Genomic DNA, 212,419 nt, shown 5'->3' with positions numbered 1-212,419 from the left:
GGTTCTGAAACACTGAAACAGGCTCCCCAGGGAGGTGGCTGAAGGTGTTTGAAAAGACACAGAGATCTGGTACTGAGGGAGGATGGTTTAGCACCAGACTTGGCAGAGTTAGGGAATGGTTGGACTTGATTAGAGGTCCTTTCCCAACAAAATTATTCTCTGATGTTGTGAATAGGAGGTCCCAATCCTGGAAGCATTTATATTTGGGTTGGATGGGGCCATAAACAACATGGTCTTGTAGAAAATCTCCCTGTCCATGGCGAGGGGTTGGACCTAGATCTTCAGCATCCCTTCAACCCAAACTGTTCTGATTCTATAGCACTTTGGGGCACGGTGGTGTGGGTAGATGGTTGGTCTTGATAATCTCTGAGGTCTTTGCCAAGTTTAATGATTTTATGACCAATCAGTGTAAGGAATTTAGTGCCCAAGGCAAGCTTCAAGCAGCCTCTTAGAGGCTTCAAGCAAACCAAGCCCTTCTCCCTGGGGGGCAGGAGGTCTTCCTCACCGCAGACTTCTGACCAGGGGTAAGGTGCACTGTAGCTGCAGGCTATGGGTGGAGGAACAGAGCAAGCAGTCCCAAAGGCAAGGCAATTACAGTGCCTAGCAGTGCATTTAGCCTTGGAGAAACCCCAACAACATGGTTGTCCTGGATGGGAAAGCTCAAAGGAATTGGTATTTTTGCGTTAAGGACAGGTAAGGCTCTCCTCCATTCAGCCTCTCCCCTTAAAGCCGAAAGGGCTCAGCCTTGGAGGGGCTGCGGGGGTCGGAAGGGTGCACCCGGGACCAGGGAGAGGAGCGATGGGTAGGTCGGGCCGCAGCTCCCCGCCGGGCATGGCCGCAGCAAGGTCCGGCTGGGAGTTGCTGGTGCCCGGGTCTAGCGGGCCGGCGGCGGCAGCGTGGGGAGCCGGCGGCCCGGCTCCTCATGAGAGCGGTCGCTACCCGCGGAGGGAAGCCCGGGCCGGGGGGCGGCGGCTCCGGCGGTGCGGGGGCGGTGCGGCTCTCGGCGGCGGAGGGACGGCGGGGCGGTGCCGGGCACAGGAAGCGGAAAGCGGCGGCAGCGGCTGGAGCGACGGCGGCCGCCGCCGGGGGGAAGGCGGCGGGTTGGTGCCGGGAACGGCATGGGGCGGCTACGGGACGGAGGTGAGTCTGTCCCGTCTGTGGGTCTGTTTTCTCGCCTGCACGCTCGTCTGTCTTGTGCGTGCGGGGTCGGGTCGGGTCGGATTGCAGTGCAGTGCGAGGGCGGCAGCGCTGCTGTCCTCCACCACACCCTCCCGCCCCCAGGACCCTTGCCACCGCTCTGCCCCGGGGTGCCCGGTAGCAGCGATGGGCAGCTTCTTCTGCTCCTGCCCGCTGTGGCTAGGGTTCTGCCCCGGCCGAGGCTGGGGCTGAGAGCCCAGCCGGGCTGCGGGGGGAGCCCGCCGCGTCCCCGCTCCCGCTGCCCGGCGCTTTCCAGGTCGGCCAGGCGCCGGTTGCCGGGGCTTGGCGGCGGGGGAAGGCTGGCGGGCCTCCCTCCGGCCGGCCGGGACGGCGGCTGCAGCCCGCGGGGAGGCTGCCGGGGCGGCAGGTGAGAGGGAGTTCAACTTCCCGGCGTAAAGCCTTCAAAAGCCGACGGGGGCCGTAGGCGTAGCCCTTGACGGTAAGCAGCACTTTCTCTGCCCAGCTTCGCCTTTGAAAGAGCCTGCGGGCTGCCCGTTCCCGCTGGTGCGAAGGTGCCGCCGATACCTCCTGTACCCGGGCTCTATAGAAAGCTGCTTCTGTGGCTGGGCTCACCCCGCTGCGCAGCAAGGCGCGGACAAGGGGAGCTACAATTGCCGCTGCTTTGCTTAGAAGCTGGTTTGGTCACTTGAAGTGATGCCCAGTCACAGACTGGCGGGGCTGAAGGGTTGTTTTTCTTTCAGCAAGTTATATCCTGGGGAAGCTCCAGGCTTGTATGGCCGGAGATAAATCTGCTCCAGTGACCGGGAGGAGAGTCTCCTTCTGTACCTTGGTAGCACTGGCCTTGGAGTGCAACACCTGAAGGCTTTGAAGCACCCTCAGCTGAGGGCAGAGCTGTCGTATTCACGGTTTGCTCTGGGTGATCGCATGCTCGTTTGCTTTAGGAGACTATCAGGGCTCTAAACTAACTCCCTTGTGCTGAAGGCTGAGCTCTTCGGCTTGCAGGGGTCTGTGAAAGCATAAATGATGAGAGCAGGGTTTTTGGCTTGGAGAGGAAGACTTAGCGAATCCATAAGTGTTTGAAGTAGTGGGGTGTTTTGGCCCTGGGATTGTCGATCATGACTTGCCTGCAAGACTTAAGAAATCAAATCATACTGGCTGAAAGAGCAAATCAGCATATGGTGGAGTATGTTCTGTGATGTTGTTACCTGTGAGCCCCACGCTGGGGCTTCCTGACTTGGAGAAGAGCTGTGAAGAGAGCTTCAGCAATGTTTTGCTGCCTTTGAAGGGCTTCATTTTTGACCATGCTTGGCTCTTTTCCTCCTCTGAGATTTGGCAGTGGTCCCAAAACATGTTGGCTCTCCGATCATTTTGCTTGTTAATTTTGAAAACTAAACGGTGACTAGCATTGCAGAAACTCTCCCTTGAGCATGCTCCTTGTGAGATGAGGTTTTGGAAGGAGCCAGGCCTCTGTTGGAACCCCTCTGGCCCATGCTCATTGACCAGCAGCTCCTTGTGGCTGCTGCTACCTTTTGGTTTTGGTTAGTGGCAGTGTTCTTGCTGGCCCATGTCTTGTGGACGTGTGCAACTAGGAATGGCTTGCTTGCTTACCAGGGTGAAAATGCCACCAAGATGAGTGCAGTTGTCCTAGCAAAACTGTGTGTCATAGTATCATAGTATCAGTCAGGGTTGGAAGGGACCACAAGGATCATCTAGTTCCAACCCCCCTGCCATGGGCAGGGACACCCCACACTAGATCAGGCTGGCCAGAGCCTCATCCAGCCTGCTCTTAAACACCTCCAGGGATGGGGCCTCAACCACCTCCCTGGACAACCCATTCCAGGGCTTCACCACTCTCAATGTGAAAAACCAGTTTCATTCCATTCCCCCTAGTCCTATCACTACCTGATATCCTGATATATTGTTATGGTATCCTGCCTGCCTTCCACCTCTGACAAGCAAAGTGAAGAATGGCATCAGAAATGTGGCTTTGCTGCTGTAGGGTGAGTTGTGCTCTGTAGGTACCTGAGAGGACAACTGTGATGTCCACTTGCTGGTGGAAAGCAGTATCCTCTGTATCAGGTACTGTCACTGGGGAATTTGGCAGAAGGAGAAAATGAAGCCTTGTGAAAACTTTCTTTTAGTTGCTCTTTAGCCTTCCCTTTAGAATTACCTCTCTTGAGTCAAACTAAGAAACTATGGCTATTTCCTCAGGGGTCAGTGCCCTTGCCCTTTCTCTTTGCAAGATCCAAATGGCATTGGCTTTGTACAGGAGGAGGGAGACAGAGACTCCAGACTGTGGAGCTCTGCTGTGCTGTGTGCTGGTGATTTGATCAGGGTCTGTAGACTTGGGGTTTTATTTTGAATCCAAAGAGAAACTGCAGGAGGACATGCAGCATTCTGAAGGAAGGAGTGCACTTTCAGTAGAGAAACATCTTGCTGTTTCTAGCTTTTAATGCACTCTCAGTACCCAAGAGCAGTGGTCAAAGTAAACTTTGGAAATACACTGCCTGCTTGGATAGGCAGAGCCTGAAGAGCCTCCCAAGACTCTTTCCCCTGTTTGTTTCAGTGAGGCTATAGGGCTTTAAATGTCAGCTTGGAATCAGAATCATAGAATTATTTCTGTTGGAAAAGATATCGAAGATCATCAAGCCCATCTGCCAACCTAAAACCACCATGGCCATTAAACCATGTCCAAAGTGCCTTGTCCACATGTTTCTTGAACACCTCCAGGCATGGTGACAGCTCCACCTGCCTGGACAACCTGTTGCAATGCCTGACCACTCTTGGAGAACTGTTCCTTCGCTCAGACTTGGGCCCTCCAGTATCATGAGAGCAGTGCCACAACACCTTCTAGCATGTCACATGGCTCTGGGGTTAAGGGGTGCCCTCGAAGGTCTAACAGCTCAGAAGAGATGTATGAGCAAGGAAACACAAGTTTTCACCAGGATGGAAGCTAGAGGTGTACTTTGCATGATAAATCAGGAATTTCAGTTACACTTTAGACGCTCGGACAGCACAGCTGTGGTTCTTGGAGTGGGCAAAGGACATCCTCCAGGGAGGTGTTTCACTGATGGGTCTCATGCAGAGATCTTCCCAGCTTCCAGCTGTGAAACAAGGAGGCAAGAGGCTAGGGCTTAATGCTTGGTAACAGGGCTTGTTTGTCTGGTTTAGGCTAGGCATTGTTGCTGTCGGTTGAAACAGCCTTGCTGTGTTTCCAGACCTGTGTCACTGCATGTTCTGCTTAAACATGCAGGTGGATTTCTTCAATAAACCAAGCGGCTTTTCATTTTGAGATATCCATGTCGTGGACTAATGGTTCTCAGCCTAGGGGCTGGAAATTCCTGGGGGTCTAGGAAATCTTTCTAAGAAGCATCTGAAAACCAAAAGAAAAGAGAAGCTATTGCTAGAGGGCTTGAATTTGCTGACTACTAAACATTTTTTAGGGTGAAGGGGCTTGCAAATCAAGACTAGCCGCCGTAGAGTAGAAGTCCTGGTTTATCTGTGGGACGAAGGCCAAAATTAACCTTGTTTAATGTCACAATGTGAAAGCTAAGCTGGTGAGGGGTTTGGAACACAAGCCCTATGAAGAGAGGCTAAGGGAGTTGGGGTTGCTTAGCCTGGAGAAGAGGAGGCTCAAGGTGGGGATCTTAGTGCTCTCTACAACTCCCTGAAGGGAGGTTGTAGACAGGCAGGGAATGGTCTCTTCTCCCAGGCAACCTGCACAAGAGGACGCAGTCTCAGGCTGTGCCAGAGAAGGTTTAGGCTGGAGGTTAGGAGGAAGTTTTACACAGAGAGAGTGATTGCCCATTGGAATGGGCTGCCCAGGGAGGTGGTGGAGTCACCATCACTGGAGGTGTTTAGGAGGAGACTTGAGAGGGTGCTTGGTGCCATGGGTTAGTTGATTAGGTGGTGTTGGATGAGAGGTTGGATGCAATGATCTCAAAGGTCTCTTCCAATCTGGTTTATTCTGTTGTAAAAAAACCCATAAATATAAATAAAAATAAAGGAAACAACCTTTTTTTCCCCCAAGGCTCCTTGGCCATTACAACCAAAAGCCTTGACTCTGCAAATAGATCAGCATGGGTGAGCTTCTGTGCTTACAGGTCAAACTGCTGGGCTGGGGCCTGCCTGCAGGAAATTCAAAAGCAGAAGGTTCCTGTGGCATTGCTCATAGGTGTTGCTATAGATGCAGCTGAACAGAGCAAGTTACATAACTTGCCATTTTTCTGGAGTGAGTGGTAGGAAGACTCCTGCACCCGCACTGTGCAGCCCCGTTCATGCCAGAGCTGGAAGACATCCTCCCTGCTTAGCCCTCTTTTAATTGTTTGTACTCTTGAGCCCTCATGCTATCCCCTGGCTTAGCTTTTGGAGTTCTGCGTGCTCAACTTATAAAGTTCTTCTTCTCACTAACTGAGGAGAAAATATTTCTCAGCACGCTAGCTCGTGGGCATCCGTTGCCCCGCAGACAGCTGGTGCTGTTTAACAAGCGAGGCTGCCGGCGCGCCGAGCCGAACGTGCGCCCGTCCGCGCGGACACTTGTGGCTGCTTGTGCTCCAGATGGCGCTTCCAAATCTGTGCAGCTCCGTGAACCGACTGGCAAAGCAGCTCTAATTGATGGCAAGTTTTAAACAAGAGTAAGACTGAAGCCGCACAGACAAGGATTTCAAAGCCGGGCTGCTCTGGAGCGATTTGCCTCAACTTCACAGGGGAAACTCCGTGGGGAAGGCATGGGGATGTAAAAGAGTGCTCTTGTTTGCGTTTGCCCTCTTTGATTTAAAGATGTAACTTGCTCTTTTAAATTTCCGTTGGGCCGGGTGCCAGGGCTGTGCTCCCTGCAAGACAATCACAAAGAGAACTTCACTGGAAGCGGGACTGGGCTCCCAGCGTGGAAAACAGCGATTCAAAAGAAGTCTATTTGAAGATTTATGAGCGTATGAAAAGAGGGAGTCACAGCGAGTGGTGGAGCTGCCTCGAAACTGGAATTACCACGATCTCTGCAGCAGGCAGGGGCAGCTATGTGGATGTAGTTACCCTGCAGGATGCACCCACCCTCACCAGAAGTGGGTCCTAAAATGCCCTTTGGTGCGGCCCTGGCGTTGTTTTTTTCATCTAGTAGTTGGCATCTTCCAGTCCTCGGTGAGTAAGGGAAAGGCTGAGTGAGAGTGCTGGCCCCACACAGGGAGCAAAGTGCTGGGTGTGCAGTTACACCCTTGTTGTGGCTGGCAGCGGGGAGGCATTCCCGCCGCCCCTCTAGCTGTCGGGCTCGCACCGCTGTTCACCCTGGTGTTGGTTTTGCTGTTTGGGGCTGCACTGTGAACTAGGTCACTGAAAGGATGCAAGACAAAAGCCCGGCGAGGGGGAGAAGAGGGATTGTTGTTTTGTTTTGTTTTCCAGCGGTGCTGTTTGCTCGCTGAGAATTGTGTTGACACAACCAAGAGTGGTGAACCGTGCTGTGGAGGTGGAAGCTCCTTACACCATGTTTCTTGTCAGTGCTGAAATACAGTGCAACTTTACCCTCGGGCCAAAGGAGCTTTCTTTCAGGCAGGGTCAGAAGCTCTGCAAACAGACTGTGCCTTCAGTGGAGTCCTAGGAGATGTAATGATCTTTTGTGAAGCCGTTTCAGTTGGCTAAATTGGCTTCTCAGTTCACACTTGCTTGTGGAGGGATGAGGCCCCAAAGGATGGGGCTGCTTCTTTATGCAGCATGGTTGTCCTCACTCAGAGCAGTAGGGTAAGAATCATCTTTAACAGTGATTTAGTACTGGAACTGCTTAAAGACTGCTTGCTTTGGATACAGTTGAAGGATTTATGTATAGCTTGCCTTCTCTAGGTTTTCCCAGGTTGTTGTAGTGGATGCAGTTGGGGTGGTGGCTAATCCAAGGTTGACTTCTGCATGGGTGCTGCACTTTGGCCACAACAACCCCATGCAGTGCTACAGGCTGGGGTCAGAGTGGCTGGAGAGCAGCCAGGCAGAGAGGGACCTGGGGGTGCTGATTGACAGCTGCCTGAACATGAGCCAGCAGTGTGCCGAGGTGGCCAAGAAGGCCAATGGCATCCTGGCTTGCATCAAGAATAGTGTGGCCAGCAGGAGCAGGGAAGTCATTGTGCCCTGTACTCAGCACTGGTTAGGCCACACCTTGAGTCCTGTGTCCAGTTCTGGGCCCCTCAGTTTAAGAAGGACATTGAGACTCTTGAATGTGTCCAGAGAAGGGCAACAAGGCTGGGGAGAGGTCTGGAGCACAGCCCTGTGAGGAGAGGCTGAGGGAGCTGGGGTTGTTTAGCCTGGAGAAGAGGAGGCTCAGGGGAGACCTTATTGCTCTCTACAACTACCTGAAGGGAGGTTGTAGCCAGGTGGGGGTTGGTCTCTTCTTCCAGGCAACCAGCACCAGAACAAGAGGACACAGTCTCAAGCTGCACCAGGGGAGGTTTAGACTCGAAGTGAGGAGAAAGTTCTTCCCAGAGAGAATTGTTAGTCATTGGAATGTGCTGCCCAGGGAGGTGGTGGAGTCACCATCCCTGGAGGTGTTCAAGAGGGGATTGGATGTGGCACTTGAAGCCATGGTTTAATAGTCATGAGGTGTTGGGTGACAGGTTGGACTTGATGACCTTTGAGGTCTTTTCCAGCTTTATTGATTCTATGATTCGATGTGCCATTGAATGAGTTCCAACCTGGAGATGTAGTTTAGCATATTAGTTGTCTTTTAGACCCTTCTCTGTATCTGCCCCAGTAGTTCCAGAAGCTTTTTCTAGAGTAAGGCTATAAAATAGACTAGGAGGTAGGTATTCTGCTTGACTTGGCTATGGGGAATGTGTGTTTGGACTGTGCTCCTCCCTTCTTGATTTCTTCATTTCATTCTGCTCAGGCTAGGAGTGATGTTTAGCTAATGGCCCAGGCTATCCTTTGGTGGCCAAATCTAGGAAGCCTTCTTAACAATCAGCCTTGGATGGGCGCCAGACAGAGCCTTTTCCCAGCTTTTTCTGGCTGGAGTTGGGGAGATATATTTTATCATTGGAAAATGTGTAAATGCCTTGACAGGAAGATAGATTTAGCCCCTGGTGTGCCCTGTAACGTGGGGACAAGGGGATGCTGTAGCGTCCCGTCCCCAGATTCAGCGTGCTGTTACCGACAGCAATCCAGGAGGCTTCCAGCGTTTGTTTTGAGGGCTGCCCTGCTGACTTTTCACAGAGCAGTGTCAAAACCGTTGCTCTTGTTTACACAGAAAATGAAAGTTGGCGTGATCCAGCCTGCCCTGGTCTTCCTGTGTTGGTCTTCCCATGAGCCTGCTTTCCAGCACTGCCTTGCTTCACCCATTGTCAAGGGAACGCTGCTCTTTCAGCAGTTCCTGTCTTGGCAGCCCTGGGCATTTCCACAGCAGCCCCTACCTGCTGCAATGTTCTCTGTTCATGTCTCCAGAGAACTGTGACCCTGTGCTGCTGGAAGTGAGATTTGTCAGAAGAGAGGGTCTGTCGCCAGTCCCTGTCTCAGTTCTGATTCTTCTATGTGGGAGCTGGGGGGAAAATTCTTTCATGTGGTTAGAGGAAACGGCTGGGAGTTGACACTTTCCTAGAAGCCTAGGACAAAAAAAATGCATAAGCCCTTACTAATGTATGTTGGCAGCTCCCCTTGCTTTTCCTATTCCTGTATTGTGGTGGTATGCATTTGTGTAGTTAGTAGTCAGTGTTTGCTCTCAAAGGGGCTCCAGTAACATCACAGTCAGTGGTTCAAGCCTGTAATACCTATATCACCTAACACGCCTATTATCACCTTTTGTGTGGGGTGTTTCTGGATTGTAACACCTAGTGATTGCAAGATCCTGTGCAGCCATCACCTTTACTGGTATCTCAGTGCTTTTTGAAGGTAAGGGACAGTGGCCTCACCTTCTGGTTTGTAATGCCTAATGATTGCGAGGTGTTGTGTAGCTGTCTTCTCAGTTGCTGTCCTAGTGATTTCTGAAGGCAGGGGCTGATGGCCTCACTCCCATTTATCAGAGGACAGACACAGAGGAAGGATTTTTCCGTGGTTGCCTAGCAGGACAGAAGTAAAAATCAGCTTTAATGAACCCCAGCCAATTGCTGGAGGCATAAGCTACAGGCTGTGTGCAAGTCTCGGGAGCTAACGAGCATTAGCATCGTGTCCCAGGCTGGGGGATTTTCATTCCTCTTACAGCAGTGATGCCATTTTCCAAACTGTGCTGTGCCTTGGCTTTGTTCCACTGTGTTTAAACCCATACTCATTCTTCCCCTCCCAAAACTAGGCCTTATGTTCCCATTCTTACTTGTCTTTCCTAGATCTAGCCTGATCTAGTGTGGGGTGTCCCTGCCCATGGCAGGGGGGTTGGAACTAGATGATCCTTGTGGTCCCTTCCAACCCTGACTGATACTATGATTCTGTACTGTCTCTAGCAAGCCTTCTTGAGGCAGGATATGCACTTGGAGTATGGGAATTCCTGTACATAGAAGGTTCCCCCCATCTCCTTTCAAGGATCCCTAGCAAGCCCAAGGGTTGTGCAAATACCTACAGCTCCTGGTGCAGCAGGATCACTTCCTTGCAATTTGCACCACCAGCCAAGGAACACAGTGGGGAATAGGCTTTGTTCTTTGGCACAGTGTTGTGGAGCTCTCTGCTTGATTACAAGCTTTTCTGGAGGTGTTAGTAGGGGAATCTAATGTGTGGAAAGAAAAGCTGGCCAAGTATAAAGCCCAGCTCCTGTTGTTGTCCCTCAGTGTTTGGGGAGGGAGAGGGCTGAAAGCAGTGGTTGACTGTTTTATAGCTAACAGCTTTGCAAACTGCTGTGAGCAGAAAAATAATAGAGGGATCCAATTTAATTTTGAAGTGGTCTTTTTGCCCACTCTGAAAATATGGCATGGCTGTAGTCCTGTGTTGGCTGGAGACACTGGTCACCTGGGCAGGAGGCATGTGAGTGTGCCCCTGCGTGCCAGACGTGGGGATGTGCCAAAGTACCTCTGTCCGTAGCTGCAGCCCCTCCACACCTCTTCACTGTTTACCTGCCTTTCATAGAATCAATAAGGTTGGGAAAGACCTCAGAGATCATCAAGTCCAACTTATTACCTAATACCTAACACCTCCTGACAACTAAACCATGGCTCCAAGTGCCACATCCAGTCCTTTTTTTAACACCTCTAGGGATGATGACTCCACCACCTCTCTGGGCAGCACATTCCAATGGCTAACAACTCTCTCTGGGAAGAACTTTCTCCTCACCTCCAGCCTAAACTTCCCCTGGCACAGCTTGAGACTGTGTCCTCTCGTTGTGTTGTGGATTGCCTGAGAGAAGAGACCAAGCCCTTTCTGGCTACAACCTCCCTTCAGGTAGTTATAGAGAGCAATAAGGTCTCCCCCGAGCCTCCTCTTCTCCAGGCTAAGCAACCCCAGCTCCCTCAGCCTCTCCTCACAGGGCTGTGCTCAAGGCCTCTCCCCAGCCTCATTGTCCTTCTCTGGACACGTTCAAGAGTCTCAATATCCTTCTTAAATTGAGAGGTCCAGAACTGGACACAGGACTCAAGGTGTGGCCTAACCAGTGCTGAGTACAGGGGCAGAATGTCTTCCCTGCTCCTGCTGGCCACACTATTTGTGATGCTGGCCAGGATGCCCTTGGCCTTCTTGGCCACCTTTGCCAAGCTGACACCTCCTTTCCATTTCTCTTCTCACCTAGCACAGGATGTGGGTTCAGAATGCAGGATGGTGTCTACTCTTCACCACAGGGTTTGGGGTTTTCCACATGTCACTGCTGGGAATTGTTCTGACATTGCCTTGCTCCTGTTCCAAAAACCATGACCCTCTTCTGCCCTTTACAGATGGGATTTAAGCTTCTGTTCCAAATGGAAGCACGGTGTAGGAAGTGTTGGCCCATATAAGCTGGAGGTGCTCTCTAATCAACTCTCCCCTGTGTTCTTAGTATGTGTATATATAGAGACAATTTTTAATAACATTCAATTCTTCAAGGGCAAAAATAGCTTCTGGTGGCAGAGGTGGCAGAGTGAGGGAGGAGCTCAGAGTGCCATTGATTGTTTTAGCAGCTAATGCTTGCAAAAGGGGCACACCTTGCCGTTGTGAAAACAAAGCAGGTTCAGGCAGGGTGGTCTGATCCTCTCCTGTGTTTCCCCTGGGAAAGTCACCCTTGACCCACCTCCCCTTCCCCCTGTATAGGGGCTATAGTGCTGCCTTTCTGCATCTGGGGATATCTGGGCTGTGCATTACACAGGTGAAGAAATGGGGGTGTGGAAGTCAAGCCTGGTACTTTTTCTGGGGGCATGTTTCAGTATCTAGGCTGCTGAGCCATCTGCAGGCCTGCTCCAGGTGACTGGCACTCTATCTCCCAGATTTTTAGGTGCATGGGGTGGAGTTTGTAAAATGGAGATTAGCTGTCCCCTTATTTAAAGCTCTGAGCATGCATGTATTTCTCTGGACCAGAAAGAGAGATTTGGTCAGGACAAGTTTGTGAGCTGAGCACCCTGCTGAGTGGTGACATGTAGCCAGGGTGGGGGAGTTGCTGCAGTAGGAATGGAGTCTTGCCTTGCTCAGAATGCACTGCCATGCCTCTTTCTCTTCCCTTAGGTCGATCGTGAGAAGCCAGTTGCCCTCCCTCCCTTCCCCTTTGATGAGATTCCTTGTAAGTGAAGCTCCCCTGCTCTCTGAGGACCTGACTTCACTGATGGTTGGGAAGCAAAAAGTACCCAGGAAAGCACTTTTATCACGGACTCCACCTCAGGAGCACCAGGGACTTGGTTTCTAAGTGAAATCTGTGACGCTCTGTGCGGATCTGATGTCTGCTGCAATGGATACAGAATCAACATACTCGGGATACTCCCACTACTCAGGTCACTCCAAAAAAGCCCACAGACAAGGGTAAGGAAATGTTTGTTTTCAATTACTTATTGTTCTAAGCTAGGACATGTCCCAGGGGAAAAACATTCTAAGCCAGAGGGAAATCTGTTTGGGGGCATAGCTCTGGAGAAGATGCATGTGGAGAGTCTGCATGAGGAGACTGGAAGCAGTTATTGGGTGCATGCTGAGGTCATGTACAGCCAGAAAGATTGGGATAGCATCAGCAGAAGGAAAAGGTCACTGAACTCTTGTTAAAATATGAGGGATCACTGGAGTCTTGAGGAGATGATGTGTCAGACTTCTTAAACTGATAAAGCCCTATGAGGAGAGGCTGAGGGAGCTGGGGTTGCTTAGCCTGGAGAAGAGGAGGCTCAGGGGAGACCTCATTGCCCTCTACAACTACCTGAAGGGAGGTTGTAGCCAGGAGGGGGTTGGTCACTTCTCCCAGGCAACCAGCACCAGAACAAGTGGACACAGTCTCAAGCTGTGCCAGGGGAGTTTTAGGCTGGCTGTTAGGAAGTAGTTCTTACCAGAAAGAGAGATTGGCCCTTGGAATGTGCTGCCCAGGGAGGTGGTGGAGTCATCATCACTGGAGGTGTTTAGGAAGAGACTGGATGGGGTGCTTGGTGCCATGGTTTAGTTGATTAGATGGTGATGGGTTGGACTTGATGATCTCTAAGGTCTTTTCCAACCTTGGTCTCTTCCATGAAATGAAGTCACTTTGCTTAGAGCCTAGCTCCTGAGTAAAACATCTCTTGTTTGCCTTTTCTACCTTCTTTAACACCCTTCAATATGGATTGCTCTTTGAAGCTTTGAATGCCATGCAGAAGGTTGCCTTCTTAGTTCCCAAAACAAACATAGAAATGCTGGAGTCTGTGACTGTGAACAGGTGAAAGTCTCATCCCATGAAACACTTGAGCTTTGGTAATATCAAGAGATAGTCAACGGAGAGAGCAAAGCTGGGACTCTGGATGCTCCTGATCTTTAAGCCAGTTCCCAAGCACAGGGAGGGTCTCTGGTGCAAAGGCTATTTTCCTGCCCAGGTAGGAAGGGGGAGGAAAACATTGTGAGCACATTGGTGGGGTTTAAGTCATCCTGAGACATTCTCAGACAAGAAGGATCAGGTCTGCATGGCTACTCTGGAAGTAAGTGCTGGCCTGGCACTCTGTGTTCTCGCTGTCTATGTGGGAGGTTAACTGGGGATTATGAACTAACAGAAGTACATTTCACCAGTGATCCTACAGTGTTAAGGTTCTAGCTGACAGGACTAAATGTTACAGGAACTAAGAGTGTCTTGGCTAGTTCTTAGTGTCAGTTGTCCATGTCCCTGTGAGATATTTTACTGCAGGTGGAGAGCTGTGTAGCCCAGTTCATCCCAGATGAAGTTACTTGTTGTTTGGAGAATGTAATCTTCCCTTTCTTTCACAGCACTGGCAGAAGCTGTTTTAGAGAAAAGGAGGTGGTGGGCATGCACCCCTGTCCCACTTGCTCCCCTCTCCAACCACTGAGAGGGTAGACTGTCCCAGCCACGAGGCTGGGAGCTGCTCTGGGCAAGGTCCCGTTTTACCTCTTCCAAAACTTGTTTTGTTACAGATCAAGAGATGGGCATGCACGACACTGACCTAAAGCTTAGGGCACCTGTTGCAGGTAGAGGGGTAGTTTCTGGAGCAGGTGATGGAATTTGCTGTCTGGTAACTCTGTTCTCCCCTTGCTCTGTTTGGAAAAGGAGTCGGGACAGGCACAAATCGCCGCGAAGCAAAGACGGCAGCCGGTCTGAGAAGTCTGTCACTATCCAGACACCTCCTGCAGAGCCACTGCTTGGCAACGATGCCTCTCGGGCAGAGGAGGGCCAGGTAAGGAAGAGGCAATAGCAAATGTGAAGTGTTGGCTAACCCATGCATGGTCAGCAGGAAAAATGTTGCTCACATGCTGTTAGGAAGGAGCCATGATTTGAGTCCCCTTCATTCATGCATCGAGCCAACATCTCAGCCAGTTTTGGTTTTCTTCTTGTTAGAGCATTATTTTTGACAGCACCCAGTGCTGATGTGACTACACCAGGGGCACTAATTTGCCTCTTGTTTTCAGTGTGTCATCTGCCAAGCTCTATAGAAACATCTGTGCTGGGTTAGGAACTGGCTGGAGAGCTGAGCCCAGAGAGTGGTGGTGAATGGTGCCGCAGCCAGCTGGAAGCCAGGCACTAGTGGTGTGCCCCAGGGATCAGTGCTGGGCCCCACCCTGTTCAATATCTTTATTGATGATCTGGATGAAGGGATTGAGTACACCATTAGTAAGTTTGCAGACTACACCAAGTTGGGTGCAGGAGTTGATCTGTTAGACGGTAGAAGGGCTCTCCAGAGGGACCTTGACAGGCTGGGCAGATGGGCAGAGTCCAATATGATGGCATTCAACAAGTCCAAGTGCCAGGTGCTGCACTTCGGCCACAGCAACCCCATGCAGTGCTGCAGGCTGGGGTCAGAGTGGCTGGAGAGCAGCCAGGCAGAAAGAGACCCGGGGGTATGTTTGACAGCTGGCTGAACATGAGCCAGCAGTGTGCCCAGGCAGCCAAGAAGGCCAATGGCATCCTGGCCTGCATCAGGAATAGTGTGGCCAGCAGGAGCAGGGAAGTCCTTCTGCACTGGTTAGGCCAGAGCTTGAGTCCTGTGTCCAGTTCTGGGCCACTCAATTTGAGAAGGACATTGAGACTCTTGAACGTGTCCAGAGAAGGGCAACAAGGCTGGGGAGAGGTCTGGAGCACAGCCCTGTGAGGAGAGGCTGAGGGAGCTGGGGTTGCTTAGCCTGGAGAAGAGGAGGCTCAGGGGAGACCTTATTGCCCTCTACAACTACCTGAAAGGAGGTTGTAGCCAGGAGGGGGTTGGTCTCTTCTTCCAGGCAACCAGCACCAGAACAAGAGGACACAGTCTCAAGCTGTGCCAGGGGAGGTTTAGACTCAAAGTGAGGAGAAAGTTCTTCCCAGAGAGAATTGTTAGCCATTGGAATGTGCTGCCCAGGGAGGTGGTGGAGTCACCGTCCCTGGAGGCATTCAAGAGGGGATTGGATGTGGCACTTGGAGCCATGGTTTAGTTAGTCATGAGGTGTTGGGTGACAGGTTGGAGTTAGATGATCCCAAAGGTCTTTTCCAACCTTATTGCTTCTATGATCTGTTTCCATCATGTCACTGTGCATTGTTCAAGTCAATCCTTTCACCTCTATGTGTACTTTGGTTTTTAAGCAGGATTTACTCTAGGTAATCATGTAAAGCACATTAGAAGCAGGATTCCAGTAGGGAGAGGAGGCAAGAAAGGTGAAACTAATGGGAAATAGAATAGAATAGACCAGACCAGACCAGGTTGGAAGAGACCTTCAAGATCATCGTGTCCAACCTATCATCCAACACCATCTAAACAACTAAACCATGGCACCAAGCACCCCATCCAGTCTCCTCCTGAACACCTCCAGTGATGGTGACTCCACCACCTCCCCGGGCAGCCCATTCCAGTGGGCAGTCACTCTCTCTGTGTAAAACTTCCTCCTGACCTCCAGCCTGAACCTCCCCTGGCTGGGAAGGAGGATGACCTCAGTGAAAGATAGTATGTGAACACTGGGTTAAATAAAGAATGGAATATTGAAGTATTTAGATTGCACCTAGGCTGGATCCAGCGAGCTCTGCTCCAGCAGTTGATGTGAAGGTGCATTTTCATTTTCAGAGTATGGCTAATGCTGTGAGACATAGAATGTAGGGTGTTCCAGTGTCTCCTAGGCTGGATTTGGGGTGTGTTAATCCCTGGCTGTGGGGTTCCACCCCCCTTCTGCACCTCAAAAAAACAACTGATGCCCAGTTTCCACCCAAACTGTGTATGGTGGCACTGGTAGCATTATTCATGTAGCTGCAGGTGGGCTCAGTTCTTATACTGCAGGTTGGTGTTTTGGCAGCAGATGCTGCTTGTTGTGAGTCCCAGCTATTAATTCAAATGGATCTAAAGGCACTGGTGAATTATTAAGCCCTTGTTTTGATGCAGACCTCCTCACTATGACTTAAAGGCAAAGCAAAATGCATGGATGCATAAGCAAGGCTTTTCTCCTAGGGAGCCTGGTGCCCTTGGTTGAGTTCCAGCAACTTTGTCCCACTGGAGATTTAGACTCCTATGTCTGTATAATTGCACATTTTATGCTTGTGCCTCTTAAAAGTGGGAAGAGAGATTGTGAGAGGTAGACTGAGACCAGAGCTGCCTTTTGTCTTCTGGGCTATAACCTTAAGCTGATGTGGTGTTTCAGTCCTTTCTCTCTCCTGCACAGTTTCTCAGCTCATCAAATGGAGGCAGCTATGCAGAGCTATTCCATGCATAAGCATAAAATAATGGAAATGCTCAGATTTCTTTAACTGGAGATGCTGGCAGGGAGGGAAATGTGATAGGATTGTGCTGCCTTTCAGGGGACACTGCAATGCATATCTCTCTTCAGGGGCCTCTGTTTTGGTGAGAAGTGACTCAGAAGAACCTTCCTATTAATTCAAGATGCTGACTGTTTGTGGTTGGTCTGTCTCAAAACCCCACTGCTCTAGGCATGGGAGGTATTAATATCATGGAGAGCATTAGAAGTTAGATCCTTGGAGTTGTTCAAAGTAGTTGTGCTGCCTCCGTCTGCTCCTTTCCCAGAGATTCCTGAAGAGTCTTTAACTCCTACAGAAGTGAATGGAGGTCTAAAATTACACTTGCTTCTTTAGAACAAAATGCTTTGATCAGTGTGTGTGGCTGCAGAACTTTGGGAGAAAGAGTGAATCCTATTAATGGCACAGGCTGCAGGGAGATACACTGAGGGGGGAGAGGAGAGAGCAAAACGTGTGCTTCCCAATGCAGGGTGCAGCTCCTGAAGGGTCAGGTGCTGCCAGGTAGCACAACACAAGCATTGCCTCTGCCTGCTGTAAGGCCTTTGACACTGTCCCCCTCAGCAAACTCCTGGCCAAGCTGTCAGCCCCTGGCTTGGACAGCAGCTCTCTGAGCTGGGTTAGAAACTGGCTGGAGGCTGAGCCCAGAGAGTGGTGGTGAATGGTGCCACAGCCAGCTGGCGGCCAGGCAACAGTGGTGTGCCTCAGGAGTCAGTGCTGGGCCCCATCCTGTTCAATATCTTTATTGATGATCTGGATGAGGGGATTGAGTACACCATCAGTAAATTTGTCGACAACACCAAGCTGGGGGCAGGAGTTGATCTGTTAGAGGGTAGGAGAGCTCTGCAGAGGGACCTCGACAGGCTGGGCAGATGGGCAGAGTCCAAGGGCAGGAGATTGAACACATCTAAGTGCCAGGTTCTGCACATTGGCCACAACAACCCCATGCAGTGCTACAGGCTGGGGTCAGAGTGGCTGGAGAGCAGCCAGGTAGAGAGGGACCTGGGGGTGCTGGTTGATGGTAGGCTGAACGTGAGCCTGCAGTGTGCCCAGGTGGCCAAGAAGGCCAACAGCATCCTGGCCTGTATCAAGAACAGTGTGGCCAGCAGGAGCAGGGAGGTCATTGTGCCCCTGTACACTGCACTGGTTAGGCCACACCTTGAGTCCTGTGTCCAGTTCTGGGCCCCTCAGTTTAGGAAAGATGTTGAGTTGCTGGAAGGTGTCCAGAGAAGGGCAACAAAGCTGGGGAGGGGTTTGGAGCACAGCCCTGTGAGGAGAGGCTGAGGGAGCTGGGGTTGCTTAGCCTGGAGAAGAGGAGACTCAGGGGAGACCTTCTTGCTCTCTACAACTACCTGAAGGGAGGTTGTAGCCAGGTGGGGGCTGGTCTCTTCTCCCAGGCAAGCAGCACTCGGACAAGAGGACACAGTCTCTATCTGTGCCAGGGGAGGTTTAGGCTGGAGGTTAGGAAGAAGTCCTTCATAGAAAGAGAGATTGGCCTCATGGAATGTGCCATTGGACTTGATGGTCTTAAAGGTCTTTTCCAACCTGGTTAATTCTGCATTTGTGAGAAGCATCAGGGCTCTTCATGGGCATGAGTGGCTCCAGCAGCAGCCGTGAGTCACATCCATATGTGTCAGTGTAACTCTTTAGCTGTGCCAACAATGAGAAGAGAGGCATTATGGGGTGGGAGAACTAGCTTGCAAAGTTCTTTGATATTGGCTTGGGAACTATTGAGACTTTCAGTAAACATCATGCAATGTGAAGCTGGCCTGTGTGGTGACTGTTTCAGGCAAGGTTTTTTTGTGGCTGAGTGGCTCCTGATCATTTCTTGGATTCTTAATACCAGAGCTGCTTGGTAGTCTGTGATTCTGTAAACTTAAACCTGGTCACAGAGGGTGTTTGCAGATGATTTGTGCTTCTAACTAAACTCTTATTGGCATGTCAGCTACTGAGGGCAGTGCTGTTGTAGAGCATTGTAGAAACTTCTTACAACAGCTTGTGGTGATTGGGCAAGGGAGAGCAGCTTTAAGCTGGAAGAGGGTAGATCTAGACTGGATATCAGGAAGTAATTCTTTACAGTGATGGTGCTGGTGGAGGAGAAGCTCAACAGGAGCTCTCAGTGTGCACTTGCAGCCTGCAAAGCCAATCAGATCCTGGGCTGCATGAAGAGAAGTGTGGCCAGCAGGGCAAGGGAGGTGATTCTCCCCCTCTGCTCAGCTCTGCTGAGACCCCACCTGGAGTACTGCCTCCAGTTCTGGAGCCCCTATGACAAGAGGGATCTGGAGGTGCTGGAACGTGTCCAGAGGAGGGCCAGGAGGATGATCAGAGGGCTGGAGCACCTCTCCTGTGAGGACAGACTGAAGGAGTTGGGGCTGTTCAGTCTGGAGAAGAGAAGGCTCCGAGGTGACCTAATTGTGGCCTTCCAGTATCTGAAGGGGGCTACAGGAAGGCTGGGGAGGGACTGCTCAGGATCTCAGGTAGTGATAGGAGTAGGGGGAATGGAATGAAGCTGGAGGTGGGGAGATTGAGGCTGGAGGTGAGGAGGAAGTTCTTCCCCATGAGAGTGGTGAAGCCCTGGAATGGGTTGTCCAGGGAGGTGGTTGAGGCCCCATCCCTGGAGGTGTTTAAGCCCAGGCTGGATGAGGCTGTGGCCAGGCTGATCTAGTGTGGAGTGTCCCTGCCCATGGCAGGGGGGTTGGAACTAGATGATCCTTGTGGTCCCTTCCAACTCTGACTAGTACTATGATACTGTGGTGAGACACTGGAACAGGTTGCTTAGAGAGGTTGTGGGTGTCCCCTCCCTGGAGGCATTCAAGGCTAGGCTGGACAGGGCTTTGAGCAGCCTGGTCCAGTGGAAGGTGTCCCTGTCCATGGCAGAGTGGTTGGAACTAGATGATCTTCCAGGTCCCTTCCATTCCAAACCATTCTATGAATCCATGAAAAGGAACTGCAGCAGCTTGCTGAAAGTGCAGTGTTACAGATGGGAAAACAACGTGTGAACGTGTTTGTGATTGTGTAACTGCAGCAACAGCTGGCATGAAACACTGCAATGAAAATTTCCCTTCCGGGTGCTTCTGTGGTGCACTTCCACCACAGAATTTCTGGGCTGGACAAGTGTTAGTCCTTGCCCTGCACATGGGAACTGATGCTTACTGCAGTTTCCAAGAGTTAATGTGATATTACTCGTTAAGTGTGCTGAAGGAGGTACCTCTGGGGTACAGTGGGTGGCACAGCAAGCTGAGCTACCTGCTCTAGAGTTACAGGTTTTGAACACTTAATGTTTATAAGCACTGGTTTGGACAAGTTGCTGTTGTTTCCAAACCTTTGCTAGTTTTCAGGGTTGACTATTCAAAATATTGAAGGTGTTGCTTCTGCTGTATTGTTGGTTGGGTTTTTTTCTGGAACTCAAGTCTGTTGCTTTTTCCAGGACAGAAGGAATGGAATAGGGTGGGATGGAAAGAGGGGGAAGGGGTGGGATGGAAAGAGGGGGAAGGGGTGGGATGGGAGGAGAGTGGAAGGAGAGGGAGAGTGGAAGGAGAGGGAGAGTGGAAGGAGAGGGAGAGTGGAAGGAGAGGGAGAGTGGAAGGAGAGGGAGAGTGGAAGGAGAGGGAGAGTGGAAGGAGAGGGAGAGTGGAAGGAGAGGGAGAGTGGAAGGAGAGGGAGAGTGGAAGGAGAGGGAAGGGGTGGAATGGAATTAACCAGGTTGGAAGAGACCCTTGAGATCATAGAGTCAAATATATCATCCAACACTACAAATAGAAGACCTGGAAGGAGTAACTTCATTGTTTTAATGTTGTTTATGTCTTCCTCCCTCAGGATGACAACTGGGGTGAGACCACAACAGCAATCACAGGCACCTCTGAGCACAGCATTTCCCAGGAGGACATTGCTCGGATCAGTAAGGATCTGGAAGACAGCGTTGGGTTGGACTGCAAACGCTACCTGAGCTTGACAGTGGCAGCTGTTCTCGGACTCCTTGTCTTCCTTACCCCTATTGCCTTCATCCTGTTACCCCAGATCCTGTGGCGGGATGCTCTGGAGCCGTGTGGTACTGTCTGTGAGGGACTGTTCATCTCTGTGGCATTCAAACTCCTCATTCTTCTGATTGGGACCTGGGCTCTGTTCTTCCGCCAGCCCAAGGCAGATATTCCGAGGGTGTTTGTGTTCCGGGCCCTTCTGCTGGTCCTCATCTTCCTGTTTGTGTTTTCCTACTGGCTCTTCTACGGCGTTCGCATCTTGGACTCGAAGGACACCAACTACCAAGGCATAGTGCAGTATGCAGTGTCTCTGGTGGATGCTCTGCTCTTCATTCACTACCTGGCCATCGTGCTGCTGGAGCTGCGGCAGCTGCAGCCCATGTTCACCGTCAAAGTGGTTCGGTCGACAGACGGAGAGTCACGATACTACAGCTTGGGACACTTGAGGTAGGTACAAGCCCCTGAGGTCCAGAGGGTGTAGGTAAGCATGGCTGTGGTGCGCCTCAAAGCGTCGGCTGCTTTTGTGTGGCAATGCCAGCGACGAGCAGCGTGTGCAATATGGCAGTGCAGGCCTGGAGCCTGACATGGTGGTAGGCCATGCTCAGCATAAATGCAGAGCCAGCCAGCAGTGTAGCAAAACAGTGCTGTGCCTGCAGCATGTAACTGAAACAAGGCACTGGTAGCTATAAACATGGACAGTTATCTTGGGACAACAGGACATGCACCTGCATCAACAAACCTCGTTGTGTCACAGTATCACAGTATAGCTTAGGTTGGAAAGGACCTCGAGGATCATCCAGTCCAACCTATCAACACAGACCTCATGACTAGACCATGGCACCAAGTGCCACGTCCAATCTCCTCTTGAACACCTCCAGGGATGGTGACTCCACCACCTCCCTGGGCAGCACATTCCAATGACGAATGACTCGCTCGGTGAAGAACTTCCTCCTCACCTCGAGTCTAAACCTCCCCTGGCACAGCTTGAGACTGTGTCCTCTTGTTCTGGTGCTGGTTGCCCGGGAGAAGAGACCAACCCCTTCCCGGCCACAACCACCCCTCAGGTAGTTGTAGAGGGCAATGAGGTCACCCCTGAGCCTCCTCTTCTCCAGGCTAAACAACCCCAGCTCGCTCAGCCTCTCCTCACAGGGCTGTGCTCAAGGCCTCTCCCCAGCCTTGTTGCCCTTCTCTGGACACCTTCAAGTGTTTCGATGTCCTTCTTAAACTGAGGGGCCCAGAACTGGACACAGGACTCAAGGTGTGGCCTAACCAATGCAGAGTACAGGGGCACAATGACTTCCCTGCTCCTGCTGGCCACACTATTCCTAATGCAGGCCAGGATGCCATTGGCCTTCTTGGCCACCTGGGCACACTGCTGGCTCATATTCAGGCGGCTGTCAATCAGCACCCCCAGGTCCCTCTCTGCCTGGCTGCTCTCCAGCCACCCTGACCCCAGCCTGTAGCTCTGCATGGGATTGCCGTAGCCAAAGTGCAGCCCCTGGCACTTGGACTTGTTGAATGCCATCCCATTGGACTCTGCCCATCTGCCCAGTCGGTCGAGGTCCCTCTGCAGAGCCTTTCTACCCTCTAACTGACCAACATCTGCTCCTAACCTGGTGTCATCTGCAAACTTGCTGATGAAACTTGCTGGTGTCATTAGTAGTTGGACCAATAATCTGTAATAGTGCAATGTGTGGTCACTCATAGGGAACCAATGGAGCTGTGCCAACAGGGCACTCCGAGGTTATATAAGTTGTAGCAGTTCCCTTGCTACGCACTTCTGCCTTTCCTGTCTCTTCTTCTTCTACACTTTACTTTACTGTGCTATACTTGCACCACAGGCCTGCACCATTGGCCTGCACCACTGGAACAATAAAGGAACAATACTCGATCATATTGGCCAGGCGTATTGATTCCCATCTCCGTCGCCTCCCATACTTTTGTACGTGTGGTTTTGCTGCTTCATGAATCTGCCTCCAGAAGAGTCTGAAGTCACCAGACTGAACCTCTCCACCCCTCTGCGAGTGTGGGAGAGATCCTCTCTGTTTCAGAGGAATCCTGTGCGTTTCAGGGCAGGAAAAGAGCTGACAGCACAACTTTAGGCTGGTCATTGGACTAAGCCTGGTAAGCTCTGTAAGATCCTCCTCTGGGTTTGTTGCCCTGTCTCCTTAGGCTAGAAAGGGATAGAGGCCTCCTTATGTAGCCATGGCCAGCTTCTGCTCTCTGGCTGCCCAGCCCAGGTGTCATTTTGAGAGCAGTCCTTTTAAGCCCTGCAAAGCAGCACTCCTCAGAGCTTCCTGACAGCAGGCCAGTCCATGTGGCAGGGCCTGAAGGAAGAGGTGAGTGGCTCTGTGTGAGAAAGCATTCAGCAGCCTAAACATGCTGTTGAACATAAGACCCTTAATGGGAAGGTCGTGAGTTCAAGCCTGCAGTGGGCAGGAGTGTCCTCCCTACTCTAGTCTGTGGTGACAGGTTGGACTCGAGGATCTTTGAGGTCTCTTCCAACCTTGGTGATACTGAATACTGAACACTGATCTTAGTTGTCATGTGCAGCCAAGGGTTGTGCAAGGAACTGGAATAAGCATCCTTTGGGTCAGGTTGAGTGCTGTCACTGGCATCCTGTGTGTGCCTTCTTGTGACCAGCTTGTGTTCAGGTGTTCATGCTCTGAAGCCTCTTAACAGTGACAGGCTGGGGCCACTGCAGAGGGCTTAACCAAAGAGCTACACCATGGCATCTGATGGCTGCTTCCAGGGACTAGCAGCTCTCTCCTTGTTGCCAGGATCAACAGGTTTCAAACGTTTTGTATTAGCTTGAGAGAAATACAATGTGTTTGATCTTGCTGGAGTAGTTGCCTTAATTCAGTGAAACCCAGCAGTCCAGGTATTTAAAGGTGCTTTTTTGGTGTGGTTGGTTTGTTTGGGGGGTTTCTTTGTTTCTTGTTTTGTTGGAGGGGGGGTTGACAGTGTTGCTTCTGGTTATATTTTGTAGCACGATGCTCTCTTTGTCGTAGATGTGGATAAGTTTTCTGGGTCAGATGTCTGGAATTGTTTGGCAACTGTGCAGTTAGCTGTGGGTAGGACACGTGGATGCCTGATTCCACCTTCCTGCTGTGGTTAATGCTCATCTCAGTAGAGGTATAAGAAATGACAGATGTCTCAATCTCCTTAGTTCCTGTGTCCTGTGACGCTCTCTAGAAATCTCTTGGTTCCTGTGCTCTGTGAAGTGAGCAGCTGAGCTCTGGAGATGATTCCCCAGACTGTATATGCACTTAAACATCTGTTCTGCTTATCCTGTCCAGACTCCTCTGGCATGTGTATCTATTGCAGATGGAGGAGACTAGCATTTGGGGGTGTAAGTGGCCGTAGGAACTGTCTCCTGTAGCTATTGGCTTAGCAATGGAATTGCTTTGAAGCAGATTTAGTGGTTGTAGCTCAGGTCTGGGAGCTGATTCCTGGGTGTTGTTTTGGGCTTGATGGAAGAAGTCCAGAGAAGGGCAACAAAGTTGGTGAGGGGTTTTGAACACAAGCCCTATGAAAAGAGGCTGAGGGAGCTGGGGTTGCTTAGCCTGCAGAAGAGGAGGCTCAGGGGAGACCTCATTGCTCTCTACAACTGCCTGAAGGGAGGTTGTAGCCAGGAGGGGGTTGGTCTCTTCTGCCAGGCAACCAGCACCAGAACAAGAGGACACAGTCTTGAGCTGTGCCAGGGGAGGTTCAGACTGGATGTTAGAAAGAAATTCTTTACAGAGAGAGAGAGAGATTGGCCATGGGAATGTGCTGCCTGGGGAGGTGGTGGAGTCACCATCATTGGAGGTGTTTAGGAGGAGACTTGATAGAGTCAGATGATCTTGAAGGTCTCTTCCAACCTGGTCTGGTCTATTCCATTCCTATTCCATTCCTATTCCATTCCTCTATGGCCCTTTTGAGTGAGCTAGTTCTGGACTCTGCTTTATTTTCCTTCTCTGTAAAATGTGGAGGAGAACCCCTCTTCTGTCATGGATGTGCTTCTATTGACTTCATCTTCAGGGGTGAAAAGAACTAATCTCTGTTGATTTTCTTGTGCCTGGTTTTAACTGTGTAAATAATCTTACCATTGGAGGCAAAGAATTTGCTCAAGAATGAATGTTTAATGGCACATGTGTTAGAAACAGTGTTCTCTCCAGCTCTCTCTGTGCAGTATGTCTTTGAAATGCCTTGGGTGATGCAAGGGCAGTAAAGAGCTGTAAAACCTAGGCTGAAATCTGAGATGTATGAAAAATTAACAACTCCTCCTTTGTTGGCAAGCTGATTGCAATTTTGTTGTAGCATATTGAGTCCAAACCATGCAGCATGGAGATGCCTTAGTGTCTTGTGTTACAGCATATGAGTCACATCAAGCATGTGTGGTAATGGTAAGATAGTGTGGCTTTTGCCTTACTTTCTGACAGATGAGTAGAATGTGTATTCATGTCATCATAGAGCCAATAAGGTTGGAAAAGACCTCAAGGATCATCAAGTCCAACCTGTCACCCAACACCTCATGACTACTAAACCATGGCACCAAGTGCCATGTCCTATCCTCTCTTGAACACCTCCAGCAATGGTGACTCCACCACCTCCCTGGGCAGCACATTCCAATGGCTAACAACTCTCTCTGGGAAGAACTTTCTCCTCACCTCCAACCTAAACCTCCCCTGGTGCAGCTTGAGACTGTGCCCTCTTGTTCTGGTGTTGGTTGCCTGGGAGAAGAGACTAACCCTCACCTGGCTACAACCTCCCTTCAAGTAGTTGTAGAGAGCAATAAGGTCTCCCCTGAGCCTCCTCTTCTCCAGGCTAAGCAACCCCAGCTCCCTCAGCCTCTCCTCACAGGGCTGTGCTTGAGGCCTCTCCCCAGCCTCGTTGCCTTTCTCGGGACACATTTGTAGGCCTGTGTGCCCTTCTGCCTTTACTAAAGTAAAGGTAAGACTGTGTAGGTTTGATCAGTGGCTAAGTGTCTCCAGGCTGAATTCATTCTCTCTTCCTAGGAGCAGCAGGGAGAGTTACTTGCCTGCAAGTGGCAAGAGCTGCTGGTCTTGCTACAGAGTGTGGCCCTGGTGTGACCAGCACTGTAAGAAGTGAGTGTGGGTGATAACCTTCTTCACCTTTTAAAGGCTTTGGAGTGTGAGATGTTTATGTAAAACCTGAGAAATTTGGGAACTTATTAATGTATTTGCAGCTTAATTTTGCTGTCTTTCCATGGAGGTCTTGATGTGCTTGTTGAGGCCATGTCAGTTAAGGTCCCACGGGGCTGCCGTCTGCCTCTGGCTGGCTCTCCTGCTGAGGCATGGGGCTGGAATGGGGAGGTCTGTTGATAGTAGTGTGGAGACATGGTCTGGATTATTTTGACAGTCTAGAGATGCAGCATTGTGGGTGTGCTGGCTGTAGTTATGATAGAGTATGTACATCCAGCTTATGGCTGCCCCTGGGCTGTCTGTCACCATGGACACCTGCCTCACCCCAGCACCTTTTTCAAGGGTCATAGGTTGTGAGCTGTAACAGACACAGCACCTCGAGTCCTGTGTCCAGTTCTGGGCCCCTCAGTTCAGGAAGGATGCTGACTGGCTGGAACGAGTCCAGAGAAGGGCAACGAAGTTGGTGAGGGGCTTGGAACACAGCCCTGTGAGGAAAGACTGAGGGAGCTGGGGTTGCTTAGCCTGGAGAAGAGGAGACTCAGGGGAGACCTTATCACTCTCTACAACTATCTGAAGGGAGGTTGTAGACAGGCAGAGGTTGGTCTCTTCTCCCAGGCAGCCAGTACCAGAACAAGAGGACACAGTCTCAGGCTGCACCAGGGGAGGTTTAGGTTGGATGTTAGGAAGAAGTTCTACACAGAGAGAGTGATTGCCCATTGGAATGGGCTGCCCAAGGAGGTGGTGGAGTCGCCGTCATTGGAGGTGTTCAGGAGGAGACTTGATGGGGTGCTTGGTGCCATGGTTGAGTTGTTTAGGTGGGTTGGATTGGTTGATAGGTTGGACACAATGATCTTGAAGGTCTCTTCCAACCTGGTCTGGTTTATTCTAAATAAAATGGTTTATTCAATCTGCCTTCTGAAATCAAAAGCTTGCTACCTCAGTTTTGTCCTTCTCATGCTCTCAGATATCTTAGAAGTTTTGTTTCCTGGCTGTCCTTTGAGTCTGTCTTCCTCAACAGGCCACTGTGTTCTGAAAGAGCTGGTGGTGAGGAGGCTCTTGAGATGTCATACCTTGTTCAGTGTTGCTTCACTGGAGTGGCTCTCAGACTTCCACAGGAAAATGGTCAACATCTGCCGTTTTAATCCAAGGTGGAAGCTTTCAAATTGCAGGTCTTTTCTAACAAGGCAGAGTGAGCTGCTGGGTAAGTGTGAGGTAAACAGGCTTTCTGGGGGGAGAAGGGAAGAAAACAATAGCTCAGCCACCCTTCTGGCAAGCCATGTTTTTGCCAGGCAGGGTGCAGACAGGATTTTCCACCCTCCCTGCCTCCAAAGGCAGCAAAGAAGCTGAAAGTGCTGAATTAGGTATTCCACTCCACCCCTGAGGGCCCGAGGTCCAGGAGGGTAAGCATATTTGGGAGTAGCTCCTTAAATTCATATTATAATCAACCCTATTAATAGGGCTGGCTTGGTCCCACCCCCAGCACTTTGGCTGCAGCATGTCTTCAGGGAGACCTGACCGCCGAAGCGAGCGTTCCCTTTGGCATCGGTTCAGGAGCTTGAAGGGGAGGCAGAAATGAAGTTGGAGTCCCAGTGAACGTGGTGCCAAGTCTCAGCTCCCTGACTGCTCCACTGCTTCTGGTAGGAAAGGTTGCCATGCAGCAGGAATGCTCCATGGTGGTATGTATGGGTAAAGAGCAGGGAATGATGCAAGAGAGGTCAAGCCTGAGAAAATGTGAGAGGTTGGGTGGGGATGCTGGCGAGACTTTTGAAAGCAACAACAAAGGGAAACAGAGGTGGGGGGAGAGTTACAGTAGATAACTTTTCAGTTGAAAGGCTAATAGTTGTTTAGCTGAGGCTTTGGGTTGTCCCTACACATGAGTACACTGATGGCACCTGTCATCCACACTCCAGTAACTTCTGGATGGCTCAAGCTACATAGAAAGGATCTTGCCACACAAACCCCACCTTTTAGGCTGCTAAATATTGTATTATTACTTTTTTCTTCTCCAGTGAATACTCTTTCCCCAGCCTAGAGCTTTGCTAGTCTAGACAGACAGACCAAGAAAAGTATGGCTTGAAACACATGGTAGTTACTGATCCTACATTGACTGAATGTTGGCCTCAGCATGGGCTTGGTTTCCTGAGGTTAGAAATGTCTGAGTGGGGTCTTTCTCCTGCCTTTTGCTTATCCACAGGACTATGAGGTGCAGGGCAGTGATACTTCACCTTGTGTTGAGCTGTATGAAGTGCTGAGAGAGCTTCAGTCTGCCTTTTGTCCTTCCTGCCATCAACCATGAATCACCTGGCTGGGAAGCTAGTGGGGAGGCCTCCGTATACCTTTGAATCATAGAATCAATAAGGTTGGAAAAGACCTCAAGGATCATCAAGTCCAACCTGTCACCCAGCACCTCATGACTAACTAAACCATGGCACTAAGTGCCACATCCAGTCCCCTCTTGAACACCTCCAGGGATGGTGACTCCACCACCTCCCTGGGCAGCACATTCCAGTGGCTAACAACTCTCTATGGGAAGAACTTTCTCCTCACCTCGAGCCCCTGGTGCAGCTTGAGACTGTGTCCTCTTCTGGAGTCAGAAGCTTTTGCAGATGGTTATGATCTGGCTGATGTTTTCTATCCATCAAATCAAGAGAAGCTTAGTACCCAGAAATAGACACTCTGTATGGAAAAAGTCTGTTAGAGCATTGTCTGTACCTGCATTACCCATCTGCAGTTGGATAGGTGTTTGCTGAAGTGTAGCTTCAAAACCCCAGAAGGGAGCAGCTGCTTCCCCAAAACAGGCATCTGTCCCTCTCCTGGGTGAAATAGGAGTATGTTAGAATCTTCTGGCTTGCACATGCTCACATAAAGTAGATTCATACATGTTTTGTGGAAGGGGAAAACATCCTGTCTGTCTCCCAGCTAAACTGGAGGCAGCAGAGTGGCTGTTCCTCTGGTGGTGCATGAGCCCTTACCTTCCATACACACCACAGCAGGAATGGAATTGTGTGGTGGAAGCTGATGCCACCTTTGCCTTGAGTTGGCAGTCATAGAATCAATAAAGTTGGAAAAGACCTCAAAGATCATCAAGTCCAACCTGTCACCCAACACCTCAGGACTACTAAACCATGGCACCAAGTGCCACATCCAGTCCCCTCTTGAACACCTCCAGGGATGGGGACTCCCCCACCTCCCTGGGCAGCACATTCCAATGGCCAATTACTCTTTCTGGGAAGAACTTTCTCCTCACCTCCAGCCTAAGCTTCCCCTGGCACAGCTTGAGGCTGTGTCCTCTTGTTCTGGTGCTGGTTGCCTGGGAGAAGAGACCAACCCCCTTCTGGCTACAGCCTCCTTTCAGGTAGTTGCAGAGAGCAATGAGGTCTCCCCTGAGCCTTCTCTTCTCCAGGCTAAGCAACCCCAGCTCCCTCAGCCTCTCCTTGTAGGGCTTTATGCTTGTATCTATTGAACCTGCTGCTCATAAAAGTGATCTCTAGGCTGTCAGCATTTACTGATCTAAACTGAATGTTGTGTCTGTGTCCCTTGGTGCCAACTGAGGCCTTGTTCCCTAGTGATGGAGTGCATAGAGGCCTAGGGAGCAGGAATAAGCTTCTTCATCCTCCAGCCTGCATTTGTACACCTGGCACATCCCATCTTGCAGCAAGGAGATGTTGCTCAAATATGCCTCCCCTTACCAAGGGTGAACACTTTCAAAGGAACACCTGGTCCACATTTGAATGGTACAGAGCACTCTTGCCCGTGGTTGTGTCAACACTTCTCTCTAGGTTCTGCTCTCTTGCCCCTCAAAAGGAAAGCTTCCATGGCATACAGACACCTTTGTTTCTGTTTCCAGCGTGGTGAAATGCAGCAGTTTAACCACGGGTTAGGGAGGTGGATCTCTTGCCTGAGGCAAAGAGCTGTTGAAATCTTGCTGGTTTTGTGTTTAAGGAACTCCACAACGTGTATCTAGCCTAGTGTGATCCCATGCTGTTGTGGGCTCCAGCCCAGGCTGGAATCACCCTGGGCTTGTGTGCTTTCCGTGCTTGGTTTGCATTCCCAGAGACTAAAGGAACGACACTGACCCCTCCTTTCTCCTTGGGGTTTCTTCACCCCTGGCTGTCTTCCATCGTGGTGAAGGGTGATGAAGGAGACTTAGCTGATGAGTTTTTACCTTGTTCTGTAGCAAAACATCTTGCTAACTGTCCCCTTGCCTTGATCACAGAGGCTCCCTAGAGCATCATGTTCCCCAGAGGAGCACTGTCGCCAGAGCCTGTATTGAGCCTCCTTCCTGAATGCCTTTGCTCTGTCCTGAAATCTCTGCAAGGCAATCTGAGGAGCGTGTGTGTCCCACCCCTGCCCATCAGCAAGCCTAACGAGCACCAACTTTGAGTAGTCTGCCCTCACAAGAAGTTCTGGGATAGCCAGCTAAGTGGGTGCTAATTGCATGTCCAAGTGTGAAGCTCCTTGAAGAAACTGAGTCGTCTGCTCCAGAGCAGCTTCTTTTAAGCCCTGAGAGGTGTCAGACTCAAAACCTCCAAGCCAATGTCTTTCCATCAGCACTTCACACAGCTGGGTATTTGCAGGAGCCACCCTTTTGCAACTCATCATCCCTGCAGCTGCACTGCTTCTCTGTGCTCCCATTCCTGAGCGTGCAGAACGCTGTCCCTAGTTGTGTGGCAGGAGCAGTTAAACATTAGCAGCTTCAAACACCACATGGCATGGAGGAAGGAAGGAAGGAAGGTCTGACTTGAGGCTGAACTAGCAGTGACTTAATGGGAAAAGACTTCCAACCACATTCTTAGTCATTCCTAGTCACAGGCCATACCTTTTCCCCTCCTGTCTGTGTCTGCTGCCTGACTTCCAGGGGGGTGATGCTGCAGAGAGCAGTGTCCCTGCTTGTTCCTGCAGTGAGGGTACCTGTGGAATTGCAGAAGGGAGTTTTCCAGCAGCCTCTGGAAAAAAAAGTGTGCTGTTCCCTGCCAAGCAGGGAGCAGCCTCCTTTGGTGCTGCAGATGAGCTCAGGGAATGATGCCTTGTTCTGTGTCACAAGGGTCTGGTGGTGCAGGGGGTGTGCTGACAGCAGTGTTCAACTAGGACTTCTTCCCTGGGTCAGAAGAACGCCTCGTTAAAGGAAGTATTTGTGACAGCAATGAGCAGCAGGGGTGCTGTGTGCTGCTCATTAAAGGGGAAGGGAAGGCCTAGGACGGACTATCAGTGTCTGACTGCATGCTCAATTCATATGGGAGGTTCTGATGTGGCAAAGTCTGTCTCCAAAGCCTGGGAGGGCCCTGCTTTTCTGAAAGGACTCTGTTTTTCTTAGTCTTTTGCCTTTCTGTATACACTTTGCAGAAGGCTTTCTTATATGGCTTTGCACACAGAGCTGCTCTTCATTGTGGTAAAGGGAACTGAAGTGCCCACAGTCATCTTTCTGCCTGTCTCTTCCCTTGTTTGATCTTAGAATCATAGAACAGTAGGGGTTGGAAGGGGCCTCCAGAGATCAAGTTGTTGGATAGCCTAGGGCAGGTCACCAGGGCCACATCCAGACAGGTCTTGAAAGCCTCCATGAAAGGAGACTCCATGACCTCTCTGGGCAGCCTGTCCCAGTGCTCTGTCACCCTAACGGCGCAGAAGTTTTTCCTCATGTCAAGGTGGAACTTCTTCTGTTCAGGTTGTATCCATTGCCCCTTGTCCTATCACAGGACATCACTGAATTTCAATCATCCCCAGAGGCACACACCAGCTCTCCTCTCTTTTGTTTCCCACTGGGAGAAGCATGGAATTGAGCATGCTGGACCACAGCCTGCGTACCAGCCTTACAGTGCTCCTGCAGGTGCAGCAGGCAGCATTGGCAAGTGGTGCAGGGTGATTGTTATACCCTGGAGCAGGCTCACATTTTTGGAATAGTTAATACCTCAAAGGTTTGCCAACCTACTGGTAAGTGAAGGGCATGCTGTCAATTATTAATCCCTCTGGCTACTACAATATGAGCCCTATGAGGAGAGGCTGAGGGAGCTGGGGTTGCGTAGCCTGGAGAAGAGGAGGCTCAGGGGAGGCCTTATTGTCCTCTACAGCTACCTGAAGGGAGGCTGTAGCCAAGTGGGGATTGGTCTCTTCTCCCAGGCAACCAGCACCAGAACAAGAGGACACAGTCTCAATCTGCACCAGGGGAAGTTTAGGCTGGAGGTGAGGAGAAAGTTCTTCCCAGAGAGAGTCGTTCCTCATTGGGATGTGCTGCCCAGGGAGGTGGTGGAGTCACCATCCCTGGAGGTGTTCAAGAAGGGATTGGATGTGGCACTTGGTGCCATGGTCTAGTCATGGGGTCTGTGGTTACAGGTTGGATTTGGTGATCTTTGAGGTCTTTTCCAGCTTTATTGATTCTGTGATTCTATGAGTTCTCAGACTGGGAAGTGCTAGGCCTTGTCCTTCTGAACGGGGTGGTGTGTGGGAGAGGGTGTGTAGGTTTCCTCTTCAGAGATTTCCCTTCTTCTTGGTTTGTCTTTCAAAATCTGCACTGCCCAGGAGTAAAAGAACAGCATGTGCTTCAGCCTACCCTCTAGTTATGAGGCTTGACATCTAATTTCTTTCCCCTCGCTGTCTGTGCCCTCCAAAGAGCTGGTGCTTACCACCCACAGAGACAAATGATCTCCCTGAGCTGCTGAACAAATTTTGTGGCCGTGAGGATTCTTTTATCTTCAAATGCTGCAAAAATACGAAATCCACCTCCTCAACCTCTGACTTGCATTTCTTGTGGTGAATGATGAAATACAAATGTTCTGCAAAGGAGTGAGCTGTGTACCCTTTGGGGAAAAGGGGGAGGCTCCCTTTCTGTGAAAAGGGGCAGGAACTGTGGATTTACAGCTCTCATCCAGCACAACCAAGCAGTGTCCAAGACAACAGCAAGCTGATTCCTGACACTGCCGTGGAGGAATAAGGAAGAGTTAACACAGGGAACTGGGTGGTAGTAAAAGATTCACGCACACACACAAGTTCTCTTCTAGCTTGGATTCCCTCTCCAGCACTCACTCTCCTTAAATGAACCTCTGTGCTTAAATTCCCCTTATGCACTTTAGGTCAGCTGGGGACCTCAGCAGACAGTTTGGGAAGGGCTGTTCCCTGGCTTATGGCAAAGCAGCAGGAAGGATCTTAGCAGCAGTTTGAGGGCTTCCAAGTCCATCTTGTGTTCCCAAAAGTCTTTGGGGAGGGTCATGTGCATCTTTCTTGGGGCTGGATTTTGGATGCTAAGCTCAGAACTGTGAACTGTGTCCCTGTGCCCTCTGCATTCTTTGTATGGTTGCTGAGTGCTGACTACAAAACAATGTGGCCCTTGCTTGTGCAAAGTTCAGAGTTTAAGAGAGCTGATGCTCCTCTGTGTGCAAGGGTGTACTAGCAAGTAGCAGAGATGCTGCCTCTTCAGGCTTGAGTGTGTATGCTTGCAGACAAATACCACACTGAGGTGTTGAGGAGAAATCAGAATCATAGAATCAATAAGGTTGGAAAAGACCTCAGAGATCATCAAGTGTAACCTGTCACCCAACACCTCATGATTACTAAACCGTGGCACCAAGTGCCACATCCAATCCCCTCTTGAACACCTCCAGGGATGGTGACTCCACCACCTCCCTGGGCAGCACATTCCAGTGGCTAGCAACTCTCTGTGTGAAGAACTTTCTCCTCACCTCAAGCCTAAACTTCTCCTGGCATAGCTTGAGACTGTGTCCTCTTGTTCTAGTGCTGGTTGCCTGGGAGAAGAGACCAACCCCCTCCTGGCTACACCCACCCTTCAGGGAGTTGTAGAGAGCAGTAAGGTCTCCCCTGGGCCTCCTCTTCTCCAGGCTAAGCAACCCCAGCTCCCTCAGCCTCTCCTCACAGGGCTGTGCTTAAGGCCTCTCCCCAGCCTTGTTGCCCTGTTCTGGACACATTTGTAAGCTTGTGTGCCTTTCTGTCTTTACCGAAGTGAAGGTAAAACTGTGTAGGTTTGATCAGTGGCTAAGTGTCTCCAGGCTGAATTCATTCTCTCTTGCTAGGAGCAGCAGGGAGAGTTACTTGCCTGCAAGTGGCAAGAGCTGCTGGTCTTGATACAGAGCGTGGCCCTGGTGTGACCAGCACTGTAAGAAGTGAGTGTGGGTGATAACCTTCTTCAGCTTTTAAAGGCTTTGGAGTGTGAGATGTTTATGTAAAACCTGAGAAATTTGGGAACTTTTTAACAAGGTCTCCCCTGAGCCTCCTCTTCTCCAGGCTAAACAACCCCAGCTCCCTCAGCCTCTCCTCACAGGGCTGTGCTCAAGGCCTCTCCCCAGCCTCGTTGCCCTTCTCTGGATGCATTCAGGAGTTTCAATGTTCTTCTTAAATTGAGGGGCCCAGAGCTGGACCCAGTTGAAGCTGCTGTATTGACTCAATTAGCAAGGTTCATTCAAAATCTGCTCCCATTAATCCTTGTTTCCTGCTGGTGATTGATTAAGTGGTGGTCTTTCCTGAGAGAGCACCGTAGCAGGTGGGCGTTGAAACGAGAGCTGAATACTGATGTTCCATGGCACCAGCATCTAAATGTAAAGCCATAGAATCATTGAATGACTCGAGTTGGAAAGGCCCTTAAAGATCATATAAGTCCAACCCCTACCTCCCATTAGACCAAGTTGCTCAAAGCCTCATCTAGTGTGGCCTTGAACACTGCCAGGTATGAGGCATCCACTTCTCCGGGCAACCTATTGCAGTGTCTCACCACTCTCACATTAAAGAGCTTAGGTCCTATCTCAGCACTGAAGTTGTGCTGCCAGCTGAAGCTTTGAACCATTTCTGATGTTTCCTTGGAATTAAAGTACCTTTCACTCACAAAAAGAAAAACCCATAACCACATCACACATTCCACCTCCCCCAAAACCCAAACAACAACAACAAAAAAGCCCCACCCCACCCTTTAAGTTACTTCACAACTGTTAATGTAACTTAAGAATTCCTTGGATTTAGGAAGGGCAGGTCCTGCCTGACCAACCTGGTCTCCTTCTATGATCAGGTGACAGCCTGGTGGATGTGGGGCAGGCTGTGGATGTGGTCTGCCTGGACTTCAGCAAGGCCTTTGACACCGTCCCCCACAGCAAACTCCTGGCCAAGCTGTCAGCCCCTGGCTTGGACAGCAGCACTCTGAGCTGGGTTAGGAACTGGCTGGAGGCTGAGCCCAGAGAGTGGTGGTGAATGGTGCCACAGCCAGCTGGCAGCCAGGCACCAGTGGTGTGCCCCAGGGATCAGTGCTGGGCCCTGTGCTCTTTAACATCTTTATTGATGATCTGGATGAGGGCATTGAATCCATAATCAGTAAATTTGCAGGTGGCACCAAGCTGGGGACAGGTGTTGATCTGTTAGAGGGTAGAGAGGCTTTGCAGAGGGACCTTGCCAGGCTGGACAGAAGGGCAGAGGCCAAGGGCATGAGATTGAACACATCAAAGTGCCAGGTTCTACACATTGGCCACAACAACCCCATGCAGTGCTACAGGCTGGGGTCAGAGTGGCTGGAGAGCAGCCAGGCAGAAAGGCACCTGGGGATACTGGTTGAGAGTAGGCTGAACATGAGCCAGCAGTGTGCCCAGGTGGCCAAGAAAGCCAATGGCATCCTGGCTTGGATCAGGAATAGCATGGCCAGCAGGAGCAGGGAGGTCATTCTGCCCTGTACTCAGCACTGGTTAGGCCACACCTTGAGTCCTGTGTCCAGTTCTGGGCAGAGAGAGATTGGCCATTGGAATGTGCTGCCCAGGGAGGTGATGGAGTCACCATCACTGGAGGTGTTTAGGAAGAGACTGGATGGGGCACTTGGTGCCATGGTTTAGTTGGTTAGATGGTGTTGGATGATAGATTGGACTCAATGATCTCAAAGGTCTTTTCCAACCTGGTTAATTCAATTCTATTCTATTTAAGACTGGCCTTATTTGATGCATGCTCAGCCTTTAAATTATCTTTTAGTAAGGTTAGACACTTGCATAGTTCTTCTCATACCTGCCAGTTCCTGCATCTGCCATGTTTTCCTCTTTTGGGGCTCTGACTGATCAGAGACATAGCAGACGTGTTCCTGGGAAAAGAAAATCCATTGCTGTCACAGATGATGCTACTCCAGGGGCTGGAAATGCTAGTCCAGCATATTGCTGTATTCCAGCTGCTGCAGGGTTCCTAGGTGCATGAGCAGGCCACAATCTTGAGCTGGAGGCTAATAGAATAGAATAGAATAGATTAACCAGGTTGGAAAAGACCTTCAAGATCATCAAGTCCAACCTATCACCCAACACCATCTAATCAACTAAACCATGGCGCCAAGTGCCTCATCCAATCTCTCCTTAAACACCTTCAGTGATGGTGACTCCACCACCTCCCTGGGCAGCACATTCCCATGGCCAATCTCTCTTGCTGGGAACAACTTCTTCCTAACATCCAGCTTAAACCTCCCCTGGCACAGCTTGAGACTGTGTCCTCTTGTTTGGGTGCTGGTTGCCTGGGAGAAGAGACCAACCCCCACCTGGCTACAACCTCCCTTCAGGTAGCTGTAGACAGCAAGAAGGTCTCTCCTGAGCCTCCTCTTCTCCAGGCTAAGCACCCCCAGCTCCCTCAGCCTCTCCCCACAGGGCTTGTGCTCCAGACCCCTCCTCAGCTTCTGTGGACACCCTCCAGCAACTCAACATCCTTCCCAAACTGAGGGGCCCAGAACTGGACACAGGACCCAAGATGCTGAGTGCCCTGTAGCTCAGGGGGCTCTGGTATTTCATCTCCTACCTGTCTACACAAAGCCCCTGTTTCAGTCCTGTGTGTGGGCTATGCTCTTGTTCTTGCTTCTGGCTCCTGCATTCAGAAGATGATGCACACCTTGGTGTTGTCCTCTCTGGGTCCTTCTCTCCAACTTGTTTGAGCCTCCTTAAAATCCTACTGTAACCTCAACTGTGTAGAAACTTGGGAAGGAGATTAAGCCTTCTTCATAAAGTTCTCAGTAACACACCTCAATTACCTAAGTGATGCTAGTTTCACAGCACCTCTTAAACTATTGTTGCTGCAAAATAATGCCTTCTCAGCTGTCTCATCCTTCCTCACCCCTCCCAAAGAAATCTTGCCTGGTTGCAGAGAGTTCTGAGTGGTGGAACTGGTAATTTGTATCTCTGTATTATCTCTATGGCTTTCCAGTTTGTGTGTGTTTCTTCTTGGTTTATTCATCCCAGCTCCATTTCTGCAATCTTCTTATCTGTCCTTCTGGTGCTTAAGGGTTACAGAGTCTTGTGGTGGCAGAGGGTCTAATGGGGCAGAGAGAAAGAGGCAGGACAGCATTTTGTTAGGCTGGTGATGATTTCATTGAAGCAGGTCCTGCTGCTGCCTGCTTGAGGAGATAGGTAACAGAAGCAGGAGCAGTCCTAGTGGTGCGCAGCTTGGTCTGCAAAATATGCTTCTCTACTGAGCTTAGGGATAAGAGAGCCTCAAGTCCTTGCTTCTCCTCCCCTCCCCAAGCAGTCCTGCAGGTGAACAGTGGTGGCCTAGTCATAAGGGACAGGTTTCACATACCAGGTCATGTCCCTTAAGGTGCAGAGCTAGGTGTTCTGTGCCATATGGATGGCATCTTACTGGTGTGGGCTTTGTGTAAACTCCCATCTCCATCTGGGAGACAGGACTCTATTATCTTGAGTCATACCAGAACAAGAGGACACAGTCTCAAGCTGCACCAGGGGAGGTTTAGACTGGGTGTTAGGAAGAAGTTCTTCACAGAGTGATTGGCCATTGGAATGTGCTGCCCAGGGAGGTGGTGGAGTCACCATCACTGGAGGTGTTCAGGAAGAGACTGAATGAGGCACTTGGTGCCATGGTTTAGCTGATTAGATGGTGTTGGGTGATAGGTTGGAGTAGATGATCTCAAAGGTCTTCTCCAACCTGGTTAATTCTGTATTCTAAAAGGAAAACTGTGTCTCCAGTAGGCCTATGCCAGGCCATTTCTCTTCTGTCATGTCCTGGGTTTTGAGTCTGACCAGAGGGCCCTGAAGATGATGAGAGTCTGAGAGACCTGGGGCTCTTTTGCTTGGAGAAGACTGGGAGGGGATCTTATCAATACTTATCAGTATATAAAGGGTGGAAATCATGAGGATGGGGCTGGGTTCTTTTCAGTGGTGTCCAGTGATAGGTGTTCTGTACCATATGAGTGGCATCTTACTGGTGTGGCTTTGTGTAAACTCCCATCTCCATCTGGGAGACAGGACTCTATTATCTTGAGTCATACCAGAGCAAGAAGACACAGTCTCAAGCTGCACCAGGGGAGGTTTAGGCTGGATGTTAGGAAGAAGTTCTTTATAGAAAGAGTGATTGGCCATTGGGATGTGCTGCCCAGGGAGGTGGTGGAGTCACCATCCCTGGAGGTGTTCAGGAGGAGACTGGATGGGGTGCTTGGTGCCATGGTTTAGTTGATTCGATGGTGTTGGATGATGGGTTGGACTCAGTGGTCTCCAGGGTCTCTTCCAACCTGGTCTGGTGTGGTCTACTCTACTCTACTCTACTCTACTCTACGTCTCCTTCCACAGGGATTGTTTGCCTCAATATTCCACTTAGCTGTGGAGATGTTAACTGTAAGACAGACTTCAGCAGTGTCCCTGACTTTCTCCAAGTGGTCTTGAGTCTGTATCTAGTTGGATACAGACAAGTGGAGCCTGCTTGGGCTCCTGGCAGCTGGGTAAAACACCTACAGGTGCCTGGGACAGCCAGCTTGCCCCTGCTCTGTTGGTGCCTCCACCTGTCTGCTGTGTCTCTATCTGCCATGCTGTGCAAGTGTGTGGAGACAGCTTCCTTCCATCATATTTTCATTAAAGTTGCTCCCCTTTGTGCTCTTCTCTCACTGCCCTCCTCCACCTGCTAATTTGCTCAATACATAAATAAAGGAAGCCTTTCACAGCTTTGGTTTTGCTTCGCTGTGAGCAGATGGTGGTGGAATCATTTGGGTTGGGTTGGGTTTTGTTGTTGGGTTGTTGTTTTTTTTCTCTGATGAATAAGCAAATTGATATTCTCACAAGTTGCACTGAGGGTACCCCAGCACTTTGCAAAACTGTGGCATGGAGGCAAGACTACTTGGCAGCAAGCTTGGCAATCCCACCGTGAGCTCTGGTACAAGCATCCAGTCGCTTCGGCTCACCGGATCCACATCAACACCTACTGACTCCTGAGGGCCTTGGGGTGGGCTGGCGTGGGCTGGTGTGGCTGTCTGGCCAGGTGTTGGTTCAGTTCACTGTGGGTGTCTGACACATGGTTGATAGTGTGGCTGGACATGAGCCACTCCTTTGGTCTCATCCTTCTTCTCTGTGTTGCAGCAGACCCTGGGGCAATGAGGTGCTGGTAGCAAGGGCTTGCTGTCTGCTTGATGGGGTTTGAGTATCACAGCATCACTAAGGCTGGAAGAGACCTCAAAGATCATCAAGTCCAACCTGTTACCACAGACCTCATGACTAGACCATGGCTCCAAGTGCCACATCCAATCCCCTCTTGAACACTTCCAGGGACGGTGACTCCACCACCTCCCTGGGCAGCACATTCCAAAGGCCAATTACTCGTGCTGGGAAGAACTTTCTCCTCACCTCAAGCCTAAACTTCCCCTGGCACAGCTTGAGACTGTGTCCTCTTGTTCTGGTGCTGGTTGCTAGAGAGAAGAGAACAACTCCTTCCTGGCTACAACCTCCCTTCAGGTAGTTGTAGTTAGCAATGAGGTCACCCCTGAGCCTCCTCTTCTCCAGGCTAAACAACCTCACCTCCCTCAGCCTCTCCTCATAGGACTTGTGGTTGAGGCCTCTCCCCAGCCTTGTTGCCCTTCTCTGGACACATTCAAGTGTCTCAATGTCCTTCTTAAACTGAGGGACCCAGAACTGGACACAGGACTCAAGGTGTGGCCTAACCAATGCAGAGTACAGGGGCAGAATGACCTCCCTGCTCCTGCTGGCCACACTATTCCTAATGCAGGCCAGGATGCCATTGGCCTTCTTGGCCACCTGGGCACACTGCTGGCTCATATTCAGGCAGCTGTCAATCAGCACCCCCAGGTCCCTTTCTGCCTGGCTGCTCTCCAGCCACTCTGACCCTAGCCTGTAGCTCTGCATGGGGTTGTTGTGGCTGAAGTGCAGCCCCTGGCACTTGGACTTGTTGAATGCCATCCCATTGGACTCGGCCCATCTGTCCAGTCGGTCGAGTGTGTTGTAGACGATCAAAGGGAAGTGAATGTCTTTATGTGGGACATCTGTGTGTGGTTATTTGGGTCAGAGGAACTGGGTGAAATCCAGCCCAAGCTGTTCATGCCTGAGAAAGCTGCTGTTGTCCACTAGCTAGTCTGTGAGCTGTGCCGTTTGGATTTAGCGGTTCTGCCGGGTACCCACAAGGGTTTGTAAGTGCTTGAGAGCGCCCACACACATACACACTGCTCCTCCTGGAGAGGTGGTCTTGGCGTAGGAGGATGCAAGTGGTTTGCTTTGGAGCCTGCTCTCCTGGCTTCTGCAGCCTTCTGAGGAAGCTTGCCGAGCTGCTTGCTCACGCTTTCACAAGCTGCTCTTTCAGCTGCAGCCCCTGAAGCTGCTCTTCTTGACGGCTCCCAGGGGACGAGCTGAAGTGATCAGTGCAACCTACCTTTGCTGATGCTGACAAACTCCCTTTTGCTGTTCTGTGAGGGGCTTGGAAGACAGCCTGTCTAGTTACCTGGGCTGACCCACTGCAATGAGGCATCCTGGAATTGCACACAGCGAAGCTAGAAAGAAGCTTAGGCTCAGCGAGGGCTTAAGTCTTTCCTTGCTTGTGAAGGGTCCCCTGCCACCCTTAGGACACTTTTCTGGTGCTCCAGGATCTCTGTTGTTTCCAAAAGTCAGGTTAGGCCTTAGCAGGGCATTTATCTCTGTTGAATGTGATGTCAGGGGTGACAAATGTCCCTGTGATCTTTGCTTCCCTTGGCACTGTACACCATGAAATGAGATGTTCACTGTGTTACTGAGGCAGAGGAGGGTGGTGCTGTCACAGGATCTGACCTCAACACAGTGGCTACCTTTTCCTGGCAAATCAGATTATTAGACCTTCTCAGGATCTCAGGCAGTGATAGGACTAGGGGGGAATGGAATGAAGCTGGAGGTGGGGAGATTGAGGCTGGAGGTGAGGAGGAAGTTCTTCCCCATGAGAGTGGTGAAGCCCTGGAATGGGTTGTCCAGGGAGGTGGTCAAGGCCCCATCCCTGGAGGTGTTTAAGGCCAGGCTGGATGAGGCTGTGGCCAGGCTGATCTAGTGTGGGGTGTCCCTGCCCATGGCAGGGGGGTTGGAACTAGATGATCCTTGTGGTCCCTTCCAACCCTGACTGATACTATGATAGTATGGTCTCTAAGGACACAGGATCACAGGATGTTAGGGGTTGGAAGGGACTTCCAAAGATCATTGAGTCCAAGCCCCCTGCCAGACCAGGAGTATAGAAGCTAGCACAGGTCACACAGGAATGCATCCAGATGGGTCTTGAAAGTCTCCAGAGAAAAGGACTTACAACCTCTCTGGGGAGCTTGTTCCTGTGCTTTGTGACTCTCCCAGGGAAGAAGTTCCTCCTCATATTGAGGTGGAACCTCCTGTGCTGCAGTTTATATCCATTACCCCTTGTCCTATCACAGGGTGCAGCAGAGGAGAGCCTGTCCTCTCCCTCCTGACACTCAGCCCTCAGTTATTTATCACCATTTTTTATATCCCCTCTCAGTCTCCTCTTCTCCAGTCTAAAAAGCCCCAGGGCTCTCAGCCTCTCCTCATAGGGCACATGCTCCAGTCCCTACTGTCCCTACAGCAGATCCTTGTCCCTCCCCATGGCAGGGGAGTTGGAACTAGATGATCCTTGTGGTCCCTTCCAACCCTGACTGATACTGTGATACTATGATACCTTTTGGACCACTCTTGGAGTGAGAGCACTGCACTCCTCTCCTCTCCTTTCTCCTCTCTCTGTGCTGCCATTCGTGTCTTGGGGTTTTTGTCCTAGCTAATTACACTGGCAGCCACCTTCAGCTGTTGGCAGTGGAAGCAAGAGCTGTGTGGCAGTTGGGAAAGCATTCATTGAAATTTGAAGTTCTACCAATAAAGGTGACTGGGGGAAAACATTTCAGCCCATGTGCTGGTACCCTCAAGACCAGTTAACTTCCTGAAGTACCAGGCTGGAATGCTTCTCAGAAGGACAACTGCAATGGTAGCATGCCTGTGGGTTTACTGGGGGTTTTATAGCTGCCTGCTAAAACTTAGCACTCTGTACTTCTGTAGCAGCATCTTGCTTAGTACTAGCCTGGGAATACTTTTATGGGGTTCTTCAGGGACACTTAAATAAGTAGCTTGTTTGGGTGGTATGACATAAAGGAGTGGATTTCCCCCCCCAAGCTTGGTCATACCCTCCTGTAAAATCCTCTGTTTTGAAAGCTTCCACTTCCCTACTCACAGCTTCTCTTCCACATAAAAATGCTTGAATGTAGCAGCAACGTGGTTAGTAGACTTGCAGGGCTCCTTATCTTTTTCATCCATATCCAGAGGGGTTTTGGTCAGCTCTTCCTCTCAGTCAGAAAATGTGTACACTGAAATGCCTTCTGCATCAGTAGTGAACTATAGCACTGCTCAGCTGTTGTGCTTTGGGGGTTTTGTCTCACAAAACATGAGGCTTGGTGTAGGCTGTGCACATTGGAGGCCACCATGTCTCAGACCATGCAGGGCAGAAAAGGGGAGATCAGCTAGAAACTGGACTGATGCTGTCCTTAAACTCAACAGCATTCATGGGACAGCTGTTCAGATGTGTGCTGTTGGGGGAAGGATGGGGACACACTTAAATTTCTGTTCTGGGGAGGCAGAAGGCAGTTTGAGGATTGGTTACTGCCAAAATTGTGGGACAAATCTCTGTGTGTGTGTGTGTTTGCCTGGGCTTCATGTACATTGTGCCATTGATGGATGGATAGAGTAGAATAGAATAAACCAGGTTGGAAGAGACCTTCAAGATCATTGAGTGCAACCTATCACCCAACACCATCTAATCAACTAAACCATGGCACCAAGCACCCCATCCAGTCTCCTCCTAAACACCTCCAGTGACACCACCTCCCTGGGCAGCACATTCCAATGGCCAATCTCTCTTTCTTTGAAGAACTTCTTCCTAACATCCAGTCTAAACCTCCCCTGGCACAGCTTGAGGCTGTGTCCTCTTGTGCCTGGTGCAGTTGTAGGCTGGAGACTGCCATCTCTGTGTAGAAGGTTGCTTTGTGCAATCTGTACACAGTTTCTCTTTGAGATGCCAGAGCTTCCCAGCTGGTTCTGGCACGAGAGACCTTGGCTTGTTCTCATGCTGTATCTGTTCTGGAGATCCCTTTTGTAAAAGTTGTTTGGAGGAGAGGAGTCTTCTTTGGGAACTATTTGAACAAGAGGACACAGTCTCAAGCTGTGCCAGGGGAAGTTTAGGCTGGAAGTGAGGAGAAAGATCTTCACAGAAAGAGTCGTTTGCCACTGGAATGTGCTGCCCAGGGAGGTGGTGGAGTCCCCATCCCTGGAGGTGTTCAAGAGGGGACTGGATGTGGCACTTGGTGCCATGGTCTAGTCATGAGGTCTGTGGTGACAGGTTGGACTTGATGATCTTTGAGTTCTTTTCCAGCCTTGGTGATACTGTGATTCAATAGCCCCAGGCTTCCTTTCCTCTCTGCCCTCAATTAGCACAACAGCAGTCAGGCTTCTCCTGAGGGTTCCAGTGGATTTTAGGTGTGTGGCTCACCCTAAGCTGTGATGCTGCAGGATTTGCATCTGCTGCAAGGTAGGGAGGTGGGTGCTTGGGTAGCAAACAGCTCAGCTCTTTCTGGATGTGCACTTCTATCTAGATGTGTTGCAAAAGCCCGAGGCACGCCTCTGCTTTCGATGATTGCAGTGTCTAGCTGGTGGTTGCTAGGAGTACCATGGCAGGCTGCATTTCTAGCTTAGCAGGAAAGCACAAAACTGCTAAACCCATCTGAATGATGGCTGCTGCAGTCAGCTGGGTTTGGCTCTACTGGGTCCAGTGGCAACTTTAGGCATAGAGGTGTGGCTTTCAATCTATTTCTTGGTTGGTTGGGGAGAGGCCTCTAGCACAAGCACCAAGAGGAGAGGCTGAGGTAGCTGGGGTTGTTTAGCCTGGAGAAGAGGAGGCTCAGGGGAGACCTCATTGCTACCTGAAGGGAGGTTGTAGCCAGGTGGGGGTTGGTCTCTTCTCCCAGGCAACCAGCATCAGAACAAGAGGACACAGACTCAAGCTGCACCAGGGGAGATTTAGGTTGGAGGTGAGGAGAAAGTTCTTCCCAGAGAGAGTTGTTCGCCATTGGAATGTGCTGCCCAGGGAGGTGGTGGAGTCCCCATCCCTGGAAGTGTTCAGGAGGGGATGGGACGTGGCACTTGGTGCCATGGTTTAATCATGAGGTCTGTGCCGGCAGGTTGGACTTGATGATCTTTGAGGTCTCTTCCAGCCTTGGTGATTCTGTGGTTATTTTCTTTTTCACTAACCCTTTCCCACCACTTCAGAAGACTCAAAAGCCTTTCTAGAAACCAGAAGAACAAGGTTTCTAGAAAGAAGAACCAAGTTGTAGAACCAGGTTTGTAGAAACCATAACTTTGGGGGTCTAGAAATCCAAGGCAAATATTTTGGCTATATAAAGAGGCTTCTTTCCTTGTGTCTTGCTTCAGTGTAGCACTGGCTTGTTTTGTGGTAATCACAGAATGGTTTTGGTTGGAAGGGACTTCAAAGATCATCTACCCCTCTGGCATGGACACATTCTGCTAAACCAGGTTGCTCAAAGCCCTGGCCAACCTGCCTTGGACGCCTCCAGTGAGGGGGTATCCACATCCTGCCTGGCCAACCTGTTCCAGTATCTCACCACCCTTACTGCAAAGAAGTTCTTTCAAGCTTCAGTCCATTCCCCCTCATCCTATTACTACAAGCCCTTGTAAAAAGTCCCTCCCCAGCTTCCTTGCCCCATTCAGGAACTGGAAGGCTGCTGTAAGGTCACCCTGGAGCCTTCTCTTCTCCAGGCTGAACAGCCCCAACTCTTGCAGCCTGTCCCCATAGGGCCCTTTGATCATCTTCGTGGCCCTCCTCTGGACTCGCTTCAACAGTTTGATGTCCTTCTTATGCTGAGGGCAGTATTGCAGGTGGGGTCTCAGAGGAACTGAGTAGAGGGGAAATCCTCTAAAAAAAGCCAGTTGAAGTATTGGTGTAGCTATGTCACAGAATCATAGAATCAATAAGGTTGGAGAAGACCTCAAAGATCATCAAGTCCAACCTGACACCCAACACCTCATGACTAACTAAACCATGGCACCAAGTGCCACATCCAATCCCCTCTAGAACATCTCCAGGGATGGTGACTCCACCACCTCCCTGGGCAGCACATTCCAATGGCCAATTACTCTCTCTGGGAAGAACTTTCTCCTTACCTCCAACCTAAACCTCTCCTGGCACAGCTTGAGACTGTGTCTTGTTCCGGTGCTGGTTGCCTGGAAGGAGAGACCAACCCCTCCTGGCTACAACCTCCCTTCAGGTAGTTGTAGAGAGCAAGAAGGTCTCCCCTGAGCCTCCTCTTCTCCAGGCTAAACAACCCCAGCTCCTTCAGCCTCTCCTCACAGGGCTGTGCTCAAGGCCTCTCCCCAGCCTCGTTGCCCTTCTCTGGACATGGTCAAGAGTCTCAATGTCCTTCTTAAACTGAGGGGCCCAGAACTGGACACAGGACTCAAGGTGTGGCCTAACCAGTGCAGTGTACAGGGGCAGAATGACCTCACTTCTCCTGCTGTGGCCACACTGTTCTTGATCCAGGCCAGGATGCCATTGGCATCTTGGCCACCTGGGCACACTGCTGGCTTGTGTTCAGCCAGCTGTCAACCAGTACCCCCCAGGGCCCTTTCTGTCTGGCAAATACAAAGCCAAAATGGCCTCTGAAGATACAGAGCCTGGCAAGACCTCAAACACCCAAATCCTGCGTGGCAGCAAGGTAGTCAGGCAAAACTGTCGCTGCCTTAGCTTTTGAGAGGAAAAAAAAAATTGGCCATAGTTGCTGCCTTTGTGTCACATAATCCCCTCCTCCATTGCCTTGGATGCTCTGTAAAAGTTAATTCATTACTGTTTGTAAAAGACTCTGCGCTCCTCTGCTGCCAAATACCGCTGTACCCTGCGCTTCTGTTGGGGCTGCTTGTTTGCTTTCTCCCTTGGCAGCGTGCTGTGACATGGCCTTTTTCAGAGGACTACTACTGCTAAAAGAGGAGAAAAAACCACCTCCAACTGCACAAAATGCAAAGCAACAAAAAGCTGAGTCCTGCTGACAGTGCACCCAACAAACCCCAGGTTTATCATACCAAGAGCACTTAGTTTTGACAAGGACGTGTTGCACCTTCACCAGTCAGTGGAAGCTGGGGAGATCCTGAGCAACTATGGCATGAAATCATAGAAGAGAGTCATGGGATCACTAAGGCTGGGAAAGACCTCCAAGATCAAGTGCCACCTTCTACCCAACACCTCTATGACCACTAGGCCATGTCCTGAAGGGCCACATCTCAGGAGGTTCAGGGGTGACCTCATTGCCCTCTACAACTACCTGAAAGGTGGTTGTAGCCTGGAAGGGGTTGGTCCCTTCTCCCAGGCAGCCAGCACCAGAACAAGGGGACACAGTCTCAAGCTGCGCCAGAGGAGGTTTAGGTTGGAGGTGAGGAGAAAGTTCTTCACCAAGCGAGTCATTCATCATTGGAATGTGCTGCCCAGGGAGGTGGTGGAGTCACCATCCCTAGAGGTGTTCAAGAGGGGATTGGATGTGGCACTTGGTGCCATGGTCTAGTCTTGAGGTCTGTGTTTATAGGTTGGACTCAATGATCCTTGAGGTCTCTTCCAACCTTAGTGATACTGTGATCTCCCCCCAGCTTAGGAAAGATGTTGAGTTGCTGGAAGGTGTCCAGAGAAGGGCAACAAAGCTGGGGAGGGGTCTGGAGCACAAGCCCTGTGAGGAGAGGCTGAGGGAGCTGGGGTTGCTTAGCCTGGAGAAGAGGAGGCTCAGGGGAGACTTTATTGCCCTCTGTAAGTACCTGAAGGGAGGTTGTAGCCAGGGGGGGTTGGTCTCTTCTCCCAGGCAACCAGCACCAGAACAAGGGGACACAGTCTCAAGCTGTGCCAGGGGAGGTTTAGGTTGGATGTTAGGAAGAAACTCTTCCCAGAAAGAGTAATTTGCCCTTGGAATGTGCTGCTCAGGGAGGTGGTGGAGTCACCATCACTGGAGGTGTTTAGGAAGAGACTGGATGGGGTGCTTGGTGCCATGGTTTAGTTGATTACATGGTATTGGGTGATAGGTTGGAGTAGATGATCTCTGAAGTCTTCTACAACCTGGTTAATTCTGTATTCTAAATGGAAAACTGTGTTTCCAGTAGGCCTGTGCCAGGCCATTTCTCTTCTGTCATGTCCTGGGTTTTGAGTCTGAACAGAGGGCCCTGAAGATGGTGGGAGTCTGAGAGACCTGGGGCTCTTTTGCCTGGAGAAGAGAAGACTGGGAGGGGATCTTATCAATACTTATCAGTATATAAAGGGTGGGAATCATGAGGATGGGGCTGGGTTCTTTTCAGTGGTGTCCAGTGATAGCACAAGGGGCAGTGGGCACAAGCCAGAGCACAGGAGGTTTCACTTGAACATGGGGAAAAGCATCTTGTCTTTGAGGGTGCCAGAGCACTGGAGCAGGCTGCCCAGAGAGGTTGTGGAGTCTCTTTCTCTGGAGACTTTGAAGACCTGCCTGGGCATGTTCCTCTGCAGCCTGCTCCAGGTGAGCCTGCATTAGCAGGGGGGCTGGACTAGATGATCTCCAGAGGTCCTTTCCAACCCCTACCATTCTGTGATTGTACAAGTGTTGTATTTTGTACCCTGATACTCCTTTCTCTGTTCTGGTGGTTGGTTGTAGTGGCTGAAGTGCGCTGGGATGGCAGAGCCTCACGGTTAGACGCTCTGACGCGGGAAGGATTCTTCCTCTGACCTTCTCCAGACAGGCATTTCAGTGCTGAAACTCGCTGTTCAGTTTCTTCCTGCCCCTCCCTATTCTTTTAAATGGTGGAAGCAGGGAAAGCCTGAGTTTGCTGAAGTGTGGGGTGAATGAAAGCAGTGACCGACATGGTGCTGAACTCCTCCCGAGACACTGCTGCAAGGAAGGAGCCTCTGAACATGGGCTCTGGGAAGCCTGCCAGTTTCCATTCCTGGCGTGTGGGTGGGGAGGAGGCTTGCTGCAGCCACTTCACCTTGCTCCCAAGGCAGCAGAGGGGTCTGCCCCACGGTGGAAAGTCCCCAAAAACCCTGAATTTCTGTCGGAATGCTTCCTTAGCAGTTTCCCTTGCTCCTCCTCGCTCCTCAGGGCTGCTCTGGATGCCTGTCTGCTTGTGGTTACCCTCCTCCTTGCACATTCTCTTGCACAAGTGGGTTGGATCCCGTTCTGCTGCATTTGGAAGGCTGTGCTTTTCTGAAGGGGGGGTTCTCGTTGCTTTGCAGCTCCTACATGGGGCAGGGCTGGCTGTCCTGCGCTGCGCAGGGTGAGGCTTCCCCTTGATGTGGGTGAAGTTGAGCAACACGGCCCAGAAGGCTCTGATTCAGCCTGCTCTTTGCTGTTGCTAATTACTGTGACCTTCTCATTTTCTTGTCTGTAGCCTCTCCTCTCTCCCTCTCCTCTCTCCCTCTCCTCTCTCCCTCTCCTCTCTCCCTCTCCTCTCTCCCTCTCCTCTCTCCCTCTCCTCTCTCCCTCTCCTCTCTCCCTCTCCTCTCTCCCTCTCCTCTCTCCCTCTCCTCTCTCCCTCTCCTCTCTCCCTCTCCTCTCTCCCTCTCCTCTCTCCCTCTCCTCTCTCCCTCTCCTCTCTCCCTCTCCTCTCTCCCTCTCCTCTCTCCCTCCCTCTTCTCCCTCCCTCTTCTCCCTCCCTCTTCTCCCTCCCTCTTCTCCCTCCCTCTTCTCCCTCCCTCTTCTCCCTCCCTCTTCTCCCTCCCTCTTCTCCCTCCCTCTTCTCCCTCCCTCTTCTCCCTCCCTCTCCTCCCTCCCTCTCCTCCCTCCCTCTCCTCCCTCCCTCTTCTCTCCTTCTTCTCTCCCTCTTCTCTCTCCCTCTCCCTTCTCACCCTTTCCCTTCTTCCCTCTCCCCTTTTCCCTCTCCCTCTTAGGATGGTGGTAGCATGTATCCACTCAAAGGTAGGAAGTCTCTGCAAAGGGACCTGGACAGGCTGTAGATTGAAGGGTCAAAGCCAACTGTGTGAGATTTAACAAGGCCAAGTGCCAGCTCCTGCACTTGGGTCACAACAAGCCCTTGCAATGCTACAGGCTTGGGAAGAGTGGCTGGAAAGTTGTGCTCGTTGTCAGATGGCTGAACATGAGCCAGCATGTGCCTAGGTGGCCAAGAAGACCAGCAGCATCCTGGCCTGTATTGAGAACAGTGTGACCAGCAGGAGCAGGGAAGTGATGGCTCTCCTCAGGACAGATGAGGCTGCCCCTTGAATGCACCTCACTGCAAGAAAGACACTGAGGTGCTGGAGCATGTCCAGCAAAGGGCAATGAGGCTGGTGAAGGGTCTGGAGAACAGGTCTTGTGGGGAGAGGCTGAGGGAGCTGGGGTTGCTTAGCCTGGAGAAGAGGAAGCTCAGGGGAGACCTTATTGCTCTCTACAACTACCTGAAGGGAGGTTGTAGCCAGGTGGGGGTTGGTCTCTTCTTCCAGGCAACTAGGACCAGAACAGTCTCAAGCTGCACCAGGAGAGGTTTAGACTGGATGTTAGGAAGAAGTTCTTCATAGAAAGAGAGATTGGCCATTGGAATGTGCTGCCCAGGGAGGTGGTGGAGTCACCATCACTGGAGGTATTTAGGAGGAGATGGGATGCAGTGTTTGGTGCCATGATTTAGTTGATTAGATGGTGTTGGGTGATAGGTTGGACTTGATGATCTTAAAGACCTTTTCCAACCTGTTTAATTCTATTCTTCTACTCCATTCCATTCCATTCCATTCCATTCCATTCCATTCCATTCCATTCCATATCTGCATCACCAATAGCTAGCTGGGTTTTAATTTTCAGGGCAATGGTGGTTGCTTCTTGCACCGTAAAAGCTTCACTGTGTTTGCACTTTGGCTGCACATGACAGTGAATTGGTAGGGTTGGTTGTTTAGTGAGGGGATGGAAGGGGTGTTGGGTGGGGAAAGCTGGCATCCTGATGATAGCATTCTCTGTAGGATCCAGGGAAAATGTGTCTGCATTTTGTCCTAGTAGAGATAGTTGGTCAGTGGAGCACCTCCCAAACATTTCCCACTGCTGGGATGAGTGCAGTGTATTAGCAGGGTGCAGCTGCTCATTTTTATCTTCTTGGTTTGAGTTGGTCCTAGTTTTCCAAACACTGCATTTTGCAGATGAAACTCGATGGAGTTGGCCTTCCTGGGAAGCAAACATGGAATAACTGAGTCAGGTTTGAATGCAGGCAGAAGGGTGACTCTGCACTGCTGCCACGTGACTTTCTTTCATGGCATTTGGGGTTTAAGCTGCATCAAATTCACAGCAGGAAGCAGAAGTTTCACAGGGATAAATAAACTGGGTTTGACCTCTCCTGTGTCAGTGCCTACATGAGTGTTGCAGGGGGTCAGTCCATACTACTTGGGAGGTTGCAGCCAGGGGGGGTTGGTCTCTTCTCCCAGGCAACCAGCACCAGAACAAGAGGACACAGTCTCAAGCTGTGCCAGGGGAAGTTTAGGCTGGATGTTAGGAAGAAATTCTTCATAGAGAGAGAGATTTGCCATTGGGATGTGCTGCCCAGGGAGGTGGTGGAGTCACCATCACTGGAGGTGTTTAGGAGGAGACTGGATGGGGTGCTTGGTGCCATGGTTTAGTTGATCAGATGGTGTTGAGTGATAGGTTGGACTTGATGACCTCAAAGGTCTCTTCCAACCTAGTTGATTCTATTCTATTCTATTCTATTCTATTCTATTCTATTCTATTCTATTCTATTCTATTCTATTCTATTCTATTCTATTCTATTCTATTCTATTCTACTCTACTCTACTCTACTCTACTCTACTCTACTCTACTCTATTATTTTCTTCCTACCCTATCCTATCCTATCCTATCCTATCCTATCCTATCCTATCCTATCCTATCCTATCCTATCCTATCCTATCCTATCCTATCCTATCCTATCCTATCCTATCCTATCCTATCCTATCCTTCCTTAGAGGTAAATTACCTCCTGGCTTTGAGCAGTGGCATTTTATTAGATATCAGTAGCCAAGCACTTGAGTTGCTTTTAACAAACTTTGATGTGAGGAAATCTGAAGGGCCAGCTCCTGGGAGGTAAAGCTTCTTTAAGATGTTCTAACTGGATACAAAAGGCCCCACCAAACAGTCTCAGAGATGGAGTGTGCTTCAAAAGCAACATTCCTCATCTTAAAGATATGCAGCTCATGAAACATGTGGTGCTGCAGCATAATAGTGACTGATGAATCATAGAATCAATAAGGTTGGAAAAGACCTCAGAGATCATCAAGTCCAACCTGTCACCCAGCACCTCATGACTAACTAAACCATGGCTTCAAATGCCACGTCCATTTCCCTCTTGAACACCTCCAGGGATGGTGACTCCACCACCTCCCTGGGCAGCACATTCCAATGGCCAATTACTCTTTCTGGGAAGAACTTTGTCCTCACCTCCTGCCTAAACTTCCCCTGGCACAGCTTGAGGCTGTGTCCTCTTGTTCTGTTTGTGATTGCCTGGGAGAAGAGACCATCCCCCACCTGGCTACAGCCTCCCTTCAGGTAGTTGTAGGTACATGGTGAACAAAACTGGGTTTATCTGGGTTTCTTAGTAAGTTGTCCATGGGACAGCAATGTGCCCTTGTGGCCAAGAGGGCTGGTGGCATCATGGCATGCATCAAGAACAGTGTGTCCAGCAGGACTAGGGAGGTTCTCCTCCCCTGCTACTCTGCCCTGGTGAGACCATCCCTGGAATGCTGTCTCCCATTTTGGGCTTCCCAATTGAAGAGACAGAGATCTACTGAAGAGAGTCCAATGGAGAGCTACAAGAATGATTACACATCTGTCCTGTGAAGAAAGACTGAGAGAATTGGGGTTGTATAGTCTTGAGAAGAGAAGGCTGAGAGGGGATCCTGCTGATGTCTGTATATATCTGCTGGGTGGTGTCAAGATGAAGGTTACAGTCTCTTTTCAGTGGTGCCCATTAATAGGAAAAGGAATCATGAGTGTAAGCTGGAACATAAGAAGTTCCACCTCAACATGAGGAGACATTTCTTTACTGTGAGGGTGCTGGAGCACTGGAGCAGGCTGCCCAGAGAGGTTGTGGAGTCTCCTTCTCTGGAGACTCTCAAAACCCACCTGGATGTGTTCCTGTGTGGCTCGTTCTAGGTGATCCTGCTGTGGCAGAGAGGTTGGACTAGATAGAAGAATGGAATGGAATGGAATGGAATGGAATGGAATGGAATGGAATAGAATAGAATAGAATAGAATAGAATAGAATAGAATAGAATAGAATAGAATAGAATAGAATAGAATAGAATAGAATAGAATAGAATAGACCAGGTTGGAAGAGACCTTCAAGATCATCAAGTCCAGCCTATCATCCAACGTCACCTAATCAACTAACCCATGGCACCAAGCACCCTATCAAGTCTCCTCCTAAACACCTCCAGTGATGGTGACTCCACCACCTCCCTGGGCAGCCCATTCCAATGGGCAATCTCTCTCTCTGTGTAGAATTTCTTCCTAACATCCAGTCTGAACCTCCCCTGGCACAGCTTGAGACTGTGTCCTCTTGTTCTGGTGCTGCTTGCCTGGGAGAAGACACCAGCCCCCATCTGTCTACAACCTCCCTTCAGGTAGTTGTAGACAGCAATAAGCTCTCCCCTGAGCCTCCTCTTCTGCAGGCTAAGCAACCCCTCTGGAGGCCCCTTCCAACCCCTAACATTCTATGGTTCTTTCTCTTAATCTTGTGAATGGGGTGGTGTTTACACTCTCTGATCAGTGGGAGGGGAGCAGCAGAGAATGAGGATGGGAATGTGTGTGTGTGCCTCTGTGTGTGTGATGTTTCAGTGGCTGGGGTGCAATGTAGAAGCTTAATACTATCACAGATTACAGGAAAGCATAAATTCTTCCTCCCATCAGCTTGCACTGAATCAATGGTGGTGCTGGGAATTGAATTTTGGGTCTTAATTTGTTGATGTCCTACTTTCCCACGTTACTCTCCATGGAACATTGCCTTCCTGTGATGTAAGGTGTGAGAATGCTTGGTTACTTTCCTTAGGCTCTGTTGGTTAAGAGCGAGCTTTGCAATTAACTGTCAACAAATGTGTTGGCAGTTCTCCCATGATTTTTGTGGGTACAAAATGAAATGAAGTGTGGGTTCCTGGCAAGCTCCAGCTGGCTGAATCAGTCATCTGCTCCTCATCCTTGAGGAGGATGCTGCCAGCCGGACGCCACGCTGGGGCATGGAGGCAGAGCAACCCGGAGAGAGCTGTGTCCTAGATCCTGGACGTGTGTTTGTGCCCCTGCCCATGGCAGCAAGGTTGATGCAGATGGTCTGATGAGACCCCACCTGGAGTACTGCCTCCAGTTCTGGAGCCCCTATTCCAAGAGGGATCTGGAGGTGCTGGAAGGTGTCCAGAGAAGGGCCACGAGGATGATCAGAGGGCTGGAGCACCTCTCCTGTGAGGACAGACTGAAGGAGTTGGGGCTGTTCAGTCTGGAGAAGAGAAGGTTCCCAGGTGACCTAATTGTGGCCTTCCAGTATCTGAATGGGGCCTACAGGAAGGCTGGGGAGGGACTGCTCAGGATCTCAGGTAGTGATAGGACTAGGGGGAATGGAATGAAGCTGGAGGTGGGGAGATTCAGGCTAGAGGTGAGGAGGAAGTTCTTCCCCATGAGAGTGGTGAAGCCCTGGAATGGGTTGTCCAGGGAGGTGGTCGAGGCCCTGTCCCTGGAGGTGTTTAAGCCCAGGCTGGCTGAGGCTGTGGCCAGGCTGATCTAGTGTGGGGTGTCCCTGCCCATGGCAGGGGGGTTGGAACTAGATGGTCCTTGTGGTCCCTTCCAACCCTGACTGATACTATGATAGTATGGTCTCTAAGGACACAGGATCACAGGATGTTAGGGGTTGGAAGGGACCTCCAAAGATCATTGAGTCCAAGCCCCCTGCCAGACCAGGAGTATAGAAGCTAGCACAGGTCACACAGGAATGCATCCAGATGGGTCTTGAAAGTCTCCAGAGAAAAGGACTCACAAACCTGTCTGGGGAGCTTGTTCCTGTGCTTTGTGACTCTCCCAGGGAAGAAGTTCCTCCTCGTATTGAGGTGGAACCTCCTGTGCTGCAGTTTATATCCATTACCCCTTGTCCTATCACAGGGTGCAGCACAGGAGAGCCTGTCCCCTCCCTCCTGACACTCAGCCCTCAGATATTTATCAACCTTTTTTATATCCCCTCTCAGTCTCCTCTTCTCCAGACTAAAAAGCCCCAGGGCTCTCAGCCTCTCCTCATAGGGCATGTGCTCCAGTCCCTGCACTCTTTCCAGCAGATCCTTGTCCCTCTTGAACATGTTGGACTTGATGATCTTTGAGATCTCTTCCAACCTTGGTGATACTATGAACTGGGAAGCCCAAAACTGGATGCAGTATTCCAGGTGGGACCTCACCAGGGCAGAGTAGAGAAGGAGGAGAACCTCTCTCAATCTTCTGGACACACTCCTCTTAATGCACCCCAGGATCCCATTGGCCCCAAAGGGCACATTGCTGACCTGTGGATACCTTCTTGTCCACCAGGACTCCCAGGTCCTTTTCCACAGGGCTGCACTCCAGCAGATCACCTCCTAACCTGTACTGGGGCAGTTTATTCTTCCTTCCCAGATGAAGGACTCTGCACTTATCCCTGTTGAACCTCTTTGCAACCTAAGCCCTTCTGTGATTTTTCACCAGTGCAGCTCTGGCTTGTTGTGAAGTGCTGTCCTGTTTGTTGGTAGCAGTGCCTGTAGACATGGCTCTCTGTTGTCAAAGTGATTGCAAAGGAAGATACCTGTGGGTTGAGCTCTTCCTGCTGCTGGCTGTGCTCCCGTGTGTCATCATTTTATGCAGAGGCATCCATCCCTTCAAAAGGATGGAGGGAGTGTGACTGCTCCTCGTTCTGTCCCTGGCCTGGGATTTAACAAGCAATATCGAGCTAATTCCTTCTCCAGCAGCCATGCTCCTCAGGCAGAGATCTTATCTGCCTGTGAAAGCTGAAGGGGATTGGGCTTTTCTCAGTGCCCAGATGGAGATCTGAGGAGCTGTGAGGTGTGGCTGGGAATGACTCAAAAGGAAAAACATCTGTCCTGAGCTGGTCCTCCTATCTAGGCCAGCCAGCTACAGCACAACCGGCGTGGTGCTCTACTCTGTCTTCAGCCTCAGCAAGGTCTCTGTGTCACAGCTATTGTACTGCTGGTGCAGGCTGACCTCTTGTCCTGTGCTTTCCCATACTGCAGGCAGCCAAGTGCTTCAGTTTGTGTGCTGCCCTTGGCTGGGGATTTCCTGCCACCCTCCTGTCGAGGTGAGGGCAGGGACATTTGTCTTGCAGCACAAATGAAATCTCAGCTCCTAGAGAGAGTGATTTAACAGTCTGTCTGTTGCACAATTCCGTGGGTGTGATCAACCCAATTCCAAATAAGGTGGCTTTTTTTTTTTCCCCTGTCTTCTTTTCAGGAAACAAAAGAATTTGTTGCATTTTGAAGAGGTTTGTCTTGAATGTTTTTCTTTTTCTTCCTCCCCCCTCCCCCCCTTAGCATCCAGCGAGCTGCACTGGTGGTTCTGGAAAACTACTACAGAGATTTCACAGTCTACAATCCAGCTTTGTTAACAGCCTCCAAATCCCGTGCTGCCAAGCACATGGCTGGCCTGAAAGTCTACAATGTTGATGGTAGGTGAGGGGAAATGTCATCTCTGAGACCGGGTGGGATGGGGAAGGGCCAAGTCAAGGGCCGAGTTGGCTTCATGCTTGGTTAGGCACGCCTTCTCACCTCCTTGCTTTGCCAAATCCTTGTTTCTGGCTGGAAATCGTCCTGACAGTGCTGAGTTTGCAGTTCCACATGACTTTGCAGATAATGTTTAGCCCACAATAAGACTTTTGTCTCTGCCAGGTGAAATGGCCAAGTTTTGTGTCAGGCTTAAGGACACAGTCTCAAGCGGCGCCAGGGGAGGTTTAGGCTGGATGTTAGGAGGAAGTTCTGGCTGGATGTTAGGAGGAAATTCTACACAGAAAGAGAGATTGGCCATTGGAATGGGCTGCCCAGGGAGGTGGTGGAGTCACCATCAGTGGAGGTGTTTAGGAAGAGACTGGATGGGGTGCTTGGTGCCATGGTGTTGGGTGATAGGTTGGACACAATGATCTCGAAGGTCTTTTCCAACCTGGTCTATTCTATTCTATTCTATTCTATTCTATTCTATTCTATTCTATTCTATTCTATTCTATTCTATTCTATTCTATTCCATTCCATTCCATTCCATTCCATTCCATTCCATTCCATTCCATTCCATTCCATTCCATTCCATTCCATTCCATTCCATTCCATTCCATCCCATCCCATCCCATCCCATCCCACTATTCTATTCTACTCCTATTCTATTCTACTCTTTTCCAACCTGGTTCATTCCATTCCATTCCATTCCATTCCATTCCATTCCATTCCATTCCATTCCATTCCATTCCATTCCATTCCATTCCACTCTACTCCATTGTATTCTATTCTAAGGCTGGACAAGTGCTTTTTGACACCACTGATTGTTTTAGGCAGCCTCTGCCTGCTGTCACCCTTGGGTCATCTCCTTGGTTATGCTAGTACAATAAACACAACTTTCAGCCTAAATGAGTTCCCTGCTTGCTTATTGTGCTGTTTCCAGAGGCAGCCTGTAGCAGAGTGAAGGAGGTTGGCATCAATGTGGAAGCAGTTTTCATCAGCCTGCAGCCTTTAGAGCACTAAATTAAGTGTGCTTGGCTTATGTGCAGCCCTGCTCCCAGGTCATCCTGATGCTAAGCAGTTCATGGAAATTCAGAGACAGCTAACAGTGCTGCTTGAACTTTGCCATCCTACAAACCTGTTTCAAACTTTTGGGCTTTAGAAAGATGCCTGTGGGTGGATCCCTCTGGACACTCAAAGCAGTGAAAACTGGACTTAATCTTTGGCACTCTCAAACCCTATCAGTGAAAGCTAGGCTTGATAAGCAGGGTGTGCCTGGCCATTACAGCCCTTATAAAAGCATGCATTCCTTTGGTGGAAGGGCTGAAGTTGTGTAGGGAAGCTTTAGTGGTGAAGGATGGCTAAAGTCCTGTGGCAAGACGAGGTGAGGCACATCCTGCCTGTGAACTTGGTGGTCTTGAAAGGCTTTGAGAGCTGGAAGGGAAAACAGACTGAAGGGATTTAGCTGGGCAAGGTGGTGATACATGCAGGGTGTGGAGACCAAAATATGAAGAGTATCTGTCACACAGGACAACGTGATATGATTGCTCTGCCTTCAGAGTTGTAGTACCTGAGGGGGGTGTGGTGTTATTTGTCATTTTTGGTGACTTCAGAAGCTTCAAAGATCTCACTCTAAATGTTTCCCTGAGACAGATGCAGCGCTGCTTAGTCTGTAAAATCAATTGGAGGCTTTGATCCTTGCAGTGAGATGTCCCCATCCTGACAGGGGGAAGCAGGTGGAAGGGAGAGTGGCTTGCCTCTTGTGTCTTCCTTGCTGCCTGGAGTGAGGAAGCTCTTGGGTGGGAGGGAATCAGTTGAGTTGGAAAGGGGAAACAAAGAGACTTGCTTTGCACTTCTCCACAGCTGAAATCTTTCATTCCTGCTTCTTGCTGTCAAATGAGGACTGGTGTGTGGAGAGTGAGGGCTTTCTGATCCCACAGGTGTCTGCACACCATTCAAACCCAGGGGTCTGCCAGAGTGGCTGCAGCACGTGTTACTAGCTGGCATGGCTTCTCCTGCACTGCAGCATCCCTTCAGGTGGTGGCAGAGCCTCTGTTCTTGCAGCATCTGCTGGGACATTGAGTCTCCCAAGCTTGGAGGAAAACCTGGTAGCATTAGTATGTTAGGAGCTGCTAGCTCACAAAACTGTGTCAGATGAGAGGGAACCAGAAGCAAGCTACAGCTGTGGGTAGGAGGTCTTTCCAAGTATCAAGCTCATGAGCCTGCCACAGCCTGAAAACTCAGGCCTTCCCTTTTGGGGCAGTACCAAGTTGCCTGCGCTATTCCTAGTGCCATGCCACTGCCTTTGTGGACATGGCAATCTCAAGCTTGTAGGCATGTCCTTAAGAAGATTTGCATCCATTTTGCAAAGCAGAGCATAGTTCTGGCTGCTGCTTACCTTGGCATCCTGACAGTCTCTTAGAGCCTCCAAGAGAAAAGACAATAATGCTATTAAGGCAGCCCAATTTGTTGGCAGCTTTTGTATTTGGTACAGGAGCAGCCAGGAAGGAAAACCAGGTTGTTGCAACCTCTCTTACACAGAGTGGGGAGGCTCACCTTCAAAACCAGGATTTCCATCACCAGGCATAGTCAATGGGGCAAACTTGCAGTTGTGAGCCAAATCTGGGAGCTTTTGTCTCCCTTGAGTCATATCCTCCATTGCAGCGCTGTCAAACAAAGGCTGAAGTGTTTATACTCTTAAGAAACTGTCTGTATGAATGCTTGGCCTTCCCCCTGCTGAGCTTCTGGGAATCTGGTTTGTGCTTTTTAGGAAAACAAAAATTAGGAGCTGCCTTTGCATGAGCAGAACAATTTGAAGCATGCCTGTGCAATTGATTTGCCCTAACCACTGCTGGTTGAGACTGTGGGCTTTTGGAGCAGTTAGTCAGCAAAGCAGCTCTTGGTGGTTTGGAGGCAGTCCTGGACTACTTCTTCCCTCTAGGTACACCCACCTCTGTCCCCTACCTAGACAGAAGGGTTTATAGACTTTCTGGGGCAACAGGTTTTTTTTCCTCTCCCTGCCCTAACAGCCAGAGCTGTGAGCTTCAGGAGGGAGCTGCAGAGCCTACAGCTGCATTTTAAGGTCACTAGTTGTGGTGTTATAGCAGATAGCTTGATCATTTGGAGGTGGTGGAATCACCATCACTGGGGGTGTTCAGGAGGAGACTTGACAGGGTGCTTGGTTGCATGGATTAGTTGATTAGGTGGTGTTGGATGATAGGTTGGACAGGATGATCTTGAAGGTCTCTTCCAACCTGGTCTATTCTATTCCTATTCCTATTCCTATTCCTATTCTATTCTATTCTATTCTATTCTATTCTATTCTATTCTATTCTATTCTACTCTACTGGGTGTTATGAAGCAGATTGCAGCTCCCCTGTTCCTGCAGCTGAGTAGGCTCAGCAGCAGAAGCTGTAATGGCAGGTGCTGCTCAGAGTGCCATGAGAAGCTCCTACACATGTAGAGCCCAGGACAGTCTCTGCCCTTCTGGAAACGCCTGTGCTTTCTCTAAAGGTGACCCTGCTGCCTCTGCCTCCTGTTTTTCCTCCCTGCATAGAACTGCCTGGAGTTTGCCTTTTGTTCATTCATCTCCACGTCTCATTGATGTTCTTGTGTTTGTCTTTCTCCTCTTTCCAACTCCTCACTGCTTGTGCTCTCACTCTGTCTTGTCGCTGACATACGGTGTGTTCCAGCCGCCCTTGCCTTCAAACTGAAAACATATATAATGGGTGGTAAGTTGCATCCTTGGCATGTGCACCTCACCTCTGCCTCTGTGTATGCTGCGTCAGATCCTTCATCCCAACTAACTGCCCTGGTCCATGTGCCAAAGCTCCCTCTCTAAGCCCCTGCTGTCTAGCAGTCTTTCTACCTAGCGCTCCTGAGGACCGGGGAAGGGTTTCAGGCGTTGCCTGGGAAGGCTGGAGCCGCAGAGCGCTTGTGCGGTGCTGTGGGGTGCTGGCCTGTCCCAGCCCCCGCCCTGTGACAGTAACAGCCCTTTTTGCCTGTCCTCACCTCCCAAAGGCCCAGGGAACAACGCCTCGGGGCAGTCCCGTGCCATGATAGCGGCGGCGGCGCGGCGCAGGGACTCCAGCCACAACGAGCTCTACTACGAAGAGGCTGACCACGAGCGCCGGGTGAAGAAACGCCGTGCCAGGTAAAGCTGCCCCCACCCCATGGGTAGCTGTCCCGCCTCGGGTATAGCTGCCAACCCCCCCTATATAGCTGTCCTGCCCCGGGTATAGCTGCCAGGTATAGCTGCCCTGCCCCAGGTATAGCTACCCCCCCCCCACCCCCCCCCCCCAGATATAGCTGTCCCACCCCAGGTATAGCTGTCCCACCCCCCAGGTATAGCTGCACACCCCCAGGTATAGCTGCCCTGCCCTGGGTATAGTTTCCCCCCCACCCAAGTACAGCTGCCCCCACCATACAGCTGCACACACCCCCCCCCCTCAGGTATAGCTGCACCACCCCTCCCAGGTCTAGCTGCCCCACCCTCACCGCACCACCCTCAAGTAAAACTGTCCCACCCCAGGTATAGCTGCCCCCTCCCCAGGTATAGCTGCCCCTCCCCAGGTATAGCTTTCCCGCCCCAGCTATAGCTGCCCCCACCCCAGGTATAGCTGTCCCCCCCTAGGTATACCTGTCCCACCCCAGGTATAACTTTCCCGCCCCAGGTATAGCTGCCCCCCCCAGGTATAGCTGCCCCTCCCCAGGTACCCTGAGGCTCAGTCGCCCAGGGCTCACCGAGCCTGACAAGGCTGACAAGCATAGCCAGCAAATCAAGGGAGGTGATTCTCCCTCTCTACTCTGCTCTGCTGAGACCCCACCTGGAGTACTGCCTCCAGTTCTGGAGCCCCTGTTACAGGAAGGGCCTGGACGTGCTGGAGCTGGGGGAAGAGAGACACAGCCAGAAGTGGCTGTGGTTTATTTTTGGAATGTATTTGAGGCCACACCTCAGATACTGTGTTCAGATTTGTGCCTCTTGTCACAAGAAGGGCATGGAGTTGCAGGTCCAGAGAGGGGCAATGAAGCTGGTGCGGGGTCTGAAGAACAGGTCCTGTGAGGAACAGCTGAAGGAAGTGGGGTTGGTTAGCCTGGAGAAAAGGAGACTGAAGGGAGACCTTCTCACTCTCTACAACTCCCTGAAAGGAGGCTGTAGTGAGGGGCAGTCTCTTTGCTGTAGTGTGAGGTGATAGAACTAGAGGGAATGCCCTGAAACTGTTCTAGGAGCGTAACAGGGAAAGTTTTTCTACTGACAGGGTGGTGAGGCATTGGAACAGGTTCCCCAGGGAGGTGGTGGAGTCACTGTCACTGGGAGCATTCAGAAAACATGTAGAGGTGGCCTTTTGGGATATGGCTTAATGGCCACTGGATATTGAGTCCGATGCTTGGACTCAGCCTCAGAGGTCTTTCCCAGCCAAAACAATTCTGTGATTCTCTTAAGTGCATTTTCTCCCTGTCAGCCTTAAGCTGCAGAGTTGGTGCTTTGTTGAGGTGACCCAAGGTAGTGCCTCTGTTTGCTCCAGACCCTGAATAGTGGTTAGCATACCTAACAGTCTGAGGTGGGCTGCTTGCAGACGGGCACCTCTGAGCTGACCTGTGTTTGAAAGGAATGTGCCATAAGTGGAAGGAGCTGGCTTTTGTGCTGTCTTCTGGCAGCCTATATTTCATTGAGAAAGTCCTGGCACAGTGTGTGTGTATCCCCAAGCCTGCTTTGGTCTTACCTCTGCTCTGTAACTGCTGTCTTTTGAGCTCTCTTCCAGCCTTAGAGCAATAGGAACTTGAGCTTCCCTTTCCTAACTCAGGCACTTAGTATCATAGTATCATTCAGGGTTGGAAGGGACCACAAGGATCATCTAGTTCCAACCCCCCTGCCATGGGCAGGGACACCCCACACTAGATCACCCTGGCCAGAGCCTCAGCCAGCCTGGGCTTAAACACCTCCAGGGACGGGGCCTCGACCACCTCCCTGGACAACCCATTCCAGGGTTTCACTACTCTCATGGGGAAGAACCTCCTCCTCACCTCCAGCCTCAATCTCCCCACCTCCAGCTTCATTCCATTCCCCCTAGTCCTATCACTACCTGAGATCCTGAGAAGTCCTTCCCCAGCCTTCCTGTAGGCCCCCTTCAGATACTGGAAGGCCATTTCTCCGTTCCTTGCAGAGTTTGGTTAGAGCAGCTGCTTAGTCAGAGGAAAACCATCAGCCACTAGAAGATCAGGCTACGTGTTTCAAAGGAGGAGGGTCAGAGCTGCAAGAAAAAAGATGTGAGGAGATAAGAAACTGCCTTCCACCCCACACCTCCCCAAGTCAGATTAAACAGAATGGGCAGGAGTTGGGGCTTCTCATCTCGTGCCTCGTGTGTAGTCTGAATGCAGCGTGCTTACCTCTGCTTGAGGCAGCTTCCTCTGGGCATTGAGAGCCATCTGGATGGACAGTAATTGGTGACCTGAGTGTAAACCCAGTGTGAAACAAATCCTGTCTGGAGGGGCAGAAAAGTTTTGTTGGGTAAATCCTCCATTGTCATGGCGTTTTCCTTGCCAGCTGCAGTCTAGCCCCTCGCTTGCTACTTAGTGCTGAGCTAACTTGCAAGTGTCATGTGGCATCTGTTTGCCTTTTTATGGTGTGGTCTTGCTGTTTGCTCACCTGTGCCAACACAGGAGTGGTTTGCAGAGGATGTCTCCAGTAGCTGTGTTAGAAGGAAAGACAGGGCCAGGGTTGCTCTTCAGTGAAGGGGTGCAGAGGAATCATTTGGCAGCACAAATTCTGCACCCAGTTGGTGTAAATCGAAGCAGACCTGCGGCTTGTGAGCACTGATAGTCTCAGAGCAGTCTGTGTCCTGGGTCTTGCTGATTTATAGACAGCCTCTTCCTGACTGCTTGCCTGTCCCTATGCTTCACACTGCACTGCCTGCTGGAGCCCCTGTACTCAAAGACAGGCTTTCAGCACAAGGGCAGCTGTGTCCTGTTTGAGTTGTGTAGCTGATGTTTATGCTGTGTGGGCAGAACCAAGCATGACACTTAGGCTTTTAAAGTCTTAATCCTGGTTTATGACCCCCAGTTGCTGGCTGGCTTGGGCAAGGAAAGAAAAGCTGAAGTCTACCCCTCAGACTTGCAGTAGAGATTTTATTTAAGTTGTCTGCTGGCAGGCAGTGACTTTATGGCAGAGATGGGAATAGGGGCTTGTAAATCCTGACTCCCAGGCACTGCCATATCCAAAGACCCATCCTGCCTCTCTTGTTATGACTCTTGGTGTCCTGGTTTTCCTTCTGTAGGCTTGTGGTTGCGGTAGAGGAGGCTTTCACTCACATCAAACGCCTCCAGGCAGAGGAACAACAGAAAGCTCCAGGAGAAATGATGGACCCCCGGGAAGCAGCCCAGGCAATCTTTCCCTCCATGGCAAGAGCTCTGCAGAAGTACCTTCGCACCACACGCCAGCAGCAGTACCACAGCATGGAGAGCATCTTGCAACACTTGTCCTTCTGCATCACCAATAACATGACACCAAAGGTAATGCTTTCTCTAACAGAGGGGCAGGAAGGAGGGAGGAAGGGATGGCACATCTGTGTGTGCACTCAGTGCAGAAAATTGTCAAGGGAGATGAGTGAAGGTTTTCATAGCTGCTGTCTGTGATGTGATCAGTGTGTACTATAGGCTGCCCTCATTAATGCTTATCAGCATCTAAAAGGCAAGTATCAGGAGGTGGAGCCAGGCTCTCTTCAGGAGGTTCCATATGAACAAAAGGAAGACATTCTTCACTTGGAGGGTGGCAGAGCACTGGAGCAGGCTGCCCAGAGAGGTTGTGGAGTCTTAATCTCTGGAGGCATTCCAAACCTGTGGGGACGTGTTCCTGTGTGATGTACTGTAGGGGATCCTGCTCTAGGAGGGGTTTGGACAAGGTAATCTTCAGAGGTCCCTTCCAACCCTTACCATTCTGTGATTCTGTAAAACACAAGCAGTGTCAAGTGGTGTTCCCCATTCTGCTTTCAGTTTTGCAGCCTCACTTGGACTGCAGACATGGAAGCCTCTGCTTTCCACCTTAGCTGGCACTTCCACCTTCAGGTCAAGCTGTTCCATCTGCCTGTCTGGGACTGTGGGTTTGGGAGGGCATATGGAGTTGGTAGGGGAGAAATGAACACTGCTCTACTGAACAGCTGCTGGATGGCAGTGCTGACAGTAGAAGTCAGGGATGTAACTTTGCAAGCTTGGTGGGGTGGACCAAAAGAGGATCTCCTGATGGTTAGAGTAGAATAGAGTAGAATTGGAATGGAATGGAATGGAATGGAATGGAATGGAATGGAATGGAATGGAATGGAATGGAATGGAATGGAATAGACCAGGTTGGAAAAGACCTTTGAGATCGTGTCCAACCTATCATCCAACACCATCAACTAAACCATGGCATCAAGCACCCCATCCAGTCTCTTCCTAAACACCTCCAGTGATGGTGACTCCACCACCTCCCTGGGCAGCAAATTCCAATGGCCAATCACTTTCTATGAAGAGCATCCTCCTAACCTCCAGCCCAAACCTCCCCTGGTGCAGCTCAAGACTGTGTCCTCTTGTTCTGGTGCTGGTTGCCTGGGAGAAGAGACCAACCCCCACCTGGCTACAACCTCCTTTCAGGTAGTTGTAGAGAGCAATAAGGTCTCCCCTGAGCCTCCTCTTCTCCAGGCTAAGCAACCCCAGCTCCCTCCCTGTGTCTGCACCCAGGGTCTGAAAAGCTGGGAAGGACTGGGGGGGAGGAATTCTCCCGAAGTGCAGCAGGTGAAGCAATTAGCAGCCTGTGCTCACCGAGCTGCCTGGGGGCTGGAAGCGCGGATCGATGCCGAGCGAGCGGCGGGGGGCCGGGCGCTAACCCAGGCGCGTCCCTTCTCTCGGCAGGCATTCCTGGAGCGTTACCTCAGCCCGGGCCCAACCCTCCAGTACGACAGGGATCGCTGGTTCTCCAAGCAGTGGACGCTGATCAGCGAGGAAGCGGTCACGAGCGGCTTACAGGACGGCCTCGTGTTTGTCCTCAAGTGCTTGGACTTCAGCCTTGTTGTTAATGTGAAGAAGATCCCCTTCATCAAGCTCTCAGAAGAGTTCATAGACCCCAAGTCTCATAAGTTTGTGCTCCGCTTGCAGTCCGAGACGTCGGTCTAAGGGATTTTGAGGGTGGCTTCTCCTTGGGGGATTTTTTTTTCCCCCCTGTTGGTTTATATATTATTATTTTTTCATGTGTTGTTGGTGATTTTTTTTTTCCCCCCCTTTCCTTTTCTTTTTGGTTGGTTTTTGTTGGGGTTTGTGTTTTGGTTTTTTTTTTCTTCCCCTTCAATATTGTGCTTTTGGGTTGAATTTCCCCGATGCTGACCTGAAACTGGCAGATGATGGACCAGTAATATTTGACCATCTGCACTTTATTTTGGAACGGGGAGGGATGGGAGCTGGGATAGCTTATCTAGAAAGAAGTATCTTAAGACACAACAGGGTGACTTGGCTCGGTTAGCTCAGCCTTGGAGACAGAACAGGTTTGGGTTTTTTTTCCCCCCTTTCCCTCCCTCTCTGCAGGCATCCTGTAAATCTCACGGCCTGTCTTGCTCCGCCCGAGCGCGGCGTCGGTGTTTGTGTTGGAGCGCTGCCTTGCGCGGTGTGCTTCTGGGCTTTTTGCCTCTCTGCTTTGGCTACCTGCAGCTCTTCCTCCAGAGCTCTTCGCTTGCCTCACGCTACAGAATCCTGCTTGCACGAGGGTGTGGCAGTCCCTGCTTGGTCCAGGAGGAGAAAGGTATCCAAGGCAGATGTGAGAGGGCTGCCTCTGTGATCCATCTCTTCTGCCAACTGAAGACTTGTATTCTTTTCCTTCTCTCCATGTGCTCTGTTCTGTCCCACAGCATCACAGTATCACCAAGGTTGGAAGAGACCTCAAAGATCACCAAGTCCAACCTGTCACCACAGACCTCATGACTAGACCATGGCACCAAGTGCCACATCCAATCCATTCTTGAACCTCTCCAGGGGCAGCGACTCCACCACCTCCCTGGGCAGCACATTCCAATGGTGAACACCTCTCTCAGTGAAGAACTTTCTCCTCACCTCCAGCCTAAACTTCCCCTGGCACAGCTTGAGACTGTGTCCTTTTGTTCTGGTGCTGGTTGCCTGAGAGAATAGACCAACTCCCTCCTGGCTACAATCCCCCTTCAGGTAGTTGTAGAGGGCAATGAGGTCTCCCCTGAGCCTCCTCTTCTCCAGGCTAAGCAACCCCAGCTCCCTCAGCCTCTTCTCACAGGGCTGTGCTCAAGACCTCTCCCCAGCCTCGTTGCCCTTCTCTGGACACGTTCAAGTGTCTCGATGTCCTTCTTACACTGAGGGGCCCAGAACTGGACACAGGACTCAAGGTGTGGCCTAACCAATGCAGAGTACAGGGGTACAATGACTTCCCTGCTCCTGCTGGCCACATAGTGGGATAGGTTTGCTCTCTGTGTCTCTTGAGCTGCTTGACTTGAACTGGGCCTTGCAGCTCCTCAGAGTTGCTCTTTTTTTGTGTTGGTTGGTTTGGTGTTGGTTTTTTTTCACCAGTGCTTGTTAGTGAAGCTTCTGTGTGACACAGCTCCCTGTTTTCTCTCACCTGCTTCCCTCTCTGCTGCTTGCCTGCACCTTTGTCAGGCACTCCCAAGGCACCCTGTTTCTGTCCTCTTTCTCTTTGGCTTTGCAAACGTGTTTCTCCAGCCACAGTCCCCTCGGGGTCTACCTTACTGCCACTTCCTTTTGCACCTGCAAGGGCTGCGTATTTGCACTGGGACAGGGTAGCTAAGTAGCTGGCTGCCCCTCAGATAAATCACAGACCCTCCCTGTGTCTGACAGCCTCTTTGAGGGGAAGGGGGGTGCAGGCAGGAATGTGCCCCTCCCTCTCTAGCCAGCTTCAAGTGCATCTGGAGGAAAGACTCCAGCACTTCCCTCCTTGAGGAGCGGAGCCAGGGAAGGGCTGACCCCTGCCACATGCACTTGCTGTGGAGAACTCCTGTGCTCTGGAAACACTGCAATGTGTCCTTCCCCACCATAAGCCTTCAGCTGGATCTAAGAAATACCAAACTGTGTCTGAATGTTGGGAACCTGCCTGCCTTTCTTGGCCTTTCTGTGCTGTGGGATTCTCTGCTCCATACTGGGATCTGCTCCTGAGAGGTGCAGCTTCTGTGTGCGACTTTGGTGTTTGGGTTTGGAATGTTCGCTGAGGCTAAGGCAGCATCTGAAATCTGATGGCCCTGGAGCCAGCTCTGAGGCTGGCAGTCATCTGCCTTCAGTCAGATCACCCTGAAACACTCCCCAGCTCTATGGCAGTGGATTTGTGTGTGAAGCAGGGGGTTCATTCTGCCCAGTCTCTTGCCATGCAAACATCTCTATCAGGCAGGATCTGACCTGCCCTCCATACGGATGTCTTAATGCAGGGGGCCCCAGTTCAGTGAGGTACATAAGCCAGTGCCTTTCATTGCCAGGGTGCATCATCTTCTGAGGGGGGCTGTGACTGCCTCTCCTCCCTACTTTGGTCTTCCCCAGGACTTCCCTGGGCTTCTGCAGCAGCTCATGGGGCTGCCTCCATGCCCCCAGCAACGCAAAGCCGCCCAGCTAAGAGTGAGGCACTGCTAGGCCTGCATGGCATGGCTGGTGTGGGCTGGCCAGAGCCACCCGAAGCAGGGGTGATGACTCTTCCAGCTTCAGCAGCACTGGAGCTGCATATCCAACACCACCTGCAGATAGTTCTCTTGGGATCAAGGAAGCAGTCTGAGGAGGGAGGGTCTGAAATGGTGATGATACCAGCAGCACCTTCCTTGCAAGCGTGGGGTAGTCATCTGGATCCTGTCTTCTCCTTGTAACAAGCAAGATGTGGTTGTGAAGAAACTAGCTGGTGCAGTATGTGATGGGATCAGGCTCATGTCCTCTAAAGGATGGGAAGTAGGTAGATGGGGTTTTTTTTCCCCCCTTCTCTAAACTTCATGTTTGGGGTTTTTTTTCTACATTGGACTTTCTGGTGGTCTGTACATGGACTTCTTTATCAGCTGTGTGGCCTTCACAGTGCTTTTGTGGTGGGGAAAAAAATAGACTGGTTCATTCCTTTAAAAAACAGAAAAGAAAGAAAGTAAGGGGGGTGTGTCATGCCTCACACTTGGCTCTCCTGAAGATGTGTATGTCTGTCTTTTATGATGTGCATAACCAGCAAGGTGGGAGAGACTGGGAGTAGCTTGGGAGACTGTGGAGCACTTATGCCTGTGTGGAGGCAACTGCCTGTGGCTGAATTGGCTCATCTCTGTGAAGCCAGAACAAGAACCACCTTGCCAGGGGCTTGGGTGTGCCATGTGTGTGAGAGCTCCTTGTCACAGGCACCTCTGCAAAACTTTCTTACTTTCCCAGGATTTCCTTACCCTTTCCTTTTCCCTCCCCCCACAAGGGGGAGGGGTTATCTGACACTCTCTGCTCAGGAAACCCATGTCTTAACTGCATTAAGTCCTAGAATACATGGAGAACCATAGGGCAGCGGCGTGTGCTCGCTCTGCCTCCGCTTCCTCATCTGTGTGCCGGGGGTTCAGCGCTGCCCTTCCTGCCTGCTGCTGAAGGACACTGTCAACGAGGGCCAGCTCTTAATGGTGAACACTTTTCCCTGTGTCAGCAGTGTGAATGCTTTTCCTGATGAAATCTTGAAGAAGCCTTGGCCTCTCAAACAGTCTCTTTAGACATGCGACCTGCTTAGGGGTGAGGACAGACTGAACGAGGGATTGGGACTCCTGAGTATTCCCTGGGGGTTTGGGGGGGGGGATTTTTTAAGTGACATCTTCAGGGTCTCTCTTGCTTCCCATCTCTGTGCAAAACCAGGGGACCACTGCCATACCTACCTCACTGGGGTGCTGTGTGAGGCTAAGCTCAACTTGTTGTCAAGTGCTTTGAGATCTGTAGGAATCTGCAGGAATTCAGGCCATCTATCAAGACAGTGAGTGGTGGGAGCTGACTGGTTTGTTTGACTCCATTTATAGCCAGCTAATGAGTAAGAATCGAGTCACAGGCAACAAAGCTCTGCTCCAAATCCTGCAGTCCTGACTTCTGCAGAGCTTGCCAAGAGCTGAGCATAAATAAGGCTTGTAGGCTTTGCCAGCCAAGTGCAGGCTGTTTTCCTCCAGATGCCTCTCCTATCCTGTACTTCCTCCTTGCACCTCCCTCCTCTTTCCCAGCCTGGATGCTTGTACCTGGCTGGGAATGATTTGATTGTTTCAGGGCTTTTTTTAGAGTTCAGGTGGTTTGTAAGACAACCCTATTGGTGTTGGTGTGGCCAGTGTTGCCCTCAGAGGAGATCCTTGTGCTGGCCATCCTCCGCTAAGGCTGAACCACTCGATAGGGTGCTGTGTTGCCTAGCCAGGAGTGAGGTTGCCTCACTCCTCTCTCTCATGTTGGCGTTTTTCCTTGTGACTCTCAAGTCTGCTGCTCAGATATTTTAAAGGCTTTGTTGTTTTACTCTCAAGATTTGTTGCAGTCTAAATCCAAAGCTCTGCTGAGACCCTCCAAAACCAGATGAGGTTAAGACCTTCAGTGTTTCTGGAATGGGTGGAAATGTCTGTGGGTCCTCACGAAGGCTGGCTGTCTCTTTGATGGCTAAGGAGTGAAAGATGCAGATTTCTTGCAGCTTCTAGGGATGTAGGGGCAGATATTAGACCATTAATACCTTACCAGTCCTATAACTAGGCCTGGCAAAGGTTGTTAGCAGATCTGTTAGCCTGTCATTGCCATGTGTAGGCTCTGTGGGGCTGTCCTAGGTCTCAAACTCTCTTCCTGCTCACAAAGCAGGCAGTACTCTCAGAACTACAAGCATTCTAGCACTTCCCTCTGCAGCATGTCAGACCCTGACAGAGCCCCTGTGGTCAGCTTGGGGAACTGGAGGAGCTGCTGGCAACTGCCAGGTTTTACCATGTGGAGGGGAGACACAGTCATTCACACAGCCCTTGTGGGCAGCAGAGTGGCTGGGAAGGGATGCAGTGTGCATGAAAAGGTGATGTGAGGCAGCTTGCTCACAGAGCAAGGTCAGCTTCTGCTTAGGAAGTTGTGCTGGGTGCATCCAAGAGCAGCCCCCCCCCCTGAAGGGGCCATATTGGAGAGAGAGGCAGATCTGATTTCAGCCCCTGCCCCAGCTATTCCTGACTTTAGCCTCTAAAAAGTTTCCTGACAGCAACTTCAGTCACTCCAGCTCCTATCCTCCCCTCTCTGTTTTTCCCCCTGAAGTTCCCTAGTGAAGCAGAACAAATACCTGCTGGGCTGGGAGATGCTAGGGCTGCAGTTTGGAGCCCACAGGCAGCACAAGTTTGGGAGAGATCTGAGCAAATCCCAACCCTCACAGGGCAGTGTAACCTTTTGTCCTGGGATGGGGATCTCCACACTCAGCCTTGGGAATCCACTGTTGTCAAGTATGCCAAAAGCTGCATGGCATCAATTTCTGAAGCTGGTCCTGTGTGAGCAGCTCTTAAAAGTCTTCTTTGAGGGCCCTGGTTTCCAGTGCTTGCTGCTGAAGAAACTGAAAATCCATAGAGTCATAGAATGCATTGACCTGGGGAGGGCCTCTTGAAGGTCATCTTGTCCAACACCCCTGCAGTGAGCAGAAACATCTTGAACTAGCTCAGGTCGCTCCGGGCCCCATCAAGTTTGAGCTTGAACGTCTTCAGGGATGGGGCCTCCACCACCTAACTGGGCAACCTGTTCCAGCATGTCACCACCCTCATACTAAACAACCTCTTCCTAATGTCCAGCCTAAATCTCCCCTGCTCCAGTTTAAAAGCATTGCCTCTCATCCTCTCACTTACCTGCCCTGGTAAGCCTGCTCTGCTAAATGTGGAAACCTCTTCAAGCCAATTCAGTCTTGCTTACCAAAAGTCAAAACCCCCTGCCTTTTCAAAGGTAAAACAAAAGCCTTGCAGTCTTCTTCTGCAGAAGTGCTCTAGTCTGGTGCCAGACTCTGCTCTTCAGCTGTGCTCAGTTGTGCCCTGCCTTTGGAGAGCTGTTGAGGAGGTGTGTGTGCAGCTCTCTGTTCTCATGCAGCTCGTGTGTGTCTGCGCGCTGTTGCCCTCGTGGGTGTGCACCCTAGACCTGTCTGAAGCCTCCAGCAGGGCTTGGTGCTTCAGTGGTTGAACTGCATTAAGAAGGAAGTGCTCTTGGGTCAAACACCCCCCCAAAAATGCCCAAGTTTCTGTTCTCCTAGCAGAGGTGGGCTTTGGGCCATGAAGTCTCCTACAGGCTTATGCATCCCCCTGCGTTCAGCCTGCTGCCTCCAACAGGTGATGTCAAAAAGTTGCCGTTCCTGGCAGCTGCTCTGTGACTGGGGGTGGATCATTTTGGGATGCTCCCCAGTCAGGCCCCTGCAGCACCAGCAGGAATAACTGGAGTTACCCACCCCTCTGCATCCCTCCAAGAGAATGTGTTCGTTTTTCCTCCCCACAACATACTGAAGCCTTGTGGGCAGCAGGCGGCCAGCCCTGCCCTGTGTGTGTGCTCTTCTCAGAGAGGGAAACCCTTCCCTCTGGCTGCTTCCCAGGCACCTCTCAGCACTGTTGATAGTGCTTGGGGGCATCTCCTGTGTGCACAGGTTGGGGGCTGCTGTGTCTCACTGCCTGCACAGGTGGAACTGTGAAGGAACCTTACACTTTTCTGTGCCTGTTTCTTTGATTCAGCGTTATGGTGTCTTGGGGCAGAGGGTGGGAGCCGAGGCCCTGCCCTCACCCTCTCTTGATCACTGTGTAATACTCTTTTTCTACACAAGCTGTATAGTAAAATGGGGTTTGCCAAGGTTTTCTAATTGATAGATGTTAACCAGCATTCTGTCCTCTTTTTCCCCCCCCCCCCCCCTTCCCCCTCCCCCTTCTTTGCACATGAGACTTTAACTGCAATGGTACCTTGTCTTTCTGTCCTTTTCCAATTGTGAACTCAAGTAAGCAAATTCCTGGTGTCTGTGACATTAATGCACTGTGGGTCTAGCCTAGTCAGTTGTTCTGTTCCAAGCTGGGTTCTCCTTAAGTTATAGCTGGATGGGGGTTGTGTTGTTTTTAAACTGAAACATAAAACAGTTTTACACTTTGCATATTTTGTACAGTAAAATTCTGGAAATAAACAGAAACCAGATTGGATTGTCCCACTCTTTTTCCTCTCATCCTTTCAGACAGAAGAGAAAAACCCCAGAAGCTTTCCTGGCCTTCAAGCATTCCTTAGCTCTGGCTGGGAGGGGCCCTGCAAACATGTGCCTTCACCTCTGTGGGGCTGTCTCTTTGTCACCCTCCCTCCAGACCTTTCTGATCTGCCCTGCCACAGTGAAATGCAAACTCATTCATCACTTCTGAAGAGAGACTGGTAGATGCCTGCTTTGAACACCTGAAACCTCAAATGATAGGAAGCAAATGCAGCTGGGGAGAAGGGAGGAGGGGGGGACGGACGTGGAACGACGCGACTGGAGCGCAAACAGGTTTTTCTGCCTCCTGTCTTCTCAGGGTTTGCACACAAATTATGAGCTGCAGGGATTTCATTGTGGAGCTCCTTATTTGGGCCTGGTGGGGAGGAGGAGTGGCAACAGGCAGAAAAGCCAGTGCTCCCTGTTTGTGTGTGGGAAGGCCTGTGCTCTTCCAGAGCAACATGTGTGCCTCAACAGCACCTGTGGGTGCAGCTTTCCCCACCTCCAGTTCCCACCACCAGCACACCCAGAGCTTGGAAAGACCAAGTGGCTGTGCTCAAGGGAACCTGGGAGCAGCCTTCTTCCTGCTCAAGGGAACCTGGGAGCAGCCTTCTTCCTGCTCAAGGGAACCTGGGAGCAGCCTTCTTCCTGCTCAAGGGAACCTGGGAGCAGCCTTTTTACTGCTCAAGGGAACCTGGGAGCAGCCTTCTTCCTGCTCAAGGGAACCTGGGAGCAGCCTTTTTACTGCTCAAGGGAACCTGGGAGCAACCTTCTTACTGCTCAAGGGAAGCAGGGAGCAGCCTTCTTCCTGCTCAAGGGAACCTGGGAGCAGCCTTCTTACCTGGACAGTTTTTGGAACCTGCTCTTCAGGAAAGTCCCCTTTCAAGGGATAGTACCTGGGCTCGCTGCTGTGTCCTGCACAGCAGATCTCAGTGGCTTCAGCTGCTGGAAAAATCCACAGGATGCTGCCATGGGGTGGAAAACAAGAGTGTGGCAGTTGTGGAGATAAGCAGCACACATAAACACGCTGCTAAAGTGGAACAGCCAAATAGGTAATTCTCTGGCCTGGGGAGGGGGGGAGAATGGATGGATTTAGGCTACAGAGCATGGAACTAAGGTCTGGGAGGAAGCAGGAAGGGTGGGATAGGGGTGTGCTTGGTCCTGCCTCCCGCCCTCCCTTGATCTCTGCCTTTGATCTGTGCCAGTAGTCCTTTGGCAGTGCCCAGTCCTGGGCTGTTTCCAGCACAGCTCCTGGAGGTGGGCAGGGAAAGGGAAAAATGCCTCTAGTGCTTTGCAGAGCCTTCAATGGGCATGCAACCACTGCTGGCATCCTCCTGCCCCTGAGAAGAAAACCTGACTTTCTGGACTGGAGCTGTGTGGGTACAGGCTCTGTGAGAGCTGGCTGCAGGTGTCTCACAGGAAGGTGTAAGCAGCAGGAACTTGGCACAAAGAAGAGGATAGGTTTGTTGGCCTCATCACAGGCTCTTAGCCTGGAGAGTTGTGTCTGTGTACAGGTTCAACGTGCTCCATTCCATTTGTGGCTTAGTGCTAATGCCTCATCAGTTCCTGCTTGCTGCCACTGGTGGCACTTTCTTCTCTCCTGCCATGGGTTGTGGAATCTGGTGGAAGGAACAGGCTTTGCTAGCAGGACTAGTTTTCTTGGCCTTCCCCCAGAGTTCAGCTGTTTGAATCATAAGGAGCTGTGGTGCATGGCTCAGCAGAAATTGGAGCTGAGGGTGCTGTTCTGGTCTGGCCAAGCTTTTCACTGAAGTTGCCAAGGGTCTTTGAGATGTGGTGGAGCCTCAGGTGCAGTGTTGACTGAAGCATTACCAACCCAAACCTCTTACAGAAAGGGAATGGAGGCTTTCACTGGCCAGTAATGCTCAGAGGGTACAGGTGTGATGAATAAGAGGTAAGCACCTTCTGCCTGAGGGACATCCCAGACTAGAATCATAGAATCAACAGGGTTGGAAAAGACCTCAGAGGTCATCAAGTCCAACCTGTCACCCAACACCTCATGACTGCTAAACCATGGCACCAAGTGCCACATCCAATCCCTTTTTGAACACCTCCAGAGATGGTGACCACCACCTCCCTGGGCAGCACATCCCAATGGCTAACAACTCTCTCTGGGAAGAACTTTCTCCTCACCTCCAGCCTAAACTTCCCCTGGTGCAGCTTAAGACTGTGTCCTCTTGTTCTGGTGCTGGTTGCCTGGGAGAAGAGACCAACCCCTTCCTGGCTACAACCTCCCTTCAGGTAGTTGTAGAGAGCAATGAGGTATCCCCTGAGCCTCCTCTTCTCCAGGCTAAGCAACCCCAGCTCCCTCAGCCTCTCCTCACAGGGCTGTGCTCGAGGGTCCCTTGAGAAGGAGATGCCTCCCTCACAGTGCCTTTCCTGACCATAAAGCCTTAATGCTGTAGCTACTGTGAGGCAGCACAGCAGCAACCACTGGCTGGCAGTTGCAGTGTGACTTAATGTGCGAGGACACCAACTGACCTCAGAAGGTGCTGGGAGCAGGCATTCACCATTGCAGATGTTCAGAAAACATCATCAGCTCTGGGGAATGGAGTGGGGAGGTGTGAGACAAAGGGGCCACGGGCAGTCAGGGTTAAGAGAAGGATTCATCATTTTAGGCAAGTGTCTCCAGAGCCTTGTGTGAAGCCCTGTGCAGTATTGTTAGCTACATTTGATGAAACAGCTGGCTGTAAAGGAGGGCATGCTTCAAACCCCCAAAGAGCTTCTCCTGCTGCTATATCACAGTGTCACAGTGTAACTGAGGTTGGGAGAGACCTCGAGGATCATCGAGTCCAACCTGTCACCACAGACCCCATGACTAGACCATGGCACCAAGTGCCACATCCAATCCCCTCTTGAACGCCTCCAGGGATGGTGACTCCACCACCTCCCTGGGCAGCACATTCCAATGACGAATGACTCGCTCGGTGAAGAACTTCCTCCTCACCTCGAGTCTAAACCTCCCCTGGCACAGCTTGAGACTGTGTCCTCTTGTTCTGGTGCTGCTTGCCTGGGAGAAGAGACCAAGCCCTTCCCGGCTACAACCACCCTTCAGGTAGTTGTAGAGGGCAATGAGGTCACCCCTGAGCCTCCTCTTCTCCAGGAATATATACTGGCTTTGTTGCCTCAGCCCCAGATCTGAACTTCTGGAAGGCATGGGGAGAGACTGACTTGAGGTCTTCCAGGGGCCTCTGCAGCTCAGAGCTGGTGGGGTGGGGGCGAGGGGAAGGGGATCCCTCAGCAGGATGTGGTGTCTCACAACGTGCAGGAAGGGAAAGGGCATCGGGAGCTGGCCAGGCAAAGTGCTTTGATTTGTCTTTCAGCACCACTCCTGAGCTGGTGCTGGACTGGGAAGGTGGTGGGGTTGGGTTACAGTCCTTTCCGGTACTGACAGATAATCCCCTGGGGCAGAGGTGTCTGTCCCCTTTCCACGTGGCCATCCATGCACTGCTGGGTCAGGAGGTGCTGAGGGGAGGAAGCACTGAGCAGAACGTGTCTGCAGCTGTGGCTGGGGACAGTGCAGTGGGGTGATAGCACACCCATAAATCACTCTCCATGGACAAGGCTATCTGAGCTGCTTTCAAATGCTGTAGCAAGTTCTACAGGCCTGCTGTGAGCGTGGCTGCTGCTTCCTGCCAACGTGGTGCTAGTGGAATGGAGAGCACTCAGAGTGGGAAGACAGCAGTTTGCCTCTTTCTCCCCATCTAGACCCCCCTTCCAGCAGCAGGACTGGACTGGGTGACCTTTGAAGGTCCATTCCAACTCAAACCATTCTGTGATTCTATATTGTCCCAGCAGGGTCTAGCCAGAGCTGCTGTGGTGGCTTTGGCCATGGGTCTGTCACCATCTTTCATCCCCTGCTTTGCATATTCAGGCTGGAGCTCACCTGCAGGAGCAGAAGTGGTACCCAACAAAGGCTCTTCCAGCTGGAGGATGTTCTGCTGCTTTCAGCAGGGATGAAAACTGGGGGAAGGCTGGACAGGACTTTGAGCACCCTGGTCCAGTGGAGCAGAAGTGGTACCCAACAAAGGCTCTTCCAGCTGGAGGATGTTCTGCTGCTTTCAGAAGGGATGAGAACTGGGGAAAGGTTGGACAGGGCATTGAGCACCCTGGTCCAATGGAGCAGAAGTGGTACCCAACAAAGGCTCTTCCAGCTGGAGGATGTTCTGCTGCTTTCAGAAGGGATGAGAACTGGGGAAAGGCTGGACAGGACTTTGAGCACCCTGGTCCAGTGGCAGGTGTCCCTCCCTGTGGCAGGGGGGTTGAACTGGGTGATTTTCAGGGTCTCTTCCAACCTAAACCATTCTATGATCTCTCTGCCCCAGTCCATAATGGACTTATAAAAAGGTTGTGAGTTTGTTGTTTGGGTTTTTTTCTTCTCCAGCTACAGCTTATACAGCAGCCTGCGGTCAGACTGGTTCCCACCTAAAGACTGCCAGCTTACTCCAATGCCCTGAGCTGGTCTTCCCTTTCTCCAGACTCTGGGGAACTGCATAGAGTGAAGATGGCCACTTCTGTGCATGACTTGAGGATTGCTCTGGTTCCTGCTCAGCTAAGGCAAACAACCTGGAGATGCCAAGAGCCCCTTATGTAGTACTGTTGCTGCTTGACAGCCTCCCAAAGCCCACAGGTCCTGCCTGTGGGAGGGGGAAAATGGTTGTTTGCTGATGGGGCCATGGCCAAGATGAAAGGAGCATGCAATCTTTGGGCTCTGTGTGGTCAGCACTAAATACTGTTTCAAAGAGGGAGAAGAGAGATAACTTTCACCTTGTGAATGTGCTTTTTGGGGCAGCTCAGTGCATCCACCTTGCTCTATGTATCACAATATGGAGGAAGAGGGAAAACCTCAAGAGAGAGAATGAGACAAGGAGGAAGCAGTGTGAAGTCAGTGGAAGAGACCTGGCAGCACAGGGTGTGCTTTTGCCCTCCAGCATCCTGACAAACATGAAGGTGCAGAGATTTTAAAACCAGAGACACCACAAATTGGTTTAGGTATGAAGCTGCTCTGTAAATTGAAACATTTCTGGCCTGCATCAGGAATAGTGTGGCCAGCAGGAGCAGGGAGGTCACTCTGCCCCTGTGCTCAGCACTGGTTAGGCCACACCTGGAGTCCTGTGTCCAGTTCTGGGCCCCTCAGTTTAAGAAGGATATTGAGACACTTGAATGTGTCCAGAGCAATGAGGCTGGGGAGGGCTTTGGAGCATAGCCCTGTGAGGAGAGGCTGAGGGAGCTGGGGTTGTTTAGTCTGGAGAAGAGGAGGTTCAGGGGAGACCTTGTTGCTGTCTGCAACTCCCTGAAGGGAGGTTGTAGCCAGGAGGGGGTTGGTCTCTTCTCCCAGGCAAGCATCACCAGAACAAGAGGGCACAGTCTCAAGCTGCACCAGGGGAAGTTTAGGCTGGAGGTGAGGAGAAAGTTCTTCCCAGCCAGAGTAATTGGCCATTGGAATGTGCTGCCCAGGGAGGTGGTGGAGTCACCATCCCTGGAGGTGTTCAAGAGGGGATTGGATGTGGCACTTGAAGCCGTGGTTTAGTTAGTCATGAGGTGTTGGGTGATAGGTTGGACTTGATGATCTCTGAGGTCTTTTCCAACCTTATTGATTCTCTGATTTTAAGTCTCATCCAAAGGCAAAAATCAGGCTCACAAATGCTTAGTCATCTACAGCCTTGGTTGTCTTTTGTCTTTCTTTTTTTCCTTGCTACTTGACAAGGTAGCCTAAATGAGAAGTGGATGCCTGAAGAGAAGGGACTTCTTGATAAAACAGGTCTTAATTCAGCCTCCCTGCAAGTCTTAAGAGACATTTAGAACATTTTAGCATTTTGGACCTCTCTTCAGTAAAAATCAGCTCCTGTGGGCACACTTGAAAAGAGAGAACAAGAAGGAGCTGATTGTGCCTGGGCCACAGATGTGAAACAGATCTGCAAACCTTAGAGCTTCTATTTTGTCAAACCTCATTCACTAAGTGCTTCTAATATAGATCCTACAGTTGATTGTCATTTTGCTTTGCAAGTGGTTGGGAGAAACTGGTTCAGTAATTCAGTAACTAGCCTGTGGGAGGCTGTGCAAATTCCTTCAGTGAGTTCATTTTGCAGGGACTGAAATGTTCTTCAAACACTGAGTTCTTTTTGTCCCTCAATAGCCTCCTTCTTTGTCACTAGCAGGAGCAGGGCTTCCACATGTTGGATTGAGTTTTAAGGCATGAATCTAACATCAGGCAAGCTTCAGGGCTGCCCTCTGCTCAAATAACCTTTTATTTTCACCTGCACTACAGAGGGAGGGACCTTATTCCAGCTGTGCCTCTTGCAAACAAAAGAGTGGAGGTTGAGGTTGCCCTGTTCAATATCTTTATTGATGATCTGGATGAGGGGATTGAGTCCGTCATCAGTAAGTTTGCAGATGACACCAAGCTGGGGGCAGGAGTTGATCTGTTAGAGGGTGAGAGAGCTCTGCAGAGGGACCTTGCCAGGCTGGACAGATGGCATGAGATTTAACACATCTAAGTGCCAGGTTGTACACATTGGCCACAACAACCCCATGCAGTTCTACAGCCTGGGGTCAGAGTGGCTGGAGAGCAGCCAGGCAGAAAGGAACCTGGGAGTACTGGTTGATGGTAGGCTGAACATGAGCCTGCAGTGTGTCCAGGTGGCCAAGAAGGCCAATGGCATCCTGGCCTGCATTAGGAACAGTGTGGCCAGCAGGAGCAGGGAAGTCATTCTGCCCCTGTGCTCAGCACTGGTTAGGCCACACCTTGAGTCCTGTGTCCAGTTCTGGGCCCCTCAATTTAAGAAGGATATTGAGACACTTGAATGTGTCCAGAGAAGGGCAACAAGGCTGGGAAGAGGCCTTGAGCACAGCCCTGTGAGGAGAGGCTGAGGGAGCTGGGGTTGCTTAGCCTGGAGAAGAGGAGGCTCAGGGGAGACCTTATTGCTGTCTACAACTACCTGGAGGGAGGTTGTAGCCAGGTGGGAGTTGGTCTCTTCTCCCAGGCAAGCAGCACCACAGTCTCAAGCTGTGCCAGGGGAGGTTTAGGCTGGAGGTGAGGAGAAAGTTCTTCCCAGCAAGAGTAATTGGCCATTGGAATGTGCTGCCCAGGTAGGTGGTGGAGTCACCATCCCTGGAGGTGTTCAAAAAGAGACTGGATGTGGCACTTGGTGCCATGGTTTAGTAGTCCTGAGGTGTTGGGTGACAGGTTGGACTTGATGATCTCTGAGGTCTTTTCCAACCTTATTGATTCTATGATTCTATTGTTGCTCCTCTTGTTTACAGCCATGGCTCACTGCATGGTGATCCACCATATCCAGATCCTGGCCGTGGCCTGAGGGAGGCTGCTCTTTCCCTGGGCTAGGGATGAGCTCGAGCAGCTGGGGCAGGGAAGGTCCTTGTCCTTAAGTGACTCTTAATGCCATATGCTGAGGGGGCAATAGGTTAGGGAGAGGAGGAAAGCAAGCTAGGTGGAAATGGAGAAAAACAGTTGTGGGAGCCAGTGTAAACAGAAGAGCAGTCAATCAAGAGGGATGAAAAGAAGGTGAAAAGGCAGTTTCCACCTTGTTTTCCCTGGCATTAGAGACAATGCCAGAAGCCTTTTGCATGCTTTGCCGACCTGCTTCATCACAGGAGCTCTGCAGGAGAAGACACAAGGTGGGAGCGGAAAGGGGGAGCGAGACGCCGGAAGGATCTTTGCTTCCATCCTAAGAGCTGCTTGTAATCTGACTCCAGAAACAGAGCTCCAAGCTGCAAGGAAGTTATGTAGCTGCCTTTCCCCCCCTCCCCTTTAAATAGTTTAGCACCCTTTAAACCTGTCAGGGAGTATTCTGGGAACCAGGCCAAGAGGGCTGGCTCTGCCCTGGACCCTGCTCCATAATCCACATAGTTATTGGACATCTTCTTCAAAACGGGTGTGAGAGCCATCCCACAACTGATCCTGAGGGGTACTGACCAGTGATGGGCCACTTTGCCCAGGTGTTGGAGGTACAAGGGAACTGGAATAAGGCAAGGAATGCTGCAGTGCTGTTGGCTGACACAGTCTTGGATCACAGGACATGGATCTGTTGGCACAGCACCAACACCAAGGTTGATGATCCTGCCTGCTGTGCTCTGCTGCTTCCAGCTGCTAGCAGATGGTGTTGCACTGCTTGATGGAGAGGTACCAGGAGTGTAAAAGCAGCCTAGAGGCAGCTTGAGGTCTTGGTGCTTGTTCCTCATTCCCACTCTTCACCCTACCAAGTCCTGGCATTGATGTGCAGCTGGCTGCATGTGGGGCTTCCCTAAAACCAAAGCTTTGCTCTTAGAGGAATCCAGATGCGGTCCTGGCCTGTTTTCACAGGACTCCAACTCAGTGGGCAGCTGGGAAGTGATAGGTTCCTGTCTGATTCATTATTTCTCTGGGAATAAAAGGCAATGTTTTTTGTTTGGTCTCAGTAAGGAATCAATCATTCCTGAGGTATGATGTGCAGACAGACACAGAGGAGCAGCCGGTGTCCCTCGGCCGTGTGAGCACGTCGGCGTCTGGCTGAGAGGCTTCATTCTGTGATGGGAAGCAAATGAGATCTCTGGTTTCACTACAAGGCCATTCCTCTCCCAAGGGCAGCACAAGAAGCACTCACCACTCCTCAGAAACATCACAAAAGCTGCTGACCCTGGAAGTATGGAGTGATCTGTGATTTCCAGAGTGCCTGCCTTGTCCCTTTCTGAAGCTGTTTCCCAAATAGCCGGCATAAGGTCGGAGTAGTTTGGATTCCCTCTCCACTTGGCGTCCTTGAGTCCCCTACAAAGGCAGAAGCTTTCTCCTTCATGTTTCTGTAGGTTAGCTGCAGTATGTGTCCCCTGATGCATGTCCCTCTCCCTTAATCGTTGGCCATGAGCAGCACAGGGTTGCCTGTGGTCCAGCACAACAAACAAACGGCTCCTCTGTGGCCCCTGGCTGCTGTGACTGGGGACGGGGAGGAGGTGGTGTATGACTTGGTGGTGTTGACACATACTGCACTCAAGGGGAGTCCTTGCTGTTGGTGGTGGCAGGGAAGACTAGAGTGTTGGGCATTTTTAGAATCACAGAATCATAGAATCAATAAGGTTGGAAAAGACCTCAGAGATTATCAAGTCCAACCTGTCACCCAACACCTCATGACTACTAAGCCATGGCACCAAGTGCCACATCCAATCTTTTTTTGAGCACCTCCAGTGATGGTGACTCCACCACCTCCCTGGGCAGCACATTCCAATGGCCAATCTCTCTTTCTGTGAAGAACTTTCTCCTCACTTTGAACTTCCCCTGGCACAGCTTGAGACTGTGTCCTCTTGTTCGGGTACTGGTTGCCTGGAAGAAGAGACCAACCCCTTCCTGGCTACAACCTCCCTTCAGGTAGTTGTAGAGAGCAAGAAGGTCTCCCCTGAGCCTCCTCTTCTCCAGGCTAAACAACCCCAGCTCCCTCAGCCTCTCCTCACAGGGCTGTGCTCAAGGCCTCTCCCCAGCCTTGTTGCCCTTCTCTGGACACATTCAAGTGTCTCAATGTCCTTCTTAAATTGAGAGGCCCAGAACTGGACACAGGACACAAGGTGTGGCCTAACTGGTGCTGAGTACAGGGGCACAATGACCTCCCTGCTCCTGCTGGCCACGCTCTTCCTGATGCAGGCCAGGATGACCTGGGCACACTGCTGATTACCTTGAAGCACTCTCAGTTTGATGAGTTTGAAGACAATTCCTTCTCTTTATGTGTATGAAGACCTATTCCATGTGAACGTCTCATTAATGCTTTGGAGAGAGAGCAAGCTGTTTGCAAGGAGAGGGACAACCTCACCAGACTTACCTGCCAGAGCACTCACTCCTGCCCACTTGTAGACTTTTTAATTTCAATTTTTAATTTCTTTTCTTTAAATAAGGGTTGGGTTTTTTTTGCTGCTCCTCATTCAAACATTCTGACCTCTTGCTTTTCAGTGTGTGCTGGGCAGGGTTAGGCTGACGCTGCTATGTCGAGATCACCGGTGCTTTTCAACTGCCAGTTGTGCCTACTTCTGACAGAGGAGCCCAGGAGCACCCATGTTTGGCATCCTGCATGTGATTCCACCCCATAATGCTATCTTAGCTGTCCCTCTAAGGAAGACCACCAAGTTCCATCTCCTTCCCAAGGGGCATTGCTGTGTTCAGTAGTTTGATCACTATGAACTTGGGGCATGTGAGTTGTTATCGGGGAAGGGAAGAGGCTTTGCTGCCTGCTGTTTCATTTGAACTTAGAATCATAGAATCAATAAGGTTGGAAAAGACCTCAGAGATCATCAAGTCCGACCTAATACCTAACACCTCATGACAACTAAACCATGGCTCCAAGTGCCACCTCCAATCCTTTTTTGAACACCTCCAGGGTGCCACAGGAGGCCATTTCCTCCCATCTTATCACTTGTTGCTAGGGAGAAGAGGCTGGCCCCACCAATTCAACCTCCTTTCAGGTAGTTGTAGAGAGCAATGAGGTTTCCCCGGAGCCTACTCTTCTGCAGGTAGAATAGAATAGAATAGAATAGACCAGACCAGACCAGGTTGGAAGAGACCTTCAAGATCATTGTGTCCAACCCATCAACCAATCCAACTGAACAAGCCCATGTTCCTCAACCAGTCATCACAGGACTTGTGTTCAAGACCCTCACCAGCCTCATAGCTCTTCTCTGAACCTACTCTGGCACCTCAGTGTCCTTCCTGTAGTGAGGGCCCCAAAACTGAACACAGTACTCAAGGAGCAGCCTGCACCGATGTGCATCAGTGAGACCTTGAGTCCCGCTTTGTCCCTCTCTCTGAGCTAGTCTGCCACTCACAGAATCAATAAGGTTGGAAAAGACCTCAGAGATCATCAAGTCCAGCCTGTCACCCAACACCTCATGACTAGCTAAACCATGGCACCAAGTGCCACATCCAATCCTTTTTTGAACACCTCCTGAGACATTGACTCCACTAACTTCTCAAGGAAACAGCTGAAGGGAAAGAGCAGAAGGAAGGTCTTTGGGCACCCCTCCAGCCAGGAGAGACAAGTGGGTATCTGAAAGAGAGGAGGGAACCTCTAGACTTGTAGCACTCTGCATTTCAAGGCTTTTGAAAGTCTTCACCAGCTCCTTAAAGACAGGGCTGAGTTGTTCACAACCCCAGTGTGACCAGGTGGATCATCTCCCCAAACACACTTGGCTGTAGTCTTCCAGGCAGTGCCTATGCATTGTTAAAGAAAGAAGAAAGGGCAAATGGTTGACCTGGGGACTTTCCTGTCCTGTGTATTCTTCTGGCAGGCTGTACCTTAACACCACAGGTTGGATGTTTGATGTTCAGTGAGAAGCTACCGTGCCTTATGGTCACAGAGCCTATAAGCACAGCATTCATTCATGTACACAGAGATATACAGACATCCAGCTGCACATCCTTCACGCTGCCCCTGTCCACCAAGGGGATATGCCACATGTATAAATATCTCTCAGTATTTCATCTGGTTTAGATCAGGAGTTTCAAGTTTCTATTTCAGCTAATGTGGAGAGAGAGATAGAGAGAGAGTCAAAGAAACTGATCAACAGGCAGGGAAAAAAAGAGAATCTACAAAACCTTGCTTTGCAGTTCATCTGCTGAAGGAAATCCATATAGTGTGTAAACCTTATTTCTCACCAGGCTGAGGAGAAAGCAGGAGGAGCTCTGGTTCTCCTGTCCCTCGTGCTTTGATTTCCCCTAACATCGCTGGCCTCTGACACAAGCTGGGGTAAGACAGGCCAGAGCAATGGGGCTTGCCTGTAGCCAGAGAGGACCTGGGTACCCTACCCCTGCTATGGAGTCTGGACGACTGGAGAACCTCATTGCAAATGTGTTTCTGAAGATACAACTACCTCCAAACTCTCTGTTTGTTGCACTATTGTCGAACCTAATAAGCTAAGACAACTGCAATCTGCTGGGATGGGAAAGCAGGGAGCCTGACACCATCACAGTGGCCTGCAGGCGGAGAGGGCTGCACCTCTCAGCGCTGAGCTGCTGACCTGTCGTGAGCGGCCGACCGCCTCGACTGCCAGCTGGCACCCCGGGTTTCTTCTCAGTCTGCAGTCCAAAGAGGCTTCTGGTGGGCTACTGTGGGACAGCTGAGTCTCTAAGCAGGGAGGAACTCTGCAACCAAATGCTTAAAAGCCAAGCGGCTTGAATCCCCTCCCGGCTCACTGCCCAGCGCTCGCTATCCAGCAGCTAATGGGGCTGGAGGGATGCGCTCCCTCCCAACGGCTCGGCTGTGTAGGTTTGGGGTTAAAAGTCAGCTAAAGATGGGAGATTGTGGGGAATAGGAAGGCTTCAAGGAGGGCCTCTATGAATGTTTCCACATTTGAACAAGATATGGCTGCAGATCTTTGGAACTGGCTTGGAGTCTGCTCTGGTGTTTCTCTGGGATTAAAAGTCAATGGTCTGGCTCAATGCCATGACCTTCAGCCTCAAGAGCCTGGGCTGAAGACCTGGATCAGCCTTTCCAGCAGTTCAGGACTGAAAACCTGGATCAGCCTTTCCAGCAGTTCAGGGCTGAAGACCTGGATCAGCCCTTCCAGCAGTTCAGGGCTGAAAACCTGGATCAGCCTTTCCAGCAGTTCAGGACTGAAAACCTGGATCAGCCTTTCCAGCAGTTCAGGACTGAAAACCTGGATCAGCCCTTCCAGCAGTTCAGGGCTGAAAACCTGGATCAGCCCTTCCAGCAGTTCAGGAACTCACAAGTCTTGACATCTCATACCAGACTGTGCTTTACCCATCTTTGGCCTGAGCTTTCAAGAAGAAAGTGGTTCAGACAGGGAGCATGGGGTTTGGTTTTGCATTGCACTGCCAGCCAGGAATATCCTGTTGTCATATGGAACCTCTAATACCTTCAATCAGCATCCCTAAAACCTTCCTTCCCACCCCAAGCTTTTTGCTGTTACTAGCATGTTAATGAGTATCTACAGACTCCTGCAGCAGAACTTGCAGGATTGAGTAGCTGCAAAGGGTGTTTAATAAAAGGACTGAACTTCATAGTGGCCTTTCCTGTGTCTTGAAGGGAGATTTGGTCTTTGGATGTTAAGTGCTGGGCTGATGAGCATGGAAAACACAAATTGGCTCTCTGTGTCCCTCTGGCAGCAAGCAGGCAGGCACTTTTCTCCTGCCCTGGGACACTGGGGGGCAAATTCCCTGCAGTTTCCTGTTGTCCTTACTAAGGAGACATGATTTGCAGCAGTGCTGGGTGCCAGCAGGTGCTGCCCACCGCAGGGGCAGTGCCGGTGGCTCAGCACTGGGAATCAGGCCAGGGAGAGGGGGCCCAGCAGGGGCAGGGGGAGCAGGGCAGGGGCAGGGGCAGGGGAGGAGGAGCAGTGGTGCTTGCTGATGCTCAAACACAGGTCTTCCAATGGAGGGGGAAGCCTCTTGGCCCCCACAAGTCAAAATGCACAGAGTCACAGTTAGTCATCATCGTCATCATCATCGTCATCGTCGTCATCATCGTCATCGTCGTCATCATCATCATCGTCATCATCGTCGTCGTCGTCATCATCGTCATCATCATCTTCAGTATTTATCTTCCCAGAAAGCACATCCTCTATCCAGTCCTCCAGCTCCTCAGCTGTGGGCAGGTCATCATCATCTGTGATCTCCATCCAGACACTGTCAGCCTGTGAGGACAGATGGTGGGGGATTAGCCACCCGCAGAGACACAGGGATTGGCTTCTCTGCTGTTGTGGGGGTGAGGTTGCACCACAGGTGGGATGCAGGGATGGTGCTGGGAGCTGGGGTTGTTTAGCCTGGAGAAGAGGAGGCTCAGGGGAGACCTTACTGCTCTCTACAACTACCTGAAGGGAGGTTGTAGCCAGGAGGGGGTTGGTCTCTTCTCCCAGGCAATCAGCACCAGAACAAGAGGACACAGTCTCAAGCTGTGCCAGGGGAGGTTTAGGCTGGAGGTGAGGAGAAAGTTCTTCCCAGAGAGAGTTGTTCACCACTGCAATGTGCTGCCCAGGGAGGTGCTGTGAGGTTATCTTGTTTGACATTGGATGCTGCAGAAGAAAGTGCTTTTCATAGATCAGAAGGCACCCACCAGCTTTTGCAAATGCATCCAACGTCTTTTTCTCTTCGTGGTACATAGTTCTCTCTGGTTTATGGCTTGCTGAAAAGCCAGACCAACTTTTGCTCGAGGAAGGCTGCTTTTCCCTTAACCTATTTTCCTCCCAAACCACCAGAACAGTAAGGAAACAGAGCCACGGAGAGGCAGGCAGCTCTGGCTTCATGCAGATGATCTTATCATAGAACCATAGGGTTGGAAGGGACCTTTAAAGGTCATCTAGTCCAGTATCCCCCTGCAGTAAGCAGAGACATACCCAGCTAGATCAGGTTGCTCAGAGCCTCATCAAGCCTGACCTTGAATGTCTCCAGGGATGGGGCTTCCAACAGAGAATCACAGAATTAACCAGGTTGGAAAAGACCTTTGAGATCATCGAGTCCAGCCTATCACCCAACACCATCTAATCAACTAAACCATGGCACCAAGTGCCTCATCCAGGCTCTCTTTAAACACTTCCAGTGATGGTGACTCCAGCACCTCCCTGGGCAGCACATTCCAATGGCCAATCTCTCTTGCTGGGAAGAATTTCTTCCTAACACCCAGCCTAAACTGCAAAATTGTTTTAGAATCATAGAATTGTTAGGGTTGGAAGGGACCTCAAGGATCATCCAGTTCCAACCCCCCTGCCATGGGCAGGGACACCCCACACTAGATCAGGTTGCTCAGAGCCACATTTAGCCTGGCCTTAAAAACTCCCAGGGATGAGGCTTCTACCACCTCCCTGGGCAACCTGTTCCAGTGTCTCACCACCCTCATGGGGAAGAATTTCATCCTAACATCCAATCTGAATCTACCCATTGCTAGTTTTCTTTCCATTTCCCCTAGTCCTGACACCCTGAAAGTCCCTCACCTGCCCCATTTTCCCCCTTTTCCCCCTCAAATCTCACAGCACCTGGCCTCTATTGGAGTCTCCTCCCACCCCAGGTGTGGCCACTTTGCCCTCCCCACCCACTCCCCTTTTTAATCCCCCCCAGGAGAAGCAGCAGCCCCAAGCTGAGCCCATCTGGGCTGAGGATCCTCCTCTCATCACTGGTGAGTGCCCCTGGTGCACACTGGGTGTTGGTGGTGGTGACAGCAAAGGCCGGGGGGCCTGGTGGCCCCCCGGTTGTTAGGGCAATGATTGATGACTACTCCAATATCATCCCTGGGTGCTGGCTTGGTCTCCTCACTGGGGCTGAGCTCCTCTGTGTGGTATCTTGGCTGGTGAGGGTCTTGCCCCTGGCTCTGGGAGGGGTACAGGAATGGTGGTGGTGGAGCAGGTTGTGTTATGCTGATATTGAAACAAAATATTGCTAGGGCCCACTTCTCTGAGTTCATAGCATCCTAAGATGTTATGGGTTGGAAGGGACCTCTGAAGATCATCCAGTCCAAACCCCCTGCCAGAGCAGGACAGCAGAATCTAGCACAGGTTGCACAGGAACACATCCAGATGGCAACCTGTTCCAGTGTTTCACCACCCTCACAGTGAATAATTTCTTCCTAGCATCTAATCTAAATCTACCTTCCTCTAGTTTAAATCCATTGCCCCTTGTTGTAGTGCTACAAGCCATTGTAAATAGTCCCTCCTCAGCTTTCTTGTAGGCCCCCTTTGGGTGCTGGAAGGCTGCTATAAGGTGTCCCTAGAGCCTTTTCTTCTCTAGGCTGAACAACCTGAACTCTTTTAGCCTTACTTCATAAGGGAGGTGCTTGTCCTCACTCTTAGGACTGTTTGTGCAGCAGCAAATGACCCCTTGAAAGGATAGGAAGAGCAGCTGGCCCACTGCATCTAGAGGAGATGCTGTGCTGATGCAGCAGCAATCCTTTGCAGAGTGTCATGGCCCTAGTCCCAAGGCACTACAATGTGCCAGGCTGGGGGCTGCTGGGAGCTCTGGTGTTGGTGTTGGCAGGTTTGTAGAGAGGTGATGGGGTCACAGGGGTTATGTCCACCCAAGCCAACAGCAGTGTTTATTTTCACTCTGCTGTGTAAGCCTCACTTTGTGCTTGTGTAACCTGGTTGACTGCAGTGGTGCAACACTAAATAATGACATGAGCTTAGCCTTTCTTTGAGGTATCACCTGCCAGCCTAGGGCTTGCTTAAATCTCTCTCTTGAGGAACAGAAATCAGACTTGAGGAGGATGAAACAAAAGCTGCAAGTGCTATCATCAAAACCATGAAACATTAGCTTTATCAAAGCTAGATGATCCATGAGTTGTAGCAGGTGGGTGTGGATAGAATAGAATAAACCAGGTTGGAAGAGACCTTAGAGATCATCATCAAGTCCAACCTCTCATCCAACACCATCTAATCAACCAAACCATGGCACCAAGCACCCCATCCAGTCTCCTCCTAAACACCTCCAGTGATGGTGACTCTACCACCTCCCTGGGCAGCACATTCCCATGGCCAATCTCTCCCTTTATGAAGAATTTCTTCCTAACCTCCAGCCTAAACCTCCCCTGGCACAGCTTGAGACTGTGTTCTCTTGTTCTGGTGCTGGTTGCCTGGGAGAAGAGACCAACCCCCTCCTGGCTACAACCTCCCTTCAGGTAGTTGTAGAGAGCAATGAGGTCTCCCCTGAGCCTCCTCTTCTCCAGGCTAAACAACCCCAGCTCCCTCAGCCTCTCCTCATAGGAAGAGAGACACTGCAGGCTAGTAATAAGGGCAAAAGACTTGAAGGCTTGGGCTCTGTTTCTGCTTTGTCTTCTCATTTTGCTCATGAAATGAGGTGGCAGATCATCTGAGGGCCTGGATGAACCCCAGCATACCTTCTTTGCCCCCTCAGCACCCCTCTCTTGCCAGTGTATGCCATACTCTCATTAAGACTGTATATTTATTCAGGTTTTTTTTCCAAGCTGTGCAGTTTTTTCCCCAGTCATCTGCTGGAGATCATCTTCCCCTCCTACTCTCAAGCTGTGCCTCTCTGCTTGTGCAGTGAAAACATCCTCCTTTTTCTAGTCTTCTCCTCCTTTAAACACATCTCCTCCCCCCCCACACACATTTTTCCTTCACAAACCACCCAGGTTCAGTCAGAGAAGGGCACGAGCTTAGGTGCATTCTGTGGGTCAAGGTGGAAATGTAAGACCTTGAAACCAAAACTGGGCAAAGCCCTGAACCTCAGACTACAGGGCCTGGTCCTGCCATCAGCAGATGTGGTTTGTGTGTGACTCGGCAGAGGAAGTATGCTCAGACTGAAGCCCTGAAACCTGATGTCAGAGGTTCCCTGCTACATGTAGGAATGCTGAAGTCTTTACACTTTTTTCCTGAGGATAAAAAAAAACTCTGGTCTACCCACACCTAGCAGCAGAAACCTCACTGCTCCCAGCATATCCCACCCCTTCTAGCACCCTCAGCCTGGGATGGCTGGGTTTTCTGGGCAGGCACTACTCACATCTGTGACGTTCACCACCCCGATCTGTGGCCTGAACAGGTCTATCTTGAAGGTCTTCTCCCAGTAAGTGATCAGCTGGAGGAGTGAGAAACAAAGCTCAGAGAAGGCTGTGGGCAGTATCCCATGGCATTAATTCAGCCAGCTGGGCTGCACAGTGGGCACCCTGCATTGATAAATGCACTGGAGAGGAGTGCAGAAGGCAAGCTTGGGCTGCCACACGTCGCAAAGGGAAGTGCCAGCTCTGGGGAGGTTCCCAAGACACCACCTTTGTGGGGGAGCAGACCCAAACCAGCAGCCCATAGGGATCACTCAGGGTTCAATTTCCCATCCTTCCCTGTCCCACATTCCCTGGGGCAATTTGTGCAGGCATGCACGCACAGCCCCCTCCATGAACCACACCGAGAGGGCAAGGAGCCCCTGCCACTCACCAGAGGGAAGTCATCAGGGTCAATCCAGACAATGCTCAGGTCAGGATTATCCGTGTTGTCCCTGGCAACCTGCTTCAGAATTTCCAGGAACTCAAAGCCATCTGAAATGATAGATGAAGTGCTGCAGCTCTCCCCTGCAAGCGCATAGGCACGCGGGGGGGATTTCTCCGCCGCCCCCTCTCCCCCCTGCACCCAGGAGTTGTTTACAGTTCTCATTAAAATGCTGTCTCCCAGCTCGGTCTTCTGATAATAAGGCTTTTAATTTCCAGCATCCTTCCTGGGCACTGAAATTAGTTACAGATGAATTAAGTCTCGTAATCCTTCCCCGCAGTGGAACAATGTCACTGTTCTCTTCTGGCGAGGGAGGAACTCGGCCCCCGAGAGGCCAAAGCGCTTGGGCACGCTGATGGTACTGAGAAGAATCTGTGCTCCAGCCCTTCAGGAGCTGATGCCCTGGTGCTTCCCGCAAGCTAATCTCACACCCAACTCTCTGCACTGTCTCAGAGCCACAGAGCAAGATGGATGCAGCATTAGGGAGCAAATCGCACGTCCAGAGAGGGCAATGAGGATGGGGAGAGGCCTTGAGCACAGCCCTATGAGGAGAGGCTGAGGGAGCTGGGGTTGCTTAGCCTGGAGAAGAGGAGGCTCAGGGGAGACCTTCTTGCTCTCTACAACTACCTGAAGGGGAGGTTATGTTCAGGTAGGGGTTGGTCTCTTCTCCCAGGCAACCAGCACCAGAACAAGAGGACACAGTCTTGAGCTGTGCCAGGGGAAGTTTAGGCTTGAGGCAAGGAGAAAGTTCTTCCCAGAGAGAGTTGTTAGCTATTGGAATGTGCTGCCCAGGGAGGTGGTGGAGTTCCCATCCCTGGAGGTGTTCAAGAGGGGATTGGATGTGGCATTTGGAGCCATGGTTTAGGAGTGATGAGGTGTTGGGTGACAGGTTGGATTTGATGATCTCTGAGGTCTTTTCCAACCTTATTGATTCTATGATTAGATACAACCCTGGTGCTGGGAGGGAGGGGATGACATTTTCCCCCCACTTGCCCATCTTCTTATATAGAATCATAGAATACATCAGGTTGGAAGGGACCTTTAAAGGTCATCTAGTCCAATATCCCTCTGCGGTAATCAGAGACATACCCAGCTAGATCAGGTTGCTCAGAGACCCATCAAGCTTGACCTTGAAGGTCTCCAGGGATGGGGCCTCCACCCCCTCCCTGGACAACCTGTTCTAGTGTTCCCCCACCCTCATAGTCCAGAATTTCTTCCTAATACCCAGTCTAAATCAACCCTGGTCTAGTTTAAAACCATTTCCCCTTGTCTTAGTGCTACATGCCCTTGTAAATAGTCCCTACCCATGTTTCTTGTACTGGAAGGCTGCCTTAAGGTCTCCCCAGAGCCTTTTTTTCCTCCAGGATGAACAACTTTAACTCTTTCAGTCTGTCTTCACAGGAGAGATACTCCATCCCTCTGACCATTTCTGTGGCTCTCCTCTGGACTGTCTCCATCAGCTCCAGAATATGAATTCCAGTTAGCATACCTGCTAGCATGAACACCCAGAATCATCCCAGCTCCACATCCTGGTAAGCTGGAGCTTCCCCATGCAAACAAAACACATGAAAGTACACTTTCTTGAGTGACAGAGTCACACAAGGAGGAAAACAGCCTCCTACCTGGGTCATCTTCTTCAGCAAAGGCCACGATGTGGATTCCCTCCATGTCATCCTCCTGGAACCAACAAAACAATTACTGATGGACCAGAGGATTGCAAAGGGAGGCTTGACTGGAGCCTGGCTGATACACCAGGCTGTAGGTAAAATTAACATCCCACCACTGATAATTCACACTGTTCCTAAGGCTATTTCAGGATATGTTCAGTATGGAAGCAAAATTTAGGTCCTACTGTAAGCCCCAGGAAAAATCCTCAAGGGCCCTGAAGCTGGTGAAGAATCTAGAGAGAAAATCTTAGGAGCGTCTGAGGGAACTGGGATTGTTTAATCTGGAGAAGAGGGGGCTGAGGTGAGACACTGTTAAATAATAGAATAGAATTAACCAGGTTGGAAAAGACCTTTGAGATCAAGTCCAACCTATGACCCAACACCATCTAATCAACTAAACCATGACACCAAGTGCCCCATCCATCTCTTCTTAAACACCTCCAGTGATGGTGACTCCACCACCTCCCTGGGCAGCACATCCCAATAGCCAGTCTCTCCTTCTGGGAAGCTGATGTGAGGGCAAGTCAGGGAGGTATTAAGTGCTGAAGCAGGTAGTTTGGGTAGCACTGCTGAAACCCTTCATCTGAAAATGAGGTGGACATCATGTTGACAAAGGTGAGGGAGCTTCTGATGGTGCAGAGAAAAGCCTTGCCTGTAGAGAAGGTCAGGAGCTCTGTGGCATGAGCTCACCTTCCATAAAACCAGGTCACCTACTCTCATATCTACCGCCATGACCAGCCCCCTGTGGCGGTTTCAGGCTATGCCTTTAAAAGTTAGCTGCAGATTTTGAGCAGAGAAAGTGGAGAAATATAAAACAATTCACAGTTGGGTGTAAAAAGGAAAACAGAAGATTGTTCTAAACGATTTTCACTGGCCAGATGTGTGAGATGTACCCCCAGCAATCTCACAATCTGCCTGGCTGGAGAGAATCTTATCTACTGTCCTTGCAGATAAGCACACTAACGATGCTTTGAGCCAACAGGACTCCTGAAGTCTTTGCTCTTTTCTCCTAATTGTAGAGGAAAGGAGGAGGGGGGAGGAGAGCAGAGCAGTTTCCCCACTCCTCCTGGGATGCCAGGGGGGTTTCCATGCTGTTCTGATTGTAAATACCTGTACAATAGTGTGCATACTGTATATTTGTACATATTCATTGCATTCCATTGCAGAGTGTTGTTACTGCTTGTATAATAAAGCTTCCATTTGCTTCAGACTGAGTGCTGCCTGTTAATGCAGTGGGAAGCTTCTAAACCACTACTCCCCCAGACATGATCTTTTGGGGGTCAACAGGTGTTTCCTCATGACATGGGAGCCAAGGTGGCTCACTAGGTCCCCTTTTGGGAGGTGAAGGGCCTATGCTTGAGGTAAGGGTCTCTGTGAGCAGTGAGGAGAGCTGTGTGGGAGGCTCATTTCGGGGCTCCAAAGAGTGGAGGACAGAAGCGGCGACCCGGCAGACTGCTGCTCTCCACGAGTAATGGGTAATGATATTGGCAAAGGCCAATGGATCTGCTGGCCAGTTCATCATCCTCCTGCTATGAATGTCATCTCTGAATTATCCCACAGACCAGCTTTGCCTTCCTTGCTCACCACCAGTCCCTGCTTTCCATTTCAATTGCTTTTAATGCGGAGGGGAAGAAAAAATTCCCATCTAAATGCTAATTTCTTTTCCCTTCTGAGCCCAGAGGTGACAAAGCCACCACCAGAATCTGAGAAGGGGGAGGGAAAAAAAAAAAAAGGCCTGAAAGATTAAGTGGAAAACATTATCTTTAAAAACAATAGAGGATGCTGGGCCTTTGCTGGTGTCTTCAGGGAATACCTTTCCACTGGAGCATCTGGCTGGACCACGTACAGCTGGCAAAAGCTGTACTATTACTTTTCCTCCATGTTTGCCAGCAGTGTTGTCAGACAGCACAATAAATACATACAAAATAATAGATATGTGTTGTATAATTATATAGAGAATAGAATTAACCAGGTTGGAAATGATCTTTGAGAACATCAAGTCCAACCCATCACCCAACACCATCTAATCAACTAAACCATGGCACCAAGCACCCCATTCAGTCTCTTCCTAAACACCTCCAGGGATGGTGACTCCACCACCTCCCTGGGCAGCACATTCCAATGGCAAATCTCTCTTGCTGGGAAGAATTTCTTCCTCACCTCCAGCCTAAGGTATATAATATAGCCCTGTTCTGACCTCCAAAGAAACAAACAAAACTGGATTAACTTCAGTGGGCGAAGGCATTGAGGGTGTTCTGAACTTGCAGCAAGATCAGAATCCAGCCCTTTGTCTCTTGGAGGCACAAGTCACCTACTCCTAGTAGCAGGCAAGCTGTGTGTTCCCAGGCTGTAGGTAAAATTAACGTCCCACCACTGATAATTCACACTTTTCCTAAGGTTATTTCATGATATGTTCAGTATGGAAGCAAAATTTAGGTCCTACTGTAAGCCCCAGGAAAAATCCTCAAGGGCCATGGAGCTGGTGAAGAATCTAGAGAGAAAGTCTGAGGAGCATCTGAGGGAACTGGGATTGTTTAATCTGGAGAAGAGGGGGCTGAGGTGAGACATTGTTAAATAATAGAATAGAATTAACCAGGTTGGAAAAGACCTTTGAGATCAAGTCCAACCTATGACCCAACACCATCTAATCAACTAAGCCATGACACAAAGTGCCCCATCCATCTCTTCTTAAACACTTCCAGTGATGGTGACTCCATCACCTCCCTGGGCAGCACATTCCAATGGCCAATCTCTCTTTCTGTGAAGAATTTCTTCCTGACATCCAGCTTAAACCTCCCCTGAAACAGGTTGAGACTGTGTCCTCTTGTTCTGGTGCTGGTTGTCTGGGAGAAGAGACCAACCCCCACTTGGCTACAACCTCCCTTCAGGTAGTTGGAGAGAGCAAGGTCTCCCCTGAGCCTCCTCTTCTCCAGCCTAAGCAACCCCAGCTCCCTCAGCCTCTCCTCACAGGACTGTGCTCCAAACCCCTCCCAGCTTTGTTGCCCTTCTCTGGACACCTTCCAGCAACTTAACATCTTCTTGCTCTCTGAAACTCACTGAAAGGAGGTTGTAATGAAGTGTGGGTTTTGGGGGGTGGGAGGAGGTGTCAGTCTTTTCTTCCAACTAATTAGCCACAGGACAAGAGGAAATGTCCTCAGGTTGTGCTGGGGAAGGTTTAGATACTAGGAAAAATTTCTTTACTGAAGGAATGGTGAAGCATTGGAATGGGCTGCCCAGGGAGGCAGTGGAGTCACCATCCCTGGAGGTGTTCATAAAACACGTAGGCATGGCACTCTGGGGCCATGGTGGTGTTAGGTTGACAGTTGGACTTCATGATCTTTTCCAGTCTTAATGATTCTGTGACTTTAAGGGACCTCTTCTCTACTGCAGTCTCTCCTTCAAAACAAAATGAGAAGCTCTCATGCCTAAGTGACTCACAAGTCCTGGCTCAGCTTTGTTACCTCTTGCCTTTCTGTATCAAAGACTCACAAGTTTTGTTGATGCTTTGGAGTCCTGCGGTGTCTCACGTTATGCAGCCAAGCACGGAGGCACCTCAACGCTGTTATAAGGGGCTGTAAAGCACCTGTTCAGCTTAGCTTTTCAGCATTCAGCTGGCACTTGATGTTCCCTGGTGCGCTATTAACATCGTGCTTGCTCACAGCGAAGGGATAATTGGTTATACACAATTTTTCTTTCATTCTTCACCCTCTCCCTCTTCCCACCTCCACTTGCAGACCAAGAGAGTTCTCAGTGCGTGATCAGTGCCAGATCAGTGCCAAACCTCTGGTTAGTTCCTCGCAACTGCCGACCCGCGGCCTGCTCACACTGTGAGGAGTACAATCAGTGCATGCTTTGCTCTGTGAGCTGCACAATTAGCTGAACTGCTTGCTTGTGTGTGGAACTGTACAAGTGCTCTGGTACATTTTCCATGAGTCATCTGTTGGGTACAATCTCACCTAGTGAGCAGGCCACTGAAATCACCCCACCACCAGCACTGACACCCATTAGATGAGACAGAGCATCCTTGGGGAGGATGTTCTTAATAGCTATGTCATGGTTGCTGGAGATGCCCAACATCCACCTGGCACACATGGTTAGCTTTCCCCATTCCCACTCTGGAACAAACAGGGCCCAGATCAGCTGTCCATTGCTGTTGAGCAAAGACTGATTTGACATTGGAATCTGCTGCCCAGGGAGGTAGTGGAGCCACCATCACTGGAAGTGTTTAAGAAGAGACTGGGTGAGGCACTTAGAGCCATGGTTTAGTTGATTAGATAGTGTTGGGTGACAGGTTTGACTCAATGATCTTGAAGGTCTTTTCCACTCCACTCCACTCCACTCCGTTCCATTCCACTTTGCTCTGCTCTGCTCTACTCTGTTCTAACCCAGATACTGGACATCACAGTAAGACTTTCCCTTCCCAGAGAAGGGAAAGTGGCTTGGCAAGGAAGGAAAGCTAATGTCTTGCTCAGCCAAAGGCTTTAGCTCCTGAGCAGCAGTTTCTTGGTGGAAGCTGGTAGGGAACTCGGGGTTTCCCATGCACACATGCTTACCCATGTCTCAAACATGTCTTCTGGGCGCAGCTTCCGCAAGGTGGCCCTGAAAGGAAGACAGAAACATTCTTTGGGGATATGTCCAGCACCTTCACACATGACATTGCCAGCATCATGGAGAAGGTCACTGTGGCACATGTAGTTGGTGGATGGAGTCAGCACAGCCAGGCACATTCTGAATACAGGCACAGTAGGTCAATGCACATTTTTCTTCATGGTGGTAAAGCTCTGCCCTTGTGTGATGGGTTATGCCCATCCTGAAAGAAGGGGGAGATTGGGGGAATGGGAAGGGGTTGTGAGAGCCTTGCTCTCCCTGGAGGGCGTTTTCCCCCCGGGGAACCGAGTTAGTCTGTTCCACTCTCCCTCCCTGTCCAGCAAGCCTATATAAAGGAAGACACTGCAGCCATTGGCTCTCTTTTACTTCTGCCTCACCAGGATGAAAGGACCAAGAGAGTCGCTGCTGGTTTTACCCCAGCATAATTTCACCATAAAAATCCTTCCAAACTCAGCTGAAGCAAAGAAGACAGGATAAACTTTGGCAAGAAAATTAGATCCTAATAACCACTGGCAAGAAAATGTAAACCTTAAGACTGACTATTCTGGGTTACACCCACCCTGGGGGTGGGGAGGATTGCTTCCCCCAGAAGACAAAAGAAACCTGACCCAGGTGGACTTGGCTTCTTCCTCCCAGGAGGAGGGGTCCCCCAGGTCTAAGTTGCTCTGTTCCACTCTCCCTTCCTGTCCAGCAAGACTATAAAGGGGAGGGCATGGCAGCCATCTTTCTCTTTGCTCCTGCCTCATCTATTTGAAAGTACCAACAGCTGCTGCTGGCCTCCTGGTTCTGCCATGTGGTCAGGTCTGATCTTCTCCCTGCTGCATCCAGGCTTCTCTAAAGGACTGAAATCCACACACACCGAGGGAGATGCAAGGCCATCCACATTTGGTTTTGTATATTTCCCTATTCATCCTTATTCCTTACCCTTGTAAACCCTCCCTGGTACTGCTATATATATTTTGTCATTAAGAAATTTACTTCTACCTCCAAACAGACTCCAGATTATTTTTTGGTAGTTTTACCTCCAGTCTCTTTGGGGGCAGGGGGAGGATTTCTCAGTTTCTTGCTACCATCTGAGCTCTTAAACTCCAGTTAAGGCTCAAACCACTACACTGAGCAAAGCCAAATTTTTTGAGAAGTAGTTAAAAGGAGAAAAAATAGTAAATATTTTCAGACACATTCATAGCAGGAACCCTGCCAGAGGTCCTGGCAGGCTGAGAGGTGATTGGGGTGTTGAAGGGGCACCCAAGGAACACAGGGCTATAGCAGACAAGCACAAGGAATCCTTTGCTCTGCTGCTCGCTGTGGCATCAGGTGTTTAGGGAGGCTCCCCTAGCAGAGAAGATCTCCTTGGCTCACCATCCCCTGAAGCTGTTGCAAAGAGAGGAATCACTTGATGGGGTCCTAGAACAGATTGGCAAAGGGATAGCATGTTGGCAGAACCAGGTGGCCTCACTGTGATGTGTAAGCTGTCACTTCAGTTTGTTTCACTACAAGTGTCCAGAGAAGGGCAACGAAGCTCACAGGGGTTTGGAACACAGCCCTGTGAGGAGAGGCTGAGGGAGCTGGGGTTGCTTAGCCTGGAGAAGAGGAGGCTCAGGGGAGACCTTATTGCTCTCTACAACTACCTGAAGGGAGGTTGTAGCCAGGATGGAGTTGGTCTCTTCTCCCAGGCAACCAGCACCAGAACATGAGGACACAGTCTCAGGCTGTGCCAGGGGAGGTTCAGACTCAAAGTGAGGAGAAAGTTCTTCACAGAGAGAGTTGTTAGCCATTGGAATGTGCTGCCCAGGGAGGTGATGGAGTCACCATCCCTGGATGTGTTCAAAAGGGGATTGGATGTGGCATTTGGTGCCATGGTCTAGTCATGAGGTCTGTGGTGACAGATTGGACTTGATGATCTTTGAGGTCATCAAGAGAAGAGACTGGATGAGGCACTTGATGTCAATGAGTGCATGGAGGTATGCTGGTCAGTGCAACAAGCTACCTTTGGAGGACCATTAGACAAGGGCCCTTACTAAAGCCTCCTAGAGAAGCAAGAGCTGAAGTTAGAGCAAAGGAGGGGTCCTCCTGTGGAGTAATGACATTGGAAGATGAACAATCACTCTGCATGACAGAGGGGACTGGCCAATTGAAATTCATAACATATGCTTTGGCAGCATCATGTGCATAACATATTCTCACATAATCTAAAAGAGATGGGAATGCAGCAATGTTTGCTTATCATATCCAATTCTTTGACATCCAACAAAGGCCTGGCTATGAGGAGATACAGAGGGACCTCCTGAGGCTTGAGTGTCTGCTAACAAGTGATAGAATGAAAAGAAATGGCCTCAAGTTGCACCAGGGGAGGGTTATATTGAGTACTAGAAGAAACTTCTTCACTGAAAGGGTTCTCAAACACTGCAACCAGCTCCCCAGGGAAGTGGTTGAATCCCCATCCCTGGAGGTGTTTCAAAGCGATAGAGATATGGTGCTGAGGGGCATGGTTTAGTACCAGACTTGGTAGAGTTAGATAATGGTTGGACTCAATGATCATAGAGGTCTTACCAATGAAAATGATTCTATGATAGATAGACATAGGAAGTAAAGCACTTGAAGGAAAACAACTCTGGAAATCCAGGTGCAACTACAGGTTTAAATAAATCATAGATAATTATTCTCTCACAGAAAAGGGGCCCAGGTATCACAGGTTTAGAAAGCATCAGCTTCAAAGGCAAAATGCAAAGAGAAGGTTACAAATAATTGGGAATTAATTGGGAGTAAACCACATTATTCCATTATGGCAGTGGACAGCTCAGGCTGGGGTCAGAGTGGCTAGAGAGCAGCCAGGCAGAAAGGCACCTGGGAGTACTGGTTGCTAGTAGGCTGAACATGAGCCTGCAGTGTGCCCAGGAAGCCAAGAAGGTCAATAGCATCCTGGCCTGTATCAGGAATAGTGTGGCCAGCAGGAGCAGGGAGGTCATTGTGCCCCTGTGATCAGCACTGGTTAGGCCACACCTTGAGTCCTGTGTCCAATTCTGGGCCTCTCAGTTTAGGAAAGATGTTGAGTTGCTGGAAGGTGTCCAGAGAAGGGCAACAAAGCTGGGGAGGGGTTTGGAACACAGCCCTGTGAGGAGAGGCTGAGGGAGCTGGGGTTGCTCAGCCTGGAGAAGAAGAGGCTCAGGGGAGACCTTCTTGCCGTCTACAACTACCTGAAGGGAGGTTGTAGCCAGGTGGGGGTTGGTCTCTTCTGCCAGGCAACCAGCACCAGAACAAGAGGACACAGTCTCAACCTGTGTCAGGGGAGGTTTAGGCTGGAGGTGAAGAGGAAGTTCTTCATAGAAAGAGAGATTGGCCATTGGAATGTGCTGCCCAGGGAGGGTGGAGTCACCATCCCTGGAGGTGTTTAGGAAGAGACTGGATGGGGTGCTTGGTGCCATGGTTTAGTTGATTAGATGGTGTTGGGTGATAGGTTGGACTCAATGATCTCAAAGGTCTTTTCCAATCTGGTTAATTCTATTCTATTCTATTCTATTCTATTCTATTCTATTCTATTCTATTCTATTCTATTCTATTCTATTCTATTCTATTCTATTCTATTCTATTCTATTCTATTCTATTCTATTCTATTCTCACAGTGAATGCATGTGTGGTTCTGGCCATCCCATCACAGAAATTACATGAAAAAGAGGCATGGAAATATTGCAGTGGTAAATGAAAGTATGGAATGCCCTCTGTTTGGTGGAGATTAAATAGAGAAGAACTCATTATCTTGTAAAAGAGGTGACTGACAGGGGATTTAGCAAGGGGTCTAAAAAAGTGGGAATGGTGAAAAAACAAAAAAGGGAATGGTTGCTGGAGTATGTCTAGAGAAGGGCAAGAAAGCTGATGAAGGGTCTGGAGAGCAGGTCTCGTGAGGAGCAGCTGAGGGAAATGCAATTGTTTAGTCTGGAGAAGAGGAGGCTGAAGGGAGACCTTGCCACTCTCTACTACTACCTGAAAGGAAGCTGTAGTGAGGTGAGAGTTGATCCCTTCTCCCTAGTATCAGGTGATAGAATGAGAAGAAATGGCCACAAGTTGAACCCAGGAGGGGACTAGATTGAATATTGGGGGAAAATTTCTTCCCTGAAAGAGTGATCAGGCACTGGAACAGGCTGCACAGGGAGGTGGTGGAGTCACTGTCCCTGGAGGTGCTCAAGAAATGTGTGGACGTGGCACCTAAGGACATGGTTTAATGGCCATGGTGGTCTGAGGTTGACAGTTAGATTCTAGGACCTTAGAGGTTGTTTCCAATCAAAACAATTCTATGATTCTGTGATTTTTCCTCTCAACAGCAGAGCTAGGAGGCTCACAGACAAATTGTTAGGTAGCAGTTACAGAATGAATGTCTCTTTTGATGCCATAGAATGATAGAATGATAGAAGCAACAAGATTGGAAGAGACCTCAGAGATCATCAAGTTCAACCTCTCACCCAACACCTCATGACTAATTAAACCATGGCACCAAGTGCCATGTCCAATCCCCTCTTGAACACATCCAGGCATGGTGACTCCACCACCTCCCTGGGCAGCACATTCCAATGGCTAACAACTCTCTCTGGGAAGAACTTTCTCCTCACCTTGAACCTAAACTTCCTCTGGCACAGCTTGAGACTGTGTCCTCTTGTTCTGGTGCTGGTTGCCTGGGAGAAGAGACCAAACCCCACCTGGCTACAACCTCCCTTCAGGTAGTTGTAGAGAGCAATAAGGTCTCCCCTGAGCCTCCTCTTCTCCAGGCTAAACAACCCCAGTTCCCTCAGCCCCCCCGCACCAGGCTTGTGCTCGAGGTCTCTTCCCAGCCTTTTTGCCCTTCTCTGGATGCATTCAATGATGCCATGAATAATTCAGTTGCCAAATTCACTCCTGTCAGATACTTTCAGCATTAAAATAGAAATGAGATTAAATAAACTACTACAGACATGGAAGAAATAATCACTAAGCACAAGATCAAGGATATGAGTTTTGAGCCAGCGAGTCTCCTCCTTGCTGATTGTCAGGAACTGGAGGTGGTATCAGGTAAATGTGTGCTGTGTACTCATGCATGCTTGTAGCTGGTTTCCAGGATGCTTTCCTGAGCCATTCTCTAGGGGCAGCTCTTGGAGAAAGAAAACTCAGTGGGAAGGGTTTGATCACACTCACATGTACTGATTGCTGTGGAGTGACTCAGGATTTACTCTGATTGCTTCCCTGCGCTGTAGGGAGCAAGGCAAATGGGGTTCAGGTGAGTAAGAGCGAGCAGAATTCAGCCCCCACATCATTACACCACAATTAGAGAGCAAGGGGATGAAGGGTGGGGAATGGGTGTCCAACTTCAGCCTTTTGCACTCAAAACAGTCATGAACCTAGAGGTCTTCTACTGCAGGCAGAGGAACTACCAAGTAATTTGTATTGGTGCAACTGAGACCAAAGCTGAACGGAGCCCTTGAAGTCAGGGCACCTGGCCACAGTCCCCAGATGGACACCCATCTGTTGTGAAACCTTGGCCAGGTCACCCCACCATGCTGAACACTGGCTTCCTGACCTGCTCAGCAGAGAATGAACTTCACTACCACCACCACCCACAGCTGCCCAGGGAAGCATCAGACAGGAGGCTGTGTACCTGGGCTTTCTCTGGGCACCTGCTTCAGCTCCCTTGTTGAAGCTACAATGAGAGCTCAGCAAATGACTAGGGATGGTCTTCAGAGGTTCCTTCCAACCCCTAACATTCTGTGAGATCCCAATTTCTGTGCAGGGCTGGAGGAAGAGGTGGTGAAGCCAATCTGTGCACAACTGCAGGGAGCCCTATTTGGAAGAGCTGTTTAAAGCATGCCAAAAAGCCTGGGCACTACTGAGCACTAGGAGATTTCTCTAGTGATGTGACAAGGCTCCTTCTTGGGGACAGAGAGGTGGCAGCAGGGCTTTGTACCTCAGTGGAGGAATAGCTGACACTTGCCAGCTGGGATGGAATGAGAAAATCTGCTGTGTGAGGAGGAGAACCCAAGTGGGTTTCTACATCTGCCTGAAGAGGACCAGCTTCTTCCAAGTTGTCTACAAGGATCCAGCACCTGGCAGCTGATGAGGTTCCTTCAGTTTTCTCTACAGGCCTGATCATCTTTGTGCCTGACTGATTCCACTTCCAGCCTTTTGATTTAGATCCTTTACTGGTGATACAGCAGGAGGAAGCACTTCTGCTCTGAGAGACTCAGCATTAGCTGCTGGGAGTACATCAGTGTCTGATAGCAGAGTTTTTCCCCTGCCATGGCAGCACCTTGGCAGGTTTGGATTTCATGCATCTGATTTCATGAGACTCCTTTTGATTCCTTTCTGAGCCTTGAAACTTGCAAAGCACATGGTCCACCTCCTTGTTCCTACCAAGCACCATATACCATTGTGAAATATGTAAGACCTGGGTGGGGGGGTTCCACTGCAATTTAGAGCTGGTGCAGAGCTTGCCTTATTAGGCTAGCATTTAGCTGACTCTGTTTAATCAGCCTCCTGATGCTTGACAGAAAGAGCTTGGGGAAAAAAAAAGATGAGAAGTACAGAGGTCAGGAAAATCCAGGAGGTCTGCAAGGTGACCTGCTAGTACATGGGAGACAGAGGACTCCTTCGTATCTTAGAAAAGGCAGAGAATTGTCTCTGGGCACAAAGGTGATGGAGGGACTGGAGCATCACTCCTATGAAGAGAGGCTGAGAGACCTGGGGCTGTTTAGTCTGGGTAAGAGAAGACTGAGAGGGGATCTCATCAACACTTACCAATATCTAAAGGGTGGAGGTAAGGATGAGGCCTGACCCTTTTCAGTTGTGCCCAGTGACAGAGCAAAGGGCAATGGGCACAAACCACAACACAGGAGGTTTCACTTGAACTTAATGAGAAACTTCTTGCCTGTGAGGGTGCTGGAGCACAGGACCAGGCTGCCCGGAGGGGTTGTGGAGTCTCCTCCTCTGGAGACTTTAAAAACCCTCCTGGATGCATTCCTGTGCAACCTGCTCTAGATGATCCTGCTTAGAAGGGGCTTCTCTTGAACTCTGTTCTGATCCCCTGAATGTCTGCTGGGAAATAGAGCTGCAGGAGCAGCAGATAGCCTCTCTAACTATCCTGCACTATACTTTTAAGGGTGTAAAACTAAAGCACCTGTAAGGTAATTGGTCACTTCTACCTAACACTGTGATTTTATATGGAATCAGACTTTCCAGTCACTTCCAGACTCCTGGTAGATGAATCCCTGAACAGCTGTGCAATAAATCTGATGGCAAAAAGCATGGAGCATCCACAGCTCCTGCTGAGTCCATCAAACACTGTAGGTGCTCAGCAGGACATGAGAGACCCAACAGCAGCCATAACAACAGTGGCTTCCTCTCTGGGCCTGCAATCAGCAGGAGCCTCTTAGCACATCATGGTTCCTTGGAGCTTGGTTTGTGTTTGGATGCTGCCTAGAGGCATATCTGACATCAGGAGAGAGGTATACTCACTAGTGAAGCTGCTTAGGGGAAGAAGAAGACTAGAAGGAGTTTGGATTTGGCTTGAGAGGCCTTGGAGCAGATCATCTTCTGTGTAGATCTAAGCTAAAAGCATGGGCAAGTAGGGCAAGGTGTCCACTCTCCACTGCTGGCAAGCCTCCCTACTCTTTGAGAGAGAACTGACCAGAGGGAAGGAGGGATGCTGTGGTATCACAGCCCCATGGTATCACAGTATCACCAAGGTTGGAAGAGACCTCAAAGATCATCGAGTCCAACCTGTCACCACACACCTCATGACTAGACCATGGCACCAAGTGCCACATCCAATCCCCTCTTGAACACCTCCAGGGATGGTGAAGGGATGGTGGTAGGGTCTGGTTTCAGCTTACATACCTGTACACCTGAGAGTAGGAAAAGACCAGCCAAAATCAAGGTCTATAAATATCTAAAGGGTGGCTGTCAAGAAGATGGAGTTGGCCTCTTTTCAGTCATGGCCAGGGGACAAGGGGCAAGAGTTCCACCTAAACCTAAAGAGAAAGCTTTTTACTTTGTGTGACTTTTCTCTCTAACCCCTTTTGGGTAAAAAGGGAGGAAGGGGGAAAGGGGGTTTTGGGGGGGCCCTCCTCTATGGAGGGGGGGGGGCAGTGTTCTGTGTTATGTTCTCTCCTGTATGCTCTTGTATGCACTGCAAATACTGTATATTGTGTATATATTCACTGCATTTCATTCTGCTTGTAACATACAGCTTCTCTGCCTGAGTTAGCTGTGGTTTGTGTGAACTGAACTTCTCTCACTACCACACTTTGAGAATGGAGCACTGGAACAGGCTGCTCGGAGAGGTTTCAAAGTCTCCTTCTCTGGAGAGTTTCAAAACCCACCTGGATGTGGTCCTGGGCTGCCTGCTTCAGTGGTGGGGTGGGAGTGGGGATTGACTACATGATCCCCAGAGGTCTTTTCTACCCCCCACCATTCTGGGAATCTGTGGGATCTCAGTCTTGGGCCAGCAAATCACCCAAAGGTGGTCATCATCCTGTTGTTTTTTTTAACTGAGGGATGCCTTAGAGCAAGGAGCCTGCCGTGACAGACACCTTTATCCACTTGCCATGGCCAGGAGTGGCCTGGATGCTACCTACCTTTTGTGCTCCTTCACAAACTCAACCAGCTCCTCTTCTGAGTAAGGCTTATCAGGGATGTGAACAGGCTCGTCCATAAACGGTTCGTAGAAGTCCACCTCGTTCATCTTCAGGCCCAGCTTCTTGGCAACCTGGTACAGTGCAGATGGTCAGAGATGAGCGGGCTTGCCATGCCTCTGCCATTCAGAGTGGCAGAGATGAGGTCAAGGGGCTTGCTCTCTCTCACCATACACTTTCAAGGGTGGCCAACAAAATATGAATGGAACTTTCCTTGGTTAGTATCAGGATCAGTCAGGATGAGTCAGGATCATCTAGTTCCAAGCCCCCTGCCATGGGCAGGGACACCCCACACTAGATCAGCCTGGCCACAGCCTCAGCCAGCCTGGGCTTAAACACCTCCAGGGATGGGGTCTCAACCACCTCCCTGGACAACCCATTCCAGGGCTTCACCACTCTCATGGGGAAGAACTTCCTCCTCACCTCCAGCCTCAATCTCCCCACCTCCAGCTTCATTCCATTCCCCCTAGTCCTATCACTCCCTGAGATCCTGAGCAGTCCCTCCCCAGCCTTCTTGTAGCCCCCTTCAGATACTGGAAGGCCACAATGAGGTCACCTCAGAGCCTTCTCTTCTCCAGACTGAACAGCCCCAACTCCTTCAGTCTGTCCTCACAGGAGAGGTGCTCCAGCCCTCTGCTCATCCTTGTGGCCCTTCTCTGGACACCTTCCAGCACCTCCAGATCCTTCTTGGAATAGGGGCTCCAGAACTGGAGGCAGTACTCCAGGTGGGGTCTCACCAGAGCTGAGTAGAGGGGGAGAATCACCTCCCTTGCCCTGCTGGCCACACTTCTCCTGATGCAGCCCAGGATCTGATTGGCTTTCTGGGCTGCAAGTGCACACTGAGAGCTCCTGTGGAGCTTCTCCTCCCCCAGCACCCCCAAGTCTCTCTCCTCAGGGCTACTTTCCAGCCAAAGAAATGCTGATGCTCTCTACACCACTGGCCTCAAGAGCTGGGGCAGAGCTAGGCCAGAATCAACATCCCATAAACTTAATTGGGATGGTTTGCAGACCTGCCTCCAGGCTGCAGAAATGGCCTTTTGTCTTGTGACAGGGAGAACCCCAAATGCGGACACCAATAGCACAGAGTATAGGCAGAATGCAATGGAGAAACTGGAGACAGGCATTAAATCTGGGAACATCCTGAGCTTCTGGAGAGCAGGAGGTGGACTCTGTGAGCTGCCATGAAGGTCCATGGATGCTTACCCCTTTGTCAAAGGTGGCAAAGAACTTGATGTATGGCTGGAAGTGTTCGGCAGCTTCTTCAAATGCTTTGTAATCTGGAAGGAGAAAAGGGGAAGGAAGCAAAGGTTTGACAGGCAGCCCAGCTTGAGCAGGTGAGACAGGCTGTGGTGGTGTAGCAGATCTGGTGAAATGTTGCTTGGTTAGGTAGGAACAGTTGGGTTTTTTTGCTGAAGGCAAGCTCCTCTAATGTGGGTTGCACACTACCACCACCACCTAGAGAGCAGGGGGATTGCCTGGGGCTGGCAAAGAGGAGCTTGCTGGAGAGAGTCTTAGGTGAGGGTTTCTCAAGACTCATCTCAAGGTCATGTTTTGCCTGGACTCTGGTCTCTGAGGTGCCCACTGCTCAGGGCATGGGACCAGCCCCCTCTCAGTCTTGGGGTTCTGTGAGAAGGAACAGGTCAGTGTCTATGCTGGGCTGCTCTGAAGTGTCCTGCTTAATGCTGCTGTGGGTTTGCCAGGTTAGTATTTCATGTGTGTCCCTCTTGTTTGCTTTGCCTCCCTCCCTCTTTCTTTGACCCTTTATGCTCATAAGCAGTGTAACTGTAACCTCAGCTGGTTTGGGGTGAGGTAGACTAACTTCAAGCCCCTGGATTATCTCCCTCTTGTCTTGACAGCAGACACCTTGCAGAAGGGCCATTGCTGTTGGTGTAGGAACGGGCTCATGCACTGTAACGCCAGTAATTTCCCTGCAACCCCACCTCATCCTCCAGCAACTTTGTCACTGTCACAGCCCTAACACATACCCCTAACAACTTAATGCAGAAGAACTGATGCCCAGTCCCCAGAGCCCCAGGCTTGGGCTCCAAGCCCCTCAAAGAACATATTGATCTTACGTTCAGAGTCTTCTCCTTTGAAGTAGCCGATGAGTTTGATTTCCTCGTCGATCTGGTCAAAGGCCTGAAGCTCCAGCTTGCTGTTTATGATCTCCACAGGGTCTTCTAGCAGCTGCCATGACAAATGCATTTGGTAACACACCCATTGGTAGCACAACCCTATGCCTGGCAGAGGGTGTCACTATCAGCCTAAGTGGGGAGAAAGAGGTCACCCAATTTCTCTGCTGCTGGAAACTCGGCTTAGTGCTCTCTGCCTTAATGGGAGGGACTGAGACATGCAGGTCACCTTCAGGTCACCTTCAGAGAAAGCTCTTATTAGGTTCACTGCTTAGGTTAATAATAATAATAATCATCATCATCATCATCATCATCCAGGTTGGAAGAGACCTTCAAGATCATCGTGTCCAACCCATCAACCAATCCAACCCACCCAAACAGCTAACCCATGGCACCAAGCACCCCATCAAGTCTCCTCCTGAACACCTCCAGTGATGGTGACTCCACCACCTCCCCAGGCAGCACATTCCAATGGGCAATCACTCTCTCTGTATAGAACTTTTTCCTAACATCCAGCCTAAACCTCTCCTGGCACAGCCAGAGACTGTGTCCTCTTGTTCTGGTGCTGGTTGCCTGGGAGAAGAGACCAACCTCTGCCTGTCTACAACTTCCCTTCAGGTAGTTGTAGAGAGCAATAAGGTCACCCTGAGTCTCCTTTTCTCCAGGCTAAGCAACCCCAGCTCCCTCAGCCTCTCCTCACAGGGCTGTGTTCCAAACCCCTCACCAACTTTGTTGCCCTTTTCTGGACTTGTTCCAGCAAGTCAACCTCCTTCCTAAACTGAGGGTTAGAATAGAATAGAATAGAATAGAATAGAATAGAATAGAATAGAATAGAATAGAATAGGCCAGACCAGACCAGGTTGGAAGAGACCTTCAAGATCATCAAGTCCAACCTATCACCCAACACCACCTAATCAACCAAACCATGGCACCAACAACCCCATCCAGTCTCTTCCTAAACACCTCCAGTGATGGTGACTCCACCACCTCCTGAGGCAGCCCATTCCAATGGGCAATCACTCTCTCTATGAAGACTTTCATCCTGACATCCAGTCTAAACCTCCCCTGTCACAGCTTGAGACTGCATCCTCTTGTTCTGGTGCTGGTTGCCTGGGAGAAGAAGAGGTTGAAGCACCAAGAGGGAAGCTGGGAGATTCATTTGGGTCTGGGTAACCCAAATGAGTGCTGAGGGGACCTGCTGTGATGAGAGATAAGGGGTAGCAATTGCAGCTGGCTTTAGCAGGACCGAGGATAAAGCAGACTGAAAGGGACCATGAGCTTCTGTGAATGATGGATATCTTTGTGTTCACTTGTCATTCACTGCAAGAGGTCATTGCAGAGAACTTGGCTTTGGAAAGCCCTAATACCAAGACACTGGAGGGTGGCCAAACACTGTTTTGGAGCAGTGGAAAGTCATGTGAATTTTCCTGCCTGTCAGGATGTTGGTGCTGTTGAGAAAGCTGGAAGACCTCTCTGCCTCTTCTGTTTGTCCTTGCTTCTATTTTCTTAACTAGTCACTGCTGGTGAAGGTATTGGGGCTGATTATTTTGCCCTGCAGTACTGGTGTGGGTCAGGTGTGGTTTCACTGGAAAACAACCCAAACAAAAAGCAGTCAGCCCACTACACAGCCTACAGAGGAGCAGAGAACCTCTGGGTTTATTTTCCTTTGAGATCAGGCTGCCAAGGCACCACAGAGGTGTTTGGGTTTACTTCCCTTCTTGGCTGGGCATTTTCTCTTTGGAGTGGAACACACCCAAGCAGAGATCCTTCTTCTCTTCCTTTGTTCATAGAACATGATTTTTCAGTGGCACACCACAAAGTAGAGCAAAGAAAACCTCACAAAGCACCTTACACTGCATCCTTTGTGACTGGTGCTCTGGCATGAGGCCGTCTCTGCTGTGTGTCCACAGCAGCACATGCAGCTCCCTGCTGGCCTGAGCCTTAGGAGCTGGGGATCCCACTGCTGCCAGGGTCACAGCAAAGCCCTGCCCTGGCTGTTGCACTGCTAGGTGAGGCAGATGCCTGAAGCCACTTGCATGTATCACAGTATCACAGTATCACTAAGGTTGGAAAGGACCTCGAGGATCATTAAGTCCAACCTGTCACCACAGACCCCATGACTAGACCATGGCACCAAGTGCCACATCCAATCCCCTCTTGAACACCTCCAGGGACGGTGACTCAACCACCTCCCTGTGTTTTGGCCACCACACCTAATGCACTAAGACACAGACTTTGCTGTAGATCTAAGGTCCTAGGGAGCTGCTTTTCTTCTCCAGCCATGCCTCTGCCCACCAGCACTCCTGCACTGCAGGAGACCACTTAGGCAACCTGCCACCCTGGGAAACAAACCCTTGAAACTCTACCTTACCCCCCCTGATCTGCATTATTACACAGCTGCTCATTCAGGGAGACTCATCTCTAAGGAAAGCTAAGCTGCTGCAAAATGTTTTCACTGCCAAGCAAAGACCATGGCTTTGGGGTGTTGCCTGGGCAGAAAGAGAAGTGCAAGGTGCTGGTGGAGCTTTTGCAAGCCAGCAGAAAGGTGAGTACATAGTTGTGCCCATGCAAAAAATGACCCTCCTTCTCTGGAGATTTTCCTGTGTTCCTGTGCAGCCTGCTCTAGGTGACCCTACCCTGGCAGGGGAATTAGACTAGATGATCTCCAGAGTTCCCTTCCAGCCTCTACCATTCTGTGATTCTGTGACACAAGAGCACTGGGTCCTACCTAGTACCTTGATCTTCTCTAACTCATAGCAGTGCAGTGCAGTATGTTCATTGAACAGGCAGTGGAAGATTATGCTGTTTGTGTGGTTTTGCCTAGAAATGGGCAAACAGTTTGCAGCGGGTGCCTTTTTCAGTGAACTGAGCTCTTCTTAGTTGCTCTATGAGAATGAGACGACTTGGATTCTTTTTTTTCCAATAACCCTCAATTTAAGAAGGACATTGAGACACTTGAATGTGTCCAGAGAAGGGCAATGAGGCTGGGGAGAGGCCTTGAGCACAGCCCTGTGAGGAGAGGCTGAGGGAGCTGGGGTTGTTTAGCCTGGAGAAGAGGAGACTCAGGGGAGACCTTATTGCTCTCTACAACTCCCTGAAGAGAGGTTGTAGCCAGGAGGGGGTTGGTCTCTTCTCCCAGGCAACCAGCACCAGAACAAGAGGACACAGTCTCAAGTTGCACCAGGGGAGGTTCAGGCTGGAGGTGAGGAGAAAGTTCTTTCCAGAGAGAGTTGTTAGCCATTGGAATGTGCTGCCCAGGGAGGTGGTGGAGTCACCATCCCTGGAGGTGTTCAGAAAAGGGCTTGATCATGGCACTTGAAGCCATGGTTTAGTTAGTCCTGAGGTGTTGGGTGGCAGGTTGGACTTGATGATCTCTGAGGTCTTTCCCAACCTTATTGATTCTGTGGCTTTTAAACCGCTCTTCTCTAAAAAAGAAGGCTGAATGGTTTTGCAAATGGCAAAGTGTTTGCACACCAACCAGCTTGCTAACTGAGGTGTATAAGTAGCAGTCAGTTATGAGGGGCTGCCTCTTGCCTCCAACCAAATACTCTGTAAACAGGACAGCAAGCAGAACACCTTATGATGAGGGACTGAAGGAGCTGGGGCTGTTTAGGTTGGAAAGCAGGAGGGTGAGGGGAGACCTCATTGCTCTCTATAGACAACTACCTGAAAGGATGCTGTGGAGGGGCTGGTGCTGGTCTCTTCTCACAGGTTGTAAGTGATAGAACAAGAGGGAAAGCTTCAAGCTGCGACTGGGAAGGTTTAGACTGGACACTAGGAAAAGAATTTTCACTGAAAGAGTGGTCAGGCACTGGAATGTGCTGCCCAGGGAGGTGGTTGAGTTACCAACCCTGGATGTGTTTAAAGGTGATTTGGATGCAGTGCTTGGGGATATGGTTTAGGGGTGAACCTTGTAGAGCAGGGTTATCAGTTGGACTTGGTGATCCCGAGGGTCTCTTCCAACCTGCATGTTTCTGTGCTGCTGTCTTTAAGATGTAAGTGGCTGGTGGCATGTAAATACACCAGCTTTCCCAGGAACCTGTGGCCAGATAAGTGTTTGGGAAGCTGGAAAATGTCATCCTTACCAGGGTGTAACAAACAGGGATGGAATTTCAGATAAAGATAAACCTGTGGTTCTTAGCAGAGGGAGCATTTGCAAGGCCTTCTCTGGGAGGCTTTATCTAGCTTTGAGCTTATCTGTGCTTACATCCAGCAGGAATTCCACCAAGACATCTGTGGCCAGTTCCCCATCAAATTCAATCAACCTCTCATCCTTAAAGACGTAGAGACTCCCCTCTTCAACCAAACCTGAAAGAAGGAGACAGGAAACATAATGTCTACATGTCACTTGAAGCGTTTTTACTACAGGGTGTCTTGCTTATTCTTCCAGCAACACCTCCTGGGCAAATGCAGGTTCCAGTTCACTGTGTTGGAATGGGTTGTCCAGGGAGATGGTTGAGGCCCCATCCCTGGAGGTGTTTAAGCCCAGGCTGGATGAGGCTCTGGCCAGGCTGATCTAGTGTGGGGTGTCCCTGCCCATGGCAGGGGGGTTGGAACTAGATGATCCTTGTGGTCCCTTCCAACCCTGACTGATTCTATGATTCTATGACCTGAAAGCCAAAGCGAGCTCCAAAGTCTCTGAGGTTCAACTAGGCTTGGCAAAAAGGGTTAGAAACCTATGTTAGAGATGTCCCAGGTGGCAGATTTTCATGGTAGATCACTGGATTGAGAACTGGGTGCCACAGCATCTCAGTGGAGGCTTCAAAGTGTCTTGTTTATGTGCCATAGCATTTCCATATGGCTCTTTGGGCTAAAAAGTGAGGGCATTTCTAGCCCCTGGAAGACAGCTGTTCCCAGAGGGAGGCAATGCAAGCAGCCTCTCACCTTTATAGCAAGTTTCCCCTTCTGCTTTGGAGAACAAGCCAGAAGGATTGGTGCCTGGTGTTGGTCTAGTTGGAAACAGCCTGAGCAATTTCCTGACACTTGTTTGAGATGACACCCTTCTACAAGAAGGGCTGGAAGGAGGAATTGGGGAACTGCAGGGTTGGAAGGGACCACAAGGATCATCTAGTGCCAACCCCCCTGCCATGGGCAGGGACACCCCACACTAGATCAGCCTGGCCAGAGCCTCATCCAGCCTGGGCTTAAACACCTCCAGGGATGGGGCCCCAACCACCTGCCTGGACAACCCATTCCAGGGCTTCACCACTCTCATGGGGAAGAACTTCCTCCTCACCTCCAGCCTGAATCTCCCCACCTCCAGCTTCATTCCATTCCCCCTAGTCCTATCACTACCTGAGATCCTGAGCAGTCCCTCCCCAGCCTTCCTGTAGCCCCCTTCAGATACTGGAAGGCCACAATTAGGTCACCTCAGAGCCTTCTCTTCTCCAGACTGAACAGCCCCAACTCCTTCAGTCTGTCCTCACAGGAGAGGTGCTCCAGCCCTCTGATCATCCTTGTGGCCCTTCTCTGGACACCTTCCAGCACCTCCACATCCCTCTTGGAATAGGGGCTCCAGAACTGGAGGCAGTACTCCAGGTGGGGTCTCACCAGGGCTGAGCAGAGGCGGAGAATCACCTCCCTTGCCCTGCTGGCCACACTTCTCCTGATGCAGCCCAGGATCTGATTGGCTTTCTGGGCTGCAAGTGCACACTGAGAGCTCCTGTTGAGCTTCTCCTCCCCCAGCACCCCCAAGTCTCTCTCCTCAGGGCTGCTTTCCAGCCAGTCCCTGCCCAGCCTGGATTTGTGCCTGGGATTGCCTCGACCCAGATGCAGGACCCTGCACTTGCTCTTATTGAACTTCATGAGGTTGGCTTGTGCCCACCTCTCCAGCCTGTCCAGGTCCCTCTGGATGGCCTCCCTTCCCTCCAGCTGTCTGCTGCACCACACAGCTTGGTGTCATCAGCAAACTTGCTGAGGGTGCACTCAGTGCCACTGTCCATGGCACCCACAAAGATGTTGAACAAGCCTGGTCCCAGGACTGATCCCTGAGGGACTCTGCTTGTCCCTGGCCTCCACTGGGACATGGAGCCATTGACAGCCACTCTTTGGGTGCAGCCATCAAGCCAGTTCCTTATCCATCTAGTGGTCACCCATCAAACCCATGTGTCACCAGCCTGGAGACCAGGATGTGGTGTGGGACAGTGTCGAAGGCTTTGCTCAGCTCCAGGTAAATGACATCAGTTGCTCGCCCCTCAGCTATTAATTTTGTCACCTGCTCATAGAAGGCCACCAGGTTGGTCAGGCAGGATTTGCCCTTGGCAAAGCCATGCTGACTGTTCCAAATCACCTCATGGAGCAGATCATCTTGAGTGCCATTACACAGCCTGTGCAGGTGAGGGGCAGATCCTCCTTCATGAACCTGACCTCCTTCTACAACAAGATGACCCCCGTAATAGATGAGGGAAAGGCTGTGGATTTTGTAAAGCCTTTGACACTATGTCCCACAGCATCCTCCTGGAGAAACTGGCTGCTCCTGGCTTGGATGGGTGGATGCCACACTGGGTAAAAACCTGTCTGGATGGCCAGGATCAAATCCAGCTGGTGCCCAGTCACAAGTGGTGTTCTCCAGGGCTCAGTATTGGGAACAGTTCTCTTTAGTATCTTTATCAATGATCTGGACAAGGGGATTGAGTGCACCCTCTATAAGTTTGCAGATGACACTAGCCTGGGTGGGTTGTGTTGATCTGCCTGAGGATCAGAAGGCTTTACAGAGGGACCTGGACAGGCTGGATTGATGGACTGAGGTGAGCTGCATGAAATTCAACAAGGCTGGGACTCGCACTTGGGTCACAACCACCCCATGAACACTCCAGGCTTGGGTCTGAGTGGCTGGAAAGCTGCCCAGCAGAGAAGATCTAAGGGTGTTGATCAACAGGAGGCTGCACATAAGCTGGTGTGTGCCCAGATGGCCAAGAAGGCCAACAGCATCCTGGCCTGTATCAAGAATGTGGTGAGCAGCAGGAGCAGGGATGTGGTTGTTGCCCTGTACACTGGTGAGGCTCCATCCTGAGTGCTGTGATCAGGTTTGGAGCCTCACTACAAGAAAGACATCGAGGTGCCAGAGCACATCCAGGGAAGATCAGCATATCCTGTGATGGGTCTGGAGAAGAGGTCTTGTGAGGAGTGGCTGAGGGAACTGGGCTTATTTAGCCTGGAGAGAAGTAGGCTGAGGAGAGACCTTCTGGCTCTCTAGAGCTACCTGAATGGAAGTTGGAATGAGGTGGGGGTCAGCTTCTTCTCTCTAGTAACAAGCCATGGGATGAGAGGAAACCTTCTCAGTTGCACCAAGGGAAGTTTAGGTTGGACATTAGATGGAAATTCTTCACTGAAATGGTTCTCAGACCCTGGAATGGGCTCCCCAGGGAGGTGATTGAATCCCTGTTCCTGGAGGTGTTTCAAAGATTAAGAGATGTGGTGCTGAGGGATGTGATTTAACACCAGACATAGTAGAGTCAGATACCAGTTGGACTCAACAATCTTAAAGATCTTTTCCAACCGAAACAACTCCAGGATTGTATGATCCAAAGCATGAGGGACAGAGCTCAGCCAGAACTTGTGCTCTGTTCTTCCCAACTGTTGAACTTTTCATTCAGGTCACAGTTTGGCCTCAGCTGGAAAAATTCTGCACCAGGAACTTGGTTTAGCTCGGCTGTCTACCTTGCAGTAAATCACAGTGGGCTCTGACTGACATCCCAAACTTTAACAACCTGTCACTGCAGGGAAAATGGATTTTGGTGCAGGTGGTGCTCTCTGCCCAAAGAAGGCTTGACTGTGTGAACACAAACAGTCAGGAGGAAGTTCTTCCCCATGAGAGTGGTGAAGCCCTGGAATGGGTTGTCCAGGGAGGTGGTTGAGGCCCCATCCCTGGAGGTGTTTAAGCCCAGGCTGGAAGAGGCTGTGGCCAGGCTGATCTAGTGTGGGGTGTCCCTGCCCATGGCAGGGGGGTTGGAACTAGATGATCCTTGTGGTCCCTTCCAACCCTCACTGATTCTATGACCTGAAAGCCAAAGCGAGCTCCAAAGTCTCTGGTGTTCAACTAGGCTTGGCAAAAAGGTTAGAAACCTATGTTAGAGATGTCCCAGGTGGCAGATTTTAATGGTAGGTAGATCACTGGATTGAGAACTGGGTGCCACAGCATCTCAGTGGAGGCTTCAAAGTGTCTCGTTTATGTGCCATAGTATTTCCATATGGCTCTTTGGGCTAAAAAGTGAGGGCATTTCTAGCCCCTGGAAGACAGCTGTTCCCAGAGGGAGGCAATGCAAGCAGCCTCTCACCTTTATAGCAAGTTTCCCCTTCTGCTTTGGAGAACAAGCCAGGAGGATTGGTGCCTGGATACCAAACAACTGCAAGGCTGTAGCTTCCCCACTATAGAATCATAGAATTGTTAGGTTTGGAAGGGACCTCAAGGATCATTTAGTTCCAATCCTGTTGTCATGGGCAGGGACACCTCACACTACAGCAGGTTGCTCACAGCTACATCCAGCCTGGCCTTAAAAACCTCCAAGGATGAGGCTTCCACCACCTCATTGGTTCAACATCTTTGTGGGGGACATGGACAGTGGCATTGAGTGCACCCTCAGCAAGTTTGCTGATGACACCAAGCTGTGTGGTGCAGCAGACACGCTGGAGGGAAGGGAGGCCATCCAGAGGGACCTTGACAGGCTGGAGAGGTGGGCACAGGCCAACCTCATGAAGTTCAATAAGAGCAAGTGCAGGGTCCTGCATCTGGGTCGAGGCAATCCCAGGCACAAATACAGGCTAGGCAGTGACTGGCTGGAGGATAGCCCTGAGGAGAGAGACTTGGGGGTGCTGGTGGACAAAAAGCTCAACATGAGCTCTCAGTGTGCACTTGCAGCCCGCAAAGCCAATCAGATCCTGGGCTGCATCAGGAGAAGTGTGGCCAGCAGGTTGAGGGAGGTGATCCTCCCCCTCTACTCAGCCCTGGTGAGACCCCACCTGGAGTACTGTGTCCAGTTCTGGAGCCCCTATTACAAGAGGGATGTGGAGGTGCTGGAACGTGTCCAGAGAAGGGCCACGAGGATGAGCAGAGGGCTGGAGCACCTCTCCTGTGAGGACAGACTGAAGGAGTTGGGGCTGTTCAGTCTGCAGAAGAGAAGGCTCCGAGGTGACCTAATTGTCGCCTTCCAGTATCTGAAGGGGGCCTACAGGAAGGTTGGGGAAGGACTTCTCAGGATCTCAGGTAGTGATAGGACTAGGGGGAATGGAATGAAGCTGGAGGTGGGGAGATTCAGGCTGGATGTGAGGAGGAGGTTCTTCCCCATGAGAGTGGTGAAACCCTGGAATGGGTTGTCCAGGGAGATGGTCGAGGCCCCGTTCCTGGGGGTGTTTAAGAGCAGGCTGGATGAGGCTCTGTCCAGCCTGATCTAGTGTGGGGTGTCCCTGCCCATGGCAGGGGGGTTGGAACTAGATGATCCTTGTGGTCCCTTCCAACCCTGAATGAAACTATGAAACTATGAAACCTCCCTGGGCAACCTGCTCCAGTCTCTCACCACCCTCATGGGGAAGAACTTCTTCCTAACATCCAATCTGAATCTACCCATTTCTAGTTTTGTTCCATTCCCCCCAGTCCTATCACTCCCTGACACCCTAATAAGTCCCTCCCCAGCTTTCTTGTATCCCCCTTCAGATACTGGAAGGCTACAATAAAGTCTCCTTGGAGCTTTCTCTTCTTCAGGCTAAACAGCCCCAGCTCCCTCAGGCTGTTCCCATAGGAGAGGTGCAGCAGCCCTCTGATCATCCTTATGGTCTTTCTCTGGACACACTTCAGCACCTCCAGATCCTTCCTGTAATAGGGGCTCCAGAACTGGATGCAGGGCCAGGGGTCACTCTGCCTTGAGGCTGGTGACATTTGGGGTCCTATGTGATCAGCCTGTCGATTTTGGTTCTGCGCTGCTGTGTCAGACCTGTGTGTGTGCACTCCATGGCACCTGCTCAGCAAGCTGTGAGCTTCCACTCTGCCATCACTACGACATGAAGTGGCTTTCTTTTTCAGCTGTATAGCTTTGTTTTGGCACCCTCAGCCAGGAAGACTTTTCAGTGAAAGGGGCTCAGCTCATTCCTTTCATCCTTACCCCTGTGTTTGGGTGGGTAAGTGGTCAGTGTGCAGTTGCCACTATCATCCTCATGACAAGGATTTGTCTGTCCTCTGTGGGGTTGGCTGTTGGGCATCCTTCTGTGCTCTCTCCAAGCTATTCCACAGACATCACACATGGGACTCACCTAACTTTTTGGCAAGTTTGGCATCCTTTTTGGAGTCCACCATCCCAAAGCCAATGCTCCTGGGCTCCAGGACCTGAGCTGCCAGCTGTGGAAGGAAGAAGAGAACCCAGCATTAGCAGCATTTACACCAGAGGGTATCTAAAGGGCACCGTGCACTGCTAGCATGGCATGACAGACACAAGTGACCCATATTCTGCCTTCAAACAGCACCAATGACTGGGATGCATCACATGCTACCTTCCCACTGAGATAACACTGCCCAGAGGTCACAAGGGTTGCGTTTCTTCCCACTATGTCCCAGCCCTGAGTTCGCTGGTGATACCACAAGCTGTTAACTGCTGCTTGACACTTTGGCACTGGGGGATGGCTCCTGACCAAACTGGGGACACCAAAGCAGGGGGCACAGCTGGGAGAAAGATCTGTGCCACCAACACAACCCAAAACCTGACTTCCTGAGTGGGAGGGGAGTGTGAGGTGTGGGCACCATGGACATTTGAACTCTGGAAGTGCTTGGTGCCAGGCAGCAGTGGCTGGAGACCGGAGGGGATGCAGGACACCGCGGCAGCACGGTTCCTTCGTACATCTATTGGGATGGCCAGGGCAGGAGCCTGGAGAAATAAAGCAGTCTGCTGGCTTTGCAGGAGCAGTCCCCTCTCCTACAGAATGCTTTGAGTCATGTCTCATGCTCAGGCTTCAGTCACCCCCTGTTCCTGGTTCCATCTTTTTCCTTAAGGAACGAGCCTCATCCCAGCTGTGCTCGTGTTTGCCTCCTGCTCGTGTCGCCTCCTGAAGCTTCAGGGAAGCACTGCCCCCGGTCCCCCCAGGCTTGATGAAGGGGCCTCTTGCAGAGATCGAGTTTCTGCCTGTTTTGTGAAAATAGATCTGTGAGGAAAGGAGAGACGCTCTGCAAGTGCCCCGCGGAGGGAGCGGCCCCGGGTGAGACCCTGTGAATTCCAGATGGGCTCCACAGAGATGCAGTGACCCCGGGAAATAAGCCCCTTTACCCACCAGATGACTGGCTTAGCCCCACCACAGGCATGACAGAGACCCTACAAGGTGGTAGTGATGCTCTGAGGTCAACAAGCAGCTGTAAGAGCCCCCTCCTCCTCCCTCTCCTTCTGTGCTCCACAAATGCCTCTGATGCTGATGGTTTCCTAGCTGTCCCTCCTCCCAGCCCTGCTAGAAGGGAGCGGAGTAATGGGGACAAGGAACTGGGGGCCTCAGAGACAGGAATGTCCCTATTAGGGCACAGCTGCCTGCACTCAGACATGGGAGGCTGGAGGGAGGCAGAAGAAAAGCTGTGGCAGAAAGATGGAGGGATGATTTATGAGGAACACCCTCCCTCAGGGCCCATTTGGGCACCCTCCCCCAGCCCCAAAGCCAGTTCAAATGTCACCCAGTGACGCTGCCCCCACGGACGTGCGGCCCCTTGTCTCCCCTGCTATAAATAACCTCTGCCTGTGCCCGGCTGCTGCAAGAGTGAGTGGTGATTTAAAGGCACTGGGGAGCAAAAGTGTGGGGCAGCCCCCTTGCCTGCACACCAGGGTGTCATGGGTCTGACCAGCTCCCTGTGCTGGTAGCATCCAGGCCTTCCTTGAAATCCTGAAGGATGCACCAGGGGAGGTTTAGGCTGGAGGTGAGGAGAAAGTTCTTCCCAGAGAGAGTTGTTAGCCATTGGAATGTGCTGCCCAGGGAGGTGGTGGAGTCACCGCCCCTGGAGGTGTTCAAGAGGGGATTGGATGTGGCACTTGGTGCCATGGTTCAGTAGTCATGAGGTATTGGGTGACAGGTTGGACTTGATGATCTTTGAGGTCTTTTCCAACCTTATTGATCCTATGAGAGGCAGCTGCCCTGGTGATAAAGGCTCAGAGAACTGGCTTGGGCAAAGGGGAGTGATGGAGACCATGGCTATCTTCTCCCTTCCACCCAGAACTGTACCAAAGCCCTCCAAAAGGCCTTATTCTCCACCACCCTCCCCAATAGCACCATGACCTTGATCCCCCCTTGGCTACCTGGGCTGTTGTCTTTATTGGGAAATGCCAGCTTGTGAGGCCAAAGAGGTGCTTGTGTCATGCAAGCAAGAGGGACTCACTGCTCTTTCCTTGCTCCCTACCAGTGCTTTGAAATAAAGGTGAGGCTGCATGTTCAGGGCATGTGCTTACAGTGGATACCACCTGAATGGGGCACAGCCCTGGTCTGTGTTGGCACAGGTTTAGTTGATAAGATGGTGTTGGGTGATAGGTTGGACTTGATGATTGTGAAGGTCTTTTCCAATCTGGTTAATTCTGTTCTATTCTATTCCACTTTATTCCATTCTATTCTATTCTATTCTATTCTATTCTATTCTATTCTATTCTATTCTATTCTATTCTATTCTATTCTATTCTATTCTATTCTATTCTATTCTATTCTATTCTATTCTATTCTATTCTATTCTATTCTACCCTATTCCACTCTATTCTATTCTATTCTATTCTATTCTATTCTATTCTATTCTATTCTATTCTATTCTATTCCACTCTATTCCACTCTATTCTATCAATTGAAAAGGCAATTGGATCACTGGTCTGCCACCAATCTGGCATTCCATCTCCTGGTTCAGGTCATAAGTGTCCATGTGAGAGCACCTGAGAGCAGTTGGTACCCAACAATGCAAGGAAGGATGGATACCTCCTGTGAGTTTCCTAGACATCTGCAAGTGGGCAGTGGGGAGAGAAGCTGTTCTCTGTTCCCCATTGTAGGGATCTGCCTTTAAGAGACAAATGGATGGAGCCTGTAGGATCATCAGCTTTTGAGGACATTGTCAGCCTGTTCCCTCTTGTTGGCAGCTGTGTAGACAAGCAAGAGGTTCCTTAGGAACAGCATTTGAGGCTCTGGCTGCATTGTAACCAGAGGTAAAACACAGAAAGTTCAAGGGAAGAAGACTGTTCAGTCATGTCCAATCCATACTCCAACTAGAATCATAGAATCAATCAATAAGGTTGGAAGAGACCTCAAAGATCATCAGGTCACGAGCTAAGATCATCAAGCCACTAGCCAATCACCTAAAAGTAGGTTGGCCACATCCTGATGTTAAGGCACTTTAAGCTCAGTAGTTCTTGACTCCTGCACACAGGAGATGGTTTGAGTGTCTTGGGGGTATTAGAAGCAGCTCAAAAATGTGCAGAAAAGCCACAACAGCTGCTATAGACAAGCAGGTGGGGGGGGAGTGGAGATGGTTGCAACAGATCAGGCATTGATCAGGAGTGACGTATGTCAGCACGCAGCATCTGCAAGGTGGCTCTCCTCAGAGGGCAGTGGGTGCTGGGAAAGAGTAAATGTGTCCAGAAAGAGTGAGGGATGGGATGAAAGTCTCTGTGTGTGATGCTGTGGGAGTGTGCATTTCATTAGATCTCAAGGCATGAAAGGTTACAGTAGCACTGGAAGTGTGCCTGCTGGCGTGGCAGGGCTCACATCACTGTGTCTAGCCAGACTGTCTCTAGAAGGTGTATGTGCTGTGGGTAGAGAGTGTTTGGAGGTGTTCCTCTGAGCAGGCTCATCCCAAGAGATGTGTAACAGATGTCAAATCCTCTTACAAGGAGAGGCTGAGAGACCTGCAGTTCTTTAGCCTGGAAAAGAGACTTGCTGGGGGGGGATCTTATCAATGTTCATAAATACCTGAAGGGTGGAGGTTGAGAGGATGGGGCTGGGCTCTTGTCAGTGGTGCCCAGTGACAGGGCAGGAGGTGCAGGCTAGAACACAGGAGGTTTCACTTGAACTTAAGGAGAAACTTCTTCCCTTTGAGGGTGGTAAAGCACTGGACCAGGCTGCCCAGAGAGGCTGTGGAGTCTCCTTCACTGAAGACTTTCCAGTGGTGAAACACTGGACCAGGCTGCCCAGAGAGGTTGTGGAGTCTCCTTCACTGAAGACTTTCCCGTGGTGGAACACTGGACCAGGCTGCCCAGAGAGGTTGTGGAGTCTCCTTCACTGAAGACTTTCCAGTGGTGAAACACTGGACCAGGCTGCCCAGAGAGGTTGTGGAGTCTCCTTCATTGAAGACTTTCCAAACCTGCCTGGACATGTTCCTGTGCATCTGAATCTAGGCAAACCTGCATTAGCAGAAGGGTCAGACTAGGCTTAGGGGAGTCCCTTCCAGCCCTTGATTCTGTGTGAACAGTGTGTGTCTATGGGAGACTGCATGTGTACAGCATGTGTGTGCACCTGCAGGGATGAAGCTGTGGGTAAGTCCACCTCCTTTGCTGGGACATTCATGCTGGTGAGATAATCTGGTGAGGGGTACAGCCTGTACCCATCTGTAGAGCACTGAGGTCTCACACTGGGCACATTTTTATGCAACATGAGGCTCTTGGAAGCTCTTTCCACTTGGCAGTGCCTAGAACTTTGCAGTGTCTCAGAACCCATGGTGGCTTTTTCAAGTGCAAGTTATGCAGAGGCTGAGCATTGCTTTCCTCTTTCCCCTCCATCAGGTGAGTCTGACCAGTGCTTAGGTGAGGATGTATTCCCACACCTATATTTGAAGCCTGTAAGGTAGCAAAATACAGAGTGTGCCAGAGGCACAGGGGTTTGGCTAGTTGCCCTCTGCTCATTACAGTATCAAGCATTTATATATCCCCTTACAGTATTTTCTGATTCCATAATGCTAGTGGGATTTGAATGCAGATAGAGTTTCTAATCTTGACAATCCTCTTGGCTCAGGACCTTGGGACAGAAGCAGTTGTAATGTAAGAACACAGCCCCTCCTCCTCCCTTTAAATTCATATCACTTGAAGTCTTGGCCAGCCAAAGCCTTTGCCTTTGTGTCAGCCTCTATAGTGGGTAATTTAGCTCCAACAGCTGCATGGGGAGGTGGAAGGGAGAAACTGCCCTGGAAGAACTGGACCTAACTGGTCATGCAGTCCCTAAGGTACAGCAGGATCATTAGGCAAGCAGAGCTGGCTGAAAGTGTGAGCAAAAATCCCAATGACTTGTAAGCTCATTTCCCATGCACATTTTGCAGCCTTCCTGTCATGCACAAAGCCTTTACAATGCACATTTTCTAGCCACAGGACCACAAGCCATGCCCTGTGCAGCACTGGGAGAAGGAGGTGTGAGCTTGGGGGCACTCCTCTTTTCTCCCCCTTCCCTCAGGTAATAGCTGTACTTGAATTTGTATAAGCATGAGGGAGTGCATGGCCCCTGTTTAAGACCAGGCTGGATGAGGCTCTGGCCACGAGGATGAGCAGAGGGCTGGAGCACCTCTCCTATGAGGACAGACTGAAGGAGTTGGGGCTGTTCAGTCTGGAGAAGAGAAGGCTCCCAGGTGACCTAATTGTGGCCTTCCAGTATCTGAAGGGGGCTACAGGAAGGCTGGGGAGGGACTGCTCAGGATCTCAGGTAGTGATAGGACTAGGGGGAATGGAATGAAGCTGTAGGTGGGGAGATTGAGGCTGGAGGGGAGGAGGAAGTTCTTCCCCATGAGAGTGGTGAAGCCCTGGAATGGGTTGTCCAGGGAGGTGGTTGAGGCCCCATCCCTGGAGGTGTTTAAGAGCAGGCTGGCTGAGGCTGTGGCCAGGCTTATCTAGTGTGGGGTGTCCCTGCCCATGGCAGGGGGGTTGGAACTAGATGCTCCTTGTGGTCCCTTCCAACCCTGACTGATTCTATGATACTATGATACTATACTATGATACTCTGGGGTGTGTGAGAGATGCCAGCCCAAAGTGAAGCTGGAGGTACTGCCAAGTAAGCAGCCATCACCTCATCTCGGAGGGATGCAACAGTTACAGGCAATCTGAATAATGGGGATGGAGGGAAACAACTCCCTGCCAGGACAGCTCAGCTTCACACCTACCTGAACCTAGGTGTGATGCTGGAAAGCTTCACAGGGTCATGGAGCAGCTGTGCCATAACAGGCTGCCCGACTGCACACCTATTCCAGCTGCGGACAACGCTGGGGCAAACCTGGCACCTGGTGGCAGTTTTGCTGCTAAATGGCAGAGCAAATCCAACAGAGAAGGCTACAAATGGGAGTGGGAGGGGTGGGTGTCATGGTGTGAAGTCTGTGGAGTGTGGTGTCTGTGGAGTGACATTGTGGCTTCCTGGCCTGGACTTTCTTTCCACTTTCCTAGCACCCGCTTATCTTCCACAGCTGCTCAGGCTGGGAGGCAAAGCACTGGGGGCATTTGGGCCTCTGTGAGAGCTATCATGAGTAAATTCCTCAGCATGGGGAGCTTTCTGTGTGGCTGGCTGGCAGAGGTGGAAGAATAAAACTCAAGCAACACGGAGAGGAGAGCAACAGAAGATGATAGGGGAGTGTCTTCCCCACTGTTTGTCTCCTAAATCCTTTAAAGCTGTCAGAACCAGGTTGATGTGATGATGCTGATGCTGATGATTTTATATCCCCAAATGTTAGGTGTTTATTTTCATAAAAAGCAGGAGGAGATGGCAAATATTTAGGGTATTTCCCCCAAAACCCCTTCTGATCTCTATGCAGGACTCATGCCTTCATGCTACTGTTTGCTTCTCTGCCGTTCAAGCTGGTGGGCAGTTTGCTGGAGAGCAGAGGAGGTTATGTCTCCTTCCTAATGCTATACCATGACTTCTAACATTCCCTTGCATGCCCCACTACTAACATTTCAGGTTCTTGCATAATTCAGGCTGGTCCTGAAGTTATCAAAGTGAAGGGCCAGAAGCTTGCTGAGCAGCTGCCACTAGAGAAGTCACCCTGCTGGCTGGCAGAAGAAGACAGGAAAGAGCACGTTGGTCTCACCTTCCTGCCCTTTTCCACCACCTGAGCAGCCTGGAGAGGCTATTTATTGCTGAATCTGTCCTCTCAGAAACTGCTGCTTCTTAGTCTGAAAGGCAAGTCCCCAAATACGGAAACCCCAAAGGTCACTCCTGCGGAGGTAGCTTTCACAGGTAACACTCCAAGAAAGCCACCCTGGGGCTTTAATTGCCACTCAGCCTGGCAGTACATACGATGTACTCTTTGGCTGCCTCCCTAAAGGTTTCACATAGCTAGGGCAGTATTTTTATCTGCACTGAGCATCCCTAATTTTAGCATGCTGCAAGCCAAAGTGCAGCCTCCCCAGCCGTGAGCTGACCGGGGCTGATGCCCGTGCCACCGAGCACCCACGGGTGAAGGGACCACCTGCTGCTGCTCCCAGCCCCTGCTCACTTTCATTGCATCACAGATGTTTTGCCAACTCAGCTGGGCAGCTTGCACACCAAGGGCAGCCCAGGGGGTGTGTGTGTGTGTGCATTTGCTGACCCAGGCTGTGGAGTCTGGGATGATGTCTGGGGATCACCCTGCTAAACGCTCCTTCATCAAAGCAGAGACCAGAGGTGCAATCTACAGCCTGTTCCTGACAAAAGGGAAGCCATCACTGCCTTCTTGTCTTCCTGGCCAGAGACAACCTGCTTTGAAAGCAAAAGCTAGACGCTGCCATGAAGCCCATGCAGGGCACAAGCTGGCTTCTTACTTTCTCTTGAATGTGTCCAGAGAAGGGCAGCAAGGCTGGGGAGAGGCCTCGAGCACAGCCCTGTGAGGAGAGGCTGAGGGAGCTGGGATTGCTTAGCCTGGAGAAGAGGAGGCTCAGGGGTGACCTTATTGCTCTCTACAACTACCTGAAGGGAGGTTGTAGCCAGGAGGGGGTTGGTCTGTTTTCCCAGGCAAGCAACACCAGAACAAGAGGACACAGTCTCAAGCTGCACCAGGGGAAGTTTAGGCTGGAAATGAGGAGAAAGTTCTTCACAGGAGGAATAATTGGCCATTGGAATGTGCTGCCCAGGGAGATGGTGGAGTCCCCGTCCCTAGAGGTGTTCAAGAGGAGATTGGACGTGGCACTTGCTGTCATGGTTTAGTAGTCATAAGGTGTTGGGTGACAGGTTGGACTTGATGATCTTTGAGGTCTTCTCCAACCTTATTGATTCTATGATTCTATGATTAGCTGCTGGAGAAGGGAAGTACGCTTGATATTTATTCTGTTCACTTGTCCATGACATTCCTACACCTCCATCTCCCAGTAACAAGACAGATTTCTTGAGTTTCTGAGACCCTGGAATGGTTTGTCCAGGGGAGTGGTCGAGGCCCCGTCCATGGAGGTGTTTAAGACCAGGCTGGATGAGGCTCTGGCCAGGCTGATCTAGTGTGGGGTGTCCCTGCCCATGGCAGGGGGGTTGGAACTAGATGATCTTTGTGATCCCTTCCAGCCCTGAATGATACTATGATACTATGAAGTGTGTGTGAATCAGAACCTCTGAAACCTTGCAAAGTCCAGGATGCTGCAGGTGGGAGCCAGAAGCCCCCCAACTCTGCTCCACAGGAAGGATCAGCAAGTGGGGGGCCTGCAGGAATGGAGGAGTCCTTGAGATAAGAAAAAGCCTTTTACCCAAGGAGTAAGCACAGAGAAATAAGAACTGAGGCAAGCTTTATAAATATGCAGCCTCCTCTGCACAGGGTTGGAGGTGTCCGAGGTCTGCGAGCTGACAGCAGGCCACCTCCTGCTAGGGCTGGACAGAGTTCCTGGAAAAAGCAGGTATCATGTACAGCAGCTGGTCTTCACTAAGCTGTGCCAGAGAGCATGCAGGAATGAGCACCATCAGCAGTGTTTGGGAGGGAACGCTGGCCCTCCTGGGGGGCTGGGGAGGGGAGGAGGGACTGTTTGCTCTGCACACCCCTCCCCAGGAATCGAGTTCTTCATCATCACTGCTCGTTCTATTTCCTTGGGCAAGGTTTTGTCTCAGGTATGTAGGTAAATCCCAACGTGCAAAGGAAAATAAACCAGGAGAACTTGGCCCTTGGTAAGTCACTTCTTTCCTAGGCCACGGAATTCTTGCCTGGGTGCCTGATATTTAGGGGCAGGGGCTGCAAAATGCCACCTTTGGTCATCACACCCAGGACTGTGTCATTCGATCTTTGTCACAACCTGATTGCTGTCCATTTAAAACTCATCGGGCTGTTTCCCCCTTGGGGTCTTCCTCCTGTGGTGATTAGGGACTTCCTAGTTTCCAGACTTGGTTTATTCATAGCCCATTTGTCCCTAGGCTTTGTGCTGAAATAGCTCTTCTGCCTCTTGGGTGTTTAAAGAGAATTATCACATCCCCTCTCCATTCTCCCCACAAATGAAGTTCCAGCTTGAAGGAAGGATAGTCACAGGCTTTGATTAGCTTGGCTTTAGATGAAGGGCACAGGAAGGTCAAGCTCTGGAGTAAGGTCATGGTGGGCAATCATGGCATGGGCCACCCACACCCAGTCTGCCTTGCAGAGTGACAGCTGCCCCAGCCCGTGGGCAGGCTCCTGAGAAATGCCAAGGCTGGGGGCAGAGAATGTTGAATGATGACTATAAACACCACACACGTCCAGAGAATGAGGCCACTCACTCAGCATGAGGCAAGGGCACTTCATTAGACAAGAGTGAAACCCTGCCTCCCAGGAGCCATCCCAGCAGGAAGGCACTGACAGCCCTTGCTGGCACTTTTTTTGCCAAGCCAGTTGGCTTCCCAGTGTTGCAGGGGAGGCAAGACTTGAGAGGATGGTGTTTGCAACATTTCATCAATGGCATTTCTGAAGGCAGGAGTGGCACAGAAAGAGCCTGTGTGGCTTAAGCTCAAGCATGGCACCTACAGAGGTTGTCTACAACAGATGGATGGAGGGGAACTGATTGACAGCCAGCCTAACATGAGCCAGCAGAGTGCCCAGGCGGTCAAGAAGGCCAAGGCATCCTGGCCTGCATCAGGAATAGTGTAGCCAGCAGGAGCAAGGAAGTCATTGTGCCCCTGTACTCAGCACAGATTTTAGTCTGGGCATGTTCATGAGACAGTCCCTTGACACAGTTTTCTGGGGTAGGTAGACACATTGTACAGGACAAGTACAAGACAGTACTCAAGGTCTTAGGCAACACCTTGAGTACTGTATCTAGTTCTGGGCCCCTCAATTTAAGAAGGACATTGAGACTCTTGAACGTGTCCAGAGAAGGACAATGAGGCTGGGGAGAGGCCTTGAGCACAGCCCTGTGAGGAGAGGCTGAGGGAGCTGGGGTTGGTTAGCCTGGAGAAGAGGAGGCTCAGGGGAGACCTTCTTGCTCTCTACAACTACCTGAAGGAAGGTTGTAGCCAGGAGGGGGTTGGTCTGTTTTCCCAGGCAAGCAGCACCAGAGCAAGAGGACACAGTCTCAAGCTCTGTCCTCAAGGGGATGTTTAGGCTGGAGGTGAGGAGAAAGTTCTTCACTGAGAGAGTTATTGGCCATTGGAATGTGCTGCCCAGGGAGGTGGTGGAGTCACCATCCCTGGAGGTGTTCAAGAGGGGATTGGACGTGGCACTTGAAGCCATGGATTATTTAGTCATGAGGTGTTGGCTGACAGGTTGGACTTGATGATCTCTGAGGTCTTTTCCAACCTTACTGATTCTATGATTCTATGTTACACAGATGAATTCACATTCTTGGCCTCCTCTTGTTCTAGTGCTGGTTGCCTGGGAGAAGAGACCAACCCCCACCTGGCTACAACCTCCCTTCAGGTGGTTGTAGACAGTAAGAAGGTCTCCCCTGAGCTTCAACAGTGTCCAAAAGCAATTTATGAGGCTGCTTTGCCTGTTATTACCCAATTTCTTTCTCTCCCTCTGTCAGCTTCCACCAGGGAGTTTGAACTGGATGCAAGACCACCACCTAGCATAACACCCTGCTCTCAATGCCATGCCACTCTTTGACAGGCACCTTTCTCAGCTGTGGAAATATGGTCAGAGAGAGGTGTACTAACAGCAGTTCTCAGTGCAGAGACCAGCTCTAACCCCAGGATCTAAAGAAAATCAAGCTGCTTTCCTTCTGAGACCCTAGAATCACAGAAAATTATTTTTGGTTGGAAGACACCTTTAAGAACATTGAGTCCAACCTTCAACCTTAGACCACCATGACCATTAATCCATGTTCTGAAGTGTCATGTCCACGTATGCCTTGAGCATGTGCAGGGACAGTGACCCCATCACCTCCCTATTCCAATGCCTGGCCAAATTGTTTTGGTCTGGAAGGAAATTAGAAACTACTGAGCTGGTAGGAACAGTTCAGCCTCCTTGTCCCCCATTGGAATGTGCTGCCCAGGGAGGTGGTGGAGTCACCATCCCTGGAGGTGTTCAGGAGGAGACTGGATGGGGTTCCTGGTGCCATGGTTTAGTCGATTAGATGGTGTTGGGTGAGAGGTTGGACTTGAGGATCTTGAAGGTCTTCTCCAACCTGGTTAATTCTATTCTATTCTATTCTATTCTATTCTATTCTATTCTATTCTATTCTATTCTATTCTATTCTATTCTATTCTATTCTATTCTATTCTATTCTATTCTATTCTATTCCATTCCATTCCATTCCATTCCATTCCATTCCATTCCATTAACATTCCTGTTGTCTTAAGTCCCATGTAGGCAGTGGACAATGATGGCATCCTCCTCTTCTGCTTTGGGGTGTGTGACATCTCCCATGACATACTTGATACAGTTCAGGTCTGCATCTTCATAATCTAAATCCACATTCAGCCCATCCTCATCCTCCTCAAACTCTTCCCCAGAGTCACTCTCTTCTGAAGGAAGGCAAGTCGATGTGTAATGATTTGCCTCCCACCAGACCATTTTTTTCTTGTGTTCTGCCATCTCTTACAAAAATATCACCTGGAGACATGGCAGCCCCCTGTGAGCTTGGGTTCAGTTAATAACACAGCACAAGGCCATATCTGGTTACCCTTTGCAGGCATTCTTGGCCCTGAACTGAGGAGCTCTTCATAGAATCATAGACTCAGTAAGGTCGGAAAAGGCCTCAGAGATCATCAAGTCCAACCTGTCCCCCAATACCTCATGACTAACTAAACCATGGCACCATGTGCCATGGAGGTGTTTAGGAAGAGACTGGATGGGGTGCTTGGTGCCATGGTTTAGTTGATTAGATGGTGTTGGGTGATAGGTTGGACTCAATGATCTCAAAGGTCTCTTCCAACCTGGTCTGGTTCTATTCTATTCTATTCTATTCTATTCTATTCTATTCTATTCTATTCTATTCTATTCTATTCCAGTCCAGTCCAGTCCAGTCCAGTCCACTCTACTCTATTCCATTCCATTCCATTCCACTCCACTCCACTCCACTCCACTCCACTCCACTCCACTCCACTCCACTCCATTCTACTCTACTCTACTCTACTCTACTCTACTCTACTCTACTCTACTCTACTCTGTTTTCAACACTTGAAACTAAATCCTTGCTCTCAAGTGAACTGGGAGCTAGACCTTACAGTTTAACCTTGGCCTTTTACTGGATGCAAAATCTATCTCTCCCTCTCACACTACAGGTAGCTACTGGTTCTGTTTGCACACAGGGAGGATCTCATGCAAGGTAATCTCCTAGTTTTAAATTCCCAAGCTTGTGGGATAAATTTTCCCTTCTGTTGCAGAATTGGCCAAATACATTAAGGGGTTTGACTTTGTTCTGCAATTTATTGCTAGAGACCAGCACCATCCTTGGCCTCATCTGGAAAGGAGAGTACTGTGTCACTCTTCTCTTACCTTTAATCAGAGAAGGGTAGTTGTCCATGAATTTTTGTCCCAGGGGCACTGTTGCACTGAGGGGCATGACCTTAACAAACCTCTTTTTATTTATAAAGAATGTTTACACATGCACATGGATAACCAGGGAAGAATGACAGCAGAGCCTGGACTGAGTGACATTCAGCAGGGAAGTAACGACACAACCTCAGCTGACGGAGAGAGCTTCTCAAGTGCAAAAGGAAAGCCTTTAATCCCACTTCTCATTATCCTTGTTACATGACTCCTAGAAACAAGGGCTGGCCCTGCTGGAAAGCAAAACTATCCCAATATTTGGGAGATTCAGAGATGAGAGGGAGAGGGAAGGAGGTCTGGGAAGTGTTTTGAAGACACAGAGATGTAAGTGCTGAGGGACGTGGTTTAGTATTCAGTATTCCTAAGGTTGGAAGGGACCTCAAAGATCATCGAGTCCAACCTGTCACCACAGACCTCATGACTAGAGTAGGGAGGACACTACTGCCCACTGCAGGCTTGAACTCACAACCTTCCCATTAAGGGTCTGATGCGCTACCAACTGAGCCACCTGAGGTGCTGTTTACAGAATAGAATACAGAATTAAACAGGTTGGAAAAGAACTTTGAGATCATCAAGTCCAACCTATCACCCAACACCATCTAATCAACTAAACCATGGCACCAAGGGCCTCATCCAGTCTCTTCCTAAACACCTCCAGTGATGGTGACTCCACCACCTCCCTGGGCAGCACATTCCAATGGCCAATCTCTCTTGCTGGGAAGAATTTCACCCTAACATCCAGCCTAAACCTCCCCTGGCACAGCTCGAGACTGTTCTGGTGCCAGTTGCCTGGGAGAAGAGACCATCCCCCACCTGGCTACAACCTCCCTTCAGGTAGCTGTAGACAGCAATGAGATCTTAACAAGGTTTAGTGCCAGACATGGCAGAGTTAGATACTGGTTGGACTCAACAATCTTAAAGGTCTTTTCCAAAGGAAATGGCTCTATGAATCTAGTCACAGCTCTCAGTATGCCTGAGTGGAGAGAGCTGAAGCCCCCACATGCTGTTGCATTGTAATGTCAGCTTAGTGATATCATCCCTTTTCTGGTGACTGATAGCTGGTGTGCTTTGACAGCATCAGTCAGTGCTGCATGCTGGGCTTTTTTCTTGGGAAGGAATTTGTCTCTATATCACTTTCTTCTCAGTTTGCTGTTTATAGTTCTAGTTTGGTAAAGTCCTTACCTTTACTGGTGTGCTGTCAGGGTTTTGGGTTGGTTTCCTAAGGATATGAGACCCAGGTGATTCTCTTCTCTCCCCTCTCAGTCCTGGCAGCTGCCCTCACTTAAGTTATTGGCCTTTTTCAGCCAGATTTTCCACAAACTTAGAAGGGAAGAGATTGAAGTAGTCTTAAGTTCAGGAGTTGATCTGCTAGAGGGTAGAGAGGCTTTGCAGAGAGACCTTGACAGGCTGGACAGATGGGCAGAGTCCAAGGGCATGAGATTGAACACATCCAAGTGCCAGGTTCTGCACATTGGCCACAGCAACCCCATGCAGTGCTGCAGGCTGGGGTCAGAGTGGCTGAGAGCAGCCAGGCAGAGAGGGACCTGGGGGTGCTGGTTGATGGTAGGCTGAACATGAGCCTGCAGTGTGCCCAGGCGGCCAGGAGCGCCAATGGCATCCTGGCCTGCATTAAGAACAGTGTGGCCAGCAGGAGCAGGGAGGTCATTCTGCCCCTGTACACTGCATTGGTTAGGCCACACCTTGAGTCCTGTGTCCAGTTCTGGGCCCCTCAGTTTAGGAAGGAGGTTGACTTGCTGGAACGAGTCCAGAGAAGGGCAACAAAGCTGGGGAGGGGTTTGGAACACAGCCCTGTGAGGAGAGACTGAGGGAGCTGGGGTTGCTTAGCCTGGAGAAGAGGAGACTCAGGAGTGACCTTATTGCTCTCTACAACTACCTGAAGGGGGGTTGTAAACAGGCAGAGGTTGGTCTCTTCTCCCAGGCAGCCAGCACCAGAACAAGAGGACACAGTCTCAGGCTGCACCAGGGGAAGTTCAGGCTGGAGGTCAGGAGGAAGTTTTACACAGAGAGAGTGATTGCCCATTGGAATGGGCTGCCCGGGGAGGTGGTGGAGTCGCCGTCACTGGAGGTGTTCAGGAGGAGACTTGACAGGGTGCTTGGTGCCATGGGTTAGTTCATTAGGTGGTGTTGGATGATAGGTTGGACACAATGATCTTGAAGGTCTCTTCCAACCTGGTTTATTCTATTTATTCTATTTAAGTTCTTCACAGAGAGAGTTGTTAGCCATTGGAATGTGCTGCCCAGGGAGGTGGTGGAGTCACCATCCCTGGAGGTGTTCAAGAGGGGATTGGATGTGGCACTTGGTGCCATGGTTTAGTTAGTCATGAGGTGTTGGGTGACAGGTTGGAAGATCTCTGAGGTCTTTTCCAACCTTATTGATTCTATGAAGGAAGGAAATATCACCAACATGAGCTCAACCCCTGTTAGACACCAGATGACTCAGGTAGGTAGAGCCTCATGGGCTCCTCAGTCGTGGGAGAAGCCCCAGGCAGAACTTATTACTGACCATGAGCTACATATGCTTGTGGTGAAGGGATGATCTATTTCTTGGTTTGTGGAGTGTTTGTCTACACCCATCTTGCCCTTCTCAGGTGCTTTGTAGCTGTGGATCTTTTCCCTGCAATGAAGCCTAAAGTGGTGGCTTCATCTGAGGGAGCTGGGGTTGTTTAGCCTGGAGAAGAGGAGGCTCAGGGGAGACCTTATTGCTCTCTACACCTATCTGAAGGGAGGCTGTAGCCAGGTGGGGGTTGGTCTCTTCTCCCAGGCAACCAGCACCAGAACAAGAGGACACAGTCTCAAGCTGTGCCAGGGGAGGTTTAGGCTGGAGGTGAGGAGAAATTCTTCCCAGAGAGAGTTGTTAGCCATTGGAATGTGCTGCCCAGGGAGGTGGTGGAGTCACCATCCCTGGAGGTGTTCAAGAGGGGATTGGATGTGGCACTTGGTGCCATGGTTTAGTTAGTCATGAGGTGCTGGGTGACAGGTTGGACTTGATGATCTCTGAGGTCTTTTCCAACCTTATTGATTCTATGATTCTATGATGTTTCCCAGGCTGTGGAAGCACCATTTCATGTTGTAAGTCAGTAGGTAAATTTTCAGTGCAGTAAGATGGAAAAATGTGAGATGTTCCAGAAAGGCATCTTACCATAGGCAGCAACCTTAGCTGGGAAATCCCCAGCTGGCCTGCAGAGAAGACTAAGGAATGTTTCTCTTTTGGGTACCTTATTTCAGGCACAAAGAACCTTTAGCACTCAGAGCCCTGAACCCTCTAGTGAAATTAGATACACAAGCCTTCCTGACTGAATGTTTCCCAGCTTTGGGTGGGAGGAGTGGCCCTGTCACTGCTCCCATGCCTACCTAGCAGCTTAGTACTCCAACTACTTGCTGACATTAAGAGGGAGCTGGGTTCAGCTGCTGACTGCCTCCAGGGAGGCTGACCCAGGCAGATCACCTTCCTGGTGTTAATGGCTCCACAGCACAGTCATGGAGCCACTGCAGATGTTTCTTTCCCTCTCTCTGTTCTGGTGAGCATGCAACAAAGTCCCACAATTGGATGACATCTGGCAGAGGAGATCAAGAGTGATCCCCACGACACAACACATTATGGTTTGAGCTAAGAATGATGAAGGCTGTCACAAGAGGGAGCAGACTACAACCTGGCTTTCCACTCCTTTCACAAGTGCTCCCATGCTTGAGCTAGTACAAATTTGGGGAGCTCTAGCACCTTCCTGTGCTGTGTCTTATGCAGGAAAAGACAAGTCCTATCTTCTTTGTCGCCTTCTGAGACCCTCTGCCTGCCTGCTTCCCCCAGGTGACAAAGAAGTGCTCAGTCTGCAGATTACTCTGGTACTTGAGCTGTCGAATTGCTGCTCCTGCAGTTCCCAGCTTGGGGGGTGGGGAAGGCTGTGAAACGTTGAAACACGCACTGAATCAGCATTGCAAGTGCCTGGGAAATGTTGAGGTCAAAGCCACAGGTGCCAGTTGCTGCATGGCACAGTTAGCCAGTATCTGAGCATGGGAGGACTGGAGCGCTACCACTGTGGAAAGTCTGCTGCACATCTAATCCTCAATCTCTTCCCCAAGGTCATATAAGAAGTCCATGGCAGAAAAGCAATTAGAAACCAAATCAGTGGAGTCCTAACCCTGCAGAACAAAAGCTTTGAGCCAGATGGTGTTGTAGCCATCACACCCTTGATAATGGCTGGTTGTTAATGTGGGTATAGATGTCATGGGGACTAAAACTGATAGTGCACAACAGATACCTGCTTCTGGCAGATCTCTATAAATACATCTTTAGCAATCACTTGCCATCTATTCAGCATAAAATAGCTCTCCTGTTAAGTAGAAATGCAGCTATGCTTCCAAACTTGCACATTCTAACAGGAGTTTCAGGCTTATTCTTTCTCTTCTTTTCTTCCTTTATCAATTGTTATTTTATTGTTCACCTGGATCTAGGAACTGCTTCCTGACAGGTGAGTAAAATCTGGTTAGTTTTTGACTCTTCCTTGTTGCCAGGCTCACTGAGGAGGTCATAGAATCATAGAATCAATAAGGTTGGAAAAGACCTCAAGGATCATCAAGCCCAACCTGTCACCCAACACCTCAGGACTAACTAAACCATGGCACCAAGTGCCACATCCAATCCCCTATTTGAACACCTCCAGGGATGGTGACTCCACCACCTCCCCAGGCAGCACATTCCAATGGCTAACAACTCTCTCTGGGAAGAACTTTCTCCTTACCTCCAGCCTAAACCTCCCCTGGCACAGCTTGAGACTGTGTCCTCTTGTTCTGATGCTGGTTGCCTGGGAGAAGAGACCAACCCCCACTTGGCTACAACCTCCCTTCAGGTAGTTGTAGACAGCAATGAGGTCTCCCCTGAGCCTCCTCTTCTCCAGGCTAAGCAACCCCAGCTCCCTCAGCCTCTCCTCACAGGGCTGTGCTCAAGGCCTCTCCCCAGCCTTGTTGCCCTTCTGTGGACACGTTCAAGAGTCTCAATGTCCTTCTTGAGTTGAGAGGCCCAGAACTGGACACAGTGCTCAAGGTGTACTCTCAACTTGACAGTAGACTGTCTCAGGCTCTAGCTCTCAGCAACTGCAGCTTCTGATTCACATTTGCTATACTCCTAGAGGTGTAAAGCATTTGTTCTCTCAGTCTGATAAATAAAGTCTAAGTGCCTCATCTGCAATTCTCACTTTCTTCCCAAATGTGTCTTTTAGGTGGTAAGGAGTCTTTTTAAGCTCCTGGAAGGGGGAAAAAAAAAAAAGCACCTAACCACCCAGGCTTCCAGCTGAGTGATTGCCTAGATTACAGCGACGCTCAAGAATGCTATGAATCTACTCCACGATTCTTACAGTGAATTGTTTCCCTGAAGATTAATTAATCAGTCTTTCACCAAATAATTAACAACACTTTTCTGGTGGTGTTGTTGGTGGTGTCATTTCAGCAGAGAAGTGAATGGCTGCCTTAACAAGGGGCTGCAGACTGGTTCCAAGCGGGCAAGCAAGTGCCAGGAGAACAAAAAAGGGATTGAATGCTGCCCCGACAGGGAGCTTTTGAGGTGGGCAGCTAGGACACCCATTTGCAGCACAGTCTGTTAAGGCTTCTTGGCTGGTTATTGCCAGTGGGATTAAAAGAAACAAAATGGGACTGGATCCAGAATACAAGGGGGATGCTGGCTTGCATGGGCTAAGAAAGGATCTAAACATTCCAAGTGCTGAGATTTGGGAAAGCTCAGCTGAGTTCATGTTGAAAAGGTCTGCAAGGGTGCTGGCTATTGCCTGGGTTTGACACACACTCCAGAAAGACAGTTTCTCAGCAAAGGGCACAACAGAGTCTTTTTCTTAGTCTTTGCAGAACTCAGCAGCTGAGTTAAATCCAAGTTAAAACAAAACAAACCACTAAACCTTTAGGCACTCAACACTGCCCTGCACAAGACCCTCCGAGTGTCCTCTCCCACACCTCCTCTCCGCATCTCCAAGCATCCCTGTGGTACTGACATGAAGCAGTGCTTACCTCCAGGACCATCTCTGTCATCTGGAACTGCTTCTGGGAGACCTTGTCAGAGCCCACGGGCTCATGGAAGAGCAGGCAGAGCATGTCATACTTCTTCAGGGCCTGCTTGTAATTCTTCTCATTCAGGTCAATCACTCGGTCTTTCCCATCGTAGGTGGGGAAGTTCAGTCCCTCTTCTGCTCTGCAGCAGAAAAGCAGGTAAAAACCTGCCAGGATCCAGCAAAGCACCTTCATAGGGGAGCCCTTGGAGTGCAGCAGAGGGCAGGTGAATGTCCCTCTCCTCCTGAATTTGGGAAAAGGGGGAGAACAAAGACTCCAGGTGAAGTTCAAAGCGAGGTTCCCTTTCTGCTGCCTTCCTAGTGATCAGCCCAAGCGCTGGGAGGCTGGTGGGGAGCAGCAAACTTGCTGTCCTGGGCTCACAACAAAGAGACAGACAGGAGAAGCTGTCAGGCCAAGCCCTGGATACCTTACATAGCTGTGTCCAGCTCCTGTGTCATTAGGAACTCCATTTTTAGGAAGCAGTTGTTTCAGGCTAAAAATAAACCCTGCAATGAATAAAAAGGACAGATATGACACCACTGAGGGACTTGCTGGCACTCCACATCATCTGAGAGAGAGGGAGCAAGCAAGAGGGAGGGAGTTGAGGATGGGAATACACAGGCAGGGCTTGCAAACAGACAGGCTTCACTGATACAGAGAACCAAGGCACAGCCTGTCCTACTAGGGCTTCACAAAAATAGAAGGTATTTACTGCATTTTTAAATCAGGGCTTCTCTCTTTGTAACCCCTTGGGCATCACAGTGATTAGGCTGTCATTAGGCTAAATAGTTTCAGAGCCTCATCCGCACTGCCAGAGGAAAAGTCCTCTTTCCTCAGCAGCAAAGGAGGTGAGCCCTTGTGGGACTCCCTCCTCCTCCTCCTTCTCCTCCTCTCCCCTGGGGCACTGGCCAAAGCTTCTGGTTGACATTCAAACTCTTTTCTGAAGCACCTTCTTTGCCTAGGTGGTACCAAGAGCATTGCTGGCACTTGGATCCCAAAGCAGAGGGCAGCACATGTTGCAACCTCCCTTGCCCACAGCAGTTACTGAGCCCCAGACCTCGCTGGTGAGTGGTCAAAAGCTTATCATGCTAAGGAGGGTGAAGGACAGGAGGCACATGCCCAGGCTGGTGCAAAGTTTGGGGCAGGAGGCAGAGCTCTCCTCAGATGATGGATGTCTTCCACCATCACTGCTTGGCCTCCCAGCCAGTGGGACCTGCCTCCTGCACCTCTGCAGGGCTTTCACACAATCCTGTTGCATTTCCCAGCAAGCAGTCCTTCCTTCCTCTTCATTTTCTAGGAATGGGGGCTGCTTCCCCATCCCTGGGGAGCTCAGTGCCTGCTGCTGCTTTGCTGCACCGCCTGCACCACGCTGCTGGGGGAGAATGGCTGGGTGGCACACTCTTTCACCTCTTCCCCTCCTCTGACCGAGGTGTCACTACTGCCCTGTGACTGGCAGCGACAGGCAGATGGAGGCAAGCCAGCTGAGTGCATGCCAGCCCCCAGGCTGACGTGGATCTGCTGCAGAAGGCATGCTGAGGGGCTGGCAGAGAGCTTGCCAGGGGCCATGATCCTTCCCCTGCTGCCAAAGTGATGTGCAGGCACATGGCCTCATCAGGCACATGGCCTCATCAGGCCTCCTCCTTGCAAGTTGCTCCATGACAGCCTTGCTCCTCTCCCAGTGGGAAGGAGATGATGTCCCTTCCTGGTGCATGCAGCTCACTTCCCAACCAGCTCTCCCCACTGCATGGATGGAGTATTTCAATGTCTGGGGCAAAAGATGAGCATTACTTAGCAATTACGCCCATCTCCTGGGTGACTTAGGAGCACACTTGCTCTCCAGCTTTCACTTACAGCCTGAACAGCCCATGACATACTGATGGAAACTCTGCAGGCAACAGTTTCCATGATGGTCCTATTGCCAAATCCTCCTCTTAGTTCCTGGCCATGCGTTTTCAGAGGTTCAATGTTTGCCTCCAACTAATGGCAAAGCCTGAGGATTCTGGGTCAAAGCAGAGCTAGACAGCCTCAGAAGTTCACTCCCTACTGAGGCATCTTTCAAGGGGCTGGGGGGTGGTGTCATTTCTAGAGGGAGATGGGACAAACTTGGGTAAGTCTGATTGCTTTCAGTGGGAGAGGCAAGACTTGTGTCACAGTGGGTGGCAATTGCTGGCCAGGCTTTTGCTGCATGATTAGGCTGTAAAATGCACACCCAGGCTTGTGGAATGATGTCCTGGTTTTGCTGGGAGAGAACCCAAGGCCAGCCATGGGCTGCAGGCCATCAGCAGTTCTGAGTCATCCAGGACAGATGATTTGAGTTGGCTGCATGAGTATCTCAGACCATGGGCATCACACTGAGCATCCACTCTGGAAGGAGCAGCCTCTTGTTGGATTATTTATCTCTCCCCCTGTTTCCTCTTACCTTCTCCTGCTCTTGAGAGCTGCCTTTCTGGGTAAGGTGGCTGCTGCTCTTTTGCTGGAGTGTGACTTCATGTATCTTGTATTTATCATAGAAAGGCCTGGGCTGGAAGGGACCTCCTTGAAGGGAACCTTCCCTGAAGGGAGGTTGCAGCCAGGAGGGGGTTGGTCTCTTCTCCCAGGCAACCAGCACCAGAACAAGAAGACACAGTCTCAAGCTGCACCAGGGGAGGTTTAGGCTGGAGGTGAGGAGAAAGTTCTTCCCAGAAAGAGTAATTGGCCCTTGGAATGTGCTGCCCAGGGAGGTGGTGGAGTCACCATCCCTGGAGGTGTTCAAAAAAGGGTTGGATGTGGCACTTGAAGCCATGGTTTAGTTAGTCATGAGGTGTTGGGTGACAGGTTGGCCTTGATGATCTCTGAGGTCTTTTCCAACCTTATTGATTCTCTGATCCTATGATTCCAAAGGTCACCTAGTCTGACCTCTCTGCAGTCACCAGGGACATCCTCACTTACTTTGGTATTAATTTGGCTTTCATTAAATCTGGTTTCATTTCAGCTTGTAGGTCTTCTCTTCCTGATTCCTCTTCTGTACTGGGGAGGGGTCATTGGCAATAAGGTAAATACTATAATTTAATCCTAGCTAGGGACTAAACATGCAGATGACCAGGCCTCCATGGATTTTGGGTGCAGGGGACAGGCTTTTTGCTGACATCAAAGCGTGGTTTAATGCAAATATACATCAGACAGGGCAGCAGAAGTGAAATGTTCACAGCACTTCAAAACTGCTTTCCTAGGCTCCTGCCCTCCTTTTATTCTTGCAGGTCTTGAGCAGTTGCTCCAGTTTCCTATCACTCAAGTTTTATTTGAGGTGCTCTCTCTCTAGTCTGGATAACTTTTTAATCTACCTAAAAATAGATACAGTCCCATTTCATATATTTTTTTTTCTTTTTGCCATAAAAGGAAGAAAGCAGGGAGGCTGTTCACAGGGTTGCCTTGTTAGCCTTAGAACCAGATCACAGAATCACAGAATCACCAAGGTTGGAAGAGACCTCAAAGAGCACCAAGTCCAACCTCTCACCACAGACCTCATGACTAAACCATGGCACCAAGTGCCACATCCAATCCCCTCTTGAACACCTCCAGGGATGGTGACTCCACCACCTCCCTGGGCAGCACATTCCAAAGGCCAATCTCTCTTTCTGGGAAGAACTTCTTCCTAACATCCAGCCTAAACCTCCCCTGGCACAGCCTGAGACTGTGTCCTCTTGTTCTGGTGCTGGTTGCCTGGGAGAAGAGACCAACCCCCCACCTGGCTACAACCTCCCTTCAGGTAGTTGTAGACAGCAATAAGGTCTCCCCTGAGTCTCCTCTTCTCCAGGCTAAGCAACCCCAGCTCCCTCAGCCTCTCCTCACAGGGCTGTGCTCCAGACCCCTCCCCAGCTTTGTTGCCCTTCTCTGGACACCTTCCAGCAACTCAACATCCTTCTTAAACTGAGGGGCCCAGAGCTGGACACAGGACTCAAGGTGTGGCCTAACCAGTGCTGAGTACAGTGGCACAATGACCTCCCTGCTCCTGCTGGCCACACTGTTCCTGATGCAGGCCACGATGCCATTGGCCTTCTTGGCTGCCTGGGCACACTCCTGGCTCATGTTCAGCCTACCATCAACTAGTACCCCCCAGGTCCCTCTCTGCCTGGCTGCTCTCCAGCCACTCTGACCCCAGCCTGTAGCACTGCATGGGGTTGTTGTGGCCAATGTGCAGAACCTGGCACTTGGATGTGTTCAATCTCATGCCCTTGGACTCTGCCCATCTGTCCAGCCTGGCAAGGTCCCTCTGCAGAGCTCTTCCTCCCTCTAACAGATCAACTCCTGCCCCCAGCTTGCTGTCATCTGCAAATTTACTGATGATGGACTCTATGCCCTCATCCAGATCATCAGTAAAGATATTGAACAGGATGGGGGCCCAGCACTGATCCCTGGGGGACACCACTGGTGCCTGGCTGCCAGCTGGCTGTGGCACCATTCACCACCACTCCCTGGGCTCAGCCCTCCAGCCAGCTCCTAACCCAGCTCAGAGAGTAGGATATTTGTGGCTTTGAATTTTGTGAGGCCAGGCAGCCAGTGACAGAAGTGTTCAAAACAGTTCCCTTCACTTTCAGCTTGGAAGATGCTGAGTGGGGGACATACTTATGAGTCTCCTTCCTGTTGACCTTTTATTCCTACTAGTATTATAGATTAAGGATATCTGCTTGCTGCTCTTCCATCCTGGCTGCTGCTGCTGCAGCACTCTTCCATCCTGGCTGCTCTCACCTTCTTTGTCCTTTCTAGCTCATGTGGTAAGAGAGGTCCCCAGCCACTGCTGATCCAAATGCTTCAGTAAGCAGTGCCCCCCCCCCCGCCCCCACCCCCCCCCCCTTCTTTTTTTCCCAGGGCTTCAGGATTTAAGGTTCTGCTTTAGCTAATCTCTTTTCAAGCTTCTAAGAGCTTGTATGTTTTGCAAGATAGGACTGTTCAGAAAATAGGCCTTTTGCCACTAGCAAGCCAAACGAGGTCATGTCTCCTAATAACTACTACTGTCATTAGGGTGGGAGCCTTTCTAAGGAGATCAAGAGGATTGCTGTCACCTTGAGGAAAGCTCTGCAGTGTAAGAAAACCTACATTCCTCTCCCTTTCCTTCAGCCCTGAAAGGTGGCAAGTCCTTCCTGGAGCTTTACACTGCCTGTGCTCTGATCAGTGATGTCAGTGATGGCAAGTACAAGGCAGAGAAGTTGTATCATTTGTACTTCCTCCCTTTTTTCCCCTAGTTTAAGCTGTCAGTGATCTTTGCAGCACTTGATGCTTTGCATGCTTTGCCTGCAGTGCTCACAGACTTGCCAGGTGATAAGATGCAATGAACCCTCCTGTTTCATGACATGGATTTTTCTTTCTTCTTCTCTTCTCTTCTCTTCTCTTCTCTTCTCTTCTCTTCTCTTCTCTTCTCTTCTCTTCTCTTCTCTTCTCTTCTCTTCTCTTCTCTTCTCTTCTCTTCTCTTCTCTTCTCTTCTCTTCTCTTCTCTTCTCTTCTCTTCTCTTCTCTTCTCTTCTCTTCTCTTCTTTCCCTTCCCTTCCCTTCCCTTCCCTTCCCTTCCCTTCCCTTCCCTTCCCTTCCCTTCCCTTCCCTTCCCTTCCCTTCCCTTCCCTTCCCTTCCCTTCCCTTCCCTTCCCTTCCCTTCCCTTCCCTTCCCTTCCCTTCCCTTCCCTTCCCTTCCCTTCCCTTCCCTTCCCTTCCCTTCCCTTCCCTTCCCTTCCCTTCCCTTCCCTTCCCTTCCCTTCCCTTCCCTTCCCTTCCCTTCCCTTCCCCCCCCCCTCCCCTCCCCTCCCCTCCCCTCCCCTCCCCTTCCCCCTCTCCCCTCTCTCCTCCCCTCCCCTCGTGTCCCCACCACCATCTAATCAACTAAACCATGGCACCAAGCACCCCAGCCAGTCTCTTCCTAAACACCTCCAGTGATGGTGACTCCACCACCTCCCTGGGCAGCACATTCCAATGGCCAATCTCTCTTTCTATGAAGAACTTCTTCCTAACCTCCAGCCTAAACTTCCCCTGGCACAGCTTGAGACTGTGTCCTCTTGTTCTGTCACAGGTTGCTTGGGAGAAGAGACCAACCCCCACCTGGCTGCAACCTCCCTTCAGGTAGTTGTAGACAGCAATAAGGTCTCCCCTGAGCTTCCTCTTCTCCAGGCTAAGCAACCCCAGCTCCCTCAGCCTCTCCTCACAGGGCTGTGCTCAAGGCCTCTCCCCAGCCTCGTTGCCCTTCTCTGGACACATTCAAGTGTCTCAGTGTCCTTCTTAAACTGAGGGGCCCAGAACTGGACACAGGACTCAAGGTGTGGCCTAACCAGTGATGAGTACAGAGCAGAATGACTTCCCTGCTCCTGTTGGCCACACTGTACTTGATGCAGGCCAGGATGCCATTGGCTTTCTTGGCCACCTGGGCACACTGCAGGCTCATGTTCAGCCTACTATCCACCACTATCTGTGTCTCTGCACACGTGTGCCCGTGCACACATCAACCACCGGTGCTGCTTCCACTCGGGTCTCTGGGACCCAGGCTCTAAAACAGGGATCCTGCACGAGGCAGGGTTGATCTGGCCAGCTCTAGGAGGCCACTTGCACCTCGGATTTCTCCTGCCTATGAGAGCATTGGGATATTTAATAACATCTTGATGACCAGAGGAATGTTTAATTTAGCGCCGGGGCGCTGGCTGCTGCTGACAGAGCTGTCCCCAGCAGATTTACACCTGTTGCACTGCAGTGGCAACTCAGCTCTGCTTCCCTCCCATCCTCCTCCTCCTCCTCCTCAAACTCTTCCCCCCTCTCCTGTCCGGATTGTGACGCCTGCAGGGGCTCAGCTGGCAGGGCCGGGCGGAGATGGGGTGAGCTCACTGTGCCACTGGGAGCTTCATTCCTTTCAGATGATGAGCTGGACAGGGTTAGAGCACTCCTTAATCTTGTAAGGGGACCAAAAGGATTTGCTGCTCTTGAATTTCTGCTCCATTTTGACCTCTCTCTTCTCTAATTGGACTTTGTACAGTCTAAGACAGCTCTGAATCTCTCCTGCTGGCGCCTGTCAGGCACTTGTATCTCTAGAGTGAGTAGCTTTCTAGACCTTATTGCTGTCTACAAGTACCTGAAGGGAGGTTGTAGCCAGGTGGGAGCAGGTCTCTTCTCCCAGGCAACCAGCACCAGAACAAGAGGACACAGTCTCAAGCTGCACCAGGAGAGGTTTAGGCTGGATGTTAGGAAGAAGTTCTTCATAAAGAGAGAGATTGGCCATTGGAATGTGCTGCCCAGGGAGGTGGTGGAGTCACCATCCCTGGAGGTGTTTAGGAGGAGACTGGATGGGGTGCTTGTTGACATGGTTTAGTTGATTAGATGGTGTTGGGTGATAGGTTGGACTCAATGATCTCAAAGGTCTTTTCCAACCTGGTCTGGTCTATTCTATTCTATTCTATTCTATTCTATTCTATTCTATTCTATTCTATTCTATTCTATTCTATTCTATTCTGCTCTATTCTATTCTATTCTAAAAAGGGACTGGGCAAAAGGGGGTGCTCAGGAGATATGTTGCCTGGTGTAAGCTCTAGGAGGTGTGTGGCTTTGTCTGATGGTGCTAGGAAAGCATGAGCCACTACATCCCTGGGGGGGGGGTGGGGGGTGGCTATTTCCATGTCAGTGAAGAGGTTTTTTCAAGTGTGTTTTATCAGGCACTGCAGGTAAGGAGGATCTCAGAAAGCAGGACATTGCTACTTCACCAGATAAGACTTTGGATGTAATTGCACAGCTGGCAGTTGTACAGTGTGGTACATTCCATTCAGAGTTGTACCAAAGACAAGATTAGAACCCCAGATGCCAGGCTGAGGCCAAAATTCAGCCATTCCTCATGGCATGACAGGGAGAGCAAACTTTGATGTCGCTCTCAGCAGGTTTATTACTGAGTGCTACAGCAGTAGTGAAGGCTGGAGGTAGGTGGGCAGGTGTTACAAATCAGCTTGGAGAACTGTGGCAGGTTTTAGATACGAAGTGAGGTGGTGTGTTGGTGTTCTTCACCCTCTTCTGCCTCAGAGCACGTGCACAGCATCAAGAGCCAGCCCTGCAGACTCAGCTCTCCCACCTCTTGGGAGCCCCACGGCGTGGCTATGTGTAGCATCTGCATGCAGAAGGCTGCAACTAAGCTCCTACAAAGCTGCCCAGATTAGCAGGTGTGGATATACAGGGCAGGGATGGAGTAACTTGAGACAGAGATACTGTTAGTTAGCACAGTTAGGCAAATGTCATCTGTGCAAAGAGGATCTAAAATGATCTAGCCCAGCAGACAGTGCTCCATTCTTACCAGCCAGCAGAAAGAAACAAAGGTAGCTTAAAATTAATAACAACCACCAAAACAAAGCCCCAGTCAAAATCTTTCTCCTGACTTCTTCTTCCCCCCCACCCCTTCCCTGTGTGGCTTGGGGTTTTTCCTTTCTATTTCAATTTAGTACAGAGGGAGAAGTCCCCAGGAGAATTCTTTTGCACTATCTGGGATGTTTTCAGCAGGATACAAAAGGCTGCCTTGCCAGAAAGTGGCATTTTCCTGGACTGCTTATATTACTGTTTTGTCTGAGTTCAAGCCTGCAGATTTATGAACACAATGGCCTTTCAAAGATCAAATCCAGGCTGCAGTTATTTCTGGGTCACTACTGCATTTGTGGATTTTTGGGGGAGTTAGGTCAGCAATTAGATATTTAAGACTGGTCTTCTGAAGATGTGAAACGTCTGGGTTTGCTCTTGGAGTTCATTCTGGTTTCTGACATGCCGGAGGGAAGGGAGGCCATCCAGAGGAACCTGGACAGGCTGGAGAGGTGGGCACAAGCCAACCTCATGAAGTTCAATAAGAGCAAGTGCAGGGTCCTGCATCTGGGTCGAGGCAATCCCAGGCACAAATCCAGGCTGGGCAGTGACTGGCTGGAAAGCAGCCCTGAGGAGAGAGACTTGGGGGTGCTGGTGGAGGAGAAGCTCAACAGGAGCTCTCAGTGTGCACTTGCAGCCCACAAAGCCAATCAGATCCTGGGCTGCAGCAGGAGAAGTGTGGCCAGCAGGGCAAGGGAGGTGATTCTCTCCCTCTGCTCAGCTCTGCTGAGACCCCACCTGGAGTACTGCCTCCAGTTCTGGAGCCCCTATTCCAAGAGGGATGTGGAGGTGCTGGAAGGTGTCCAGAGAAGGGCCACGAGGATGAGCAGAGGGCTGGAGCACCTCTCCAGACTGAAAGAGTTGGGGCTGTTCAGTCTGGAGAGAAGGCTCCCAGGTGACCTAATTGTGGCCTTCCAGTATCTGAAGGGGGCTACAGGAAGGCTGGGGAGGGACTGCTCAGGATCTCAGGTAATGATAGGACTAGGGGGAATGGAATGAAGCTGGAGGTGGGGAGATTGAGGCTGGAGGTGAGGAGGAAGTTCTTCCCCAGGAGAGTGGTGAAACCCTGGAATGGGTTGTCCAGGGAGGTGGTTGAGGCCCCATTCCTGGAGGTGTTTAAGCCCAGGCTGGCTGAGGCTGTGGCCAGGCTGATCTAGTGTGGGGTGTCCCTGCCCATGGCAGGGGGGTTGGAACTAGATGATCCTTGTGGTCCCTTCCAACCCTGATTGATTCTATGATGACACTATGATGACACTACATATGCCAAAGAGGGTATCAGGAACAGTGTGGCCAGCAGGAACAGGCAGGTCATTGTGCCCCTGTACTCAGCACTGGTTAGACCACACCTTGAGTCCTGTGTCCAGTTCTGGGCCCCTCAGTTTAGGAAAGATGTTGAGTTGCTGGAAGGTGTCCAGAGAAGGGCAACAAAGTTGTTGAGGGATTTGGAGCACAGCCCTGTGAGAAGAGGCTGAGGGAGCTGGGGTTGCTTAGCCTGGAGAAGAGGAGGCTCAGGGGAGACCTCATTGGTCTCATTAAACTACTTGAAGAGAGGTTGTAGCCAGGTAGGGGTTGGTCTCTTCTTCCAGGCAACCAGCACCAGAACAAGAGGACACAGTCTCAAGCTGCACCAGAGGAGGTTCAGACTGGATGTTAAGAAGAAATTCTACACAGAGAGAGTGATTGCCCATTGGAATGTGCTGCCCTGGGAGGTGATGGAGTCACCATCACTGGAGGTGTTTAGGAAGAGACTGGATGGGGTGCTTGGTGCCATGGTTTAGTTGATTAGATGGTGTTGGATGATAGGTTGGACATGATGACCTCAAAGGTCTCTTCCAACCTGGTTAATTCTATTATTCTATTCTATTCTATTCTATTCTATTTACATTTGCAGGCAGAGAGATCTCTTTCTCTACAACAGCAATGTCACAAAGTATATGTAGAAACTGTCTCAGGCAGCCCCTCAATGGCATTAATTGCAGTGCTAATTAAAAAATGCATTTACAACTCTCCAGTGGCAGAAAGTGCAGACCCTGTAACAAAGGACTTCACCACTGTGCTTTAATTTGCTCAAACTGTTCTGATAGAGCAGTGAGAGCACTTATTTTGTACTTCAGTTGCCATATATTGTTATTTTTATCCATGATTTCCTTCCTCAGCCTGTGTCTCAGATGCTCTTATCTTGCTGGAGTGGTCAGTGAGATCGCTGCATGAGTATCAAGCTCTAAACCTCTGCAATGGAAGCATTGTGAAGGTAATGTGGCGAGTCTGATGCCCAGGGAGAGGGTGCAGGGGCAGCCAAACCTGCCCACAGTCCTCAGCCCCTGAAAGCCTTCACTTACTGAACTCCAGTGAACCAAACACTAAGACCAGCTGCCATCTATAGCTACCTGGTGACAGTAGGGTGGATTATTTTGCTGCCTGTAAATTACTGAACACAGATGTAGAGTGGGACCTGGGGGTACTGGTTGATGGTAGGCTGAACATGAGCCTGCAGTGTGCCCAGGCAGCCAAAAGGGCCAATGGCATCCTGGCTTGCATCAAGAACAGTGTGGCCAGCAGGAGCAGGGAGGTCATTGTGCCCCTGTACTCAGCACTGGTTAGGCCACACCTTGAGTCCTGTGTCCAGTTCTGGGTCCCTCAGTTTAGGAAGGATGTTGACTTGCTGGAATGAGTCCAGAGAGGGGCAACAAAGTTGGTGAGGGGTTTGGAACACAGCCCTGTGAGGAGAGGCTGAGGGAGCTGGTGTTGCTTAGCCTGGAGAAGAGGAGGCTCAGGGGAGACCTCCTTGCTCTCTACAACTACCTGAAGGGAGGTTGTAGACAGGCAGAGGTTGGTCTCTTCTCCCAGGCCACCAGCACCAGAACAAGAGGACACAGTCTCAGGCTGCACCAGGGGAGGTTTAGGTTGGATGTTAGGAAGAAGTTCTATACAGAGAGAGTGACTGCCCATTGGAATGGGCTGCCCAGGGAGGTGGTGGAGTCACCATCACTGGAGGTGTTCAGGAGGAGACTTGATGGGGTGCTTGGTGCCATGGGTTAGTTGTTTAGGTGGCTTGGATTGGTTGATGGGTTGGACACAATGATCGTGAAGGTCTCTTCCAACCTGGTTGTTTGTTATTATTATTAATTATTATTATTATTATTAATTTATTAGCATAAGTTAAATTGGGGAGCAGAACCCCATCCATCTCCCCACTGCTGCTGATATGCTGCAAGGTATTGACCTCCTCAGAAGCATTAGCCTCTGCAGTCCTGAACTCGGAGAAAACACTTTGGACTGTGCTTGAGTTTGCATCCCATCAGGTCTGCCCTTGTGACAGAAGTTAAGCATGTAGGTCACTGTTTTCCTGGATCAGAGCCCAACTCCTGAAGGTCCTTCAAGATTTAACTAGACAGAGCTTCTTAAGTGATACAACATAATTAATATAACAGGATCCTGCTCTCTTCTGTTAGTGACTGGTTTATGCTGGGTAGGCTGAGCTGGTCAGCAGTGTATGTCCAGTCATTGGCAGTTTCTTACAAGCTATCAACTGCATACTCATTAGGAACTTCTAATTAAAGAAGTCTCTTCTAGGGAGTCTTTTTATAGCTGATCAAGCCTGTTCCTCCTAGTAGACCAAGTGCCCAGTTGCAGAAGTCTAAATTAGGACCCAAACTCTGAAGCTTGAAAGTAACTCTGCTTTAGTTTGGAGCTGACAGAAGGCTGAAGGCAGCTACTACAGGGTGACCAGATCATCAGGCTCTTGAGTCTCCTACATGGTGGGATATAGCCCTGTGTCACTTACAGGGTGGTGTTCCTACTGCTGCAGGTGGCAGGAACTGATCTCTCCATCTCCTTTGACACAGGCAAAGTGGTGGGATGAGCACATCCTCTGAGCAAGGTTGTCCTGTTGTTCTCTTCAGCCTGCTGTCCTTGACTTCTCTGTTCTTGATCCATTCCTAAAGTCCTGCAGGGCCGTTTCCTTAAACCAGAAAACAGCAAACAAGCATACTCCATCTTGCACTCTCAGAGCATGTGGAGGCCTGGCTCTGAGAGACATCCCCCATGGCAGGTGCTGCACAGACACAAGACCCAGTTGCTGCAGCAAATGGTGAGGGACACACAGGGAGAATGCAGAATCATTGACAGAGGAGAGGAGAGGAGAGGTTCGGAGAGGTTCAGAGAGGTTCGGAGAGGAAGGGAGAGGAGGGGAGAGGAGGGTAAGGGAGAATAGACCAGGTTGGAAAAGACCCTTTGGGATCATCAAGTCCAACCTATCACCCAACACCATCAAATCAACTAAACCATGGCACCAAGCACCCCATCCAGTCTCTTCCTAAACACCTCCAGTGATGGTGACTCCACCACCTCCCTGGGCAGCACATTCCAATGGCCAATCTCTCTTTCTATGAAGAACTTCTTCCTAACATCCAGCTGGAAAGGACACTAAATACCATCTAGTTTCAACCACAGTGTCATGAGCAGAGTCCTCTTCCACAAGGTGTGGTTTCTCAAAGCCCTGTCCAACCTGGCCTTGAACACTTCCAGGTAGGGGCTATCCACAACTTCCCTGGGCAATGTGTTTCAGTGTCTCAACACTCACAGTGAAGAATTTCTGGTGTTTCTGGTCAGCATACACATAGGCAATGGTTTTTCTCACGGGGTAATGTAGACAAACCCCTGCTTCATGAAGATGTCTGTCTAGATTCACACTGAGTGAGCTACCTCACCTCAAATAGGGGCTGAGATTGCAGTGCAGCTCAATAACACAGCTTCCACCTCTGCCTGGCCCCCTTTCCTCACAAAGTCTGTAGGTATTGTTTCACATATTTGAGACCATCATCTTTGAGACCATCATCTTCTCATCAGTTTCAGATAATCACTTAACCAGCTCAAAAGTTATTGAGACACCAATGCAGGCAGCCGTTACCCACACAGCAATACAAATGGGCCGAGTGCCAGATCCTGCATTTGGGGCACAACAACCCCGTGCAATGCTGCAGGCTTGAGGGAATGTGGCAGGAAAGCTGCCCAGCAGAGAAAGACCTGGGGGTGTTCCTCTATAGCTGGATGAACACGAGCCAGCAGGTGTCCGGGTGGCTACAAAGGCAAACAGCATCCTAGCCTGTATCAGGAAAAGCTTGGCCAGCAGGACCAAGGAAGTGTAATCAGCACTGGTGAGGCCACACCTTGACTGCTGGGTCCAGTTTGGGGGCCCTCACTACAGATAATAATAATAATAATAACAATAATAATAATAATAATAATAATAATAATAATAGTAATGTGCTGGAGAATGTCCAGAGACCAGCAACAAAGATGTGAAAGGGTCTGGAGAACAGGTCTTGTGAGGAGCAGCTTGAGGGAGTTTGGGCTGTTTAGTCTGGACAAAAGGAGGCTCAGGGGAGACCTCATTGCTGGCTACAACTCCCTCAAAGGAGGTTGTAGTAAGGTGGGGATTGGTCTCCTCTGCCTAGTAACAAGTGAGACAACAGAGGAAATGACCTCAAGCTGCACCAGGGGAGGTTTAAATTGGATATTAGATGAAACTCCTTCACTAAATAGGTTGTCAAGCACTGGACCTGGCTCCCCAGGGAGGTGGTTAAACTCCGTCCCTGGAGGTGTTCAAAGGACACAGAGATGTGGTGTTGAGGGACATGGCTTAGCGGCAGCCTGGCAGTGCTGCATGAACTGTTGGCCTAAATCATCTTAAAAGATTTTTCCAACCGAAACGGTCCTACGATTCTGTGCCTGCGAGCGTTCGTTTAGGAAATCACGGCTAAACGACCAGCCGCCATCCCTATTTGCTCCCTGCTCCCCGGCAGTGTAAGGACCTTGACAGCGTCCCCGGCAGGCTCCCGCTTCCGCCATAGGCCGCCAGGTGGAGCCACCGCTCCGTGAGTGGCGCTGCCTGCTGCCCGCTCCGCCCTGCCCCGGCAGCGGCGTGCAGCGAGGGGGGAGCCCGGACTGCCCCCCGTGCCCTGCCTCGCCTCCTGCTGAGCGCCGGGAAGCGGCAGCCACGGTGATAGAATAGAATAGAATAGAATAGAATAGAATAGAATAGAATAGAATAGAATAGAATAGAATAGAATAGACCAGACCAGACCAGACCAGACCAGACCAGACCAGGTTGGAAGAGACCTTCAAGATTATCGAGTCCAACCTATCATTCAACACCACCTAATCAACTAACCCATGGCACCAAGCACCCTGTCAAGTCTCCTCCTGAACACCTCCAGTGATGGTGACTCCACCACCTCCTCGGGCAGCTCATTCCCATGGGCAATCACTCTCTCTGTGTAAAACTTCCTCCTAACCTCCAGCCTAAACCTCCCCTGGTGCAGCCTGAGATTGCATCCTCTTGTTCTGGTGTTGGTAGCCTGGGAGAAGAGACCAACCTCTGTCTGTCTACAACCCCCCTTAAGGTAGTTGTAGAGAGCAACAAGGTCACCCCTGAGTCTCCTCTTCTCCAGGCTAAGCAGCCCCAGCTCCCTCAGCCTCTCCTCATAGGGCTTGTGTTCCAAACCCCTCATCAACTTTGTTGCCCTTCTCTGGACACGTTGCATGGAATATCTCCAGGCGAAGATCAGTGACAAGAGCTGTCCTTTGGGGATCCATACTGTGGCTGCTCACCAAGCCACTGTCCATAACTCTATCAGCAGTCCTGACTAACCAGGGAGGCTCCATTTGTCTGGAAACTGGCAAACGTGAAGCCCATCTACAAGAAGGGGTGAAAGGAGCATGTGTGGAATTACAGTCAGGGACAGGGTTTAGCACCAGACTTGGTAGAATTAGGTAATGGTTCGACTTGGTGATCCTAAAGGTCTTTTCCAGCTGATTCTGTGATACTCGTGTTGAGTATCTTCATCAGTGACACACCAGAATCAGCACATCTGCAGATGACACCAGGCTGAGAGCTGTGGTTGACAGGCCTGAGGTATGGGATCCATCTAGAGGGACCCAGACAAGCTTGAGAAACAGACCTGTGTGAACTTCATGAGGTTCAACAAGGTCAAGTCCAAGGCTGTGCACTGCAGTTGGGGTAATCCCTAACATCAGTGTGGGTTGGGAGGTGTAGGGATTGAGAGCAGCAGATTGGACAGGCTGGAGAGCTGGGCAGGGAAAGCAGCAGATTGGACAGGCTGGAGAGCTGGGCAGGGAGAAATTTGATGAAGTCCAACAAGGTCAAGTGAAGAGTCTTACACCTGGGAAGTAACAGCTCCATGCACCAGTATAGATTGGGGACAAACCTGCTGGAGAGCAGTGAAGGCAAAAGGAACCTGGGGGTCCTGGTGGATGGAAGGTTGACCATGAGCCAGGAATGTGTTCTTGTGGCTAAGAAGGCCAATGCCATTCTGGGGTGGATTAGAAGGGGTGTGACCAGTAGGTCAAGAGAGGTTCTTCTCCCCCTCTACTCTGCACTGGTGAGGCCACATCTGGAATACTGTGTCCAGTTCTGGGCCCCTCAGTTCAAGAAAGGCAGTGAGCTGCTTGAAAGAGTCCAGGACAGAGCCATGAGGATGAATGAGGGAATGGAACATCTTCTGTACAAGGAGAGACTGAGGCAGCTGAGTGGCCTTTAACTTAGAGGAGACCGAGAGGTGACCTCATTAATGTTTACAAATATGTAAAGGGTGAGTGCCAAGAGGATGGAGCCAGGCTCTGTTTGGTGGTGCCCAGTGACAGGACAAGGAGCCATGGAGGGAAGTTGAGGCATAGGAAGTTCCATGGAAACATGAGGAAAAATGTTTTCCCTGTGAGGCTGACAGAAGACTGGAACAGGCTGCCCAGGGGGGTTGTGGAGTCTCCCTCTGTGGAGATACTCAAAACCTGCCTGGATGTGTTCCTGTGTGATCTGCTCTAGGTCCTCCTGCTCTGGCAGGGGGGTTGGACTGGATGAGCTTTGGAGGTCACTTCCAGCCCCTGAAATTCTGAGATTCTGTGATTCAGCCCTGACAAAGCAAGTGAGCTGGCAATGTGTGCTCACAGCCTAGAAGGCCATTCACACCCCCAGCGACGTGGGCAGCAGGTCAAGGGAGGCAATTCTGCCCTTCTGCTCTGGTGAGACCTCACCTAGTGTACTATGGCCAGCTCTAGAACCTTTTTCACAGGGAAGACATAGGCCTGTTGGAGCAGCTTCAGAGGAGGCCACAGAAATGAGCAGAGGGCTTGAACACCTCTCCTAGAAAGAAAGAAAGGTTGAAAGAATCACAGAATTAACCAGGTTGGAAGAGACCTCCAAGATCATCAAGCCCAACCCATCACCCAACACCACCTAATCAACTAACCCACGGCACCAAGTGCCTCATCCAGTCTCTTCCTAAACACCTCCAATGATGGTGACTCCACCACCTCCCTGGGCAGCACATTCCAATGGCCAATCTCTCTGCCTGTGAAGAATTTCTTCCTAACACCCAGCCTAAAATGAAAAACTGCTTTAGAATCATAGAATTATTGGGGCTGGAGGGGACCTCAAGGATCATCCAGTTCCAACCCCCGACACTAGATCAGGTTGCTCAGAGCCACGTCCAGCCTGGCCTTAAAAACTCCCAGGGATGAGGCTTCAACCACCTCCCTTGGCCACCTGTTCCAGTGTCTCACCACCCTCATGGGGAAGAATTTCATCCTAACATCCTATCTGAATCTACCCATTGCTAGTTTTTTCCCATTCCCCCTAGTCCTATCATTACCTGACAGCCTAAAAAGTCCCTCACCTGCCCCATTTCCCCCTTTTCCCCCTCAAACCTCATAGCACCTGGCCTCTATTGGAGTCTCCTCCCACCCCAGGTGTGGCCACTTGGCCCTCCCCACCCACTCCCCTTTTTAATCCCCCCCAGGAAAGGCAGCAGCCCTAAGCTGAGCCCATCTGGGCTGAGGATCCTCCTCTCATCACTGGTGAGTGCCCCTGCTGCACACTGGGTGTTGGTGGTGGTGACAACAAAGGCCGGGGGGCCTGGTGGCCCCCCGGTTGTTAGGGCAATGATTGATGACTACTCCAGTATCATCCCTGGGTGCTGGCTTGGTCTCCTTACTGGGGCTGAGCTCCTCTGTGTGGTATCTTGGCTGGTGAGGGTCTTGCCCCTGGCTCTGGGAGGGGTGCAGGAATGGTGGTGGTGGAGCAGGAGCTGTTTAGCCATATGATATTATGCCAGTTGTTCAGCCTGGAGAAGAGAAAGCTCCAAGGAGACCTCTTTATGGCCTGTCAATACTTACAGGGGGGGCTATAAGAAAGATGGGGACAAACTTCTTAACAGGGCCTGTGTGACAAGACCAGGTGAAATGGTTTTAAAGCAAAAGAGGGCAGATTTAAACTAGCTGTAAGGAGGAATTGTTTTGTAGTGATGGTGGTGAAACATTGGAACATGTTGCCCAGAGAGGTGGTAGATATCCCATCCCAGGAAATATCCAAGATCAAGTTGGACTGGGCTCTGAGCAATGTGATCTAGGGAAAGATATTGCTGCTCACTTCAGGAGGGGCTGGACTAGAGGGCATTTAAAGTTCTCTTCAAACCCAAAGCACTCTATGCTGTTCTTCCTCACCTGCCTTGCCAGCTCAGAGCTTCCTGTCTTGTAATGCCATTTGTCTGAGGGCTGCTCCCTGAGCTGTGCTGGCAACGCTTCAAAGTGGCTACACCACAACCTGGATCAGAAAGCAGGTCCAGTTCAAGAAGGACTTTCTCTTTGTTTTGTTGGATAGTGTTCTAACCAAGACCTTTTTAGAAGTCTGGGCTACAGTGTGGTCCTAATCACAGAATCACCAAGGTTGGGAGAGACCCCAAAGATCAAGTCCAACCTGTCACCCAACACCTCAGGACTAAACCATGGCATTAAGTGCCACATATAATCCCCTCTTGAACACCTCCAGGGGTGGTGACTCCACCACCTCCCTGGGCAGCACATTCCAATGGCTAACAACTCTCTCAGTGAAGAACTTTCTCCTCACCTCCAGCCTAAACTTTCCCTGGTGCAGCTTGAGACTGTGTCCTCTTGTTCTGCTGCTGGTTGCCTGGGAGAAGAGACCAACCTCCACCTGGCTACAACATCCCTTCAAGTAGTTGTAGAGAGCAATGAGGTCACCCTTGAGCCTCCTCTTCTCCAGGCTAAACAACCCCAGCTCCCTCAGCCTCTCCTCACAGGGCTGTGCTCAAGACCCTTCCCCAGACTCTCCCAACCAAACACACACAAATCTTTTTTGTTAATTGAAACCTTGTGATCTACAGATGATTGTGTAAGTGTGAGTGCTATGATTTAAGAGGTAGGGATGGATCTACTGGGATCTGCAGTCCCTCCCTTACTTTTTGCATGGTGAGATACTGCATGCTCTTCCAGCACTGATGGAAACCAGGTTACTTGGCCAACTGGGCTCAGGTTTAGTCATGACTGCTGGGCCCACATTTCAAGCTGACTCAGCCTGGCATCACTCCCCTTTTTCACAGTGAGGAGGAAGTCAGGGGGGAACCACACAAATGAACAAGCAGGCAGTGGAGCCTTCAGCAAGCTCTCGGTGAGCTCGGCGACACAGATGGCATTATGCCTCCCCGAGGGCCGCAGGGTGCCTGCAGCCATGCTGGTGTGGGGCTGAGCAGGGCACTGGGGATTTGTGGGGGCTCTTTGCATGCCAGGCAACAGCTATTTGAATGACAATGGGGTGAGGGGCGGGTTAGATGGAAAGATGTTTCTCAGTCTGTATGGGCTGCTGCCGGCAGCTGCAGTCCAGCAGCCATCCTCACCTCCCCTATCAATATCCTTTCCCCTGAGCTGGAAGGACTGAGGGATAATTTAGTTTTTATGCTAGTTTGGACTCTGCCTGATTACCACCTGAGCCTGATTACACAGGCCTTGCTGTCCCTTCTGGGAGATAGTCCAGAGAGCACAGGAGGGGCTCCTCCTGCCAGCCCTGCCACTGCCCAGCCTTCTTATTTCATTTTGGACTGCAAGATAGGCTGCTTGCTCTCCACACTGTCTTCCCTGCGTACCCACTGTCTGAGACCAAAGGACCAAGCTTTTCTTGAGGACTAAATCACACTCACATGTAAGGCTTGAATGTAAATACATAGAGGCAGCTACTGGGGAGCAGCACTCTTGTGACTGGTGATGATGTGGAGCTGAGCCCAGGAGCGAGGACAGAGGTGGAATTCATCTTCAGGTGGGTCTCCTTACACACCTCAGTTTCCCCTTTCTTGCACAGCTTGGCTCTGAAGCCCCAGTCTGTGCCATAGCTCTGCTGAGTGCTGTGGTTTTCTGTGTAACTGGGAACAAGAGCAAGCTGTTAGGTAGGAAATGGTTCAAGCAGCAAAGCTGAAGGTCAAATGGACATTGCAGCTTCAGCTCTTTCCATGACAACAGAGCAAGTGGCAGGCTGGGCAGATGAAATACTGGGAACTGGCAGCAGCTAACAGTGGCAGTCCAACAACCAGCCCGTCCTCCCCCATCAACAGGGGTTTGACACTGGTAGTATTTGAATCAGCCAGACACAAGATTCAGATCTCCATCCACATCAACATTTCTGCAGAATTCAGATGAAGGGAAGTTTTGGCTTTGGACATGTGCTCAAAGCTAATTAACATATGGTGGTTTTCTTCCTGTCTCCAGCCCCTTTGTGTGAGCTGTGATCCAAGTTTAAACACTGAGCGTGGATTAGAATTGTCACGCTCCCACATTCATTTGGAGGGGAATTATGCAGGGAGGTGGAGGAAAATAATGCAAAGCTAGAGCCAGAACCTATTTAAAACCATCCCTGCACAGCTGGGGCCTGTCCACAATGTTCCAAGACTCCATCTCTGGAGCAGCCTCCATTGCAGAGGAGCTATCACAACTTCTGAACCTCAGTGAAAACACTTGACCTTTAACTTGAACTGAGAGCTCTGGCTATTGATCCCAGGCAAACTTAGGAGAGAGGGCAGTCTCATTTTGCCTGCAACAACTCTGGCTCTGGAATGGCTCTGCCTGGAAATAGAATAGAATAGATTGGAAGAGACCTCCCAGATCGTGTTCAACCTGTCACCCAACACCATCTAATCAACAAAACTGTGGCACCAAGCATCCTATCCAGTATCTTCCTAAACACCTCCAGTGATGGTGACTCCACCACCTACCTCACACTCCAATGGCAAATCACTCTCTCTGTGAAGAATTTGTTCCTAACATCTAGCTTAAACCTCCCCTGGTGCAGCTTGAGACTGTGTCCTCTTGTTCTGGTGCTGGTTGCCTGCGAGAAGAGACCAACCCCCACCTGGCTACAACCTCCCTTCAGGTAGCTGTAGAGAGCAATGAGGTCTCCCCTGAGCCTCCTCTTCTCCAGGCTAAGCAACCCCAGCTCCTTCAGCCTCTCCTCATAGGGCTGTGCTCCAGACCCCTCCTCACCTTTGTTGCCCTTCTCTGGACACCTTCCAGCAACTCAACATCTTTCCTCAACTGAAGGGGTCAGAACTGGACATGATGCCTCCAAAGTTTTCAGCATCCCTCTGGAGCTGTAGGGCTGGGTTCAAACAGGGCAAACTATCAAGGTGCACCTTCCTCTGGTATTCTGGTACCCTAAAAGGAGAGGAGTTTTTCCTTAACTTCAAGTGAAACCTCTTCTGTTCCAATTTGTACCCCTTGTCCCTTGTCCTACCACTAGGCACCATTGAAAAGAGCCCAGCCCCATCCTCTTGATCTCTACCCTTTAGATATTGATAAGATCCCCTCTCAGTCTATTCTTCTTCCTACTCAACAGCCTCATGACTCTCAGCCCCTCCTCATAAGAGGGATGCTCCAGTCCTCTCATCATGTTCATGGCCCTCTGTTGAACTCTCTGCTAGTTCCCTGTCCCTCTTGAACTGGGGGGCACAGAACTGGACACAATATTCGAGGGGCAAGCCCACCAGGGCAGAATGGAGGGGGAGGACAACTTCCCTTGCAGGCCACACTCTTCTTAATGCCCCCAGAACACCACTGACCTTCTTGTTGCTGGCTCAATAGAGCAAAACATTGTATGCAACTTTGTGAACTGTGTTTCAACGTCCTGTTTCCAAGCTTGGCTGGTAGCAGCTGCAGAGGGAAAAGGTATAGCTGCCACGAGGAGGATCACTTTGTACCTATCAGGCTTTCCTTTGTAGCTTTGGGACATTCTGGAAACAGCTAGAGAGAGGAGTTTGATCAATCTCCCTTAGGGCACAGCATAACCAAAGCAGGATGACTCTCAGCCCAAGCCATTTGCTGTCCTTGCAGCTGCACTGGTGAGCCCCTCTTGATTGCACACAGGAATGTTTTCCCCAGGTGGAAATTAAAGGTGGAACATCTCCACAGTAGTGAAATGTTCTGTTTCAATACTTCCTTTTCAGGCAGCTTGTCACTTCAGCTGTTCCTTTAAGGTGAAGCAAAATATTTCCACTGATCTGCATCTTGTTTCTTTTTGCAGGGAGCTTCGGTTGGCTGTCAGACTTCAAATACCAGGCTGCTCTTCTGGTGTGAAGGGAAGACAAGAGTTGAATCTGTGGAATGACCCCAGCCAAAAAGAGGAAAACTAAGGAGCTCCTAGAGTTCAGCTGACCCTTCTGAATATTAAATTTTCATTTTTCTGGATTGTTCTGGGTTCTTTTTTTACTACCTTGGGTTTGGGGCTTGTTTGTTTGCTTGCTTTTTTATTTCTTCCCCCTTGTAAATGGGTTCTAATGGTCTGCCTGAAAGCTCTGGCATTCCTTGCTGGGAAGGGTGAAAGCTGCTGATCCAAGCTGGGTGAAAGCTGCTGTCCAGTTCTGAGCTCCTCAATTTAAGAAGGACATTGAGACACTTGAAGGTATCCAGAGAAGGGCAACGAGGCTGGGGAGAGGCCTTGAGCACAGCCCTGTGAGGAGAGGCTGAGGGAGCTGGGGTTGCTTAGCCTGGAGAAGAGGAGGCTCAGGGGAGACCTTATTGCTCTCTGCAACTACCTGAAGGGAGGTTGTAGCCAGGAGGGGGTTGGTCTCTTCTCCCAAGCAACCAGCATCAGAACAAGAAGACACAGTCTCAAGCTGCACCAGGGGAAGTTTAGGCTGGGGGAGAGGAGAAAGTTCTTCCCAGAAAGAGTAATTTGCCATTAGAATGTGCAGTCCAGGGAGGTGGTGGAGTCACCATCCCTGGAGGTGTTCAAAAAAGGCTTGGAAGTGGCACTTAGAGCCACAGTTTAGTTGTCATGAGGTGTTAGGTATTGGGTAATAGGTTGGACTTGATGATCTCTGAGGTCTTTTCCAACCTTATTGATTCTATGAATATCCTGTTTGTGAGTCCAAAGTTCCTAGTGCTTTGCTTTGAAAAGCATGGAGACCTGTGTTGATAGAACCACAGAATTGTTTCAGTTGGAAAAGACCTTTAAGATTGAGTCCAACAACTCTACCAAGTCTGGTGCTAAACCATGTCCCCCAGCACCACCTCTCTATATCTTTCAAATGACTCCAGAGATGGGGATTCAGCCACCCTGGGCAGTGTGTTTCAGTGAAGTTTCTTCTAATAGCTAATCTAAACTTCCCCAGTGTAACTTGAAGTCACTTCCTCTCATCCTAGCACTTGTTACTAGGGTGAGGCGGCTAAGCCCCACCTCAAACAGCCTCCTTCTGGGTAGTTGTAGAAAGTGAGATGATCTCCCCTGAACCTTCTTTTCTGCAGGCTAAACAACTCTAGTTCCTTCAACCACTCCTCATGAGACCTGCTCTCTGTGTTCTTTTAAAAGCAGGGCCTATTTTCTGTTGCCCATGTCATGCAGATGTGCTAATGGGTGAAGTGCCAGCATAGAGACAACAATGCTGTTCTTACAGGCTCCTGGAAATGGACTTTGGTTTGGCCTCTTCTGCTAACCTTTGCCTGCCTAAAGTGCTGTGTGAATAAAGCTGATGCTTGGTGCTTGTGAGGTGTGGTCAGACTTTATGGGAATCATAGAATCAGTCAGGGTTGGAAGGGACCACAGGATCATCTAGTTCTGACCCCCCTGCCACGGGGAGGGACACCTCACACTAGATCAGGCTGGCCACAGCCTCATCCAGCCTGCTCTTAAACACCTCCAGGGATGGAGCCTCAACCACCTCCCTGGACAACCCATTCTGGGGCTTTGCTACTCTCATGGTGAAGAACTTCCTCCTCACATCCTGCCTGAATCTTTCCACCTCCAGCTTCACTCCATTCTTCTAGTCCTATCACTGCCTGAGATCCTGAGAAGTCCTTCCCCAGCCTTCTTGTAGGCCCCCTTCAGATACTGGAATGTTGCTAACTAGGTGTTAGTGCACTGCAGTGCCAGTCCTGATCTGGGAGCACTGGGAGATGTGCTACAGAGATACAGGGGGATTTATCCCAAACATTACTTTGTACCAAATGATGTGTCCTGGCTCCTTTTATTCTGCTTATTTCACTGCCTTCACTGACAGTGATCTGAGGAGGGCTATGCTGCACCTGCTTGCTGCCAGCTCAGGCCCATCAAGGCTTATTAGCTGTGCTCTGCACCTTGCTGCAGTAGTGCTGCTTCAGGACACAAGCTGTGCTTCAGCTAATAAGAGCAGTTGGGCCTGAACTGGCTTGCTATGGAGCTAGCACAGAGGTCTGCACCTTCACGGTGTTGCTCAAGTGCAACCTGGGCTTGCCACCCACAGAGCCTCCTGGAAGCCTTTAGCTCAGTCTGTGCCAGTCCATGGCTGGGTAGCAGTGGGGCTCCATTTACAGTCTGCCCTGACTGCTCTTATTTGCAGAAACTGGGCATCTGTGCATGGAAAAAAGTGATCAGAGGATGCCTTGCCAGCCACTCATCTGCTAGCAATAACCTGAAGCACACATGACAGTGTGATGATGTTCAGAAGATGTGTATAGCTCTGGAAACCTGCCTCTGCATGCCCAGGGAGCTCGTGAGAGCTTGCAAGCGGAGGCACTATGGCTTCTCCTCCTTGCCCCTCCTGCTGTGATCTTTCTGCAAACAGCCCTGTGGGGAGAGCCACTTCATTTCTGGCCTGCATTCCCTACACTTGCAATACCTGGGGGGTGGGAAATGACAGCTCTCTTTTCTTGAGACTGCATGTCCAGTGCCTGGGGCTGTAATGAAATATAGATCTACCTGCTGGTGGACATGATACACGGCTGTTGCCTTATACACTTGAGGAAAGAGCTTGCCCTATCTCCAGCTCACAGTGGCCTGCTCTGGGTGCAGGAGAGATACCCTCAAGGTTCTCTCACCTTGTTATATGGCAGCTAAATAAAGATATGATATTTGTTAGATGATAGCAAGGCTCTGGGGGAGATGTCATCAAATACAAAGGTTGGTCATGGGCTTTAACCAAGGACCCTGCTGAGGGAATTGATTCCTGACTCTACTTGTTTTCACCAGCACTTGTTTCAGAGCGACCAAGTGCCCATCATGCTTCTGATCTGGGGGATTCCTTGTTAAGCAGATGTAGATGCAGACCAGACCTTCAGACCTGACCCAGTTAGAGCTGGGGAGGGCAGGTGAGCATGACTGGAGCCAGAGCTGACTTGGAGAGGAAACAGGAGGCATGAGACATGAGTTGCCCAGAAAACCCTTTCCACATGGCAGTCAAGTCTTGCCACCTCAGAAGGAAAACAGGACAAGCTCTGTATCTGGAAGAGCTTGCTGTGCTCAGACAGAGACCTGCCCTGCCATGGCTCCAAGCATGGTCTGATCCCAGCATGTGGCTGCAGCACAGCAGCTTAATGAGTTGCCGTGTGCCAGCCGTGCCACAGCAGCCATCTGTGTGTGCCCTGCACCCATGATGGATGTGTATTTTGCAGCGAGGTGCTGAGTAACCCACCTCACCTCCCTGTCTTTGCAAGCCAAGCTATTTCAAGTGATTCTGGTTTTGTTCATCTCCACTCAGATGCCACGGAGTGGTGAGCCACCAGGCTGCAGATCTTGGTGCTGCTTGACTTTCTCTGAAGTGAGGAGTCAAGCGTTGCCTGAGGGACATGTTTCCCCACATGCTGCCAGTCTGGGCATTTGCTGCCACAGGAGATCACTGAGGTCAGCAACCACGAACAACTGGGGGAAAAAAGTATCAAACATTTGTTTAAATGGTACTTCTGGTTAGGAACTGACTGGAAGGCTGAGCCCAGAGAGTGGTGGCTGGCAGCCAGGCACTAGTGGTGTGCCCCAAGGATCAGTGTTGGGCCCCACCCTGGTCAATATCTTCATTGATGATCTGGATGAGGGGATTGAGTCCATCATCAGTAAATGTGCAGATGACAGCAAGCTGGGGGCAGGAGTTGATTTGTTAGAGGGTAGAAGAGCTCTCAAGAGGCTGGCGTCAGAGTGGCTGGAGAGCAGCCAGGCAGAAAGGGATGTGGGGGTACTGGTTGATGGTAGGCTGAACATGAGCCAGCAGTGTGCCCAGGTGGCCAAGAAGGCCAATGGCATCCTGGCCTGCATCAGGAAGAGTGTGGCCAGCAGGAGCAGGGAAGTCATTCTGCCCCTGTACTCAGGGAGCCAGGAGGGGGTTGGTCTCTTCTAGGCAACCAGCACCAGAACAAGAGGACACAGTCTCCAACTGTGCCAGGGGAAGTTTAGGCTGGAGGTGAGGAGAAAGTTCTTCCCAGAGAGAGTTGTTAGCCATTGGAATGTGCTGCCCAGGGAGGTGGTGGAGTCACCATCCCTGGAGGTGTTCAAGAGGGGATTGGATGTGGCACTTGGTGCCATGGTTTATTTAGTCCTGAGGTGTTGGGTGACAGGTTGGACTTGATGATCCTTGAGGTCTCTTCCAACCTTATTGATTCTATGATTCTAAGAGCTTTATCAGTAAATATGGACAAATATGCAAGAGCCTTGATGGAAAGAGTATCATAATATTGTTTCAGTTAGAAAAGACCTCTAAGATCATTCATTCAAGCAATCAAACAGCTTTGAAGTGAAGCCTACCTTGACCACAGAGTTTGTTCTCAATGGACAAGTAGTCCAGCATGGCCAACAGCATGTTTTTTTGAGCACCTTTTCCAGAAGCAGTATGAACTGAAACAGATCTTCTCAAGGGACAAGCAGTCCAGCATGGCCAACAGCATGGGTTTTGAGCCCCTTTTCCAGAAGCAGTATGAACTGAAACAGATCTTCTTAAGGGGCAAGCAGTCCAGCATGACCAACAGCATGTTTTTTTGAGCACCTTTTCCAGAAGCAGTATGGACTGGTGAGACCCCACCTGGAGTACTGCCTCCAGTTCTGGAGCCCCTATTCCAAGAGGGATGTGGAGGTGCTGGAAGGTGTCCAGAGAAGGGCCACAAGGATGAGCAGAGGGCTGGAGCACCTCTCCTGTGAGGACAGACTGAAGGAGTTGGGGCTGTTCAGTCTGCAGAAGAGAAGGCTCTGAGGTGACCTAATTGTGGCCTTCCAGTATCTGAAGGGGGCTACAAGAAGGCTGAGGAGGGACTTCTCAGGATCTCAGGTAGTGATAGGACTAGGGGGAATGGAATGAAGCTGGAGTTGGGGAGATTGAGGCTAGATGTGAGGAGGAGGTTCTTCCCCATGAGAGTGATGAAGCCCTGGAATGGGTTGTCCAGGGAGGTGGTCGAGGCCCCGTCCCTGGAGGTGTTTAAGCCCAGGCTGGATGAGGCTGTGGCCAGGCTGATGTAGTGTCGGGTGTCCCTGGCCATGGCAGGGGGGTTGGAACTAGATGATCCTTGTGGTCCCTTCCAACCCTGAATGATACCATGATACTATGATAAGTAGTCCTGCATGACCAACAGCATGGGTTTTTGAGCACCTTTTCCAGAAGCAGTATGGACTGAAACAGATCTTCTCAAGGGACAAGCAGTCCAGCTTGACCAACAGCATGTTTTTTTGAGCACCTTTTCCAGAAGCAGTATGAACTGAAACAGATCTTCTCAAGGGACAAGCAGTCCAGCTTGACCAACAGCATGGGTTTTGAACACCCATGAAGCAGTAGCCTTGGCCCTTGGGCTGGATGAACCTCAACCCTGGTCAGGCCGTTGCAGCCTGAAACCTCTTCACACAGCTCACGTCAGACCAAGGCACAACAAACGCTCCCAGCTCGGGTTTTAGGCTGATTTGATGACAATCTTTCTTTCATAGCAGCCTCAGCACTGCATCAGTTGAAGGTTATTTTTAAAATTGTGCAGCTGAATAAAAAGGAAATGACATATGAGGGCTTTTTTTTTTGGGGGGGAGGTGGAAAAAAAGGAAAGAAAACCCAAACAAAACCCCAATGTTTTTAATTAGTTGGTGAGGAGTCATCGATGGTAAATGCCTAGTAGCTGGCTCAACGTGGGTCTTCTGTCTGCCTTTGTGTGCGGGTACATATGGTCTCAGTGGATGTGTGTGGAGTGGAAGCAGTCCTGTTCTGTAGGTCCCCTGTGCTCAGGTTTGTGTTTGTGTACTGGGAGCGTTAATGAGAACAGACTGCCTTTCTTTCCCTCCGTTCCCCAATCCCATCTGTTCAAACAAAAGGCTGAAAGGGAGAGAGAGCCGAGACCCTGCTGGTCAAGAGGGGATGGATAATAACACATATCCTTGGGCTACATTTCAGCACATGCAACCCTTTCAAGCTGTGCTAAAGCTTTTATTCAGGCAAGAGAAAGAACAACCAATATAAAAATAAGTTTTTTTTTCCCCTCCTCCTCCTCCTCCTCCTCCTCCTCTTTCAGAAAGGCTGCATCAGGCCTGAAGGATGCTACATTCCGTTCTAGCCCTCCAACATTTTATAAAGCTGGGCTATTAAAAAGGAGTCCAAACCAGCCCTGATTGTCTGTTTGTGTGCTGTGCACAGCACAGTACCGGGCTAAAGCGAGTGACATATGCAGAGGGGCCAGGGATGGCTTAGAAAGTCAATTTTCACCATGTTTGCACATGGTAACAGTTCCAGATTCGTGTAATTAACTATACATCAAAAGGGTGTGAAGGAAGATATATTCCCTCTCCACCTTGGGGATTTGAGGGGTACTTTGCAATTCATAGTTAGCCCCCCATTCGCATATTTGTCATTATGGTCATGCCAAACAACCCATCTGAAGATCAAAACAGCTTTCTCAGGGACTGTTACAGAGAGAGCAGCACAAGAGATGGCACCTTGAGTCCCAAAGCGGGTACCGAGTGGCAGAGAGGGACGCGGCCCTGCCCGGCAGTGCTGGGGCTCAGCCCGCTGCCAGCCGTTCCGGGGACGTGGTAATGGTTTACAGGAGGAAAAAAAAGGGTCTCAAATGCCATTAGTTTAATGCTTCATAATGTCCTTGTGTCTGTTTTAAATGCAATCACGGAGCTCAGGGGACACCCAGGACTAAAATAAAAAAAGGAGGAAGAAAAGCTTCCAGAAATGCAGCGATGGAGAGGGAGGCAGGGGAATCTTTGGCGAGCGAAGAAATGAGATGCTCGGCTTCTATTCCTTTGAGCAGGTAGCACGTGAGTAATCAATCTAGGAGTGCTAAAGAGAGATTCACTGTGAGAACTGGTTGCAAGAAACACAATGAAGTAATAGAAGCAGTTATGGGAAGGAGGATAAAAAGAGTTTAGCAAAACACAAGATCTGATCCTGGAAGTCATTCTGCCCCTGTACACTGCACTGGTCAGGCCACACCTTGAGTCCTGTGTCCAGTTCTGGGCTCCTCAGTTTAGGAAAGATGTTGAGTTGCTGGAAGGTGTCCAGAGAAGGGCAACAAAGCTGGGGAGGGGTTTGGAGCACAGTCCTATGAGGAGAGGCTGAGGGAGCTGGGGTTGCTTAGCCTGGAGAAGAGGAGGCTCAGAGGAGACCTTCTTGCTCTCTACAACTACCTGAAGGGAGGTTGTAGCCAGGTGGCAGTTGTTCACTTCTCCCAGGCAACCACCAACAGAACAAGAGGACACAGTCTCAAGCTGCACCAGGGGAGATTTAGGCTGGATGTTAGAAAGAATTTCTTCCCAGAAAGAGAGATTGGCCATTGGAATGTGCTGCCCAGAGAGGTGCTGGAGTCACCATCACTGGAAGTGTTTAGGGAGAGACTGGATGAGGCACTTGGTGCCATGGTTTAGTTGATTAGATGGTGTTGAGTGAGAGGTTGGACTTGATGATCTCAGTCTTTTCCAACCTTGTCTATTCCATTCTATTCTATTCTATTCTATTCTATTCTATTCTATTCTATTCTATGCTTGAAATTTTAGGCAGGATGTTCAGAAGCAGTTGTTCTGTGCTGTGTTAGTGGCTCTACCTCATTTTCAGAAGGGGCACACAACAGATCCCCCTGAACGTGTCCATCATCCCCTACTAATCCAGCAAGTTTAGTGACTTGTGTGTGGGTGTCTCACTCCAGGGTACCTGACTGCCACTGGCTGCAAGAAAGGGAGCCAGAAAAATTTGAGAGAGATCAAAACCAGTGAACAAGGTGAAGCTGCCCTCTTCACATCAGTAGAAACTCACATACATTTAGAGAGCAATGAGTACAAGCAGTGGTTATGCTCATGTACGCTTTGGAAAGCTAGCTGTCTCCCATCTCACTTCAATCACACAGGTGGAGCTGTTTCCTTATGGATGAAAATCTCCCTTGGTTGGCATCTCCTGCTCCAAGCCAGGCAAGTACACTCTCCTGTCAGGCAGGGGTTGTGCAGTTCCAGCAATCATCAGTTATTCTTCTCGAGGGTGAGACTAAAGAAGGTGTGGGGATTGTAGGACCAGCCGGCAATGCTCCTTTGTGTCCCTTTGCTTTCGAATCCTAGCGATCAGGAGCAACCTGCTCCTGTGCCTTGATGCCGGGGGCTAATCTAATCTAGCAGATTTGCATGAGCAGCACATCCCCTCTCCTCTCCACACCTCTTCTCACAGGGGATCTATCTCACACGCAGAGTGCACGCTGCAGCCTCCCTCTTGTCTGTCATTCGAAAGCAGACCTTGAGCCCGGCTTAATGGCACTCTACTGATATATTAGTGGGATGTGCCGCTGCTGGATTCATCCATCAAACAACCACAAGAGGTGATTAGGTGATTTCTAGGGATTAATGCACTGATGGGTGTATGCAGAGGTTGGAAAGAGATGGGACCACGGTACTAGCTGGTTTACTGAAAAGACAGGAAAAGGAGCATGGTAGAAATAGGGCCTTTAGCATTGCAGACAGGTGCAGATCAAGAGGTGGGTCCTTTCAGCTCCTCTTTTTCCTTGCTGCAACAGCTCTTTGTAGAAAGCCAGAAAACCCAGGTTTTGATGGGGATTTCTACAAGACTGTATCACAGTATCACAGTATCACTTAGGTTGGAAAGGACCTCGAGGATCATTGAGTCCAACCTATCAACACAGACCCCATGACTAGACCATGGCACCAAATGCCACGTCCAATCCCCTCTTGAACGCCTCCAGGGACGATGACTCAACCACCTCCCTGGGCAGCACATTCCAGCGACGAATGACTCGCTCGGTGAAGAATTTCCTCCTCACCTTGAGTCTAAACCTCCCCTGGTGCAGCTTGAGATTGTGTCCCCTTGTTCTGGTGCTGGTTGCCTGGGAGAAGAGACCAACCCCTTCCTGGCTACAAGCACCTTTCAGGTAGTTGTAGAGGGCAATGAGGTCACCCTTGAGCCTCCCCTTCTGCAGGCTAAACAATCCCAACTCCCTCAACCTCTCCTCACAGGGCTGTGCTCAAGGCCTAAAACTGGCTGGATTATAAGAATCTGTTCCCCGTATTTTACAGCCTAGCCAAATATAACCCTTGATCTTGAGATCTGCTTTGGTGGTTTGGATTGGGAAAATTCAACCTGAAGCAGTTCTACAAGACTGGCTGGATTATGAGAGTCTGTTCCCAGTATTTTACAGCCTAGTCAAATGTAACCCTTGGGGCTGAGATCTGCTCTGGTGGATATCTCTGGTGGTTTGGATTGGGAAAGTTTAATCTGAAGCAGTTCTACAAGACAGGTTGGATTATATGACTCTGTTCCCAGTATTTTACAGCCTAGCCAAATGTAATCCTTGATCTTGAGATCTGCTTTGGTGGTTTGGGTTGGGAAAGTTTAATCTGATGCAGTTACTGCAAAATTGGCTGGATTATAAGAATCTGCTCCCAGTATTTTACAGCCCAGCCAAATATAACCCTTGAGCTTGAGATCTGCTTTGGTGGTTTGGATTGGGAAAGTTCAACCTGAAGCAGTTCTACAAGACTGGCTGGATTATGAGAGTCTGTATTTTACAGCCTAGCCAAATGTAACCTTTGAGGTTGGGATCTGCTCTGCTGGATGTCTCTGGTGGTTTGGATTGGGAGAGCTGAGTTTAATCTGAAGCAGTTCTACAAGACTGGCTGGATTATAAGAATCTGTCCCCAGTATCTTACAGCCTAGCCAAATGTGATCCTTGAGGTTGAGATCTGCTTTGGTGGTTTGGATTGGGAAAGTTCAACCTGAAGCAGTTCTGCAAGACTGTCTGGATTATGAGAGTCTGTTCCCAGTATTTTACAGCCTAGCCAAATGTAACCCTTGAGGCTGGGATCTGCTCTTGTGGATATCTCTGGTGGTTTGGATTGGGAGAGTTAAGTTTAACGTGAAGCAGTTCAGAAGCAGTTTCTCAGATCGAGGCTAGAGAAAAAGAAACAGATGTATGTGTAGTTTAAAATTGACTCATGGTGCTTTTCTTTGAGGAGATCTAAAGCTTCAGTAAAGCAGAGACTAGAAATTTGGCTTGAAAGGGAGAGATCCACTGCAGGGATTTCTGTTGTATCCTGAAAAATTGCTCTAGTTTGGCCAGACTGGGAGCCTCTAAAGTAAACCAGAGTAAACCTCATTTGCACCTGCCTGATAGAGTTTTGCTGGAGTTTAACAGCAAAACTCTCTGTCCATCCTGCAAAGGAGTGTGCAGTCCTAAGCTGCATTTTCCTTGCAATGTGCTTAACCATGTGGGTCTGCTTTGGTGCTGGGTATCACAAGAGAGAATGTGAAGCACAGACTGTGGGGATACAGCTGAGAGACACACACACACAATTCAGCAATGACCAAAAGCATGGCAGGACAGGCTTACAGCATCAGGAGTCACTGAGCAAGGAGAAAAGTCAATTAAGCAGGTATTTACTGTCATAGGTGAAATTGATACAGTTCCTGATATGACACAAATAAATTACGGGAATGTTTTTCACTGAGGGCATCAGAGATGGGTTTTGTGATCCCCAAATATATTGGAATAGAAGAGAGAAGAGAGGAGAGGAGAGGAGAGGAGAGGTTCAGAGAGGAGAGGAGAGGTTCAGAGAGGAGAGGAGAGGTTCAGAGAGGAGAGGTTCAGAGAGGAGAGGTTCAGAGAGGAGAGGTTCAGAGAGGAGAGGTTCAGAGAGGAGAGGTTCAGAGAGGAGAGGTTCAGAGAGGAGAGGAGAGGAGAGGAGAGGAGAGGAGAGGAGAGGAGAGGAGAGGAGAGGAGAGGAGAGGAGAGGTTCAGAGAGGAGAGGTTCAGAGAGGAGAGGAGAGGAGAGGTTCAGAGAGGAGAGGAGAGGAGAGGTTCAGAGAGGAGAGGTTCAGAGAGGAGAGGAGAGGAGAGGAGAGGAGAGGAGAGGAGAGGAGAGGAGAGGAGAGGAGAGGAGAGGAGAGGAGAGGAGAGGAGAGGAGAGGAGAGGAGAGGAGAGGAGAGGAGAGGAGAGGAGAGGAGAGGAGAGGAGAGGAGAGGAGAGGAGAGGAGAGGAGAGGAGAGGAGAGGAGAGGAGAGGAGAGGAGAGGAGAGGAGAGGAGAGGAGAGGAGAGGAGAGGAGAGGAGAGGAGAGGAGAGGAGAGGAGAGGAGAGGAGAGGAGAGGAGAGGAGAGGAGAGGAGAGGAGAGGAGAGGAGAGGAGAGGAGAGGAGAGGAGAGGAGAGGAGAGGAGAGGAGAGGAGAGACCTTCAAGATCATCGTATCCAACCTATCATCCAACACCACCTAATCAACTAACCCATGTAACCAAGCACCCTGTCAAGTCTCCTCCTGAACACCTCCAGTGATGGTGACTCCACCACCTCCCCGGGCAGCCCATTCCAATGGGCAATCACTCTCTCTGTGTAAAACTTCCTCCTGACCTCCAGCCTGAACCTCCCCTGGTGCAGCTTGAGACTGCTGAATGGGAGGTACCTGAATGGGAGGTAGCACAGACTCCCTGGCACAAGGCTTTAGAGAAGATGAGTGCTCACTGGCACATGTTCAACACCCTTTCTGGGAAACATCACTTCCTCTGACTGTTGTTCAGGCTGCTTTGCATCTTACCCCCCACCCCCATCCAGGGAAACAGCAGCAAGGCTGGTGGTATAAAGATGCTTAGGTCTACAGAGGTGGTGTTTGGATCTGAGAGAGAACAGATGAACAGCATGACTGGTGGCATGGAGCAACCTTGGGAAAAGCTGGAGTTTCAAGCTGAACAAGCTGTGTATTTCTCATGATGGAAATGATGTGCCTGAAAGAGAAGTTAACACAGGTAGGCAAGAAAAATATGTTCAAAGGGATACATCAAAGGTATGCAGGAATTGAAAATGCCAAAGAGAAGAGCCAAAGGTGTTTCATGCTGGCATCAGAAGGCCAGTGGCATCAAGGAAGCTGATGTCAAATATCTGGAACTAAGTAACATAAATAGTAGCATTACCATGAGTGAAATAGTAAGACTACCAGGAATGAAATGTGAACAGAAGTACAAACCTGTGTGGAACCACGAGGATCAAAACTAGAGCAAGGGTTGAAAGGCTGGTCTGTATTGAGCATCAAGAGTATGGCTGACAGCAACCAAACTTGTAGGCATTGAAGAAGATGCTGTTTATGTCAGGCCTGGACTTTAGCAGGGCCCCAGCACAGTTATCTCTTCACTAGGTACAGTGTCTCATAAACAGGAGAATGACAGCAAGGTAACAGAAGATTAAATATGCCATCAGTCTTCCTGCTGGCCCAAAAGGGAGGTAGGCAGATAACCACAAGATGTCCAGGACAAGAAATCAGAGGCATTGGGTGCCAAGTGTGCCTAAGGTTTATGGAGGCTGAAGTGAACCAGATGCTGAGGCAAAAACTCATCCCTTGAACACTGCTGACTCTAAAAAGGTGTAAAGGACCTATTCCAAAACCAGTTCATTGTCAGTAATCAAGAAGATTCCATGTGCATGGAAGCAATTTTTCTTGGATGCAATATGCCTGACACCAAATATCTGTACTCCCCAGTCTTGTGGATTTATAGAATCATAGAATCAGTAAGGTTGGAAAAGACCTCAGAGATCATCAAGTCCAACCTATCACCCAACACCTCATGACTAACTAAACCATGGCTTCAAGTGCCATGTCCAGTCCCCTCTTGAACACCTCCAAGGACAGTGACTCCACCACCTCCCTGGGCAGCACATTCCAATGGCAAATTCCTCTTTCACCTCCAGCCTAAACTTCCCCTGGCACAGCTTAAGACTGTGTCCTCTTGTTCTGGTGCAGGTTGCCTGGGAGAAGAGACCAACCCCCACCTGGCTACAAGCTCCCTTCAGGTAGTTGTAGACAGCAATAAGGTCTCCCCTGAGCCTCCTCTTCTCCGTGCTAAACAACCCCAGCTCCCTCAGCCTCTCCTCATGGGGCTTGTGCTCAAAACTCGTGCTGACTTGCTTCATTGCTTGCTGAAGAAAGACACAGATCCAGATGAGGATGGATCCTCAGCCCTGTTTCAGTTCAGAGGGGTACCACACAGTGTGGGTTGTCACATGGTCAATAGGAATCAGAAGAGCAAGAAACACCCTGTCAAAAATGCTGGGAATCGAGAGTTCCTGGGGATTCTAGCATACAAAAAGCCAAGATAAAACAGATAATAGGTGATGATCCAGGGTCCCAGGAGTTCTTGTTATGCATCTTTATGATAGGAGGCAAAGTTGTAAATCTTGGAATTAGGCCTTCCATGGCAGAAGGCTGTTTTCACATAGACCTGTCAGATGCATACAGTGAGGAAACAAAGAGCCCCTCCTCACAAGACTTGCTGCTGCTAATCAGCCTTGCTGCTGCTCTCTCAGAGGAGACATTAAGATATAACAGACTTGGCTAATCCAGAGACTAACTGGGTATTTCTACTTTGTGTAGCTGTTTATCCAAAGTTCTGTGCTGCAGGGATGTTAGGCAGGGATCCTGTTACATGATGAACCGATATCAGTAACTGGCTTTTGGGACAAGCAGGCAAGGAGAGTTGTGGTGCAGAGTGTGTGGAAATTCACATCATACTGTGCCATCCACTTCAGGAGAGGGTGATGGTGGCCTCCTTGCTTCTGAGTACTTGCTGCAGGATGCACACTTTCACTTGGACTAAATAATTGAAGAGAATTTCTGCTGTCATAACACCGTGGCTAGCAATAAAGCAGAGGCTAAGCCACAGCTGTGGATCAAAACAGCCTGGGAGGTTGAACTGCCTGAAAGCTGGCTCCTACTTTGGGTGGATGGATCTTATAATGCCTTAACAAGCTGGCTGACTACAGATGGGCAAACACAGTCCTGAGCAGCTCCCTTTCTCTGTTTCAGATGTCACTGCTAGAAACAGCGATTAGATCCCCATGCGACTGCTCTCAAGCAGTAAGAGCTAGGTCTTGTTTCTCCAGAGGCACCTACCAGAGCAGCTCAGTCGCCTCGTGGGACTTAGAAAGCACCTGTGTTAACCAAGGGTTTGTATACCTCTCACAGTAGGATGAAGCTAGGTGACACTGGTCAGCTTCACAGGCAGGGTGGGACTGAGCAGGTTGTGAATTCTCCCTCTAGGTGGGTCAGGTCCTTATACTGCTGACAGAGCGTTTGCAGTCTAAACACGTAAAGGGTGGAAAAGGGAAGCATATGTTGTCTCCCAGGAGGATGTGAGACATGGAGAAATACCAGACTGTCTGTGAGATTCAGAGATTCAGAGAAATGGCTTTGCTGGTGTCAGTCGAGCCAGAAGCTGCAACTCTTAGAGAAGCTAAGGAGCCACCCTGCAAAGTCAGAAGGAGACAATCTGACATCGACACTTCTCTGAGTATAACTTGGGCTTGACAGAAATTCCCCTGCTGAAGAGGCTGTTGTTTTGCACACAATTATCTTTTACAAGGTTCTTCCAATTCACCTAATCATCTTTATCTTAATGTGCTTTTCCTTTCTACATTGTCACATAAACTCCATTTCCTTTCAATTTACTTCAGTTCTATCTGCACCCAGATTACTGCAGCTTGGAGGCGCAGTAATTAAATGCGGTTTGTCTGAGGAGAAAGGCAATGAATGCTATTAAAGCTTGTTTATACTAGCAAGCAATGCAGGTTTCTCTCTGCCATCCCACCAGCTTGGCTTAACTCTGCCCTGGAGAGGCTGTGGTTTAGGCCATATGCAAGCTTCACCGTGCATTTAGTCCTCAGGCCATCTTCTGAGATTGCTGATGAGTGCCCTTTGGCTTTCAGATCCTGAGACCTGCAAATATTCACTAGGATCTGCCTCAACAGCTCCTACTGTACTGGCCCTCACCTGATCCTCTATTTCTGATGGAAATATCTAAGAGAATGCTGACACCATCTGCATGGTCAAAAAGGTCACAAGCGGAGTTCTACCCTTTGGTTACAGGCTTGTGCTGTAATCACTGGGCAGCTGTCAGGACTTAACCCTGGCCTTGGCCCCTCGTAACAGTATGTGCTCTAGGAGCTTGTAAATCTGTGCTCTGAATTCCATTTCATGTAGTGCTTTCACCTTTTGGATGCTACTGAGAAGCAACTTGTTTGGTAGCAAGAGCCCCGGATGTCTTGAGATAAAGCACAGAAGGTATTACGAGTGTCTGCAGGTCAAGCATGCATTGTAAACCCATCACTGAGAGCTGCTTTAAGAGTGATTCAAGAAAAGATCAATTGGAGTAAATTCACCTTTACAGAGCAAGGTTCAGATCTTGGGTACTGTTGCAGGCTGAATGAAATCAGGGGAGTCTTGTAGTGATTTCCTTTGCACGTTGGCTGAAGGTAGTTGATGAAATCCTTGGGAGTTGATGAGCTTTGCGTGGGGATCCTCGGGCTGGGAGTGCCAGGGTGGGTGCTCTGCATTTTCTTTAAGACACTTGCTTTGGAAACCATGCTTTCTCTGATACAGGCTGAACTACAGAGTGTAGCTTTTGAGGCAGTCATATGACTGTGTGCGGTAAAGTGATTCTTGCCTTTAATTTCTGGACCCTTTTTCTGTTCTGTTTCCCCACCAAGGAATGAATGGTCGTTTCCAAAGCGCTTTTGGAGACTCCACACATAGCTGAGCAACTCAACCTGGCTCATGCTGGAGATGGCCTCTGGCCATAGAATTTAACCTGCTCTATTTATACTGGGATTGTCTAAATAACTACCTGTGGTGTCTGAGACTGAAACACTTTTGAATACCTAAGAAGCCCCAAGGGGATGAGTTTAGAAGATGATCATCATGTACTCCCCTGCTCTCTCTCTCCTCCTCTTATCTCACATTTTTAACCTTTCTTTCCTTCTCCTCTCATTTCTTTCTCCTTTCTGCAGCTTGGATCCCAAATATGTGAAATTATGTTAGCTTTTGATGAGCAGGATGGCTCAGCTCTCAAGTCCCTCTCATCAGTCCTTTCTTTGTTAGTTTAACTTTATTTAAGATCATAGTATCATAGTATCAGTCAGGATTGGAAGGGACCACAAGGATCATCTAGTTCCAACCCCCCTGCCATGGGCAGGGACACCCCACACTAGATCAGCCAGGCCAGAGCCTCATCCAGCCTGGCCTTAAACACCTCCAGGGACAGGGCCTCGACCACCTCCCTGGACAACCCATTCCAGGGCTTCACCACTCTCATGGGGAAGAACCTCCTCCTCACATCTAGCCTGAATCTCCCCACCTCCAGCTTCATTCCATTCCCCCTAGTCTTATCACTACCTGAGATCCTGAGAAGTCCTTCCCCAGCCTTCCTGTAGGCCCCCTTCAGATATTGGAAGGCCACAATTAGGTCACCTTAAATCTCCTAAGCTAAGGTTTGCCTGGGACAATTCAAGCAAGTAAGAACTTGAGATCTTGACTAATAGAACCTACCTGTTCAGAAGACAGCTCTGTCCAGGTAAGGACTGGGAAGAAAAGTCAGAATAAGAAGGTTGGCACCAAATTCAAGGCAGGACCCCATCATGCATTTGACCATCCTACTGTACCACAATTATCTTCAAGATCCTTCTTAGGGTTGTTGCTGTGGGTGCAATCATAAATAATTCTATTGAGATGGGTAGAACTGCTGTGGATTTACCTTTATGTGTCTGACACCAAACTCCAGCCCTCTGGATTCAGGAACACCATGTTTGGTTTGCTTCTTGTCCTAGGGAACAAGTCCTCCTCCCTATCTAAAAGATCATCTGTATCTTGTCACATCGACCCACTGGGGATCCATCACGCAGAGAGCTTTTGTGTCCAGGTCCAAAGAGACTCAGGCTTGAAAAAAAAAATTGTCATCAATCAAAAATCCATTTCCTTCAGGTGATGGAGATGTATGTAAGAACAGTTGTGCTGAACCAGAATGAACATCCATCTAGCCCAGCATCCAGTTCAAATGGGGGACACAACCGGATGCCTGGGGAGTATCCCAATAGCAGAGGTATGTATGATACATCTGCCAGAGTCTGCTGACCTGTGGCCATTTATGGCTTGAGGAGAACCCGAGTTGGAACAACTTCTATACGTTTGAAAGTCAGATTTCTCTTCCATGAGCTTCTCCCCTTGAACTTCTATAACATTTCTGCTTTCTCAACATCCCAAGAAAGAAGCTCCTCAACTTTGCTGCCAATGGTGTGGCAGTTTGTTTTGAATGTAGCACCCAACAGTTTCATTTAGGCCACACCTCAAGTACTGTGTCCAGTTCTGGGCTCCTCAGTTCAGGAAGGAGGTTGACTTGCTGGAGCGTGTCCAGAGAAGGGCAACGAAGTTGGTGAGGGGTTTGGAACACAGCCCTGTGAGGAGAGGCTGAGGGAGCTGGGGTTGCTTAGCCTGGAGAAGAGGAGACTCGGGGGTGACCTTATTGCTGTCTACAACTACCTGAAGGGGGGTTGTAGCCAGGCAGAGGTTGGTCTCTTCTCCCAGGCAACCAATACCAGAACAAGAGGACACAGTCTCAGGCTGTGCCAGGAGAGGTTTAGGCTGGAGGTTAGGAGGAAGTTTCACACAGAGAGAGTGATTGCCCATTGGAATGAGCTGCCCGAGGAGGTGGTGGAGTCGCCGTCACTGGAGGTGTTCAGGAGGGGACTTGACAGGGTGCTTGGTGCCATGGTTTAGTTGATTAGGTGGTGTTGGGTGATAGGTTGGACAGGATGATCTTGAAGGTCTCTTCCAACCTGGTTTATTCTTTTCTATTTGGTGCATCCTGCTATCAAGTTTTATTGGAAGAGATGAGGAACAACTGATCCCTTTCCACCATCCTCCTCTGAACTGGGATGTAGTGGCTTTCCTAAAATCACCACTAACTTGGTCCTTTTCCCTTACTCATTTTCTGTATGGAAGTTTCTCCATGCTTTGGGTTGCTCTTCCTGCTATTCTGAAATGCCTCTGGGCTTTTATTGTATTCTTACTGAAAGACTGGAGGACCACAGCTGCACCTAGTATTCAGAATAGAGATTTACTCTGGTTTTATGCAATGGCATAATGATACTCTCTGTCTTGTTCTCTACCTCCTCTGTTCTCTCTGCAGCCATAATAACATCTAACATTTCATTTTCTTTCCTCCATGCCATGAAGAACCAAGCCAATGTTTTCATGAGACAATATCTCATTACTACAAGCTCTTGCTTCTATTGTTGGCTCAGGACCTATCAGTTATATGTGAAGTTAGAAATATGCTTCCCTGTGTTCATCACCTTTTCACTTTATTTAGATTGAAAATCCTGTGCTGTTTTGTCAGTCTTGCAGAGTCCTCCTGTAATTTTTCATGATCAGGCCTTGTCTTTATTATCTGGCAGAACAGAAAGGCCAATACAGGTTTCTGGCTCTATTCTATAGAGGTAATTTCTCAGAAAGTCCTGAAGCCTTCTTAAATGTTGAAACTGCTTAAATGGACAAAAGTCCCTTGATGGGGGAGAGCTGTCTATGAATGTTGTGTCTGCACACAGTTGAATTCTGCTCTCTCCTGCTCTGCATTTCTTTCTTCCTTTCTTTTCAGTTGATCTGTTCCGTGAGCCTGCGCTGAGCTCTAGCTCTGGGGTTTGCAAATCTTTCTGCCACATCCATGCATGGGATAGTTTTGAGCTAGGAGGAAGAAAGAGTATGGACAGATGATACATGACAAACCTCTTGTCTTTTGGTCCTCAAAAAAATGTTACTGGGTCAATCCATCCTTCTGGCCACAGTTGTGACAATCTCTCTTTAATAGTCTTGAGTGTCTAATTGATGACTCCTTCCAGTTGCCTCCCTACCTGTTCACAGTATCACAGTATCACCAAGGTTGGAAGAGACCTCAAAGATCAAGTCCAACCTGTCACCACAAACCTCATGACTAGACCATGGCACCCAAGTGCCACATCCAATCCCCTCTTGAACACCTCCAGGTGACTCCACCACCTCCCTGGGCAGCACATTCCAATGGCTAACAACTCTCTCTGGGAAGAACTTTCTCCTCGCCTCCAGCCTAAACTTCCCCTGGCTCAGCTTGAGGCTGTGTCCTCTTGTTCTGGTGCTGGTTGCCTGACAGAAAAGACCAACTCCCTCCTGGCTACAATCCCCCTTCAGGTAGTTGTAGACAGCAATAGGGTCTCCCCGACCATGTTCCTGGACTGAACTTGCTTCTAACCCCCCGAGCATGCTACTTCTGGCTTGCTGGAGCATCTTCTCCTCATCCATCCATTCTAGCAGCTCTACCCAGCTACTCAGATCCTTCTTCCTCATGCTTCTCACTGCCACTTCCCCCCATGTTTGCTGCCTGTCTTTTCATGTGCTTTTATTCTCATTGCTCCATCTGCCTGTGCCCCAGGTTCACATGCACCCCCCCACCACCCTCATGCAAAAGCCTTCATGTTATGCCCAGTCTCTGCTTGATGTGGCTCCTGCACCTACGTGACCTGGCTTCTTCTGCCTGTGCTGCTTTTGCTTTGATTTCAGCAATTCTAATGGTACCTTTTTTCATTCCTTCTCCCAGGTCTCCTCTGAGTTTTCCACGGAGCAGCTTTCTTTTCTCTCATCATCATCACGTTTCAGTGAGGAACATCAGAACTGTCACCTGTTGCTTTCCAAGTGACTCTGTGCTCCGCCACTGAGAGAGCTGTCGCTGCACACACAAATGTGTATGCTTGTAGGAAAACATGGGAGGAGGAAGCACCCAAAACACGGAGGGTGAGGGGGATGGTGGTGTGCTAAATTGCTGAGAAGGGCTGAAGCAGCCAGGTAGGTGTGAGGAAAAGTGCCTCTTCTACTGCAGCTCTCTCAGGCTAATAGGGTAAAGGTCTGCAACAGATCAGAGAGGATGCAAGACCAGCTCTGTCCTTCTGCTCCTGAGCTGGAGCAGCAAGCAGCTCCCTGCTGGAGCGTAGATCGGCTGCACTGCGGGGCATGGACTGGCGGCGATGGTGGAGGAGCAGGACCTCAGGGCGGCTGTGCAACAACCAGGGACCTTGAAGGGCAGGGTGGCTGTGGGGAGGCCAGGAGGAGCAGCTGGAGGGAGGGAAGGCAGGAAGGGAAGTGAGAAGCTGCTTGCGGAGCTGGTGGAGAGTGATGGTGGGCAGAGAAGCCTGCTGTGGAGGGGCAGAGGAGGGGAAATCCAAGCGTGCAGCAGGGAGCTGAGGGGAAAAAACAAGCAGCGTTAGCTGCCCCAACTTTGTGCCTGCGCTTTCGTGTCTGGAAGGGGACGAGGTCTGAGCTCCCGTTCATTTTAAGCCTGAGTTATTCCAGCTCGGTGACTCAATTTATTTCTGTCCCTGTCCCTGACATTTCTCTTTCAGGTGGCTGCTGCCTGGTTTTGGGTGGGGCTGTGGGCTGAGGTGACTCATGTTTTCAAGCTCTTATCGGCATCGGTATGATGTTCTGCTTTTCTTTTCTGTCATACGGCATCTCGCTCCCCTCCCCTTCTTCCCCTCCCTCTGCCGGCTCCCAAAGGAGGCGACAGACGGTCCTGTAATTTGGTTCCATTCGCTCGACTGGAGCAACACCTGCCCCCCTCTCTGGGGACAGGAGGGTCTCATCCCAAACTGTGCAAGGAGCCAAAGACGAATCTGAAGCCCACATGCAAATAGAGCCGAGGATAAAACAACACGGCCATTCTGGGCAGGGAAGGCAAAATCCCTCACCAAGGGAAGAGGCAGGAAAAACAAAATCGCCTCTGAAGAAATAAATAAGAATTGCCAAGGGATTGCCTTTTCCTTTTGGGTCGGTTGCTGTTGTGGTTATTGATCTGTCCCACCCCGGAGAATAAACTGAGAGTACTGAAAAATAATGGCTGATATTAGGACACATTTATTCACCCTAAAAGGACTGGGTTAATTGGGTTAGGGGATGGATAGATGGCTAGATATGTGCCTAGATAGCTAGAATGCTACTGATAGTTCTTCATGGCTATATAATGGAAAAGATCAATTTCTTTGTTGAATTTCATATACAGCATCCTCTTCAGCTCCCTGCCTCCCCCTTCCCCCATCTCCCTCTCATACACACACACACACACTTTCTGCTAGAAACACAGCAAAGATATCAAATCACATCTGAGACCCTCAGAATGTCTCTCCTGTAAGTAATCAGTGGCAATATCCGACCTGGCTCACCCACTTTTTAATGCAAGCACTAAGGCACTACTTTGTGGCTGGTGAGTGGTGTGGTCCTGAACGCACATGTACCATGTGCTGTGCTGGTGGGTGATGGTCTGTGTCTAGAAATCCTTCCATTTGTTGGTGGGTGATGGTCTGTGTCTAGAAATCCTTCCATTTGTGTGCTCACACCCAGCAGCAGCCTAAATGCAAGGCTGTATTTGGGAATATCTTGTGCTCCAAATCCTTTAATCACTGTGAGCCTAAGATCCTCGCAGAAACAGTGAAGCCTTTCGCTGTACAGTCCTGTGGTGTTTTGTAGGCTTCCTTTTGGCTGCTGTCTGTCCTCATTGACTGTGTCAGGGTCGGGATCTGTTCCCAGGGTTCAGATAAATGTGTTAGATGCTCTGTTTCCTAACGACACAGATGTGAGTGCATATTGCACCCCACGACCACGGATGTCCACATAGGTCTGCAATGTGTCTTCACAGGTGTTATCACCATATGTTAAGGGTGCACAGGATACCCCTAGTACTGGGACATTTTGGATCTATCCATTGAGACCACTTCCTGTCTGTCAGTGCTGGAGATTTCCATCCAGTGTTTTGTATATTGGATTGAGCCAGGCTTAAAGCATCTTTCTCAGCCTCAGCTAAATGTCCATGCACAGTGCTCTGCCTTCTCTGCCTTTGAGTACACTTTCTTCCATGGTTCATAGGGAGAAGTCCTCTTTAAACACAAAAGGTATGTGAATGTAGCATTAATCTTAGCTTTAATCCCTAAAAAAAAAGGGCAGGAAATACTAACTCTGTGTTTCTTCCCTGCCATTTGTCAGATTGATTGTGCATGATATAAACTTTTACTGAGCAGTTGCACCCCATTCCTTCCATAATGTTCTCATTCATCCCTGTACCACTGAGGGAACATAAGTGTGGGGAAAGTAACTTTGATTGTATTATTAGCCTTGATGACTATCTAATGCAGGCTTGCAGTGAGGTGGAGTTAAAGCTCTTTAGTTGTTCTTCATAAACCCAGATTTCTGAGCACTTAACCATGCAGCCTTTTTATTGTGCACTTGATTGTGCATGATACTCAGATCTTCCTCCAAAACAAAACCAAAAGCAAACAAAACAAAAATAACAGCAAATAAAAAGATAGAAGGGGATGGGATGGGATGGGATGGGATGGGATGGGATGGGATGGGATGGGATGGGATGGGATGGGATGGGATGGGATGGGGGAGTTAAAAACCTACTATTGTTTTTTATCAGTCAGCTAAATGAGAGTGGCCTTCCTTCTTAGTGCCAGCAAGAAAAATACAAGTGGTTGGGATGAGGTTATGGTGGTGAGAAGGTATAAAAAGCCAGGTGAGTGGATGGAAGTGAGACAAGGCTTGTAGAGAAGAGCAATTTCTTCCATCAGATAAACTTTTGGAAGAAAAAGACATCTCTTCAAGTCAAGAGCCCTGAATCTTCTGTAAGTTAAACTTCATCCTGTTGATACCACCAAAATCAAAGCCCCTCCTGCCCTCTCTCACAGTACAAGCAGACTATCTGATGGCTCAGGAGATGGTGGGAATGGAACATGCCCACTCCCAAACCTGAACTGTTCCTATGCATTCTATTCTATTCTATTCTATTCTATTCTATTCTATTCTATTCTATTCTATTCTATTCTATTCTTTCTACCCTATCCTATCCTATCCTATCCTATCCTATCCTATCCTATCCTATCCTATCCTATCCTATCTATCCTATCCTATCCTATCCTATCCTATCCTATCCTATCCTATCCTATCCTATCCTATCCTATCCTATCCTATCCTATCCTATCCCCATTCTAGCTCTATTCTATTCTATTCTAATCTCCATGCTGCACTTTCCTGTGCTCACAACACAGGGAGCTCACTGGCATCACTTAGGCACAGGATGGCAACTCAAAACCTTGGGCTAATGACCACTGCTTGGGCCACAGCATCTTCTTTGCATGGTCCTAGCTTGAGCTACTCTCAGGCTGTGACCTCGTGTGCTTGCAAGATGCCCAGGGAGGGGGAGTGTAGCCAGAAGGGATGCTGGCTTCACACCTCTTGGTCCCACAGCCACTGTGCTTGGGTCAACCAGCAGTGACTGCATCCACTACACTTTACTGTAAGGTCACACAGAGCACTCTCTACCCTAACCCATTCATCCCAAGAAGGAAAAAATATTGACTGAGTCCTCCTGAGCATGAGGGCTTACTGGCTGGCAGGACTTCTATTGCTCAAGCAATTAGTATCAAACTTGACCCCAGTATCCAGATGTTGCCAGAACCTAAGGAACAAGCCTGCTGCAAAGAAAACCATCTTCAGAGTTGGTGGAGACATTTCAGCCCCAAAAGATGCAGGATTTGAGAACTCTGCATGGAACCTCCAAACCTGCATGTGCTCCCTTGGGACCTGGGAAGCGTGCACTGTTAGGAAGTGGAATTAGCAGCCCCTCTGACAGGTTTTCTTTCATGGGGCTTTTCAGCTGGTCAAGCCCACACTTAATTAAACCACTGCGCAGTGTCAGCCATAAGAATGGGGCGGGGGGAGGCTTATCTCTTCACCAAGTAACAATGGAGGAGCAGCCACCTGAATCAGGGGTGATATTCAGGTTATAGGTAAAATTAGCCCCTTGCAGTAAACAAGAAAATGGTTTAATAATTGGGATGGTACAGAGGTCTCACATTACTCAGGTAATAACCTGCCTGCTGGTGAATCTGTGTCTCTGCTGTGCTTCAGAGGGCAAGCTTTGGCAGTGAAGCTCTCCTATAAAAGGATATGGTTGAGGTTTTCAAAAAACAGGAAAGGGGCCCAAGCTTTTAACTTAGTTCCAGCAGCAAATTCCACTCCAGCCCAAGAGGGACCCACACTGGGCTTCAACAAGAGGATCGGGTACACTCAAGTGGGACCAAACAGGCACATTTGGGCTGCAAAGCTGGACTTAGCAAAGAGTGGTATGGCAGAGCAGGTGCTTGCAAGTGTCAGCTTTGATTTTACAGCCCGAACTTGGAAAAGTGTGAGCAGGGGTCAGTCGTGATGTGACCAGAAGAGAGTGCCAGCAACGCTGCGTTCGGGCGGTGCAGTCGGCCGAGAGGAGCTGGAGCGGGGGGAGCTGTGGTGGTGGTGGCACCGCAGCTTGAAGGAGAGGCAGGCAACCTGTTGAGGCTTTCTCACACACGACTCGCAAAGCCTCTGTGCAAGGGGCGTCACAGCTCCCCCTCCCAGGAAGGCCGAGGTGGTGGTGGTGGTAGAAATAATTAGGAAAGCCCCCAGCTTTTCTTTTGATACTTTTTATTTATATGCAAAACAGCTCACAATTTATGAGAGATATGAAAAAACGCATCAGATAGAAACCAGATTTATCTATTTTCACTACAAAATATTGCATTATATAAAGCAACAGAGACACACAAAAAAACCCTGAAAAAGACTAAAATCTTTGGATAGCAGATGTGGTTTTTTTGTTTGCTTTTCTGTTTGTTTGTTTGTATCTTTTTCTTTCTTTCTTTCTTTCTTTCTTTTTTTCCTCCCCCCTTCCTTTTCTCTTGTCCCTAAAACGCTTTTTTTCTTCCTTTTTTTTTGTCTTTTTTTTTTTAAAGAGATTTCACAGCAAAGAACATGAAACATCTTCAAGCTATAGAATTATTATTATCGTTATTATTATTACCATCAGCGTTATTTGGTTGTCACAAAGGAAAGCAGTCCTAGATTCGCTTTTATTTTTTCCCCTTTCTTTTCTGTTGTTCGTTGGTTGTTTTTTTTCTCCCCTTTTTCTTCTTTTTTTTTTAGGAAAAAAAACAAAACACCTCCTTTCCTAAAAAATATACCACACACATACACCCCCCACGCTCACTCCCACACACATGCATGTAAGACACCCACGCACGTATACACCCACAAAGAAAACTACTTCCCTTATAAACGATTTTCGAGAGTACTTTGCCAGACAGAACTATAAGTAGATCAGAAGAACAGCAAGGCTTTGAAAACAAACCAAACTCGCCTAGTTAAGTGCTAGTGGTTGTCGATCCCACGCGAGAAAAGAAATGGGATGGGGGGAGGGAGGGGAAGGGATAAAAAGTCAAGAGCGAACGCTTCGATATATATAAAATATACTCAGAAACGGGGGAGGAAGGGGGAGGTTTGTCGTAAAGAAGTGCAAATACAATCGGAGAGGGGGGTGGGGTGGGGAGGGGAATAAATAAATAAAGAATAACCCTAAATAAAAAGGGCGGGGAGGGAGGGGAGGAACACCGTATCGATCCCAACAAACACTCATCAAAGTTAAACAGAACGTTCCACAGGAGAAAGTGTAAACACCCGACTCTAGAAACCGATTGGCACAAAGTATCCAAAGTAAAATTGCCACCACTCTGAAAAATAAATAAATCTCGGAAAAAAATAAATCGTCGACTCCTTCTACCATAAATAAAAAATAGTTATTTGTAACTGCACCCATGGGTCACACGTTTAAGGTCACAAGTAGATGGGGTTTCGTTTGTTGGTGGGGCTGGGGGTTTGTTTTTTTCTGTTGTTGGTTTGGTTTTGGATATATAACAAGGGGCACTTGACAGCCTGAAGGAAACAATCCGGTTTTACATTTTCTCTTCCAAAAAAAACCCCCAAAACCGGGCACCCCGCCGGCCACACCGTGCGGGGGGGGAGATGGGCAGGCTGCGGGGACAACTCCGTCCGCCCCCGGGGCAGGCACTACCCGCCGCTACCCGTTCGCCCGGACCCGGGGCAGCGACGGCGGGGCTGAGAGAGGGGGGAGGTGTCTGGATCTCCGGGGGTCCGTCGGGGCGCTTACACGTCCAGGACGTGGTTGAGATAGGAGATGTAGCAGATGGCGAGGCGCAGGATCTCGATCTTGGAGAGCTTCTTGTCGGGGGGCAGGGTGGGCAGCAGCTTGCGCAGCTCGGCGAAGGCCAGGTTGAAGGCCTCCACACGGATCCGCTCACGCGTGGCGTGGGCCGAGCGGTACTTGGCCGTGGCTCGTCGCCTCCGTCGCTTCTCCTCCCGGCTCAGCGGCGGAGGGTGCAGACCGGGCCGGCCCCCGCCCCTGCCCTCCCCGCCGCTGCCTCGGCCCTCCCCGCCGCCACCACCGCCGCCACCGCCCTCGGCGGGCTCCGGGTCCGAGATGCAGCAGCTGAGCGACTGCGCGTCCGCGCCGCCCAGAGACTCCGGGTCGGAGGGAGCCGAGGAGGGGTGGTCGGAGTCGGCAGCTTGGTCCGGGCTAAGCATCATCTTGGAGGGGGCGGAGGAGCCTTCCCGGGAAGAGAACCAGAGAGAGCGGGGTCAGCACCCCGGCACCGGCATCGGGAGGGGTAAAGGGGCGAGACAAGGGGGGAGGCAGGGACAGGGACATGTCGCACCCCGCGCCCTGGCCCCGTCGCCGGTGGCTACCGCAGACCCTCTCCGCCCGGCCGGGTGACGGGAGAGAGGCGGGCGGGGGGGCGGGCGGGTCGGTGCCCCTTCAGGAAGCAGAAACGAGTGTGGTACCGGGGATGGATGATGCCCCGCCGTGTACCATCCCGTTTCTGGCTTTTGACGGCAGCTTCTCCACGCAATATACTTCCTCCCATTATTCCCCGTGCTTGCTGGGTGTAGGAACAGGCCCGGAAAGCAATAAAAGAATATCTATTTTTTTCTTCCCAAGCAAGCTAATACCCAGCGCTTCGATATTACGTTGATTTTATTGTTTCTCCCCCCAAGCCCCCAATTTTAATATCGTGTTTCCTCCCCTGCCAATCTCTGCTCAAACCATTCCTCTCTTGGTGATGCTCTCTGGGATCCGGGCTACAGAAGAGATGCTTTGAAGCATACAGCTCAAGGTTCCCCAGACATAACAAGGCCAGAGGGGAAATTTATTCCCCCAATCAAAGCGACAGGATCTGGTGTATCTGCTGGGCTCTTTTCTCTGAGCTATTTATTTTGGTTTGGTTTGTTGCTTAGGATTTTTTTGCTGGTTTGGTGGGTTTTTTTGTGGGTTTTTTTTTTTTGGTGTCTTTTATTTTTTGGGGGGTTGTTTGGTTTTTCCTCCCCCACCCCCTGCAGCTAATCGTGCGGATAGCGGCTTGCCGACCCGTCAAACAAGGGGTGTTCGGGAGCGTTTCCGTTTATTCAAGTGCGGGATCCGAAAAAGCCAGAAAGAAAGAAACAAAAAAATCCCAAAAGAGGGCCCAAACTTTTCCGTCCCTTTAAAATTTTCCCTCCTCTCCTTATGCTGCGCGCAAAGGGGGAGGCGGGTAGGGGAGAGGGAGTGTGAGGGGAAGGCTAAATAAATAAATAATTGCGGACGTGCCTTTCAAAAGAAAATTGAATCGTATCTTCTTGCGGCCTCACAGAGCACCATCTGTCATGTAGACAGCAATACAAATCCGAGCGCGTCCGTGGACATGCCGGCATGTAATAAAACAATACATCAGGCAACTAGTGAATAACCTTGGACACAAATGTGTGTGTCTGTGCACGGCTGGGGTGTCGAGCGAACCTGAAGGAGGAGGGAACGTCGCCTGCCTCCCTTCCCCCCCCCCCCCCCCCCCCGAATTCAGATTGCCAAAGATTTCTAAGGAAAGTTTCGGGACAAACCGCCCCTCGGATTTCAGAGAAATACACTGGGAAAAATGAAGCGGTAATAATAATAATAATAATAATAGTAATAATGATGACTATAATGATGAGACATTGAACGAGGAGCTAGATCTAGGAAAACTCCCCAGGCAGGGCTAGAGCCTCCCCTCGGGGCTAAGCGGCGGGGCTCCGCCGGGGCCGAGGCTCAGGGGATCCCCGGGGCTCGCCTGGAGAAAGGCCTGGGGAGGGGGAGAGGAGAGCGCTGGCTTCTCTGAGCTTGCCAGGGCAATGGGAAAAGCTTCTTTTCCTCTTCAGAGGATCATTAAGGTTGGAAAAGACCTCTAAGATCATCAAGTCCAACCAATCTTTTTAATATGGAGCGTTAATCAGGCCCAGCAGGCAGGGGTAGGAAATAAACTCAACCAGGGCGCAGGTCGGCTACCGGCGACCTCTTGGGAAGAAAAAAAAGAATCATATAAATAGGAAAGGTTTAAAATCACCTTTCAGCCGAGATCCAGGAGAGGGGATTTATGCGAGAGCACACTAACAGAGAGGATTTTGTACGAAAACAGGCATTTTCAGAGGTGGCTCCCGGAGAAAGTTGCTTAAAGGTTTCTCTGCAGCGTGTGTTGGATTTTTTTTTCCCCCTTTCGTTTGGTTTTATCCATGGATTTTCCATTTTTCCCCTTTGCTTTGCGTTTCGGTGAGCTAAACCGGAAAGAGGTACTTTCCCCCGCCTTGTTTTGTTTTGTTTTTGTTTTTGTTTTGTTTCGTTTCTTTCTTTTTTTTTTAATATTTTTCTATTTTTTTAGTTCGGGTTGGCTTTTGGTTTTTGTTCCCCCCCACCCCAGTAAACCCATGCCCTCATGCCCGTGCTCCCCGGCAAAGGGATATATTGTTAAAGCTGCTTACCTCGGCAGAGTCGTTTGGGAAGCCTCTCTCTCCAGGTCCCCTCGCCCCCCTCGGCGGTTCTCCTTTACAGTTCAAATGACCCTCTGGGAGCGGAGCATGGAAAAAATTTAAAGAACAAATATATATATATGTATATATATTTAAAAAACCCGACAAAAATCAAATCGAATGAATTAGGAGCGGCAAAGTGTCCTGCTTGGGTGGGGAAAGGCAGATCTCATCCCTCGCCGCGGCCTCCAGCGCTCCGGAGATGGGAGATGTTGTCGTCGTGTTTGTTTGCAGAGTATAAATAACAACTTAAGTTACTTACGATGCATCAGGGGAGGGGGAAAAAAAAAAGGGGGGGGGGGGGGGGGAAGGGAAAAAAAAAAAGAAAAAGGAGGGTTTCCCCCCCACCCCATCAAAGTCTGTTAATTCGGGGCAGCGGGCTGCACACGCCCCGGCAGCTGCTGCCAGCCGGTTTGAGAGGGGAGGTTAAAAGAATTGCGCCGGGAAGTGTCGTTTCCCCCTCTCTTCTTCCTCCGATCGCGATAGATAACAAAAGGGATGCAGGCGATAGCACCAGCCCGGATGATTCCCTCTCCCTTTCCCCTCGGTTTCTCCTTCGTCGCCCCGCAGCCCGCTGTCCCCGGGCCGGGCCGGGCCGGGGGAAGAAAGCGGAGCCCCGGGCGAGGAGCCCGGCGCGGTGCTGCCGGCTTTGTTCGGCCGCGGCCAGGCGCGTAGGCAAGCCGCGGCCCCCGGTGACAATGCGTCGCTCCTTCCTTTCTTCTCTAGTGTTCTTGGGGGTGTTTGGTTGTTGGTTTGGGTTTGTTTGTTGTTGTTTGGTTTCTTGTTTGGGTTTTTTTTTCCTCCTTGGGCTGGTGGGGGGGGAGGTTTGTAACGTGCGGTTCTGTTAATTCACCGGTCCGGAGGAGAGTAGTTGGAAGGGGGAGGCGCCGTCGGAAAATCAAATGTTTGGGTTTAGTTTTCCTTCTGGTCCTTCAAGAGCTGGTGAGGTGGGGCAAAAAGAGAATGAATAAAGCCCCCGTCCGTCCACGAGCTTCTGAACTCCTCCTGCATCTCTCGAGTGAGGAGAAAGGAAGAAACGCGAAGGCTGAAAAGGAAAACAAAAAAAATATCAAAGAGCAAAACAAAATCAACGAAAAATCTCAGAGCGGCTGCAAGGGAGAACGTCGGTGCAGGAAAAAGGTATGCTCATAGGCACAAAAAAAGAAAGTGCAGTTCCTCTTCCCACCCCTCCCGGAGTGGCAAAGAAGCCAAGGAGGGGTGCGGAAGGTGGCAGGAGCGAGACAGAGAGCAGAGATGCGTGTGGATCCTCTCCGGGTACCAAAGGGTTCAGCTCAGAGATGGTCGGAAGAGATAAAGGCTCCGAGAAAAGGGGACGGCATTTTTTTTTTCCTCCCTTTTAAATTGATATTTAATGGGAAAGCCTATTGGACAGAAACCTGGACACGAGTCACTTAATTGGACTTGACATCTGTCACAGTGTGGGAGTTTTCACAGCCCAAATATTTTCAGCAGATCAGATTCTCGCTGAATCTGTGCCACAAATTATAACAGTCGAGAGCAGCCCATGATATAAACCCTAGCCTCTGGATATACAGTCTCTAGCCACACTCCTTCCACCCCTGCCACCCCTCCCCCCCCCCCTCCAGCCCCCTCCCCCCCTTAAAAAAAAATAAAAGAATTAAAATTGGGTAGCCACTGATCTAGAAAAACACCCCTGGCATTTCCCATGCAAGCTAATAAATAAGCTTTAAACATCAATTTGCATCACATACACCCAGCCTGAAGAGAATCGTCAGACTGTTTTTCTAGTGCATTTATTTTTGCCATCCCCCTGCCGTGTCTCCCACTGCTGGAGACTCCCCCACACACACACCCCGTGATGGACCCTACCTGAGGCAGAGGGGGGTGAGAGGGGGCCCCCAGTCCCTCTGCCCCCTGCCCCTCCCGCCCACTCCAGCGCACAGACAATGAGGAGAGGGAGCCGGCCACGGGAGCCAGTCTGTGCTCTTCTCTGCTCATGAGAGGGGGGATGGAACCAGGCCCCTTTGCGCCAGAGCCAGGGGATGCCTGTGACCGAGGTGACTGCTCTCACTGTCACCTTGCCTCACCTGGAGCCTGTGTCCAGAGGAGGACAACAAAGCTGAAGGGTCTAGAGAACAGGTCTTAGGAGGAGTGGCTGAGGGAACTGGGGTTTTTTAGTCTGGAGGAGGCTGAGTGGACAGCTCATTGCTCTCTACAACTCTGCAGAAGGATGTAGTGAGGTGGGGGTCGGTCTCTTCTCCCTAGTATAAGGTCATAGAATACGAGGAAATGGCCTGAAATTGTGCTAGGGGGGAGTTCAGATTGGCTACTAGGAAAATATTCTTTACTGAAAGAGTGGTCAGGCATTGGAACAGGCTGCCCAGGGAGGTGGTGGAGTCACTGCCCCTGGAAGTCTCCCAAGAAATGTGTGGACATGGCACTTTGGGACACAGTTTAATGGCCATGGTGGTCTTAGGTCAATGGTTTGACTCAATGATCTCAGAGGCCTTTTCCAACTGAAACAATTCTGTGATGATTCTGTGATTTTATGATTCTCTGACTCTTATCTCCCTCCCTGCAGAGCCCATCAAATAGGCACCACAGTCACTTTCCTTGGTGTAAGCATCTTTGTCCTCGGGGACTTTTCTGTGCCAGGAATCTATGCTGGCAGGCTCCTTCTGGAGCGCCCCCCACCTCAAGACAGGGGGTGGGAGGGGTGAATGAGGTAGTGGTCTCCTGCTCAGAGCAAAGCTGGCTCTGCTGCTTGCCAGCAGCTCTGTGGGTGCATGGTATAGCCAGAGCTGCTTCTCTCATTCATGTCCCATCAGTAGGATGGGGGGAGGAAGGTGGGAAGCGTTTGCAAGGATCCCTGTGGTTCACCCAGTAACATGCATGCAACAGGCTGAGAGATCTCTGAATGGGAAGAGGTTCTGCTCTTGATGTGATTTACAGGACCTCAATGAGGATGAGTAACATGCCTGAGTGATTTGGGGGCTTGTAATTTTTTCTGAAAGCAATAGGCACTGCTAAACAGTGCAACCTCCCTGCATGTCACTTGGCCCACTACCAACAGAAACACCTGCAAGAGCATCCTCATGGACATGCCTTCCAGGGAAATGTGGGAATTTCTCTCCATTCCACTGCCCACATCAGGTCTCCAAGGCAGCAGGGTGCTGTCACTTGTGTAGGGGCTCTGACTCCACATACTGGCACTGAATTCATGGGTATCCAGTGCTGGGGCTTGACTAAGTGATCCTTGGCTATCATGGGGCATGCCTGTCAAAGAGCCACTATGGAAGGCAGAGTGTAGAAATGCATCCCAGCCTCTAGCTTGGAGGGTCTGAAACGTGTGTCCTCAGACCACCTCTCTGCCAGTTCCAGCAAAGGGCTTCCTAGATCTGCAGGTTGAGGGGAGAGGGAAGGCATTGCTGTGGGGTGCCTGGTCTGCATGGAAACAGGGGTTACAACGGTGCTGGGGTGAGTATTTGAGTTCCTAGGCACAGTCACAGGAACCCCTTTGCTACTGTGAAGTAACTAAAATCTCAGCTACCTTGCCAGGTCGACTCAGAGGCGAATTAATGAGGCTGTGGCACGTCCTTATTCAGCTCAGTTCTCTAGCAGCCTTCACAAGTGCTCTTTGGAGGTCAGGATCTGAGCGGTTCAAGGTCACTGTGTTGCACATTGTGAGACCCAAGGTCCCATTCCATCAAATGACCACTGTCCCACACTTCAAAGAGCAAGCTGTGAAGGAGCTCTTCTCCAGCTCTTACTTGACAGCAGCTCAGCACTGGGGGCTTTGGCTTGCTGTAGTCCTCAAGGTGCAAGTCTGAGGCCCTAGCCCACAGAAACTGCAGGTAACAGAACAAGGAGCTGGCTAAGGCTGCCATAGATAACAGCCAGGAAGCTGCTAATTCATGCAAGCCACCCTGCTCTCTGCTGCAGATGCTGTCATCATATGGCTTGCTTTTTCTTCTTAATTTCCAGGGAGAGACCAAGGAGTTGCCTCTCAATGCCCTTCGGTTATAACTGGACATTTCTGACGCCTCACTGCTTACTGCTGCTGTGATCCGATTTCCCCTCTGCTCTGCTCCCAGACATGTTAAATATAGAGGTTCCCACTGTGCTCTGGGCATGCCAGGCCTGCATCATCTACCCACACAGCCCTGCTGGGGTACTGTGAATCTTCTCACATCAGCTGCGAGAGCCAGGGTGTAGCCTCTGTACCTTCAGCCCTAAGAAGCCAGTCAGAAATGATGGAGCTGACAGCCTGGATTTTCTCTGAGCAGACAAAGCCCCAAAGACTAGAATCAAGGCCAAATTTTCCCAGTGGAGAGTTCTCCTGCCTCCCACTGCTCACACTTGGAGGAAGAGGCTGGTTTCCAAAACTCAGTGCTCCTGGGGCTAACTGGCCCAGACATGGAAGCCACCACAAAGTATCAGAAATTATGGGGTAAAGATGCAGTTGATGGAAAGAAACAGCTCCATTTTGGCAATGGAGAGATGATCCAAGCTCTTCCTCAAGCTCTCTGTGTCTTTTTTTTCTTAGAATATAGCCTGGTGCAAGTGATGACCTGCATGCTGGGAATTAGTGTGGTCCCAAGCAAAGCTGCAGAGATGCTAAGTCACCTTATGACTTGTATCTCCTGACACAGACGTGGCCAGTGGAAGCCTATGGTTGACCTCTGCCCTAAGTAAACACCTCACTGGCACCAAGACAAGCTGAAATGCCCAAATGGTATCAAAGGTGACCTCAATATCATTAATTGCTTTGCTTTCTCAATAAAAGAATAGAATAGAACAGAACAGAACAGAACAGAACAGAATGGAATGGAACGGAATGGAATGGAATGGAATGGAATGGAATGGAATGGAATGGAAGAATAGAATAGAATAGAATAGAATAGAATAGAATAGAATAGAATAGAATAGAATAGAATAGAATTAACCAGGTTGGAAAAGACCTTCAAGGTCATCAAGTCCAACCTTTCACCCAACACCATCTAATCAACTAAACCATGGCACCAAGTGCCCCATCCAGTCTCTTCCTGAACACCTCCAGTGATGGTGACTCCACCACCTCCCTGGGCAGCACATTCCAATGGCCAATCTCTCTTTCTTCCTAACATCCAGCTTAAACCTCCCCTGGTGCAGCTTGAGACTGTGTCCTCTCGTTCTGGTGCAAAAAGCATCACTGCAGCCTCCAAGTTGCACCTGATGAAGAGGAAGTGAATAGAAAAACTGAGTCATAACAAGAGTTTGTAGAGTGGACATTCAGAGGCTTTGTATGGTCTTTCTACAAACTAAATCCATGATAGTGAACCTTGAAGCACAAGTGTGCAGATATCTTCTGGAGGAGAACCAGCTATGCTGGAGAGAGGTAAGGGAACAATGAGCACCTCTTCTTCAAGGGCAATGAGGCTGGTGAGAGGCCTCGAGCACAAGCCCTCTGAGGAGAGGCTGAGGGAGCTGGGGTTGCTTAGCCTGGAGAAGAGGAGGCTCAGGGGAGACCTTCTTGCTCTCTACAACTACCTGAAGGGAGGTTGTAGCCAGGTGGGGGTTGGTCTCTTCTCCCAGGCAACCTGCACCAGAACAAGAGGACACAGTCTCAAGCTGTGCCAGGGGAGGTTTAGACTTGAGGTGAGGAGAAAGTTCTTCACTGAGAGAGTTGTTAGCCATTGGAATGTGTTGGCCAGGGAGGTGGTGGAGTTATCATCCCTGGAGGTGTTAAAAAAGGGATTGGATGTGGCACTTGGTGCCATAATTTAGTAGTCCTGAGGTGTTGGGTGACAGGTTGGACTTGATAAACTTTGAGGTCTCTTCCAACCTTATTGATTCTATGATTCTTTACCTGGCTTGAGGCATTGATCCCCTGGCTGGAGTTAAAGGAGAAATGGAGCTAGTTTCTGGTGGTTGGGGTTCCACCTCCCACCACACCCATCTCCTTCTGAGAAACCACATAAGGTTAATGAGAATGAAAGTCAAGCAGAGAAAGATTTAGTATAAAAAGACCCCAACATATTCCACCTTTGTAGGAGCCATATCACTGAAAAGGACCAAGAAGAAAATTGCTCTGTGTTGATTTCCAGGGCTCACTGACAAGTCAATAAATCTTCATGACCCAGACTGCTCACTAGATAAGACCTAGCACAGAGCAGATATCAGTTAATTAGAATAGAACAGAATAGAATTAACCAGGTTGGAAGAGACCTTTGAGATCATCCAGTCCAACCTCTCACCCAACACCATCTAATCAACTAAACCATGGCACCAGGCACCCTATCCAGCCTCTTCCTAAACACCTCCAGTGGTGGTGACTCCACCACCTCCCTGGGCAACACATTCCAGTGGCCAATCTCACTTTCTATGAAGAACTTCTTCCTATCACCCAGCTTAAACCTCCCCTGGTGCAGCTTGAGACTGTGTCCTCTTGTTCTGGTGCTGGTTGCCTGGGAGAAGAGACCAACCCCTTCCTGGCTACAACCTCCCTTCAGGTAGTTGTAGAGAGCAATAAGGTCTCCCCTGAGCCTCCTCTTTTACAGGCTGAGCAAACCCAGCTCCCTCAGTCTCTCCTTATAGAGCTGTGCTCCAAACCCCTCCCCAGCTTTGATGCCCTTCGCTAGATGCATTCAAGAGTCTCAATGTCCCTTCTTAAATTGAGGGCCCCAGAACTGGACACAGGACTCAAGGTGTGGTCTAACCAATGCTGAGCACAGGGCACAATGACTTCCCTGCCTGTTGGCCACACTGTTCCTGATGCAGGCCAGGATGCCATTGGCCCTCTTGGCTGCCTGGGCACACTCCTGGCTCATGTTCAGCCTACTATCAACTAGTATCCCCAGGTCCCTCTCTGCCTGGCTGCTCTCCAGCCACTCTGACCCCAGCCTGTAGCACTGCATGGGGTTATTGTGGCCAATGTGTACAACCCTGCATTTAGATGTGTTAAATCTCGTGTTCTTAGACTCTGCCCATAATGAGGGTGAATGAAATCATCCCACTGCTATGAAGCTATGGTGCTATGGTGCTGAATGTATGACAGTCACAGCTCAGGGTTTTTCTGAGGTCAGTGGGACCAGGCTTTGGAAAACAATTCAGAAGAGCATCTGGCCTTTCTTTGGAAAGAATTCAGGAGAGGATCATCTTCAGTCAGAAGAGACAGGACTGCCACATGACAGCACTGCCACATGATAGCTTTTTATGGACATGGGGTACTTCCTTGTGTGAACATCTCAGATTTATGTCACATGATTATTTGAAGGTAATGTCACTTGTGAGAGTAGCCTGGGTTGGCATGTACTCACTAAAAGCCTGCAAGGGTGCAGCACTGACACCCTGAAGTTGCCACTTTTCCTGGGTGCATCGTTAACGCCCTGGAGTAGCCATTTGCCCTGAGGAGATGTCCTTCTGGCCTGGCAAAGCAGAAGAATGAAGGAATCCAGCTGGGCTCTCCAGTGTTGGGCCAGGGATTAGCAAAATCACTTCTTGCTTGCAGCCTGAGCACATCATAGAGTCATAGAATTGGAAGGGACCTCAATGATCATCAAGTTCCAGCACCGCTGCTACGGGCAGGGACACCTCACACTGGATCAGGTTGCTCAGAGTCACATCCAGCCTGCCCTTACAATCCTCCAGGGATGAGGTTTCCACCACCCCCTTGGGCAACCTGTTCCAGTGTCTCAGCCTCCTTATGGGAAAGAATTTCTTCCTAACAGCCAATCTGAATCTGCCCATTTCTATTTTTCCTCCATTCTCCCCAGTCCTATCACTCCATGACACCCTAAAAAGTCCCTCCCCAGCTTTCTTGTAGCCCCTTTCAGATCCTGGAAGGCCACAATTAGGTCTTCTCAGAGCCTTCTTTTCTCCAGACTGAACAGCCCCAACTCTTTCAGTCTGTCCTCATAGAAGAGGTGCTCCAGCCCTCTGCTCATCCTCGTGGCCCTTCTCTGGACACTTTCCAGCACCTCCAGATCCTTTCTGTAGTAGGGGCTCCAGAACTGGATGCGGTACCCCGGGTGGGATCTCACCAGAGCATGGCAGAGGGGGGAGAGAATCACCTCCTTGGGGAGGCGCCAGGCACGGGAACCCGCAGCGCTGCTTTTATGGCGCTGCTGGTCAGAGCAGAGCCGCGCTCCCGTTACCCACACATCCTTTAGCTGGGGGAAGGACAGCTCTCCAGGATGCTTGAGAACATCCATTCTCTTTTATAGCACACGCCATTGGCGCTGCTGGCATATGCTGCCCATTGAAATAAATGGAGCTTGTCACTCTTGGACGTGTTCCTTGGAAATAAACGGTCAAACAAATTAGAACGCTGAGCCATGAAAATCCTTGTCCTTTTGAAAAATCTGTGCTGGATATAGCTCAGTGCCTCTGCTCATGGTCTGCTTGGACCTCTGGGTGATATTTTTTGTTGTTGTTTTGTTGTTGTTTTCCGCTAGTCGTGTTTGCTTTCTCTGGGCTGTTTCAACAGCGGCTTTGAGGCTGCCGGCCTGCAACTGGGGAAGCTGAAAAAGTAGTCTCCCTTCTGGGCCAGGAACACAGCTACCAGGGATGCCAGGTCTGGATGGGAGGCCACTCTGGCTGAGGTTTGCCAGCATTTGCAGGACAGGCAAGCCCCCTCAGCTGTTCCTTTGAAAATGGGAGTGAGGCTGTCTCTTATGTTTTTAGAATAAACCTTTATTTAGAATAAACCGAACCAGGTTGGAAGAGACCTTCAAGATCATCGTGTCCAACCCATCAACCAATCCAACCCACCTAAACAACTAACCCATGGCACCAAGCACCCCATCAAGTCTCCTCCTGAACACCTCCAATGACGGCGACTCCACCACCTCCTTGGGCAGCCCATTCCAATGGCAAACAACTCTCTCTGGGAAGAACTTCTTCCTAATATCCAACCTGAACCTCCCCTGGCACAGCCTGAGACTGTGTCCTCTTGTTCTGGTGCTGGCTGCCTGGGAGAAGAGACCATCATCCACCTGTCTACAACCTCCCTTCAGGTAGTTGTAGAGAGTGATAAGGTCACCCCTGAGTCTCCTCTTCTCCAGGCTGAGCAACCCCAGCTCCCTCAGCCTCTCCTCACAGGGCTGTGTTCCAAACCCCTCACCAACTTTGTTGCTCTTCTCTGGACTCGTTCCAGCAAGTCAACCTCCTTCTGAAACTGAGGGGCCCAGAACTGGACACAGGACTCAAGGTGTGGCCTAACCAGTGCAGTGTACAGGGGCAGAATGCCCTCCCTGCTCCTGCTGGCCACACTGTTCCTGATGCAGGCCAGGATGCCATTGGCCCTCTTGGCTGCCTGGGCACACTGCTGGCTCATGTTCAGCCTACTGTCAACCACTACCCCCAGGTCCCTCTCTGCCTGGCAGCTCTCCAGCCACTCTGACCCCAGCCTGTAGCTAGCTTATGGTTGAAATATGTGCCATTTGGACTGTTTTTAACTAGTTGCAGCCTTCAGCTCATGACTCTTCATGTCTATTTTGGTTCCAGTACTTGCCAATGGACTAGAGGAGCTATGACAAGCTATGATCAAGCTTCACTGTAAAGAGCCAGGTGCCATTATGTGTTCATGACCCTTCACTGCCATGTTGTCTTGCCATCTCCAAAGATCATCCTTGCAGTGTTAGTTAACATTCACAGCTCCCTAGAGAGTAAGGTGTCTGGGGGAACGGAGGGTGACTCAGAGCTTTTAAAGGCAGAAGGGACCACTGAGAGCCCCTCTCAGTGGGCTGAAGGGGACAGGACTTCCATGTTTGCTCCCTGCATGAGTGAGCATGTGTTTTTCAAAAATAAAATCCATGCTTGGTCTAAACATTGGCCATGGTGGAAGATTAGCTATGGGCCTTGGTAAGTCACTCCACCAGCCTTGTCTCCCCCTGTTGCCAATACTGATATGGAAATAGAGAATGCACAGCATCCAGCATCCAGCTGTGGGATGTTGGTTTATCTTGCCCCTCTAGATTAAGAATTGGAATGGAATGGAATGGAATGGAATGGAATGGAATGGAATGGAATGGAATAGAATAGAATAGAATAGAATAGAATAGAATAGAATAGAATAGAATAGAATAGAATAGAATAGAATAGACAAGGTTGGAAGAGACCTTCAAGATCATTACATCCAACCTATTATCCAACACCACCTAATCAACTGAACCATGCAACCAAGCACCCTATCAAGTCTCCCCCTGAACACCTCCAGTGATGGTGACTCCACCACCTCCCCAGGCAGCCCATTCCAATGGGCAATCACTTCCTCTGTGTAGAATCTCTTCCTAATCTCCAGCCTAAACCTCCCCTGGTGCAGCTTGAGGCTGTGTCCTCTTGTTCTGTTTAATTCTCTGTTATCATATTATCAGGTTTAGGCAGGGGTTTTATGAACAGGTGTAGGCATGTGTGCTGTAAAGCCTGCATGTGCCTGCTCTTATCTTGGACTTTCTGGTCATGTAGCAGCTAGCTACAGCTATTGCTGCTGCTCTGGTCAGATGTCTGGAAATTTTGGACAAATGGGAAAATTCCACCTGGGCAAACATTTCAGGCAGAAAGAGAAGACATGCCTGAGTAAATCCAGACATCTGTTGGTCCTTCCTAGGTCAGTGTTCATTAGCAGTGGCCATATCAATCCTGAAGCCTTCTTTTTGTTAAACTGAACAGGTTTGAAAGCCTTGGCATCATCCACAAGAGGCTAAGCCTTGCTTTACTTTTAAGGTGGTTCTGGTCTGGAATATTTCCCATTCTCGCCGTCCATAATCCTAGCCCAGAAATGAGATGCTTAGAATGCCAAGCTCACCCAGCTCTGAATATAAAACAAGAAACAGATATCACACTTTTTCAGTGTGTCTGTAAGATCCTAATGCAGCCTGGATGCTCCTGGGACAGGTGTATTAGAAATCATATCACACTAAAAATTAGGGAAAACCCATACAGGAACCCAGGAATGGCCACCCTGGTTTAGACTAAAGGCATCTTGTTTTCAGCAGTGCCAAAAGAAGGTGCCTAGGAAACCCATGAGTAGAATAGGGATGTTAGTTTATCTTGCCCCTCCAGATTAAGAATTGGAATGGAATGGAATGGAATGGAATGGAATGGAATGGAATGGAATGGAATGGAATGGAATAGAATAGAATAGAATAGAATAGAATAGAATAGAATAGAATAGAATAGAATAGAATAGACCAGGTTGGAAGAGACCTTCAAGATCATCGTGTCCAACCTATCAACCAATCCAACCCACCTAAACAACTAACCCATGGCACCAAGCACCCAATCAAGTCTCCTCCTGAACACCTCCAATGATGGTGACAGCCCATTCCAATGAGCAATCACTCTCTCTGTATAGAACTTCTTCCTAACATCCAGCCTAAACCTCCCCTGGTGCAGCCTGAGACTGTGTCCTCTTGTTCTGGTGCTGGCTGCCTGGGAGAAGAGACCAACCTCTGCCCGTCTACAACCTCCCTTCAGTTAGTTGTAGAGAGCAATAAGGTCACCCCTGAGTCTCCTCCATCTACAGTGATATTTTCCCCCTAGATATTCTCCTGGCATCCAGTTAATTGCAGTTTAATGCCCTGCATCCAGTAGATTAAAAGTTTGCACTGCAAATCCTGTGAATTCATTTGTCAAGCTGCTTCTTGAGTTCAGGTAAGCTTTCAATATCCCTAACTTCCTGTGGCAAGGAGTTCCCTGCAAGCCAGCCCATTTAGGGCCAATGCATAAAGCAATTCTTGTCAAGCATGTTTGCAAATAAATGAGCCAAGTTTGCTGTGTGACTGTGGCTTCTGCTGCTGTTGAGTACATAAAGAGTAGTGCTGAGTACGTGGGCAGCAGTGCCTTATGTTTTCAATGAATGCATTTGGCTGGAAGCATAAATAGTGGGTGAATTACAGCCAGTTAGGGAAAAGAGGAGGAATCTCTTGCTGTCTGAGAAGGGGGAAGGTAGCAAGCCCAAAGCCTTGCTCCTTGAAAGCAGCTTATCATCTTAAACTGACCTGGGCTAGGGTCTGCAAATATGATCAGTCATGCATATGAACACTTATTCATCAGATAGCTTGGAGCCATGGAAAGTGGCTGTGGGGAGCAGGCAAAAGCAGTTAACAGAGCAACTCAGAAACAGAGACTTGAGCAGTAACCTTTGCAATGTGCTAACAAGTGACACACACAAATGACTAGGGAGTGGTTTGTGAAGCAAGCAGGACAAACAGGAGGAAATTGGTGATTTTGATGCATGCCTGGTATACTAAATTGGGTTCAAGGTGTACTAAATTGGGTGCAAGGGCTTATGCAGCTCCCAGGTGCACGCTTTGGGATGCAGCAGTTAGTCAGCTGAGCAGGAGGCAGTCACAGTCTGCTCTGCCACTGAGGACGTTACCTGCGCACACGTGTGCAACTGCAGGCTGCCAGGGTGAGGAAAGAAAGAGTGGATGTCAAGTCTAGCTGGCAGCCAATGCATCTGTCTTCTGTCTTTCACTCCCCCACAGTCGAGGTGGAACTTGGCTATTTTTAATGCTGATGTCTGTGTGTGTGTAGCCATAGGGAATTGTGAAAAAGCGGGGTGAGGAAGGTGATTTTGGAGCCACCTGCATTGCTTAAGCAGCTATTTCTCCCTCCATTGATGCTGCACACCCCAGGCTCAGGTGTCCTTTCTTCACTTTGAGAAAGTAGAACTTGTGAAACAAAACCCAGTGATCCTAACTGGGCAGCTTAGATCAGCAGACCAGGGAAGAAAAACTTGTAGTGCAAGGATTGCCACAGTGGAGAATCCAGGTGCTCTGCCCAGTTCAATGTCCTCTCCCCAGCCATGGGCACCTCACTGGTGAAAACATTGAGCCCTCTGGAAGATGCTGAAGCAGATATCTAGTGTTGCAAGGTGAAAATAGGATGTGCCCATATGAATCAGAGTTCAAAGATTAAGAGCAGGACTGAAGGAGTCACACAACTAGGCAATCAGAAATGTCATCTTAAGGTGGCCCATGGCAACCAGGCAAGTGCTCTTCAGATGCACTTTAATCATAGAATCATAGAATCAGTGAGGTTAGGAAAGACCTCAAAGATCATCAAGTCCAACCTGTCACCCAACACCTCAGGACTACTAAACTGTGGCTTCAAGTGCCACGTCCAATCTCCTCTTGAACACCTCCAGGGATGGTGACTCCACCACCTCCCTGGGCAGCACATTCCAATGGCTAACAACTCACAGTATCACAGTATAACTAAGGTTGGAAGAGACCTTGAGGATCATCGAGTCCAACCTATCAACACAGACCCCATGACTAGACCATGGCACCAAGTGCCATGTTCAATCTCCTCCTAAACACCTCAAGGGATGGTGACTCCACCACCTCCCTGGGCAGCCCACTCCAATGACGAACAACTCGCTCGGTGAAGAACTTCCTCCTCACCTCGAGTCTAAACTTCCCCTGGCACAGCTTGAGACTGTGTCCTCTTGTTCTGGTGCTGGTTGCCTGGGAGAAGAGACCAACCCCTTCCTGGCTACAACCACCTTTCAGGTAGTTGTAGTGGGCAATGAGGTCACCCCTGAGCCTCCTCTTCTCCAGGCTAAGCAACCCCAGCTCCCTCAGCCTCTCCTCACAGGGCTGTGCTCAAGGCCTCTCCCCAGCCTCGTTGTCCTTCTCCAGACACGTTCAAGTGTCTCAATGTCCAACAGGACAGGTGGACAGGCAGGTGGAAGAGCAGCTGACCTAAAGACACCTAAGTGGCTGTGTTTCCCCATATTGACACAGGTTTGTAATAGAGGCTGAGGGGAGGAAGGCAGTGTGCCCAGGTGGCCAGGAGGGCCAATAGCATCCTGGCCTGCATTAGGAACACTGTGGCCAGCAGGAGCAGGGAGGTCATAGTGCCCCTGTACTCTGCTTTGGTTAGGCCACACCTTGAGTCCTGTGCCCAGTTCTGGACCCCTCAGTTTAAGAAGGACATCGAAACACTTGAACGTGTCCAGAGAAGGGCAATAAGGCTGGGGAGAGGCCTTGAGCACAGCCCTGTGAGGAGAGGCTGAGGGAGCTGGGGTTGTTTAGCCTGGAGAAGAGGAGGCTCAGGGGTGACCTCATTGCCCTCTACAACTACCTGAAGGGAGGTTGTAGCCGGGAAGGGGTTGGTCTCTTCTCCCAGGCAACCAGCACCAGAACAAGAGGACACAGTCTCAAGCTGTGCCAGGGGAGGTTTAGACTCGAGGTGAGGAGGAAGTTCTTCACCGAGCGAGTCATTTGTCATTGGAACGGGTTGCCCAGGGAGGTGGTGGAGTCACCATCCCTGGAGGTGTTCAAGAGGGGATTGGATTTGGCACTTGGTGCCATGGTCTAGTCATGGGGTCTGTGTTGATAGGTTGGACTCGATGATCCTCGAGGTCCTTTCCAACCTAAGTTATACTGTGATACTGTGAAAAACAAGGTAACATTGCCAGGCATGGTCTCTTGCTTTCTAGCAAAACATGACTTGGTTATTTCTTGGAGCCAGAAGCAGTTTGAGGGTTCTAATAACCCCTGAAGGACTTGTTTTCCATGAATTTGTTCAATTTATTTTTTTTTCAATCATGCACACGCACATTCCCTCCCCTTCCTTTTGTTTGTGCTGAACTTGCCTTATTTCATTTGTCTCCAGCTTTTTGGTTTCTAGGAACATCAAACAACTATTCTCTGCTCTTCCCTTCCCCTGCATTAGTTTTTCCTGGTCCTGTACAACTCTATCATATCTTTCTCCCCAGCAATCCTTCTCCAGCCACAAAATTTCCAAGTCTTTGTAATTGCTTGTTGCTTCATACTACCTGAAGGGAGGTTGTAGACAGGTGGGGGCTGGTCTCTTCTCCCAGGCAACCAGCACCAGAACAAGAGGACACAGTCTCAAGCTGTGCCAGGGGAGGTGTAAACTGGATGTTAGGAAGAAATTCTACACAGAGAGAGTGATTGCCCATTGGAATGTGCTGCCTGGGGCGGTGGTGGAGTCACCATCACTGGAGGTGTTTAGGAGGAGACTGGATGGGGTGCTTGGTGCCATGGGTTAGTTGATTAGGTGGTGTTGGGTGATAGGCTGGATGTAATGATCTTGAAGGTCTCTTCCAACCTGTTCTGTTCTGTTCTGTTCTGTTCTGTTCTATTCTATTCTATTCTATTCTATTCTATTCTATTCATTGGTTATGTCTTATACCCCCTTTCTTTTCAAGCTTGGCACAGTCAGCCCTCAAAGTGTCTGCTTGTTCAGCCTTCCTTTCCCGTAGTTTGAGGCTTGGAGGGGAGGTTCAGAGGTGTTTGCAGATGATACTGTATGAAGAGGAAACCAGGACTAAGCCCAGACCCACAACTGGGTCAGAAAGTAGTCTCAAACAAACAATTTCACCTCTTGTTGCCTCAGCTCTGTCCCCAGGAAAGGAGGACTTCCCTAACCTAACACAGAAGAAACAGCTCGAGGCAAGGTGAGTGTGTTTGAGACCTCCTGATGAATCCTGCCAGGAAAGGGAAGGCCAGTGTTCATTAAGTCCAGCCCTAATTAAGTTCACACAATGAAAGTTGTAGCACTCTTCTTTGCACCCCTCCCTGGCTTGTGGCACTCCATGTTCTCACTCCCTTGTAAACAGGGACTAAAACTAACTGATTAATAATGAAAAAGCATAATGAAAATTGCAGCAACTGTAATGCCTGGAATGATCAGCAAGGAAGTCACTACCATGAAGAGCATTCAGGGGTGCAGACTGACCAATGTCTTTCCACTTGTGTAGCTCAGGTCAGCGGTAACTGGCTGTAATGATGGCCCCTGTGAGTTGTGTGGTCACTTTTGGCAGAGGAAGCAAATTGATTTGCTCCTAGAAGTCCCTCAGGCTGAACAAATTGGTTTTCCCACTGAAATACTTCCAGGGAATACAGTCAGATGTCTAAAAAGCCATTCCCTTCCCACAGAGGTTCACACTGTATCCTAGGCTCCATCTCTGTGCAGGCTTTAGCCTTCTTTGTACTCCAGCAGCTGCTTCTCTCTCAGCCTCCACACCCACTCTAGTCCTGATCAAAAGGAAGATGGTGTTGGGTCTTCTGCATTCTCAGTCAGCTTCATCAACCACTTTCCCCCATCCCACTGAGGACAGGTAGCACTGTCCTGATTTTTGAGATCCTCTTTGAACTTCAACCTCCTTTGTCACAGGCTGATTGAAGTGCCTCACCTTCTATTCCTGCAATTTTGACCTCTGTCTCCTGCTGTAGGCACTAGAATTGGGTTTCCATCTTCTTCTTGAACGTTTCCTTGCATCTTTCTCAATGTGAAATCTGTCAGTGGCCTACAGTTATCTTTTCTGCCTGCACTCCCCATTTCCTCCCTTGTTTCCCCATGCTATTGTTAGTTACTGGTCATGATAAATGATTCTCAAGTTCTGTGATCCTTTGTTTGAAGGGAAGAAGACTTATCAAGAAGACTGGCTGCTCAGGGCTCAGTCCAAGCCAGGAACAGAGTCTCCCTGAAGGATAAAATAACCTCTATTATCTTTTTAGGATTTCCTCATGAGCACAGAGCATTCCTATTTGTATCTAGGACAATGTCTGATGCTTATAGGAACTCTTCTGAAGCCTCCTAGGGCAATAACTCCTCATATATATATATACACACACACACACACACACACACAGACACATACATATTCAGAAAGGCACATTTGTAAGGCTGCTTCTTTAGATTCCTTTCAGGCTCTAGATTTTCTGCTTGTTTTCTCAAGAAAACTCCACTTTAGGGCTACATTTTGAGGAAGGAAACAAAAAAACCAACAACAAAAGCATTAAAATTGCATAACTGTGAAATCACATGCTGTAATTCATATTCTCTTTTATTCCTCCTTCTGTGGCCTGTGCATTCATCTCTGAAAGGTTAGGATAAACCTTATCATAGAACCATAGAATCAATAAGGTTGGAAAAGACCTCAGAGATCATCAAGTCCAACCTGTCACCCAACACCTCATGGCTACTAAACCATGGCACCAAGTGCCACATCCAATCCCCTCTTGAACACCTCCAGGGATGGTGACTCCACCACCTCCCTGGGCAGCACATTCCAATGGCCAATCTCTCTTTCTGTGAAGAACTTCCTCCTAACATCCAGTCTAAACCTCCCCTGGTGCAGCTTGAGACTGTGTCCTCTTGTTCTGGTACTGGTTGTCTGGAAGAAGAGACCAACCCCTACCTTGCTACAACCTCTCTTCAGGTAGTTGTAGACAGCAATGAGGTCACCCCTGAGCCTCCTCTTCTCCAGGCTAAGCAACCCCAGCTCCCTCAGCCTCTCTTCACAGGGCTGTGCTCCAAACCCTTCCACAGCCTCGCTGCCCTTCTCTGGACACGTTCAAGTGTCTCAATGTCCTTCTTAAAGTGGCTCAATATCCTTCTTAAATTCTTACCCCTGTCAGGCCTGTGCCCATTGTCCCAAGAAACTCTTGCTGAATGACTTCTATATAATAGCACCTGTTCACAGAGAAGATTTCTACCCATTGATCTCAAAGCATTTCTAAAGGGTGAATACATTCAGTGCCCATGCTTTGTGGGCAAGGGAGGATGGAGTAGGGGTGAGCTAAAGGCACAGAAGAAATGTGGTAAAGGATGAATAGGAAAGTGAACCCATCCTCTTTTCATCAAGACTCAGATGTCAGGAGTTTGTATCTAGGAGAACAGGCCCTTGCCTACCTCCATGAAGTGGCTTAGCAAAGAGCAGTTGATAGCAGAAGAGAAGAGAAGAGAAGGCTCCAAGGAGACCTTATTGTGGCCTTCCAGTATCTGAAGGGGGCTACAGGAAAGCTGGGGAGGGTCTTTTTAGGATGTCAGGTAAAGATAGGACTGGGGGGAATGGAACAAAAATAGAAATAGGTAGATTCAGATTGGATGTTAGGAAGTTGTTCCCCATGAGGGTGGTGAGACACTGGAACAGGTTGCCAAGGGAGGTGGTGGAAGCCTCATCCCTGGAGGATTATAAGGGCAGGCTGGATGTGACTCTGAGCAACCTGATCTAGTGTGAGGTGTCCCTGCCCATGGCAAGGGGGTTGGAACTCGATGATCCTTGGGGTCCCTTCCAACCCTAACAGTTCTATGATTATATTGGTAACTAAATGAAATCAGATTCCCAGGTCTGCTGATGCTGACCCCATAGGGGTATTTCTGAAGCACAGCAGCCCCAACTCTTCAGCTCTGAACTGGTTTTGGACAGCAGTGACTCCAGCTTGCTATTTGCCATACTTTGTTTGTATTCAGGGTCTGAGATTAAAGAATTAAAGTTGTGTGCTAGGCCATCTTGAAGTCCTCCTCTTGTTTTCTGACGTATGGTCTCTCCACTGCTCACTTTCTCCATAGTCTCTGGAAATGAGGACTGAGTGGTGAGATGCTCCCCTGTGTGTACTGGGCATGATCTTCCTGACAACTGCTGCTCTGCAGTATTGAGCAGAAGCTAATGCAGCTTGATTCACTGCTCACTTAGGGCTGACAGATGAGCTGGCAAGTCTTTTTGTGGCAGTTTAGGCTACTTTCATATCCAGCTGTCTGCCTCGTCTATCAGCCACAAGTTACTGCCCTTGTGACAGAAAGTCTCAGCAGCTCCAGTTCATCATGCTGTGTCTTGGTGCTTTTAAGCTAATGCACCAGACTGGGCCATGGCAGAGCCACAGAAGGACACACATTCCCATCTGCCCAGTCTGCAGAGGCTGTAGTGGGAGGAGGGTCACCAGCAAGTTCTTAAACTACTACTGCAGGGCTCATCAGAGCTCATCTGTCAGAGCAGTTGAGTGAATCAAGTTACTGGTAATTTGGATCAGTATCATTGCTCTGTGCCTGAGCAGACTTCAGCTGCTGAGTATGGAGGCTCCAGCCCTAGGTCCTAAAAGGAATAGTCTTTGCTTTCTTGGTGGATTCAAGATTTCATGCCCATAACCATATTATGTATGTTACAGATGGAAAATGAGTATGCTTTTCATTCAGAGCTTGTCATCTGGAGGAACATTACAGGATGGGCCACAGGAGGAAGCAAATTATGGGCTGCAGCTAACAAATGGCCATTTACCAGGGCTGCAAATACTCAGGAGATGGAGGGTCTCCCAAAGCCACAGTTCCACAAGCAGAATTAACGTTGCTGCATGGAGCTTGAGAAGTAAATGCAGGCTTTTCATGCAAATCCTTCATGAGAAAAGTGATCTCCCAGTCTGTGGGATGGGGGAGCATGGAAAGGTACATGGGGAGGAGAGGGAGACAAAAGGTCAAGTCAGACAAGGCTTTCTCGATTCCTGGAAAGTTTGGACAAAGAAAACTCTAAGCAGTATGGCCTTGATCTGAAAATGCATTTCCAAAGAGCTCTGATATACTCATGGCCTGTCTGCAGGAAAGCAGGAGCTGGGTATGCACCCTCTGCAAGAACTAAGTGCAGGCACCAAAGTGGCAGCTAGCTCCAGCCCCTCTTAGGGCTGCTAGGACATTTTCCCTATGTCATAGTATCATAGTGTCAGTCAGGGTTGGAAGGGACCACAAGGATCATCTAGTTCCAACCCTCCTGCCATGGGCAGGGACACCCCACACTAGATCAGCCTGGCCAGAGCCTCATCCAGCCTGGCCTTAAACACCTCCAGGGATGGGGCCTCAACCACCTCCCTGGACAACCCATTCCAGGGCTTCACCACTCTCATGGGGAAGAACTTCCTCCTCACCTCCAGCCTCAATCTCCCCACCTCCAGCTTCATTCCATTCCCCCTAGTCCTATCACTACCTGAGATCCTGAGCAGTCCCTCCCCAGCCTTCTTGTAGCCCCCTTCAGATACTGGAAGGCCACAATTAGGTCACCTCAGAGCCTTCTCTTCTCCAGACTGAACAGCCCCAACTCCTTCAGTCTGTCCTCTCCTCGCAAACCCCAGGGGTGTCCTGGAGCCTCAGCTGACGCATTGCCATGGCACAGACAGTGGTGCTGGTCTTCTCCTTGTAAGTTGGACTGATCTTACAGCAGCTGGGGAAAGCAATCATTGGCAAAGGTAATGAGATGGCGTCGGGCACACTGTGTAAATACCATTTGGGCTGCATTCGTAATCCCACACCGTGAGCCGCGTTTCCATGAGAGAGGCAGGCTGGCTCCCTTGGATAATCTTAATTGTTTCTGACATGAAGGCTTCTTCTCCTATTTCATGACTTATTTCCCCAGTATCATTTAAATGTATTAAAACACTGTTAGCGTAGAAAGTAGGCATCATGTTAGCATAATATCTAATCAGAACTAGCCTGCCTGGCCCCGCAGGGCTGCTTTATTTATTTATTTTGTGTCTGTTTGTGCTGTTTTCTTGTTAGATTGGAGAGCCCTTCCTTGACATACTCATTTGTTCTGCCGTGTAACAGAATAGGATCCTTCGGAGCCGCTGACATCTGCTTTATTCTTTGAGGTCTGCGGCTCCCGGCCCACAAAGCAACGCCGATAATAATAATAGCAGTAATAATAATAATCGCTGGGCTAGGAAGCCTGAGAAGTGAAGTTAAGCATGAAGGGGAGAAGACAGAAAAAACAAAATAATAGGAAAGGAAAGAAAACCCCCACAATAAAAAAAAAGGGCTGGCAAAGAGTGTGTGTTTGAGTCAGCGTGAGTGTGTTTGCGTCGGTCTTGGCTCTCCGCCCCTTTGCTCCTGCTTTATGATTGCGCCGCCCCATGGACCGCAATTAATCTCCCCCTGACTTGTAGCACTGCGAGGGAGAGGGGATCAGGCACCGAGGTGTGTGCCATCAGGACACTTGTTCACAAGTATATTCAGCTCTGCACTCGCTCAAGTACATTGCTTTGATTTCTCAACGGCATTGCGCTATTGATTTTGAAGGGAATTAGTTTCTTCGGTGCTTCTGGAGATCTGGCCAGCTCTCTTTTCAGAGGCTTGCTCAGCTTCCTCCCCCACAACTTTATCCCCACATGTCACAGCTGAAGTAATTGGCATTGTGCTATATCAAACTGCCAGGATGCGGTCCTGAAGGCTTGGGGAATCAAATCCAGGGCAAGCCTTGAGAAAAAGCTGCATGAGGTAGAGAGTTCCAGGGCTAAGTGGTGTATAAAAGAGACCTGAATGCTGTGAACACCCACTCTGGACCATCTTGGAGGGTGTCCAGGGAAGAACAATGAGGCTGAAGATGGGTTTGGAGGGCATGTGGCTAAGGGAACCAGGGTTGTTTTCCCAGGCAACCAGCACAAGAACAAGAGGACACAGTCTCAAGCTGTGCCAGGGAAAGTTTAGGCTGGAGGTGAGGAGAAAGTTCTTCACAGAAGGAGTAATTGGCCATTGGAATGTGCTGCCCAGGGAGGTGGTGGAGTCACCATCCCTGGAGGTGTTCAAGAAGGGATTGGGTGTGGCACTTGAAGCCATGGTTTAGTTAGTCCTGAGGTGTTGGGTGACAGGTTGGACTTGATGATCTCTGAGGTCTTTTCCAACCTTATTGATTCTATGACTCTATGATTCTATGTTTATTCTGGAGAAAAGACTAAAGGGAGATCTTATTGCTTTCTACAACTACCTGAAAGAAGGATGTAGTGATGCCAGTGTTGGTTTCTTCTCCCAAGTAAGGAGTGAGAGGATGAGAGGATGTAGCCTGAGGTTGTGCCAGGAGAGGTTTAGATTCAATATTAGGAAAAATGTCTTCACTGAAAGGGTGGTGAGGTGTTGGAACAGGCCGCCCAGGGAGGTGGTGGAATCACCATCCCTGAAGGTGTTCAAGCAGCATGTAGATGTGGTGCTTCAGGATATAGTTTAGTGGTCACATATACTTTAGTGGTCATAGTAGTTGGGTTACAGTTGACCTTGATGATCTTAAAGGTCTTTTCCAACCTTATGATTCTGTGATGTTCTTTGAATCCTGCTCTGCTGAGATAACCAGGACTTTGTACTGAGGGCAAGGAGAGGTGACAGTGTACTGCAAGGAGGAAAGAGGGAGAAGGATAGGAAAAGGTTAGAAAAGGAAAGAAAGAAGAAAGTAATAGGAAAAAGGAAGGGGAAGAGAAAAAAAGAATTCCTAGGGTAAGATCATGTCACACTGACCTTTGAACATCTTTAGGGTGAAAGCTGACCTGAGCATGTGAATCGAACTGGTTGTCACACCATCCCCTGATGTAAGTTATTCACACTTAGGAATTCTGCTTGACTTTTGACTCGAGATGGAAACAAAGCTTGGGACCTGTTGTTTTGAAAAGCAGGTGTGGTAGTTTAGGCTGGGTGCCCTCTGCTGCTACCACACAAGATAGACCTTCAGTGCCCCACGTGTCCAGCCCAGTGGGTGGACAGAGGAAGTTACGTGTTTCACTCACATCATGTCCTGCTCCCTATAAAACCACCTGCAAAATCCTACACTTCCTCTTTTTTCCCTTGCTGCCCTCGTGGGAGATGCTCCCTGTCTAGTGATGGAGGGGGAGTTATCTCAAGATCTTTTAGGCCTATCTAGGCTTAATGCCAAGAGGAAAAGGGGAAAGGGCAGCCTCAGATCTGACCAGCTGAGATTAGCCTAACAGTGGAGGGGGGAGAAGAATGAGCCCTGGGGGTTTTGGCTGTACCCTCAGGTGGGGAGGGGGGAGAAGAATGAGCCCTGGGGGTTTTGGCTGTACCCTCAGGTGGGGAGAGGGGAGTGTTGGGATGCTTCTGGGTATGGTTTGGGATCTTCTTTTGTCACTGTGCTTGTGGTTCTCTGTAAAATATTCTCTGCTTTTCCATTTAAACTTTCCATCACTTCTGCAATCCATTTGTGTGAATCTTGGTGTTTTTTTTGCCCTGGTGGGAGGCAAGGGAGGATCTGCCTTCCAACCCACTACAGCAGGGATCTGAAGATGAGTCTAATGGCTGATCTCAATGATTGTGACCAGCCAACAGGCAAACATACCTAGAAGGGCTTGAAATCAGTGAATTCAATCAGTGAATTCATGCCATCCTGAACATCAAAACCCAGGGTCCCTCTTGCTCTTCAGCATGAGGCCCTCTGTCATAAAAACAGGATGGCTGAGAAAGTACAGAGACATGGTTAAACTCTAACTAGCTTCATTAACAGAGGTGCACAAACACCTAGACACAAAGCTTGGGCTCCAGTGTTTGTGGTCCTCCTCTTTCCTGAAGGACACCTCAGGCTGAAGATCTTATTCCTGGTGGTTTCCCCAAGCCCTTCTGCACCAGGCCCAGAGCCTGGGGCTCCTCAAAGCCCCCAGTTCGCGCTATTACCGGTGTCATTATTTCTTTAGCTGGATGTAGGCGTAAGTGACATTTGCGAACGCTGGCAGGGTCACCCTTCTGCTGAGTGCCTTATGCATAGTGCAGGCAGGCATGGGGCAGTACAAAACAGAAAGGGGCTCAGGAAAATGAGATTTGGGCAAGATTTACGAGGTCCCATCTGTTCCCTTTTTCTCGCAGCATATGCCTATAAACTAACGTACACTCACCAGCGTTTTGCCTATAAATATTCCAGCCAGCAGGACTTCCATGTCCCATGGGATGTTTTTTCCATCAACCAGGGCCTCTCACACCCTCAAATCCAGAACTGCCAAAAGGTGCCTCACAAGACTTGTCCAGGACTTGACCCCATGCCAGACCTGAAGGGGAAGTATGTCATAGAATCACTGTGGTTGGGAAAGACCTCTATGATCATCAAGTCCAACTGCTACCTAACCCTACAACCACACCATATCTAGACAGCTTGTAAATACACCAAGGGATAGCAATTCAACCACTTCCCTGGGCTCAAAAGCTCATCTGATTTGTTACTACTTGAGCTGTATCAGCCTGATAAAAGGCCATGGCACCTCTCAGACTCTCAGAAGCATTTCAGTGCCATTCAGTTCAATTTCAGGTGAGAGTTTTGTTTCAAAGAACACTTGCAGAAGTAGTTTTCCCAGGAACATAGTGGATTCTTACACCTCTCATTAGTGACACTGTGCAACACTCTGCTATGAGGGCTGCCAGCATCCTCCACTGACACTTCCCACCACTCTTTTGCACATGGTGATTCAGGCCTGTGTGCTTGGTCACCCACTTGTTGGTAGCCTCTATATTTAAGAGTCCAATTCAGAGTTGCTTACTGCTGTGTCATGTATGCTTTCTTGGTTTGTTTCTTACTCAATCCCCCACAATACTTTCCTTGACCTTGTGAATAACTGCAGACTGTGCTCTCCTTGGTTGCTGCCTAGCCAAGATAGTGCAGCTGCCTAGCCAAGCCCATGCATACTTCTTCCTCAAAATAAAATCCCCTGGCTCCAGTCTTGGGTTATTGCTATTGCTCTTCAGCTTCTGTGTCTGTGGAAATGAGGTATTTACTATGAGTTCATTCAGCAAAAAAGACCATTTTGAAGATCTTTACATTGAATTTGTCCTTTTTCTCCTTTGTGAACTGATGCCTTTGAGTTTGAGAACCTGGCATTGAAGTAAGAATAGTTTTGCTGGTTAAGTAAGACTTGGAAAAGCCATAGTAAGTGATTTCAAGGAGGTGTAGCTCTTGGCATAGAGGAGGCTGGAATGGTCACAGTCTTTTGGGATAGCTTGACTAAGTGTGGGAGTGGAAAAGAAGATGCAGGAAGAGGAGGTACAGTAGTGGGAAACCATTGAATTTCTCTGAAAAGAGGAAAATAGCAAAAAACAAGTGGGGCATACATTTCCTCTATGGAAGGGAATCCTTATGGCTCTCAGGCTGGCTGGCAGGGCCTTGGAAATGAGGATAGGGGATAACAGTCTGTAAGGAAGTGCTTTCTTGTAAGAGAAATCTGCTACCTCTTTCCATTAAGCCAGTGGGAAAAGAGCAAGAATAGTGAGCGTTGATGAAAGTCCACCACAGGTGTAATTTCAAGAGGAATCCTCACAAACACGATTACCTATGCAAACACAGAGGCACATTTTCTCATACTTGAGTGAATAAAATGTATCTCTCAGATAGACTAGACTAGACTAGACTAGAATAAACCAGGTTGGAAAAGACCTTCTAGATCATCAAGTCCAACCTATCACCCAGCACCATCTAATCAACTAAACCATGGCACCAAGCACCCCAGGCAGTCTCTTCCTAAACACCTCCAGTGATGGTGACTCCACCACCTCCCTGGGCAGCACATTCCAATGGGCAATTACTCTTTCTGGGAAGAACTTCTTCCTAACCTCCAGCCTAAACCTCCCCTGGTGCAGCTTGAGACTGTGTCCTCTTGTTCTGGTGCTGGTTGCCTGGGAGAAGAGACCAACCCCCACCTGGCTACAACCTCCCTTCAGGTAGTCATAGAGACCATAGAGCCGCCTCTTCTCCAGGCTAAGCAACCACAGCTCCCTCAGCCTCTCCTCACAGGGCTGTGCTCCAGACCCCTCCCCAGCTTTGTTGCCCTTCTCTGGACACCTTCCAGCAAGTCAACATCTTTTCTAAACTGAGGGGCCCAGAACTGGACACAGGACTCAAGGTGTGGCCTAACCAGTGCTGAGTACAGGGGCACAATGACTTCCCTGCTCCTGTTGGCCACACTATTCTTGATGCAGGCCAGGATGCCTTTGGCCTTCTTGGTCACCTGGGCACACTGCTGGCTCATGTTTAGCCTACTATCAACCAGTACCCCCAGATCCCTTTCTGCCTGACTGCTCTTCAGCCACTCTGACCCCATCCTGTAGCACTGCATGGGGTTGTTGTGGCCCATGTGTAGAACCTGGCACTTGGATGTGTTCAATCTCATGCCCATCTGTCCAGCCTGGCAAGGTCCCTCTGCAGAGCTCGTCTACCCTGTAACATATCGACTCCTGCTCCCAGTTTGGTGTCATCTGCCCCAGATCCTACCATCTAAACAAAAATGCACTTTCCACAGCAGCTAATTTTAGAGCTCCAGGAACCCTGAAGGTGAGGCCATATTTGTTTCAGCACCTCTTGCTTTTTGGGCACTTCAACCAAAACGTTCTGTGCTCTGTTCCTAAGGACATGGTCATGTAATCCACAGCAATTAGGCCCCAACAGAGAAATCAACTGCTCAGAACTTGTCACAGCCACCAGACATGCCAGTTCTCATGTACTCTGGTGTTACATCATTATGGGATATTGATTTCCATTATTGTGTATTTCAGAAAATTCCCTGGATAAAGCTCTGGTAATTTGCTCCAAAAAGGGGAATCTAAGTCATGTTTTGGCAGACAGAAGAAAGAAACACAGTCTGCTTGTCAGGCAAAGCCTTCTCAATTCAGCAGCTGAAATTCAGTCCATTTTGACCAGGCTTCTAGCCTGCCAGCCTATACCCAACTTGATGCCAACTTGATTAAAAAACCCTTCTCACCAGAACAGGCTGCCTAGACCAGTTGGTTGGTAGAGTCTCCTTCTCTGGAGACGTCCAAACCCATCTGGACATGTTTCCTATGTGATATACTCTGATGATGCTCTTGCAGGGGGTGTTGAACTACATGATCTTCAGAGGTCCCTTCCAACACCTGCTATTCTGTGACCCATACTATTCTGTGATCTCTGATTCTGTGGTGCTGCAACCAAAAAAAACACCTGTGCCAGAAGACTGATGCACCCATCCACACCATCCTTCCTCTTACACAGCAGGGATGGCA

General features: G+C 50.0%; 4 protein-coding genes across 4 annotated transcripts; 1 reads left to right on the top strand and 3 right to left on the bottom strand.

The window, feature by feature from the left end:
• Positions 1–874: 874 nt before the first annotated feature.
• LOC137455293 (basic salivary proline-rich protein 4-like) lies at positions 875–2,508 on the bottom strand. Its single transcript, XM_068165983.1, has 2 exons — positions 2,311–2,508; positions 875–1,549 (listed from the first exon to the last, which is right to left on the bottom strand). The coding sequence occupies exons 1-2, from the start codon at positions 2,506–2,508 to the stop codon at positions 875–877; spliced, it is 873 nt and encodes a 290-aa protein (XP_068022084.1).
• VANGL1 (VANGL planar cell polarity protein 1) lies at positions 1,060–71,580 on the top strand. Its single transcript, XM_068166004.1, has 8 exons — positions 1,060–1,140; positions 11,734–12,024; positions 13,730–13,856; positions 20,201–20,808; positions 55,278–55,411; positions 59,469–59,601; positions 62,723–62,957; positions 64,332–71,580. The coding sequence occupies exons 2-8, from the start codon at positions 11,942–11,944 to the stop codon at positions 64,590–64,592; spliced, it is 1,581 nt and encodes a 526-aa protein (XP_068022105.1). The 5' UTR covers positions 1,060–1,140; positions 11,734–11,941; the 3' UTR covers positions 64,593–71,580.
• Positions 71,581–83,088: 11,508 nt separating this feature from the next.
• LOC137455305 (calsequestrin-2) lies at positions 83,089–135,854 on the bottom strand. Its single transcript, XM_068166005.1, has 11 exons — positions 135,443–135,854; positions 116,845–116,929; positions 110,810–110,910; positions 106,546–106,657; positions 105,674–105,747; positions 104,414–104,544; positions 95,765–95,810; positions 91,167–91,221; positions 89,494–89,594; positions 89,066–89,140; positions 83,089–85,254 (listed from the first exon to the last, which is right to left on the bottom strand). Exons 1-11 carry the CDS (start codon positions 135,674–135,676, stop codon positions 85,045–85,047), a joined length of 1,224 nt encoding a protein of 407 aa, XP_068022106.1. The 5' UTR covers positions 135,677–135,854; the 3' UTR covers positions 83,089–85,044.
• Positions 135,855–181,734: 45,880 nt separating this feature from the next.
• NHLH2 (nescient helix-loop-helix 2) lies at positions 181,735–187,190 on the bottom strand. The gene is made up of 2 exons (XM_068165926.1): positions 185,873–187,190; positions 181,735–183,654 (listed from the first exon to the last, which is right to left on the bottom strand). Exon 2 carries the CDS (start codon positions 183,632–183,634, stop codon positions 183,194–183,196), a length of 441 nt encoding a protein of 146 aa, XP_068022027.1. The 5' UTR covers positions 183,635–183,654; positions 185,873–187,190; the 3' UTR covers positions 181,735–183,193.
• Positions 187,191–212,419: the final 25,229 nt, after the last annotated feature.

This window comes from Melanerpes formicivorus, unplaced genomic scaffold (genome assembly GCF_026170545.1).
Source record: "Melanerpes formicivorus ecotype bairdi unplaced genomic scaffold, bMelFor1.0.p_v2 SCAF_95, whole genome shotgun sequence".
In the NCBI taxonomy this organism is placed as follows: domain Eukaryota; kingdom Metazoa; phylum Chordata; class Aves; order Piciformes; family Picidae; genus Melanerpes; species Melanerpes formicivorus.
This window is presented reverse-complemented; position numbering and strand designations above follow the sequence as displayed.

What these genes read in the sequence shown, in the direction of transcription:
- LOC137455293 (XM_068165983.1), bottom strand. Translation starts at nt 2,508, where the DNA reads ATGTTTTGGGACCACTGCCAAATCTCAGAGGAGGAAAAGAGCCAAGCA. An exon ending in CTGATTTGCTCTTTCAGCCA is followed by an intron (nt 1,550 to 2,310) that starts GTATGATTTGAT and finishes CCGCCCCGGCAG; the next exon opens with CCTCCCCGCGGGCTGCAGCC.
- VANGL1 (XM_068166004.1), top strand. Translation starts at nt 11,942, where the DNA reads ATGTCTGCTGCAATGGATACAGAATCAACATACTCGGGATACTCCCAC. An exon ending in GTGAAGAAACGCCGTGCCAG is followed by an intron (nt 59,602 to 62,722) that starts GTAAAGCTGCCC and finishes TTCCTTCTGTAG; the next exon opens with GCTTGTGGTTGCGGTAGAGG. An exon ending in CCAATAACATGACACCAAAG is followed by an intron (nt 62,958 to 64,331) that starts GTAATGCTTTCT and finishes TTCTCTCGGCAG; the next exon opens with GCATTCCTGGAGCGTTACCT.
- LOC137455305 (XM_068166005.1), bottom strand. Translation starts at nt 135,676, where the DNA reads ATGAAGGTGCTTTGCTGGATCCTGGCAGGTTTTTACCTGCTTTTCTGC. An exon ending in TGGTGGAATTCCTGCTGGAT is followed by an intron (nt 106,658 to 110,809) that starts GTAAGCACAGAT and finishes TTGTCATGGCAG; the next exon opens with CTGCTAGAAGACCCTGTGGA. An exon ending in TGCTGAAGAAGATGACCCAG is followed by an intron (nt 89,595 to 91,166) that starts GTAGGAGGCTGT and finishes CTATCATTTCAG; the next exon opens with ATGGCTTTGAGTTCCTGGAA.
- NHLH2 (XM_068165926.1), bottom strand. Translation starts at nt 183,634, where the DNA reads ATGATGCTTAGCCCGGACCAAGCTGCCGACTCCGACCACCCCTCCTCG.